Below are 288,358 nucleotides of genomic sequence, written 5' to 3' on the forward strand. Positions count from 1 at the left end.
AATGTTTCATCATTCTGTCTCCTCGTATTCCTACCCTGGAACAACCAAGCCTTCAGCCAAGTATCTGCTTGAGCATGGAGAAAGCAGTGAGGAATTACTTGAAGAAAATAAGACCATAAATGAACATCTCAAGTAGACTTTTCAGTTTTAGTCACAAGAGTCTACTTAGTGCATATTGAAGAAAGGTGTCCTGGTAGCGCTCAGCCACAATCTCTGGGGGAGGGGTCCTGTAAATCCGCACATATGGCTGTTCTTAAATGTTAGCCAGTCCACTGCTTCATGAAAGATACAATTCCAATTATTTTGGTAATTACCAAATCCTGAACATCCTCCCTGGTAGCTTTTGAGACAACTCTGTCATTTTGATTTCATATTTGATTCTTTGGAGCAGTGTGAGCAGAAAGTGAGGGGGCAACGTGTAGGAGAGGAAAGTCCAACTGAGCCAGGGTAGGGTAAGAAGGGGCCACTGCCTGGCTGAGCATAGCAGGGGTTGACAGAAAATAGAATGAGTAAGAGATACTGTTTTTTGTCCTTGTGCATGCTCTAATCCTTGTTTTTACAGCCTTTCCTAACACAGATATAAGAGTTGGTTACATTCAACTAATCAATTCAATGATGTAAAATGTACTTCTGTGCTCATGTAGACGTGGGCTGTCTTCATTCTGTTGTGCTTAGACCAGATGTCAAACATGTGCAGCTAATTTTCCAGGGATCCTGTTTCTAAATAGTTTTTATTTGAAAAATCTGTATTAATATAGATTCTGTCCACTTGAAAAGTAAATCTGGGCTTTTAGAAGAATGTTGTTTTTACAACCCATTGTTATATTAGAAAATCCAAGTATTTACTGATTTGATGGCCATACATTAAAACAAACTTTGAAATATTGAACTTTTAACTATAGTCCACATTATCCTTTCCTCATATGTGGTAAATCAACTTCAGTACTCATTTTATTTTTATTTTTATTTTTTTGTGGGACCCTCACTGGTGGCTGGGGATCGAATTGGTGTTGTAGAGGCTGCAGGCAGCCTCAAAACCCAGCGCTCAACCGCTGCGCCACCAGGGGAGGCCCTCATTTTTTTTTTTAAAGTTGATTTATAGTGGAGTCATTTGTATCGTCACATTTAACATCTAATTTTCTTGAGGATTATTCTGTTAGAGAGGCAATTGTTTCACTTCCTTACATCATCTGTAGCTCAATATAGCCAACAATTAGATATTGATAAAAGAAGACTAGGTAATCACATCAAAGTCAGCTAAAGTCAGTAGTACAGTTCTTAGCTCCAAACTGTTGTGAATTTAATCTCTTTATGTTGAAATAATACCTTCTTTAATGACGATACTGCTAGTAAACTCTCTGCTATTTAATTGTCATGTCTGTGTTTGGATGAGATCAACTAACTGGATAGTTTGTTTTTCTGACAATGAAAGATTTTGTGCAAACAAATTGTTAGCAGGGCAGACTCAGAACATCCACCGGCTTGATGTTGTAACTAGGAATCTATAAACAAAAACAAAGGAGATGAAAGGCATGCTTAGAGTGCCCTGGAAAGGCTTGAGACAACAGGAATGCCGGCCAGTATGTGAAAGCCACAGTATTGCATTAGGCCTCAATTTTATTTTCACTTGCTTATTGAATCTATCTATAAGCCAGATGGAAAAGTGAATTTTTCTAATGAGTGATATTAAATATTTATCAAAGATAAATTATAATTCAAGTTTTGATCGTAAGCTAAAAAGTTGAAGTATATCAAGTCTCTAAAGAAAAAAAATAGTTTTATGCACATATTATATTCATTGCTGGATTTCAATAACAGAAGAATTGGCTATTGGCTGAAAATTTATTTCTAAAGTGTTTTGATCAAAGAAATCGGGATCTGAACTGCTGAGTCCCTCATGACTGACTGGCACAAAATATAAGTTTTCTGTGTTGTGATATATTAGCAAGTATGTCATCTTGCAAAATAGTCGGGCTATTTATATTTGTGTTACCCTCTAAGACATAGAAGCATTTACTAGGTAGAAGCATTTTCAAAGCACTTCAACAACCCTTTGAGGCATTTTAGAGCAGGGACCTCAGGCTCTGCACGTGTGTTGTCTGATTTTCCTACTCCCAGGAAGGGGCAAAACTTCGGATGTGAACTCTGATTCCCTGGCAAAGGTCCAGGGTCTTCGCTTCTCTGTCACAGCTGTTTCCATCAATGAACTTGATTGGTTCCTTAGCTTTGTGATGTCTTTATACAGAGTGTTTAGGCCTTATGATGGGCATGATTGAGTGTTAGTGGTACAACTGGAGGTTACCAGAAGTTATGCTACAATGATGGAATCTGTATATATAGCCATAAATCATGTTTCTTTCTCTATGTCATTGTCTACATCTTTTACCTCTCCATTGGCCAAATAAGCTGTTTTTCACAATTTGGGCACAATGATTCTGAAGCTCATACATACCATTGATAGGCTTCTGGAATAGTCCATCTTAAAACTCCAAAACAGTAAGATCATGAACCTGTAAGCAGCTCTTTTTCAATATACCTATGAGTAAAAATATCCCTATCAATTGAGTCAATTATTTGTGTAACTTAGTGTCTGAATATCTAAAATTGATATTCATTCTTATGAAGAAAAAATATTGTAAAACAATCTCATTTTTAAAAGGAAATAGTGGTGTGTATTTTCTTGGCATGTACCAGATTGTCCATTGTGACTAGCTGTGTCAACAAATTCGAAGGGGCCTCCCTCTTCAACTGGAGTTATGAATTGCTTATTTCTTTTGGCAGAATTCTGTAAGCACAGAATATTCACATAAATTATTTTGATAGATTTATTCAGTAAACTATTAAACAAATTTCTTTAATGCATTTGAATCTTTATTCTACAACACAAGCAACATAAATACAGTATCTTTTAAAATATTTTCTCTTTAGAATTTTCATTTTCACCTCCAATAAAATATACACAAAATACAATTGCAAGCTTGCTTAGAGGGACCTGCCAACCAACAGATTATATCAAATCAAACAGTTATATCAACATATAAAGGAGGATAGTTTTCAGTTTTTAAAAAAATAAATATGACCAAACTGACTAAACATGAAGGCAAGACAAATATTGTACTTTCTCAACGAGTCCTTTGGAGTAAACGAAATGCTTCAAGGCTCCTGGTGAGTGGAGTGGCAAGGATGTGTTCTACATTCTATAGCTAAAATGGGGGTATGCTGACGCACATCATTATGGCTATACCAAGCTTCATTTATTTATAATTTTCAATTAAAACAAGTCAATTCTTTGGCATAATACGAGAATAAAGGACCCTTACCACTGGTTGGCTTTATTGAGAGTTGGAAGAGGGTAGAAGTGGAACTGTTTATAATGCAATTGTTTTGTTCTCTTGTAAAAGCAGGAAAATCATCTTAATCATGTCTTTGGGCATGATTAGGGCAGTAAACCTCTCATTCTCAGTCCCCCGCCCCCCACCAAAACCAAATCAAAATCAGTCTTTCCCTTGAGGCAACCCCCCCCGCCCCCCGCCCCATCACACCTTAGGAGAGCAGTCTACTGCACGGTGGCAGTGAAAATGGAACCAAAATATTGAAAGCATTAATTTTTATCTAGTTTTGCCTATTTCATGGGAAACCAGTTTTTATTACAGAGGATCACTTCCAACAAATGTCAGATGAAAGACTGCAGAGGGAAGACGCGAAGTGGCCGGCCCATAGTCACGAGCAGCTATTAATGGCCCCTGGAGAGTCAGCTCTGTTGGGCTTGGACTTCTCTCACTTTACAACATAATATTTTGCATGTTAGTTCTCAGGATTGGCTTCTGGATTCTCCCCACCCCTTTTTGGCACCAGTTAGTAAAGCAAATTAAAAATAAATTATTTCTAGACTGATTTTTTTTAAATTGAATTTTATAATCAATTAGAAAACTAAATGCACACATAATTTCCAAAAATAATTATGTAAACCAAAGTGAAAAAAAAAAACTATTTCCATCTGCAGAGGCAAGAACTTGATTCTTGATACCATTAATACTTGATCTACTTTCTGATCTCATTAATTCTAGTAAATGTAGTCATTGCTTTCTCTGCATACAATAGTCTCAAAAAATTTAAATCATGTCAGTAAATTTAAGAAGTCTTTAGAGAAACTATCAAACCAGTAAGAATTTTGCATAATTAATATAGTTTATAAATGTCACTTTAATTTTTTCTCTTGAATGATTCCCTTTGTGTGTTTTTTTTTTTTTTTGGTGGTTTGGTGGGACCCTCGCCACTGGCTGGGGTACAAACCTGCGCTGCAGAGGCTGGCAGGCAGCCTCGTAGCCCAGCGCTCAACCGCTGTGCCACCAGGGGAGGCCTGAATTATTCCCTTTGTTTTTTTAATGGGAAAAGAATTTCCAAAGTGAATTGAAAAAGATTTAAGGAATAAACTAAGGCTCTATTTATATGTGAGTTAGCATGATTTTACTGTATTCCCAAAGCATATTGATGTACTTTTAAATTTTCCCCATCATTTGGAAGATAAGATGAATATGTTCTCTGTTGTGCAGATATGTTCACAAATACATTTACTGAAAAGTTCTTAAAATAGGCACATTACTGCTCAAAAGGGAGTTGATTCAGTTTGCAAATTCCATGAAGCCATTTGGTAGACTCTTTACAGATATATAGGTAATTAAAATACTGACACCAGACAGTTAAAGATGAAGATACATCAAATAGTGTAATATTTTGATACACTGATAATTTGGTGACTAATGGGGGATATTAAACTACTGGCAAGCAACTATTCAAAAACTTCTGGAAGCCAGGAGCCAAGGCTGTAATGGATTCAACATGGAAACATCTCATTAAAACTGTAGGGACAGAGAAAACTCCAGCACTACATACTTAAATTTCAAATCACCTCAGTACAAGTCAAAGGGTCAACATGATACAAATGATCATCTGTAGAATCAAAGTTTCTAAATACAAAGACGAGAAGCATACACTGATTTCACTGTTCCATAGAACTTTTACATTCATTGTCTTCTAGCTTGTAAAAATCAGTTGTTGGTATGATAAACCTGGAAACTGGGAAGATCGAGCAGGAATGCTATAGAGAATCCAATCCCAAGGTGTCTGCCCAAGGTCAAGTTCCTTTTTTCCTCTAGTGCTTGATAAATCAGCTTGATCTTAAAGGGAGTGGTTGCAAAATTGTTTTCAGGGTGGTGGTTCTCAGTGTGGTCCCTACACCAGCAGCATTGACCTCACCTGGGAACTCGGTAGAAAGGCAAGTTCCCAGACCTACTGAATCAGACACTGGGCCTACGCCTAGCTAGCTGTGTTAACAGGCTCACCTGGTGATTCTGATGTGAGCTGAAGTTTGAGAACCACTTTCTAAAGTCCAAAGACACTAGGTAATGACTACTTAAGCCTTTGCGATAAGAAGCAACAGGATAAACAATTCTTGGTAGTACAAAGGCTGGAAAGACCATTGTTGGATGTGATTCACCAGCAGTTGACTGGCATTGTTACTAAGATGGTTAGTCTCTCCTCCCTGGAGCCCCCCCCTGCTTCACTACTCAAAGACAGTGGGGGCGGGGGGGAGGTTCTATATGGGACTGTATGTGGTCTGTATGTGGTGTGGTAGTGTGTTTTCTTCAATTAATTAGTGGTACCACTGTTTATAAGTAAACGGAGCATAGTTCTCAGCTGAGTTTCTCCTACACTATCCCAGAGGATGCTTACATATATTTTTTTGGTCTATCTTCCCTGAAGTAATAATTGTTTTGGAAATCTAAATGGTGTTCTAGTTCAAAACTTTAAGTTCTTTGTTATTTCCACATCAAATACAAACTTTACAATACAGACAGAGGAAGGGAATCTCACAAAAAGACAGTTTTCTAAATTGCTCCCCTAGTGAATAAGGAGAACTTCTTGATGAGGCATAATTCTGAGTTCTGTACCAATTTCATAAATCTTGCCCAACACGCAGCTCATATTTCCAATGAAAAGTGCTTAAAACAGTCTTGCTCTGTTAAGGCCACTCTAAATCTCACTAGGATTGTATAATGGTACCCAAGCATATGTGAGTTCTGTCATTAGGTTACTGCAATATGTTGAATGTTCTTTCTGCCTGTTCCCTTGTCTGCAAAGCAAGTAGAAATATTTAGGCGTTGTGGTACATGGTATGGTATTGACCTGATGCCCTCAGTACCTGGATCTTTAAATAATCTTGTTCTACCAGTGGTTTCCTCTTCAGAGAATGTACTCTTTGAAAAATGGTCATTTTGCATATTTCCAAACTTTGATAAGACCTATAATTTTAGTACTATATACTTGCCAGGAAGCAAGTAGAGAGGCACTGTTGGCTACAGGGCACTTTATTCTGAGTGATTAAGTGGTAATTGAAAAAAGGCGTACAAACTGTGCATGTTATTCCAGACACAGTGTCATGATTTTCTGCATAACAGCTGGCCATGAACAGTAATATCCCGTCATTTCCGCCTTATCTGAATTCTCTAAATTACCTCTGGAGGTTCACTTTAAGATGAAAATTTAGATGTTGCTTGCTTTATTTTCAAACATTCAAAAAAATTATACGTATAAAATTTCTATGTATAAACACTCACTTCCTTCTTAAAACCATATTTGGATCCTAGCCCCACTCCACGTTCTAGATCTGAGACCTCAATCAGTATTTTCAGCTCATTTTAACCATTTAATTCCTTGAAACACTAAAGCATTTACCCTGGGAGCTTAGACATGGTGTGGAGGAGAGAGCGTGGCCTCTGAATTCAGGACACCTCTCTTGCCACCAGCTTTGCCATTTGCTGGTCATCTTGGGCAAGTTAACTAATCTGGGTCTGTGTCTTCATCTGTAAAAATGAGGATTATTGTTTCACAAGGTAATTGTGAGAATTAAATATAACATAGGTAAAGGTTCACAGTCACTGGCACCTCCACAAATGTCACCTCCTTTCTGCTGTCTGTTATGAGCTACAAAGGCCTTCCTCCTTTAGTTTGATGGTACTGACACAAAAGTGCTCTTCCTTTGTGAGAAAGAGAACTTTTCCTGTATATTGTGGTGTATTTGGGGAAGTCAAGTCAATATATATCTATTATATAAGTGTATTACTTTCCTACAGTTAAGGCTATTTGACTTTTTTTTTTAACTGACTGTAGAAGTTTTCTTAAAACAAGAACAAAATATATAGTGATAGTGTGGCAGGAAGTTCCAATTTAGTGGTACTTTTGGAGTTACGGAATGATGGTGAGCTGTGACAAACATGCATGAAAGGGGCAGAGGTCTTTACCCACTGACAATTCAAACACTTCCTTACTTCTACCTTTTTATCTCCCTCTGGAAATGGAAAAACCGTCTTTGGAGACCAGATCAGACTAGTGAAGAACATTAAAAAAAAAATCTGAGCTACTGTGTATGTCATTATCTGTCTTTATCGTCATTTAGATAGTGTCAGAGTGGCCTAGCTTTGTGATTGTGGAGAAGGCTGGAAAAGTTACAGGGAGAGAAGACAAGATGGTAAAAAGGTAGCCACGCATATTTAAAAGCTGGTCAGGAGAAGCCAGAGCTAGGAGAGTGCCTGTGGGAATTCAAACAGCCTCCATCCAGCCTCTGCCCCCTAGTGGTGGGAGCAGTCTGATGTGTGTGTACTTGGCTGGGCCATTCAGTCAGCAATTCCTCTGAGTTGTCCAGGTGCTGCTTTCATGGTGCACACTTCACCAGAACAGGAGAAAGCAAATCTTTCAGCCTTAGTGTGTAGCATACACTTGGCAGTACAGGCAACTAAAAGCAATGTGCAATGTTGTGTTTATCTCACGTCTATAAATACATGGTAATAGCTGTTCCAAACTGCAAAGGTGGTCTCGACCTTGATCTGACTGTTGCCATATGAGTGTGGAGAGAAAAATACCTGCCACTGTTCAAGACAATGAAGGAAGTTGGGGGCGGGGGGGGGGAGAGAGGCAAAGCCAGGTACCAGGAAGAGTGAGGGACTGGCCACCAAGTGTTCCTAATAATCTCCCCCGCTCCTCCTGACCTGAGTCCTATTTGTTGAGATTATTTGCATCAAGGAAAGTCTGTTTTGACAAATGCATATACTTCTTAGAGGTATTACTGGGACTTAGCTTATTTTCTGGTTGAAATCTGGCACGGATGTGGATTAGAGTACGCTGTGAAGGGAGGTCCAATGTTGACCTCCAGTGGGTCATAGAAAAGAGAATGGTAAAGGACCCAGCCCTCTCACAAAAATTGCAAGTACAGAGCTATGTGCCTTCACTTGACATTTTGTTCTCTGGACCCTTGCTAGGGCAGTGTTTAGACAGCTAACTTCTGGACATGACCTTCATAAAAGGCTGATCTCCCTTGAATTTTTGTACTTTATAATAAGTGGCCACATGTAAACAGTGTGTAGTGACTCTAATTTGATACTTCCCTTCACTGAAGCTGTACTCATGGGCTCACTAAAGAGCCCTGAACCTCAGATAAGTTACAAAGTTTAAAATTTCAAAGGACGGAATGCAGCTCATTGTTATCCCCAAAACTCAAATAGTTGAGCTGTTTCTAAACTTGAATTATTATTTAATATTGTTTAATGAGCTAAAATGGAAGGCAAGGAGAATGTTTTGAGGAACTGAAAGAGTGTCTTCTGGAGCCTGTGGTGGTGATTTCTTGATGGCATAGTGAAGAAGGTTCTTGTTTTTAGATTGCCTAGATAAATCACAACTCTGCCTTCCATGACAGCTTAGGAACAATTTTCACTCACTCTTGTGGATACTTACATAATTCTCAAGACACTGTTTACAAATACCAGCACTGAATAAAGCTGTCAGCTGTAAGTCCTTAATTCAATATTGAAGAGTTGATGCTTTATTTTTAAAAATGACATTTTGTTATAAATGCATTTTAGGGGCTAGGAAAATTATAATATATATCATAGCAACTAACTACTCTCTAAAATGTATGTGTGTGGGCTGAAGACTTTCAGTCATCATAAATAATATATTCTAAACTGCTTTTCTAGTCATTTTTAGGGAAAAAAATCCACTTAAAATAATAGATCACAGGCGTAGGGTAAATTCACCTGCCAGTGAGGAGAAATATTTTAAACTGTTAAAAATTCATTTCCTATGTTTTATTTTGTGCCTCCTCCTCCTCCTTTAGTCTTATTTTTTTTCTGAGACTAGAGCTTATATAGCTGACACCATAATTTAATGATGTTATAAAATATTTTAAGACTAAAATTGATTACACTGTAATACCTTTCCCATCCCTTTCGGCTTTCTCCCTACCCCACATCTTCTGCCTCTTCCCTGAGAAGACCGCTCACTAAATGGAGATCTGAGTTCCTTTCCTCCAAGGGTGCTGATATAAAATGAGCTGCATTTTAATGTTTGTTTTTTAAAAAGCCAAATACTATAGATAACTGTGGACCATAGAAATGTCTGTGCAACAAGGGACTAAGGCACCATTTTTTCTTTCCTTTTTGGCCTTGGGAGCAAAAGCAGAGACTAGCAGGTCAGCCCGAGTGGCTGCTCACACCCCGTAGCAGTATCTGGAACATTTACTAGGTACAGTATATCAAAGTCTGTCATGCCGCAGACTCCAAACCATGACAGGAAAGAATTTTCTTCCTTCAGAAGTAGGGAAATAGAGGCATAACAGTACCTTACATGAAGTTGGTGAATACCAACCAAAAAACTCAACAATTTAGGAATAATTTTGAAATGTGAAATTTTAGAGTAAGTCCTACCTTTCTTGATTATAACACCTAAGACTATATTTCTCTAACTTTTCTTGCCCACCAAACCCATAATTAAAATTTAAAGCTGCCTCCAATGACTAATATCTGGTACTAGATACGTGCATGCTTATGTATCAGCTGCATTTAACAGTAGATCTTTCTTCAGTAATTGTGTTAAAAATGACCATCAATGTGTTTTCAAAGGCGTGGTTCTTGAAAGTGACCCTAACACTGCAGGTAAAAGCACTGGGAATTAAACTTCAAGATTTAGAAATGTGGCAAGGAATGTGGACTCTTCTGAAATAATGTGCAAAACCAAAGTACCGTCTGTGTTATGTAGAGATAGCCTGGGTATCCAGGTCGGCGCCAATGCTGATGCGTTTGGGAACAGCTGACTGTCTGAGAACAGGTTTCAGTGGTGGTGAGAACGCTATTCGATGGATCGCCAGGTGACCGCTTGCTCTCACTGCTGTTTCCTTGTACTGCATTTTATCCCTGTGGGCTTCTACAAAATGATGTCATAGACACGGCCCACTCTGCCCAGCCATTCTCTCACAGCCTGGCGAACTCTGATGTCAGTCACATGACAGGTCAGTTGGCTGATGCACGGGAACACTGCCGGCTGCAGGGCCATGAAGGTCTGGTCAGGGAGGATCTGAATCTGATTGAGAACTGTTAGCACCATGTTGGTCCATGCCTAGGACAAAGGATTTAAGAGAATTATCTGTTTTCTCTGAATTCTCAGGTGTGATTAAGCCATGGTTATAATAAATAAGGAATCAGACTCCTAACATTAGAAAAACCTTTCCAGCTTTTACAAATAACAAAAATCACATCTATTCCTTAGATTTATGAAAACTCATAACAAGATGACCATATGCCATCTGAAAGTTAAGTCCCTACAGTGCTCAGAAAATTTGGAAAATCTACCTTAATTTACAATGACTTGAAAGTCACTGTTGAACAATAACTATACAGCTCAGTTTGGATACTTTTGCAAATCTAGCCCAAGATAATTCTGGGGATTCACAGAATCCCAGGGCCTAAGATCATTCTGCCCATTGACAGGTGTCTATAACGTAAAAAAACTAGATTTAAATGTAGAAAGACTTTCAGATGATTTTTAAAGGTTTCTCCAGATTACCTTTTTGATGTACTATTGAATTAGAAATATGGTAAATAAACTGATAGCTATCTAAAATAGAAACTTTAGGAGGTCAGGATGGGTCAGAAAAACATGAGTTAAACAATTCATTGCTATAAACCTATAAAATGTACTTTGCCATTTTATATAATTCTTGATAACTCAGAATCTCTTCCGTGTTCTCAAATGATCAACTGCAGGTTCTTTTTTTTGGGGGTGAGACCCTCGGGAGGCAGTGGGCTTGGCCCTCGCCAGAGGCCGGGGATCGAACTGGTGCTGCAGAGACTGTGGGCAGCTTCGCAGCCCAGCGCTCAGCCACCAGGGGAGGCCCCTTACTCTGCAATCTTTAGCTTAGTCCTATTTATCCAGGAACACCTGATTCTCAGGAACATCTGATTAACACATGAATACTAATCCCTGAAAGGAACAGGAGGAAATTGCTGCGTCTCATGGATCACGGACAGAGCAGTCCTCCCTCTAGACTCAGGGGAGCAGCGGGCGTGGCTGGAAAGGTCTTAGACTCAGGGGAGCAGCGGGCGTGGCTGGAAAGGTCTGCGCACCATGTAGGACCCTTGCCAGTGGTGCGGCCGGGGGGCCCCCATGTGGGACCCTTGCCTGTGTGCAAGGCCCGGGCCCGAATGAACGGCCGGGGCCCGGGATCGAACCGGCGCTGCAGAGGCTGTGGGCAGCTTCGCAGCCCAGCGCGCAACCACTGCGCCATCAGGGGAGGCCCCTTACTCTACAAGCTTTAGCTTAGTCTTATTTATCCAGGGACACCTGATTCTCAGGGACATCTGATTAACTCATGAATACAATCCCTGAAAGGAACAGGAGGAAACTGCCGTGTCTCATGGATCATGGACAGAGCAATCCTCCCTCTAGACTCGGGCGGGCCTGCCTCGTGGGGTGACCTGGCAGCCTGGTCAGTCTGAGAGTGTGCCGGGGGGGGGGGGGTGTGTTCTCAGAGCCCAGCACCCACCTGGATCTGTGCTTCAGCATCTCTCACGGAGACGCTCAGGGAGCTCCCGGTGGAGCCCGAGCGAGGCCTCTTCTCCTGCCGCAGCAGCTCGGGGCCGGCGCTGAAGGAGTGCCGCATCTGCCCCTGGTCCATCAGGTGCTGGGGACGCTGCAGCAGTGGGGAGTCTTGGCCCCGGGGGCCCAGCGGCTCACCCTTCTTCTCCACTTTGACCTCTTTGGGGAACGCGGGCAGGTTGTGCTGCTGCTTCCTCTTCTTGTATTCCGTCATCAGCTTCGAAATGGTCTTGTCCGCTGCCATGGTGTAGATCTTGTTACCCGCGTTCTCCCACCACTCCTTCTTGCGGATGGGATCCTTCTTCTCCACCTTGGGGCTGGGGGGCAGCAGCAGCATTTCTCCGCCCCCCACCCTCAGGCTCAGAGACTCGCCCAGGTGGTCCCGTGCCTGGCTTCGGTCATCCTCAGAGGGGGTGTCTTTGCCCGAGAACCCGCCAGTGGACGGGGTGGATGACTCCGACTGGAAGGAGGGAAGGATGAAGAAGGGGTCGCTCTTGAAGATGGGCGCTTCCTCCATGCTGCTTTCCAAGTCCAGGTGCATCTGGATGTAGTTATTGCAGAGCTCCATGCATAGTTTGTGGAGCCTCTTGACCAGCCACACCCAGTCTGCATTGCTGATGGGCTGGACACTCAGAGAGGGCATGCGAGCCCTCCACTGCCTCTTCTCCTTGCCTCGAGGGGGACTCACCTGGGCAGTCTCCTCAAAAATGTCTTCGTCTTCTGACGAACACTGTTGCGACGAGTCTGTGCTTCTCTCATCATCTTCAAAGAGGACCTTCTTCACTTGCTCGGCAGTGATGGTTTCCTGATTGGTGAGGACAGCACAGACCAGAGCATGGAAATAAATGTTGAAACTCATGGCAGACTGGCGGTAGAGGTTGGCTGCACCCCCGATGCCAGATACTTTCTTCAGCAGGCACTTCAACCCGGGGCTGGTGTCAAACTCCCTGGCCGTCCTGTACGAGTCCAGCAGCAGGTCAAAGATGACCGCCAGGTTCTGCATGGAGATGTATCTGAGGAAGCCAGCCAGCTTTGTTTCTGGCACCTGGACGGTCTTCTCCTCTCCAGGAGAGGGGCCTTTGACAAATTCTTCTAACAAAATGTCATATAAGTTCTGGAGTAACACCTGATGAGATAGTAAGCTCACCACAATTTCTCTGAAAGAAACACTTGAGGTGAAAGCAAAGGGGTTGATTAGTAGCTTTCTGCCATCTATAAGTCAGGTGAGATTCAGACATTATACATTTCAGGATGATATATGCAAAATCACACACTAAGCTACTTGTAGGTTAATGTCTCCCTTAAAAGGAGGCAAACTTCTTGGGGGCATTATAGGGTAATAATTTTAATCATGATGAATGGAATTTCTGACACTTTTTAAATTCCAGGAGCTATTAAATTGGTAATAATTAACATGCTTTAGGAAATATATTTAACATGCTTTAGGAAATATATTAAGTTTTCTGAAACTGTTCTGACATTTTCTTTCAGAATTGAGTCATAATTCATATAACAATTTCTGCTGAATTCTAATCATTTTAGTTGACCCTTTTCTCTATCCCTTGGCCTGTTAAATAACCCAAAAATTTTAGCAATATTATTGAAGTAAAGTTTTCCAGGATTACATGTTAACGTGTTAGGGGTGTATATATATATATATATATATATATGAAGACTTCAGTGATTCCAACATGGGAGATAGAGCGGAGACAAATAGTGAACAATACTAATGCTCTTGGCATTACAAACTTACAGTCTGCACTGTTAATTTAACTCACAGCCTTTTAAAGCAAACCTAGGTAGTAGGCACAGCTTAGATAAGGCAGCCTGAGAAGTAAAAGCTCAAATATTTGGTGATTCAGGGCCTCTGATTTGGTTGGATTCTTGTACTAAGAAAACAACTTCAACTCAAGGTACTGCATTGACTGAGCATTTTAATTCACCACAGTGGTTTGGAGTTTATGGTTTCATGTGGTTTTCATTGCTCTTAGAATTTCACAAAAATAGCTTATGTGGCAAACTAATTCCCATTGCTAATGATTATAAAATTATGACCATGCTTACTAAATTGATTTCAGAGATGCAGCCATTGTTAATCTTGACAAAGGTTAAAAAGCAAAATATTAGCTATACCCTTAAAATATAACAGGAAAAATATTTTTTTTAATTTTAGCAGAAAAGAACAGAAGTCCTTGTCTACATTTAAATGCAGATCTTCTTTTGTGCAGTGTTGGAATGAGTAACAGAAGTTGTCAAATAGTAGCCTAACAAAGTGTGGAAGTATATATAACGAAGTTATTGTTTTAACCATTTTAAAAAGTACAATGGGAGGGCATAAAGTTGGGTAATTACTATTAATATATATTTCTAGACCATTTTCATCATTCCAATAGAAACAATTCAGTAATTCCCTATTCTCCCTACTCCTATTTAAGTAACTTCTGATAAATTACTTAAATATCAAGAAACCTCAATGTGCATTCTTCTGAAAAAGAGGGTTCTGAGAGCCACCAATGTGTTCTAGTGCTCCATGTCCACAACTACAGGGCATGAACTAGAGAAAGAAATCCTTTCACCATTTACTTAAATCTACTCTCTAGTCTCTCTCCCCCCTCGATCCCAAGTCCTCCAGGGCCTAGGAAAATATCTGGTAAAAGTGGCACTAAGTCTCCAGAGCAAACCGTAGAACACCAACAGAAGGGTTCTGAGTGCAGATGCCTGAGTAGATCACTGTCTGGAGGACAAGTTCTGCTCTAGAAGGGGCCCTGACCCTGTGTCCCACTGCCCCGGCCACCTGCATGAACAGGCACAACCCGAGGGTGTCTCATTGGCCTTCTAAAGGTAGCTTCTGTTACTTTTTCTGAGAAAGGAAAAGCCTTTTACTAGCAACCATTTAGAGAGAGGGCAGATCAAAGCAATATGTGAAGTATCTTAAGATATTCTGTTTGATGCTTTAAGATAGAAAACTGCTAACTGTGCATATAAAAAGGAACAGGGAATTCCCTTTAGGATCAAGCTAAAAATGATTCAGCGACTAGAGAAAAGAGGAGCAACATATACAGAAGGTATCAAAATTTCAGAAAAATACTAAACTGATAAAACTGCTTATAGATAAGCAACTTTTAAGAGTTGATGTGCAGAGAAGACCTGGAACAATTATTTTTGATTCATAATATCCAAGTGTTTCAAACTTTCTCTCAGCATACCCTTTAAGGAAGGGACTGTGAAGTGGTGAAACTAACTTCTTCCTTTCCTGCTTCTAAGGCAAAGGGAGTGCCAGCTTCCTCATTGGATAATAGAGAGTTAGCTGCATGTCAGCATCAGACAGATTTAACATTTAAAGCTCTGCTAAAGATTATGTGGATTGTGTAATGTCAATGCAATTTAAAAAAAAAGTCCAGATTTCTCGTCAATATTGCAATCTAGTTTTAACTTATATTTTTTTCCCACGGGTAATTTCAACATGGGGAGACCTATGAGAATCTACCTGACCTGTATATGAACAAACTTTACTCAGGTCGAACTCATTTTATATCAGATCCTATGCTGAATTAAGTGCCTGTAAGTCCAAGAATGCCAAATACACATTTGGCTGACAGCTCCTATTAAAGAATGTTGGTGAGTGTTTTTTGGCTCAGGAGTTTCTAATTGTTTATGAAATACATTTTAAGCCAATAATGTAGTAATATTTGATTTTCCTGTCAAAGGGAACTAGAAATATAAAGGAAAGTTTAATTGAAATTTTGAAATAGATCAATGCATTATCTTCAGTACATAAAAAATATGAAGATGACTAACACTTAAAAACCAGGCCTTGTGGTAGAGAGTAATGGGGAGGAATACTTGGGAGGCTGAGAAAGTTCTATATCTGACGTTGGGTTGGGAAGTTTTTTTTTTTTTTTTTTTTTAATAGAGGCATGTTTTTCTTTATTTGTTTGCTTGTTTGTTTTTGTTTTGTTTATACATGCACTGGGTACAGTCAGAGGCGCGGGAGGGTGAGAGAATTCACCAGAGCCAGAGCGGGGAGCAGAGCAGGCAGAAGGACCGAAGGACACTGCTGAGGGGAGCAGCGGGCGGCAGGAGAGGTCTGCGCGCCATGCGGGACCCTCCTCCGGTGGCCGGGGATCGAACCGGTGCCGCAGAGGCCGCGGGCAGCTTCGCAACCCAGCGCTCTACCGCTGCGCCACCGGGGAGGCCCGGGTTGGGAAGTTTTTTTACTTTATCATGCATCACAATTTTTGAACTCACATACTTAAGCAAAATTTTTAGGTACTTTTAAATCAAAGTGCTATATAAGCATTATTTCTAAATTCACATTATTTCTAAAAAGATTTTGATGCTCTATTTCAAATTTTCAATTAAATATTCCTTTATATTTCTAGTTCCCTTTGACAGGAAAATCAAATATTACTACAGTCTCTCTCAGTGGAGACAGCTAACCAATGCATCGCATATAGGACTCCAGTTCTCACTCCCATCAGTGTGCTAGAAGGTTCAAGATAGGAACTTTAGTCATTGCACCTCCAACTCGAGGGTAAGAGTATTCAGGATGGCTAATTGTATTTAAAAGGGGGCAAGTCTCTGGTGGGGCACAGCTCCTTCTGTCTCTTAATAGCTGTATTGCTCAGGAGAAGTTTGTTTCTCACATGGAAACAATGAATCATGCCTCAAATTATAGCTATTTTTTTAAAATTACATGTATGATGCTATAGATGGGGGAGTAGTGTCTACCCCTCCCAACGCCAAATTCGTATATTGAATCCTAACCTACATCACCTTGTAATTGACAACTTTTGGAGAAAAAGTCTTTAAAGAAATAATTAGGTGAAGTCATGAAGGTGGGTCTTACCCAGCGTAGCTGCTGTCCTTATAAGAACAGACAGGTGCAGGGGAAGGAACCAACTCTGCTGAGATCATGACCTCAGACTCTACTTTCAAGAATGGTGGGAAAGGATCTGTTGTCTACACCACTCAGTCTGTGGTACTTGGTTAGATGACAACTGTAGAAAACTCATACATGTGAAATGTGGGCAATCTGGCTAAGACACTAACAGTTCTTAATGAAAACCTTTGCTGAAAGACTCCACAAATGTTTTTAGTATTCTGGCCAAAGCTTGGAGGACAGTGAGCAGAACTGGGATTAAATACTTTCTATATTTAAGTTCCTTGCATGTTTGAATTTAGTGCTTACCTTTTCTTGGTGTGTCCGTTTGGCTTCTCATCAGGAGGAAGTTCGATAATGAGCTGACAGGACTGAGCGTGATCAAAATTGTTTGGAGTCTTTGGTGAACACTGGGTGTCCAACATAAACACCTGCACAGGTAAACAAAGGCACAGTTCAGACTTTTGCCCTCCTTGCCCAGACTCCACCAGGGATCAGCTAGAGGGCCCTTATGCTTTCCACTCAATTTCTTACCTGTAAAGCGATGCAGGTAGTGGTTTCTTACTTGGTATGTTTGTTGAGAGAATTAAGTGAATTAACATGTGCATTACACAGACAGGTCATTAGAATAAAAGAGTAAATAATAAATGTAAGCTGCTGAAACTAATACTAATAACACTACTACTTCTAACACATAATTCATTACTATTCAAATAGCAAGTACTGACATTTAATATTAATTAAGAGTAAATAAAGAAGGGCTATATTTGTAAAATGATCTGCTCTGATTCTGACATCTGTTTGGAATAGTATTCTATGCAACACAGCAATGAGAAATTGGGACTTTTCTTATCGTGATGACTGAGGTGGTCATGGGAGAAATGGCTAAGGAAACAGCAGCCACTTCCAGATCTCTGAACCAAATGCTTCCAAGTTCCCCTTCACCACTTCCCTTTGGAAGTAAAGTATTTTAAAGGAGTTCCTCCCCCCCAGATTGTGCAATAATCAGATTATTGAATAGTAGACTATTTTGAGTGAGTAAAGTTTTGAGAAATACTAAGTAGTAAAAGATCCATTAATGATCTTGGCTGTTCTTTTCCACCAATGAGGTACTTTAGGAGAGGATTCCACTGACATTCTCATACCCTTGCGATGAGGCAGGAAAGACCACTGCACGTGTCTGGAGAATCCTCATCAGCTAGGTAGAGACGAAGCTATCTTGGGAAGACCACCCTCCTGGCTTCTCTGTGAGGGTTCTTGGCTGGACTTGATGGCCACAGCCTCTGAGGACTTCAGGGAGACTGCACAGGGACGTCATTCTCTCCCTTCCTAACAGCAGAAGCACCATGTCCCAGGATGTCCTGACTGTGCTCGGCAGATATGAGAAGCTGAATGTGGAAGGTCTTTGCCCACTCTCTGCAGTGAGGAAACCTCCAAAAACCAACCTGGTCAGGAAATTTCTTGACTGACAATGTGCAGATGACTGCATTTACACTGACAGGACATCCTGGGTTACCAGTGTGCTGAGGGAACATTTTATTAAGCATGAAAGTATACCTTATGTTGAAGGGAAGCCTTTTGAATATAACCCCCAACTCACTATTTTTACAAGTGCAGCTCAAATAGCAAATATTTATTTTAAAAGTTGCATACTTTACACATGTGCAAATTATCTTCTGCATCTGTGTGTGCTGTTACTACATGATGGTGTTTAGCCAATGACTGTTGGAAATTTTTGTTTTTTTCTATGAACAGCATTGTTAGGAAGATATGTGAATTAGGGAACATTGCTTAAATGAACACCTGATAAAAGCACCCCCCACAGTAGGGTTTCTTGGGGGGTATAGCTGTAGCTTGTGCTAATGCCGTAAGGATATTTTACTGACACCAGCATTTAAAGCACCTGCTCTGTATGGAAGCATAAGGGAAAAATATCAGCTTTCTCACCTAATACAGGCACTTACAGACTGGCAGTAACAACAATTGAGCAAATATTTAGAATATAAGCAATCTGAGCAAGTCATGTTATGTATGTGGTGGAGAGAAGTATGACTGCTGATTGACGTAGGTTGAAGTCGTTCTGAGTAAAGATAGTAGCAGAAGCACTGCCAAGAGGTATGAGCCAGGAGGTGTAGGTCCCTTCCGCAAGGAATGAAACGGAGTGGGGTGAGACCTTCAGTAAGGACTCCTTGCAGTGTCTCAAGCTTTGAGAGCCCTGGCCTTACCTGCTGAGCCATGGCTCGGATGCGCCAGTATTCAGCCTCGGCACTCGGGGAAGAGGAAGGGGCTGCCACCCTCACCTGGCAGCCTTCCCCACTGAAGCTCTCAGTGCCACTGTGGAAGCAGCCCAGCAGATCCTAAGGGGAAACACAGCAGACCTTCAGTGGGTGCATCTGGGTTCATGGCTCCGGGACCTGCCTTGGATATGACCTGGTCACTGGTACCGAACCAGAAGCATCTTTCTCACCCAGGGCAAGATTTCAGGTAAGAGTGCCCGCGATGAGGAGGGCAGGATGCATGCCCCCAATTTGATGAAGCAGCAGGGTGCTGGGGAGGGGGGAGGTGGAACCTGCTCGAGTCCTCCCCTCCCAGTATTTACCTTCACTGGCTTAAGTGTGGCAGAGAAGGCATCCTGCAGTGCACAGCAGGCCAGCCTCCACATTTCTTCTGTGAACACGGGGCCTGCTGTCACCAGGACGTACCTGCCGAAAGAAACAAGGATGGAAGCATTAAAATAGGCCAATATTCACACATAGGCTTTCATGTCTACTACCCCTCTACAAATAAGACTACTTCTTGTCACTTACAATTCTTATCATCATGCATTTGTTCAATATGTTCTGTTTGCAAATTCCCCACCTATCCAAAGTTGACCTCCCCTGGGGGATCTAAGTGTCTCTACAGCAGCAATCCCTGCTCACCACCCTATGCCACGTCCTGTCCTTTCTGGACATTTATAGTTACTCCTTACTAGTATTTCCCTGGACTCTGTTATGGCCTTGAGAACAGAGACCTCGGTTTCTAGCATTCATGGCAGCAGACTACCTTGTATAATGCCTTACACAAGACACTGCTGACTGCAGACTGAAATGAACAGTTATCAAAAATGAAGTAGTCATTTTTACTTATAAAAGCATCTAAGAAGTAGGTTGCTACCACAAGTGGTTATTTAATTCCCTTGGATTTCATAACGGCATCTCTAGTTTTGAGGCGAGTCAGGCCCCATTTTCTCACCTAATACAGGAGCAGCCCACTCTGGAGATGGTTTCTGTGGGCTTGGCCACACAAGCCACCAGTAACTCGAAGAGGTCCTTCAGCATGGTGTTGATCATGCCTTCATACCTGATATCTACAGGAAGAAGTCAGATTTCACTTGACCTGATTATAAAGGAATGGGCTGAAGTGACATCTACTGTAAAAGCAAAACATTTGATGAAAAGATCTATACATGTCTGGGGAAAAGAAACTAAGGAAGGAGAAAAAGGCCATGACCAACACCCCTGCCTCATTAAAACATTTTTGAATTTTTACCTAATGTAAGTCTACCTGTTTCATCCATTTCTACATAGTTCATCTTGATATATAAGGATTACTTTTATGTTGATGGACAGTTTTCAAAATTTAAGTAGATACTTGTATCTACTTAAATAGAATAGAACATATATTCTAAAGCCTGAATATTAGCCCATAAAAATTTTAAATTCTTAGGGGTAGGGGTGGAATAAAACCTACTTTCCTTATTGCTGATAGCCAAACTGATAATTAAATGCTCTTGGAAAATCTTTCGAATCTTTTCAGTCTGGCTTCAGTCTATCCCTAAAGAGAAAAACTTCCAAAAATCACATTCTGTTTGTCCAATTCAAGGAAAATATCTATAAAACAATGACTGGATCTAGAATATCTATGTTAGGGTTACATTAATCACCAACCTGGGAAAGACCCTCTTCCTTCTTAATTACTGTTCACTTACCTTTGCTTTTTGGTTCTCCCTTGGAGTGAATGTTCTCATTAGTTTCTCCAATGAGGGAGCCCCTTCACCTCTTCCTTTATCCCTCCAGGGCTAGCAGCGATGTTCAGGTCTTCCCAGGGCAAAAATCATGAGCAAGATCTGTCGTTCCCATTGTTACTCCATTGGTATCACAGCTGACATACTGTCTACCAAACACTAACAAATCTTTCTAAAAGTGCCATAGACATTAGGTGCTTCTCTTCACTCCTAACTTAAGCACCTTCTTGCCCTTACCTCCTCTATGTAGCCAGTCCTGGTACGGCAGGACAATAAGCCTATGCCTCCTTCCTTCCCCAGACTATGGATATTCTCCTAAGTAGGTAACAGACATGTAAGGTATTGCTTCCCCACTCCTAATGCACAGACATCCTGTACCTTATTAGGTATTTTTAATTGCACTTCTATTGGGTACCAGTGATCTTTTTGACAATTTATTGTTAGAAGGTTGGTAGTGACCGTGTGATTGTAATAGTTCTCAGGACAAAAATTATGCACTGGTGTTCACATTAGGTATTTGCTAAGCCATTTTAGACATGCTGCCTATTAAGGAAATAAGAAAATACTCAGTCTGAGTTGCTCTGGCACGACAGATATACCTGAGTGGATAAAGCTTTGAATGTGCTCCACCACCAGCTCACAGGACAGGCCAATGGCATGCTTGAAGTTGGCAGAAGCCACATCCCAGTAAGAATGGTCTTTATGGCTACGACGGAGCCAAAGGGACATCACAGGAAGGAGAAGATGAACAACGGCATAGATGCCAAATCCTGGTCCTGAAAAACAAAGTCAGCATCATAAATGTGATGGCAGCATCTCCCCTCTGACAAAAGGGACACTCCATCTTGTTTGAAGGAGTCTCTATTCTCTCTCAAAGGTACAAGGACAAATATTCACTGCTGATTGGGGAACATCTGGTCTTCAGTGGCATTTTTCTTATTTCTGCATCTTAGTTATATAAGTAATACATAAATATATTTGTAAAAATTCAAATACTGATAAAGTATCACTTGGTCAACTCTTTAGTCTCCAGATGTAAAATTACAGATAGATATAGAAAACAGAAGTTTTTTATTGCTTTCATGTAAATCAGGTAATGTAATCTTTAGTCTGCCATAGTGATTTTTTTTGCCATTTAACAAAGTGTTAGAGACCATTCTGTGTCAGCAATTTAGACCCTCCGTTTATTGCTATGTATTATTATTCTACTGAATTTCTATGTAGCAGTTTACTTATCCATTCCTATACTGATGGATTTAAAAAACCCTGATCATTACAAAAAAGAGTGTCTTGTTTTTATAAACATAGAAAACACATGACAATAAAAAAAGGAAGAAAACTTACCCAGAAAGATAAACCTGTTTTTATGGATTTACTTCTAGTACTTCTTGAATGTATTCGTATTTATAAATGCATACAATTTCATAAAGTTAAGATTGTACTCTATAGGCTTTAACATAATACCTTGTAAACAATTATTCATGTTGTTAAATAGTATTCACAAATATTCATTTTAATTCCTGCAGAATATTTACATGTTTTTACCAGAATGTAATTAGCCCATTTAGATGTTCAAAATACTTTTGGTACATGTTTCTGCAAACATTATATAACTTGTCTTCATTAATATTAATTCTTTTGATGATAGATTTCTAGGAGAATATTAAGTTAAATGTTCTTCACATAGTAGTAATGTAAAAACAGAAAGTAGTACTGACCAATAAATAATGGCATATAGTTAATTCTAAAAATTAATTTTAGATGGAAGGCTTTCCACTCTGAATATGGGAGTACCTATGATTTTTTTTTTTAATTGCAATGGCTTTGAAAGCAGTATCGAGTCTTCATTGGTTTGTGTTGAATAAAAATCTCCTCTTGCTACATTTCATTTGTGGTTTTGATTCTGATTAATTCAGTTCCAAAGGACCATTCTTTTCCTGTACTATCAAAGTATTAGGTGATCACAAAATATCTTTTACAATCAAGATGTTGCTGTCTTTGTCAGTGGTAGATTCGTTGAGCCCTACTGTCTGCACTGGGGCCAAGAGTATGTGAAATCCAGTCAGAGAGGGAAGATGGAATCATGTAAATAACAAAACAAACTGGCTGATGGAGACCCTGAAGCCATAACCATGGTGAAGTTATTGTGAGGCTCCAACACACCCAACTAAGCATCCATTATGCATGAAGCTTTGTGCTAAGGTTAGGGTTACAGCAGTGAAACAGGTAGACACAGATATACTTTTCTGAAAACAGTTATAACAACTCCCTCAAAGATAGGCATAGAAATATTTACCTGGTGTTTTAGTTACATCTCTCAATAGCTCAAACAGTAAGTCCAAGGTCGGTGGTTGGTGCTGACGTGGACAGTTGGACACAGCAGCTGTCAGCTGTTCCAGCAGGATGATCCAGACTTCTATCAGACCTGGAAACCACACAGTCCTGCTAAACATCATACAGGCTTACTGCAAGAACTCAACATTGTGGGTAAAACAGTCCTATAAAGTGACTATATGAATGACTATAGACTATAAAGTGCTATATGAATGCGAACCAACACCCTGTAAAGTAGCCCTCTAAGAGCTTACAGACAGTCAGCTTATGATTTATATGTTCTGACAAAGTTAAAAGAGAAAAAATAATGCCCAAAGTTTTTCCTTATGCCTCTTTAAATACATATGTAAATTATATTATGTGAAATGACTGTCAGATTTCTTGGGAGTTGATAGTAAAATAGTATCCTTTTAGTTCCATGTCTTATTCTTTAACAAAATTGTTTATCTACATGCATAAAAACTGTCATTTTAAACAATTTTATGTCCAGAATTTAGTGGTATTAATTTCAGGCAGTGCTGTACAACCCTATGTATCTCTTTCCAAAACTTTCATCAGCTCAGAGAAACTATTAAGCAATAACAATATTCTCCTTTTAATCCAGCCCTGGGTATAAAAGTAGAAGCATAATTATGATGAAGTCCAAGTTATCTAATTTTTACTTTTGCTTCTAAGTTATAATCTATTTGCTTTTTACAATCTAAAAATTACTTTTCATTTTCATGTCCATGGTACAGTTTGCAATTCTGACACACTCTCAATTTGGTATATGTACAAATTGCTCATAGGTGGGAAAATATCACTCACAGCATTAACAGGCTTATTTGCCCTGAGCATTATATACATCTCTCTTCTTTCTTCTTTTCTGAGTTTAAGTTTCAAAAGAGGATAATAACTTCTAGTGCACATTAAGGGGAAAAAACACAAGATTCTTTTCACATGGTCCAAACAATTCTTGCTTTGTCATTTACATAAGCACTGTATGTGTCAACATACCTGCTTATCACTGTCCTCTGAAGTATGTGAAGTGAGAGGTAGAAAGAGAACTCAGTTTCTCTAACTCCATATACAAAAAGACTTAGAATGTGAAAAAAGCCCAGCCTACATTTGAATTTCAGGACTTCTAATATTTCTGCACAAGATAGATATCAGAAATTGGCAGTTAAATAGTTCTATAAAAAATGTTCTGTAGTTTTTAACAACCCCATAAATAGGAGACAAAATCATTAAGCTCATGGACAATAAATATCACAAAACCAGGCAACAAGAAATTCTTAAGACCCTCACAAAATCAGCGGGTATGACCAGCTAACTTATAGGAAATGCAGATGACAGAAAAACACATTCCACACCACTCAAGCCAGGGCAGTCAATCAAATCTAGATGGAAAACTTCACAGGACAAAGGACTTCAGTTTTTCAACAAATAAACTACAAGGCAGTTAAAGAGAGAGGAGAATCTGTATATTGAAAAGGAACTTATAAGACTTATCAGCCAAACACATAATGTGAGTATTATGTGAATCCTGAAGGAGTGGAAGAAAATTGGAAATTGTAACACTGACTGGGTATTTAGGTTACTAAGAAATTATTAATTTTTTTGGTGTGATAACATTATACTTATGTTTGTTATCTTCAGAGAACACAGTGAAACAAAGGAAACCTGCAATGTCTGGGATTTTCTTTAAAATAATATGAAATGGATGAAGTGGCTGGGGAGTGAGCCAATGTACTTGCATGTATATACAGCTGAGATGGGCTATAAGTCAGTAACAGTTGAAGCTGGGTGATGAGTAGAAGAAGGTCCACCATACCATTTGGTGTAGTTTGACGTGTGTTTGAAATGGGTTGGGGGGAGTAATTTTTGGCCTTTGGAAGCCGCAGGAATAATATCTAAGAATATATTAATGTGAATGCTAACTTACAGATTTTACTTTTATTCTTTCCTCTGATCTAGTTTTGCTTCATACATAATTATAACTTGAAAATCCGTAGTGAATTTATAATGTGGGAAATTTTAGGTAGGTGCTTGGCTGAACTTTTTTCATTAGAAGATGGGCTGCCTAGAAAAAAATGGGTTAATGATTTACACAGATGACAGGGGATGTTCACTGTAACACACACAACCTGTCTGCAATTGTTTTAAAGCCTGTATTATAGATAACAGCTTCTGGCTCAAAGGTTTAAGATGCTAAGTAAAAGTTATTCATACTGAAACATATAGCCAGTATATAATAGTTATAATGTTCTCCTCTACTTTAGATATTTTTTCCTAGAGTTATTGTTCTATATAGTTTCCTCAAAATTTGTCTGAACTAGTGAAATTTTACTATTTTTAATCCCTAAGGAAAACTATAAATCATCTAGCCCCCATGAATGAATCTGTAATGGAATAAAAGAAACAAAAAAAAATAAACAGCCAAGAGAACCAAAAAAGTCTTTTTTTGCACTGATTTGAAACCTATGTGCAGATATCAGAACTCTTTAAGAATATCATTGCCAATTCCAGATTTAGGAATAGCACAGGGTCATCTGAGACAGAAGACAACAGGCATGAGTACAAGATAACCCATCTAGAAATTATCCAAAGTTACTAGATTGAACTCCAATTCATAGGAAATTGCATGGAAACTAATTTGAAACACATTCTTTAAGATCATTCTTGTAATGAGTTTTCAGTTACACCAGTCACAAATAGAGCCTCTCTTCAGTAATGACTTAATTTCCCCAATCTCTAACCAAATAGTCCTGCAGGAAGTAATTACATGATTGTGTTTTCTAGAAGGCAATAAAGACAATTACCAGCCACCTTAAGTACCCGAGCACCAAGGCAACCACATTCCAATTTGCTAACTTCAGGAGAATTTAGTCAGAAACTCTACCTAGTGGGACATGCAGAGCAGCTCTGATTTTACAAGGAGTCATCAATCTACAAAGGATGGGCTTGGAGGTATCCTATGTAAAATGGTGTTTTTGGAGAGTCCATGGAAACTTTAAGTAGACTTGTTTTGTTAGAATTACAAACAATATCAACATAACTGGACAACCATTCTCAGGATCTATAACAAGCTGCTTAACTCATGCCTTAAACTTCATCGATATGAACACAATTAATGAACTTACCTGTGTCATCATCAAAGTCAGACAGAACTGACTCAATTCCATCTTCACTGCTGGCCGACTGCTCCTGAAGTCTTCGAGGCAAGCTAGCCAGTCTCCCACTAAGGAATATTGGCTTCAAGGGCATTTTGTAGATTTTAGCCAATAACTGGAAAAAAAAAAGTCAAATAGCAATTATAATTGGAAAAAGCTGCATTTTGGGGGTAAAAGAACAATAAAATTACACAGCAGTAGCAGGAGAATGAGAGAAAATCAGAGTAGTTCCCAGCATATGAAAAGTTAAAATTGAGTTGTGATTTGGATTCAAAAGGTTGCTCACAAGAGCATTTATCCCACAAAGCAGACAGAACAGTAGTCAATGGCAACAAAAAGGAAAATGACTGTAGATACTTTCCCAGCATCTCAATTACATAGGAGTTTTAGAGATTTTTATAAACCTACCAAGGAAACCACAAAACATGCCAAGAATTTCTGCCTATGGAAGAAAGCAGTCTATGGGGATCACTGAGAAGAAAGTCTATAGGTAAGTGGGAAACCAGACTGATTCCCTCTCCCTGACTCCACCCCAGGGACAGTGCCCCAGAGCAAGCAGAAGCAGAGGAATCTGGGAAGGTGGGAGAGAAAAGGCATGAGAGGTGGAGAGAAAAGGCTGCCCTGGGCCCTTTCCTCCTTTCTCAGTACTAGTACTTGGGACCCCGCAGACCCCTGGTACTGGGACAAACTCCCAAGGATCCTTATAGCTTCATGAATTGGAATTGTGCCTGCTGTGCCCACACTGTTCTAGAAACCAGGAACGCAGCTGTGAGACTGACAAAATTCCTATGAGCTTGACAGACAATAATTCTGTCACAGATAATACAGTTTCTCATATAAATGCTGTAGGAAGAATTAATGATACCACAGTGCTGAGGGGGTATGAGGGGAATGGTGGCAGAGAGTTGACATTCAGGCCCAGGTCTAAGGAGGTGATGTTTTAGATGAGAGCTGGAGGATAAGGAGTGTCAAACAGATCTGATCGGAGAAAATTCCAGGCAGAGGCCATGAGTGGTGATGTGTGGGGTATATGGAGGGCCCGAAAACCGGTGTGGTTGGGATACAGGGAGTGAAGGCAGGGTCTCAGGTGGAAACGGAGCCAGGGGTCACGACATGTAGAGTGTGTGAAGGCAGCTGGAAGAAGAGGTCAGGCTGTCCTGAAGAGGCCTGGGGACATAACTGGAGAGGGCAGGGAAAGTGCTGACACAGGGTATGGCTAAAGCCTAGAAGAGCAAGGGCTTTAGGAGGAAGTGCTGTCTGGCTCTGCTGGCATGTCACATAGATAAGGACAATTCTTGGATTTCGTACAACCAAGGTCACAGTTCACTTTGATAACATTGCTTTACTTTTCTACGTTTGTTCCCCTGCCTTGTACCTTTTGGTACCATCAGAGATTTCCTGTGACCTCAAAATCCCTTCTCCTACTTCCCAACACAAATAGAGATCACTGCAGTTCCTGCATCTTTGTATAGAGGAGATGTTTCAGAAGTGTCATGGTCCTATTGTGTGTTCTAGCACATTTTCATTACTTTTTCCTCTCCTTCATGGGAGGGGTAGGAACCAAAGTTTCTACTCTAAATCTAAACCCCAACCTCTTCAGGGACAGCAGAAGGAATTTCTCTTGGGCTTCATTTTTTTTTTTTTTAAAGATTTATTTATTTATTTATACAAGCACTGGGTACAGTCAGAAGCGCGGGAGGGTGAGAGAATTCACCAGAGCCAGAGCGGGGAGCAGAGCAGGCAGAAGGACCGAAGTACACTGCTGAGGGGAGCAGCGGGCGGCAGGAGAGGTCTGCGCGTCATGTGGGACCCTCACCCGGTGAGGGGATCGAACCGGCCCTGCGGAGGCTGCGAGCAGCTTCGCCACCCAGTGCTCAACCACTGCGCCACCGGGGAGGCCCACTTTGTAAGTATCTTCTGAGCCTAGTCTCAGAGCCCGGAGGTCACACAGTGAGCTTCCCGTACCTGAGAGCAGCGCCTGAGGTAATCCAGGGCGGGGAGGCAAAGGTCTGGGGATGTGGCTCCAGGTCCCTGGACACAGTCTCCAATCTCTTTACAGTCCACTTCCCCTAGAAGCAGCACAGGGAGACAGAGACAGACAAAATCACCCCAGTTTCCCACCTTACAACAGAGAGACCTATTTATTCACTCAGCATTAATTCACCAAATGTCTAGTAAAAAAGAGGAAATTTGTCCAGTTGCACAACCCTGAGGAAAATCCTTTTCATCATCATTTTCCTCCTCCTCTCCCACCCCACACCTGGATGAGTTAAGTACAGTGGGGACCACACTGTACATCCTGTTATGTTGGGATTGGTCTTTTTTGTAATTCCTCTTTCTCTAAGAAACAATGACCACTTTTTCCATATTCTACCACAATCCTTTTTGTGGTGGGATGCTGTTCCTTTGTACCTGGGCACACTGGTAGTCACCTGTCCTGGCCCCTGCTGTTGAGGTTGTGACCTTGGAAGCTTCGATGATCCAGGATGATCCCGAGACAAGGGTGCACTGGGCTGAAGCATAGGCCTCCCTCTATCTGGAAAAGGACCTCATCTGCAGCCAGTACTCAGCACTAAATGAAGACCCTGGGGAGACTCTATAAACAACTGAGGTTTGGGGATGGAGATCACTAAATTAAAATGATTTCTATCTTTTTGTCCTTACCTAGAGATGTAACAGAGATCATACTTCTCTAGAGACTTAACAGTAGAAGGTATCTATAGGTAAATATTAGTTGAGAATTATCATTTTTCTTCTCCATGTAATGAACCTATTTCTATACTTTTAATAATATCATTCCACAGTACTGTAGTTGTTTCTAGCTGTCTATAGTTGTAGCAACTAGTACCCTGGAGCTTGGAGAGAGTAGAAAGGGTGGAATATTAGTAGACAGGGTGAATGGTATGTGGGCATTAGGACTCCTAGGCTGTAAGGCCTTAGAGAGGAGGAGCCGAGCTGATGGTTCCCCAAGGACAGATGTTACCAGAAATTAGGATACACAGAAGGAGAGTAGGGTAGTGTGGGTAAAGAGATGTAATTACTAGCATTAGTTAAAATTTAGATGCAGAGAAGCATGCTCTCCTAAGAAAAAGACAAGAAACATTTCTTTAGTTTTAGGTCAGGGATAGGCAAATTTTGGGGGGTACAGGGTCAGACAGTAAATGATAGGCTTTGCAGGCCAAACTTCCTTTTTTGCAACTTTTCAACTCTGCCACTATGGCATGAACAAAGCCACAGATGCCCATGGCTGTGTTCTAATAAAACTTTATTTATAAAGCCTTTCAGTAGGTCAGATTTGACATGCAAGCCATAATTTACCACTCTCTTGTTTAGATGAATGTACCTAACAATATAAAAACACAGAAAAGGTCAAATTCATGTTGAAATAAACCAAGTTGGAATTAAAACTAAACGCAATTTTTTCAAGGAATTATTTATTTATACAAGAACTGGGGTACAGGCCAGAGGCGCAGGAGGGAGAGAGAATTCACCAGAGACAGAGTGGGGCGCAGAACAGGCAGACTGACTGAAACACAGTGCTGAGGGGAGCAGCAGGTAAGACAGGAGAGGGCTGTCATGCCACGTGGGTATCTCCCTGGCCAGCAAGGAATCGAACCGGTGCTGCAGAGGCTGCAGACAGCTTCACAGCACTGTGCTCAACTTGCTGTGCCACCAGGGAGGCCCTACATGCAATTTTTTTATCCTGTTGATTATAGTGAGTGTTCAAATTATTTGCTCCTGTTGTGGTGTTATACAGTAAAGTTTATGCAAATGGCGCCCCCTGGAGTCAGAGGTAGTGCGCAGCCACCAAGGCTACACTGCACACAAGCCACACACAAATAATCACGATTCACAGACAAAATAGAACCATTCTGTTTACACATCGCCATGTGCACACTGATGATTCTGCACCTTTTTTTCAGGGCCCAAATCCCTCCCTAAGATTAAAATCTCATGTTTCTTACATGCTGCTAGGTGTCTCTACCTGAGTACTCAAGGTGTCCAAATGCTTTGTCCTCTCTTCCACACTACCCTACTCTCCTTCTGTGTATCCTAATTTCTGGTAACATCTGTCCTTGGGGAACCATCAGCTCGGCTCCTCCTCTCTGAGGCCGTACAGCCTAGGAGTCCTAAGGCCCAGATACCATTTACCCTGTCTACTAATATTCACCCTGTCTACTAATATTCACCCTGTCTACTAATATTCCACCCTGTCTACTCTCTCCAAGCTCCAGCAGCACAGGTCTCTGCCTGCAGCCTTCTGGCTTACCTGGAGGGACATGTGCCTGCTGAGTCTGCTTTATAATAGGAGCTGTGATCGCACCACCTGCCCCACACATTCCACAGTCCCTGATATGGCATGAGAGGCCTTCACAGCTGGGCACCTCCTTTCTCTCCAGCCCATCACCCCCATCCCTTCTCTGTGGGTACTGCCAATGTGCTCTGTATTTTAGAAATATAAACCTCTATCTCACTCCACAAAGTCCAAACATTCCTTCCTTTTTGGGGCCTGCGTGACCCCCTAAACAAATACCCACTTCAGCTGCTTGTTCATGTTAACTTAAATGGCTTTTTTCCCTCTAGCCTGTATTAAAGTATTCATCTTACCGAGCTAATTACTGATTTATGTGTCTGGTTAGACAAGGCTGTGAGCCTCTCACAGAAGGAAGCATGTTTTATTTATCTCTGGAGCACCCCGCACACACAGGCCACCAGCCCACCGAACAGACATTCAAGAACCATTGAGCAAATAACACAATTCCAATAATAATGGTTTTTAAAAGAAATACAGGCATGTGAAATAATAAATAAAAATTATGTATTTATATAAATATGTCTATTCTCTGTCCTGGTTCCTGGCACAGTGCTCCTAAATTCCTTGCTATTTCCTCAGAGGTAAGAGCAGGCAGAGCATCTTTTGTCCTAAGATTTGGAGTCTGACCTCACTTCCTGATGCAGAGCTCTCTGACCCCTGGGAAGTCCCTGGGTGACAGGAATGCCTTTGTTTTAATAAGGTGGCTCTGGGGGGCTCCTGGGTGGGGGATGCTCACAGAAAGACCAATTAATCAGCCATTAGAGAATTGGAACTTTCAAGCCTGCATCCCAACCCCCATTCTCCCAGAAAGAGGCCAGAAACAGTCAATGAAAGTTCATGCCTATGTGACAAAGCTCCCATAAAAATCTCCAAAGTGCAGACCTCAGAGAGCTTCTAGGTCGGTGACCCCATCTACCTGCTGGGCAGGGGGCAATTTCCAACTCCATGGTGACAGAAGCACCTGTACTTGGGGCCCTCCCAGATCTCGCCCCGTGTTTCTGTTCATCTGTATCTTTTATCATACAGCAAATTAGAAACTCAAGTGTTTCCCTGAGTGCAAGGAGCTTTTCTAACAAATAATGGAATCCAAGGGGATTATGGGAACCTCTGCTTTCTATCCAAGGTGTGAAGAGGCTCTAGGTAACCTGGTGACATATTACACATGACTGGCCTCACAGGTGGGGGGCAGTCTGTGGAACTGAGTCTTTCACCTGGGGGGCTTGCACCAACTCAGTGTCAGAACCGAGTCAAATCAGACACCCAGCTGGTTTCAATGAGAATGAAAGTGTGGGAAACTCTCCCACATCTGGAGTCAGAAGTGGTGTGAGTGTGGCTGTGTGTGTGTGTGAGAGAGAGAGAGAGAGAGAGAGAAACACACATACACACACACACATGCACGCACACACACACACAAAGTTGAGAATCACACAGGACAGGGAGTTTTTCCTAACCAACGACTGAGTTTTCTACCATCAAATGCAAAGATTCCTACTTTCTGGTCTTCTTATGATTAAGATATTAAATTGTTTGACTTCTATTTAATGTACAGTTAAAACAGATTTCCTATTGTTCAAAGGAAATCTTCCTCTGCAGCCTGGTATGTAAAGTAAATAAATGAGGAGACTGCTGGCCTCGCCCAGCTCTGTCCTCTGCTTCTCGGGATAGATATAATCATCGAGCATAACCAGGGTGGCCTCTAGCCTCTATCCTGAAACTTGCACTTTGTTCCAGCTCCCAAGATAAGGGGCACAGGAGTGAAGCCACCTAACTTTGTTGTGTCCAGTTTTCTTTTGCAAAGGAGCCATCAGTGATTTAGCAAGAATAAAAATGAGTATTATGAACCTTCTAGTTGCCTTATTCAAAGGTTCCCAGCATCCAGGCTGAAGAGCACTCCATGGTGGGACCTCAAAGCTTTAAAATTCAAGTTCCTTTCCAACTTCTGGTTTAACTGCCCCTGCTTCCACTTCAGCCCAGATAAGCCAGTGCTATATAAAAACCTGCTCTAGCAGGCCATGTTGAATGACACAACCCCACCTTTTTAAAGTGTTCTTAAATTATGCATAAAATCAGCTTTCCAGTTGTTCCAAAAGTACATGAGGCCTCCAGGAAGGCCGACTTCTAAGTTTCCAAAATACATTTTATGGACAGTCAGGCCCTGGAAGAGGCATTCTGAATTTTTGTTCAGGAGCTGGCAACTCAGACACCATCTATTCATGACATGATGTTGAGGAGAACGGATTTTCTGCATAAGGGCATTTGTTGAATATAATACTGAATATTCTAGGATTCAAAAAGAAGTGGGATTAAAGTAACAGAGATTGAAAATGCTCTACATCATAAGATTATTCTGTGAAACAATGAAAAATAACAACCTTGCACACAGTCCAAGCTGCTTTTGCAATAACTTTTCTGCTTCTGAGCACAGGTTTCTATTCTGGTGTGTGCACCTGCCTGCCCTGGGGAGTCAGTGGCGCCATCTACAGGGAGCCACATTTCCACACAAAGTCACCCTGGAAAGGGTCCCTACTGATCTCAAGGTAGGAAAGGAGGGCCCCACTTACCTAGCCCTTTGACAAACTTCATAAGGCACATGATGTAACTAGTGGCCGCATTAGCAAACACCTGGATGTTGTCAGTATTGAGAAAAGCTTCGAATACATCAAATACTGGAGCTTGGCCTTTTCCTGAGGGAAAAAGGTGGTAGGATTTATGGAAGTTAAGTCTCTACATTTCAGCTTGCCCACACTCCCAGCACCTTCTAGACAGCCTAGGAAAGGAGCGACCAGAAAAGACCCTGGGCCTCTGGCTAGACAAATGGCTGGTCTCCTGTTCTGTGCTGTCTTCAGCTTTGTCCGCAGGGGAGCTGCGGGAAGACCGTGGAGAGTAAGCTCAGTACAGAGATGGCAACAAAGCCAGCTGAAGGCAGGACAGAGGCAATGTGGAGGCCTATGGGGCAATGAAACGTGGGCCTCTGGAACCCTCCTGAACACATAATTACAGGGAAGGAAAGACTTAGATAAACCTGTGGGGGGCTATACTAATTTATTTATACCTGTGCAGGAAAGAGTTAACACAAGGCCTGAGACAGCTCCCTGCAGAAGGGCTTGCTTGGCTGCTGACTGGGAACTTGGCTCTCAGAACATTCCCAGGCAACAGCCAACTGATAAGCGAGGTTCACTGTGCAGAGACTGTGCAAACAACATGGCTTATTCTGAACACCTGCTTTTCTTCTGGGAATTTTGGTTGGTGTTAGGCAAAGGGGACCCACATGAGCAGCTCTCTGCTGGGTCTCCAAGGTCAGAGACATAATGTATGTCTTGTCGCTTTTGCACTGCCCAGGGAAAAGTGTGGGACCCCTCATGGGAGGGTGAGCACAAGAGAGGTCTGTACAGGGACGCCCTCAGATTCCGTGTTTTCCCCTTATGATCAGGCTTGTCCTTACTCTGTTGCCATATTAAATCTTAGCTGTGAGTCATGTAATACATTGAAGTCATGTAGCATAACTACATGCTGCATCCCATGAGTCCTTCTGGAAGGTCTCTAATGTAGGGGTGGTATTGGGAACCCCTGACATGGCACCCCTGTTCACTGGGCATGCTTTATTTCCAGCAAGACCTGGTCTCCCTACTTTGGATTTCCTTATGTTATGATACTTTTCTGTCTCTTAGCAGCAAGCAGATAACATTTTTCTTTTTGGATTTTTGGATGAAGACAGGTATGTATAAGGGAAACAACAAAAGTCTCAATCTTTTGTACTATCTCTCAATAATAGCAGGCTTTGATAATGCTCAGAGTTCTCAGCCTGCTGGCAAAAGTTAGAACTTGTGTGCCTGCTACACCAGATTATTTCCTGCTGATAAAACATGGCCAAGTATCAGTCTTTTCTATATTTAGTTCCTTTTGATAGCATGATTTGATATAAAGAACTAATGTTTTACAGCAAGTGTCTTCCTTATGTTCTTCCCTTATCACCCCTTACCAAATCAAATTCTAGCTATAGCAATTAGGCAAGAAAAAAAAGTAAAAGATTTCCTGAAAGTGAAGATCATAACTTTTTATTGTAATACTTTTTTAAATGTTGAAAATGTGTGAATATCTAAATATCTCTTGAACTCATGCCTATTTCTCTATTACTAGTGCTAGATAATTTCTCATGATCATCCATCACTGTGATTAAAAAAAAAATTGAGCAGAAAAAAAAAAGTAAAAGCCATCCAAATAGGGCAGGGAAAAGTAAAATAGCTTGTCTGCAGATGACATTATCCTATATACACAAAATCTTAAAACACTTCACTAAATAACTGTTAGAATAATTCAACAAATTCAGTACAATTTCAGGATACAAAATCAATGCATGTTCTTACCCATGGAGTAATCACCAACCAGGTACTCCTTCACCTCAGACTTGTTCCCGCTGTGCACCGTTTCCAAGGCACTGAATAAGGGCCTCCATCCTGACTGGATTTGGGCAGAACATACTTCAACCAGCTCACCAATGGATGTGACCACCTGCCAGAGTCAAAGGAGGTGGTACTTAAAGCCCCTTCCTTTAAAGAAGCAGGAGAATTTCTGTGAAGGGTGGTTTACTTCTCTGCTCCCTATTTCTCCATTAATTTTAGTGAGAGAAAATCAGAACCCATATCCACTCAAAAATCTTCTAAATTAGCAGCCAGATTGCATTAATTTGCATTTTGTTGATCATAGTTTTGCTGAGCAACTTCTCACATGCTTATTAGTGATCTGTAAGTATTTTACTAATTTTTAAATGGGGCAGATTTGTTGTACTATCATCTTTTAATTATTGAGTTGATACTATTATTTTATTATTGCATTCTTTATTCTAGACTCAAGTCCTTCCTGAGAGATGATGTGGAATATTTCCCCACAGCTTTGGGCTTCTCTTTTATTTTTTTTTAATGGTATCTTTTGAAAAGCAAATGCTTTTCAAATTTTAAATTTTGATGAAGCCCAATTCATCAAGTTTTATTTTATGGATCACACTGGTATCGTTTTAAAGAAATCTTTGCCTAACCCTGAATTGCAAAGATTTTCTCTTACGTTTTCTTCTAGACATACCTAATAGTTTTATTTTTGTGTTTAAGCCTGTGATACATTTTGAGTTATAGTTTGTGTATGGTGAGAAGCAAATTCATTTTTATTACACACTCAAGCACCATTTACTAAAAATAAATATTGAATTGCAGTGGCATCTTTGTCAAAAATTAATTGTCCATAAATGTGTGGATTTATACTCTCTGTTTAGCTCAATATGTCAATCCTTACACTAAGACACACTGTGTTGGTTACAGAAGTTGGGAGTTATTTCTTTTTTTTTAAATTTTTAAATTTTTTTTATTTTTTTAAATAAAAAGCAGCAGTTTCCCAAATGCTGCTATTTTTTTTTTAATAGAGGCATGTTTTGTTTATTTATTTATTTATTTGTTTGTTTGTTTGTTTTGTTTATACTGGGTACAGTCAGAAGCGCGGGAGGGTGAGAGAATTCACCAGAGCCAGAGCGGGGAGCAGAGCAGGCAGAAGGACCGAAGTACACTGCTGAGGGGAGCAGCGGGTGGCAGGAGAGGTCTGCGCGCCATGTGGGACCCTCCTCCGGTGGCCGGGGAGCAGCTGGGGATCGAACTGGTGCCACAGAGGCTGCAGGCAACTTTGCAACCCAGCGCTCAACCACTGCGCCACAGGGGAGGCCCGTTGGGAGTTATTTCTGTTGTGACTGTTATATTTAAGTTTCATCTTTTCTCCACCAATGTCCCTTTTTCTTCATAGTTATAACCCACGATATCAGGAAGTTACCAGACTGGCAGACCTAAGACTCCAATTGTGCTAAAACTCTTAGTTTTCTGGCTTCATCTTCTGAAATTAGTAGATTCCTTTCACAAAAAGCAACCTCAGATACAAGGCAGAGCATCTTAGTCCTTCCCTGCTCCAATCTTGGCCTCATAGTTAATCACTTGCCTTGTTATAGTCTAAAGTCTTCAGTTATTAAAAAAAAATTTCCTACGGGGCCTTTTCTAGTTGTTCCTGTAGGAAGTTATCTAAATTACTTAGTTCACTACTAGTGGAATCCTCCAACCTAATCTTTAAGTACTAGCTCATATTTTCATTTCTTTCCATGTTTTGCTAAACCTTAGATATTATTATATTTTACATCAAAGATACTCTATTTCAATTCTTTCTAGTTCTCATTATATTATCTCGTTTCATCAGTTTACATGACTACTGCCTTGTTATATGGTGTGATATTTCCTAAATACTGAGAATTCACTTATCTTAGAACTTTTTTTGTGGGCTTCAGGGGACTCTTGTTATTTCTGTGTGGTTTAGTTTCTCAGACCATGAAAGGGCTAGCTTATAATTTCATTTGTTATAAATATAAGTCAATTTAAAATTTTTAATATACATCCGATTTATTTGTGACTGTATGATTTTATCCCCCGCCACTATTTTATCCCTCCCCCGCCACTATCTACTACACCCCAGCCTTTCTATTAACTGGAGAACCCTCACTTTCGTTACCAGTATCCACCAGAATATCATTATTTTGCTTTGTCAGGTCATGTGCTTTCGTATGTGAACTAGTCCAATATTTGTCTTTATCTTTCTGACTGACTTTGCTATATATCACTTCCTTGCACTCCTTCCATTTTGCTATAAATAGCTTATAATTTTAAATCCTGGAGAGTTTTTATTTTTATCTCCACTAAGAGTCAATATCAGAAACAGGCTAACAGTCTACCCAGGAAGGCAATTCATCTCTAACTAAACCTGGGTCTGGGTGAGCACCAGTTCTATAAAATGTGCACTGAGATCTGCCTTCTGTTCTGTGGGCTCAAAAATGTGATGAACAGAACTTAGTGCCACAGGATGACAAATTCTGTCATGACAAAGCCAGTCTTGGACCTCTGCTTCCTTCTCTGGGTTCTCCTTGTTACTAAGTTTGGGCATCTTAGTAGTCCACAGAGTGCCTCTGATTTAAGAGAGATTTCTTTAACATTTTTTTTTTTTTATAGAGGCATGCTTTATTTATTTGTTTGCTGGTTGGTTTGTTTGTTTATACATGCACTGGGTACAGTCAGAAGCGCGGGAGGGTGAGAGAATTCACCAGAGCCAGAGCGGGGAGCAGAGCAGGCAGAAGGACCGAAGTACACTGCTGAGGGGAGCAGCGGGCAGCAGGAGAGGTCTGCGCACCATGTGGGACCCACCTCCGGTGGCCGGGGAGCAGCCGGGAATCGAACCGGCGCCGCAGAGGCCGCATGCAGCTTCGCAACCCAGCGCTCAACCGCTGCGCCACCGGGGAGGCCCGATTTCTTTAACATTTTTATTGGATTTCAGAGAAAGGATCTGTCTGTATTCCTGACCACCATCATGCCGGCTAGATATGAAGCCCCAGCTGGTTTCTTAACCATTGGTCTCCCGGGTGGGGGTGTGATAGTAGTTGAGAGAAAGGGTTAGGTATCAGAGTATAGACCAGTATAGCTGGATTGCCTAGGTTCAAATCCCAGTTCCACCAACCACTAACGTGTATCCTTAACTAAACTGCTTAACCTTTGTCTAGATTCCACAGAGGATTATGGGAAAGATGAAATCAGCAAAACTCATGAAACAGTGCTGGCCGGCGCACTCTGAGGGAACTAGCTGTGCTGCTGTGCTGCCTGCACCACCCACTCACCTGGTCCTGGACATCCTCATCACACAACTCCAGCTGCATAATGCGCTCAAAAGGTCGGAAGAGTGCTTCATTAAAGTGAAAATGTGGTGGCTCATTCCAGTCGGTGAGAACCTCTGTCAGTATATCATGGATGAAAGAGACAGCCTTCTGAGACACATGTCTTTCCTTGTGGCAGGCAGCCTGCAAAATTCACGAGAGCACAACACGATCAGGACTTAAGGCAATACGACACTGGTTTCTGAAGTTTCCCTAACCCACCTCTTTGTGGGGAGGTGGAAGCAGCAATTCTGTTAAAGTAAATAATAAGTATAGGGATAAGGGTAAGCATAGATGAACAGCACACTCATTTGCATTTTTAGTAAGTTCACCACTTGATCAGACAAAACTTTAACTTCACATTAATGTCTCTGGAAAACTAAGAGTTTATTATTTTTTCATTCTGTACATGATAATTTTCTCAGATACTATAGAACATGCTGCCTCTAAAGATATCACAACTTTGTCTGGAAACTGCCCAGACTCATTCTTAGCCTTGTGCCAAATACATAAAGTCATCTGTCCCTCAACAAGCTGGGCTGACTGTACCTTACAGCTTGAATAGGGTCAGCATTCCTTGTGCCCATGCCTGTCAGGAGTCCTCTCCCTCAGTGAGCGGGGTTGGTGGGGGGTGTGACTGGCATTGGCCAGTGGAACACCAGCAAATATTTCATACGAGAATGAGAAGTAGTGGTGACTGGCCTTGCCTTCTTGCTTTCTTTTGCCGTCCTGGGCATGTCATGTGCGTGAACTGGTTCATTGGGGCTGGGAGATGAGATACCATGTAGAGAGGTCTATTTGAGTTCCAAAAAATTCTTTATTCCATGTCATAGCTCTACTAGATAAGCACTAAAGGGCTATCAAGAACAGTTATCACTGCCAAACAAGGTGACCATTTTCCCATCACCTTAGAAGCAGCCAGTCATCGAGCTCTGAAAGATGCTTAAATGGGGCGTTACCATATAACCACCACATGAACTGCTTCCTTTGGAGAGGGGAAGGGTTTCTAAGGTTAGTTTTGTTGGGAAAATTAGGACATATGGTTCCCCAACTTAGAGGGCATTGCCTTGAGTGTTTACCTATTAGGAAAGGGATGGGCAGGACAAAAGGCATTGCTATAATCATGGATAAAAAATAAAGCTCCAGACTCAGGTGGCAGAGAACAAGGAATGAAAAACGGGCTGTGTAAGGTATGTAGCAGAATCGTATAACTGTGAAGAGGCTGAGAGTGAGACCAAGGGTGAGTCCCCCTTTGGGCTGGTTCTTTAGATGGCAGGAAATGCATTCGGGGAACTATGATGTTTGCGAGTAGCAGATGGAGCCTTCTCCAGGCTGTGGGGTCACAGTGCTCTCTGCACGCATGGACCGGAAGCCCTGGCTGGCTCCGCTGTGGCTGCTGCCCACTTTGTGGCACTCACCTCCACCAGGTGTGGGGCCACCAGGCTCCAGCAGCGCAGCACATGGAGCAGGGGACGTGCTTTGCTCCGCACGATCCTCAGCATGGCGTCCCCCAGGCGGAACAGGTGGAGGGCACTTTTTCGGTCTTGGGTAGATTTAATTTCTCCTACAGGAAGACAAGACCGTGCAAGCATAAAGCACAAACTCAGAAATAGCTGGGCATATTCAAGAGCAGAGAGCAGATGAAAGTCAAAGAACTGTGCGCTTAGATCAGATTATTGGGCTCAGGCTAACTAAGAGAAGAACCCAGGGCTCGAGAACTGGGGGGTTCATTCAACAAGCCAAGCCCACCTCTCCTGTTAGCACTCCCTAACCCTAACCCTCGTTCCTCATGACAAATGTGAACAATGCTTATTGAGGAGGAGGAAGGATACAGTGGTTAATTCGGGGGCCGGGACGGCAGACTGCTTGGACTAAGTGCTGGCTCCCCCATTTAGTGTTTGGCTTACATTGAATCAGAGATTTGCTTCTCAAGTTCAACTTCTCATCACAAAAGTGGAAATAACAGTTCCCACTTTTCAAATTAACAGATTCGTAAGGACAGAAGGGACCTCAGAGGTGGTACCGTCCAGTCTGTCACCATCACAGTCTCTGTGCCTCTGTCTGAACTCACCAGGAAAAGGTACTCACTGTTTCAGCATAACCCAGCTGTTGATGGCCAACTGCACTCAAGAGCAACCTGCCACCCTGGGCAGTTCAGTATAAATCTGTTTCCTCTTCCACATGTTGGCCTTTGAGAAGCCCGTCATCTGGCTTCACTCGCGAAGCCAGGGATACTGACCCATCATTCATGGACATGCTCTGAGAGCAGCTGTCCTAAGAGCAGCATGAGGCTTCTGCTGATCCTTCTGCTTTTCTCCCCCACTAACCCTTATGGGATCAGCAGCTGGACTGAGGAGTGATGTGGAGAAGGGTTTCCACTCCCCTGAAGCCACCAGCACCCTAAATAGCTGCACATTTTCTATATCACAAGCACAAAACCTTAGCAGAACAATCTAGCACAGCTCCCACGCTAACACCTGTAGCAGTCAAATTTCAACTCACAAAGAATTTTTCCACCCCCTACACATCATGCCTCCAAACCTGATGACAAATCTGCACTTGAACTTAGCCAAGATGACCATGTACGAGGGGAAATGTGGGGTCAAGTCTTATGTGGGCTGTATCTGAGATCTGGATTTCTTCTTGCTAACCCCATGGCACAGTGTCTTCAGGGAAAGGTTTACCTGGCATTGCCAGAGAGTAATCAACTGTATCTGTAACAGAGTGGAACAGCTGGGACTGCGATGCTTTCTTTAGCTGGTAAAGAAAACCTCCCAAAGCCATTAGGTTTAACTTATCTGTAGCATCTTCAAAGAGCCTGGATAAAACAAAACAATTTGTTACTTGGAAACAATTCAGCAAAGTCTTTATGGCACAACGATTGTGGTAATTTTGTTAGATGTGATTAATGAATGTGCTGTGTAAACACTGTAAAGGAGTGTACGATATTATTATATTATTACTGAGTACAAGTCTGCTCTGACTTCAAGACTTCAATCTGACCATACCATATATAGATCTCATTGCCTCTCTCAGCCATGGTAGGTACTCAAAATGTTTGGCAAGAAATTGAAAGAAGGCTAAGCATCACTCCCACAAATGATCACTGGGAATGGAATCCTTAAAAGTAGCTTCCATTTCATGAACATGTATTAAGAAAAAGAATTCAGTAAGCTAATCCACACTTGTTGGGCTATAACTAATGAGTATTTTGCTGAGCTTGGCCTGGGGAGGATATAAAAACAGAGTAAACCCAATCCTTTAAGTCTCCCAGGGCAGGGAATGGCCTCATTATCCCTTCTGACTCAAACATCGGAGCCCTGGACTTCTGGTGGCGGGGGCTTGAGTAGCTACTTGCAAGGATGACTATTACTTAATATAATGGACCTTGCGGGTTCACTTTGTCTTCACTCCACTGGAAATAGATATTTTTAGAAGACGGAAATAGGAAGGAGAGGAGCACAGGTATCAGGGCTTACAGGTGGGTCAGGGTCGCTGGGATTTTACCTTTCAAGGCAGGCAGCTTGAACCTGCACAAAGGGCAGGTCGCTCAGTTCTTGGGGTGAAGGGGTGAGGAGAAGAGTGTCTCTAATAGAAATTGACTGACAAGACCCTTTTGAAGGGGTAATATGAGACTCACAAGTTTTAAGATGGGCATTGGTGGATGAAACATACACAAATTTTTGAAACAGATACATTTAAGGAAGAGTGGTGAGTATGAGCCCCACCTGACATCTCTTTAGTGCTTTTCAGATGCCAAAGCACTTTCCAGCCACCATGTTGGAAAAACAGGGACAAAGGGTTACTGCACCAAGACATCCATGCATGTATTCCATGGACATGAGTTAGTGGATGAAGAGCAAATCTCAGGGGACAATTTATGCAGATGGTTAGTGTCACCCAGAAGGAAGTCAGGGCCTCTGAGCCTCAGCGGGTGCTCTTGCTTTTCACTAGCCCCTTGTTGTACATCTCCTGCATAAACGTTATAGCACCCCGAGCTGGGGAGTCTGGGACATATCGACCAAGTGAGACTGCAGCAAAAGCAGTTCCCCTTCAAGAAGAGTCACCTAACAGCTGGGTAACTTTTGATTTCCCCTCTCAACCTTAAGTATTTATGGAGCCTCAATGAACAATGTACCACATGCCTGAGCATGGGATTTTTCATTAATATAAAAACAGTGGATTTTTACTATTTTCCTAGCTCTATCCTAAGTGCTTCAAATGTGCTAATTAATTTAACCTCACTACTGCCCTGTGAGAGCTGCTTTATTATCTACAAGTTTATGGTGAAGAAGTCATGGCCCTGGAGGTGGTGCCCGAGGTCATGGAGTCAGCACAGAGCGTTAGCTGGGGAGCCTGCCTCCAAGGCCCTGGCCTGGGTTGTCAGAAAGCAGTTCACTGTAGGTGTGGGGCAGGGTGGTGGAAGTTTGTTTGAGAAAAATCCAGGGGTTTAATGACTAACACATCAGGTTGTCCCAGGGATGATGTGGAGGTCTGAGGAGTGGGTGTGGGTGCTCTGTGGGGAGCAGCCCCGCTGGGTGGGGAAAGAAAGGGCACACCTGTCGGCTTGGGTGGACAGCGTGAGCACGGCCTTGGCAGCACTGCTCCCAGTCATGAGGCTGCCGCCCCGGAAGTCGGAGGCCCGGCCTCGGCTGCCTTCCCTGACGAGTTCTTGGAGGGAGAGGGGCTGGATGACCGGGGCTGTGCTCAGAGTGCTCTCCTGCTCCAGGTTCTGCTCCTGGGGTGAGCCCTCGCACTCCAGGTCCCCCAGGAGCCCGGAGCCTCCAGACGCCTTCTGGGGCCGGCTGATGGTCAGAGGGGGCTGAGCTGAGCCGTCGCTGAAGTGGGTGTGCTCCAGCGTGCCCACGTACTCACACACCCTAGAGAGAGTCAGACAAGCAGGCGTTAGGCCTCGCAGCTCAGCAGGGCCAAGTCCACAAAGCCTACAGCGAGATACAAAGAACTTTCAACAAGCTTTGCAGTCCCCCCACCGCCATTTTCTCCTCCTCGTCATAGTCATTTCTCTCTTTCTTCCTTCCCTTTCCCCCTGCCCGCTTACTGTACTATTATTGTTCTGAGTTGGATCAGCCAGCCTGGGTATGGGATAGGATTCCTCAGATTTTCTTTCCCAGTGTGGGCAGAAGGGAAGGGAACAAGGCCCTGTGCACCCAGTCCCACTCTGTCCAGTTTACTGGCTTCTCTGGACTTTGGAGTGTGAGTAACTTTTCCCAAGGGGCCCCCTTCCCTGCTGTCTAATGCTCTGATGAGGATGTGGGGAGCATTTCCTCACTTTGAGATCCCAGGATGAGTGTGCACAGGGCTACTGGGGCTCTGGCCATGGCAGGCCCCTCTCTCAGGGGTTCTGCTCAGCCATGTCTGCCTGGTTTCCATAGCACCATATAACTAATGTTGGGGTGGGGTGGGGGCAACCCCTAATCATGCCAGCATAGACAAGAGTCACAAGAGAGGGTACAATAGGGTACAACTGCCAACCTCTAAACTGTTCCCAATGGAGCCTGGAAGAAGATGGTTCCCAAGAAGCCCCTCATCTCAGCAACGTCCGTTACTGGTAAAAAACATCCTGAATTATTCAGTTGGGCAATGTTTCTGCTCCAGGTAAATTGCTCAGGCACGTTTTAATTCCTTTTCCTTTTTTCTAAAGAAAGTGATGAGCAGGTCACTAGTCTCCACATCCAAACCCACTTAGCTCCTTCACATGTTCCTCTCCAGGTGGCTTTTTCAGCCCTTGAATGATGACATGTCTTCCCCCTTGAAACCTGACCAGCTCTCACGGCTGCACTAACTTGAGGATGTCAAAACACATCTGGCTGGTGGCCTGGGCGAAACCAGTGCCTGGGTCCTGCTAGGGGCTGCCCTGCCTCCTGTCTGTCCTACCTGCCCTGCAGACGTGAGCTGGGAGCAAGGCACTGGGCTGGGGTGAGGAGAAGGATGAGGAACAGCCAGGCACCTGGCCGGGGCCCGTGCTCCTTCCCTTGTCCCATGGCCGCCTGCACACCAAAGCCTGGGAGACTTGCTTTTCCTCTGAGCTGCAGGAGGACTATGGACCGTGGCTTCACTTTATTTTATAGTTGCTGTAAATTATCTAACACACTGGCAAGGGGAAGGGGAGTTCTTTTCACTTTGATGAAAATCTTAGGGTCAAATTTTTGTGCTATCTTTGGCACAATATCCTATTCTGTATTCTATTTTTCCCTCTGTCAAGCTAAGTTAAAATAGGTGTCTCACGCTTTATGTGGCAGGCAATCTATTAAAGATCCTCTACATAAAGAGGGTGTCGTAAGCACACAGCCATGTTATATTGCTGGCCCATGACCACCATTCTGTTCTGCATACAATTCTATGGCCTTGTGCCATTACTATTTAAATACTCTGGTTTTCTCCTTTGGTATGACACCTCTGCCTCTTACAGTCAAAGTCAACAGATACTTCACAATTCCCTAAATCTGGTTCTGTCCCTCTGTTCTTCAAAATTACATTAAGTTGGGTCCTTACTCTCTCTTCTCTTTTCAATGTCTTACTTGGGGTTTTTCCAGATTCTGTGAATGTCATGATCTATTTATGTGCTGGCAGAATCTGAGGTCTACTCCTGCCTCCACCCCAGGTTCCCACAGCAGGGTGAGGGCCAGGCGGGGATGGGGATTTGGTCAGGCACCTGAACACATGCGGCCAGCAGTCGGGGTTGTGGCTCCCCATCTCCAAGCCCACGCTGAGGATGGCGTCCATGCACAAGACGTGGGCAGTGTGCAGCCACAACCCCTGCAGCTTCCCGATCTGCTCCAGTTTCTGCTCCACTTTTAGTTTCACTGGGCCAGAAAGACAGTTATTAGAATAACAGTCTAAGCGAGGGAGACAGAAAGGCAGAGGAAGAGGGTAAGAGGAAAGGCTGTGCTGTTGTGCCAGGACAAAAGGAAATGAGTTGATGCCACTGGCAGCAAATATCCCACAGTCCTTGTGGTTCATCACGCAAACCACCCAGTCCACAGACCCCACAGAAAGGGGGAGCCCCTGAAACTTCAGAAACTGGGTGGATCCTGAACTGTCAGTGCAGTTCTTCCAGGCATAGCCCTAGTTCTGGGCCAGGAAAAGCAGACAAATGGGCTTCATGTACTGAACCCAGCTAAAGCCATCTGTACCCAGACCATACCCCTGGGTCTGCGTACTCAAGCTGATAATAAAGAATTGCTGGTGCTTTTTGCAAGTCCTCTCTAAGCCTTCTTTAATGGTATGTGTTCATGTTGGTGATTATCTAAACCTACATGTTTTATAAGTGAAAATTACCTTATTGTTTTACTCGAGTTTACTTTTGCAACATGATCTTCAGATCATGTTACTGCAGATGACTAATGTGAAATGATGTAGAGGTGACTTAACATGTCAATTATACATAATACCAAGGCAAGGTCAAATGACAACATCCTCCAGGAATAAAGGTTTCAAGTCACTGGACGCCGAGTCCAGTAGGATAACTGAGTGATGGTCCAGAGGCCAGAAACAGTGTGCTCGCCCCAGAGCAGGTGGGACCACATCTCTGTGATAGGGACACACTGACCCTTAGCAAAGCATCCCTTGTCTCATGATGTGATAATTTTCATTTGTATATAATTTAAATATATAGTTTATGAAGAACTTAAAATGTAAGGATTTTTGTGTAGTTTATGGTTGCCCATATTAATTAAAACTAGGATACTCTTTTTTCAGTTAACTCTCGGGGCCTGGGAGAGCAACTTTGCTTTTTAATATTCTCTCTGTCACTACACTGACCTAATTTCTCTCAGCTAGAAATGTACCAACTACTTCTCTATTTTATGTAGCTCCTGCATATTATTAGAACAAGTTCTCATTTTTCCCTTCTGTTTGCTGCCTGCCATTTATCTTGCGCTGGTACTAGGAAGGTCATCCTCTTCGTATTTTCGGAAGTCATGCAGTTCACTGGCTAACTGATTTAACACGTTAAAAGTCACTTCTTTTTTTGAATTCACCAAGTTCAGATTTTTCTCAGACAAGACCAAAATCTTCCAGAGCCTCCTCTCATGGATTCCTCCCCGTTCCCTCCTCCTCTCAGAAAACTAGCTGTTCTCCCTTCTCCCCCATAACTCTAGGGGTGCTCCAGTGTATGCTCCAGGAGATGCCTCGGCCAGGGGCCAGATGACAGAGGTATGAGCAGCCCAGCCAGGGGGCATCGGTCAGCGACCACATGCATTTGCCAGGGGCCAGGAGGCCCTGCAGCTGTTACCTTGTGCTATGGCATCGCTGGGCTCTTGGGTATCCTTTTCCTCTTTCTCTTCCTGGACACAGGAGGCAGCTGCCATTTGGGCCAGGGCCGAGGCGCAGTTAGCAGCAACCCCTTGAAAGGAAACAAAGAATTACCCCTTCACGGAGCCTGTTCTCGAACCATTCACCCGTGAATCCCCCTTCTAAAACCCTTGTTTCCCAGTAGGGTGATTCCCAATGTGGTCTGCAGGGGCAGCCTGTGGTCTCAGGTCATGGGTCAGGCATACTACTCCCAAGGGTACCCAGAGCACAGCTCAGCCGGGCGGCCTTCCGCAGTCCATCGAGGCTCATGCAGATGGCGTCGCGCTCTTTTTGGTTCTGCTCTTTGATGCCTTCAGCTCCCAGAATGAATGCCAGCCCTTTGGAGCTTCCTGCCATTCGGCCCGTCAGGGGGGTTGACAAAGTATCGATCAAGTTCTTCCAGCAGCCAACTAGGATATAGCGAGCAAAAGCTACACCTGGAACACAAAGGGGCGGGTCACTTTCTGGAGACAAAAAAGCCTGGCAATGAATGGCAGGGGAGTGTTCGACCATCCAATTAGCAATGCTGTGTTGTGTGCGACTCTACTACAGGAAATGTAACTTAATGGATTCTATTGGATTGTGTTTCCCTTTAGGCTCATAAATAATGAATGTTGTATCATTAGCTGGATGTGAAGTAACTTCTATCAGATTTTTCTGCCAAGACAAAAAAATCTTCATTCATTTATGTCAGCACCCAAAGCTGTCCTATAATAATGAAATTGCTGGTAACACACACGATGTATGCATATTCATAAACTCAAGATCCAAGTCATTACCTGCCACTGTGGAGTCATCGATCCTCCTGCCCTGGGTGAAAGGAGACTCTGTAGAAGCCGAGGCCATTAGCTGGCCCCCAATGGCGCTGCTCTCCAGGCCGTCAATATCTGTCAAGGGAAAAGAGCAAGGTTTTCCTTTATCAGAACATGCCAGTTAAAAACAAACAAATGGCTTCTACAGTATTCATTTTTCCCCCAACAAATATCTATTGGATTTATTATGATCAAGTATAGCAATCTTTTGAAAGAATTTTTGAAATTCAGATAATTTTTTCACTAGTCCAGCTTTCTTTCATCCCTAGAACATTCTTGTTTTGGTGGGTTTCATTTTTTTAATAATTACTCCTTTATTGTAAGATTTTAAGTATATTTATTTTCGGGTAGAACTGGGGTGCAGGCCAGAGGTATAGGGGGCAAGAGGATACACCAGTGACAGAGTGGGGAGCAGAACAGGCAGATCCACTGAGATACACTGCTGAGGGCAGCATCAGGTGAGACAGGAGAGGTCTGCTGTGCCATGTAGGTGAGCTCCCTGGCCCACGATTGAGCTCAGGCCGCTTTGCTGTGGGAGGGCCATCATGATGGTGGCATTGAGACTTAACCTCCAGTCCATCAGGGAGGCCCTGTGATTTATTTTTTAACTGAAAAATATATGATGCTATCGCTGTTGTTAGAAAGCTATTGATCTGCAATATTTTGACCTTTGAATGCTCCTTTTATTGAAAACTCTGGCATTATTCCCAAACTGTACACATACAGGTTACCCCAAGACCTTATGAGCTTCCTCATAAGAACTGAGAATAAGCCTCTTTGGCCAGATAACTATATAATCTGACTCCAGATTCAATAGTAATATCTTGACAGTGATGCACTACAAATTTCAAAGTGTTTTCCCCTAACATTTTTTTTCCCATGTGATCTTCCCAACAACTAACTCCAAGTTTGTAGTCAGAGTAGGTACTATATTTCCTACTTCATAGAGGAGATATTCAAAGTTGGTAAATTGCCCAAGGTCATAGGGTTGGTAAAGGAAGCAAATAGATTAGTATTCATGTCTTCTGACTTCCCCAGGCTCATTCCACAGCACCATACTCCAGCTCAATATGGGATCCTACTTCACTTTGTTTATATTTTTGTTAAAAACAAACTCGCCTCTATGGAATTAGCTCAGTGAAATAGGCCTTAACAAGCTGGCAGCAAGACACCAGTCTGGGGTTAAGAAGAGGGGGCTTCAGCCTTGGCTTTAAATTAATGGCCAGGCAGGCCTGTGCCAGGCAGCCCATTGTCGGGGCCCACAATCCTCAGTATAAAGGAGTTCCCACTGGAGGAGAGACAGTGACTTGTAGCTTATGTACAATGCTGCTTGCACAGATGAACTCACTGCAAGGAGGAGATGGGAAAAGAGATGACCATGAATTTATTCCTTGACCTTAGAACTCTCCCCTAACCCCAAGTCTCAAGAAGCTTGAGACTTCTTGGCATGGTATTTGAAAATTATGTCACTAGATCTTTGATGCTTTAGGAAGTCTCCAACAAGAATCCAAGAGATTTTTGGCAAAACATCTCTTTGAAAGAGGCTAAGGGAGGGCCTTCCCTGGTGGCACAGCGGTTGAGCGCTGGGCCGCAAAGCTGCCCACAGCCTCTGCAGCGCCGGTTCGATCCCCAGCCGCCGGGTGAGGGTCCTACGTGGCCCCGGCCACCGGATGAGGGTCCCGCATGGCCCCTGGCCACCAGCGAGGGTCCCACATGGCCCTGGCCGCTAGCAAGGGTCCCATATGGAGTGCAGACCTCTCCTGCTGCCTGCTGTTCCTCTCAGCAGTGTGCTTTGTCAGTCTGCCTGTTCTGTTCCCTGCTCTGGTTCTGGTGAATTCTCTCATTCTCCCGCACTTCTGACTGTACCCAGTGCTTGTATAAATAAATAAATCTTTAAAAAAAAAAAAAGGATGCTAAGGGAGTAGATCTTCAAAGTTCTGATCGTAAGGAAAAAAATGGTAACTGTGAAGTGTCATGTCATAGATGCAAGTGAACTTATGTGGTCATCACTTTGCAATATATATACCAATATGCCTTGGATTAATAGTACAATGCTATATTCAAGTTTTGGTTTTTTTTTTTTTCTTAGTAATAACCTTTTTTTAATGATTTTTTTTTAAAGATTTATTTATACAAGAACTGCGATATAGTCAGAGGTGCAGGAGGGTGAGAGAATTCACCAGAGACAGAGTGGGGAGCAAAACAGGCAGATGGACCAAAGACACTGCTGAGGGGTGCAGCGGGCGAGCAGGAGAGATCTGCTGCACCATGTGGGAATCTCCCTGGCCGGCCAGGAATCGAACCTGCGCTGCAGAGGCTGTGGACAGCTTCACAGCGCTGCACTCAACCCACTGTGCCACCGGGGAGGCCCAATATTCCAGTTTTGTATGTCAACAAAACTAGAAAAATATAGGGAGAATTCTATATGGCTACTTAAGTGGGAACAGGTAGTTTTACTGAAATTAATTTGCATTATGGTCCAAATGTCCAATGACATGCAACACATGTTGTCGTTTATCAAAGTCATAATGTGTCCTATGAGCTAGGTAAAGCATTGATGAACTCAAGTAATGTAAAGTTTATCTAAAGGCTAAAACCCCCGGTTCTACAGTGCACTTGCACATGACTCCAGGAATGGCCACAGTCAGTACAGAGCTGATGATCATATGGACGTTCCTAAGCTCCAGGTTTCGTGCTCCTCAAAATCATGTCATTTCACACCCAGAATTTGCTCCAGAGAGTCACAGAACCTTATTTTGTTGAATTCTTATGAAAAGCCTATTTTTTTAAATTAATTTTTTAAATTTTTTACATCATTGTTCATTTTTAAACAATATTTGCTTCCCCCATCCCCTCAGGTGTAGTCCCTATAGTTTCCTTCCCCAATGCACCTGTGCACCATCATCTCAGTCCCCTGTGTGCCTCCCTCCCTCCCTCTGATCCCTCTCCCTCCTCCCCTGCAGGATGTCTCTGATTTATAATTGTCTGTTTTTGCTTTGTTGTTTTGTACTATTATTATTTTTTTTACACTAATGTCTTATTTGGTTCCCCTAAATTTTGTTATAAGTGAAACCATCTGATATTTTTCTTTTTCCTTCTGGGAAAAGCCTATGTTTTTTTTTTTCCTCATTAATCTGAAGTTGGATAACTTTCATGTGGACATGGCAAGTGAGCTTATTATTCCATTATATAAGACATGGTTAATTAGTAGTGATGACTGATGAATGTGGGTAGTGTGAGCAGGCTGCTATTTGTTCCTTTTTACATCCACTGAATGATTTCTTTTATTAAGGTTCAGGCAAGCAGTTCATAGAAATTAATTTTGACAAAAACTGGTATCTGAAAATGACAGCTGCCATGTTTAGGATCCTCACCTGAATTCCAAGGCACCTATAAGTTCTGGGCAGTCAGTACCTTCCATCACTAATGAAGGGAGTTTGTGAAGATATGGAAGCCAAGCATTGCTTATAGTAGGCAGAACAACTGCCTTACACACTTACGGCATCTTATTTTTCAAATAGATCAAAATGTTATCATGATTAATAAAATACAAATTAGTCACCTGTCACCTACAGTGATCCTGATCCCCAATCCAGCCCTTCTCTTCCCAATTCCACCAGAGTTCTGGAAGCAAAGCTCCAAATGCCTCATAATAACCAGGGCTCTGCTTGCTGTGGACAGACCTCATGGTAGGTCTTAATTCCTTGTCTGATTCCTAAAAGCATCTAACTCCAAATTCTTCACTGGAATTTGTAGGTGGTTGAGTTTCACTTACTAGGAGTCCACTCTGCCACCAGTCTCAGTAACATCACACGCCCTTTAGACAATAGATTCTGCCTCCTGACTGGGACATCTTGCCTTAGTCCAGCCCCATCCCTGCCATGTGCCCTGCTGGGTACAGAGCCATGTTGAACAGTGTGAGGACATGGGCACTAGAGTGGGTGAGAAAGGCACATGGACCAGGCCATGCTCTCTGTATCCTGTCAGCTGGAGCCATAAGAGGATAACTCAGATCAGACACCTGTCTGGGAATCTAGCTGAAATATAGGATGAGCCTGAGATATAATTTATTAAGGCTAATAACAACCACCCCAAACTCCTGAGTGCTGCCTGACTGTTACCTGGCATGATGGTTAAGCCATCACAAAAAGTTGTAGATTGTTGCTTTGCCAAAAATAGTGCTTCGCAACCATACCCCACATTGCATGTGAAATTTCTAATAGTTAAGCAGGATTTTTAAAACTCTGGACACTGAAGACAAAGTGGCTGGGCAACCATTTTGCATTATTTTTATCTCTGGTACAGCTGTGATGGGAAGGGAAGGGAGGAGGGTCTCCTGTACCAGCAGGAAACAGGAATGAAGCCAAGATTAAAATCGGTCATTTCACATTACTGGTAAGTTCCCAGGAGCACAGAATGATAGAGTGTGTCTATTAGCATGTGTGCATTTCCAGGAATAGTTATGGGCTTTGAGCCCAAGAAGTATCTTATATCCCCAGAAGAGGTCATCAGGCCTAACAGACACAGGTGCTAAACAGGCACAGTCTAATGGGCACAGAGAAACTACGAGTCCACCTGGAACAGGGATACAGCTCGTGTGAGCTGACACATGCAAGACGCTCCCCCAGAATGGTCACCGACTGCCAGGGAAGCTCTGTGGGTGTTGTTTCATGGTCTGCTGGAAAGAACACTTTTCTCTGAAAGGGATTTTGGAGGTGGGGCCTCGTATCACAGAGCTGGGGACCAAGCCACTGACCTGTCAGCATAGTGATGAGGGGAAGGCTGTTGTCCTCCGGGCTGCCCCAGTAGCCAGCTTCTCCAAGCATGTTCCTGTCTAGTACCTGATGGTAGAGCTCCTCAATCCAGGCCTGGGAGAAGACCATCAGCACGCCACTGGTCTGGATCTGCTTCATGAACTCTTTCTACAGAGACAGATCATGAGGGAAGAAGACCAGACATGACCTCCTGCACATGAACAGCCTCCTGTTCTCCTCCATGGCCTCTTCATGTCACAAACCCTAACTGATCAAGGCTTATGGGGAAAACAAAACCTTGGTGTCTGGGGGTAGAGGTGGAGAGGGACAGGAAATACCTTTCATTCATGGAATCTTAACTATCTTAGGATACCCTGCAGAAGGACTCGGGATGCTGCACTTGATATTTCTACTCTTTAATGTATAGGAGGCTTAGAAACTCCCCAAAATTCTTCTCACTGCCCCAACAAGAACAGAGGTGAATTTTGCTCTAAGAACATTTAAGAGATGCTTGACTTATACTCATGAAATCCCACCTACCCTTGAGAATTTATAATTTGTCATGCAAACAAATGGTTGCTGGTTCACTTTGTGAAGCCCCAGGCATTTGGCCTCCTGAGCTGATATTAGGGAGCACACTGTGGAGTAGCTGATGCTCAGGCAAAGGAGACAACCACAGAATAGGCACCTCAATCTCTGGCCACACCTTAGGGGATGTACCTAATTATTCATAATCAGTTAGCCTAGGGGCCCTGGGTCACCAGTAGGCCTGGGTCCATTTTAGAATACAATGAACAGTTTCGTAAGAGCACACTTCATAGGAAAGGGAACCATTTCCTGAACCTCTTCTGATGTTACTTAACATGCTGATCACATGTTTAAGAATGCCACTGAATGAAATTACAGGGTCAGTGGCAGGCAGCCAATTCCAGACACTTGGGGTCTTCGCTCTCTGCAGAAAGTGCATAGCTCAGCACCATGCCAAATGCACATGTGTTCCTTGGCATCACATCTCTTTCCACCCTCTGCAGCCCCCCAGGCATTGCCCATTCCAGAGCAGCACAGAACAGAACACCCTGTGCCATCCCCTTCAGGGCTCTGAGGCTCCGCGTGGGGATGGCACACTCACCATTGTGCCCGGTGCCAGGGTGGGCCGCTTCCTATAATAGTCACCATGAGAGAGCTTCAGGTTGAGGAGCAGGGCGCAGTGCGCTGCAGTGTACAGGCTGTCTGCGTTCATCAGCATCTGCAGGCTGAGGCTGCTATTGCCATCAAACCCGGGAGAGTGCATCATGCCTAAGGGAGGAGATCAAGAGATGTAGCAGAAACATGCACTTTGTAGGTGTTTCTTTAAATCAACAACTGCCTGCCACAAAAATCATTAGGGTCAGATACACACCAGAGCCTGGTGGGGAAGAGCGTGCACTCCAGTCTGGAGTGAATATACCTGGGCACACCTGTTAACTCACTAGCAACATTGGGAAAATTATTTTAATCTTTTAAGATGTAGCTGTTTAGCTAGAAAGAGACAGCATAACTGACAGCACCTAGCTCCTGCCCAAACTTTCCACAGGCTTCATATCACAATATAATAAAACTGCTTTACCGTCTCCTCTCATTCCCTGCAGCCATCCTGACAGGTCTGCTGCTCCTCAAACACACCAAGCCTGAACCTGCCTCAGGGCCTTTGCATTTGCTCCCAAGATCTCTGGGATGTGTTTTTGATACAGATCATTCTCATAGGGGTGAGGTGACATCTTATTGTGGTTTTGATTTGCACTTATCTCTTATAAATGATGCTGAATATTTTCTTCATGTGTCTCTGGGCCACTTGGATGTATTCTCTGAAGAACTGTATACTTAGATCTTTTGCCCACTTTGGATAAGGTTATTATTGTTGTTGAGTTATATGAGCTCTTTATAAATTTTGGAAATTGACCTCTTGCTGAATACATGAGGTGCAAATATCTTCTGCCAGATAGTAGGTTGCCTTTTTGAATTTTTTGGTGGTGTTCTTTTTTTGGTTTTTTTTTTTTTTGGTACAAAAGATATTTAGTGTGAAATAATCCCATTTGTTTATTTTTGCATTTATTTCCTTCCCAGTGGAATTCAGGTTTCATATCTACCTGAGATCAACGTCCATGAGTTTTTTCTTTTATGTATTTTACGGTTTCAGGTCTTATATGCAAGTCTTTAATACACTTCAAATTAATTTTTGGTATGGTGTTAAATAATGATCTAGTTTTAATATTTTGCATGTGGTGCAATGGGAAACCCCCTGTGCTGAAGAAGTTTTTCTTTCTCCATTGTATAATCTTGGATCTTTTGTCAGAGATCCACTGTCCTGGGGGTCTGCTTTTTTCCAATATCATACTACCTTGATTACTATCATTTTGTAGTATAATTTGAAGTCAGGGAGCTTGATACCTCTATTTTCTTCTTTTCTCCCAGTATTGCTTTGGCCTTTCGGGGTCTTTAGTGGTTCCATACAAATTTTAGAATTGTTTCCTTGAAAAATGCCATCTGGATTTGGATAGGTATTATACTGAATCTGTAAATTGCTTTAGACAATATGGCCATTTTAATAATGTTTAATCTTCCAATCCATGATTATGGGTTATCTTTCCATGTCTATGTATCTTCTTCTATTTCTTTGGACAACTATAGTTTTCAGTGTGTAGGTGTTTCACCTTATTTCCTCACAGGAATTTTATCTTTTTTTGGTGTGAATATAAGTGGAACTGTTATCTTAATTCTTTTCCCTCTATTTCCTGCTTCCATATGCAAATACTAAAGAAATCTGTTTATTGTTTTTGTAGCTTGCCATATTACTATACTCACTGTTTCGAATAGTCATCCAGTTTTTCTACATATATTATATCATCTGCAAATAACATTAGTTTTACTTCTTTTCCAATCTGTATTGTTTTTATTGCTTCTTCTTGTCTCATTGCTCTGGCTAAGAACACTAATAACAAATGAAATGGAAATGGTGACAGATGAGAACTTTATCTTGTTCCTGATCTTAAAGGAAAATCTTTCAGTTTTGCACTGATATTAGCTGTGGGTCTGTAGTAAACGGGCTTTATTATGTTGAGATATGTGCCTTGTGTATACATTTTAGTGAGTTTTTTTAGTCATAGAAAGAGGTTGAATTTTGTCAGATGCTTTCTCTGAATCTATTGGTATATTCATGTGATTTCTGTCTTGTTGCTATAGTGTATTACTTTCATTGGTTTGTATAAGCTGAACCACTCTTGAATCCCTGGAATGAAACCCATGAATTGGTTTAATAGTATTTTGTTGAAAAGTTTTGCATCTATGTTCATCAGACATATTGGTCTGTCATTTTCTCCTTGTGTGATGTCCTTGTCTGGTTTTGGTATCAGGATAATGATCTCATACAATGTGTCATCTTCAACTTTTTGAAAGAGTTTGAGAAGAACAGCATTAAGTTTTTCTTTGAAGGTTTAGTAGAATTCTTTAGTAAAGCCATCTGGTCTTGGAATTTTGTGATTTTTAAAAAAGATTTTTATTTATTTATGCATACAAGAACTGGGGTGTAGGCCACAGGTGCAGGGGGTGAGCATTCGCCAGGGACAGCGTGGGGAGCAGAACACGTTGATTGGCTGAAATACACTGCTGAGGGGAGCAGCAGGCGAGACAGGAGAGGTCTGCTGTACCATGTGGGTTAGCTCCCTGGCTGGGGATCGAACTTATGTTGCAGTGGCTGCTGATAGCTTGATAGTGCTGAGACTTTAACCCCTAAGCCACCAGGGAGGTCCCTTTTTTGTGACATTTTTTGGTTACTGTTTAAATTTCCATAACTGTAATCAGGGTGCTCACACTTTCCATTTATTTGTGGTTTAGTCTTGGTAGGCTCTATTGTTCTAAAAATTTATCCATTTCTTCAAGACTATCAAATTTATTGTCAGTTTAGTTATTAATATTATGTTCCCTGAATTCAGTGTATCTGATGGAAGTCTGTCTTTATCACTATAACAAGTCTTTGATCTCGAATTACTGGGGATGTTGTTTATAAACATGAAATTATCTGAATGCTAACTCTTACACTGCAATGCTGAAACTATTAAGGTGAGTTATTTTACAAGGATAATTATCATTATAAACTCATTGCTCACTTCGAAATGACAGTTCCCTGTATTTATCTCTTCCTTCCACCAAAATTCTAAATTATCATATTCTGCTTTTCATAAAAACTAGAGTTCAAAGAGTACTGTTCTATAATACTTAAACATCAAGGCATTGAAGCATATTAAGAATTCAGTGTTTTAAGAATCAGACTGCTGTTGTTTCACAAGCTTTCTAGAAAGCAGTTTTTTATTCTGCATCTATCAACCGCTATTATATTTCAGTCATCAACTTCTGTACTATTCAAACAACCAATAAGCCTCACATTCCTCTGCTCTCCTTAAGTAATAGACACCCAAAGATTTATTATGATGTTTTAGGCACTTCAAACCGCAATCTGGTAGAGGTTGCCTATTAGAGCCAAATGCTCTGGAAACACTGGTTGATTACATAGCAAAAAAATAATATATATATAAAATAATGTTTACAAACCTGAGCAGAAAGTAGAGGCAAAGTTCTGCAGGGCTGAGTCCACTTCTTGCACGCTGGGCAGGGCCAGGAGGCGAGGAAGGAGGCTTTCTAGGGACTGCACAAACAGCCGAGCGCTGTGCTGATCAGCTTCCTGGTTCTTCAACAGTTTCAGAGACAGAGCAGCTGTTCTTAGGGACCGGTGGCCCAGGCAATCCCGGGGGGTCTGCTCCTCATCAGCCAGCGAACAGTTGTCTGACCCGATGTCTGACACATCGGACCTGCCTGAGTCCTTCTCTGCAGCCATTGAGTACTGATCACAAGAATCAAATTCTGTCCTTGAGAGGTCTTGGTCATCTACACTGAAATTGCTTTCACTATATCTCGACCCATAGGACTTAATCCTGCAGTCCACGGACAGGAAGTTGGTTATGTCAGGGTAGGCAACCATGTGGCTCCTTTGGACGACATCTGGCTGGTCCACGGCTTCTGGTTCTGACACTTTGCTCAGAAGCTCCTTGCTCTCCTGAATGGCTGGCGACTTGAGGCCGTTCTTGTGGCTTTCGGCGTGGTCCTCAGGGGTTGTCTGACCCAATTCACCCTCCAAAGTTGTCTGGCCTGTGTCCGTGGTCACACTAATGCTGATGTCAGGGCTCCGCTCATTCCCCGCCTCCCACGGAGTGTGTTCCGAGGACAGGACTCGCCGCTGCCAGCGGAAGTCGGCCTCGTTGATCTCCATGGAGTCCCGGCTGGACTCTGCTCCATCCTTGAGCTCCTCAAGGCGCAACAGCAGCAGCTGGACCTGACCTTCACTCAAGCCCTTGCCCTGGCTGAGCTCGTCAAGGGCCCCGAGCAAGGTGCAGACGCAGGACACGGCGGCATAGCACGCTTCGATGCCGCCCTTGATGCATGCTTCTGTCATGCCATCCATGATGCTGCAGCGTTCAGAGGAGAAGGTGATAGCAACATGTGAAACACAGAAAAACACCCCCAAGTGAGTAACTGTTTGACTCAAAGTAGAGTGTGAGCTGAAAGGATATACTGAATAGTGTATAGTCTGTACAGTATTCAAAACACTCTAATTTACATGACATTAAATGGTCAGGGCAAAAATCAAATGAACAATGACTGGAACAAACATGCTCAGGCTGGCAGAGGAAGACCAGGGAAGAGGTCCACCTGGAGTCTCTCTCTTTACTTGGCTACAAACAAAAATCCTGGATGGGAATTTATGATCTTCACTAGGACAGGCACTGAATAATCTACTTTTGCAATCTGCTCATTTTTGAAACGGAATATGCTTAGAAGGTCTGTATGATAATGTAGACCTTCTGTGATAAAATAAATGTATTCCTGAACAGATGCATATGAACACATCTATTACAAACCAGATAATACACAGTTTTCCAGGGGGGCTAGAGATAAAGGAACCCTATAGCTATGGTATTGTGATTCAAAAAGCTTTTTCCTAAAATAACCTCAATGAATAATGTTTGCATATTTTGTACACTGGATTTTCTTTAAATAGATATGAAAATATGGAAATTTATAGGATTATAATAAATTGTGAAAAGACTTCTCATATCTCAACAGGCAACTATAAACCAGAGACATTCTGCTGGGGAGGCAGAAGGAAGAAGGATCAAAACAGGGGTGAGAAGAGCACAAGGGACTGTGGTGATGGTGCACGGGTGAACGGGTGGTGGGAATGTCATGGGGACTATAGCCGAGAAGAAAATGCATACATTGTACAAAAAAGAAAATGATGTAAAAAAAATACAAAAAAATAAAATAAAACACTTCTCATATGACTTGTCGGTACATTACTAAATAGTCACATTCCATATAACAGATTCATAGACATTTTGGGGGTCTGGAAACAATGTTAAGGGTATTCATAGAAGCAATCTTCACCAAGTAGTATAGAACATAAAGGGGACTGTGTCATACAGTTTGAGAAGATCCAGATGAGACTTTCTTTTTGAAATTGATCTTTTTCTGGATTCTGATTCGATGGAGCTAGGGCCCGCCAAATCACAGAGACGCTGTGGGCTCCCAAGTAGCTTTAAGAAAAAAATAGAACAGAAAAGTGAGTATCTGATTGAGTATTGATCTACAATATTGATCTACTAACATTTTAATAGGCTTTGTCTGTGGGGAGAAAAAAAGTATCACAGAAGAGAACAAGGGGTTAAAATTATGAGATCAAATAAACATGTACTTCCTCTACTGAGTGACACAATCTAAGGAGAAACACAGTTTGGAATTACAAATCTTAATTAAAATTAATCCTGGTGTTGTTTGTGACATAGCCTGTATACTGGATTCCTAGTTCTTTATTATAGGACTGGTTTAGACAATGAAAATGATTTGAGATTGTTTTAAAGTTATATAGCACAGAACTAGAAAGTACTTATCTCTATGGCCTAAAGTGAGACTGGCCAGTAATTAAACTTTCTTTTACTCTCTGTCTTATTTTGCTATTAAGTTGGCTAGCTTCAAAGTGGGGTTAAGCAGTATCTTCCTACCTATGCTCTGAAAAAGTTCATACATTATTACAATTATCCATCCCTTGAATACTGGTATAATCTGTTTTTATGCTGTATGGAATTAGTAAATTTTTTTTAATGGAAAGAGTTTAACTTTTGATTCAGTATTCTTAAAGATGACAGCACTATTTAGATTTTCAATTTTTTTCTTGAATCATCTTTTTAAAGGTGTTATTTCCTAGAAATGTATCTGTTCTGTATAAGTTTTCAAATTTACTGGCCTATAGTGCCTTAAAACTCTGTCTTTAAATGTCTTTAAATGAAATGCTGCTATTTGCAACAATGTGGATGGACCCAAAGGGTGTTATGCTCAGTAAAATAAGTCAGAGAAAGACAAACATGGTTTGCTTTCACTCATGCAGTAAAGAGAGAAAAAAAAAAACCAAATGGATAAACTAAATAAAGCAGAAATAAACTTTTGGAATATAAGACCAGTTAGTGATTATCAGAAGGGAAGGGGGAGGAGAGATGGGTAACAAAGGGGACAAGGCATAGTGAAAGATAGTTGTGAATTTAATATTGCATATACACCTGCTGATTTTTAATGATCTATAAGTAAAACTTACTATAATGCAGTGTTGCTTCAACTAAAAAAATGTGCCATCTATTGTCATAGCTTTTACATTCTTACTTTGGTTTGTGTAGACTGGGATTTTTTTGATTGCTTTTGCCAGGAGTTATTTCAATTTTCTGAGTCTTTTCACTTAATTGCTCTACTATATTGTATTTGCTTTTTATCACATTACTTTCTATTTTTATCCTTATTTGTCTTCCTTTTTACTTTCTACTTCCTTTCTAAATTCTTTGAATTTGCCATTTTTCCAACTACCTACATTCAAGAAATAGAGCACTAATCTTAGATTTTCTACTTTTTGAATATTGAAGCTATAAAGACCCTCTGCATATTTGGGTATTATCCCACATTTACATAATTTTTAAAACAATTCAACTCTAACTGATTTTTATTTCCATATGGTATAAGTCTTGACAGAAAATTTCAAGTTGAGACTACATTAACTCAACAAGAGACTAGTTAAGTGTAGTGGAGCAGATGTACGATGACCATGTCCACTGTCTTCAAAGTGATTTAGATTCAGGAAAAGATAGAGTGAAATCTTAAGATGCATTCTTCCTTCCTGTTTCTGTATTTCTTTCCTACCCTAAAAATTGGGAACTTCTATTCTCTGGGAGAACAGAAATAAATTTTCTACTTTTTCTCTCTACGTTTTATTTCTTTAAGATCTAAAAAGAAGTGATAGTACTGAAATCTGTCTCTCTCCCGGCCCTTCCCCACCACACCTGTATCCAAGTGAAGTAGGCCTCCAGCTGCCCCATCTTTTACCAGAAGTTACGGTAAGTGCTTTGCAGGGAGACAGGAGGGGGAAATCTCACTTTCCCTTGGGATCCCATTACATTCTCTAATCCAACCTTACCAGTAATAAATTAGATGATATATATTAATTCTACACTAATCTGTTTATTTGTCACTTCAGAATCTGGAGGGAAAAAGAACAGTGATAAGACTTGTGAAGAACTTTCAACAGATTCTTAAAAAAGGCAAGATGTGTTTACTTTCAGCTTCTTTAGGTGTGAATGAGGGCCATGGTACAGTGACTGGGGTGTCCTAGGTCTGACAAAGACCAGGGAACACCTTCCAATGCTAAACCATGAGCGAGCAGAAAAGGAAACAAGATGAATTTTTTTGTTCTCTCTTTCTGAGAAAGTGGAAACAGAAAAGAAAATGTACCTTGGAAAACAAAAGGTCCTGTTTGTCTTTGATTAATAGGTACATAGCCTATACAGCTGAGTGACAAATTAGAAAAAGAACAGGGAAATTTAACACACCAAGCCTTCAAACTCCAAAAGGCTAAATAAACATCCTGGGCACCTAATGGTTTTCTCTGTGCCTAACCCCTGTACATCTGGTTTCCAAGTTACCAATTTTCCCAAATTATTGGTGCTGTTATAGTAACCAGCAGCAGTGCTTGACAGAACCACCTGGCTCGTGCTGTCTGCTGTGTGCCACAGGGCGGTGTCGCTGGACATGCTACTCTGATGCTGTTGTCTAATTCCAGCCTTGCAAAGTCACTTTGGGAAGCCAGAAAATCTGCGCAAGAGGGGGAAACACAACACATTCCTTGCACTGCAGTAAAGAAGTCATTATTGACCATCATCTAGATAGCTATATACTCTCCAGGTGAAGATTTACTTAGCCTTTGGGTACCAAGTGGCTCTCCTGTGGGCAGTGCCAACTCCAGAGCCTGTCAACTTTGAGGGAATAGAAAGGTTGCTGCTGCTTACAAAATATTCTCTTCGCAAATATTCTGCCTTGAGGTTCATCTGTCAATCAGTCAACTGTTAGCAAACACTTATTCAGAGTCAAGCACTCTAGTGTTAGACACCAGGGGAAAACACACCAAAGGAATTGAGGATTCAAAAATATACTGGAGGAGAACAGCAGCTTGTCCCACATTTTATGGTGAAACAATCAGCACAAGGGACATAGAATCAATTGTTACACAGTGGGACAGGATTACAGAAGAGCACGTCAGTGGTCTGAGGAAGCAGAGCCACTCTGACAGCAAAGAGGCAGGTGTGCTTAGAGCATCTGGGTGGTGTTTTAGTCCTGCTACTCACAGGGATTTGGGGTAAGCAGCTTCTTGTCAAGGAGTGTCAGCTTCCCCATATAGAAAATGTGTATAATGTTATCTTCCTAAGGGAGTTTGTAAATAAGTTAATGCAAGGTGCCAGCAGTGTCTAATCTATTGTAACCAGCGAGTCGGCTCTGTTAAGTGGAAGTCAGCAGTGGGACAAGGGGAGAGGCACCTGAACAGAGGCAGGCAGGTGGGAACCAGGAAGAGCACGTCAGGCCAGTGGCTGAGACTGCATCCTGAGAAGTGTGGAAAGGAGAATGACCAGTGTTTGGAAGCTGGCAGAGTACTTCAGACTTGAGGGCAGAGGAAATAAAGAGGCACTAAGAGCGGACTGGTAACCGTGGTCTATGACCATATGCCAGGGAGATGAAAGGAACAGGAAACCAGGACACCAGCTACAGAGCTGGCACACCACTGCAGGAAGGAGGCAGCAACCACCTGCCACTTTTGGTCTCTGTTTTGTTTTCTCTTCCTGAGGGGGCAAGAAGTATTACTACATACTTTGCGCTTTATACTTACCACTCCATTTTGAACTGAACCTTAGCAAATTGTTATGATGTTCAGAAGAGAACATGATAGCTGGGTGAAATGATTTATCTACTGTAATCCAGCCGGTGAGCAGCAGAGACAAGATTTGCACCCTGACCCTTAAATTCAGGCTAATGACAGGTCAGCTGAACAAGGAAGAGGCTGCTGGACTCACTTGCATTGCAATAAGGAAGTCAAGTGCAGTAGTAAGTGCAGTAAAGGAAAAGACCACAGCTGAGAGCCAGAAAGATCAGCATTTGCAATCTTTGTTTTTGTGATCTTGGGCAGGTGATCTGACCCTTAAAGCCTTCATTTCTTCACAGGTGGGAACAATTCCTCCTTGGGGTCATGCTTCTTTAAAGAGGAACATCCAGCAGACCTCACCTCCCTTTCACTGACTTCTTAATTATGGTGCTGGGGGGTCTCTGATATGACTGGTGAATTCTGGAGAAGGAGCTTAGCCTGGACGGCAATCCCCTCCTCCCACTTCTTCCTGGAGATCAGCCTATTCAGAGAAACGCACTTCTGCTTCTGCCAACTAGGAGCTTAAGAGGGGTGGTGGGTATTGAGGAGAGGGTCACTCTGTGTGGTGGTGCTGATGTCAGCTAGTCTCACTCGCCTCCAAAGTTGTACTGTGTTCACTGGCCTGGAGTGCTAAGTTTTTAAAGCTGACTTTGATTTCTCTGCTTGAAGCTCTGATGGGGAAGAGCAGCAACATTCTTCATGGGTGAAAGTTGGTACACAACCCCACAAAGCTATTATGAATATTGAAGATAACATATGTAAAGTGCCTGGCATACAGTAGTCAAGAAAAAATGCAGCTAGTTCTGTGTGTTCATAGGTTGTTTTTTATTTATTTATTTATTTTTTTGGGTGGGACCCTCGCCGGCGGTTGGGGAACAAACCAGCGCTGCAGAGGCTGCGGGCAGCCTTGCAGCCCAGCGCTCAACCGCTGCACCACCAGGGGAGGCCCTATGTGTTCATAGGTTTTTAAGTCAGCACTTAAATCTGGACTGTTCTTTCTTTTCTAAGAATACTGGGTCAGACATTCCACTACTCATTACCATCAAATATCATTAAAACAATACCAAGATGCAATTTAAATTAAGGTTTTAAAAGAAACAGGTGAGTAGGAAATAATACTTAAAATCAATGGTCATCAAGGGAATTTTGATTCTCTGTCTCCTTTTTTTGTTAGGTAACAAAATCACATGCAACTTGACCTTCACAAATAAGTTCACAAATCAAAAAGGTTGGTGGCTTTTTGGTTCTTTGAGGGAAAACAGAGGAACCCTTGCTGGAAGGACCTTCAAAGTAACCCGAATTCCTCTTCAGAGCCATGCGGTAGTACACTGAGGTTGCTATCAAAAGCTGGGCAACCTGCTCATTGTCTCTGGGGTCATGGGGTTTGAGACAAGGAGGCACAAGAAGGAACACGGCAAAGGGATTCCTCTTTCGGTAATCCCTGATTCGTTATGCTTTTTGTTAGATGATGTACAAACTGAGTATAAAATCATTTTGAAACCCAATTTTGGGGACCATAAAGAAAAACTTTTATCTGTACCAACAGTACCTAAGGTGGCCTGGAACCCAGGAACAGGCAGCTTAAATAATCAAAAGGCTTTGTGTTAGTAAACACTTATCAACCCCCTTTCCTGGCTCCCACCACATGCACGCACCCCAAAGTTAATGATACTGCTAGTTACTGGATTCTGTGTTTGGTAGCAATTAAGTTCCAGCAAGTGACAGGAGCTATTTTCTGAGTCTGCCCACATGCAAGCACTGCTCAGACCCACTGGCACACCTAGTGGCATTCTTCAGTGACTCCCTACCTCCTTCATTATTTTGATGGCTTCCACCCGGTGCTGGGGTGGGGGATACAGCAGCACGCGGTGATAGAGGGACTGGAGCACAGGCTTCATGGAGTCCACTGAGCCCACCAGCCGCACCAGCTCAGCCGCGATGTAGTAGATGGTCCGAGCCACGGGCCCGCTCAAGGCTGGTGCAATGGAGGAGCAGCCTGACCCTCGGCCATGGTCAGACACCCCCGGAGAGGCAGAGTCTGACTCCATGCTGGTGCTTGCGCTGCTGCTGTGAGCAGAGGTGATGGTTTTGTCATGAATTGGATTGCCCAGGATCACGATGAGAGCAGGGCAAAGGTTTTTCCTGGGAGGAGACAGGAGGAAAAGTGTCACACAGGCCAAGTGATAGAATGTGAGAGCTATCCCAAGGGTGTGAGTACATTCCAGATGCCACAAAAATGACTGAGAGTTGGGGTGTTCACTGTGCCTCCTTTGACGCCATTCTATTCCCCACCCCCGTAACCCATGCCACCCCATCTCTTCTGGGTACACCAATAGAATGCTTTTCCTCTCTACTCAAGAGAGGCTTAACTAAAAAAAGATTGACAAGTATTAAGAAACCACCTTACATGAAAAAAATAGATTCATGAAGAAATAGACTCAAAATGCTAAATGGCTTAGGTCTTAAAGTTTATTCATTTTACTATAAATAACACAGCTTCTTATACTTCTTATTTTAAAAGTTAATTTAAAATTCTGTCATCTTGCATATTCCACATATCATTTCATTTATTCTGTCAATAAATGCAGGAAGTCAGAGCAACCAGTGACACCTTGTGTGACAGTTACTTGTGTGAGTGTCTGGCTAGGATTAAGTGATAAGTACTCAGGTCGAGATGAAGGAAATACCACGGTTGGGCTAAGAATAATATTCACGAGTTCTTGCCGCACTGGATAACTTTTTGGTGCCTTTATAGACTTAAATGTTTGTTGTTGTTGTTGAAGTACTATTGGTTTATGTCATTGTTAGTATTTTGGAAGTACAGGGTCTTCCCTGCAGTCACTGTAGTACACCCACAGTCCTCCCACTGAGCTCGCTCCCCACCCTCTTTTTGCTCCTCCCCCTGCCCTTCCTCTGTGGATGGCTCAGGTTTCATAGACTGGTTTAATAGTTTGTCTTTTTTTGACCTTTTGTTTGGTTTCTCTGTGTTCCATATATAAGTGAGATATCCAGTATTTATCTTTCTCCTTCTGGCTTATGCCTTTATATGCTTTTAAAACAAAACCAAGGGCCTCCCTGGTGGTCCAGGGGTAAAGTCTCACTGCTATCACTGCTACAGCCTGAGTTCGATCCCCAGAGGGAGCTGACTCACATATGGCGCAGCAGTCCTCTCCTGTCTTGCCCGGTGCTCCCCTTAGCAGTGTATTTCAGTAAATCCCACTCTGTCTCTGATGCATCCTCTTACCAAGCTCCCCCATATCTCTGGCCTACACCCCAGTTATTCTATGCAAAAATTAAAAAAAGGAAATTGAAAAAAACCAACAAAATCAAAACCTAGGAAATAAGATCCTTGTTTCTGAGTTTCATGACCCTATAATGTCAATAAAATGCAACTGGAACTTATCGCATGCTTTGAGATAGTAATCATCAGTCTATTTCGGTGTGGGGTATGTAAGCAGAGCAATTTGCCTACTTTTCCTCCAAAGCATTTCCACATAGGTGAAAGGCACGCTGTGAGAAGGGACCTGCAGATACAGCTGGAGGGAGTGAGCCCTTTGGGTGGGCGGGGAACACAGTAATGAGTGCTCACCAGATCTGGTCTGTGAAGCCTCTGTGCAGGTGCATGGTGCAGGAGCAGCTGCTGAGGATGGACAGGATGCACTCCAGGAACAGGAGCTGTAGCTGCTGATTGTCACTGCAGGAGGACATGCAGACACAGAGTAACAGCAGAGTTCAAGTAGTGACATGTGGAAAATACTTGGAAAAACGGCAGGGATTACAGAAGTGTTAATTTGAGGGGTAGTGTTTAGTGTTATGGGTTGAACTGTGTCCCATTTGCCCCTCCCCTCCATTCACATTCTGAAGGTCTATGCCAGCTAGCTGAGTATGTGAGCTTATTTGGAGAAAGGGTTAGTACACAGGTAATCAAGTTCAAATGAAGTCACTAGGGTAGGCCCTGATCCAATATAAATATTGGATTTCTCATCATTACAAGATGAGAAATTTGGACATGGAGCTAACTACAGAGGAAAGACAGTGTGAAGAGACATAGGGAGATGATGCCTGAGCTTGCTAAAAATCAAGAACAGAGGCTTGGAACAGATCCTTTCCTTCCAGCTCCAAACAGGAACTGACTGTTGACATCATGATCTTGGATTTCTGGCCAATAGATCTGTGAAACAATACATTTATGTTGTTTAGGCTATCCGGTTTGTGTACTGTGTTATTATGTCAGCCCTAGCAAACTACTATAGTTAGGATGACTGTATTAGTGAACTTTACAATGGTTGAAGGACAAAGGAAATCACCTTCTATCCCTGTTGGTACTTCCAGTCTGACAGTATCAAACAAGCATCCGAAAGATTGGTAAGAGAAAAAAGCCAAAAAGCAGATAAGATCATGTATACCTCCTCTATACAAGGGAGGCCCAGTAAAACTGGGGAGCCCATTACATGGCTTCAGAGCCTATCTCAAATGGTTTTGCTGAGTCGGGAGGTTGGGGGGAGGAAAGGGAAAAGACTACACAGGAAAAGAAGGTAGACAGATTGAAATTCTACCCTCTCCATTGAAAAGAAATAAAGAATCAGGTCTTCCTTATGGAGAGAATTTTACACATGAAAGTCTTTTTCAAAAGCAACCTCTTCCCAGGATTTAAAGCTTCTCCCATGAAATCAAAACCTTTTGCCAAAAAGACCTATTTTGGGGTGGCAGATTTTTGCTCTCTGACAGTTTTAAATTTATAGAAAAACTGAACATGGAATAGAGTTACCATATTTTACACCCCTGCACATGGTTTATTCTATTAATAACATCTATCATTGGCATGGTATATTTGCTACCATTAAAGAACAATTACTGATATACTATTAACTAAATTCCAATGTTTATCCCAGAAATATTAATTCTTAGCACGTTTAATTGCCTAAGCCTTTCAAGAAATCACTTATCACATTATCTTTACATTAGTCAACACTGTACTAACTTGCACTTGATTTTTCTTTATTGAAGGCAACATGATTTTTCAATAAATTCTTTTTTCTCAAAATTTTTACTATGGGGTTCTGCAACAGAAGCAGAAAACAATAGACAACTCGATGGGTTGCACTTTCTTTTAACCGGATTAAGTTTGCTGCCCAGACTAGTCATATCTAAATCCCAGGTGAATAGCAAGAATGACAGAAGGGAGAAAGAATTTAATATTCAAAGAGATATTGCTACAAATACATAATAAAAAATGTATAAGAGGGCCTCCCTGGTGGCTTAAGGGGTTAAGTTGCAGCACTATAGCACGAGTTACAGCACCGTAGCATGAATTCAATCTCTGGCTGGACAGGGAGCTGATCCACATTGCACAGCAGACCTCTCCTGACTTGCCTGCTGTTCCCCTCACCAGTGTATTTCAGTCAATCTGCCTGTTCTGCTCCCTACTCTGTCTCTGGTGAATCCTCTCACTCCCCATACCTCTGGCCTGTATCCCAGCTCTTGTATGCATAAATAGATAAATCTTTAAAAAATAAAAATTTATAAGAATTCATTCATTCATGAATCCTATGAGAAGACTTTAGAAGAGGAAGAAACTTGCTTTTAAAAATGACTTTTGGTTGTATCTCTTTTCTCTTAATTAAAAGTAAATACATGCCAAAAGGAAGGCTGAAGCCCTCAACAGTACAAATCACCCCCAGGAGAAAGGGGTAGAAGGGAAAAGCAGGCCAGGGACAGGCAGACTGGAAGATGAAGGCGACAGGAAGGAAGAAGAGTTAATGCCAGATCATCCCAAAGGCCAGGGCCCCAAAGGCCACACACTGTCAAGGTGAGGAAGGCTGTGAGCTACAGGCAGAGCAGAGGAAGCTGGGGCCTTAGCCCTCACTGAGTGCTCTGTGAAATGCCCTGTGATGTGTCTATAAAACTGACTTGTTCTAAAACTGGTTGCCAGGCCACAGACTAAGGGCAAAAATCCTGGCCTGTGAAATAAGAACAGCTTTTGTTTTCAAAGGTTTATAAATCTAAACAGAAACAAAAACAAAAAGGAAACAGAGACCCAACGTGGTCTTTTACAGAAAAATTTTGCTGACCCATAGTCTAAAACAATCTCCCTCGTCCAAAGAGAATGGTACAACTCACTGTACAGTGATTAACAGGGCAATGGTTAAGGTTAAAGTAATGTCATTATTTCACATAAGGCAATTCCGTTTCTACTTGGATGTACTCAACCACACCCTCTGCGGGTAGTAGAAGATGGATAGAGGATGAGTCTCTAAAAAATTACCATTTGCCAAGAGTAAGGTTGGATGGGGGATGAGTTAGAGAGGTGAGAACTCACTAGCCATTCTTAGGCCAGGTAAGGCCCTACACTACTATGCCCACAAGCTTCCCTACATTTTTGAATAGTTCCTGCCCCAAACAGTATTTTCTTCATAGAGAGACAAGTAAGCAAGCAGATCAAGCATGTGGAAGCAGTGTTACACACAAATACTTACACACCAGTTTTTATGAGAGCACAGAGAAGTAGAGGCCAGATATTCAAGTAGGAATCTGCCACACAGATTCCTTCAGGGGAGGGTTTGTGTGCGTATGTTTGGAGCAGAGTAGATGTCATCAGCAAGAGGTGGGCTGGGGAGGTGGCCAGGACCAGGTCAGGAATAGTGTTGTGTGCTGTGCTAGGATATCTGGACCTCATTCTGTGAGAAGAGTGACATGGCCCCCTTTCTGCTTTAGAATGATCATTCTAGATGTTGTAAAAATGAACAGATTGGAGAGAGTGAAATAGGAGGGCTACTCACTGGTAAGCCACATTTAAACAGATCAGTTCAGTAAGGACTGCCTTTGCCTTAGCATCTGGCTAATCTTTCTGATCAAATGCTTGACCCATTAAGAAAGTAATCATTAAATATCCCAGGTCAAACATGTCTCTCTCTCAAACTGTCCGTCTAGCATTACAAAACCAAAATTTTAACTATAGACACTGAATATTCTCAATTTCTGAAACCACTTAAAATCAACCCAGAAAAAAGCTAGTGAGCAGTCAAGGTGCCCGTCTATCTGCAAAGCGTGTCACGGCAACCCCAAGGCATCAGATGCAATGACAACGCAAGGCATTGCCACGGTAACTGGCCTGGCAGTCTCCTTGGAGACAGAACGTGGCAGCTTTTCTGTGGGCTGCAGCAGTCTAGAAATATGGGTGCTTGGGGCCTTGCATGAGTCATGTCATTTAAGGAGCTGCTGGAAATGTGGGTGCCTGCCACACATGGCCCTCACTAGGCGCACATATGCATAATGCACATGTGTGTGCATTTCCTGTCTGTCTGAATACAGACAGACAGATACGTAGAATGCACAGGGCATAAGGAGCCTAGAAACCAACCAATTCTTTCAAAACACACTAGGGCAAATCTGCTTACTTAGCAGAGGTATGAGTCACTTTGCTTAGTCTTCTGTGTAAGTAAGCATTTCATGGCTGGCAGGTTGAGTATCTGCTGATCTCTCTCTTTCCTCATGGTTCGTGGAGAAAAACTCGAGTGAGGGGACCTGTGGGCAATGAAAGCTTAGCAGCCATCTTCCTGGCACGGTCACTGTTAGAGCAATATGGCAGCATGTCCTGGATCCCTGGAGTTTTTAGATTTTTCTTTTCCTTTGAGCCATTTTCACTTTGCATCCCTTAGAAACTTAATGGAATTTGTTAAAAGGACAGAGGGTGTTAGTTGTATAAGGTGTGAAACAGAATCGGAACACACAGTATAAACCCTTAGCCTTGCCTCATTGATTCTAGACTGTTTTGGTAGAGACTGATCAGGGGTCCAGCCTTCAAGACTCTGGCCCTAGCACTGACCCAGGTGTGAGCCATGTTTGCCACCTCAGGGTGACAGGTCGCTGGAAGGAGAGAGAAGAGAGGGAGGAGGGTGGGAGACAAACAGGCAGAAAATGGATATTTTTCTAAGTCCAATTATCTTTCCAAAAATTTTGGATTTAAGCAGCATCATGTAACTCAGCTTGCCTAATATAGAGCTCTATTAACACTGCAGCTCCAAGGCATGTGAGTTACTGTGGGTTCTCGAGTCATTTTTCTGAAGCCTCCTGAAACTGAACATGTCCTGAATAGATACAGAGCTAGCGAGTATATACAGAGTCAATGCCCTAGGAGATAGCTGGGCAGATTTCGGACATGCTTGCTGAGGGACCATACAGACCTAAGTATGATTTCAGAGGGAGAAATAGAAATAAAAAGAGTTAAGGCAGTGAAATCAGAAGAAACTTAAAATAAACTTAACAGAGAATAAATGGATCCACAAAAGTGAGTCCAGCCAAGGTCATGGGACTATCTGACCAGTGGACTTCAAGGTCTCCTGTTATAAAGCGCATGCCCAGCTTATTTAGCAATAAAATCCCTACCTTAGGGTAATGGAGGGCAGATGGCTAAGACCATAACCAAACAAGTGAACAGTCTCTAGAGGCAGAATTATGACAGGGCAATCACATTGAAAAACTAAGCAAGACTATGAGAATCCTATAAAACCATTAAGCTCCATAATAAATGCCTAAAGCCACCTTTGATTCAATGTCCAGTGAGAAACCTTTGAAAAACATAACAGTGTCACATGAACTACTTTCCCATGGAAAGCCTAACCTCAAGCCACATGGTTCAGGAACACTTTCAATTTTTACAGTGACTGACAGTCTATGAACTTTACTTTCAGCAGATGTATGTGTGCATGTGAAATGTGTGCTTCTGCAGAGTATTTTCCTAGCACTCTACAGTCAAGTTTCTGATGTCAGAAGTTCAATGTTCACAACTACACCATAAACGAGAATTAGCACCAATAATTCTGAAAACAAACAAACCGCATCAAATATTTATTATGTGCTGAGCAGGAAAAAAAAATCCACATATAGTAGTACTTCCCAGAAGATATCAATACTGAATGTCCATAGTAATTGCACAATGAGCATATCATTGGACTATTTCAAGTAAACCAGTCCTATGGCCACCCGACAGATGGAGGGTCCCTGAAGTTGCTATTGGAGCCATCCAGGTTTAAAAAACCTAAGCCCCAGGTGCCACACCTGGACTAACTGAAGACTTTTTTCCCAACCAATGAACAATGGTATGTTTTAAAGCTTTCATTTATAAGCCTACAGACTCATTACAAATGTATCCTGAGGCCAGATTTTAATTATTAACAGCATAACTACCGTAAGATACACCTCTCCCTCTTTGGAGCATTTATAATTTTTACATTTTTCCTTTATCAAACTGCTCAGAAAGAAATGTTTAGGATTCTGTTCTCCCCTGTCTGCAAATGAACAATACAGCTTTAATGAACAATACAGCTTTAATATTTTTCAAAGCTTTTCTGGCCTTTATTTCCTGACAATGCAAGACCAACGAGGATAGAAGCAGAAAAGACACATCCTTGACAGCTGCATCTGCCTAAGTCACCACCAGCGTACGTTACCCAGTAAACAAAAGAAATTTCACAGTGTTAACATCAGATGAGGACTCTCCACCATGGTCATGGAACAAGAAGCAAGCCCATCGACAACACACCCAATAGATTAAACAATTCTCCTCTATAACCACAAAAATGATCAACTGTTCCCCTCCTCTAGGTGTGAACCTACTCCCAGGTAGTGAGTACTTGTTTTTTTTCCAATGACAGTTCTAGCTCCCATCTGTTCCTCCTACTGGTGAGATAAAAACTGAGATGTGCAGAGGCCAGAGTTGCTCCGAGTCCTAGACAGACCTCCAGCTCCTTTAACCCACCTGATAAGTCAGGATCAAATCCTCTAACAGTCTTACCAACACCCATTTGCAGTGTGCCCTGTGGCTCCCATAGTGTACCAGCTGCCTCACAACACACTCATCAACCTAATTCTGTTAACTCTTTGGCTGGTGATTGCTGGGCATCAGTCTTTTAAGTGAATGTCCTCATTTGATCCTTTCAAAACCCCTAATATCCTTTATATTGTTAATATTGTGTACCATAGAGTATTATAACTGTAATAGTAAATAATATATTAGTTATTTTATAGGAGACGTAAGCCTAGAGTGGTTCTGAGTTATGCCCAAAGTCAAGATCTAGTAAGAGGCAGAACAGGGGTCCCATCCAGGTAACCCGACAAAGTAATGCAGTTGAGCCAACAGTGATTAAACATCACATATGCCTGCATCTTAGGAAAACAAGTCAATGAGAAACATGTCCCGGTTCTAATGTAGCAGTGGCTCTGTGAGGATGAAGAGGAACTGGTCAGAGGTTACCAGGAACAGTTAACACTAGAAGAGCTCTACACCCTGGTCATGGATGTGTGGAGTGAGCACATACACTAAGCCAGCCAGGGCGCTGTTGAGAGTGAAGGAGGGCGACTATGATCATACACAACAGACATAATTTGGGATTGTGCCAAGAATATTAGTTTGCATGGGGACCCTAAGGACTGGTTGTAGAGCCCTCAGGTTCAGCTAATGATCTGAGCCCCAGTCCTACTGCTCCCATTCTTCATGGCGGGCAAAGGGTACAGGTGGAGTGGTTCACATCCCATCTGCTGTCAGACACATCCCTCCTATGAGAAAATAATGCCTAGACCTGCAGCCTGCCTGAGGCTCGGGGATGGGAGAAACTAGAGGATGTGGAGGAAGTGTTACTACTTTTTGACTTCATTCTATCTACCTACTAAATCTCTTCATTTTCCAAGTGCCTGACATAAGGAGAGCTTAATTTGATGAAATATGCAGGTGAACTAGAGAAAGAATGAATGGATAAATTGATGTAGAAACCATTTGGCAATGACTTTTAAGTTCAAGCTTAAATTAAAAACTGAAAAACAAAGCCCAAACAACAAACACAACTCTGCAATTTTTCCAACAAGGCAAGAACCCTTGTCCATGCCTATGACTGGACTACTTTCTCCCTGCTCATTAGTATACATAAATCTCTATAAGCAAGAGATTTTTAAGTTGCCATACATCCCTGTTTCTAGTAAATCGTTATTTGATGTGTCTTTTATAACTCAAAAGGACATCAGACTCAGACAGGGCTGTGGAATTTTGCATGTAACTAAACAGACAGCTGGTAGAGATTTTTCATCTCATCTCGGATAGCTTTTGGAGAGCAGGAACAGTGACATCACAGATATGAACAAAGTCACCGACTGAACTGGCATTAAAAAAAATAAAAAGCACGTAAAATTTAGAGTAACATTCTTTTTAAAGAGATGTGTGTGAGTTTCTGTCGTGCAATGGATAGCACTTTGGGCTTCCAAAGAGATGTGTATGAGCTCACAGACCCAAGGACTGTTAGGAGAAATAGAGAATAGAGAAAATAGGAGAAATAGAGAAAAACCTCACAGTTCAATGCTGTCACTTAACAGAAAGCACAACACAGTCTGATGAGAAGATTCATGTGTAGTTCCCCGGCTGGGCCTAGCCTGGCCTGGGTCGGGACCAGCCATCACACCATCTCAATCTAAGCCAACATTCTTTCCATGAAGTTCCACACTCAAGGGTTAACTTCTTTGCAAGGTATTGTTTTCCTATTTTCTCATTATAAAATTATATCCTTCAGCAAAAGTATTTGTTAATGTGGGCTGGCCAGAGGGCACGGACTATATTTCTCAGGCATGACAGGTGAATACCAACAGGGGGAACCATTGTCCCTATAAACTGCGACTTTAAGCAACGCTGTAGACAACCATCAGAAACAGATCATGGGAACTGATGGCACTTACCTGATGGAGGCTTGTAGCTTCTCACATAGAACAGAGAGCACAGACACAAGGTCATCACAGAGGGCCTCAACCGTCGACCCTTCAAACAGAGGAGGTTACAGGCATTAAATGTTGGCAGGGGGCACTAAAGCTATCCTGAGTGTCCCTCCAACCCATTCTCCACTCAGGATATTTTCCAGACCACAAAATAATTAGGTCATCAAACTAATCCCCAGAAAAAAATAACTCTTTTCTACAGTAAGACACTCACAAGAGAGTCCAGAAAGAAAATACTAGATTGTTCCTTATTATAAGTAAAATTCACTTAATGAAAAGAGATTTGGTTAATTTAAGAAATAACTGATGATTATTTTCCCAATATTCAGGCCATTAGACTATATATACATGTGTCCCTTCTTCTGACCTCTTGAATTTCTGGGTCAGCTGAGCAGATATGAGTTGTATTCCAGACAGAATATGGCAACAAGGGAGAAAAATGGGCTTTCTGAACTGGCGAACTAGAGAAAGGGGCAAAATAATTGAGTCACCATCTTCACCTACTTCATTTGTCCAGCATGCTCAAGGGCACACAGTTTTTGCTGCTAATGGAGCAATAACCAGAGTCAGAAAAAAAAATTCCCTCCAAACACACTCATGTCTAGAAACCAGCAATACAACTACACATAGAAGCTCTAGTATTAACTGGAAAAAGACTGAAATTTGGGATCTGTTGAAGTACAGGCCCACAACTTGCTGATTTTGTGAGCTGGATAAATTTCAGCTTATACTAGGTTAAAAGAAATTTGCCAAATTCCCTTTGGCAAAGTGGAATAAATAATGCCAGTTTCATCAAAATGTTAGATCAAGTGAAATAACAAGTGTTTTTTAATTATCAAAAAATAAGAAAAACCTATAAAGATCTATACAAAACTGGCTAGGTATTTTATAAATGTACAAATAAGTAATTAACATGAGGTCTAGAAAGATGGCAGAAAAATGGCAAAAGTGTAAGAAAGAAAATGAAAGAAAAGTTGGAGGAGAGGAAGAGAAATCCGTGGCTGATCCTCAGTATTTAAGATCTTAAATTCAGGGAAAAATACAGTAAAATGATAAAACAATTTAAATAAAAGTAAACCCCTAAATAGTCCTTAAACTTAACTTTTTAAACTTCAAATGAGTCCATTACCTTTTTACTAATACATATTTTAGAAATGTATCATTGACCAAGAGGACTCTGACTTCTCTTTTGGTTTATAAAATCATCAAAGTGAAGCATTTATGGGACTTGTAATGGACAGGAAGGGACCAAGCGTGAACCCCAGAGGTGAAGGGTGCTATAGCTCTCTGGCCCACAGCCCAAGAATGTAGCAAGATGGGACTAAAACAACAACATTCGGGCAAAACTTTGGAAAATGGTTCAAGCACTTCTCTTCCTTGTTTCTTTCATTTCTGCCTTTTGCCTGGTGATGGCCATTTCTTTGCTTCTCTCTCTCACTTTCATTCCCTCCCCTTTTAATCTCTCTCTTCCCCGACTGCCTTCTTTTCATTATTCACTGGCAAAAATCTCAAACAAAAGCAAAATTTCCCAATTTTTTAAAATTATTGACTAAAATCTGAAATAAGACATTTTAATTTTTTAAGCTAATGATTGCAATTATTATCTTTTCCAGAAAACAATATTATCAAACTTCAAAAAAAAATCAAACTAATTGTAAATTATAATGTGGACCTTTATTTTTCTTTTCCTGAGTCAGAATGAAAGTTTTTTTTTTTACCTTGATTTCATCTGCTACTTAAAATGGGTGTCTGTCCTTTTGCAAGATTCCCTGGAAGATGTCCCATTTTTCATATAAAAAAATGGCATTTTGCAAACATACTTGTCATGTAATAGCACTTTATAACAATCAGGCTTCGACAAACTTCTACCTAATTCTCATTTTAGCAATTAATAAAACTGACTTCAGGTAGAATGAAGTAACTTAAAAAAATGTCTGCAAACTGGAAGGTCTGTGAAGAGTTAACTTCCCGGGCAGAGTTGGAACAGGAATAGGTGTAGTTGGCATGGAGCACAGGAACAGAAGGAAGACAACAGCTGATTAAATACTATCACGTAAGGCAAACCTCCGAGGAGAATGGTAAACGAACCTGAGAACTCCTAATCATCTGTCACCCCCCGCACCAAGCACAGAGCATTCTCATGCCTGTCTTTTTAAACCAAACTAGTGAAAATCAAATCCAATACCTTGATTCCTGAATTCCTGTGGGACATCCGGGTTTTCAATTATCTAGCAAGGGAGACACACAGGACAATTAGAAGATTCAGGCAAGAAAAATCTTGAGTCTTAGGCAGTGAGAAATTCTAGGAAACGAAATGTCATTGTGAGTGTTCTGGCCTCAGCTGACTTACCTACATGCCCTCTCCAGTGCTTGGTATTTATGAAAAGACTCGGATGTCTGGAATTGAGCTTATAGGTTCCAAAAATAATTCATTCAAGAGTCCACAAACTTACCCCAAATTTAAGCCCATAGTGTGCTTTATCATTCCGAGGTGCTGTGCTATGACTTTGGGCAATATATGCCTAAATAGGTGAGTTACTGTTGCATAGGGAACAATTTATCCCAAGGTCACAGACTCTACTGGATTGACACAACAAATACAGACTCTTAGTCCTAAGATGATCAGGTTTCCAGGTTCCATATTAATTTCTTCCAACTGTCTGATGAGATCACCACTCTAGATCCAAAACTATCATGGCAGAGACAGATCTTGAGGGGGAGAGAGCACAGGAAGGGAAAGTTATTTACTAATAGTAAGGCTTACTTCCCACAGCAGGGGGAATTCAGTGACTACTGAGCAGGGTGGGAAGGAAGGTCTAGAGTCTCCCCACCTCTTTGTACAGGGAAATCATAAAAGGGCAATTTCATGATTCCCAGACCTGTAGAATCATCCCCTACACAGTTGTTTTATTTTCACTGAAATATAATTTTATAGGTGCATATTTCTTCTTCTGTTCATTAACTTGCAAGCTTAGGTGCTTCCACAACATTCTTTATGAAATGCTATGGCAATGTCTGTACTCAGTGCATGGCCAAGTTCAAATTTAGAATAAGTTTCTAGAGAGATATAGCTGAATCATTTTAAAGGGGAGAATTACTATCCCTCACCCCCAAGTATTTACAAGTAGCAATCTTGCTATTTGAAATTTACAATTAAACAGTGACTTTGGTCACTAAATAATTCAATAATAAAACTTGATGATAACTCAGAGTATCTGAGAACACAAAATCAAATTGTTTTAAGTGCCATGGGAGCATGGATGTGGTGGGGATAAACATTAGGTTGAAGCTTCATGCTAATGTCTCTGGCATTCTAGATTTATTTTCTTTCTACGCTATTTAAATCTCTAATTCAGAGATGGCTCTGATGTTTCTCCAGTGATGGGCTAGGCTATACAATCTCCCAATACATGGCCTCCTTAGAGTGAATCTCACCATTCCTGATGACACTCCCCATTAATGGCTTTTTAATAATAACCATTTGGTGGCAAAACTTATGTGTCCCTCACAGAGGCTTCAAACAACCTGAGAATTTTATTTCCCTGGGACATGAAAACATCTCCAGGGGCTCCATGAGGAACAGAAAGGAAATAAAAGGAAACACTAATTTTCCACCTAATTGAGGATCCTGTCTTGGGTTGGGGTGAGTCCAGATGGTCAGTGAAGAGCAGGACCAGAAGGCTAATTAGACACAAAATACAGGGGACAGAGCAGAAAACCCTTCAGCCTTATCAGACCTCTATAAACTATACTGATTACCCCTCAGAGAAGAGCAACATGAACTACAGGGTTGAGTCAGTTCACTTGAAATCTAATACTCTCCTACTTAAAATTTTTTTTATATGCAATTAAATGAACTAATGTTAAGTAACATCTCTTTGAAACTACGGTCTCACTTGTTTCATGGTAAACACCAAAATATTATTACTCTTACACTATTTAGCATGTTGCCATTTAGCAAAATGGACTGGGTATTAATATAAGGCATCTCAGTATCTTCAGCTGATTTCCATTAAAATTACTTTTTTCTTAATATTTTGTGTTTATATATTTGAATTTCCTTTAAACTAACGTTCCACATTACCGTATCCAAAGTCCTGTACAAATGAAGTAATTTCTAACAAAGGTAAGCTAAAGGAATAAAAATAGCTCAAGATAAAACAATGTTTGAATAGAAACTTAGGCTTTGTACATAACAAACTAAGACAAAAAAATATTTGTTTTTTTCAAATCAATGTTGTTTTTCTAACACTAGAAACCTGGGCACATCTGAATAACCTGGACTGGGAGTCAATTAGGAGACCAGGGGTTTAGTTCTGGCTCATTCACTGAGAATCTCATTTATTCTAGATTTCAATTTCATCTCTCTGTTGTAAAATGAGTTGTAAAATGAGGAATAAAAGAATTTGACTAATCACTAAGGTTCCACTCAATTCCATGGTATTCTAAAAACTGGAAAATAACTGAATGTGAAAATTAGAAACAAGTGAAATTAAATATGAAATCTTAATCTGAGATTAATCTCTAAATTTGAGATTTTTCAAACTGCCACTGAGATTTTCTATTCTAAAAAAACAATGGCATGTTCATTTCAGTGCATTTCCTGTAGATTTAAAAATAATTTTAACCTAAATTATAACAGAAGCAGATTTAAAAAAAAAACAGATCCACCAATTATGAAGAGGAATCATCTCATTAACATTCCCAGAATGTAATATATACAAGAAGCCAATTACATTTACATTTTTTTCCGGGAATGCTCCTTTTAGGCAATCTGCTCCAGTTGATAGCACAAAGCTGAGTGGGCTTGGATGACAGATAGAAGACAAGCTCAGCATTAGCCTGTGACATTTGTGGGTGGGGGAGACCTGCCATGATCTTTACTAAAGAGAAGTTAATAAAGAGAAACATATACAAAGCCTCCAAGTTTGTAATTAACCAACATTCATTTTTCTTATTTTTGAATTTGCTTCTGGCATTTGTTCATATATCACAATATTTTATGTAAAATTTTTCAGTCTGAAATGTTTTAAAAATTGATTAAAAAAAGAAGAGTGAATTTGAAGATAATGACTAAAAATGATAGAAACCATCGGGAAAAACAACTCAAAAATCTGGAGCGAAACAAGTAAAAATAAACTTAAAGGGCTTGCTCTATCTACCTGCTTACCTACCCACCCACCTACTTATCTACCTATGTTCTTTTAAACCGAGCAAGTACTTCCCACTGTTTGAGCAGGAAGCAGCCCTGGCAGGAGGGGCTGTGTAGGGACACGTGGCATGCAGTGACACATAGAGACACCAGCAAGACTGTGATGAACATGTGGAGACCGCAAGGCTCACCGTATTCTCCTGCCTTTGTCGTAACTGTAAGGTCAAGTCACTCAGCATTTGACTGAGAGTTGCCCGCACAGCAGTGTTTATACTGCGTTGGTGACAGCTACATATGTAAGTCTCAACGCATACCTGGTAAAGAAATAAGATAGCAACACACATGCTCTGTAGATATCAGTTCATTACCAACATGCTTTGGAATTAACCAGAGAAGATATTAAACTCCTCTTAAATAGAAAGTCAGCCTGATTTAGGACTCATCAACAAATCCTAAAAATACTTAAAAGCCCCAAGACCTTGTTTTTCAGCACTAAGGAAAAGCACTATTTCCCTATAGATGATCACTCTTAGAGGCTCAGTCTTCTGAGTATTATAGAATGCAAATTAGTGATTGTTAGATAGGCCAAATAATTCTATGGAGAACTCAGGTGGCTGGAAATGAATTAGAAAAGCTACCTCCACAGCAGAATAGGAACAGAATTTATTAACTCATTAGTTATGAAGTGTGGGTAAAGGGTCAGGAAAGCCCTTCCGCCTGCACCATAGACAAGCTGACCTTGCATGAACGCCCCCAATCATGTTCTGGAACCTTAAAAGGTGGACGTCAACTGTGTTACTAACCCCAAAGTAAAATGCTCTGATTTCTTAGCCGCACCTGAATTGGGCAAATGGTGAATAAAGTGGTAGACTTGTTCCAGAGTCTCCCTGGGTGCAGTGACTCTTGTCTTCTGAGGGAACTCTGCAACTCTGCTCATGGACTTGTTAATAAATATTGGCTCTTAAGAAGCTAAAACCTGGAACTGCTAAGCAACTGACCCTGACCCACTGAGGTGGCTCTCTTCCTCTTGCTCCTCAGCTGACATGTGAGAGCCACTGAGTCTTCTCCAGATGGTCTCAGCCTTGCTTCTGTTCCCAGCCCATATCCTGCTAAGTGAATAGAAAGGCAGCTGTGGCCTATTTGGGTCTTTCAAATCTGAATGACTAGTTGAACCTGGAAAGATTCCCTGGTGGCTGCAGCAGGGAGAAAATCCAATTTGGGAGGGCAGGGGAGAGGCTTCCTTCAGTAATAATGTTAAATATCTTAACTTTTCAGATTTTATTTTTGCTAATTCATCTGGGATCACTAAGGAAGGGCATGATGGTAAATACATGCTTTAGCTCTGTCTACGTTTAATCTCTCCATAAGATGTTTTATCCTTTTAATTTTACCGAGCATGTTTAAACCCACAAGAAAAAATAAATAAGAGATTTAATATAAATATACCTAAATTATACATCTAGGAATAGTTCCAAGATCAGTTCCAAGATTATTTGTAGGAAAATACAGGGTTGTCATCTACTAAGGCAAATTCAATTTGATGATTGATGACTGAGATGGGAAAGAGTAAATGGTAACCTTTGTTGCTGCTACTTAGCAACAGTTTTCTGCCAGTTCTCACTGTAAAACTCTTTTGGTAAAATTAACTAGGTAAAAGTAAATATTTTTAGATAGTTTAATTTCTCTCCTACTGAATGACTAATATTCTAAATGAGTATTTAAAGCTCAAAAGTGTAATTGGAAGCTGCTTTAGATTAATTTAAGTTAAAAAACAAGAGCAAATTACACAATATTTTTCAAGCTATCATTTAGGGCAAGTCAATTTTAGATTTGTTTTCTCAAATGATCATGGATTATAAGGCACCTGAACATACAGTTTATATAGAAAAAAGGTGCTTTAATCATAAAAGGCTCTTCCTTTTGCATGTGATGAAACGGTTTCAAAAACTTAAAAACACAACTAAATGAGTGTGGTATTTCATTCTCATGAATCAATCCCCCATAGTGCAATTAGGCACACTAGTGCTATTTGTCCCTCAGAATTTAAGTTTCTGCTAAATCTCCAAGAAATTTTTTAACTGTTGATGCTTAAGATCTCTATACTCTGACATTATAAATCAGAGAAGGGATATAGCCTTAGATGTATTAAAGATGAAAGAGCAGGTATTTTGGGAGCTTAACTACACACTGTACAATCTCCCTTAAAAACAAACCTGTTTCAGTCACTTTAGATCCCTGAACGCAATTACATATGAAGAATAGGAATTTATGTGACACAAAGTATTGTAAATAGACAAGAACTTCTCAAATACCAAATTTATTTCTTTGAGTTTTAATGGCCCCATCATTTTTTAGTGTTTAGTTCCTAGTATTACAAGAGACTTTTTTTTTTTTTTTAAGGAAAAGGGTAGGCATGTTTACTATGCAAAAACCAACCCCCCCCCCAAAAATGTATTAATCTAAGAAGCTCACTCACTCCTCTATTAAAGTTGGGAGTATTAATACTGAAATTGACTGTAGGTATCCTTTTAAACAGAAAAATCACCATGGACCTTATCATTATCAGGTGCTCAGACAGAAATTATCTGCTCTCCTGACATATTCTAAAGCAAAGTTTCTTAAATCTGCTATAATAATAATAAATTGGTAAACTGGAAAGGCTCATAGACCTAGGATTTTCATTACAAACCTGACTACTGTATCCAAGGCCTATAAATATCACTCTGTGATTATTTTCCTTTCTATATCTCAATGCAGTGCTAAAAAGAGCACACTGAATCAGAGAGGTTAAAAGAAAACCAAGTCCAAAGGCAGGCTGAGTTTCTCGAAAAAGACTCACCAATTTTTTTCTTTTAGTATTGCTAATAACAGTTCTACCTCCCATGCCCTTTGCTTTCATAGTGCAGAACTGACACTGAGAAGCCTCAGTGCTACAACTCTGCCAGAGGCTCAATCGGCCAAATCAAATACCTGGTGAAAAGCCACAGGCCCCTGACCGCCAGGGAACGCACGAAGACACAGGGCAGTGAGGAGCTGCGTAATGGACATTTTGATCATTTCATGCATTTGTGGACATCCAGCTTTATGGCATGCTAAACACAACTGAGAGCAAAAACAGAAATCGTTAATGAAGCAAAACAAACCCCAGAAGCAGAAGTATAAACAACAAGACACAGGTCTGCAAGCCACACATATGCAACAAAGGTTTTGCATCATTGAGTAAGTAAACTGATAAATAACAGTACTAAGTTAAGCCCAGGGTGAATCACTATTATTAACTATGAGGTACAATGGAATGTAGCAGATAGTCAATGTATATAGGCCAAAGTGTCAACAAATTTTAAAGAGGCTGCCACAGTAGATATTCACTTAGCTTTGCAAAATACTTACAACAACCTTCACTTTGTTGTACTGTGCATTTACCTTCTCTTTCCTATCTGAACCTAGTTAGTGGCACAGCTTTGCTAAAACATTGCAAGACACTGAGTGAAAAGTTTTACAGAAAAGAGCTAGTATGTTTCCAATTATAAAATTTTTATGGAGATGGGAAATAATTTATGATGATAAAAATAGAAATGAGCAGAGATTAAGATGTAAGAAAGAAGAAGAAATATCTTTGATAGAGGAAGACTATGAATGACTACGAATGCTTACTGATCCCATTAGAACTAAAAATACATTTGATTATTGCCCCAAGTGTAAATGCAAAGTTGAATCACAGTAACAACCTCAGGCTGTTTTCTATTGTCTCTGAAAAAGGTCTTATTTGTAAGACAGGTGAACAGCTGTAAGAGGTGTGTATGTGACAGGAGGGATTTCATCAAGTGGGTCCTGTGTGGGTGTGCGCACATGCATACACACACACAGACTGATCTGAAGGTTTTTTATTATTTCTAAGAAATATGTCTCTTAAGTCTGATCACAAGCTTGGGAAGAAGGAAATTTGTTTTACTTTTGGATCTCAACTGAAAGGGAAATTGTTTTAATAATGTTCAACATTATTAATTATCAAAACCACAAGGAGACATTCCCTCGTACCTGTTAGAATGGCTGTGATCAAAATGACAAGAAAGAGCAAGTGTTGGCAAGCGTATCAAAGGAACCCTGTATACTGGGGAGAATGTAGTTGGTACAGCCACTATGGAAATCATTATGGAGGTTCCTCAAATGATTAAATTAGAACTACCACATGACCTGACAGTTCCACTTATGGGTGTTTATTTGAAGAAAACAAAAACACTAACTCAAAAGGATATATGCACCCTCATGTTCACTGCAGCTTTATTTACAATAGCCAAGACACTTGGGAAACAACCCAAGTGTGTACCAATGTACAAATGGAGACAGGAGATAGAATATTATTTGGCTATAAAAATGTCATCTTGCCATTTGCAATAAGGATGGACTTCACAGGCATTATCCCAAGTGAGCTAAGTCAGACAGAAAAAGACAAATACCATATAATCTTCCTCATATAATGAACTGGAAAAAAAGGAGGAAAAGAAAAGCCAAACCAAGCTCACATAAACAGAGAACACATTAGTAGCTACCATGGGGAAGGGGGAGGTGGTGGGGGAAAGGATGGAGGTCAATAGGTAAAAAGAAAAGGAAAAAAGAGTTGTGTCTCAATAACTTCTTTGCAGCTTTCCCTGATGTATATGATCCCTCTAGAGTCAATTTTTTTTCTATCCAAGGGAAAAAAAGAAAACTAAGTTTCAAGGAAACACATGGAAAACTGTCACATCCTCCTTCTCCCATGTTCTTCTTGGCTTTTGCTGGTGCATTAAAATGGATCGACACCTCAAGCCATAAATTCCTATACCTTCCAAGAAAAGCCTCTGCTTGGTCTACAGAGGCTCTATTCAACTCTGTCCTATAAACCAGCCTTATAAGCCAGCCTAAGTTGAAGTAGAGGGTCCCGCATTGTTCTATGTATCTTCTAAGTCCACATGCATTCTTCAAGAGCCAAGCAAGTTAGAGGTTAAAGAGGGGTATAGAAATCTCTTTCAAAAGGACTAGTTTGCTCAAACTCCAACTGGCAGTAAGTAATCAAATAAAACACACACAAGAGGAGTCATACCAATTAGTCCAGAGACAGGTGCATAAGGAAAAAAAACAAAGAGTTTCTGGAAGGAAAAGATGAAAAGCTCATTAGATTCATCATTTCCTCCCTCTGGTGGCCTCCTCGTTTGAAGAAATGGTCCAGCTTCTTTGACCAGTCTTCTTGCCAGAAATGGAGCTACTTCCCCCAGTTTCACAGAGTATACAACAAAATACCTCTGAGATGAATGGATCTGGCCATCTGTATGTTTTCCTTTTAGACTTCATCTGGAATTATCTGCCCCTTAATTGTTAGACTATTTTATTTGATGCATGTCTCAGAAATGATGCTACCATACTAAAGTTAAGACAAAAGTATGACTCAATATCTCAAGGGTTTTAAGTCAGCCCAATAAAAAATACTTTAGTGACTACTAAGACCATTAAACCAGAATCTTTGGTGGCGGGTTTTGAGCTCAGTGTTTTTTAAGCTCCCCAGGGTAAATAGTTGAAATAAACCAAACTAAACTCCAGATTCTGTGATAGTCATATAAAACTCAAAAAAAGTATCAGTATGTAAAAATTATCAAGAAAGTGGAATTAGACGAATGGTTTTGAATCTATGGTTACAAAAAAGCAAAAATGCATCAATACTTCTGCTTCACATGTAAGAGCATCACACAGCTATCACTGAACTGCCTTCAAGTTCAGTGTGGAGAAGCTATGAAGTTCAGTCAGTTGCCAGTGTTATTATGGCAAGATTCTACTAACATTATCCAAGACTGAAGGTAGCCAGGAAGCAATACAGCATAATGGTCCACAGCACACATCTCAAATATTAAAAGACTGGATTTGAATATCTAGTTGTAGATCTTGGGGAAGCAAATTAACCTCATTTTCTTTGTGATTTTTTTATCAAGCGTGGTTGTGGAAAAGATTAAAAGAGAATGCACACAAAATGTTACTTATTGATATGCCATGGACAGTTAACGGCTGGTAGCTATTATTACTGACCTTGCTTGGACTGAGGGATAGATGGACAGAAGACGTGAGAGATGGAAATCCCTGAGAGTAAGAATCTTAAAGAAAAAAAAATGTCTTTGAGACAGACTTTTTTTATAGAAAAAAGTCTGACAGCATGCTATAGAAGCAAAAAACTAGAAGTTTCTCATGAGTCAACAGATCAAACCAGCAAACACATATTCACAAACTAGGCTTTCTCACTTTGATAAATCTCTCAGAGAAGCCTTCAGCAGGCATAAGAAAATGCCCCAAATCTTCCCAATGGAACTATCTTCAAATGAGCTTCATAGAGTTTCTGGCTATGGCTTTCCCCTCTTCAGTACCTCAAGAGCTTTGCAATTGTTATTCCCATAGCCTTTTTCTACCATTATATCAAAGTAACTATTGTTGGAAAACTCAACATAGATGCTAATTTGGGCATAATACTAAGAAACATCTTGGATCCAGCTTTCAACCTATGAAGAGAAGGATTATGTGTTCATATGGATTTTTGATGATAAATATTTATGTAATTGAACAGAAAATATGTCTAATATTTCATAAATGTCCATTTTAAACTGGTGATACTTCTTATTCTTTCTGCATCGTGAAAGACCCATGGAAAAACTATCCATGGCAAAGATCATTACTGCAGCTTAATGAAGTCAGAGACACAAAGGAAGTACATTTTGAGAGCTTAATGGTCCCCAGCCCTATGGGGAAATAGCCTCATTTTTCACACTTAAGCGCACATGCCACTTCCTGTTCAGGTTCCATGGCAGCATTAAGCAATACTCTTGATAACAGTCAATGCACACAGTGAGGAGGAGGAGAAAAGTGTGGATTCCTTCCCAACATTTCTACAGGGGTTTTAATGGTTTATTTTAGAGTATTTTTATAAGTTGTTTCTCCAACCTTTTCAAACATGATAATAAAGAACTTTTTTAAGTTAGACTTATTTTTATGAAAAGTTCAAAAGCAAGCTAGAAAGGTTCCAGGACCTAAGTGGTAGTTTTAGGCTGAAATATCCTGCTTTAAAAACAGAGATATAGGGCCTCCCCCGTGGCGCAGCAGTTGAGCGCTGGGCTGCGAAGCTGCCCACAGCCTCTGCAGTGCCAGTTCAATCCCCAGCTGCAGGCGAGGGTCCCACATGGCACACAGACCTCTCCTGCCACCCGCTGCTCCCCTCAGCAGTGTATTTCGTCAGTCTGCCTGTTCTGTTTCCCACTCTGGCTCTGGTGAATTCTCTCACGCTCCTGCTCTTCTGACTGTACCCAGTGCTTGTATAAATAAATAAATAAATCTTTAAAAAAAAAATAGAGATATAGATTTTCAAAGACTAAATTAGCAGGCTAAAAGTACTTGAGAACCTGCAAAATCAATGAGTATTAATGAATCTACAGAACATTTTTTTTGGTGGTAGTAAAACTCTTGTAGTTAATTCTTTTTGTTGACAGAAAAGCATTTCTTAAGCAATATTTATGATGTAAACAAAAAGGTCGGGGTTATTTTGCAAACTTGAGGAAATTGAAATGAAGGCCTGTAAGGAAAATGTTTATCCTATTCTGTATATCTGAAACAATGATTTCAGATGATTCTACTATTATCCTTTATAAAAATCTCTATAGATTATTCATATAGTAATTTAATATTTTAGCTACTGCTTTGTATGTCCATAATCTGTTGCTAGGCTTTTCATAGAAACAGATCTACTCCATGCTTGTCTTTTGTCATATTGGCCTGGGGTGGAGACATGTTCCCCCATTTTTAGTGGATGACAGTGGGCCTTTTCAGAAGGAGTAGTGAGGAAGTGTTGAAATTGATGTATACCAAGCACAGACAAATGGAAAGGTGAAAATATGGAGATGCTTTGATGGAAGTAAATGAAAGAGAAGATGGGTGGGGTTTAGGGAATCAAAAGTTTGCACACTGAGAGGATGCTTCTGTCATGTGGAACCCCATACTCAGGGGGTGGGGGCTTATATTAATCATGGCAGAGAATAAAAATAGCTCTCATCCAGGTTTTATGTTCATAAACAGTGCAGATCATCTTAAAATTATTATATAATATTTACTTGTGACACTAATTCTCCAGCTTTAACATGCATTCATATGCACCTGAGGATCTTATTACAAATGCAGATTCTTACTGGTAGGTCTGGGCTGGAGCCTGTGGTTCTTTCTAACAAGCTCCCAGGTGCTACCAAATGCATGTGATCAGTGACATCACTTAGAAGTTTAAGAACGTAATGCTTTAGCTCAATATGCTTTTAACAACCAAGTTTAGTGGGACAGAAGAACTGCCATCAGAGTAGTTATTCTTAACTTGACTTCTACAGTTGATTCTCTGCGGAGTGTTTACAAAATAAGTATGTCCAGATCCCTCCAAAACCAAATATTCAGAATTTCTGGAGCAATCCTAGGCATCATATTTTTACTAATACTTCCCAAATAGTTCTAAAGGTGCAGCCTTGGATGGGAACAACTAACTTAAAACTAAGGCCGCCTTTGCAACTACAACTATCCTATATGTGTTAGTTTCAGGATGGCAAAAAGGAAAAGTCAAAGTTTAATCAAGTAGCTTAAAATAAGTCAACCTAATATAGGAACCTATGAAACTTATTTTAAGCATGTGTCCTGATCCATAATCATCATTACCAGTGAAGAGATTCTCTAAATAGATTTATTTTAGAGAAAAGGAATAAAAGAATAGGTGAGCTTCAACACTATGTCTGCAGGGTATTATTCATACCAGAATATGGTTTCAGATGAGGGTGTACAGTCCCTTGGAGGCTCAGCGCCATTTACACACAGGTGAGCATGAGGATACCTGCAAGGTGGTCCTTCCCCAAGCAAGCTGATGACATCACATGTTACATGGTGCAAACACTGATGTTCAGTCACAATGACCAGTCTGGCATCCTGGTTCTTTGCATCATTTCCTAATGGTGTGACTTATGCAAAGTTAGTGACCTTCTCTCTATATCAGTTTCCTTACCTGTAAAATATGGATAACAATATTCCCTACTTCACAGTATCATTATGCAGGCTATATGATGTAATACAGCTCTTAGAGAAACGAAAATAAACAAATGAGACTACATCAAACAATAAAGCTTCTCTCAGCAATAATAGGCCAGTGATAGTTTGTGAACTACAATCACTGAAACAAAAAGACATGCTACTGGATGGGAGAAAATATTTGCACATCATACATCTGACAAGGGGCTGACAGATCTAAGATGTACAAAGAACTCACAGAATGCAACAAAAAGAAATAACCAAGTCAAAATGGGCAGAAAAGGACATACTGCTCCAAAGAAGACACACAGATGGCTAACAGACACATCACCATCAATGTTCTTACTCAGGAAATGCACAAAACCACAATGAGATTACCATCTCACCCCCATGAGAATGGTCCAGATCAAAACAACAGAAACAACAAGTGTTGGCGAGGATGTAGAGGCAAAGGAAATTGTTGGTGGGAATGTAGACTGGTCTAGCCTTTATGGTTTGATATACACTGTAAGTAGATGACCATGTATATGGATAAGCTCTTAGAATAGTGTCTGGCATAGAGTAAGTGCTAAATAACTATTAGGTACAGCTACAGAACAGTGTCTTTGAGTTTTTATATTTCTCTCTTATCACACCTGACACTGTGGTTTGGCTCCATTTGTTACCTTCACACTGACCTTCTACTAGGAGCTCTTTCCAGCCAGGGGAGCTCAGGGGGCTGCAAGTGGGACATGTAGAAGGAGCAAACTGGTTACTGTTCTCTCCGAGAGGTGGCCCAATTAATGACTCCTCCTTTCAAGGTCCCTGCCAGATGAACAGTCAGTGGAAATCTGTCCACCATCATCCAACCAAAGCTCCATAACAGCAGCCGCTAACAATGATTATGTGTTGCGTGGCTGGACCTGCACTAAAAGCCTTTTAAGCGGATTCTATTTTTCTTGGGTAATCAGTGCAAACTCACTGAGATAGGCACCATTAGCTCTGCTTTTACAGGGAACAAACATGAGGCCCAGCGAGGCATCCAAGGCCAACAGTGCTGGGGTGGTGGGGCTGGGACGCCCGCTCTCATTACCACTCAGATGGATTGTCATCATCTTTCCATCACTGATGAACTTATATTTTCTTCCAAAAAATTAAATTTTATTTTTCCTTATAGATTTTACTAGAGACCATTGGTTCTGAAGTTCTCCGTACCTGGACTGGCCTGTTGAGTCTTTACTCTGGCCTCCAGACACCCCCAGTGCACACCTTGATGTGGGTGGACCACAGCTGAGTGTGTCCATCACTGAGGAACTACATCTTGAGTCTTTCAGATTTTCATTCAAAACCTGACTCCTGTGAGGATGATAAAGGCAATCTATTCCTCCCCCCAGGGGGCAGCCTGGGAGTCCCTGGTAGCACTCCCACTTTGGACCCACCATCAACTTATGGTCCCCCGATCCCCAGCTTGGAAGCAGTGGGGACAGCTTGGCAGTGACATGCTATATTTCCCCTCTCATCCTTCACATGGCAAAGCCTGACAGGTTTCTTCTATGCCAATCCGGTGTCTGGTTATGAGAAACTATATATATCATTTTAAAAGCAAACCTGTATGAAGTACTCAAACTACTCAAATTCAGAGAAACAGAGCAGAATGGGGCCTGCCAGGGGCTTACTGGGGGACTGGAATGAAGAGTTACTATTCAACAGCTAGACAGCTTCAGGTCTGCAAGAGGCACAGGCTCTGCAAGGAGCTGTGCTATACCGAGCCTGTGGTCAACATTACCATGTTGTGTACTTTAAAATGTGATACAGGGTACAGCCCATGTTGTGTTCTCAGCACAAACAAACAACAACAACAACAACATAGGAAATCTACCTACAAATATAAGAGCACCCACAGGTATCTCATAAAACTCAATTTAAAAAATACTGCTAGCTACTCTATTTCTTTACTTATATCAAGTAAAATATGGAAAAGTGTTGGTTCTATCAACATAAACACTCACCAGAGAATTCATTTATATTATAGTGAGAAAGAGAAGTCAGCTAATTGCTTTTTCTTTTGATAGACACATAAAAATGTCCTATGTGCTCAAACATAATTTTTCCTCAATTTTCACTCTTTGATGCCACACAATACCTTGAAAAGCATCCGATTTCTAACTCAATAAAGATACAACCTATGATAATGTTAACTATTTGAAGTAATGGATGTGTTAATGAGCTGTGGTGATTGCTTCACGATGTGTATATGTAAATCAAAACAACAAGTTTTATGCTTAAATATATATTTCCCAGTCATTTACACCCAAAAATGATGAGAAAAAGAAACTGTACTCAAAGCGCTTACCATCCTACTTGGCACATTCAATAAACGGTAATTATTACTGTAAAGAAAACACACCAAAAACTATTCTAGAGCGCTGTAGTTATACTTTCTCTTTTCCTATGATGACAAAATTCAGAAAATCATTGCCTTTCTGAGGTCTGAAGGGATACCCTTGTCAAAATATGAATCCTGAAGATATTTTCAAGAATATGAAGGAAAATTATTCCAAGCATAATAAAGTAGTTTTGGAGAGATAATAGTTCCAAAGGCACAGGCCACACAAGCAGAAAGCCAAGTTTTCTGTGGACACGGTCTTGTGAGGGCTGGAAGGCACCTATCACTCTAGTCTGCAAATGCAGATGGAAAAGAGAAGCCTTTCTAGTGACAGTTACAAATGCATTCTTCAGGGTTAAGGAGATGGGGATGAAATTTAACCCAGACACATCTCTCTAAATCTTGTGCTTGGTTTCTCAAAAACCATTTTCTAACATCAACTGCTTTTCACTTAATCTTAGAATAAAAATATACCAAGAAAGCAACACACAGAGGATACCTAGGTACAGCGACACAGGGAGACCCAGTACTGTTATTCCCACGATTGAAGCCCCCAATTATGCAAACCAAAGCATGCAGAGCATTATGACTGAGAAACAAGGGCTCTAGACCCTGCTTCCACAGATCAATTCCTTCATGGAAATCCCCCACAGTAGCCATCAGAGAAGGACTCGCCCTAGTGCTGGGGCTCAGCTCCACCCCAAATTTATCCCAGAGGCGGGGTAAAGCAGCCATAGCAGACAGCACAGACACAAGCAGCACTGGGGGACAGGGAGCAAGGGTACTCACCTCTGCGATCTTCAGCACTGCGCTCCCATTCAGGTCAAAGGTCGGGGTGTAGGTGATGCAGAGTAAAACCTTTACAACCAGGAAGGAGGGGGAAGAGAAAGGGCTTTAAACATTTAGAAATTACTTTTCCACTTCACCTGCATTTGTGCAGTCCTGTTATGATTCCTTTGCTCTTTGCTTTTTCTGTTTCTTTCCATTTTACCCATTGCTCTCCACTGACCACACATCGCCCAAGGAAATACTTTAAAAAGTAAAGATGGTTAACTTCCCCCCAAGGGAAGGATTTGGTCCTTGAAAGACTGGTCTGAACAAAATTCCTCAAAGACTGCAGGGGGTCTGTTCAATAATAAAGGAAACCAACCAGCCAGGCTCAGTGCCAGACAATGAACATGAATTATCTAAATTGATATTTTTAATAAGTGAGATTATAACTGCACTCATCTTACTGAGAAGGAAAGCTTAAGTTCAGAACAATTAAATATGCTGCCCAAGGCCACAGAGGTAACAAACTGTGGAGCTGAGAACTGAATCCAAATAATTAGACTCCATGCCCTAAACCACCCGCAATAGTCTCTCCTCCTAGACGCATGTGTCACTGCTCTTTTCTATCCCTTCCCCTTCTCAAATCCCCATGAGACGAGAAATTCCCTTGTGGACTTAGACTTCTGAAGACAGCAGAATGTCTATCTTGAGGATGGGGTAGTGAGCACAAAAAAAAAAAAAAAAAAAAAAAAAAACAGACTTTCAGAAGACATTTTCTTCTCTAAATTTAAAATGTGGAAGCTGAAGATATGCAATTTTTTTTTTTCATTTCAATCAAAGTTTCTCAACCTCAGCATTTAGACATTTACTGACATTTTTGGCCAAATAATCTTTTGGAGGGTGTGGTAGGGTGGATTTATTTTCCTCTTCCTTCCTGGAATTTCCTTCAGAACATTGCCCAGGTTTAAATATTCATTAGTCTCAGATTCCCCTTATTCTTCAAGATATAGAGACAAAGAGTCAATGACATTTGCGAGACCTCTAAGGATCCTTAAAATTGCACTTCTACTTGTAAAGCTTATCAAAGCAAGCCCGTGGCATTTTAAGAATTGCTTCTAATTTTGGAGATGAGGCCAGAGACTCCCCTTTCCTGTGAGGCTGTGACTTCTCCTGCTGGATGTCCCAGACATAAAGCACCCATGTGGCTGTTATAGGGCAGGGAGAGGGGCACCCCAGACCCTGCAATCCTGCCTCCTCTAAATAGGTTCTGCCATCCACTGCATCAACACAAAACATATAAGACTTTAATGGGAAGGAACTTTAATACAATTAGGAAACAATACAGGAAAGGCAAAGAATACAGTTTCTAAATCAAGCACCCAAAGTTACCATCCCCTCGTGGGCAAAAGTCCACCCAAGCAGGATTGGCCCAGAACAAGGCCCCAAAGCCTGCCATAAGTCTAAAGCACCTTCCGATGGGGACCCAGACAGAAAAGGATCATAAACAACCAGACAAGTCTGGAAGGAAAAGAGCAAAATCAAAATCAAGACAAAAGCCGCCATTGTCACCTCCCCACGGGTCTCTCACCCACATCTGAGTTACCCAGTCCACAACCAAAAGGCAAGCGCAGTTTCTTTACATGTCTCTTGGCTCCATGCGCCTCCTCCAGGTCTCCTTCTGGCTCTGCATCCTGCTTCCTTCCTTCCTCAGTCTCCTCTGCAGCTTCTTCTCTCCCTGCTCAGCTCCCCCCTCCTCTGGGTGGGGCAGGAAACCTAGAACCTTCCCCTTTCCTGGGGACTACCCTGTTACAGCTCCACAATCCCAAACCCAACTGCCTGCAGCTAGGCAGCACTGGTAGCCTTCTGAGGACCGTCCCCACGTGATCCTGCTCAGTCCACGAAGAGAGCAGAGACCTCGCCATCATGCCCGATGCAGGAGGATGTACACCTAACCCCCACGCCCAAAGGAACAATGGTCACATGAGACAAGGAATCTCTCCCAGTCTTTCAGTCTGAGTTGTTAGCCAAGCCAGCCCTAACAATAACTACCTGCTCCTTGGAGAAAGCAAGCATTATGTATTTCAAAAAATAAAGGGATTAGTTGCCAATTTTATTTTATTTTAAGATTTATTTATTTATTTATACAAGCACTGGGTACAGTCAGAAGCGCGGGAGGGTGAGAGAATTCACCAGAGCCAGAGCAGGGAGCAGAACAGGCAGAAGGACCGAAGTACACTGCTGAGGGGAGCAGCGGGCGGCAGGAGAGGTCTGCGCGCCATGTGGGACCCTCCTCAGGTGGCCGGGGAGCAGCCGGGGATCGAACCAGCGCTGCAGAGGCTGCGGGCAGCTTCACAACCCAGCGCTCAACCGCTGCGCCACCAGGGAGGCCCCCTTAGTTGCCAATTTTAGCCAAAAGGTTAGATAAGTTAACTGTGAGTCTGCTCCTTGGTCTTCTGATCATGAAGGTGCCTGATATTCAAGAGCGGACTCCAGTTAACAATCACCTCGATGTCAGGCTGCCTGAAAATTTATGGGACACTGCCCTGTGGGCTAACAGGAAAAGGATATTTTGTTTTTCAGTCACTATCTGTGGAGGCCAGGGTCTGGTAAGTTTGGGGAAAGTCCACGTCTTCTAATGCCTGTGTATTTATGGGCACCTGTACCTGAAGCCCTCCTGTCCTTGGTTCCTCCCCTGCCTGCTACTCAGGTTGTTCATTTGGCGGGCTTCTTTCAGGCTTCAACTCAAATGTCACTCCCTCAGAGAGGCATGAGGCCTTCCCTGATCGCCCTTCCTATAAAATGTCTCACATCTCCTTGTTCAGACGAGTATTTACTCAGAGCATGCACCAGTCTCAAAACTACTGGCTTATTTACTGATTTATAATCTTCCCATTACACTATGGCATCTAATAAGCATCTAAAGGCCCCTGAGCTTTCTTTTATGATGCTTTCTTACTCGGACATTTTGCTTCCTCACACAGCTTCCCTGTCTTGAATTAAAAAAAAAAAAGATTTTTTTTTTTGTTCTGGATTTTCATGAGTTTTTTTTTAAGGATTTTATTTATACATACAAGAACTGGGGTACAGACCAGAGGTGTGCGGGGGGGTGAGAGGATTTGCCAGGGAGAATGTGTTATAGAGCAACCCCAATATTAAACGGGTTCCTGGCTGTGGGTCCTCACCTGAGCACTTTAAAGGGACTTATGAATACTCTACTACAGACACACGCAAAAGGGTTAATAAAAGGTTTATTTACAAGAGAAAAAGAAATAGGAAAATATACAACTCAGGGAGAAAATAGGGAAATAAAGTCTTTAATGCGTCCTACCCGATCCGACGACCTGGAAACCCAAAGTCACTCTCAGAGCTGGCCGGATGCTGTGAGCTGGTGGAGAGCCAAAAATGGAGAGGGCCCCCCAAAGCCCACGTGTCTGCCTTTTGTATCCACCTGGCTGCTTAACCCCACCCTCAGGTCCCAGCCACCTTCCCTTGGGTGGTGATGGGATTTGGAGTTCCCAGTGTCTTTGGCTTTGAGCTGGGGTGGGGGTGGAGTCCACAAAGCCTATGTGGAATTTGCTTTGGGACATCCTTTTCCCCCTAACAAATGGAGAGCAGAGCAGGCAGATCTACTGAAATACACTGCTGAGAGGAGCAGCAGGCGAGACAGGTGAGGTCTGCTGCATCACGTGCGTTGTTCCCTGGCAGGGGCTCGAACTCATGCTGCTGTGGCTGCCAAATAGCTTGATAGTGCTGTCTTTAACCCCTATGTCACCAGGGAGCAACCCCCCCTTTTTTAACATCGATATATCATGGCAGGTGGGTGAGAGGGTATCAGAGAGTGGCTGGAGGAGGCGGAGTTTTGCAGAGGTGGTTAATCAGATGGTCCATCTGGGTTCTTGGTCTTTTAAGGATTTACAGTAAAGACAAGAAGCTGACAGCTCACAATATGAATACAATGGTGGTAAATATTTGTATGAATTGGTTAATTATTGTTACTTAAAAGACTGACAATCAGGGCCTCCCCGGTGGCGCAGCGGTTGAGCACTGGGTTGTGAAGCTGCCCGCAGCCTCTGCAGCGCTGGTTCTATCCCCGGCTGCTCCCCAGCCACTGGAGGGGGGTCCCACATGGGCGCAGACCTCTCCTGCCACCCACTGCTCCCCTCAGCAGTGTATTTCGGTCCTTCTGCCTGCTCTGCTCCCCGGCTCTGGCTCTGGTGAATTCTCTTACCCTCCCGTGCTTCTGACTGTGCCCCAGTGCTTGTATAAATAAACAAACAAATAAATAAATAATTCATTTAAAAAAAAAAAAAAAGACTGACAATCAACTTCCTGTCTCCCATTGTTCCACACATTCATGCTAGGTATGCAAGAGTAAGTTTGGAAAGAGGTTTTCAAAAAACAAGCCAGTTTTCAGTAGGCTCTCAGAGCTGCTGTTGTGAGTAATGGCTGGTGGAGGTGGGAATGGTGCCTGCGGTGAAGTCTTGGTGAAGGGCACTAAGTAGGTGGTATTTGGTCATTGACGTTCCAGGTGAAGAGAGGGGACTCAACTCCCCCTACCACAGGAAAGCCCAGCAAATGTAGAGGGAGGCCTCTCAGCAAGAGCCTGAAGGAAGTGAAGGATCCCTGCACCTAGCTCAAGCTGATTCTGTTCAAAAGACCTTTGAAGAAAGGTTTGCCACTCCTAGTGTCTGGCTACCAATATCCCAAGACTCCCTGATCTCTATGCAAAACCCAAAACAATGAAAAACAATGAAAGGGAAGTGAAGCATTAACAAAGTTGGTTCCTTCAGCTCATAGTTGATTTGGAAGCACAGCAGATTTTAATTACAAAGCTGATGGTGCCCAAGGCCCCCTGTAACTCACATGATACATAAAAGGCACTGAGACTTGAGAGGATGATGCAGCAGACAGAAATGACTTACCAAAAATGATCAGTGAAGAAGCAGTTAATGTGTCCAGTGCCTCATAAGCATTAACTTGCTGTATAAAACACAAGACTGTTGTGGGAAACTTAGGATAACAGCAAATTAATTGAAAGTGTCAACTGCATAAGAGGTTAAAAAGTTTAGATTCACATTCTGAGCACGTTAGCCTCAAGGAAAACATGGAGGGCAACTGCATTAAAAATTCATCCCTAGCAGGGTCCTTAAAGCATATTGACTAAATTATCACCAAACAGCAGGAGGACAGGCAGCATCTCAAAATCTAGCTTGCTGGCACTGCCTCCATAAATGAGCTAAGAGGATAGAGAAAATATGCAGAAAGACTTCCATGAAAAGGAACAGCCATTAAAAAGGATAACAAAACTCTCAATCATTAAAAATCATTAGCTAAATAGTTACCACATACAAGAAGCAACCCTCCATTTAAAATGGAAATAGAAACCCTGATAAAAAATAAAGTTAGACTAGAAAGTGAAACTGACTTACGGCAAGAATTGGGCACATGTGATAGGAATCTGGAACAGAGGATAGGGGTGGCAAGATAAGTTCTAGATCACAGGTGTGTGCTTCTGTCCAAGAATGTCCTGGAATTCCAGGATTACTGGATTATAGTCAGTTGTGATGCATTTCATGGGGGAGTATATCAGGGTCTAACACATAGTTCACGAGCTGTATCCTTTTCCTGTATTCACAGCACTTGAAATTTAACAAGTTGCAACACACATAACTAATCAATTAAACTGAGGGAGGAAAACAAGGATCCCTTTGTTATAGGACAGGGAGAAGGGCAGCTCAAACCCCGCAAACCTGCCTATTCTAAATGGGTTCTGCCATCTGCCGCATCAACACAAAACATATGAGACTTTAATGGGAAGGAAGTTTAATAAAACCAGGAAACAATACAGGTAAGGCAAAGAGTCTAGTTTCTAAATGAAGCACCCAAAGTTACCCATCCCCTCGTGGGTAAAAGTCCATCCAAATGGGACTGGCACAGAGCAAGGCCCCAAAGCCTGCCACAAGTCTAAAGCATCTTCCAGTGGGGACCCACAGAAAAGGGTCAGAAACAACCAGACAAGCCCGGAAGGAAAAGAGCAAAATCAACATCAAGATAAAAGCTGCCATTGTCACCTCCCCACGGGTCTCACCCACATCTGTGTCATCCAGTCCACGACCACAAGACAAGCGCAGTTTCTTCACGTGTCTCCTGGCTCCATCCTGTTTCCTTCCTCAGTTTCTTCTGCAGCTTCTCCTCTTCCTGCTCAGCTCCACCCTCCCTTGGTTGGGGCAGGGAACCTCCCCCTTTCCTGGGGACCACCCTGTTACACCTTCAAGAAGCACAGTAATTTGGGGATGCCAGCCTACTCAAAGGGCACAGAGGACATAGAAACATACAGAATGAACAAGGAATACTTCTTTCACTTTCTGAAACTACCGAATTAATCTGAATTTACACATGAATGCTTCTTGCAGTGATTATACTTTTATTCCTCCAAGTGCCCAATGTTATTTATAAATTAAACCCAAAATGAAACAGCCTACTAAAACTCCAGATAGGAGCTGAAAGTTTGAGTGCAGCTCACAAAAGGCCTTGTCTTTTCCTGCTACATGGAGTGGAGCATTCTTGTGAAATCCTAAATTCAAGGCACATTCCAGAACTCCACACTTGTTCTGCTGAAAGTTTAGCTTTGTTACTTATTACACATTTCCTTCTGGCCTCTCATGTATATTGGCTTGGAACTCAAGCCAATTAAAAGTAATTCCATAATTCCATCGTTTTAGAAACTATTCAGGTCTATTTTTATTCTGTCAAGTCAGGCAAAAACATGGACAGAAGATGGAGTGACAAGCATGGGAATATTGAGACACCAATATCCAGCCCCTGCACATGCAGCCTCGCAGTGTGAAGTGTTGAAGGTGGGCCCTGGCTGTGAGAGAGAAACAGATTGTTCCCCAGGGTCCAGGTACTAACAACAGAGCAGGCTCAGACTCCTGAAGACAGCAGAAAGGCAGAATATCTACCTTGAGAATGGGGTAGGGGTGGAAAGCACAAAGAAATCAGACTTTCAGAGGACATTTTCTTATCTAAATTTAAAATATGGATGCTTAAGATACACAAGTTTTTTTCTCATTTCAATCAAAGTTTCTCAACTTCAGCACTATTGACACTTTTGGTCAAATAACCTCTTTTTCTGGGGAGGGGGATGGATTTTCCTGTGCATTGTAGCATGTTAGCAGCATCCCCAGCTTCTACCCACTAGATGTCAATGGTCCTCCCTCCCCAGTTATGACAAACACAAATGTTTCCGACATTGCCCAGTGTCCCCTGGGGGGACAGAACAGCTCCCAGGTCAGAACCAGTGTTTCTGATTATTTACACTTCACATGCCTTGAAAGAGCTGAGAATCTCTGCCTCCAACCCAGATATAGACTCCAGGACTTCCAGAGGGGATGTGGGTGAGCCACCTCTCCTTCACTGAGGTTCAGAGAACTCCCATTGCAGATAACAATCAATATAACCATTGAGCTACAACCTCAATGGTTATATTGATGTAAAAAAATGGATCAAATGATTTTAGTGCACGAAACTTCAACCCCTTATGACTTAAGTTGACTTACCTTAGACTATGGTGACAGAGAATTGCAGGAACCACTTTTTGGCTCAACTCATCCCAAATCTGGCAACTGGCTATTCTGAGAGATTATCTTAGTCAACAGAAGATTTTGCTAGCACTCCTGAGTATACAATTTGGAAACATTTCAAGTTGCTCAGTTGGTTTATGATCAGTCTCAGGTTCTTTTCTGGTCTTTATTTTTTGGCCACAGGAATAAGTCTGATATTCAATGACATTCACCAAATGTGCACGTGGCACCCAATTCTAGGAAAGGCTCTACCAGTGTTACCCACAGATAATATACTTATTAAATTATAATTCACTTGAGCAAAAAAACTACCTAATTTATTCTTAATTTTTTCTCCCTCTAAACTCTCATAACTCTTTCGACCAACTGGAGTTCTAATCTATTTCTAAAGCCAACATTTCTCTTAAGTTTCGGTCCTTAATTTCAGCTTCTACACATCACAAATGAATATATGCAATTCCATGAAACTCATATCAACCTCGTTAAGTCTCTAACATGGTAAACAACTAACACTTCTTGCTCAAAAATTCTTAATTATGCAGTCACTAAAATTATTCTTAGGCCTCCCCGGTGGCGCAGCGGTTGAGCGCTGGGTTGCGAAGCTGCCCACAGCCTCTGCGGCGCCGGTTCCATCCCTGGCTGCTCCCTGGCCACCAGAGGAGGGTCCCACATGGCGCGCAGACCTCTCCTGCCGCCCGCTGCTCCCCTCAGCAGTGTACTTCGGTCCTTCTGCCTGCTCTGCTCCCCGCTCTGGCTCTGGTGAATTCTCTCACCCTCCCGCGCTTCTGACTGTACCCAGTGCTTGTATAAATAAATAAATAAATAAATTTAAAAATAAATAAATAAATAAATAAATCTTAAAAAAAAAAAAGAAAAAATTCATTTAACAAATCAATATAAGTAACATCTAAGAGAAAACAAAAGTTAAATAGGTTCTCTTTTCTGGTTTAGTCTAAGAAAATTATTTTGACCTAATCTCATAGCTGGATTTTTAAAAGTAAATTTCACCATTACTTTTCAGATTGATACCCTTCCTTCTTCATTTCTTTTCCTCTCAAGCTTCCTCATAATGTGTACCTCATCCTAGACAGTCTCCTGTATACATGAGCTTTTTGATAATTTTATTGCTAATGGGTACACACATGGCAAACAAGCCCCACAAAACTGTTTTTCAAGGGCTAACACCAACCTAATTCTATGTTAAACAATTATAAAGTGGTTTCAAAATATCCAAATTACATGACCTCTTCCTAGTAGAATGGGACAGAAACTTCCTGGCATAAATAGTGGGGTATTTTCTGTAGAAAATGGCGAATGGTTAAGACTAGGTGAATAACTGATATTTAATAATTAACAAAATTCTTTTAAGGAGTGAACTAAAATTCAAAACTAGTGAATATAATGAGTTTTTTTAAAATCAAAAATATATCAGGAAACACTCTTTTTCCCATTACTGTAGAAGAAAATTGACCTAGTATAGGCTGTATAGAGAGGGGTTATAGAAAAGAGGTGAGAAGAAACTCCCAAAGGTATTTCTAATGTTCTGGTTCACAATTTCAGTGAGTTCACAGGCATCCGTGTATATGCTATAATATTCTTTTCAAATAACTGCAACAAAAATAATAGTTTATACTGATCCTATGGTACATTGTTCTAATCAGTTCAGTTACATGAACTCATTTAGTAAGACTCATTACAATCCTAGCAGGTATACATCATTAGTATTCACATTTTATAGATCAGGAAATTGAGCCACAGGTAAATTAAGTAACTCTCCCAAGGTCACCAGGCATTCTAACTCCAGAAATTGTGTTCCTATCACTCTGCTACCACTCATTTTGAAAAAAGTTTAAAGACAACAAAACCCAATTTCAATGTTTCTTACAACATGCCATTCTCCTCCTCCTGTAGATGCTCTTGGCCATGTAAAGGTTCTTCAGAAAATTCCTAGCTACTGCAAGAGAGTCCATTCCTTCATTATGTTTCAGTATTCTTCAGAAGCCATCTTACCCATTTGACCTCTCAGTTCACTCCAACACAAACCTGGAAAGTCTTCTCTACCTATCTAATACCACATATCTAAGCACCTCAGCGCCTGGCCTTGCTACAAAGCCTTTCCAGAATTTACAAATGGTTGACAAGAAATTACAAATGGTTGCCAGCAATACTGTGTGCTCAGCCAAGCAACTAAAACAGTCCAACTTTACCTATAAAAAGGGGTCTGATAAAAAGGGGTCTTTTGATCTATGAAGTTACATCAGTTCTGAAGTGCAAATCCCTACAGAGCTTTATCTTTAGGAGCTCACACAGATTATCATCTATAACTACAATTTTAACTTTTTTTGCACGTTGTTTATCCTAGCGGTGTGTCTCCTTCTCTCCAACAGCCAATAACTAACAAGCAGTCAGTAAGCCATGTGCCAGATGCTCTGCCACACACCAAAGGGATAAGAATACTAACAATATGCAATGTGTTCCTTGACTGACTATTGAACTTTTCCACATGCCTGAATCAGAAGTGTAGGACTGAGTAGTGGGAGAGACTACAATGTGCAGTTTACCCAAAGAGGCCACTGCAGGGAGCCCACTGGCTCCTGACCTCACAGGTCTCTGATGCATCACCACCCCTTCCCTCTGAGGAAAATGCTGTCTAAAAAGAGCGGGAGGTGGTGGAGGGGGTGATGTGATAACTGCCTCCAGCTGGGGAAAAATAAGGTCACATTTGATCCTCACATGGTAAGTGATGGTGGCTGACTGCTAGTGATCTCTGAACACCCCCGCCCTTTTCAAAGAACAGAACTCTGGGCATACAGCTGCCCAAAACAGAGTATAAATCCCAGCCTTCCTTACAACTGAGTGCTGCTGTATGGCTAAGGCACAGTCGGTGGGGTGCAAGTAGGTGTCTATTGAAACTTTCCTTCCTCCTGCTGGATGCCTGGAATGCAGACGTATTAGCTGGGGGTGTGGCATCGTGGTGAACCACGAAGTAGGGAAACAAAAGCCAAGAAACATGGCTCTCTGATATGTGGTTCAGTCAATACTGACCTAAGTTTATGTGAAAGAAAAATAAACTTCTGACTTGTTTTAGCTGAAACCAACACTAATTAATAGTTATCCTTTCTCTAATCCTACCCTCCTTTCCTAGCTGATGTTTTCTCATTTATTGGGGTAGGATTGGTTTACAACACTGTATAGGATTCAGAGGTAAAGGGTCAGACCTCTTCAGATGTATGTTACCCCCCACACCACACCCAGCACCAAGGTACCCATGGTCCTCCACCCTAGTCCACTGTGCCCCTGCATGCTTTGCTCTCCACCCTCCCCCTCTCTTGCGTCTCATTTAAATGTTATTCTTTAAGAACAGCCTCTTCTGGCTTCCTTTTCTTCTGGCCTCCATCATGCCCCATTAAAAATACTTTAAGCTGTCTAGATTTTTCTTTCATTGCATTTATCATAGTTAGTATGTATTTCTACAGCTTCCTAATTTTTGCCTCCATCACTAGCCTCCAAACCAATAAAAGTTCTGTTTTTGTTTAGTTTCAGATTTACTTCACCATGGGATCTTCTGAGCCTAGCAGAAGGCATGGAACACAGAAAGCAAATATTAGCTTTACAAATGATTGAAAGAATTGGAGAATCTTTACCACTTTTCTAAAACACCAGAACATCCACAGTAAACATAAGGATTTTAGCATTTATACTTGCTTAACAATAAGAATAAAGTTTTACAGCACCCAGTGGAGTAATTCTCAAATATATTCTAGTGGCAGGATGCTCAGTAATGGTGGTGCCTAAAAGAAACTGATCGATAGTCTGAAAATTTCTTATCACAAAAAACAATGCACAAGCTATTTAAAGGAAGATCACATTTCTAAATTTTCAATGTTTGCTCATACTTTTTCATATATTTTTATTGTCTATCTAATGTAGTCATACCAAAGGGTAGATAAACATGGGGGGGGATTCAGAATTTTCCCCAAGTGTGTACAAAGCAGAAAAAGACTATTATTTAATCTTAGCAGCAAAAAGAGGAAGGGTTTTTGAGGACCATTTAGTTAGCAGAACCACATATTTTAGATGCTCTCTGTATTAACCGCAGAAATAATAAACTTGTAAGTCAAATCAACCTCCAGCAATGGTAAGTTCAGATATTAAACATTTTTCATGAAGCACACTTTTCCTTAATGATCGAGGCTGCGGCACACCTTCTAGTGCCCCAGTAGCATTAGGCTAAGAAGGGATTTCTTCTTGTTATGTGCAGGCAAGACATTAGCCATTTCATCCTCATATTTCACTAATGACCATTCCCTCCATAAAACATGCCAGGAAGACTAAAAGCTCTGGGTTATGAATCTCAAAACTCTACTCTTTGGATAAATAGCTCAAATATAAGACCTACTCTTAAAATACTTTTGAGAAGGGATTGAAAAGGCAACCTTCCATGTCACCTGTTTCTTACTCTCAGACCAAGGCACTGACTACAGAGCTGATATATTATTCAAAAGCACCCTCCCTCCTTTCTATTGTCATACCAGAGTCCTGTGTGGACATCCTGGAGCTGAGCTGTCCCAGTCCTACACCTGAGTCCTTCACCTTTGTATTGTTGTAGATGTTTTGACTTTTGTTACAAAATATAAAAATAGCTCAATGGTAAATAACACTCTCTTTCCCTCCCCCCCCCCTTCACACACACACACACATACACACCACACACACGCACACACACACCCCACCCCCAGCCAGAGCCATTAGCTAATTTGGTGGGAAAGAGATTATGAGTCTTTATACTTGAGTCTGGCTCATGTACCTAGTGAGAGAATACACTGTCGCAGGAAGATACAGAAAACACGCAGGACTCTGAGCCACTCCTAGCTTTGCCCCTTAAAAAGGGGCTGTGACTTAATGTTTCCAATCAATTATTAATAAAATGGAAATAGGAGAGCCTACCACCTAGGTGTCTTCCAGGATAGACTTGGAAGGTAAGTATCCCACTGTTTAAGAGCACAGGTCTGGCTCCAGGCTGAATTACAATTCAAACACTGGCTCTGCCAATTATTAGCTGTGTGATCTTAGCACAAATGCACTTGCTAGAGTGTCTGATGCATGATATTCAGAAATTAGCCGCTGCCATCTCTCCTTTGAAAACCTAAAGTATTCCATCAATATTCATTTCTAGAATTCAGAGATGCACATAAAATAAGATGTCCAATATCAGAACACACATCAAATGCTTCCTCGGTATCCGGTTTCACATTCTTCCATATCAATAAAACCAGACTATCCTCCACAGATAGGATGCTCACATCTCTGACATGCTTCTTAGAGGCAGGAGGCCAGATGTAATTCCCATCAGTCGAAGACTCAGTCAATTCTTTCAACTAATAACCTTGCTAAAGGTCATCCATCAAAAGAAGGCGGGGAGACGGGGGAGAGAAAAGAGTCCTAATTGCTCTAGTCAAAGATGTCATTAGTTATGTACCTGGCTCCTATGAGGTCTGCATGGCATTTACAGAAATGGCACAGACCACAGGCAAATGCTGCCAAAGCAGACAACCATTCAATCTAAATATTATGTAGTGCCAACCATATAAATGTTCCATTTAAAAGGTAATCTATCTTTAGAAAAACATCCTTTCTGATTCTTTAAAGTTCTGAAATTTTATTTGCTCAAGCTACAAAATATTTATGTGGATTCCATGGCCATTTCAATAAATCAAAGCTGCCTTTTCTCCCCCTCCTGTTAGATAATAAAACCATGTAGTTCCTTAGTCCCTTGACTGAGTGATCTAATCTCATTCCTATAATTTGTCAGATGCGAGCATCATTTTTTTTAACCCTCCAATTGAACATCTAGTGTCTTCTTTCTAAATGAGAACACTACCATTAGAATCTTGGGTTTCATTATTAGCTGTCTCTAATCTCAGGAAAGTCCCTAAAAGAGGAAACCATATTATTTTCTCTACAGGAATTTAGTACAATTGCTACACACTCTTAAGAGTGTGACATGGTTCAATTGCTCATGTTTATAAACACTAGCAGATAGCAAAACGTGAGTAAAATGCATGATACAGCTTTTTCAAAATAGCACCTAGGATTTGCTATAAGAATGTGCTATGCTGTGATTGGACAGACATAAATAAAAACTGCACAGTGTGATTACCTCTCCTCAATAGTGCAGTCAGCCCAACATCTGCAAATGCCTACCATATCTCATTTTAAAGGATTTCCTGTACCTACAAAATATCCATATAAGATGACAGAAAGATTTTTATAGGAAATAGCTCTGATAATTTGTGATCAGAGTGAGTTATGTTGAAGCACCAGGAATAAAGTAATATACGCTTCATATATAACAAATCCTTCATTTGGAGGAATTCTAGCCTTTCCTCTGCAGACTCATCCAATTTTCTTTTGACTTAAATATGACTTTAAGGAGAATGAGCAGTTAAAGCACTAAGATGGTAATGATACTAGCAAGACAAACTTACTGGAAAGTTTTTACTTGGCTCATTACAACTATTCTCAGACAAAAGGGTGCACACATCTGAAGATGACTAAAATTGGTACAAAGATTCATCACGCAGAGAGAAAGGGTATAAAGTTTATTATTTCCAAGCCAGAAATGCCGTAATATGAATATATGTCCACACCCAAACATGTAATTTAAATTTCAGAAATAGAAAGTGGTCATGGTGCCCTCACATCTGGGCTAAGCCAGTCAGACCACTATCTCCAAAGCGTCCCTCGATGCCACCAGTCACATCCCTCTGAAATATAGTTATCTCAACTTTCTAGCTGCTTGACTGAAAATTTTTGCCTAAAATGAAAGTATACTACAAAAAAATTAGCCGAAGGCTAGTTTTACTATGAACTGACATGTTCTTCCCCAATGCTAATGTTCAAAAAGCTGACCATAATAGCATATAGCCAAGAACCTTAGCTTTTTAAACATTTTGGAATTCTAATTGTAAATAATGGCAGCCCAGATTACTGACTCTCTTTTTTCTGACAATTTCTGCTTTCTTCCCAGACATTAATTATAAATACCAATGTCTATTCTGGTACCATTAGAAAGTCCATTATGAAAAGATCTTGATGATTTCCAGTAGAGTTAACATGTGCCAACTCCTGTCCTCAGCAAGGCTAGCAGAAGGCACTGCTGGGCTGGGGTGAGAAGGCAAGTGTAAGTTTCCAAAACAGGTGTTACTGTTGACACAACCATCAAACATCCTGCCTCTCCACAGCTCTTAGAAAAACAGGTACTTTCTCATTTTACTTTTTAATACAAATTCCTGTATTCCACAAAAAGCTGTATTCCTGGAGACTAACAAAAGCCTATGGGGTACATTCTCTTCATAAGACACCAAAGCTCACCCTCCAACCTTCTACATCCAGTCTTTTCTGAAACAGAAACTGAAATGCAGAGTAGTGGATTTTCTACCCAAGACAAAAAACCTTCAGTGCAGTTCCAGGAAGAAATCAATCATTAAATGACACCAAACCTTCTCCAATATGCCCCACACACATTGCTCCAGGAAGGAAATGGACAGGTGACATTACACACACCAGCCTGCAGGTTCTGTCTGTGTGACTCTGAGCAAGCTCTTGCTCTGGGACACAGATTTCTATACTTTTCTGCACAACTCACTGTTCACACGCAGGATGTGCACACTCCAGTCAGCAGGAGGGGCTCCCAATCATGGCGATTGCCAAGGTGGGAGAGAAGGGAGGGATTGAAGCCATCCCTAAGAAGGGAGATGGTGACTACAATGTGGGAAAACATTTCGCATAATTAGAGGAAAAAAAGGAAAAAATGATGTGATTATGATATGGCTCCCAAGGATGGTTCCCTGCTCCTAAACTGATTATTTTAAAACCCAGTCTGTGTCACTAAGTCTTTGGTTTGTTTTAACATAAACAGGCAGGCAGAACACACCCAAACACACTGGAACAAGAGGCTCTATCTACCACAAGCTGAAACTACTGCTCACACACATCGTCTTAAAGGTGATAAATACATTTCCCAATCACATTTGATACGCAGGATCAGGCCAAAATCTTCCAGATTTACTGAAATTGTACCTTTTTACTTAGGTTGTCATTTCTGTTCAGCAACAAGGTAATTCCACAGAACCATATGCAAGGCTAATGACCAAGCACCAAATTCCATGTGCAGGGTGAGCAGGCAAGACCACTGCAGGAAGGCATTGTCATGATCACAGTGAGTGCTGGGCTGGGAGTTGGGGGGGGGGTGGGGGGGAATTGTCCCATTCTGTCCCCAGGCCAGTGACGCAAATGGTCTGGTCACTGTGCCCAACCCACCTTCATCACTTCCACCTGCAGGTCCTCGTTGAGGGAAGGAGTCACTTTCACAGCATTCAGTATCTGATTGAGCAGCTGCTTCTCATCAGAGTTCGTTTCCATGGATACGAACCTCTCTTCTGACAGCAGCTTCTGTAAAGAGGCACAGGCAGTGATCACAGATAAGCTTTCTCTGCTGCCTTGTTCTGCAGTATCTCAGTGTGTGCTGAGGAGACTTCCTTACTGGGGAAGCACAGAGGGAGAGGCTGTCAGGAAGAAACCCATGCCATGTGCCGTTAAGAAGAAAAACACATCAAATCTCTAGTAAATTGGTTTTGGCAAAGACTTTGTCCTACCGCTAGATAATTCATCCTACTTGTTACAACCGAATGTGTAACATGGCAGCCATACGGGCTGTTTGGCTGCTGGGGATAGAGGATGATGGTGCCGAGGGGAGGCTAGCCCCTCACCACAGTCACACTCACACACACCCCTTCTGAGGGCAGCTGTGTCACAGCAGAGATGGTCTTGTAGACAAGTTCACTTTGCAGATACTTGCCTTTTGTACTTCCTAATGTGAGTTACCACTTACCTGGGAATGACTCATGAATCTATGAACCGCAATGTATTTTCATCAGAAAATGAACACCCCAGAAACCTAAAATAAGATGCCATTCCTTGGCATGAGGTCCCCCAGGGTCACTACACCTCACAGGACATCTTGTTTCTATTCAGGACGATTTTTATTTCTCACAAAATGCTCCCTTAGATTGAACCCAAACCCATCTGACTCCGATGTCCACACCCTCTTCTTTCCCTTGAGCCACACAGGTGAAGCTTCTAAAATATGTGGCGTCAGCTCTGAAGTTCATCTAAGTCCTTCTTCTCCACACTAGAATGCCTTGGGCACCTTTAAATGTTCTCAGCATGATATAGTTTCAGATAGTCTCCTGTTTAACACATGGCTTCCAGAGGATGGAACACCTCAGGGGAGGTCTGATTTAAAGAGGAAGGCCACCCAGAGAACACCCTAAGGTAAACTAGACTGCAGGTGACTGTGATGTGTTGATGTAGGTTCTTCCTTGGTAGAAACAGGTACCATTCTGGTGAGTGATGTTGATAATGGGGAGGCAATACACGTGCCCGCAGGCTGGGAATATGTGAGAAATCTCTGTACCTTTCTCTCTGTTTTATTGTAAATCTAAAACAGCTCTAGAAAAGTTAGATCTTAAATTAAAAGATAGCAGAAGGGAAAGAGAGAAACCACAATGGGTTTTTGGTGGCACCAAATCTGGAACTGCCCATCTGCAAAATTGTAGTTATGTAAGCTTAATGTGTTTATGGCTTAAAAACAAACACCAAAAACCCATAATGCATGACTTTAATTGCATTCTCAGATCAAATTGGTTTAGTTGTCAGTCACAGCATATTCTATGCTGACTCACCCTGAAACCCCTAATTCTCATTCACAAGGGCTGCAATTAAACTGTTCTCCCCAGTCTGTCCTGGGGCAGTTGATTTTTGAGAATCTAGTTAAGACTTTATATTTATCCATGTTAAATTTGTCCTGACCAATTCCATGTAGATTGCAGTCTGTGAAAAACTTCTGGGATTCTGATTCATCTAGCATAATAACGTCCTCTCTTAGCTGATGCCACTGGAGACCCAGAAAACAAGTATTTCAAACCTTCTTCTTAGGGGTCCCTGATATTTTTGTCCATATTCCTTCCAGTAATTTTTCACTATCATGTAGTGCAAGCCAGGGCACCCCCAAGTTACAGTTTATATACCAATCTGTTTTAATTAAGCAGATCAAGACTCAGAGACCCTAAAAATTATCTGCATTTGACAGAAGGTAACAGCATAGTAAAAGGAAGGCACACAATCCACCAGGTCACTGCAGTTACCAGGCTTAGAAAACCTTCAAAAACAAAGTTCCAGAAGTCAGAATGAGTGTTTAAAAAAATTTTTAACTAAATGGGAAATCTATATATTATTAGAAAAAAAAAAGGAACACACATGGCCAGTCAGAACCAACTCCCATTCATTTTTATGGTTGGCCCAATAACCTTAGGGAAAAGCAAAGAGCCTTTAGTGACACTGATGTGTAGAATTTTCTAATGCTACTGCATATTAAAACCTAGATTATGTAATTCCAAGCCACTGGGGAAAGAATGAGTAGCAGTTTTCTCCTAAACAGTATTAGGAACCTCTCTGAACTTAAAGAGCTAATGATGAAATTGTACAAGCTGATGTGAAAAGCAACTGACAAATGCCACCAATCTATGGCCATGTGAATAAACCCCTGCAGGCCTGAGCTTACAGTGCTCGTTAGATAGAAACCAAAGCACTTAAGAAGTCAGTGTTTCTATAGCCATCACCTTTGCACTGTTGGAATTGGACCTATTACATTTGGTGTAAAATACAAATGAAATAATGCTGCTCAGAGAAAGAAATGTGTCCAAACATTCTGACTGTCCTTATTAACTCCAAATCTCCTTCTTCTTCCCAATCTTTCTTTGGGAACAAATCACATTAATCCATTTACCAACCTAACTGTAGAATAGAAAACAAAATAAGATCTTTCAGTTTACCCATCAAGTCTCATTAGACAGAAACACAGATATTGAATGTACAAAAGAGTTCAGTTGGCACAGAACTTGAGGTGTCTCTTTTAGAATCCCTTACTCTCTTAAAAGCTGGACATCAGAAGAACCATTTCATTTTGGGTGGGCTAGGTGGGCCCCCATGAATCCGTGTCAGCTGACAAAGTCCCAGTAAGATGTTGCTGTGCAAATGCCAGTAAATGTAAGAAAATCCTATTATCCTCTATCATTGTTACCTACTTCAGTTTCATTTCTGTCTGGGTCTTTAAAAAGCAAGCATGTAAAACATTAAGTATTTGCTCTTTCAATGCGAAAGTGGTCTGTCAATTTCCGCCGCCCCACCACACTCTGCAAGCCATACCTGTATCCCTGCCAAGGCGTGCTGGGCCAGCTTCACATTTTTGGACTCCAAAGCCAACTGGAGAGGCAGCAGGCATTTCTCCCTGGCAAAAACATAAATAAAGACAACATGTGAGCTCAGCAAAGCTGGCAGTCAAGAGATAAAAGCCTTATGTACAACTACCCCCAAATGCTGCTGCTCACATACACCGAACTATAACCAACAATGAAAATGTGTAGACTTAAAAACACACACACACACAGTTACAAAGCTGTGCAGAAATAATAGCATCCAGAAACTAGCAAGGCCATGAGACTCTCAAACACAAGGACTCTCAAACAACTGTTTTGGTGCATTGATTATGACATGGTAGGACATGGCCAGCTCATAACAAGCCTTGCTCTTTCCCAAATGAACATAATTGCTTGTACCCTGTACACCTGGGTGAATGCTGCTAGGAAGCATCATTCATGTAGGTTTTTGTGCCTGTTCACCTCTCTTCTTCACCTCAGAAATGACTGCATCACCATCACAACTCTGCCTCATCAATCAAGGCCAAAATTTGATACTCAAAGTGGTCAATAATTAGTTATAATTTTAAAATTTGCTCTCTAGTCTCCATCAGGTATCTGAATTTTGTGACTGCTTCTGAACAAACAGGTTTCTGAGACAAATACAAATGAACCTTCCCATTCAGCCTTTAATTGGCACTTACCCTAGTTTTATATTTACCAAAGAGAAGTAACCTGGAATCATGGGAGAACTAAACAAACAACAACAACAAAACATGGAGCACTACTTGGATATTTTAAATATTAAAAAACAGGGAACTGGGCATTAAAATATGTGATGAATAAATCAAAAGGGCCACACACACACACACACAAATCTTTCTGTTAGAAGCAGTTACTCTAAATAATTAAACAACAGACCAAGAATTTTAATCAACCCATTATTTCCCTATAGATTTACACTGGCACAAACAAATGAAATGTGACTTAATTTTACCAGGTTCCTCCACCCCAGTAGTCCCATTTTTATTTTATACTTTCAGCACATGCTAAAAGATTCATCGACTTCAGAGGGTGTGAAAGTCATAGAGTGAGGCTATAGGATTTCATCTTTGGAGAAATCAGGGTCACTGTTGCAGAATACAATGTGTAAAGGCAGGAAGACACAGTGCAGGTTTTCTGATCCAGCAGACCGGGTAAAGGAGGAGTCAGAGTCCTCAGTGGCTTTTTGCAGGATTTTATTGGGATTTAGCAGGTACATGGCAGCAGGAGTGCTGGGGGACCAGTACGCTGGCAGGCCTCCCAGCCCCCAGCAGGTCTTCACTCTGGGCTCTCCAGCCTTCTCTCAGCTTCTTCTTTTGGCTTCTCTTTTGGCTTCTGCTGCTTCTTTCTCAGGCTCTCTTTCGGCTTCTTCTGGCGTCCCCATGATGCCGCCCTTAAAAGCACAGTCTCAGCCCAGGTGAATCCCATCTACCTATGCCCACACCCTACTCCAGGTGCCCTCCATCAGGCATGCATTCAGGACTGCAAGGATCCATCATCTATCCTGATGGCCGGAGGGCAGAAAAGCCTGACATTTTTCCTTATCTTACAGTCCACCCCCTCAGGTTTTTCTGCCATAGCCTTCATATTACAATTTTCTTAGCAAACATAAACAATGCAGCCATGGCCCACAAAAGCAAATACATTACAATATAACAGCAAAATACAACAGAAAACAAATAAGTCCAGGCAGGGCACTAACCTAGTGGCAAAAGACAATTATTGGTACCAGTAGATGAGCCACCAAATCTGCTGCCGAAGGCACTGCTCACACAAAGGAGGGGAACCACTCACGGCATCTACTGTAACACATCAGTTGCTGTCAGGCTTCCTGGCCTTTTCTGGCTGTAGTCTCAGCTACAAGCCACACATACAGCATCCACTCCCAGGATGCACTCACTCTGGGATTGGCAATTTTATTCTGTTGGGGGTAATCGCCAGCCCTCAGGGTTTCTGTCTGCAGTCGCTCCAACATTCGACCTTCATAGCCACCAATGCGACACACAGACCCCTGCACTCAGGCCAACCCACTGCACAAGCACATGGGTCGGGGATCCAAACTCTACATTCAGCTTGGGCTCCACCCCAAGCCACGTTCCCCAACCATCCCCCAAGGACAGGTTCCTCAGCTCCTCACCCTCACACAAGAACCAGCAGGGCATCACCCATGGGTGATTTTACGAGACTCACTGGCCTTCCTCAGCTTACTTAGTGCTTAACAGCCACTCAGGGCTTCCCAAACTTAGCATTAGCACCAGCTTTTGCCTTCTCAGTTGGCTTTTTCCTCTGCCTCGCTGCTGGGCATAAACAGGCTGCTTTGGGCCACTGAGGCCCACCGGCCACCCCCAGATTCCCATCTCCTGGGGTGTACAAACAATAGCATCCTCCCCCAGGGTCCCAAAAACTTAACTTGCCAAAGTTCCTCTGCCTTCTGGCGGGATTGTCAGTCCAAGTTCATTAGTCCAAGTCTGTTAGCCTCTCCCTGCATCAGCACTGGTGAGCTCCGAATCATGGTCCTCTCTTCCGATGATTCTTGCTGCCTCAGGGGTCATTGGCTGGTCCTCTCGGGCGTCTCCTTCACGCAAGGTCTCGTCCTGTAGCTCCTGGACATTGTCCCTCTCCTGTACCACCATGACGCCTCCAGTGTCGTCACAGGCACACACAGTCTGTTACTCCTTAGTCCCTCCAGGTCTTCAGAGGTCTCCAATACCCATCTGCATGGATCATCTTGCCGACTTACGCCAATTGTAAGGGCAGGAAGACACAGTGCAGGTTTTCTGATCCAGCAGACCGGGTAAAGGAGAAGTCAGATTCCTCAGTCGCTTTTTGCAGGCTTTTATTGAGATTTAGCAGGTACATGGCAGCAGGAGTGCTGGGGGGCCAGTAGGCTGTCAGGCCTCCCAGCCCCCAGCAGGTCTTCACTCTGGGCTCTCCGGACTTCACTTGGCTTCTTCTTTCAGCTTCTCCTCGGCTTCTGCTGCTTCTTTCTCGGCTTCTTCTGGTGTCCCCGTGATGCCGCCCTTAAAAGCACAGTCTCAGCCCAGGTGAATCCCATCTACCTATGCCCACACCCTACTCCAGGTGCCCTCCATCAGGCATGCATTCAGGACTGCAAGGATCCATCATCTATCCTGATGGCCGGAGGGCAGAAAAGCCTGACATTTTTCCTTACCCTACACAATGAAACAGAAATTTAATTGTATCTGTGACTGCTTCCTGCAATTCTGCTGCTTTTCTGTGGACTCCTCCATCAGCAGCTCCAGGACAGAAGACATGACAGCCACAGACACTCCTGAGTGCCAACCACAAAGACAGAGCACAAGCAGATGGATAAATTCTCCCAACTGTATTACTTTCATTTGGGTGGCCATAATTTTGTCTGTGTACTGTTGTTAGCTTGTCAGAGTTACAAGGCAAACATGAACAGGCAGTAAAAGCAGGAATAACAGGCTTTTCCAATTTTGTTTCTTTTGTTTAATCCCATGTTTACAAGCTTGGAAAGTTAATAGGAAGGGTGAAAGTAGAGAGTGAAGTAGGAGTAATGGGCAGATGGAATATTAACAGAAAAGCCTTAGAATTTCAGAGGTAAACGCTTGAAACAATCAAATTTCCATCAGGATTAATTCATTGTGAAGCATCTTTCACCTTGAAATTGGAGTCAGTACCAATGAGCAGTGCTGAGGTCCAATACTGTTACTGTCTTAGAGCCTGGAGCAGGAAAAGTCTGGTAAGTGCCAGTGTGCTGAAAATGCACAAGCATCACACGACTCACCAAGAGCAACGAGCAAGGGTGGAGGCCACTTCAACAGCTAGGACCTTTTTGGAAATGCTGAGCCTGCTAAACCTTGGGGAGCAGCACACTTGCTGATCAACAACTGCATACCTGTTACTCTGCCATCCTCATTATCTGTCCCTGATGTCCTCTTCCCTCTCTCACCTACTTCTACATCCACACAATTCAGACTGCAGACCTGAGCCAGGGTGCATGCAGACAAATGCCAGGAGCTCCAGTTTGCCACACAATCCCAGGGACATCACTGGCCTTCTTTTCATGCTAGACATAGTCACCAGGCAGGACCGGAAGATGTAATAGGTTCAGGGAGGTTCTGGCTACGTTGAAAGCTATCAGTGTTTAATGGAAGAGCAAGAGCTGTGGTATCTCACAGACCTGGAGTCTCCCAACCATTTTAAAACCACAAGGAAGATATTTAACTGTTGGGTCTTAGTTCCACAGTACATTGGAGGGGCATCTTATGACCAATCCTGCAGGGCTAGTAGAAGCAGTGATAATATGTGTCAGGGAATGGAAATTTTTTTCCATAAAAAGTAGATAATACACATTTTAGGCCTTTGGTGTCTGTCCTAACTATTCAAATCTGCCACAGTACAAAAGCAGTCATGGACAATCCGTGAATCAATGAGCCAATAAAATTGTGTATTTACATAAACAAGCAATGGGTCAGATTTCACATACAGGCTATAGTTTGCTCAGCTCTGATATAGACAAATATAGACCTAGCAGAGATCACAATTTTTAGCACAAGATAAGCAGATATACCTATCACAATATCCACAAAGCCTGCTACCTAGGACATGGGGCTCTCTATTAGTGGAAGGTCTTAGCAAAACCAATGATAGCACTGAAATTCTTAGAAAGTGAATGCATTGAGGAGGGACTGCATTGAGAGACTTCATCTGAGCATTAAAAGAAAGTATTCCATCCATCCAATCATCTGCTCAAATAACATTTGAGTGCCTGCTATGTAAAGACAGCATGATGGGTGATTGAGACACTAGCAAGGACAAGACAGAACAAACACTTGCTTTCATTTTTACTTGTAGCATTAAAGAAAAATTAACATCTATAATATATATTATCTGTCAAATATTTATTATACCAGTTACTGCAGCCTTTAAATTAGGTACTCAGCCTAGTTTTACACCTAGAAAATGGGGGTTCAAAGAGGTCTTGTTGCCTGCCCAAGGCCACACAGCTAAAATCTGTTGGACACAATTCAAGCCCGAATCCATCTGATTCCTAAGACCAGGTCTCTAAGAAACAGATCTCTTTAACCTTTTTTGGATCATGAATCAAAAAATCTGGCTGAAGACCCTCTTCCTAGAGTACATAATCATTTCAAGGAATTCACTGCCCTTCCTCCCTCTAGTTCCAAATGTGTATGAATCCCAAGTGAAGAGCCCCTGCTCTGGGGGAAAGGATCCTTCCCAGCACAGCAGAAACCTCAGTGACTCAGAGAAGAGGTCCTGTACCCTGGATTTAGGGTTCCCTTAAGGTGGGCTTTAGTGAGCCCTGGAGTGGAGAGGTATCTTTGTGTGCATGTGTGTCTGTAGGAGGTAGGCTTACAGGCTGGCTAATTTTCAGACCCAAGGCCTTTCAACCCCTCAAACCTTATGATCCCCTAGATGGGCATTACAAGCCTCAGATCTCACTTCTGCAGGAAAAGAACACGTGCAGAAATGAAATGGAGGCACAGCTGATTTCATTGCTTGCTCTCTGATATCATAAAAATCATGCTGCCTTAGTTTTTTGAAAGTGATTTTAATAAAAGAGAATAAAAGGCCTGTTAATTGGAGCTCTGGATTAAATTTATAATGAAATGCAACATGACACACACTTAGTTCTCTTTGCATATACTGTATGAGAATAAATCATCTTTTGATCTTTCTAGAAGCTGCCTCATTGGGGAAAGGGCATACCAAAAACCAATACTCAATTGCATTAAGTGATTATTTTTTATGCACAGGCATGTGCAAATTCAGTCTCGCCTAATTAAATAAAGGCAGCAGCCCCAGGTTTCATGTCCTGACATGCCATTATTTCTAGAGACAAGTAATTATCAGTGCAGCATATGCATGAGGAAGACCTGGTCCCCTGACACTGTGTCTGGTGATGTCAAGGAGACTGAACCTATTTCCGTAATTGCACTGTCATGGTTCACAGACCAGCTTTATTGGGTTGGAAGACTACAATGGACGAAGGGAAATTAAAATAGATGAATCGGGGAAATGTTAGGATTCACTAAAATTTAACTTCCAATATGAGCACAAACGTAAGTGTCAATTAAAACCAAATATATTCCTGAATATTAGGCTGATTTCTCTTTGATGCCCCATGTGGGAGGAGGCACAAAGATATCTTTGATTTCTAGGGTCTGCTTACACTATCTGATTCTAGGGTTCTATGATCTGAGCCATATATCTAGCAGCTGTGTGGATTCCTTCACCTTCCCTAGCATGGTCTGGTTGGAAATCAGTGGCTTGTATGTGCAAAGTACCAATTCATAAAATCATATTTACGATTTTATTTAATTATAACTTTTGAAAGCAGAGATTTGTTATCAATATAACAGAGAGAGAAGAGATTACCTATCCAAGGTCACAGCTGTGACTTAACGTTGGACCACCTGTCTTCAAAACTCATGCTCTCAGGCCTCTATCACAATGTCTACACTAGCAGATAGATCCCATCAAATGTGGCATGACAGCCTGCTTTCAAAATAGCAACTCAAATGTATATCAGGTTAAAAGAGGGGGGTCATCATCAAACAAATGATACCAATAATCTCATGTTGAGGGGTCATTTATGAAGCAATGCATTATATTTGACAGCTGGTGTGGGGTTACACAGGAAAAAAAACTGGCTTTGGAATCAGTTGCTGGCTTCAATTACAACGAAACATCGTTTTTCTTAGTAGTGATGATCTTTCTTAATTTGAGTACAGTAGACTTGTGACACGAGGGATGGTATCATGCTCGTTTATGAACATTGATATTTTCAACATTTTGTATCAATATTGATGGGTCTTTTTTTTACTGAAGAGGCTTTTGCCAGAGCCAATTCCATTGAGCCAAATGGAAGTGAACTGATTCCTTAACTGATTTTCTCTGCAATGCAGATAAAATGTTTCTTTATTTCAATAAAATATCTTCTTCAGTATCACTCAGTCTCATTTATATTTCACAACAAAAATTAGATTCATCCTTCAGGAAGTATTTCAGGCCCTAGGGATATGGCTGTGAACAACCTAAAATCCCTTTTCTCTGGCAGGATTTCTTAGCAGGCCTATTGCAATTACTATGAAATTGCCATTTCTTTAGGTCAGGAAAGGTTGAATATCAGCAATTTTATACGATTCAATTTATTAAAATCCTAAACAATGTGGTTATATAGCTCATGTTTTCTCTGAAGATATAAACTTTTATTATCTATCATTTTATTGTAATACGCATATATGTACATAAAAAAATTCTGAATAGTACAAAGGAATATTCAGCAATGAAAATCAATTAGGGCACCAGCTAAGAGCGAGCTGACCTGAATGCTGACCATGACTATTTCCATATAGTGGCATTTTTTTTTAAACACTTTCTATTTATATCAACTTTTATTTTTTTTTTTTTTTTTTTTTTAATTTTGTAGAGGCATGTTTATTTATTTATTTGTTTGTTTGTTTGTTTTTTTTTTTTTGTTTATACAAGCACTGGGTACAGTCAGAAGCGCAGGAGGGTGAGAGAATTCACCAGAGCCAGAGCGGGGAGCAGAGCAGGCAGAAGGACCGAAGTACACTGCTGAGGGGAGCAGCGGGCGGCAGGAGAGGTCTGCGCGCCATGTGGGACCCTCCTTCTGTGGCTGGGGAGCAGCCGGGGATCGAACCGGCGCCGCAGAGGCTGCGGGCAGGTTCGCAACCCAGCGCTCAACCGCTGCGCCACCGGGGAGGCCCTTATATCAACTTTTAAATGGTAACTCCAGAATACCTGCCACCTGAACAAAGTATTTTTAAAGCAACTGGCTCCTCACCAAAACAACCATCATAGCATTTCCTTCTCCTATTCAGCTTAAAAAAGCGTGAATCAGATTATACACAAAATATTAAATATGGAACTTGTAGTGTCCCATTTTTTTCTGCTACTTACACAAACAGTGCAACTCTATGGTAAGCAGACCTGCTGCTCCAGTCCATAAAGAAAACTTCCATTTTTGTCCTTTGGGTAGATCCCTAGGAGTGGAATTGCTGGGTCCTCTGGTAGCTCCATTTTTAGTAGACTGAGGAACCTCCAGACAGCTCTCCATAGTGTACAGACCAGTTTGCACTCCCACCAGCAATGCAGGAGAGATCCTTTTTCACCACATCCTCATTGCTAGCTTTTTTTTTTTTTTTTAAAGATTTAGTTATTTATACAAGAGCTGGGGTACAGGCTGGAAGTGTTGGGGGGGGGTGGTGGTGAGAGAACTCACCAGAGAGAGCGGGGAGTAGAACAGGAAGACAGATGGAAGACACTGCTGAGGGGAGCAGCAGGCAAGGCAGGAGAGGTCTGCTGTGCCATGTGGGTATCTCCCTGGCCGGCCAGGAATCAAACCCACTCTGCAAAGATTGTGGACAGCTCCACGAGCTCAGAGCTCAACCTGCTGCGCCACCAGGGAGGCCCTCATTGCTACTTTTTTTTAATATATGCCATTCTTACTGGTGTAAGGTGGTATCTCAATGTGATATTTATTTGCATTTCCCTGATTATAAGGGATGTTGAACATTTTTCATATACCTGTTGGCCATTTGCATTTCCTCTTTGGAGAAATGTCTTTTAAGTTATTCTGCCCATTTCTTGACTGGATTGTTTACTTTGTTTTTGTTGAGTCATGTGAGTTCTTTGTATTATTTTTGTGATCAGGCCCTTATCAGTTGCATGGAGTGCAAAGATTTTTTCCCAGTCAGTGATGATGCACGGGTGAATTAGTGAAGGAAACTCTATGGGGACTACGCCTGAGGGGGTGGGGGGAATATTGTTTAAAAACAAACAATGATGTAAAAAATAAAAATAATGAATAATAAAAAAAGCACCTGATTATATAAATGGCCTAAATTAACTAAGAAAAAAAAAAAAGAAAACCTCCATTTAGGAGCCCCCCTGGTGGCACCAAGGGTTAAGTTGCAGCACTGTGAAGCCATTGGCAGCCACTGCAACACGAGTTTGATCCCCAGACCTCTCCAGTCTCGCCCACTGCTCCCCTCAGCAGTGTATTTCAATAAACCTGCCTGTTCTGCTCCCCACTCTGTCTATGGTGAATCCTCTCACCTCTATGCACCTTTGTCCTACACCCCAGCTCTTGTATGCATAAATAAGTCTTTAAAAGAAGAAAACCTCCATATGCATTATGGGCCTCACTATGCTCAATTTTTTTGTAGTGAAAGAACAACTGCAGGCAACTAAGTAGGTTTAATAATCATCCGAAAAAATTGAACTACTACCTGAGTTTCATCTTTGCTACTTGATATGTTCCATTTTAAAAATAGCTGCAAAAGAGCAGAAAGCAACATATATAACAAAACATTTTGCTGCATCATCATGATAGGATAATGGGTCTATCTTTTCATTTTAAGGTTTTCAAAAAATAGTGCAATATTTAAAAAATAAAAAGCACTGCAGTTCAAGAAGACAATTTATAAAAGAGTACATTTCTATGTACTTCAAAAAATTTTTCCAGTTTTATTGAGAGATAACTGACATATAACATTGCACAAATTCAAGGTATACAGTAAAATGATTCAATATATGTATATATTACTAAGTGCTCCCCACAGTAAGTTTAGTTAACATCCATCACTTCACACTGTTGTGATTTTTTTCCCATGATGAGAACTTTGAAGGTCTATTTTGCCAACTTTCAAATATACAATACAGTATTGTTAAATACAGTCACCATACTGTATGTTACACCCCCAAGACTTAATTTATCTTTGAAAAGATTAAAGACAGATTATGGCTTGGTATTTTCACCTGCAATCTAGGGATTATCAATATTAATACTTGTTCTATAAGATTTAAATTTATGTAATCAGGGGCATAAACACTAAAGGGTGTTTTTTTCTCCCCCCCCCCAGAAGGAAAAAAATGACATGAAGCCCATAGTAATCAAAAGGAGGTTGTTCTAAACTTTATTTTTCCTACAAGTACTGAGTATTTCTTAGACTCCATGGGAAGGCCTAGGAAGACAGCGCAGAGCTCCGTCCCCAGCACAGAGACCCACTGTGCCAGGCAAAGCTAACAACCACTCATCAAACACAAGCTCAGAGATTTCAAGTCTCACAGTCTCTATCCAAAGAGCCATCCATCTGCACAGATGCCACCCGCCTTCACCTTCGTGCTTCTGCTTGACCTGACTAGTCTTTCTGGAGCCCCCCCCCCTTGTTAGTGCTTTCCCACCCCCAACAGGATAGTGGCTGCTATAGTTACTTAATAACTGTGGGGGGGGGGGAGGGAGAGGAAGGAAGCTCACAATCAACTGGTAATGAAGTTCCAAAAATCTGCTACCTAGCAAGCTACTTTATTAGCATACAATGACCAAAAATAAATTAAACTTATACCTGAAAAATGAGAACTCCAGAAGTTCATGCTAATTTTTGACCAATTGTTAGACTCATAACTGTAATGAGGGAAATAGTAACACGACTTTTTGTAGCGCTTTTGCTAGAAAAGTACTTTATAGCACAATTTGATCGAGTTTGAATTGTCCTTAAAATTTTTTTAAAGAACTAAGATAAATGACTGATATAGATATATACATGATGGAATATTTTGTCATAAAAAGGGAAATCCTGTTATTTGTTACATCAGCGAATGCAGAGAACATTGTACTAACTAAAAGAAGCCACAGGCAAAATATACATACTATATGAAGTCACTTAAATGTGACACTAAAAAGTTCAAACTCAAAGAGAATAGAGAGTAGTTGTGTGTGGTGAAGGTGATCAGAGGTAGGTACAAGCTCCAGGTTCAGAATGAGGAAGTCCTGGGGTCTCATGCACAGCAGATCACTATATACTTGAAATCTGCTATGAGGGTAGATCTTACGTATTCTCACCACCTACACACAGTGTAACTATATGACGTAATGGATGTATAATTGACTTGATTATAGTAATTTTTTCCACAATGTATATATCAAATCATCAAACTGTACACCTCAAACATAGAAGATTTTATCTGTCAATTATAACACCTCAGTAAAGTTGGGAAAAGAAACTGACACCATTTTATATATTGAAGTTATAACCTTTGTCCCCTGTTACAAACTGCAGTTCTTTCTCCATGGGCATCAAAAATCAGTTTCAGCTGTCAATGTATAGAGATAATTCCCCTTAAGCAATTCATTTTGGCAGTAAGCATCAGACAGAGAACAATGATGTAAAATTTTATTTTCCCATAAACAGCAACTATTCCCAGCAGTAATACGTTTGTGGTGTTTCAACTACCGAATATCCCAAAAGATCCTGCACTGCAAGCACTTTTTAAAAATAGGCCTTGGGTGAAAGCCAAAAGGAGGCTGGTTTGGTTCCTTATTAGCTGTCTGCTTTAAATATAAAATCGACTCTACCCTCTGTCTCGCAGCCTGTAGAGTCAGCTGAGTAAGATCTACACGAATCTTCTACTCAGTACCCTTAAATGGGGCACCATCTGATGTGGAGACGAGACTGTTTCTCAAAATAAATTTCATTTTCAAGGTTGGCTTTGTGTCTAGGCCTAGGGTTACCTGTCAGCCTGGTACAAACTACGTTGCAACCCAGTCAAAGTGCAGGCAGTTGTACTAATATCTTAATGTCAGCAACAGGCTGCTGGATTTCTCTTGGGGCCATATCACATCTCTGATCCATCTGGATGACCTTCCCAGATGAAATATATACTGGAAGAAAAATATGCCCATTGTTGTTTTCACACACTGAGAAGAGAAAAACAACAGTGGCAGACTCTTAGTGAAATGATTAGACAAAGAGTCAGTGAAACTAAGACAGTGACAGCTGCCTGCCCACCACCTGAGAACCGGGCATGAAAATGGGCCCACAAAGGACCGAAAGCTCTGACTACACCAGGCGAGCAATTATGAGAGGACAGCAGTGACTTATAGCTGTGGAGACCACAGGAGCAAATGTAACACAGCCATTTCCGACAGGCTGGGCTATAAATGCCAAAGTACATCTACACATGCCTACAAAGTCAGTGAAAAGAAGTGAAGATCTTGATAAAGATGTCCACATGGAAGAAAGGGCAACCTGTCAACAAATTTATCGTGGAATTGAGATTTCTGAGTATGCTGTTATTCTGGCGTAATCATCATCTTTATTGGCAACATCCCATTCTTAAGAAACCTCCAGCAAGGAAAAGTGTTTCTCCTTTTACAAGGTAAAATAAGGACCTCTATTGATTTTCTATTGTATCAATGAAAGAGGTTCCTAAACTCCAAAAAACTGAGAATGAGTGATTGACTCCACCACTAAACACTCCCCGAATTGCGCAGATGCCTTTTAACTAGGGTGACTCACTATTCACGTCATGGTGATTGTCCCCATGTGTCAGAGGGCACCAAGGCACTGTCAGTTCCATCCTGGGAAGGTGGGCACATCCTGAGCAGGGTCAAAGTGACCAGAGCTTTGCTGCTGAGAGACAGAGTCAAATCCCCCTGGGACATCAATGTGCTCACTCAGGGTTATGGACACGGACCCTCAGCATTCTCCATGGCAGGTCTAGGTGATGTCCTCCCTCCCTGGGGCACCTCCCTGTGCAGACTCAGCTCTCCCTAGTCATAGCTGGAAGCCAGCGTTACCACTGCTGGGGTGCTAACATGGCCGGGTCTACTCCACTAAAGGCCCAGGGTGTCTGAGCTGCAGGTCCCCTGCTCTTACTTAAATGTGAAGATTACAGTACCTTGGAAGGCAATCGAGTCTGTTAAAAGAACCATGGCCCAGCTCAGAGATCTGTGGTTTAGCTCCAGTCAAAAACAGTGGGGTGTAACCATTGGGCATGTTACTTAAACTCTCTGGAACACAGTTTCTGTTCCATAAGACACTAGGAAGGTTCTGTCCCTCGAGGCCTCCTTCACAAGGATGGGAAAGATAAACTGAATGGAAGATAGAGTTTGAAAGCAAATGTCTCATTGAAATATCAGGGAGGTGAAGTGAGAAGAGCAGCACAGTCTAAGGAAACGAGTCCTCTCTGTGCTGGCGTGTGTTCCCTATAAGCCTCAGTTGTCCGGTCTGCGAGATGGGGATAGTGCAGTTACCTCCTCCAACTGGAGTAGCCTCACTTTATTCAAGCATGAGGGTAGTAGTGTCAGTCGCCTTTTTCTTAGTCACTCATTTCCATCTTTGTTTTGGCTTCTATGTTGTCAGCCCCTCGTAGTTCAAGGTTGGTCTAAGCCTTTCCTGACAATCCCTGTTTCCTACTTTTCTAGCTTCCCTATAGCTCTGGAAGAACTCTTTGCTTTCCTGATAAAGAGAACCACACATTTTATTGGCGCTGCCTTTCTGCCTTTGGTCTTTTTGCCTTCCGTCTTGAATGGGGATGTGATGACTGTACGAAAAAATGAGTATTGCAACCCCAAAGAGTCAAATATCATAGAAGACCAAGAGAATCCTAGAGATACGAGGGCTCAAAGCCGACTTTCAAACTGCTAATTAGAGGAGAGAAAGAAGCCCCAGCTCACTGAAACCACCATGAGTTAAGCTTTCCATTGCTTAGAACGTCCAGCATTCACAACTCACATACCCCATTAAAGTCACTTCTCAGAGAAGTGCCAATATTTAAGTAATTACATACATGCCTCCTGTCCCATCTATTTTCTAAGGTGAAAGGTGAAATAAAGGACTAGATAGGGACAACAACAATTCTTATCCTAACACATGTAAATGACAGGTAGCTGATAAATAGGTACAAAACACATAAAATATAGCAGAAAACAATAGAAAAAAATTTAAGTCAGAGCTATACTTGACCCTCTATCATAGTTTAGCTGCATGATGTAAACAACGGATTTTACCTCAGTCTCAGTTTTCTATCATTCAAATACGGATTATACTAGTACCTATTGCACTTATTGTGTAATTTAATAAGATAATGCATAAAGTCATTAGTACAATTCTAGGCACAATCAATGCTCCATAATTGATAGGCTTGGCTATTTAGGACAAGCACATTACACCGGGGGACTGGCTGAACGGATGGCACAGTGAGGAGTCTAGCTGATGCATGCTAGTCAATCATTTTTGGCAGCAGGGCAAAGCTATAATGGGCATCTATGTGTCCAGGGGGTGGGGGAGAATGCCAGGCCCCCACCTCAAGCCCCCACACCTTGTAAACACCACAAATGTCTCAGCTCACCTCTCTTACTGTTTTTCTGGAGTTACCACTTAAACCGTAGTGAGGCAACCACTTTGTTCCTTGGGCTCACTCTCTTGTCTGGTGGTCCCACCTCTCTGTAGTCACTCACCCTCGGTAAGGAAAAAATGTCAGGCTTTTCTGCCCTCCCGCCATCAGGATAGATGATGGATCCTTGCGGTCCTGAATGCATGCCTGATGGCGGGCACCAGGAGTAGGGTATGGGCATAGGTAGATGGGATTCACCTGGGCTGAGACTGGGCTTTTTAAGGGCGGCGTCACGGGGACGCCAGTAAAAGCCGAGAACGAGCAGAAGCTGAGAGAGAGGGAGAACGCTTGGGGAGCCCAGATAGAGTGAAGACCTCCCAGCACCCCTGCCTGCCATATACCTGATAATCCCACTAACAACCTGCAAAATCACTGAAGACTGACTCCTCCTTTACCCGGTCTGCTGGATTATAGAAAACCTGCACTGCGTCCATTCCTGCCCTAACACCCTCTCTTAGCCATTCTCCGCCATAGCCATTTCTGAGTAATGCCACCCTTATACCCTGGCCCTCCTAGAAACAGGTGTGCACACTCACGCATGCCCACACCATCCTGCACGTGTGCACCATCAGGCACGTGTGCCCCAAGCCCACGTACCCAAGCACTTCTGCATTTAAGGCTGCAGGTGAAAGTCACAGAGGCCAGCAGCATAAAAGCCTGACCATTTCACTTACCCTATGTAAACTCACCCTACAGAAGAAATAAAAAGGACAATAAAATGACTACAAGACAGCCAGACATGGGGAAAAGATCCTGCTGATCGATCTTCAGGTTCATTATGGCTGCCAGTCACCTGGGCACGCCTTCCTTGCCTGGCTCCCTGAGAGGCACAGGGGTTCCTCCAGGGTCAGTGTACTAGTGAGAGTGCCTTCGGCTGCAAGTGATGGGAAACCCAACTCCCTGAGCAGGCTGAGGAAGCAGGCATGTTGGGTTCAGGTGCTCCTGAGACAAAGCCAAGAGCTCAAGGTTTCTCCATTCTGCTGATCTGCCCTCCAAGTGTCATGTCTACCCTGGTGTAGGGTAAGGTAAAAAAAGTATCAGGCTTTTCTGCTCTCCCACCATCAGGACTGATGATGGATCCCTGAGATCCTGAATGCATGCCTGATGGTGGGCACCTGGAGTAGGGTGTGGGCATATGTAAGTGGGTACACCTGGGCGGCGTCACGGAGACACCTGATTTTATTAAACTGATTTGGGGAAGCCTCCCTGATGGCCTAGGGGTTAAGTCTCAGCACTATCACTGAGACAGCCTGAGTTCAATCCCTGGCCAGGGCACTAACCCACATGGCAGAGCAGACCCCTTCTATCTTGCCTGCTGCTCTCCTTAGCAGTGTATTTCAGTAGATCTGCCTGTTCTGCTGTCCACTCTGTCTCTGCTGAATCTCTCACCCCCCACACACACACCTCTGGCCTACACCCCAGCTGGTCTATAATAAATTTTGTTTAAATAAATAAAGCAATTTGCAAAAAATATAGAATTCTTTTGGATTTTTGTTTTGAAAATAGTTACTTTCATAGAAAATGTCATTTATATTAACATGTTGTATCTGTTATTTTAAATGAGTACTTTCAAAATTTCTATATAATTTCTAACATGGTAAAAGTAGATGGATATAATCTAAATTTTTTAAAGCTCCATGGGGTCCTCAATAATTTTCAGAAGTATAAAGGGCCTAAGCACTACTGCATGAATGTGATGGATGAAAGGATTAAAGAAAATATATATACACCATGCAATAGTTTGCTATAAAAAGGAAATCCTGCCCTTTGTGACAACATGGATGAGCCTTGAGGGAATTATGCTAAGTGATATAAGTCAAACAAAGACAAATACTATATAGACAAATACTATAAGTGAGATATAAAAAATCTGAACACAGAGAAACAGATTAGGTTGGTGGTTGCCACAGGCAGGGTGTGGGGTTTGGAGAAGTGAAGGTCAAAGGGTACAAACATTCAGTTATAAGATGAAGTCTTGGGGACATAATGTATAGCATGGTGACTCCAGTTAATTACACAGTATTGTACTGAAAGTTACTAAAAGAGTAGATTAAAAAATTTTGCTATAATTATTTTTAACTAAGGTAATATTGGGGTACCCCCATCATGTCTCACCACCATAGTGCACCCACCACCAACTCACCCATATTCCTTCCACCCCCACAAACCATTATGCTTCTCTCCCTCCATGTCCCTTCCCCTCCTATCATCCCCACCCGCTTGGTTCTGTAGTCAACTATCAAGGATTAGTTTTACAGCTTTAACTATTAACTTAGTTACTTTATATTCCATGTGTTAGTGACACCATTCAGTATCCTTTTCCTTATTTCATTTAGCATTATCCTTTCTACTCCTGGACATCTATCCCCAAAATTCAAAAACATTAATTTGAAAGGAAACTTGCACTCCCACGTTTACTGCAGCACTGCTTACTATAGCTAAACTATGGAAACAACCTAAGTGCCCCTGAACAGATGAAAGAGTAGATCTTAAAAGTTCTCCCCCACACACACAAAATGGTACCTATGTAGCTGGTGGACGTGCTAAACATCTTTTGAAATATGTTGCTTTACTGCAAGTGCTTTATCAAGCTTTGAAGAAATCTTTTTTTTTTTTTAAACTGAAGGTTTGTGGCAACCTTGCATGATCAAACTAGGCATGTGCTCACTGTGTATCACATTTTGGTAATTTTGATAGTATTTCAAACTTTTCACTGTAACTACTTCTGTTATGGTGATCTTTAACAGTGATCTTGTATACGTGTTAAAGGAGAGACAACAGGCTCCAAGTGGAGTCAATTATGCAGAGCTCATGTCACCATGTTAAGACTTACCACCCAATTTATAGGTGCTGAATCCTAAATAAGTCAATATATTAAGATTCCACTCCCAGAAGTGGAATAAATAAGTCAATCTCAAATTACCTAGTGACCACTAGGCCCTTGATATCCCCCAGAAGGTGACCTTGCCTAAAAACAATCCATTCTTTGCAGGTAAATTCCTTATCCCACCCACTTCTGCCAATAAAAGTCTTTATTCTGCATAGCTCTCCGGAGCTCCTTTCTATCTGCTAGATGGGATGCTGCCTGAGTCATGAATAGTTGAATTAGATCTTAAAATATACAGATAAATTCTTTAATAACATATAGCAAATTGTCATATTTCACAACTTAAACTTACATAACATTACATGCCAATTATATCTCAAAAAAGCTGGGGGGAAAATATACACATGTATATGCCAATAACAGGGAGGGACCTTAGACAAGCTTTATGGGCTAGAAGCTTCTCTTCAGGTCGGCTGCTAAGGAGATGTCATGGAAAGAGGGATAGGAGGCAGCAGGCAGTCATGCTGAGCCCATGTAGGGAAGATGAGTCCACCTCTGTGGCCTGAATGGGGTCTTTCTAGACCTGCCTCCTCTGCATCTACTAGTCAGTCAATGATCACAGCAGGGAAACAGATACCTCACAACCTTCCAGGTGTCCATTTCCATTTATAGAAGCTGACAGGCTCAGGGTTCAAGTGCTTATATGTTGGAGAACTAGGATTGGACACAGGACTTTATATATTACAATTACATTTCTACTTCCGTTTCAGCAAGTGGTAACTCTTGGAGAGGAGAGTTTGAGTCTTGTTCCCCACCATGCTCCCAGCACATGTGCTTAGCTTTGACTCCAAGCCCAGGTTACCCAACCCCACTAGCACTGCCTCTTCTGCCACATCATAGATCCCCCTCCTACTATCTTTCTACTACCCATAGAGAGGTTGGCATTCAAGAGTGAGCTGCAAGGCAATCATCCCAAACAAATATTTAATGAAGGCGTCCACTGTACTGGCTTCCTGGGCACACACACCTTAAACTAACAATTGTTTCATTTCTTAATCAAATATCCGATTGACGTGAAATTACATCTCTGTTTTTACTATCTCTGAAACACAAGTGTTTCCCTATGCCCATTTTCAGCACATGTCACATTACTAGCCCTATTTTCCTTATCCAGATGTTTTCCCCAGTTGAAGATAAAAATTGTTGGGTGGATACAGCATCCCCCTTCCAGCTCCATGCTAGTCAGCCTTTGGGCTCTACTCCCCTTCCCCCCACCCATGCAAAGCTCAACTGTTTCTCAGCTTATCCTCTACCAAAGCCTCTGAACTCAGCAAACAAAACCCCCTTTGTATTTGAAGGTTTTTTCCTCTCAGCTGATAAATATAGAAAAACAAAATGAGGGTCACAAAATTAAAACAGCAATGGGGAAGTTACATTGTCAAGGGGAAAAAAATCTTTGAAATATAACAAACAGTTCTCTCTGGATTTGATTAAATTAAAACTTAACCTAAATCTGCTCCCACTCAGAATGTGATCTAGTCTAGATTATTCCTTACTTCATGACTAAGAACAAGCCCTAAATCTTCTCTTGGTAACTCTGCAGTTAACTTATCTTCACCTTTCCTGAAAGTACCTTAGCTGTTCTTCAGACCCTGAATCAAGACAGCAGGATTTTGGAGAGGTAAGGGTTAGTTACTTCATTCCATAATTACTCAGGCTTCCCCAGAGGGTATTCACATCCATTCTGGACTAGAATCTTTTATCTTAGAGTCTCCTGCCTTCAGAGAGGAAAAGTCAATTTAGGTCATTTCCTGACTATGTCACGCATGCACATTAACTAAATCTCAACAGCTCTATAATTCATGGCTCTACTGGCAGTCTGAATATAGGCCACCCTCTCTTTTAAAAGCCCTGGACCCTTGGAAATTGCATTTTTCATAGTTTCAATACAAAGTGATCTTATCCTGATTCCCACTTTAGTAAGCTGTGGTGAGGACAGGGCAGTGTTTAAACAGTCCATTTCCCACCAGTTCATTTCCATAGCAATGCTTCATCAAATACTTTACCTCATGAGATTTTGTTTTTGGAATCTCAGCTTTTTACATAAATTACAAATAAGAAAAATAAGCTGTGTTAAATCAATAATGGGAGAGGTCATATTCCTCAGTGGGTTACAGCAATGCATAAACTGGGGGGTCTACCAGTCCTGGCTGTGCCTCAGTGCTCCTCCCCACCTCACAGATGAGCCATCAGGGTTGAGACCAGCATGGATGGCACCTAGCAGCATCCCTGGCATGTAGCAAAGGTTTAAAAAGTGCTAACCTGTAAACATGCATATCCCAATTTTAGTTGGGAAGATCTGAATCATCAGACTATTAAACACACTAAGATAGTCATACTGAGTACCAGACTACGCAACAGGTAAGGGAGAACAGTGTCAAGCTCATTGGACTTAACTTGAAAAAGAAACATCAGAATATTATATAATCACACAATCCTACTGACTTATGCACAGTGTGACTATACAGAATACGTAGTAAGACAAAAAAAAATACAAGAAATATGAAATATTTAATAAACAAAAGTATCCAAAGAAACTACATGTGATTCTAGTCTTGTACCAAGTCTTCCCCAATAGAATAACCCAGAGAGTGAAAAAGACACCTCATCAAGTCATTCCCATGGCTGAGTTAATGAGCTCAGTCCCTACCCATCTCTTGGAATCCACTTTTTTTTAACAATTTATTTATGCATACAAGAACTGGGGTACAGGCCGGAGATGCGGGCAGGGGAGGTGAAAGGATTTGCCAGAGACAGAGTGGGGGAACAGAACAGGCAGACTGACTGAAATACATTGCTGAGGGGAGCAGTGGGCGAGTCAGGAGAGGTCTGCTTCGCCATGTGGGTTGCTCCCTGGCCAGCCGGGGATAGAACTCATGTTGCAGAGGCTGCAGATTGCTTCATAGTGCGGTGTTTAACCCTTTGTGGCACCAGAGAGGCCCTGGAATCCACTTTTATAACCCATCAATATTAACAATTTCTCAGAGGCATACTTTAAAATTAAAGCAGGAAATCTGGACCTTAGCTGCTTACAAGGCACAGCTTAATTATGAAAACCAAGCACAGAAGAACCCACATAGCAAATACTCTATCTTCCTTTCTTGCCAAAAGGAATAAAGAGGCCAAAGAAAGAAAATTCATGATGGGGTGTTTAAATTTTTGTCAAAATAGAGTTTTAACACTTCCCTTTAAAGCGAAGTGCTATAAAATAAAGAGGTCAAGTACTGTCATAAAGGAATGATGAGTAGCCATGCTTGTTGTTTGTACAATGGTATCTTGCTCACATCCCAAAATGCCCAATGCCCCCCATTATCAATTGTAACTTTTGTGGCTATTCTTTAATTGACTGTATCATTTTAAAGTGCTTTTAGGTCCTGGGCTATTAACAAGGAGAAGCTTTATAATTGAGAGTTAATTATAGGTCTTCCTTATCAAAGGAGCTAAAACATAAAAACCACTGGATTGGCTTACAGGCTGGCAGATAACATGCAGAAGAAACTCGTTGTAAGTCAGGACATAACACTGTCACTTATACTATGTTAAAAGGTGACAGGAATATTCTTTATCTTCCATAGCAGAGAAAAGAAAAAGGGAAACTAGATCTTCATGGCCCATTGATTCTAACACCAATTGCAGCATCCTCACCAATTAAGGCTACTCCACGTGCCACTTTCTTGCTGCAGATGCATGGGTGTTTGTGGCCAACATGAAAAGATCATTCTGCCTATCTGTTTAGGGCAACTCAGATCTCAGAAAACTAGAATAGTCCAGACTATGCTAGGGTAAGGCCTTCTTCACCTAAATGGTTCCCACCGACCCCAAGTATGCCTGGCAATGTCTCCTGTATTTCCTTTCATTGTGCACTGAGATAAAGAATTCTCTACAACTGAAAATGAGCCAGATTTACACATACCAACATGCCTTAAATCGCCTACTATTCCTTTTTTAATCTTAAGCAGAGCTAGCAAAAGACCAAAGCCAAAACTCAAATTTGCACGCCTCTGCAAAGAGCATCCAGCTATAGTACGGAGGAAAGGCAGAAACCAGTGAGAGGAGTTTAAATTTAAATTTAGGGGAGGACACAGATGTTTGCAATCCTCATGGAATAACAGGGAAACCTCATTAGAAGCACCTGTCCTGCACTTAAGCTAGTATTTTCCATTCAGTTAGCACAAGTTGATGGCCTGGAATTCTACACCAGCACCCTCTGCTTCTGGGGAGGGCAACACATCTCCATGACTTGATAAAGGCAGAAAAAATCATGAGCTGTAAACTGCCTGTCAAAATGGCTATTGAGATAGCTGCTGTGCTCATTCACTTTAAATCACACTCTGTCCTTCTCAGTTGATGTGTAAATATTTGACTCTTCAATTAAAAAACAAATAAAAAATTCACACATCCTGTAGAAGTTGCTGCAGGGTTCAAAGCACAGAACAAAAGCACTAAAATAGATGAGCAACAAAAAAGCAATTAAAATAAAACCATGCAAAGAACTGGAAACCTCTAAGGATGGTTCTTTACAAAGTGCTGATGAATGAGCTCCTACTCTGCAGGAAAGACTAGTGAGTCCCCAAACTGAGACAAGGTTGAACATGTCAGTATTTGAGCTGAAAAAAATATGTGAGCCAGGCAAGCAAAATGAAGGAGAGGACTGGGTAGAGGCTCAGCTAGCCTGAGGGTGGGGCTGGGGTGAGGAAATACAGAAGGGTAAATGGGAAGAAGAGTTGGTCAAGTCTTTCTGGGAACTACAACTGGCAGGAGAAAATTAGGCTGAGGTTGGCTCTGAAGAATCCCAAAGATAAGCAAAATGGCAGCTGGGTCATGGCCGGCAGCATCATGGCTGGGACTGTTCCCAGAGGGGCACTGAGGAATGCAAATGAGAGTTTTTGCTGCCAATGGCTGCCTTTAAACAAGATAGCTTGTGTATTCCCTTCACAGCCTATGTCATATGTCTCTGGACCAGTCCCCTTGTAAGTAACCTGGTCTGAGAAGGGAAAAGCCTGGATGAGAGCAGAGTAGGGGTGGAAGTTTTTTATTCTTTAAAACAGAAATATTCCAAGTCAAATCCAAGTTGGGGGAGAGGGTGTGGTAGGCATCATGCCTCCTCCTGGTGGGCAAAGGACTCTTCATGGGAACCTATTGAGAGTGGAAACCCTTGTACATTTGATGTCTCTTGGCATGAAACATTAATTAGGGTCCCAATAACTAGCATCACCCCCCCCCTTCCTGATCAAATGCAGGAATTGCACATTAGACTACTCAAGGTTTGGTTGAGTGTAGGGGTTTAAGGCTAAGCTAGCTTAGTTAATGGACTGGGTGATGTGTTTCTGGGTCTGCTCTTTAATAGTTAATGAGGTTAATGGACTGGGTGATGTGTTTCTGGGCCTATTCTTTGGGACCTATCCTTTCAGTCTATGAGCTATAACAAGGTCGACTGCCAATGTTGAGTTTCCATTCTGGCAAGGATTCTTCTAAATACTGTTTTCTAAGAATCTAGTTGATGAGGACATAGGCTCCTGGGACGTATGATGCAAAGTTTGGAGATGTTTCAGTCTACAAAGGTTTACAGGCCAGTGAACTAGGCAGTGCAAGGATGAGTAATTTATATATATGAACTCCTTGAGGATAGGGTCTAAGAACCAAACTCCTAAACAACTGTCAACCTGATTGATAAACAAAACAGAATTATGTAAAACGTATGGTGAGAGCATGAAGGAGAGAGGAATGACCTCTACCAACCTCAGCTCAGTCCTCAGGGGTGAGGAAGTAGGAGAGGTTTCATGTTCTGAGACACACACCAGCCAATCTCAATGAAGTAAGCTGTTCAGAAAATGCCCCTTGGTATTAAAGTGCCCCATATGAAGGGATTGCTAACCACCTACGGCCAGTATTTTGTTTTGGTCTAAGCTTTGGCTGCCAAACAAAGAGGACTCGCAAACGAGTATGCTCTATTTCAACTTGTGGGAGGGCCCAGAGGGAGAGAGTCCCAGTAGGGACTGGAAAGCACCTTCAGTAAAAACACAGCCCATGTGGGAGGGTTACCTGGATTGGGGACTTGCGGAAGTGGCCTTAGTGTAGGAAACAGCATGTTTCCCTGGTGGCGTATGCCACTTCAGTTCTTCTCACGACAAGACAAAAATCAAAGTCCTTAGTGAAAAACACTCTGGGTTCTGGAGGAGGCAGAACAGAGCTGGCCTTGAGTGTGGACAGCCCAGCAGCTGTGGGAATCTTTAACAGGAAGGGGCCTGCAGGGCTAGGAGAGTAAGCTGCTGGCTTTGGACACAAAATTTAATGGCACACTAAAAACCTCAGTCATTAAGATAAATATGTTAATGTCACATTTTAAAAATACCTCAAGATTAATGCAAAAAAAAAAATCCAAGATGAACACAATACCAAAATTGTAATGAGGGCAAACCCAGCCTCACACTGGCTTGACTTGGCTCCACCTGCTTCACCCTGGTTCTGGCCCTGAAAACCTGATTGGGAAGTTAGAAAACAGGCATCTCAGCCATGACATCCACAGTAGTGGGGACCTCGGAATGGGGTGAAAGCATCCTCTTCACAGCTTTATATAGAAGGATGTAAGGGCAGACAGATGCACAGCCACCAGAATTTGGAGTTTGAATTCACTGGAAAGAACAGCAGACATGGCTTTCTGGCCTAGATGCCAGCAGGGGAATTGAGTGTTCCCAAGGGAGGCTCCGAAGCCGAACACTGAAGGAGCCCATTAGACGGGCAGAGCATCCCAAAAGTGATCTGGAAAAGGCAATGACTGCTAACAAAATGGGTCTCAGAGGTCCAAAAGAGACAGAGTCCTTTTCTACTCAATAAATGTAAGTTCTTCAACATTTAAGAAAGAAAATGATCAGACAAATCAAGGAATCATCACAACCAAGCCACACAAGGACAGCAGGACATGGGTGATGAATCAACAGGCAGTAATTTAAACATCACAGAGATCAAGGTGTTAGGGGGAAAAGGATGTCCCAAAGCAAATTCCATACAGGCTTTGTGGACTCCACCCCCACCCCAGGTCAAAACCAAAGACACTGGGAACTCCAAATCCCATCACCACCAAAGGGAAGGTGGCTGGGACCTGAGGGTGGGGTTAAGCAGCCAGGTGGATACAAAAGGCAGACACATGGGCTTTGGGGGGCTCTCTCCATTTTGGGCTCTCGGCCAGCTTGCAGCGTCCGGTCAGCTCTGAGAGTGACTTTGGGTTTCCAGGTCGTCGGATCGGGTAGGACGCATTAAAGACTTTATTTCCCTATTTTCTCCCTGAGTTGTACCTTTTCCTTATTTTCTTTTTCTCTTGTAAATAAACCTTTTATTAACCCTTTTGTAATAGAGAGTAGTAGAGTATTCATAAGTCTCTTTAAAGCGCGCGGGTGAGGACCCACAGCCAGGAACCCGTTTAATATCGGGGTTGCTCTATAACAAAGGTACTTCTGGGTGGGCCTATGGCAGGTGCTCGCTGACAAATAAGGCTGGTGATAGCCTCAAAACACACACATGGTTCAGCCCCCAAACATTGTAACAAAATGCACAGCAACCCTGAAAACAGACTAAATGACCATATTATTTTGATTCTATCACTTGATTCCCCAAAACACTGAGAAAAATTAGAGAAATGTGGGGGGGGGTGAGAGTAAAAGAATCTCACAGAATAGGAAAACATTTCATGTTGTTAGCTACTAATAGTTCTTTTTTTTATTTTATACATTTTTTACATCATTTTTCATTTTTGCACAATGTATGCATTTTCATCTTAGCTATAGTCCCCATAAAATTCCCACCCCCCCTTGTTTTGATCTTCCTCCCTCCTCCCACCCTGTAGTATGTCTCTGATTTATAGTTGCTTGTTGATTTTGATTTTTACTTTATTCTAATAGTTCTTGATCACCGCCTTCCCAGCCTTACCATTTGATCGAGACACCAACGGCAAACAACATTGTCACCATCCGTAAGTGGCAACCTGGTTTGGTTGGAGATATTTCACCAAGTCACCACTACACCAAGTACACCATTTCACCAAGTCACCACCAAGTCAATTGCCTTTGGCTTGTATGACAAAGAGGACATGGAAAGGGTACCCCAATCTAACCCTGAGGTATCTATGGCTATGAAAACTCTTTAACAGTAAAAACTGCTGCACTATTCTTTTCCCCTTGAACTTATACTTCCATTCAATAATATGCTTTAATGCTTGAGAGGTCTTTATTAATCTATCATATTTCTCTCTAACAAAAGCGTGCACAGAAATTTCCTGTGACACTAAGACTTCAAAGTGTTCAATTTCCTTTTAGGATGTAGCTATTGTTACTAATGTACACATGTGACCAGCCATTAATATTATTTATAAGAATGTTAATGTAGTTAACTTGGATAGGACAATTTTATTGCAAGTGGCATTCTAAAAAATGGATAGCACTTATTTTTCTCAACTATTTCGTATCTTTCCTCCTATTATAATAAGATAGGATTTAGCATCAATTCCATACTTTTCCTCACTTTTATAGATTTAATCTGTAAGAAAACCTGTTTACATAAGTGAAAGAAGGAAACTTAGCAAAAAAAAATCTTTTTGTCCATTGTTTTATAATTAGATTAGGTCCTAAGTCAATTTTGCTGCAAGCCAAGAAATAAAAATTAACCTGTAAAAAGATGCATATCTTGATCATTATCATCACTCCCTTTACCAACCAAGGTCATGCTATTTCACAGTCCACTGTTTTGGGGGAGAGATTTCTGTACCCCAGGCTAGCATGCCACAGCAAGATTCAGGATGGCATGGTTAACACAATGCTTTCTCTTTGTCAATGGGAAAAAGGTGACTATAAAAAGTGAAATGAAAAGTCAATTGTAAGAAAGGGTAGCTGCAGAGATTGGGGACCATCCGTGCTTTTGTACCCCCTGGACAGTCTTCATATCCTCCATGTGCTCTGATACCCCAGTGGGAATAGCCCACCTGTAGGCAAGAAAGCTGCTGCCAGTCATTCGGTTCATTTAGGTTTACAGACACAAAAGTACACTTGGTTTGATTAACGCATGAATTCTCTTACAATGCATAGCCTGGAGCAGGTACTGCATGAGATGTAATGAATTTTTAAAAAAAGAAACATAATTCTTGTTCAATCTACTTGAAAGGAAAGAAAATACCTCATAAATCATAGTGGCCTGACAACACAAGAACTATATTCAACAAAGGAATATATGTTTAGAATTTTTAATAATCTTGAAGATAAATCTGGAAATAATCCAAATATCTAATGATTTGAAAACTAAATAAGTTCTGTGACAGCAGCCATATAATGGAAGAATATACAAGACATTAGAAAATGTTCTTCACAGGTGACGAAAAAAACAACCAAGAAACAATCTTATAAAGTTCACATTAATTTGTAAAAATTATGTATGTGTTGAAAAAGTCTCTTAAGAAAATCTATTCAGGGCCTCCCCGGTGGCTCAGTGGTTGAGCGCTAGGTTGCGAAGCTGCCCGCAGCCTCTGCAGCGCCGGTTCCATCCCTGGCCACCGGGCGAGGGTCCCACATGGCATGCAGACCTCTCCTGCCGTGCCCGCTGCTCCCCTCAGCAGTGTACTTTGTCAGTCTGCCTGCTCTGCTCTCCCCTCTGGCTCTGGTGAATTCTCTCACCCTCCCATGCTTCTGACTGTACCCAGTGCTTGTACAAATAAATAAATAAATCTTTAAAAAAAAAAAAAAAAAGAAAATCTATTCAGCTCTTTTCAGTGACTATCCTTATGTGGTATTATTTTTTTTTATGTATTTATTTTTTATAGAGGCATGCTTTATTTATTTGTTTGTTTATTTTGTTTGTTTATACATGCACTGGGTATAGTCAGAAGCACGGGAGGGTGAGAGAATTCACCAGAGCCAAAGCGGGGAGCAGAGCAGGCAGAAGGACCAAAGTACACTGCTGAGGGGAGCAGCGGGCGCCAGGAGAAGTCTGCGCGCCATGTGGGACCCTCCTCTGGTGGCCGGGGAGCAGCCGGGGATCGAACCGGCGCTGCAGAGGTTCGGGCAGCTTCACAACCCAGCGCTCAACCGCTGCGCCACCGGGGAGGCCCCTTATGTGGTATTATTATGGACAACTTTCCTATTTGTTCTTCCTAATTTTCCACAGAGGATATGTATTTTCTCTCATGATGTGGGGGGGGGGGAGAGTTGTTAGAGGTGAGGAAGGAGGTGAAACAGGTTCACTGTCTCAGGACGGCTACATGTGACCACAGTTTGTGAGATGGTGCCTAGCCAAAGGTCAGTGAGAGCTTAAGTCCACCCCACATGGTATAAGTCCGAATTCCCCCTGGCGGGGGAGGTGCCACTTTCTAATCTGCAGCTGAAGACAGTGCCCTCTGTTTGCTTCTTCCCTTAGCTTTTGGTCATTTCACTCTTTGAGCAACTTATCTGTTCATCCCTGATTGGCACAGCTGACCCCTTCAGATCACTGCCAAAAAAGCCACTGGTCAGCAAGCAAAATGCTCTAAACCAATGAGGTTCTTTGGCCTGTCAGGAAAAAGTGGTGGGCAATTTTAATTTCCAACTGTATTATATAACTGCAGCCTCCTTACCTCAGCAAGTGTGGAGGGATCTTGACAATGGTATCCACACCACCCAGGGTTTCTGCAAAAAGAAAATCACCAAGTTAAAAATAAGTATGTAAGAGTGAGACTCAGCATTGCACACAAATGTCATTGTTAGGTTTTCTTTTTCTCCTGGAAATTCCTATAGTTAAACATTAGTTGCTCCGCAGTTCTCTGCATGCAAGTCATCCATATTTAAAAATCCTTCTCCCTTCACAGCCTCAGAGACTTCCTTGGGGAAGGATAAAAATCAGGATGCATTTCTCTATAGAGACATGGAACCAATAAATTCCTAACCCAAACCAGAATGTCAATTTAATCTAGTTAAAACTGACTAAAATGCTATATACTTGCAATAAAAATAGAGAGGAATGCTATTTCCTTGAAAAGGCTGTTTCAATAACCTTAAATAATAATTTACTCTTTCAAGTTTACAACCATTTAGTCTCACACAGTTATGACTTGATAGATTAAACTTTTCTTAATCACACTACAGTTAGGAACATTGATTGGGAGACTCACACCCAAATCTCCTCAATTCACCCTGGACATTCAGTACTAAACTTAATGTTGTTATGGACTAGCCATACTGTTGTTGCCTCCAATTGTGAAAGATATGAAAAGCTCACTATTGCCTCAAACACCCTGTTCTATTTCAAGAGTTCTATGGATACTGTACCCAATTCCAGTCTGCGTCCATGTGGGGGGGGGGAGTGAACCCCCCCCCCACCAGCAAGCAATTCTCTGACATCAGAGTAGTTTCCTCTAATTTAACTCCACCAGTATTACAATTCCCCTGTCTAAGGGCTCAGTCCTACAACACCAGTCCCCCCAGGCCCTCACCAGTAGATACCAACCTCAAGTCCAGGTTGTCATGTGGACTTCTGATCTATGTGCGATATGACCTATAGTTAGGCAGTGCCCATGGGCCCCCGAACTGGGTTCAATTAATTCACTAGACTTGCTCCAAGAACTCAGATAAATGTTTTACTTACTAGATTCCCAATCTACTATAGAAGAAGATAACTCTGGAATAGCCAATGGAAGAGATGCATGAGGAGGCAGAGTACGGGGACAGGGTGAAGCAGTTCCAAGCCCTTTATGAAAGCACAGCACTCTCCCTAACTCTCCACATGCTCACCAAACCAGAAGCTCCCCAGCCCCCTTCTTTTGGATTTTTTATGGAGGCTTCATTGCATAGACATGGCTGATGAAATCACTGGCCACTGGCAGTTGAGTCAACTTCTAGTTGCTTTCTCCCCATCCCCCTCCCCAGAGGTCGGAGGGACAAGATGGGAAATTGCTACCTCCAAATCACTTGGTGGTTCTCCCAGCAACCAGTGCCAACCCACAGTGGCAGCACAAGTCACTCAGCAACATGGCAAAAGACGCTCCCTCCATGTAATCTCAAGGATTTTAGGAAACAGAAACAGTGACAAAGATCACTTACGTATTTCTTACCATAACTCACACAGCTCAGATTGCCTAGACACATTTCTGAAGTGCATAGACTCAATAAGCCCTGTCAATATGAACTATTTTCATGGGGAAGAAGAAACCTTTCTCCCCATTCTGCTAAGACATGAGAAGGAACAACTGAGACAACAAATGCATCTGAGATTGAGGAGTGAGGAAAGGTCAAAATGTGATAACAGAATCTGGGCCACTCTGGGGCAAAATAGTCGGTGTATATAAGGCAATCCACAAAGAGAAAGATGGGATCAGCAGGCCCAGTGATGTATGGCCATGGGGCCATGGGGCCAAGGGACGAAGTGGAGAGACTGAGGTCAGCACTTAAGATGAGACAAGACAAAAAGAAAATGAAATCCTGAGATAGAGGTGCCAGGAGCAGCTGGGCACAGTCCAGCAGTGAGCATGGCAGGGGGCTGGTGCCTAGGGCAACTTGATGTTGCTCCCCCAAGAAAGGCTCTGACACCGAACTACCTAATTATCAGGGTTTTCCCCATTGGGCAAAGGGGTGTCCAACAGCGCTGAGCTCTACAAATTCTATAAAAAGTTAGAAGGGAAAAAGGAAAAGGAAGTCACTAAGCAGCCTCACTGGAAGCCCAGAAGATTCGAGGGGAGGTACTGAGCAGGTAGCAGTGCTGATGGGGACAGGGGGAGGGTGCTGGCTATCAGAGCACAGGTATGGACTAGTGAAGCGCAGCTGTGGGTGTGGATATTTTTGTGTTTGACACAGGGCTGGGAGCAAGAGAAGAGGATAACACTGGTGAAGCTCAAACTTTTAGACTGGGCAGAGGAGCTGAAGTTGGCAAAGGAGACAGTAATTCAAGAGGTGGTCCCTTCAGGACAGGGGAGGACTAAATAAAAGCTTGAAAAATAAGGAAAAGAAGGAACCCAAGTCAAATCTACTTCAAAGGTCCCACCAGTCCAGACCAACAGACCCCTCCACTTCCCATTCCTTGACCCCACCTTTCCAACCTAGTGACTGCCCTCTGCTGTTAACTATTTCAGAGACTTACCTCTCCTCTTGCTAACTAGAGAATGGTCACTGGGAAACAAATCACATCTTACAATCAGACTGGACTCCAGACTCAACTCACCTGCCTCAGCGCTGGGCTTTGGGGTAGCTTTAAGGACTTACGTTTAGAGGCACCGCATTTTAACTGAACAAGACATTGAGTATCAAAACCCAAATATTAAAAACATGAGATTATTCTTCTCCCTGTTATCTCAATCTGCTAGGTTTACAGCAAAATAATAACTAAGACAAGGAATGGCATGTTTAGAGAGCCGTCAGGCCCTGCTTTATTATGTTATCTGGCCATCTGTGACCCTTCCTTAGAGGCATTTGGGAAGCAAGCTGGAAACCACTCCGGGAATAACAATGGCAAGGCAAAAACAGCACTGTGGCTTTAAGAGTCTGCTCATTATTTATCTGGCCCATTTTTCTTAACAGTAAATTAAAATGATCAAGTTCTGGTTTTGCCTACAAGATAAACTTCCTAGATGATATTCCAGACAATTGTGTGATGCTTAGGTTTCCAAAAAAAAAAAAAAAAAAAGATTGTGCTATGACTGGACTTTCACCCAAACCTCTGAATTCAGACCTTCTCAATATTATCAGAACCACTAAACACTGTCAGAATTCGACGTTTCTTGGACAGCCAGACAACAGCACCCGTCACCTGGCTCCACAGCACAGAGCTATGGCAAACGCTGTAGTTGAGGGAGAAAGAATTCATTTTATTGTTTTGATTGAGTGGAAACTAAGGAATTGCATGCAGGCTTGGGCAAGGCCAGGGGCCCTCACAGCTGTCCTGTTTCCTCCTGGGCCCCGTCCTCTTTAGAAAAAAATCCCCATCACCCAAAAGTCAAATCTGCATTCCCATGCAGACAATTCTGATTACCCATATTCTTGCCTAATTGGAATGTGTTTCTGTTTTCTCTGAGGTTGAGTTCTGCAACCTGAGTCTAAGGGGAAACACAAATTTGCCCCCTGGAACTTATTGCAAAGCTGGCACAGCTCACACATCCAAAATCCCAACTCTCTGAGGGCAGACCACACCACACGTGTGAGACAACCTAACCCCTCCCCCATATGCTATTTTTCATCTATAATTACCATGTAAGCTAACACTTAACAGACTGGCCTCTAGCAGGAAAAAATCAAATAAATCATTGCTTCCCGGTTACACTCGCCAACGTTTGAGATCGGGTTTGCAGGCTCAACTTCCTTTTACCCCAAATGCGTTTAGGAATCAGGCCCTGGCTGCGCACGGGGTTGCGCTCCCAACTCGGAGATGGGTCACCGAGGGCCACGGTGCTGCTGGGGGCCTGGAAACCCGGGCGCTCAGAGGGGATGGCAGCCGAACCCAGCTAAGGCTGGGGGGAGATAAGGCCACCGGAGGAAAGGCGGACTGAACGTGAACGCCCGAAGCAAGATTCTCCCACCGCACATCAATTCCCAGAGGCAACTCCTGCAACTGCGCGAAATGTATCCATCACCGACGCCCGGTGAAATCCCCCATGCCCAGCGGCGGCTGCCACCCGCAGCGCGGCCTCCCCGGGGGCGAGCTGGGGGCGAGCTCCCGACCTGCCGGCAGGTGCCCGGCGCCCCCCTGGGCGCGCTTACCCAGGGCCCAGGTGCAGCTCTCCTTGATGGCTTTGTACTTGCTCCCGGACGCCTCCTTCTGCAGCTTCCTCAGGATCTCTTCCATCTTGACCTTCGCCGCGGCCGGGCCGCCGACGCGAGAGCGGCGGGTACGAGGCTCCGCCGGGAGCGCGGACGCCCGGTCGCCGCTGCCTGGCCCTGGGCGCCTAGGCGGCCGCTGCGCGCGCCCCCATCCCGCCGGCGCGGCGGCGGATGGATCAGCCGGCCCGATCCCCGGCCACGTCAGCCCCGCGCCCCGCCCCGCCCCGCCCGCCCGCCAGCCCGAGTCAGGTGCGCTCCGCGCGGGGTGGCGGGGGGCACCGGGCCGCTGCCTTTACGCGGAGCCCCCCGGGCACGTCGGCTCCGCGGAAAGGTGGAGGCGGATGTCCTGAGCCGGCTCGGCGGCCGGCGGGGCCTGCCTGGACCCGGGGGAGCGTCTGGTCGGTGGCGGGCGGCCGGCGGGAGGGGCCTCGCCTCCCTGCTCCAACCCCCTGCGCCCAGGCCGGCGGAGTGGGGTCCACCCCGCGCGCCCTCCGAGCCCCCCGTGTCGGTGTGTGAGCTCTAGGGGGACCCGCGCCTGCACGGGTACCCGTGCCAGGCTCAGTGCTAGGCTGGGGCACAACCTGTGGAGATCATCCGTGTGTGTGTGTATGTGTGTGTGTGTGCTGGGGCACAACCTGTGGAGATCATGCGTGTGTGTGTGTATGTGTGTGTGTGTGCTGGGGCACAACCTGTGGAGATCATCCCTGTGTGTGTATGTGTGCGCTGGGGCACAACCTGTGGAGATCATCCGTGTGTGTGTGTGTGTGATCATCACACACCAGAGGAAGCCACGCTCAGATAGCCTAAGCTCCTGCTCAAAGCAGAGTTGCAATCAACACACATTCTTGAACCCAAAATCTTTTTTGAAAACATCGTTTCCTCCCCTTCCTCTTCCTCTCTTGCAATGAATTGATTTCCTCTGGGGCAGGGGTTGGGGGTGGGGGGGAGGTAGGGGGAGGTGGCACAAGGGCCAGACCGGCAGAGGGTTGGGTGGGCTGGCAAAGGGTGGAACTGGTGGGCGGATGTGCCCTGCCGGTCGGGAGGCAGCAGGAGCCAAGGCCACACCCTAGATGCCATCACTTCTGGTCATTCGCTGATGGAGGGCTTGGGATGGTTGTTGGAGGAAAGAGAAGAAAGGAGCAGGCTTGTGTGAAAGCTTGGGAGCCAAGAAGGAACTTCAAGCATGTTTGTTTTTCTTTTGAAATTCAACTAGTGGTGGGTTCTCCCTGGGGTGCTGCTGGTTGAGCGCAGCGCAGCGCGGTGAAGCTCTCCACACCCTCTGCTGCGCCAGGTCTGTCCCCGGCTGGCCAGGGAGATACCCACATGGCGCGGTAGACCTCTCCTGTCTTGCCCGCTGTTCCCCTCAGCAGTGTTTTAGGTCTGTCTGCCTGTTCTGCTCCCTGCTCTGTCTCTGGTGAATCCTCTCACCCTCCCATGCCTCTGGCCTGTACCCCAGTTCTTGTATAAATAAATAAATCTTACACACACAAAAGAAATTCAGGTAGTGGTAATGAAGAAGAGAGATAGCAAAGGGGTAGATGGCAGCTGGGAGAATATTAAGATTCTGCCATAATCTAGAAATATATTAGGCCAATAGTAGATGGAAAGAAATGGAGAAAAACATAGCAAGAGATATTTGGGGAGTTGAAGCAAGAGGATTTAATGGGGGAGGGGTGGGTAGCCTAGGGAATGACTTAGAGGTTTCTTGTTTGGGAATATTGGTGTATGGTGGTCAGGTTCTGAGTTAAAGTAAAGAGGGAAATAAAAAAAGGGTTTGGAATGGAGGAAATTTATTAGTTCAGTTTTGAATAGATTTAGGTGGAAATGATAAGGGGACACTAGCCGGTGTTCTGCTTGTGGGCAGGAACTCAGGACAGGCCTCTATGGCAGAAATGAAAATTTGACCACCATCAAGTATGGAGGGTTGTTGATGCCTAGGGTTTGGACAAAGTTTGCCAAGAAGTAGTAGACAGAATGGAAAGAGCCAGATGCCAAGGAGGAAGGGGTGTGTGTGTGCTGGAAAGGGTGTTACCCTCAAATGAATGGCAGGAACAAGTTTCCACAGGGAGGCTGAGAAGGAGCAATCAGAAACCTGAGTTGTGGGCACGCTGCTAGGACAGTGTCCAACACCTGTGGGGTGGAAGTAAGCCCTCTTGATACTGCGGAGGCAATACTTGCCAAGCCCCATCCTCAAGGACACATTACCATATACACTGTATAAAGCCATCATTTGAAGAAAATAAAAAGTTCTCAAGTGCTAAAAAAAAAAAAGTTCAGAAACTTCAGTCGATAATATGTTACACAACATTGTAAACTACCTAGAAAAATATAACAACTTTATACTATATTGAAAATACAAAGGTGTTAAAGGGTTAAACTTAATAATTGAACCATGGTAGGGTAAGTAAAAAGGTATCAGGCTTTTCTGCCCTCCCACCATTAGTTTTGATGATGGATCCCTATAGTCCTGAATGCATGCCTGATGGCAGGCACCTGGAGTAGGGCGTGGGCATACGTAGGTGGGTACACCTGGGCTGAGACTGGGCTTATAGGGGTGGTGTCACAGGGATGCCAGCAGAGGGGGATAAGCGAGAACAGAACCAGCAGAGAAGCAGAGGCCACAAGAGAAGGCCAGAGAGCCCGGAAACAGTGAAGATTGGCCAGGGGCCCGGGAGGCCTGCCAGCCTCCCGGCCCCCTGGCACCCCTGCCTGCTGTGTACCTGGTAAAATCCCAATAAAAGCCTGAAAAGGCCACCGAGGGCTCCAGGACTCCTTCACCCATCTGCTCGGGTCATAGAGATCCTGCTCTGTGCCCTCCTGCCACTACAACCATGAAAGATTTAAAATAAAATGTGAATATACTTCTGATAATGCATAAAGATTATTTCTAATAAACCAGCTAAAGCAGAAACTACCAAAAAAGGAAAGGAAAATAGATTTGACTACTTGAATATGTAAAACTTTTATGTCAAAAGTTTTATACAAAATTTAAAAGCATTTGGCATTCTGAGGGGTGAGCTGGGGGAAAGAGAGTAATTCAGCTGTATTTGTGTATGTAGATGTACAAATACATATACAGCTATATTTTTAAATGTCTACATATAAATGGAAAATAAACAAAATATTAACAGTGATTATCTTTGGTGGTGTTATATGTGAGTTTGTATTTCCTTAAACCTTTTAAGTTTTATAATCAGAGAAGATATAATTTTTTTTTAAGAGAGTAGAAAAATAAGAGTAGAATCTGTACAATGGCCACAGGAGGACAGAGAAAAACACAGAAAAGAATTTAGTTAGCTAGGCGCCAACCCCAGGAAAGTAATGAGGACAGAGCCTGGTTGCAATAGATCAAGAACACACAGAAACACATGTATAAACAACCTCCACTCCAGATATTGACTGTAAGGGAGAGGGAGAGCAGCACAGTTAAACACCTTTTAAAAACACCCAACAAATTACAGTAGAAAATGCCCTTTGCATTGCCACCCAATAAACCCATAGATACATGTTTAAGTATAGATGGATTTAAAACAAACAAAAATTGTATTTATAAAACAATACTTCCCATTAAATATAATGGAGTTCCTGTTAAATATAAATTTATTCATAGTGGCCGGCACATTCTTATCTGTTCTTAAATTTATTCTAGGGATGAGAATCAGGCTGATGATCCGTGTGTAACTTAGGTGCTTCCTGACTTGATGTCAATCTTCCACCGGTTTTAATTATATTGGTTAAAATTTCTGGTTCAGGGGCCTGGCCCCGCTGGCACAGCAGGTTGAGCGCAGTGCTGTGAAGCTGTCCGCAGCCTCTGCAGTGCCGGTTCAATTCCTGGCAGGCCAGGGAGCAACCCACATGGTGCGGCAGACCTCTGCTGTCTCACCCTCAGCAGTGCTTTCGGTCGTCTGCCTGTTCTGTTCTCCACTCTGTCTCTGGTGAATTCTTTCACCCTCCTGCATCTCTGGCCTGTACCCCAGTGCTTGTATAAACAACTAAACCTTTAAAAAAAAATTCTGGTTCATACAAATAAGTTGCTGTGGATGTGATTAATGCAATATACTCAGCAATTGAAATTCTTAGTCTAAAATGGTGATAAACTTATAATCATTCCTCATTATTAAATAGCTTTCATTTTGGGGCATCAACCATACTCAAATAGAAATTCAAGGTTTTGACAAACAAATGAATCTTTTATCCAAATGATTTTCTTTAATATTTCAAATTTCTCTTTTGAAAATGATTGAAGTTTGAAATAAAGGCATACAATATAAGTAATATCTTTAGTTTTCTTCTATTCAGAGTATCTTGATTAATAATACTGTGTTGCAAAATGTTGAGGATAGATAGTAACCATGGTGATTATTAAAATGTCTTTTGTAACTTGAATATATTCAACATGTTGACATATATTATTTCTACCTCCCCCCAGATCCAAATTAAAAAATGTCAAAAAATGTGTTACATATGATAATATTGTTGCTGAAATGTCATCGTCAGAAGCACTAGTCAATGAGATTGCTTTTAAACAGGAAAATGTGAATCCTATTTTGAGTTCACATACTAGACATTTCCTCATAACAATAGCCTTTGTATGATATAACATACATATATGGGGTTACCGCCTGATAAACCCAAAAATAATAATACAGTAAGTAGAACATATATTTACATACGGAACAATGTAGCTTAACCTCATCTACCTCAAATGTGCACAGAACACTCACATTAGTCCACAGTTTAGCAAAATTCTCTAACTCAAAGCCTATTTTATAATAAAATGTTGACTATCTCAGACACAGATGGGCATTTTGTAAACCTGATGGGATGTGACAATACAAAGCACAATGTCCAAAAACTGCTGGCAACACAGCACACTGTGGAGTATTTGTTCTGTACCCTCGTGACCACGTGGCGGACTGCGGGCTGCAGTTCCCTGCACCTACCCCGCAGCACCAGAATGTCATTAGCCCAGGAAAAGAGCGATATTCAAAATTCAAAGTGCGGCTTCAACTGAATGTGTATGCTCACGCACCATCGTAAAGTCAAAATATGGTAAGGCAAACCATCTTAAGCCAGGGACGCTCTGAAATAAATGAAAAGGCTAAGCTGTTTTAACCCAGTAATATGTGTTTTTTCAGAACACAGACTTTTATTTCTCACTTAAATGAAGTCCTAAAGCAGTGGTCCAAGTTGGCACATGAGGTCATTCAAGGGTCACTTGTCTCACAGCTCGCTGATCCATGGTCCCAGAAGGATTCTCATTTCTGTGACCAAAGACAGGTCCTAGGCAGGTTATGTTCACAGAACAGGAATAGAGGAGATGAGCCCAACTTCAGATGTAGAAGTCACACAACCCCATCTCCTGAACTGTGTTGCTGAAGACAGTTGCAGAGACATACCTGTGTGCAATGTGGTCAATCTGGTCCCTGGAGGTCTTGCCATAGCTCCATTCCTCTGGTGTAAGGGGGTGATCCCCAATCTCAGCCATCGCACTAATTTCTGAATAAGGCATATAAAAAAGTAAAGGTTCTTTTAATGAAACTAAACTATCACTACTTTTGCTTTCAAGAAATTCACTAGAGATTCAGTAGAATTCTTCGGATGTCACATCTATAATGAATGAAAGAGTGACTCCAAATAGTAATTGTAGGTGGTAGTTCCTAATATGTTAAATGCCTCTGTGTTTCTTGGTCATATTTACTTCTGAATCACTCACAACTCCATTATAATTTATCATTTTAACTTTTTTGAATAATGTATTTTTCTAATTCTACCAATTTGCTTAAACCAGTTTGATGTTAAGTTACATTTAGACAACATAATATACCCTTTATAAATTGCCTTATCACAATATATTTAGTATAAATTGAAAATGTTAATAATTTGAATTAATGCTGGTACTAACTGGAATGACGTAACATGTTGTCTGCTCAATCTCCTATAAGTATTATTCTATTCTTGCATGTCTAATGGAACTACAAATTGTTAAGAGACTGTGTTATCATTTTGAAGTACAGTTTTAAATATCTCAGCTGATTTATCAAGAATCTTCATCATATTCACATATGTTGAGGATAATTATTTTCAGCAACTAAGTGGGGGATTTTCTCTCTTGTCACACACATGGAACTAAATATCATAGTAACACATTCTCATTGGTCTACATGACAAATTTATGTCTTTTTTCTGTGAAAATATTTGAGGGGAATTATCAAAAATCTAACTTGCTGTTTTTCCAAGTATTTTTTAAAAAACTTTCTTTTGCAAGAATATCATTGCAAATAATATATTTTCAGTAACATTTGACAAGCTACACTTACTCTTTATTAAAAAGTTTGCATTTATTATTTTTGGATGATAGCTCAAATTGGAAAATTCATTAATGAGAAGAAACTTTGCAAATGTTGTCACTATTCACAGGGACAGATATGACAGTTCAACCAGAACATGCTTCTGTGTTTTTCACACCACCAGTAAAATAAACTATTTTAAGGATAATTTTGCAAGTTTTATTAAAAGGTACAATTATTACAAAGTTGAAAAATGCCTAACAATTATGGCTAAGCCAAAAAAACACATTAAAAATTACTAATACATAACCAAAACTTGATAGGAAATCTTGCTGCTTTGGCCAATGGGATAAAATTTGTCTAAACTTTACTTCATAATTAACTGTAAATTACATTGGTATAAATTAAACTGCAAGGGCTTCCCGGTGGCACAAGGGGTTAAGACGCAACCTATGAAGCTAACCGTGGACTCTGTAGCACAAGTTCGATCCCCGGCCAGGGAACAACCCACATGGCACAGCAGACCTCTCCAGACTCGCCCCCTGCTCCCCTCAGCAGTGTACTTCTGCCAATATGCCTGCTCTGTCCCCTGCTCTGTCTCTGGTGAATCCTCTCATCCCCCACACCTCTGGCCTGTGCCCCCATTCTTGTATGCATAAATAAATAAATCTTAAAAAAATAAATTAAAATGCAAAACATTAATTCTCCCGATACAATTATGATCAAATCCAGAAAATCAAATGAGACACCAATAGACTGAAGAGTGAATGGCTGCAGGCTCCCAGCCAAAGTCCTCACATCCCCTCCACCAGCTGTCACTCTGCTCAGTGGCCCCTGTATTTCCTGCAATGTGGGCAGCTATGAATGACGATACATGGTTTGCATTCTGATATCTTAAAAAGAACATATTCCAGTGTAACAGACTCATTTATTTCACAACTCATAAATGGGGAGATGCCCCAAATTTGTAAAACACCAGACCAGCAGGAGATTTAAGATGAGAAAGTCTGTTTGTGGAAAGTATTTTTATACAGTGAAAGAAAAGAGACATAAAGGCATAAGCTGAAGAGGTAGGAAGAAGCCAACTGAATGAGTGAAACAAGTGTCCTGAGGAGGTGAGAAAGATGGAATTTAGGGTATAGGTAGAGTCACCCAGTTAGGGGACAAATGTCAATCTACAGACAAATAAGAAGAGAAAAGGCTGGGTTTTGATAGCATTTCGTTTGTTGATATGGGGACAAGAATTTTGGAGGTCACATCTGATGGTTTCTGTTTCCCTTACAAAACAGGAAGACTTTGTTGAGTGTAGGAGGAGAAGTGAATAGATCAAGGACCAAAGTGGAAATGAGAGAAGTGATGGAGGGTCCTTTTGAAGGCCCCTGAAGTATGGAGCTCCCAAGCAGTTCCATATTTATGAACAATGAAGATGTCCCAATTTAGAAAATTTCCAATATCATGTAATACCTAATAAAATTGCTATTGCTTCAAATCCTGCCCAATGAAGGTGATGATGCTAAGTCCAAATCTCCCTCTAAAGAGGATTTTACCTGACATTTAAATCATTGATCCTTTTATCTACTCTGTTATTTAATTCACAGTTATACTAAAGTGACTTGTTTGCAATATTAAATTTTATATGAATCTGTATACCTGAAGGTAAAAATAAGCATATATATATATATTAAAGATTTATTTATTTATGCATACAAGAGCTGGGGTACTGGCCAGAAGTGTGTGGGGGGGGTGGGTGAGAGGATTCACCAGAGACAGAGTGGGGAACAGATCAGGCAAACTGACTGAAATACACTGCTGAGGGGAGCAGTGGGCAAGTCCAGAGAGGTCTGCTGTGCCATGTGGGAATCTCCCCGGCTGGCCAAGTATTGAACTGGTGCTGCAGAGGCTGCAGACAGCTTCACAGCACAGTGCTCAACCCACTGTGCCACCAGGGAGGCCCGTTCAGTTAAAATTATGTATGAATGATGGAGTGAACAACTGTAGCAACATTACTAGCCTAAGCATCTGCAAACATCTACCTTTATGTTTCTATTAGATGCTCTGGCTTATATTTAAACCTTAACTATTCATTTGCTATGGAAACAAACCATTTTAAGCCTTTCTGGAGGTAGGTATGCTGACAAATAATTGCATTTTGTTGGCAAACTCTAAGAGACTCAGAATCAATAATTTCATGGTTGGAAGAAAAGCAATTTTCTCCTGAGACTTAGGAGTGCATTCAAGAACAAAACAAATGGACTTGACCTCTCTAATCTCAAATGGTCTGACCTGGTTCTGGGTTCAGAAGTCAAAAGTTGCTAGGAATGAGAACCAGACATACCTGACCTGTAGGAACTTGGGTCAGATGAAATGACGCACTTGCTACTACTTGACTGCAACTATGGTTCCAACTCAAAGAGTGCTAACATATGATAAAATGCTGTGTTCACTCTCAATGGCTGATTGAGCTGTCTGTCTGGAGGGCTGAGACAGCCACTGAAAGAGAACAATGTAATCCTGAGTCTGCATTTTGGAGGAGAAACTTTTGGTCCCATGAGCAGAAGGAAATTATAATTGCCTGTTGGACAGCTAAACCAGAAGGATCTTCTCCAGAACACTGCTCTAATCTGCTTTGTCACACTTGGGAATTCATACTGCAAAACCATTCTGACAATCCCTGAGGAGAGTTCTGAAGACACACAGATACGAGGAGGGCTGCATATTTTCCTTTGTGACTCAGTTATCTTTGTTGATTTAGGGGGAACAATATGTATATTGTTTTGTAAGCACAGGTAATGCCCCTTAGTAGCTTATGGTTTTAATACACACCAAAAAAAAAAAAAAAAAAAGGTAGAAAAGAATCAACAAGCAATGGGTATGAAAAAAAAGAAATTCTGCTTGCCTTTATGATTGGGAGATCCCTTCAGTTAGCTGCAGGCATGCCCAGAAAGGAACACTTTCCTTTTTAATCCTTACCTTTGAACTGGGCTTTAATATTAAAGACAAAATGTGCATTTGATCTACTGTTTTATCAAATGAAAAAAATCAAATTATTGTAATTATTAATGTTCAGTCTATAGGTAACCCCAATTTACAAATAGTTTATAATTCAAAAAGTTTTTTAAGTCTGTGCCTAGGAAATATTATAAATGGTGGTTACATTCTCAAATTCATTCTTAGCAGTCTCTGAGAGGCTGACCATCACCCCATACTCCGAAAGTCTTGAGTCCTGAGACTTCTGGATTCCTGATGATTGTGGCCTTAGGGAAGACTGAGGAGAGGTTCTATCATTGTCTAGAGAGTTCCCAAACCATGGCAGGGGAAGGAGGTGGAGAGGATACAGACAGGGGTTCCTGTGCCCTGCAGCAAAGGCAGGCAATAGATCCATGGATGAGGGTGTCAATGACAGGGGAAGTTTCTGAGAAGAGGACATCTGTGATAGGAGAGGACCTGGGGGCAAGTGGTAATGGTCATTTATTTTCAAGCATTATTGAATTAAGCATTTATAAGTCAGAGGAGATTCATACATACAAGAGTTTCTAAGTATTTTATTCTAATTATTAACATTTGTTAATTCATTCAAAAAGTATCAAGTTAAGTTTTAGAGATGCAAAGATGAAAAGACCCGGACAATCTTCAGAATTACTTGTGGAATGTATACTACTTCTCTCAAATACCTGCCCTTGACAGGGGATGTACAGCAGATATTTTGACTATTGGGACTTTGGTAAATATCTGACTTAGAAGAATGGTATAGTCCCAAATTGTGTATTGGAAAGCGATATGCATATTACATGAAAAAAATGATAAAGTTGACATTTGTCATGAAAATTTAAGATTCTGGCCCACTTTTTACAAGATTATCCATATTTCCATTGAGGTAATCTTTTTTCCCCTCATCTATAAAGAAAAGATGTTAAAAATGTGGATTTTTGGAATAAAAATTGTAGGGTAAATGAAAAAGTATCAGCCTTTTCTGCCCTCCTGCCATTAGGATTGATGATGGATCCTTGCGGTCCTGAATGCATGCCTGATGGCGGGCACCTGGAGTGGGGTGTGGGCATGTGTAAGTGGGTACACCTGGGCTGAGAGACTGGCTTATAAGGGTGGCGTCACAGAGATGCAGAGCAGCGGAGAACAAGGCCACCAGAGAGCACCAGAGAGCCCAGAAAGAGTGAAGCCTTGCTGGGAACTGGGAGGCCTGCCAGCTTCCTGGCCCCCAGCACCGGCACCCCTGCCTGCCTTGTACCTAGTAAATCCCAATAATACCCTGAAAAGCCACCGAGGGCTCCAGGACTTCTTTACCCCATCTCTTTGGGTCATAGAGAACCTGCCTTTACAAAAATTCTGATTAGTAACTGCAATTAAATCTTCTGTGTCTATCATTTAGCTGTGACCCTCCTTAGCCCTTATATCTTCCTTGCACCCCTCTGGTCATAAGCTCGGTGCCTCAGACTCCCAGGTACGCCCTTGGTGCCCTTGGTCATAAGCACGGTGCCCTTGACTTCTGGATCCATCCTTGGAGCCTCAGCCTGCACAGGTCCCTATAAAAGAGGCTATTTGTACTTGCTTTCACAAATATGAATTCCCACAGGGAGCCCCAAAGTCAGGCCCCCTTGCTGCTCTGTGTTAGGTAGTGAGGGTTTTGGAGTCAAATTGTGTGGGAGAGGTCTAAAAGCACAATTTATGCTCAACCCTTGTGGAAGCTGAGGAAAGGAGAGTGGATGTCAGCTGGAAGTGGGGGGAATCAGGGCGTGGGGGGTATGTTCACAGAGTTGTGATGACCCAATGTCAGAGAAGAATTTCCTTTGGTTTGCACTAAGAACACATCATTTTGAATAATCCTTGGAAAATAGCTGTGTCACTACTCAGCGAAACAAGTCCATCAGATAACCTTAATTCCAGCAAGATGGTGGCAGAGTGAAGGTTCTGGGTTCATCTCCTCCAAATACAATGAAATTGCTATAAATCAAAGCCAACTCTCCCTGCGTATCCTGCCCCCCAACCCCCCAGGGCCCTGAGGGACAAACAGACAACCACAGCACATACTAGGAGCATCAGTCTGGTGAAAAGAAGTAGGAAAAACTTAAAGTGAGCTTTGTTTAGAGTGATAGCAGTACTTGTGTTAGAACCCACAAGTGGGAGAAGCAGCTGCAGCTCAGCGCCCCCTACAGTTATTGACTTGGCAATACTGGCTCCTGAGACCCAGAACTGGGGGGGATCAGAGGATGCACAACCTTGCCTCCAGGCCAGAAGGTGCACCATTTTGCTGCAGGGCACTGAGATGATACTGGCTTGAGCAGGAGGCTCTGAGTATAGAACAGAGCACCTGGACGCCCAGGCTGAGAATGCAAAACCCCAGCCACCCCCCACCCCAGGGCTAAAATCTTGAACAAACTAGAGCTCCAGCACTTGCCAATAACAGGAACAAACACCCCAAAATGAGTGTGCTGGAATAGAAAAGACAACAACTCCCAGCTGCGACCAGCATTGTTATCTAGTGCTTAAAATTAGCCTAGAGTGGAAGTGCAAACAAGAGTATAAAAGACACTAAGACCAAGTTGCTGGGGATCCACAGTAACCCCACAGCATGACTCAGGCACCCACAGCACAGTAGGAAGCTCAAATTCACAAGTCTGTTGGAGGTGATCCTTTGTGCCCACCGCCCCAGTCCTCTTATTCCTACATGCCCTTACCACTACTAGTTCTCAGATTACTTCAACAGGTACAAAGACAACAGTTTGAAAATCTATCCCTGTTAAAACCCACAGTGTTCAAAATGAGACAGACTAACACACCACAAATCCCAGAGCAAAAAAAAAAAATCCTGAGTAGAGTCCTGACACAGAATGTGACAAGGAGGGAGCACAGGGAACAGTGCTGATAACGCTTCTGGAACTCAAAAAACATTGGAGAATATGAAACAATAACAGATAAAGATAAATATGAGGCTACTACAATCAGCAATAACAGCTAAGAAACACTACAGCTGATTTCAGAAAATACAATTGAAGGGCTCAAAAGCAGACAAACAGAAGCAATGAGGCGAATCAACGAGAATCAACAACACTATGATGGAGAACACACAAGTAGAACTGTGTAGAGACGAAAAAATGAAAAAGTGAGATAATGTAAGAGCTCTCTGGCATAACTTAAAGTGAAATAACATCCTTACCATGGTGGCCCCAGAAGGGGAAGAGAAAGGAAAAGGTATAGAACATTTATTTAAAGAAATTATCACTGAAAACTGTCTCAACCTGTGAAACAAACTAGACATGATGCAAGAGGCCCAAAGAGTGGCAAACAAAATAATACCACACACACACAGACACAGACACACCCAAGACACATTATAATAAAGCTGCTGAAAACCAACACTAAAGATAGAAAAACATCAAGAGGGAAAAAAAAGGTAATCTACAAGGGAACACCAATCAGAGTGTCAGCTGAATTTTTTAATAGAAACAGTATAAGCACAAAGGGAATGGAAGGAGATATTTAAAGTACTTAAAGAAAAAGTCTTCAAACCCAGAATCCTTTATCTACCAAGATTAACATTCAAGACAGAAAATTATGAGGACCTTTACTAAAAAGTGAAAGATGAAAACAATTTACCAACACCAAGCTCACATGAAGGAAATTCTAAAAGGATTATTATAAAGCAACAGAACAGTAACTATCAAGGCAATGACACCTAAATCACTTAATGTGGAGGATAAACAGGAGGAAAAAAGTAACAATGTGGACCAGTAAGAACCAGTCAGAGACCAGACTGTCCATGCGGTCACTCAAATAACCAGTCCATCATACACTAACCTCAGTAAAAAAAAATCCCACAAACAAAACATAATAGAAGTAACACATAACACAGTGGAAAAGGAACTAAAACATAAGAGGAAACCCTCAAAAAAGTAAAAAAGACAAGACAAACAAAAAAAATTAGCAAAATGGCAGATAGCACTTATGTCTCAATAATCACCTTATTGAACTCACTACACAGAGGGCTGAGTGGATTTCAAAATAAAGTCCAAACTTCTGTTGTCCACAGAACAACTCACCTTAGGTAAGAAACTCACCTTACCAACCAAGACAAACATAGACTTAAAGTATGGAAAGCAATTATATAAGCAAATGACAACCCAAAAAAAATCAGAAACATTTGTATTTATATCTTATATAATAAGCTCCCAATTAAGAAAAGTAATAAAGATATAGAGAAGTATACTGTACTATTATATGCTTTTAGTACAACAAGCAGAGATAATTCTTAGAAAGGTAATTGATTTAAATGATGGAGTGCTCAGATATGTAAGACAATTAATAACCAAACCTAAGAGAGATATTGATAACAGCACAACAATACTACTAGTATCCCACTTATAGTAATGGACAGATCATCAAGACAAAGCATAAATAAATAAGGAAACAATAGATGTAATGAGGAACTAGATCAAATAGCTCTAACGGACATCAACAGAACATACCATGAAAAAAACAATGCTACATACTTTTATCAAGTGCACAAGGAACATTTTAAACAGTAGACCATATCTTGTGGCACAGGTCAATTGTCAATAAAACTACAAAGATTGAAATTACGCCTACTACCTTCTCTCACCATAATGCCATAGTATTAGAAATCAACTTTAAGAAAAAATGAGGAAAAACTATGAAAACATGGAGATGAAACAACGTGCTGCTTAATAGCAATTGGATGAAAAAGGAAATCAAAGCAGAAAATTAAAAAACTTCGATATGAACAAAAAGAATGATACAAGCTACCAGAATCTGTGGGACCTAGCAAAAGTGGACTTAAACAGGGGAAGATAATTTCAGTACAGGCCCAAACTAAGAAGCTAGAAAAATCCCAAATAAACAATCCAATATCACACCTAAAGGAACTTGAAAAATAGGAACAAATAAACCCAAAGTTAGTGGAAGAAAGAACATAATTAAGATCGGAAAAAAATGAAAGAGTGATCAAAAAGACTATACTAAAAAATCAACAAAATTAAGAAGATAAACAAAAGAGACACACCTCTAGGGCCTCCCTGGTGGCGCAGCGGTTGAGCGCTGGGTTGCGAAGCTGCCCGCTGCGTCTGCGGTGCCGGTTCGATCCCCGGCTGCTCCCCGGCCACGGGAGGAGGGTCCCACATGGCACGCAGACCCCTCCTGCCGCCCGCTGCTCCCCTCAGCAGTGTACTTCGGTCCTTCTGCCTGCTCTGCTCCCCTCTCTGGCTCTGGTGAATTCTCTCACCCTCCCGCGCTTCTGACTGTACCCAGTGCTTGTATAAATAAAATAAATAATAAATAAATGAATAAATCTTTGAAAAAAAAAAAAAGAGACACACCTCTAGCTAGGCTGACAAAAAAGAAGAGAGAAAGCATTAATACACAGAATTAAAATGAAAGAGAGAAATCACTACAGATGGCAGAAAAATACAGAAGATCATAAGCGATTACTACTAACTGCATGGCAATAAATTCAGTAACTGAGGAAATGTGCCTGTTGATGGAAATAATATCCCACTCTTGGAGAGTTCTAAGTTCTCTTTCTGACTTTTCTTCTTGTTGACATTCCTAGGTCTCTGGAAAAGCTACTATCCTGCTCCCCTGTTTTCCCAGGATGTTCTTGTTACCAGCACTGAAAACCCAATGTCCTGGGCATCCTTTCAATCCCAGGGAAGCTAGGATTGTTGGTCACTGTATCTGAAAGGCCCTTCCTTTGACAGATTGTTCTCTTTAGGCAGAAACTCTTTCTAGAAGTGCTGTAGTTCCTGAGAAAGAGAAAGAAATTAATTCCTTCAGGAGGATTCCCGTCCACTCATCACAAGAATCACATGGAATTCTTGGTAAATATCTACCCAAACCTTCTGACAATGACTATGTGGTCTAGTTGCCCCAGGATAGTGCCTGTTGGCCCAGCGTATCATTGGGAAGATAAAAATTATGCCCCCAACCCTAACTAAGGAGAACATTCTACAGGCTTGGATCCTAGAAAGTTGTGATTTTAATAAACAATTAGGTGCTTCTCATTATTATCAAATACAGAGTTAGCATAGACTCTACTATCTATATGTCAGTATTTGACTTTCTGGGGCAGAACAGTGACTTATCCCAAAGCAGGGGCCATGCACTTGCCAAAGCAGGAACAGTGTGAATAGCTTGAGATTATGGCTTTTTTCCCACTGTCTATATAGTAGGCTTTATTCTATGAAGCAGGATTTACTATTATTCCGATTATGCAAACTTGCAGGGCTTATATACATCCTCCCATTTCTTTCTCTTTTTTCTTACAATCTCTTTCATCTTAAAACAAAGATTCCCACAAAACGAAAGCAGTTGAAACTGTTTATCTCTGTGTCATTGACCCCGGCACAATCATCAGCCTTTAAATAATTCACTTTCTGTTGAATCTTAATGCTGACAATGCTCTGAGTCTTTTCACTGTAGTCATACTGCCCCATCATATTAGCTTTGGAAAGCTCTAGTCCAGGGAACAAATTGTTTTGTCATTTATGGCCAGTTTGCTTTGTAATTTGTACCTGAATCATGTCTTCTTAGCGGCGTTTTTTAATGCAAGAAACATTTAGGGATTTTTAAATCATTTTTATCTGTCGTGTGTCTGTGAGTTGTTCTCCCATCATTTATAATTAGTGGGCAGAGCAGATGGCAAAAGGTAAGCATCAGGTAATGTCATCATAAAACACTTTCCACGCCAAAAAAGCAGAAATGTTATTAATTAGAAACTTCTTATATATAATGAAGGATTTTTTATTCCACTGGAATACATTGTAAAAATTATGGCATTAGATAAAAAGATATTTTCACATCAGGAAGTACAAAAGATTAAGATGCCACAGAAATGTAAGTTAAAGGAATTCATAAATGTTTCAGAAAACATTATAGTAGAATTATTACTGTAATTTGAGAAAGGCAGGCTCTGTAATAAAGTGAGATTCATTATAAAGCCAAACTTATTTTTCAAATCTCTGACATATTTAGATAGAATTTTCATGCCAAGTCGAATAATTATGAAATTAAAAATTGCTGGAAGGACAGTTTGAAATTTTATGCTAAAAAGGACTTCACTTTAGAGGATTGTTTTTCTCTGTGAAAAGGATAAGCTTTATACCTTTCTTCCAAGCTCTCAAGGTATACAAGCGTGACAAAATCCCTACAAGAAGCTAAGGTAGGGCCTCCCCAGTGGCGCAGCAGTTGAGCGCTGGGTTGCGAAGCTGCCCGCGGCCTCTGCGGCGCCGGTTTGATCCCTGGCTGCTCCCCGGCCACCGGAGGAGGGTCCCACATATTGCGCAGACCTCTCCTGCCGCCCGCTGCTCCCCTCAGCAGTGTACTTCGGTCCTTCTGCCTGCTCTGCTCCCCACTCTGGCTCTGGTGAATTCTGTCACCCTCCCGCGCTTCTGGCTGTACCCAGTGCATGTATAAATAAAACAAACAAACAAATAAATAAATAAAAATAATAAAACACGCCTCTATTTAAAAAAAAAAAAGAAGCTAAGGTAAAAAAGAGAAACTTGTGAATTATCATTCAATTGTTCCATTTGCTTATTCATTTATTCCTTCAGCAATCTCTATTGAGTGTCAGGGCTATGTTCTAGATTGCAGCCCTAGAAAACAGAGACCAATGCTTTCATGGAACCACCTTTTTTAGGGGGGGATTTTCAACCCACCATGAAGAAATAAACAAGAATATTTAGACAGTGTGGTAAAGAGTTAGCACTGCAGGCCCAGGTTATTCAAACCCTTCACATCTCAAAGAAAGGCTGTCCTCAGGGGGGCTGACCCTTGACCCACTCCTGGGAGATATTCTTTAAGCCTTGGACTTTGCTACCTAAGGGAGGGGTTGCTACCTGAGGCCTTGGGCTGAGATGTGTCAGTTTGACTGGGGGAGAAAAAAACTGGGTGGTGAGGTGAGTCTCATGGGCACTGCAGACCTGTGCAACCAACCCGCACTAAAATCCCTGGACAGTGAGGCTCCATGTGCCTCCCTGGTTGGCAACACCTCCCGTGTGTTGTCACCCATGGTTGCTGGGAGAACTAAGTCGTCTCCAGGTGACTCGACTGGGTGTCTGGAAACATGGGCCTGGTTGCTCATGGAGCTCGCCCATGCACTGTTTCCCTTCGCTGATTTTACCTATGCACTTTACTTTAAATTTCTACAGTCAGGCACTGCAAAGCAACCTTTCATTTAGCAGTGTACTGCCTCCACGATGGTGGGTCCCCAAGTTCCTATTACCTAGTGACATCATAGCTGTCACAACATTCTGGAGTTTTACTGCCCCAACAGCCTCACGTAGCTCTATGATGTTTGCATAGCACAGCCACCTAAGGCCATGTCTCAGAACTTTATATTCCTGATCCTTAGGCCATGCATGACTATACTAGAGCCCGGTGATGCCTTCTAAAGAATCATTGAGTCTGAATGTGGTCTTGGGGATCCTCAGCACATCAACCATATTAGATGAAATAAACAGGGTGAGGTATTAGAGAAACTGAGTATGTGCGTGTTGTGGGGAGTTCACATTAAGGTGGGGATCTGAAGTGAAGACTGAGGGCTCAGAGTAGGCTGAGCCCCTGAAGGGCTGCAGAAATGGTTTTCCAGGCACAGGCTTCAGGACACTGTTAAAAGGACAAGAAGCAGGCCTCCCTGGTAGCGCAAGGGGTTAAGCACAGCACTGTGAAGCTATCTACAGCCTCTGCAGCCCAAGTTCGATCCCCCAGCTAGCCAGGGAGCTGCCCACATCCAGATGGTGCAGCATACCTCCCCTGTCTTGCCTACTGCTCTCCTCAGCAGTATATTTCAGTCAGTTTGCCTGTTCGGCTCCCCACTCTGTCTCTGGTGAATCCTTTCACCAACCCCCATACCTCTGGCCTGTACCCAACTTCTTGTATGCATAAATAAATAAATCATTAAAAAAAAAAAGGACAAGGAGCAAGCTTGGGGGCATCCTGTTAAGGGAGAGACAATTGGGCACCAGATGGAAGAGGTAGGGAGATTAATAGGGGTCAGAAAGGAGTTGGGATTTTTTTTTTTATAAGCAAATGGTCCAAGTGAGATTATACCCAATTATGTTTCTGTTCCTTATTCCCCTACATGCATAAGCTTAAGGCACATGAAGTCTCTCTTATGAAGGGGCTCAGTCAGGTTATGAAGGCTTGTAAACCCTGTAAGAAACATCCAGCATATAACCCTGGGAGGGCAGAGGGCCCTCGGGCACCACAGGGGAATTCAGAGGAAGGAGAGGTTAGTCCTCCATATTTTCTGTTCTGAGTAGCAGTCGCCTAAGTTCACTGTAAGTAGCAGCGCTGTGCAGGTTCTTAATTTTAAATTACTAAGAAATGCAAATGCCCAGTACACTCATGTTCCACCTCAAAATAGCTGACCATCAAATCCAGGAGATACCATATTTTTTCACCTATCAGATTGGCAAAATGACATGTCTGAAAACACAATGTTGGCAGAGTTTTGTTAGAAGTAGCACACACACTTCTAGTGGAAATGAAAACAGGTACCACCTCTTTTCTATTTCTTTTTTTTCTTTTTACATTTTAAAAGGACAGGCTTAAGGAGAAAGAAGAAAAGTAAAAGGCACCTGCATAGACATAGGCTGGCAGTCTTGGGATCAGAGCTGCCACTACCTTGTTGAGAGGGTAGTATGTTCATATCGACTAGTTTGCATTGGTCTTGGACCCATTATTTTCACTACTAGAAATATATCTGGGGAAATATTTAGAGAATTATATAAGGGGAAGTTTGTTGTGGTATTGCCTTTAAGAACAAAAAAGATGCTAAAGAACCATTGTAGAAGAACAGTTGACATGATTGTGTTTACTTTCTATCATGGAAATCAGATGCATAATGAAAAGACAATAAGCCATCACCATGTCTGGGTAACCTATCCCCTGCCAAAATAATTAAGTCCACAAAAGCAGAGCTTCCTGCACCATATCAGATCATTTGTGTCTTGTGTACTTGTATGTGCCTAAATAATCTCCAAAAGGAATCATGAAATTTGTGTTTTATTCTCGTACTAAAGTTAATATAGTCATCGTAGAAAGAGTAAATAAAAAGTGAAAATAATAAAAGAAATAGAAGAAGACACAAAGAAATGGAAAGACATCCCCTGCTCATGGATTGGAAGAATAAACATTATTAAAATGGCCATCCTACCAAAAGCAATATACAGATTCAATGCTATTCCAATTAAAATTTCAATGTCATTCTTCAAAGAAATAGAATAATTATTGATGAAATTCATATGGAATCACCAAAAACCCCAAATAGCCAAAGCTCTCCTGAAAAAAAAAGAAGGGAATGGAGGCATCACACTCCCAAACTTCAAACTATACTACAAAGCCATAATCATCAAAACTGCATGGTATTGGAACAAGAACAGACACACAGACCAATGGAATTAAATAGAAAATCCAGAAATAAACCCACAGATTTATGGTCAACTAATCTTTGACAAAGGAGCAAAGAATATTCATTGGAGCAAAGAAAGTTTGTTCAATAAATGGTGCTGGGAAATCTGGATAGCTACATGCAAAAGAATGAAGCTTGACTACTACCTAACACCATGCACAAAAACCAACTCAAAATGGGTTAAAGAACTAGACATAAGACCTGAAACCATAAAATAGATAGAAGGAAATATAGGCGAAACACTACATGATATGCACAGCAAAGACATCTTTACAGACACATCACTCAAAGCAGTGATAGTGAAGGCAAAGATAAACATCTGGGACTCCATCATATTAAAGAGCTTCTGCACAGCAAAAGAGACAATAACCAAAACAAAGAGAAACCCCACCGACTGGGAGAACATTTTTGCACACAACACCAATGATAAAGGACTGATCACAAAAATCTACAAAGAGCTGATGAGACTCAACAAAAACAAAGAAAATAATCCAGTCAAAAAATGGGCAAAAGAGCTAAAAAGAAACATCTCTGAAGAAGAAATGCAAATGGCCAACAGGCATATGAAAAAATGTTCAACATCACTTGTAATCAGGGAAATGCAAATCAAAACTACCATGAGATACCATCTTATACCAGTGAGAATGGCACATATTAAACAATCTAGCAACAACAAATGTTGGTGAGGTTGTGGAGAAAAAGGAACTCTCCTGCACTGTTGGTGGGAGTGCAAACTGGTCCAACCACTATGGAGAGCTGTGTGGAGATTTCTGGGCCTACTAAACATAGAGCTTCCATATGATCCAGCAATTCCACTCCTAGGTATTTACTCAAAGGACACAGAAACATCAATTCCAAAGAACACCTGCACCCCTATGTTTATAGCAGCACTGTTTACAATAGCTAAGCTTTGGAAACAACCCAAATGCCCAAAAATAGATGACTGGATCAAGAAGATGTGGTACATATACACCATGGAATATTACTCATCATTCAAAAAAGATAAACACATGCAATTTGCAGCAACATGAATGGAGCAGGAAGGGATCATGCTCAGCGAAATAAGCCAGAAAGAAAAAGAAAAATACCGGATGGTCTCACTCATAGCAGGAATCTAGAAAACTTAAATAAGGGACCAGGAAAAAGAATAACTATAAGAAAGAAAATATCAAAATCAACAAACAACTATGAACCAGAGATACTCTATGGGGGAGGGGGGAAAGGAGGGCTTGGGGTCAAAATAAGGGGGTTGTAATTGTAAGGGGAATATAAAAATAAATTTAAATAATAAAAAATAAAATAAAAATGAACAATGATGTAAAAATATATGAAATAAATACATAAATAAATAAATTTTTAAAAAGAAAAAAATAAATAAAAAGTGAAAACAAATATCACTATCATCTATAAATAACCATGGTTAATAAAGATTCTATATTCTTCCCATTCCTTCCCAGACATGTAAAGATATACTTGCAATTTTTATCAAAATTCAGAAAACTTTCCCAGACCCAACTGAAAAATACAATTAAGTAATGGTGTCAGAACAGACTTCTAGAAACCGGGGAATGGCAGGTTGGTAGCAATGGCCCTCATGAGCTTGAGAGGAGAGGAAGATGTAGGGTGCAAGTAGACATTGGGGATAACCAGCCTCTCAGTGGACATTTCTCTTGAGCACAGTGGGGCTCCACAGGGTGTGACCAAAGGTTCCCACTGTTTCCATAGTAGGTATAGGTGTCAGTCCTTTGGGACAAATCTGTCTGGTCTGTTGCAAAGCTTTAAGACCAGGACATTCAAGGTCCTAACCCTTTCCTGGCCTTTGAGGACACTGCACTGGCCACCCCATGTGCCCTTCCCATGGGACAAGGAATCCACAAGGTCCAGCAGACATGACCACCCAGAGCACTTATCAGTCCTTTCTGACCACGTTCTGGGTCCCCCCGTCCCATAAATTCCCTGTCTGTTCAGCCCCAGCCTGGGAGTGTCCTCCCAAAGTCCAAATGCATGGCTGTGGGTGGGTTCCCACCCCTTATCTCCACCCCCCAGTCCACATGTAACCAAGAACAGCTGTTTGCAAGGAATTTAGCCAGAGCTTGGCATGCAAGGTGGAGGGGGTACATCTGGGGAGAGGGAGAAGGTGGGGTCCTAACAGTACAGGAAAGAGCCAAAAATGGGAAAAGACAAGGACGTGTTGGGAGTCAACTTTCCATGATTTCTAAATATAAACTTGACCTTCCGGATTGTTAGATAAGTATATTTATCAAGACAGAGTTTGTTGCTTTGCTTTATGACTCAGATATTTAGACATATAGCTCAAATATTTGCCTTCCATCCCTAGTCTCACTCTCAACTTTCAGGGATAGGTGCATTGGGGTGTCATATTTACTTTTGCCATCAACAATTTTTACTATATTTTGATTGTCTATAAACTTGTAAGGCAAAGAGGGGAATGTTTGCAATTATGTAGAAAGTCCTCAAAAATCATCTCCAACATGCTTGTCCTGATTTTCTTGATCTCTCAGGGGCAAGTGTTTCAGCTTAAGATTATTTGGATAAGTAATTTCACTTTATATTCCTTTTTTATATTTTGGGGTTAGCTTGTTCAACTCCTTTGTTTTTACTGATTTGGTAAATTAATTCCAAGGAGACTTGGTGTCTTTTCCAAAATCTTAGAATTAGTTGCAAAATCAAGATGGAAACTCTAGCTACTCCCTAGTCAGATTCTCTTTCCAATATTGGCTCAGAGATAAATTGAGAAGGATGAAATCTAAGCTACTGCTTGGAAACTCTGGGGCAGAACTAAATATGGTACGTAATCCCATTTAAGGGGAATAGTGCCACCTAGATCCTTAGAGGGGAATTTTAAATGCTCCCTATTAATAAACACCAATAAAATAACCCCCTCAATAACCATAATTAATTTGTGCTTTACCATTTGAGATTTCAATGATTTCTCTTTCTCTTAAGCTCCCTAGTATTCTGTAAGTACTTGCCAGCTCGTAGAAGTGAATTTTTCTATAAATTTAATGAATGATGTATTTATAATTTTATTAAATTTCTCAAACCAGAAATTTATCACTTACTAAAGCAAAGCATTTGTATTCCACATATTGCATGTGTATGCATAAGTGCTTCTGTGTGTGTACAGAACACTAAGGTGAGAATACTTAGAGTTGTTGTTTCACTTATATAAAAGAAATCTTCATTTGAGTTTAATTGATGCAAAAAGTGACAGCAACACAATAAGGGACAAGACAGATCACATTCTGGTAAGTTTATCTTCAGAAAAATGAAACTGAAAATTTGCCAGAAGAATTTGAAGGTATATTTGTATTATTTTAAATATTCCATGTAAATTCTAAGAGTCAACACAGTTCTTCCAACACTTTCTAATCAAACATGAATTGCTTGATCACCCCCTGGACAGCAACACTCAGTCTCTCTCTGCATGACAGGCAGTGATTCAAGTGCAGATTTCCTAAGTTTTGGAAGACCTCTGCTTTTTTCCTCAGTAGGTGTTGCAAATTATACAACATTTATATATTTAGATTTATTTTTTTCTTTGTCACATGGTATTCCAGTCTAGGATCTGGCAGTTACATTTACTGGGGTCAAGAGCTGGTAAGCATGGTAGATTAAGTGGTTGTAGACTATATTGATATTTATCTTACATAAATACAGAAATAATGAAGGAATACAGAGAAATGTAAGCTTTTGCCTTGAGGTAATTAAGGTCTGTTTGGAGGGCAGGAGACAAGAACAGTGGCTGAGAGGTCTTTATAAGATGAGTGCAGGCCTCACATAGGTCACAGATCAGCAGGAAGGAGTCCAGAAAACTCCAAATAAAACAGAATGTCCATATCAGAAACAGGCTGAAATATGTAGATTTTAAATATAAAAAGTTTCCCAAACATTGATGGTTCCTTCAATTTATTAAAAAGCAAGCCTGGGCTTTTAAATAAAAGTCTGCTCAACCTGGGCCTAAGCTTTCTCATCTCCTTCCTCATCTATTTTTTTTTTAAATATATATTAAGGGCATGTATTATGCATTTAGGACATAGTGGAATAGATTTTGAGAACTCTCCAGACTGAAAAAATCCTAGAATATACAACCTAAATTTCAGTGATAGTTTCAGAGGCATAATAATCATCTTTTTGAGGGAAAGAGAGAGAGAGAGATCACTCTGGAAGTGGTTTGAAGAGATGAACAGAATCTTAAAAAGTGTATATAGACAATTGGATATGCTCTACAAATTTTTTTTTAAAGATTTATTTATTCATTTATACAAGCACTGGGTACAGTCAGAAGCGCGGGAGGGCGAGAGAATTCACCAGAGCCAGAGCGGGGAGCAGAGCAGGCAGAAGGACCTAAGTACACTGCTGAGGGGAGCAGCGGGCGGCAGGAGAGGTCTATGCACCATGTGAGACCCTCCTCCGGTGCCCAGGGAGCATCTGGGGATCAAACCGGGGATCAAATCGGTGCTGCAGAGGCTGTGGGCAGCTTCGCAACCCAGCGCTCAACCGCTGCGCCACCGGGGAGGCCCCTGCTCTACAAATTTTAAATGTGCTCCAATGTACATATTCAGGCAACATGGTGGGAATTAATTGTATAGACTCTATAGCAAAAATGTCTGGGTTGGAGGTCAAGCTTTGCCTCTTAATAGCTGTGTTATCAAGGAAAAGTCACTTCGCTTCTTTAAGTTTTTGTGCCTTAGTTTCCTCATCTGAAATAAAGAAATAATAATTGTGCATGCCCCACAGAAAAGTTGTAAGAAGACAAATTACTATGTGCTTAAAGCATGGACTGGCACATAGTAAGTGCTATATGAGGGTGAGTTGCTATTATTTTTATTACTACTATTATTATTATTTGCACAGTAGTCAGGTGCTGAGGCCTTAAGCCAGAAGTTTAGTCCCATCTCTAATGCTGACCTACTGAATGACCTTAAACACACATTTAACTGTGATTCAGTATCCCCATCTGCAAAGTAGATAGAATTATTGTGCCAACTTTAAGGGGTTAGTCTGAGAATGAAGAATTTAATACATATCATGTGCCTAGAATAACATCATATACCTTGAAGCATTCAATACATGTTAGTATTTACTATTCCTAATTAAACTTTGAGATTCCAGATTCCATTTTGGAGCTTAGTATTTCACTTTCTACTTAGGTAGTGGTTTTCAAAGCTTGGAACGAATGTTGAAATTTAACCATTATCTCTAAAGAGTATATGTCTATACTAACCCTTCATGAACTGCTTACTTGTTTGTTCCAAAAGCTATACTCACCTAAGAAACAACCTTTAGCTCAACTCAGAGCTTATATCAGTGGGATGGACATTGCACAAGGAGATGAATCCCTTTATTTACTAAGATGATTTACTCAATTGCCCAGTTTCAGCTTTTCCATAACTCTTATTTGGTGTGAGACTGTAATATAGCTGAGGGGCGCCCTTGGAACTTAAGAAGTAAACTGTCATCCATGCCCCTCATGGAGTTGCTTTTGGAATGTTGCCACACCTGTCCCATGGAGGGGCTGAGAATGGGATTTACTTAGAAGCAGGTCACAGAGAACAAATGGGCCTGTTTTTTGTAATTGTGCCAGTTTTTCCAGGAGGAAGTGATGGCCTCGCTCGCTGCTTCCAGAGCCCCAGGCACACTCCCCCTCCCTGCCAGCAGGTGGCAGTATCTTCTCAACGCTCCTGTGAGCAGAGCAGGTGGCTGTGGGACTTATGCTCTCTGTGAATATTCCCTGGCACAGAGCTTGTGTGAGAGAGGACCTCAGTAAACGTTTCCTGGAGAAATGAATGTGATAGGCAGACACATAGATCCAAACAAGGAAAACTGTCAGCGGTAGCAAAGGGAGGACAAGTGAGCTATTCCACACCCTTGTTGGTAAACGTAAATGGAAAAGTTACTGCACAGTGTGCATCAAATATTAATATTTTACCTATGAGCAAAAAAGGATACAAAGCTATATTTAGAGCTTAATCTTAATACTGTAAAAACAAAGTATATAATACATATACATGCATGTAGATGGGTGTATTTTCCTATAGATAAAAAGAATAGAATGAAATTGATAAAATATTAATTGTGCTTGTCTTGGAGTAGGTGATGGGATTATGAGGACTTTTAAATTTCCTTCTTATTTTTTTCAATAATGAAAAATCAGTCAGAGTTCGTCAGGAGACAAAGTTACATCAAGCTCTTTTAACAGGTGAGCTGGGGGTCACCACAAGCAGTGTTTCAATCTAGATGCTACGGGCCATGTGGTTTGTTAAAACCTCAAATAGGGAAATAATCTGTATCTCTAAACTCTTTTGCTGCTCTAGCAGGGTAAGAGTGTAAGTTAGAAAACCAAGTGGAAAGCCATTACTGTTTAATAGGAACCTCCAGATGAACAAGGATGTGGTTTGGAGTAGGTGATGACAATGAGCTTGGGAAAGCTACATGATTTGAGACACAATTTTGCAGGTAGCAGCTAAAATGTTCTGATAGTTTGGATGTGCGTGAATGAGTTCAGGGTGGATTCAAAGAAACTCGTAGAGGTTGGGTACCATTTATTAATATGGAAAGACAAAGAGGAGGGAAGAAGAATACTTTGGAGGCTGAAAGATCTCAGCTTGGGAAAGTTTGAGATCCTTGTTTTGGAATGCCTTGGTGATGCTTAGAAGAGAAGTCTGGACCAGAAATAAACTTGAAAGCTCCCAGCTCAATATCTAAGGTCTAGGGAATGGCTGAGGTCATTTAAATGGAGAACATGGAGGGAAGAGGGGCCTTGATGAATGCAAAGCTGTGCCTTGATGAATGCAAGCCATAGGTCAGCATTCAGATGCAAGGGAAGAAACCTGCAAAGGCCTAGGAAGAAAACAGAAGGATATATTCCTAGAAGCTGAGAGAGGATCTCAACTGTAAGAGCACACAGAGAAAAATGTCTAAAAAACCAGTCAAATAAAATATAAAAAAGCAATTGTCTTTGGATGAAAAAAAAGTGATTATCTGTGGCTATCTTTTATTATGTCTTCATTATACTTTCTGTCTTCAGGTTTTCTAAATAAGTATGCAATAAATACATTTATAATCACAACAGAACAAGGAAATAATTAAATGGCACTTATTTATATTCTGTATTTATATAAACAAACCCTTTATTTCTATATATCTAAAAACTTTTAAAACTCAATTAACTCTTGGTATTTTGGAATTTTATATTTCATTTTCTATGAAAAAACGAGTTACATTGGGGTTTTCATATTTATCTTTTTTGCATGAAGAAAACTATATACCAAGCAATATAGAGGTATCTAAAAAATTAATGCTTCCTTAGAATATTTTCATATATACAGAAAATTGAGGAGAGTACGTAATTCCCACAAACCCCTGCACCCAGTTTACCCTATTATCAACATCAGAGATAGCATGGTACATTTACTATGATTAATGAATGAATGGAAACGTTGTTATTGATAAAAGTACAGAGGCATTTAAAAAATCTCTATATTGGGGCCTCCCTGGTGGCGCAAGGGGTTAAGCACTGCACTATGAAGCAAATCCGCAGCCTTTGCAGCACGAGTTCAATCCCCGGCTGGCCAGGGAGCAACCCACATGGTGAAGCAGACCTCTCCTGACTCGCCCGCTGCTCCCCTTAGTAGTGTATTTCAGTCTGCCTGTTCTGTTCCCCACTCTGTCTCTGGTGTCCTCTTACCCCCCGCCCCCGCATCTCTGGCCTGTACCCTAGCTCTTGTATGCATAAATAAATAACTCAATAAAAAATAAAAAATAAAAAATCTCTATGTGACTAACATTAGTTTTAAAATGGAGATTTGGCTAATTTTAAGTCTTAGAAATGCTATGCTGAAAATCAATATTCTACTGCCACCTACTGTTCTGAATAAATACATAATTTCAATTTTAATTCTCAGAATTTTTTAATTTATCTATACTTTCATAACATTTTAGAGCTATATGTTTTCATACAGATCACTTTTTAATCACTTTACTACATAGATGAATACACTGATGCTCAGGGAATCCAAGTCCTACAGGTTGCTATTGATGTAAACTTTCATTTATTCATTCATTCACCCATATATCATCAAACAATCCCTTAACACCTGCATTAGAAAAGGGGCCTCCCTGGTGGCGAAAGGGGTTAAGACGCAACTTATGATGCTATCCGCAGCCACTGCAGCACGAGTTCGATCCCCGGCCAGGGAGATACCCACGTAGTGCAGCAGATCTCTCCTGACTCGCCCACTGCTCCCCTCAGCATTGTACTTCAGTCAATTTGCCTGTTCTGTTCCCCACTCTGTCTCTGGTGAATCCTCTCACTCCCCATAACTCTGGCCTGTACCCCAGTTCTTGTATGCATAAATAATAAATACATCTTTAAAAAACAAAAAAAGAAAAAGAAAAGGTGCTGGGGATACAAAGATGAGTGAGACCTTTTACTGTCGGTAAGGATCAGCCTCACTGTCTATAAGAATCTCATAGTCTAATGGAGACGTTGAAAATTATTATAAAGCAATATGGTGAGTAAAAATGCTCAGTATTCTGGGAACACAGGGAAAGAGCCTTGGGTTGGGGTGGGAATATAGGGAAATTGCCTAGGAGTTTTCCTAAAGGGGCATGTGGACTGAAGCAGACATTAAAAGATCTTTAGGAAGTAACTAGGTGAATAGGGAGGGGACAAGGAATTAAGGTATTCCAGAAATAACATCAGGGATAAAGACAAAACTAGTATTGTGAACTTGGGGCGGGGAAAACTAACTTAAATTTCTTTTTAAAGATTTATTTATTTATTTATTTATTTATTTATTTATTTATTTATTTATTTATTTATTTATACAAGAACCGGGGTACAGGCCAGATGCGCGGGAGGGTGAGAGGACCCACCAGAGACAGAGCGGGGGACAGAACAGGCAGACTGATGAAATACACTGCTGAGGGGAGCAGTGGGTGCAGCAGGTGAGGTCTGCGCGCCGTGTGGGACCCTCGCCAGCCAGCCAGATCCAACCAGCACTGCAGAGGCTGCAGACAGCTTCACAGCCCAGCACTCAATTGCCTGCACCACCAGGGGAGGCCCTAACTTTTAAATTTTAATGGCTGAAATCACCTAGGGAGAATGTGAACAGTGAAAGAGAATGAGAAGGGAAGTCAGATGGTTTCGTAGTGAGAACGATGTGGCAGAGAAGTCATCCACCAGGCTGAATACCACACAGGGTTTGCATAAGCTTTAAATAGATCCACCTGATGTATCAGCTGAGAAGTCACTGATATTAAGTACTGTTTTAATGCAGGGGTATGAGCAGAATCAGACTGTGATAGTTGACTGTGAACTTGAAAGAAGGAAAAGTAGAAGCGACTGAAGGGCCTGGAAAGGCTAACAGCTTCCAGGCCAGGGGAGAGTTTGCTTGTCACTTTTAGGAATTTCATTCTTGATCATGAGGTGATGAAGAGGGAGAGTGTCAGGGTCAGATTCACATTTAGCTGGACCATTGTCATAGTCCTGCGGAAGCCCTGTGGGTTTGGGAGAGAGGGAACATTGGGGGCTGGGGACAGCAGTCAGAGGAACTGTCCAGAAAAGGGAACTAAATGACCCTGGGTAGGAGGAGAAGAGGTGGAGCAGGGAGCCTCCCTTGGAGAGACAGCTGGAGGTAAATCAGGTGGGAAGACTTTCAACTACTGGATTTAAACTGAATATAAAAGGAAACGTCAAGGATGATCTTGGTGTTTTAATTTTAGGAACTGAGGCGATGGAGGTGCTATTGAGACAACTTAAAGAAGACAAGGTTTTGAGAAGACAAGGCAATTTGAACTCTGCACTGGATGCGGTTACACTGTTTGAGGGAGAATCCAGATGAATAGTTGGATATAAAATTTTGAAGCATAGAGGAAGTGTGGGCTAAAGATATCTATTTGCTAGTTGTGAGTGCATAGGAAGGAGTTAAAATCAAGAAAATGGATGATGTACCATAAAGGAAATGTATAAAAAGAATGGAGGGGTGGTACAAGGAAAGAATCCTGGAGAATACAACACTGAGGGTGGTGAGCAGAGGAAGACCAGCAATTTAAATAGAAAAGGGATAAATGGAGAGTTGAATGGAGCATTAGTGAGAAAGAAAAAACAATCTCTTGCACTTGAAGTATAAAGTTGAGGTTTCTAAGAGCCAATTCGTGAGGATTTAGTGTACTGTTTTGTTTTTTTTAATAACTTCAACTCTGCCCCTCGATTTCTAATAATAAAATCTGAGGTAGCCTTTTTATTGTCAAGCGCTCTGCAATCCCTATGTTCTCCAGCAGGGGGAACTAGCCAACTGTCTACCACCCCTTGTAATCTGTCATTTTACTAAGGTGGCTGAAGTGAATGATCACATTTCCTAGGACAATTTAGTGATGTACAGTTAGTAGTCATATATATAATTTTCTCCTTATAACCATAAAAGGTCTCTTTCCAATTTTATTAACGTGAAAACCGTCACCAACACCATCATCATCCATCACAACCATTAATCATTACACTTATAGGCCCTTTGCCTCGAATCTACTGGAATAAGAAAAAATTACACCTCATCCAAAATTATTCAGAGCTATTAAGACAGCAACAAAACTCTTATTTTGTCTGAAACCACTTAACTCATGTGAGTACTCTATCTGGTCTATAGATAAGAGGCTTTTACCCTCAAACACATTATTCATAGCTAATTAAGCAAATATTATCACTGCTTTTGAAAACCCTCAAAGTCATTTCCTTCATATGATCCACGCTGTCTGCAGTTAATGCACCATCCTAGTTGCTGTTCTTTGAAAGTAAAAATATTTGCTTCAAATTTTGAACTTGATTGATGTAAAATGAAGGTTGGGGAAATTTTTTCATGTGGTTTCAGGAGCTTTCTCAGTACTTTCATGCATCCTTAGAAACTGCCAGTGAACTGCATGAAACAAAGTAGTATTGTTTCTCTGGAGAGTACCAAACTGAATTACAGAGACCTAAATTTTAAAGCTTGCTAAGTAGCTCCACTCCTTTTATATAAAGTTAATGGGAAAAGTAAGGGGCTCAGAAGAAATCTTTGGAGACACAAGGTAATATATGACTTACTGGACGTTTTTCATGGTTGGCAGGAGGCCTTGGAGGGGTGGGGCACTGGGAACCAGTTTCTCCTCAGGGCCCCAGCAGCTGCCACCACCCTCCTGCCACACCTCAGGAGACTGGTGGTGACAAAGCAGGGCAAAGACACTGGAGGAGGGATTCGAGGAGCTGGTTGCATGTAGATACGTGGTTTTTATTTGGAGATACCCCAGATAGTAACCCAGAGTGTGAAGTGTGCACTGCAGCAGACAGGATGTGACATTACCAGAGGAAGCCAGGTATTGGCTTCTGAGTCAGAACTGCGCCTTCCTCTAATTCCATGCGTCAATCCATAAAATGTCTATGAGCTCGGCCACATGCTAGGTAACGGGGAGACAAAGATAAAACCCGGCCTCTGCTGTCAATTCGCGGGCCTGAGAGAATGACAGGCATGCAAATAAATAAGCGAACGAGCCTAGTCCAAAGTCCAAGGGCGGCATCTCAGAGGAAGTGCCCGCCCTTGTCTGGGAGGGTCAGGAACACGCTTCTGGGCTCGGTCCACGCGTGGATCGCACTGCAAGCTGCGCACAGCGGAGGACCCGAACCCCTGCCTCAAAGTGCTGGACCCTGAAATATGCTATGGTTGCCAGTCAGACCCTCTCAGTCGCCGAGGGCTGCGTGTCTCCTTGGTGTTGCGCACATTAAACGTGCATATGTCTAATCACTGAGAAGAAAAACGTTTGGGGTGAGAGGATCCAGAGGCGGGGGGATGCGGCTGCCCCCTGGAGAAGCGCAGGGGGACGCAAGGCAGGTCTGACACCCCTCGCCCCCGCCCCGAGGGGCAGGCCCTGACACCCCTCCAGGCCCCAGGGCGGCGGTGCGCCCCGCTCCGGCCCGGGTTACAGCGGCCCCGCCCCGTGCAACCCGAGCCTCTCCCCGCCCTCCCGGAGCGCGCCCCAGCCCGGCGGGGCAGGTCGGGGCGGCGCGCGGTGAGTCACCGGAATCCAGGTGGGGCCCTGGCGCCGCGCCCCCGCGCCCGGCCCGGCCCGGCCCGCGTCCCTTGGGAGCCGCCTCCCGCAGCCGCTTCCCTTTTGTGGCGCGGCCCGCGCTCGCCCGCCACTCTCCGCCGCCGCCCGCCCGCCCGCGCGCTCCTCTCTCCGCGCCCGCCCGTCGACATGCTGCGCTGCGGCCTGGCCTGCGAGCGCTGCAGGTGGATCCTGCCCCTGCTCCTGCTCTGCGCCATCGCCTTCGACATCATCGCCCTGGCGGGCCGCGGCTGGCTGCAGTCGAGCGACCACATCCAGACGTCCTCACTCTGGTGGCGATGCTTTCATGAGGGCGGCGGCAGCGGGTCGCGAGAAGATGGCTGCGAGAGTCTCATGGAATACGGTGAGTGCCGCCGCCTCCGGGAAGCCCTCCGGGTGCCGCCCGGCTGGTGCCTGCGCCCTAGGAACGCCCTAGGAACGCCGGGTCCTCTGCAGCCACTGGGTGTCCAAGGGTCTGACTATGGTCAGGGGGACCTGGGTTTATTCAGGATCCTCACCCAAGTATCTATGTGATTTTAGTCAAATGATGTTATGTCTCTGACTGGCTTCTTTACAGGTAAAATGGAATGTTTTTGATTACATTTTGCCACTATTGTACTGCAATTTCTGGTCTGTTTCCCCTAATTTGAGGGCAGTCTGAAGGAAGAATTTCAATTCTAAATACGCAGAGTTTGACAATTACAAAAAAAACCCAAAAAAACAAAAAACATGTTTCACACCTGAAGCTTTAAGTGGCCCAAACCAGGCTCAACACTGCAGAAACAGGGCCCTACTTCTAGCTGTGTTTTTGTAGGGTCTTTTTGTTACCTTCAGAAGGTCATTTCAGCCGTTGAAAAAGGTTTAGTGAAGAAGGTATATTTTCTTGGGGACCTACTAATAGTCTTCCCACACCTCTGCTCTGGTTCTTAGGATTGAAATGTAAAGATTAAACGACCTTCCTTCCCTGACTTCGTTGAGTCCATTTAACTTGGACTTAATGAAAGAAACTTTCTCCACCAAAAAGCGCTCTGTCATTCACAGCTCCAGCAGTTATGACTGAGACACTGCAGTATTTTAGGCATCGGGTTAGCTCTTGTTCTCTTTTATTTGTGCCTGAAGCTCAGCATTGCTGTTTAGAGTGCTTATTTATTGTAATCTGACCTGAAATCCCCAAATCAAACACATCTACACCAGTGAAAGGCAGCTGAATTGACAAATGTAATATATTGCTGAGGAGTATTTATTTTTCCAGCATGGAGGAAGCCTTGGTGCTTCGCTTGCTGGGGACGTGACTCCAGGAGCAAATTCTTGTCTGATCTACTCCCCCACCCCCATCTCCTAACTCCCACCCCCAACAACAGTCACCCCATTCCACCCACCCCCATCCCTTATGGGTAGATGTGAAGAACTGGGGAAAAGGGTCTATTGTGATTATTGAAGTGTTGGGGGATGGGACAGTGGCGGGTTTAAGTATAAGGAAAATCTGAAGTTAAAATCCAAATTCCCCACAGAATGGGGTCTAACCAACTGAGTTCAGTAGTTTTAAATTGAGAAAAAGGCCACTCTGACTTTTGTCATTCCCTGCTGTCTCTGAATGTGTACCTTGCTGTCTCTGAATGTGCCAGGGCTTACCCCTGCTGCTTTGTGGTTCTGCAGCCCTGCCTCAGGGGCTTAGTGTTCTGTCCTATCAACTCAAAGGGTTTGGAGGTTCCCACCAAGAAATACCTCCTCCCCAAAGGAGGCATGGTCCTCCTTATCTGGTAATAAAATGTAAAGACTGTGTGAAATTCCTCTGCTTTCCTTAAAAGTCTGTGTTTAAGATACAAACACTATGTCCAGAGTGGTTTGAATTTTAGTTTTTTAAAGGGAATTGATCTCTTTGAAATAATGTAACTCAACTAGAACTTAACAGATCTGCTTAATCGTGTATGTTTTAAAACAGACTTTGACAATCATGCCTCAGTCCAAAGGCTTAATGCAGACTAAAGGAGTACTCAGAAATCCAAGGGAGAACGTTAGGCTGCCAGTGGGAGAGTGTGCCCTTGGCAGAATGTGCTGGCAGAAACGGGATCAACGCTAGACATGACCTGACCTGCCAGGCTTGCCGTCACCTAGCCCTGAAACAGGACAATGCAGTTTTTATTTCTCTTGATTTTAGGATGAACTCACCTTCTTGGGTGTGGCTTTTCCAACCTCAGACTGATACACAGTGCTTTGTATGTGGAAAAAGTAGGCATGTTTTGTTTCGCCGTGTGCTTAATTTTTTAATGAGATAGAAGTGTAAAGAAAAAGACTGATTCGTGTATCATTTAGGTTTCAATTTGATAGAAAAATTGGTTTTGGTAAGGTTCGGTTTTCCAAGTGAGTCTTCGAAAATCTATGACTACCTTCATTGTGATTTTCATGAATGGGTGGTGGCCTTAACATCCCATTTTAATTATTCCTCTGATCTTTGCAAAAATAATTAAATGCCCATAATATGTTAGACGCGGCTTTGGTTGAGACCTAGCCTAGAATCACATCCTGAATCCAGGATCCACAGTCATGAGGTGACGGTGGGAAGACGATTATGGATAGAGGCCTTCCCTGGCCATTACAGTCAAGGTGAGCTGACGTATTTATTTCACTTCCACCCCATCTGCTGGCCATGAGTCTTGGCTGGTTTTCCTCCCAGGTGTAGATCTACTCCTACATTGTAGGGAGATTGTATAGGCATCTCCAGATTGGAGATTTTTAGATAAACTCAAGAAAGTCTTGCTGAAAACATGGACAAGAGGTGGTCTTTTACCTAGAATGCAGCAAGCAGTTTACCATGCTCCCACTTATGTACAAATAATATCTTGGGTAACCAGCAGTAAGGATGGCTCTCATTAAGTAATGTCTCCATGTAGAGAATTCAGTGTGTACTTGTACAAAAAACTTCTTGATAAGTACTAGGAAGTGGAGACTATGATTTATATGTGTAACTCTTAAGAAAGTAGACTTTTTAATCAGAAAATGCTTGACCATCTGTTATCAGTTGATATTCTGAACATTAGTCTGCTCATTTTGGTATTAAAGCTTGGCTATTCCTGGCAATAATACAAAGTAATGCAGATGTTTTGATAAAGCGAAATAGCTCCTTCAAATTATGTAAAACAATATTCTTCACTGTTATTGATAGTTTTAAAAAATAATTGTGGATTACTATAGTGTCTCATTTTTCCTCATAAATGAATCCAATTATACACTGAATATTTTCTTTTACATGATCTTCACTGTCAAAACATGAAAAGAATATCTAGACATAAACATATGAAATGATCATTCAAATTTCAAATGTAAATAAAATGCAAAATTAAATTTGAATGCAGGATTTTGCATGCTATTTTTTAACTGCTGGCACCCTCTGTTTCAGTTTGAAGAATGAATAAATACATTAGGAGGCTCTTTTAAACATCACCCATCTAATCCCAAGCAAGCTCCAACTTGCCTGGGTGGAGAATAATGGAGATGAATTTATGCACTGAGAACAAATATGGGGCATCAGTATGGCTGAGTGGGGGAGCACTTGCCTTGGATCAATCTCAGAAGTGTGGAGCCCCAGTTTTACCCAAGACACACTTTAATTTTTCATGTTAAAAAATATATTTTTCAACATGAAATCAGCCTTGTATAAGTCAAAGAATCAGAATATATGAGACATTTGTTATTTGTAGTTATTTGTAGTTCTTAGGTTATTTGTTATTTGTAGTTCTTAAGTATATAAGAATTAAGAAAAATATGAAATTATTAGGTGGTCATTAGGTTAAATTCAACTTAAAGGACTTCATTTCGGATTGTGAGTTCTCTCTGTGGTCACATGTTCACGTCCCTATGTAACAAAATTAAAAGTTACTTTCAGTTGACTTTTATAATTATTATATATTTATAAATAAATTATATAAATTATTATATAAATATAAATTATATATAATATATAAAAGTGTATATATTCACATAAAATATTGAACTCTAAAAACCAGTGATCTAGCCCAATAGACTCCACATTTGTTGCATTTAGCAGTCATCACCCAAGAGCCTCCATCCCTTTTTTGAGACCTGATTTATTTCTGCACAATAAATGGGCACAAACTTCTAGATTATTAGATTAGGAAGGAATAAGAAGACACAACATTGCAAAATAATGTTACTGCAATTAAAAACAAAGAACACACCTGATCCTACTTTCTCCACCCTCATCAAGACACCCATGACCAATAGATCCAACCTGCTTTCCTTTACCCAACTTAATTCAGGGCCTGAACAAAGCTATTTGTTTAACGGTACTTCTCTTTTACCAGTGGGACTGCCATGAGCGTCCCTGTAAATTCTACTTTCCATCTTCCTTCCATCTGTCCAGCTTTCAAAGACTTGAGAGCAGATTCTAGTTATCTAGTCTGATTTCAAGGAATAGTATTGTTTTCCCACCTACCTATGTCCGCTGGCTTCCCCACTCCTACACTACAAGACCATAAGGGGTAAAGCATCACAGCCTTGTGGAAGCACATTGGTCAGTGGTTATCATCTGGCTCAGTTTCAGGAGCAAATGGAGTGCGGGTAAGGAATCTCACACCCGCGGTGGAATGCTCTTCCTGGGACTCTGCCATTGCTCCCTTATGCCTCTCTTTTACTGCCTTCAAAAATTTCTGCAAAATCACTTCTTTCTATATAGATTTTTGGGGAGGCTGTTAGAAGTTGTGCTCAAAGTAGCAGAGACCACCAGCATCAGCATTATCTGAGAGGTTGCTGGGCATTCCATGTCTCAGATCCCTCTTCCTCAGAGTCCCAAGCACCATTGCGGCTCAGAGCCCTGGCCCACAGTACTGCACACTGCCTCCTGATTGACTGCAGCCGTCTGTTTGAATATACCATCACACCCACCCCACCCCTTATATTTATTTGTACGGGGGATCTTGGTTATTTCTTAACTCTAACTTTATCCAGTGTTCAGTTCTGCCTGTGCATGATGTAGAGAACCTTATAGAAACAATATGAAGAAATCTAATGGTTAGATTCACTAGATGGGGGCTTCTGTATTGTTAATAGAGGAATCTTTGTCATGGAATGGGAGCCTGCTCTAACTGGGTGACAAATTGATAACTGCAGCACACTGAGTGATGGACTAGGCCACAGATTGTGTCCATCTGTGAAGTTAAGGATTCATGGAGCAAATGCATTAAAAGATACTAACTTTGGGGTAGGGGTATTAGTGACAGTCCTAAAGTGTTACCAAGTGTTAAAAATATTAACAATGTTCTCCTTGTCTTAACATTTTTTTTTCTCTTTACAAGCTTCAGTTTGATTTATGATTTCTAGCTTGACATTCAAGGTATTTTTTTTGGCTCCTTTCTTTATCTGTTGACCTCACTGGTCTTTTCCCAGCGGCATTTGCCTTGTGATATTCTATTTTCATATGTCACCACTGCAAAAAAAAAAATCGTATTCTTCCTCATACAGAAAGCTTTAAAATATTTCAGCATTTTATTAGTGACATTTGAATGGTTTTCATGCTGTTGACTTAATGTTGAATCCTTGCTACCAAAAGCACAATTGGATAAGCTGTTCTTCATCTAAAAAGATCTTTAAAGACTGTCACTTAAAGTGTATTTACAATGCTGTTGGTTTCTTTGATAACATGCCTTCTCCAGTGCACTTAGAAAGTAAACTGAGGACATGATAGATTATGTATATAAAACACCAATTTGATTCTCCCGTAAGGACACAAAACAAACACCCAAAAAATTCCTACAGAGGAGCACAGCATCTCTTTACCTGAAGTACTATTTGCTTTTGTGACATCAATTCAGAGAATGATAATTGACTATGAGAATCCTCCCTGATCTTCCTACACACACACACACACACACACACACAGCCATGGTTAGAATAAACTTCAATCTATAAAATAATAATGGACAGACTTGTCTTCAAAATAAAAATAGATATTCTGCCTTTAAGAATTAAGGACCAGGGGCCTCCCTGGTGGTGCAAGGAATTAAGACACAGCCTATGAAGCTATCCGCAGCCACTGCAGCACGAGTTCGATCCCCGGCCAGGGAGCTACCCACATGGTGCAGCAGACCTCTCCTGACTCACTCGCTGCTCCCCTCAGCAGTCTATTTTGGTCATTCTGCCTGTTCTGTTCCCCACTCTGTCTCTGGTGAGTCCTCTCACACCCCACACCTCTGGACTGTACCCCAGTTCTTGTATGCATAAATAATCTTAAAAAAAAGAATTAAGGACCATCTGTTGAATCATACATAAGTAGCATAAGGGCATGTTTTAAAAACGGATATTTTCCACAACAAAAATAACTTTAGACTCAGAGAAATATGGTGGGAAGGAAGTAGAAAGTGGGTAGAGGGGTAATGGTGAACAGTACTGGAGCTACGGTGGTGGGCACAGTGTGTTAGTTAAATCAAATTGGGAAGATCTAGTCCCTAAACATATAGTATTATAAGCCAATGGTAAATCAATAAACATGTTACCAAAAAAACTGATGTTTTCCATTGGTGTTGATAATATGATCTCATTTAGACTATGGTACTACATAAAAATATAAATAGCTCCTGAAAGGGTTGGGCAGATTTGTGGATCTTATACTCATAGAGTAGTTGAGACCAAAGTTACTTAGGTACAGACTCATTTTAACTTTTTAAAGTGTATGTCATGGAGACCAGTCCGGTGGAAAGTCCACATAATCTTTCCCCTTCTTGGGCAGACTATCAGGCTGGGAGGAACCTGCTCAGCTCTGGTAGGGTCCAGCTCATCATTTTTAAAACAAAATTGTCATTGATGTGAGAAGTCACCTTACTTGTTATTCATCAGCCAGGATCTTCAAAAGGATGCCAAGATTTCTGTCTGAAATGATAGTGAAGTGATTCATAGTGGGTGTTTCCAAGCTGCTGGAGCAGGTTGTACAGGTTCTACTTCCAACACTGCCTTTCTCAAGATAAAGTGTTGCTTAATTCTATTTTGATTTTCTTTAGGCTCAGCATTTTAAATAAGGAAGACATGAAGTGGGTTGATTTAACAAAGCCTAGGAAAAGTTCTAAAATGCTCTGTCGATGTTTACTACTTGGCTTTCCGTTAGGTGAATTGGTGTATTTTTTTTTAATTCCTTTCAAGTTCTTAGAACTAAGAAATTTCACTAATGTGAAATTACACATTAGCTATAATGTGGAGGGAGCAGTAATAGCAATGATCTGTTTCTATTACTCTTCCTCCACTGAACAGGCAAAAATATCACTATTACCCTTTATAGCACCATCATCCATGATTTATTTAGCTATACTTTAAAAATCTTCATCTGAGATTGTCAAAGTTTGGCTATTGAAATATGTTCCTGGTTAGGATGTTTTATTGAAAACTCACGTTCTGCTGTGCAATTGATCTTCATTATGTTTACATCCCTCTGCACGCATCTATCAATTGCCTTTCATGGCATAGTTTCAGCCTGCGAACTCAGCTTAAGAGGAAAAATCAGTTTCTGTTTGTTTGAATTTAATAATTAGATTTGATTAAACAATGGCAATGGCCATACAAAATGGTAGAAAATGAAACTATACTCCATGGTGGTGGGTCATCACTGAAAGTTACATGATCCTTTCTGGTAGTGTAGATTAATTAACAATTTTAGTTTTTCGCAAACTTTAGTTTGGATGTAAGAAATACTGGAAAATGCAGATTCCTGCCACTAATTCTAGAGCCCTGGTTTAGCAGGTCTGGAGGGAGGTACAAGAATCTGTATTTTTAATAAGCACCTCTGGTGATTTTGAGTGTGGACTCTAAGCAACATTTTGAGCTGGTCAGATTAAAGTTTTTTCCAAAGCGCAGTCCCTTCTCTTGTGAAAGTTTCCTCACTTGAAGGACAAGGCAAGAGGGAGAAAGAAGATTGACTAAATATCCCATTTTTGGCTTTATTTCTATTTCTAAAATAAAACTTCACTATTTTCCCTTGTCCCTAAAATCTCTCATTGATCTGACAAGAAGAGCCAGAGAGTTTGGAGGAAGGCAATAGAAGCTGTGATACAAAATTTGGTCGACTCACATACTGGCTCAGCCCCATCCTGACCAAGGCCACTCAGGGGTAATTTGTGGGAAAACCTAGAGTTTCTGAGACCTATAAAAATGTGTCTTCTCCTTAATAACTTATATGCCCTAGTCATTCAGGAATCTGGAGAAAGATTTGGAGAGAGCATGGAAACTGGAAAAGGGCACTAGGGGTCATAGCTTGGGTTTGTCTATGGCAGGTTATAGGTGAAGCTATGCCCACAGAGGGTCACTTAGGAACAATCTTTCGTGATGGTGCCGAACCTTGTGATTAGAATCAATGATAACTTGAGGTATTGGAGAAAAGCTAGGCAAACACGAAGAACTTTCTGTACCGGGAGGGTGGGAGAATTGCGAGCTCCATGACTTCTCACACAAGAATTCTCGTGCTCACAATAACCTTGAAATAAGGCATGTTCAACCCTGGTTATATGTTCACACCAACAGTGGCTCGTAGGTGGCAGAGGCAGCCAGACAAGGTCCAGCTGGCTTCACAGCCCTTGCTCTTTCACTTCTGTCATGTCTTTGTTTGACTTCGAGCAGTCAAATGACCTAGAATTCATTGAGGGTAATTTGTCACAGTACATGTGAAAGCAGGGCAGATGTCACATGTCTCTCCTTTTAAAATGCAAAAAAGAGTAATAAATCAAGAGTGTGTGCTCGGCCGTTATGAATGAATGGAGGGATAAATGAAATATGGAATGCCACACAATAGAATATTTTTTGGCTATAAAAAGGACCTATGTACTGATCATGCTGCAACATGGGTGAACCTTGGAAACATATGAAGTGAAAGAAGACAGTCATGAAATGCCCTATAGAGTATGATTCCTTTCAAGTGAAATGTCCAGAATAGGCAAATGTGTAAAGACAGAAAGTAGGTAAATTGTTGCCAGAAGCTAAAGAAAGGGGAATGGGGAGTGACTGGTTATAGGTGTGGGGTTTCTGTTTGGGACATAAAAAATTTTGAATGGTAAGTGGTGATGAGCTCACATTTGGGGACCACAGTAGAAACCACCAAAGTGTACACTCAGAATGCATATTTTGGTATGTAAATGATATCTCAAACAGTCTTACTCTGGATTCAGTCAGGCTAGAAATCAAAGTCTGCTTAAACTCCTACAGCTGTGTGATGATGGGCAGACTGTTTGAATTCTCAAAACCATACTATATGATAACATCTTCCCTGAAGAAACGATAATATTAAAAAGCCATTGTGAGGGGTCAGTGAGCTAAGGCACATCGTGTTGTTAGCCTCATGCCTGGCCTGCAGCAGTTCCTAAAGATCAGTTATAACCTCCAGAGAGAGGTGGTGCAATTGTATGGGAAATATTAAAATAAAAAAAATTTAAAATAAATAAATAAATAAAAAGCTAGCGTGGGGTGAGCAGTGGGGGTTTTGGACAGGAATCATTAACCTGTGTCTCATAGCTCCCCCGTTTTCTCCAAGTCTGGAGTCAAATGTCATAGGGCTTATGTAGCTATTTTATAATTAATTTTCTTACATCATTGTTAATTTTTCATGTAGATCTTCAAACCTAGAACTTAATTTCCACCTCACCCTGATTGCTTCAGGGCCAATATCAATAATAAAGTGCTGTGGTACAATAAGTTCTGAATCCTTCAGAAGTTAAAATCTAGGCAAAAATTTAAAAGGTTGTTTGTACCTAACTTGTTATAAAAAAAAGTCGTATCTGCTTTACAATTAAATTGTTTTATTTTAGACCTCTGCATAGTCCTATGTTTTCAATGATTAGTTTTGCATAGAACCAAACATTAATACAGAATAAAGATCCTCTAAAGGTATTTGAAACATTTCCTAAGGAGATTATAATTTGGATTGCTTAATAGCAAATGTATTTGTTATGGTGGTGGTGTGTTAGAGCTCGAGTGAACCCTCTAAATGTACCTGCTCATATAGCCCATTTATTAAATGAGAAGTAATTCCATGAAGTTTAGCTTTCACTTCAGAGAGGTGAACATTTGCCTAGGAATGGAGAGAGCATTACAACATGGCAGCCTATTGGTCTCCTACCCTTGAAATATGGAGCTACTTAAGTGTTGTTGAAAACTGTCCTTCCATCCAAATATAATTTGAAAGAGGGAGAAAGAAAACTGTTGATACTTTGAGAGTGATTTTTCAGTTTGGCACATCTGTCTCATTAATCGCTGTTCTTTTGCCTGCAGCGTGGGGAAGGGCGGCCGCCGCCATGCTCTTCTGCGGCTTCATCATCCTGGTCATCTGTTTCATCCTCTCCTTCTTTGCTCTCTGCGGACCCCAGATGCTGGTCTTCCTGAGAGTGATTGGTGGTCTCCTGGCCCTGGCTGGTAAGGCTGTGTCAGCGATTCCTCATCCACACATACAGTGCACATCAATGTCACAATGTCCACAAGGAAGGTCCATGACAGTAACACCTCCTGGCCTGTTCTGAGAAGATGCATCACCATGGGCAGAAGTAGCAGAGAGATGAGTTTTAAGACATCTCAGATAGTATTCTTTGCTCCCCTTCCCAGTGAGCTTCCCCCCTTCCATGCTGGGTGGGGTCTTAGGTGACCCCATGTTTAGTCACCTGACACTGATAATGTTCAGTGACACCTCTACCCTGAGGGCCTAGGGCTGTGTCAGTCTTGATGGGGCAGTGTCCCCATCAAAGTAGTCCCAGGGCAGGCCCCATGCTAAGAGGATTAGAAAATCCCTGAACCATTTCACTTGTTGAAGAAGGTTTGAGATCTTAAGCTGGGGTGGGTCCTGGAAGGGTTTTCTGTAGTCAATGTTGGACCCTCGGGAGGGGTCAGGTCTGGAATTGGCTCAGGGCAGCAGAGAGTCAATGCCAGGGGCACAGGAAACATAGTCATGCTCAGAGCTGGGACTCAGAGTAAATATGTGCGAACAAGAAAGCATTTTGCTAAGACAAGCAAGCTTGACATACAAGGACAGATATTTGGGCCTCCCTGGTGGCTCAGGGGTTATAGTCTGAGTACTACCAAGCTATCACCTAGCAGCACAAGTTCACTCCCTGGCCAGGGAGCTAACCCACATGGCACAGCAGACCTCTCCTGTCTTGCCCATTGCTCCCCTCAGCAGTGTATTTCGGTAGATCTGCCTGTTCTGCTCCCCACTCTGTCTCTGGTGAATCCTCTCACTCCCCTCATCTCTCCCCTACACCTCAGTTCTTATATGCATAAATAAAAATAAATCTTTTTTTTTTAAAAAAAAAGGACAGATATTTTATGATTCCATTTATATGTGTTACCAGGAGTAGGCAAATTCTTAGAGAAAGAAAGCAGAGTAGAGTTGGAAGGCTGATCTGTTTATCAGGGAGGGGATAATAGATAGCTATGGTTTATGTGGGAGATGTTGAAAAAATTTTAACTATAAGATAGTGGTGATGGTTGCACAATATCACGAATGTATTTAATGCCACTGAATCATACACTTGAGAAATGATTGAACTGATAAGTATATTGTATGTAATTTACAACTTAAAAAAATTTCTAGTTAAACTCTTATCATCTCAATGTTAAAACATTAAGATCTAGTAATGGCCATCTCAAGTTGACAGGGTGCAAGAGTTATTGTACAGAAAACTGGTTCCAGTAAGCTTGAACATATCAGCAGTTTAATGGTCCTGCTTAATCCTCTGTTCTCATTTCACAACTTCATAGTCATCTCCTTTAGACACGTAGAATGGGAACCTTTTATAGAAGAATAAAAGGTCTAAAAATCTTAATGCATTTTTAGTGGTGATCATGTTTAATAAGATCTACCTTGATTCTTAAAATATATTTCACAGGAACAGTGATTTTTAATTATAAATGCAAATGTTGTTGGGTTAAAATAGAAAAATTAAATATTGATACAATTTAGATTTTGCAGAATTTGATCTAAGTCATAAGAATTTCATGTATGATGAAACAAAACACACACTATTTGACATTTATTCCTGGGCAAATTAGAGAACAACATAGAGAAGGACTATTTGTGTGTCTTACATAGGATTTTGCAGTAAATGACAAGCTTAACTAGTAACAGTTTGCCATTCAAAGTATGTAAGCAAAGTATATAAGTAGCAGAGAAATATTTAAGATCTCAACAAGATCCCCCTTCATAAATCATCAGAGAAGAGGATCATTGTGGTTGGATTCAGAAATAAAAGCAACAAATCAAGACGTGGAAATATCTACAATTTTTCTAGCAATTGAAAAAAGAAAAAGAAAAAAAACTACTTTTGGGTACATCTGTGAAGCTAGTAAAAAAAATTAAGATGAAAGAAAAAAATGGTAGTGTACTACATTCCTGGGGGCATAACCAGCTGGTTTCTCTTTGCAGAAAGTCATGCTTTAATGTGAAAAGAACTAAAATCTGTTCATACCCTTTGACGTGGCAATGTACATATGAAATATTAAATTTTAGAAAATGCAGAACATAGGATAGCATGTATACACTCACTATAGCTTTATAGAATTAGGCATCATCATTGAAAAAGCATAGAAGAACAAAGTTCTGTTTTCAAAGTTGCCTAAAATGTTGAACCAATGATTGGTAATAATTGTAATAATAGGTTTCATACTAAAGAGTAGAAAAATCTGCTTGACCTGTGTTTTCCCTCTTACACTTCCCGGAAGCACTGTGATAGTCTTCCTTTTATTTCCTCCCCCCAGGCTGGAATGTTCTTCTCCATACCCTCCACCTCTCCATTTCTATTTAGCCTTCAGATTCTTCTGTAGACTTTTCTAGTGATTCTTCACATGAACCATTCATAACACTAGTTTGTTGTTCACTTAGTCATTTATTGAATGGATATTCCAAATATGTACTATTGACTATCACCTCTGAGTCATATGTGTGTATCTGCATGTTTATATGCAGATATCTATATTATATCTGCTAACACTAAAATATTGCCTATATATTTGGCATAGGAAATACAAAGGTTAAAAGTCAAACTCTGCTGTCCTTTCTATTGTATACAGTTTCTCACTTTTTACTTTAGTATATGTAATGCTTACACATGTGATTCTCTAGTTGTTTTCTGTCTGTCTGTCTGTCCTATATTTAGTATTCCACTCAGTAGAACTATCTTTTTACCCACAACAGGCAATAACCTTTGTTGGGTCATGATTAACTGGATTCCCCCAATCCCTTTCACTGGTGTTGGTCAGTTGGATTTAAGACTTAATTTAAAGCAAAAACTTTGTGGAAGAGGGAGTTAATCTGCTGCTACCATGTATTCATACACTGGGATTTTTTTCTTCCCTTTAGCTGTGTTCCAGATCATCTCGCTGGTAATTTACCCAGTGAAGTACACACAGACCTTCAACCTTCATGCCAATGCTCTTGTCACCTACATCTATAACTGGGCCTATGGCTTTGGGTGGGCAGCCACAATTATCCTGATTGGCTGTGCCTTCTTCTTCTGTTGCCTCCCGAACTACGAAGATGACCTCCTGGGCAATGCCAAGCCCAGGTACTTCTATACGTCCGCCTAAGTTCAGGAGTGAGTGGAAGACATCTCTGCTGCCACAATGGATTCCAGAGGAAGAAACTGTTTTCCTATAACATTGAATCTAATTGGGGACCAGTGTTCCTTTAAATAAACTAGTCAGAATGCTAAAATAATTTTGGAAAAAAATATTTCTTAAATGGCATAATAGTTTCATATTCATCTTTTATATGTTTTGTAGAATTGACTTCTTTTAACTAGTTACCTATGACATACAGTATTGCCTTATATGTATCATACCATTTATACTGCATTTATAAAAGAACAGTGATAGGAAATTTGCCACTTTATAAGGTAAAAATGAGAAAATTTCAAAGATTGAAGTAATCCGATCACATTTGTATCTTTCCCAGGTGGTATGAGCTGGGTCTAATTAGGGTTAAAGAAAAGGAGATACTGATAAAAATAGACAGTGACCAAATATTGTAAGAGAAATACAAAAAATAATTTTTTTTCCAAGCCTTAAGCTGTTTAAGAAAAGTAAAACAGTCTCCTAAGTGTATATCATTTATGAGAACTTCCAATTAATATCTTGACTTTTTGTTAGCCTCACATGAACTTGATAAGTCATCTGGGAAAGTACTCTTTCATGGCCAAAGTCTATGGCAGTAGTAAGGACTCCTTTTGTAGTGAAATGTTAAGATGGAATTTTCTCTTTTAAGTGGTTTATAGGACTGGGTGTGGGAAAATGCTATAATAATAAATATGTACTGTTTTGTGTCCATGTGATCAGGGCCAGTGTAGACTGGATTAAAATGTGTACCAGTTGTAATTTAGCATGGCTCGACAGATATGCTTATATTGTGCAGTAAAGGTAAACAGATTTAACAGAAAAGTGGCTTGAATTGCCAATGCAGGTTTAACTGGGCTCTGATCATAGAGACACTTCCAATACAGCTTCCAATAGATTGCAACTGTAAGCAAAAGCATAGTGTTAAAAACCTGGTCTTCCTTGGTCAACAGATTTAAAATATCTGATGTAAAACATGCAATAGGAGAATTCAGGGATGTGAATTTCTCTAAATAGCAAATATATATCACATGAATTATTATTTTTGTACCATTTGTACTTTCATAATGAAAACCAATTCATTTTATATCACAAATTATTATTTTGTTAGTTGAAGGATAAGCAACTGTTTTCATTATGGAATTTTCCCAATAAACCAGGTATTCTAATCTTGTTTCTAGTTTGTAGTTTTTTGGTTTGGCTTTGGTTTTTCAAGTCTGGGGAAGGGAATTTTTTTTTTTAAGTGTTTTGAGTGTGGGAGTAAAAGCTTTGGATAAAATGAAAAGTTGTCTTTTCTTCCATTGTAAAGGTCTTGCTCATTTTACATGTCCAGTAACTTTAAAATGAAATTTAATGGATGATATAGTGGCGTACTCCCTGAACTTCTTTCTCAATGAACAATACCCCCTACACAACCATCCATCCAGTGCTGCCACCAGAGTAAAATGGACTAAGACTTTTGATGGGTCCAGATGCCAGGGACTGTTTGTGTGGTTTATTAGCTGGAGGTTCAATCTACTCTCATCTTTGGTGTGCAGCTTCCTCCTAGTGAAAGGATCTTTTTCATTCAGGAAGTGGGGCAAAAAACAGTCTCCCCCACTCCTTTCCTCCATTTGGTAGTTTGTTTCCACTCTTGGTCATGGGTCAATTTTCTACTGTACGTGTTAAGTGTGAAGGACAGTAGAGTGGCATGGTTGGAGAACAGAGACATGTCTTGGTGTTTCTTTTGGTCATTTGGTTCTTAGTGGGAATTTTTCTTCCACGCTTCCCAAAATATGAGGTCAACAGTTCTCACCATTAATTCAGTCTGGGTGATTATTTATACCCAAATTAAAAAAAAAAAATCTATGACAGGTGGAGGATTTCAAGTGGTATTTAGTAATGTTCAAAAATCATCATCTAAAATAAAAACACAAGTAATTCCACAAGATAATAGATTTCTAGAGATTAAGAAACTAGATCTAAAATATCTAGAGATTCTCTCCTTATACGTGAAAATAATTCTCAGATGCAAGTTTCTCTAAAGCATCTATGCTTTGACTTTGGATTCTATCAACTTTTATCAACTTCTTCCCCTCCTTGATAAGTAACACGAGATAGATTAATGATGCACATTTAGGAAAAATACTATATCCAAGGATCGATGAACTGATAGAACAGAGGCATTTCAACCCGAGGCTTTTGTGTTAAAGACACACGAAGCATCATCACTTTGGTCAAGATGTTTCACTTCTTCCAGTGTAGAGATTCCACTTGTGGACTCACATTCACCAGACACCTTTATGTCATTAACAGGGCAGGAGATTCCAAGAACTCTATAGAGCAAAGAAAAATTTGGCTGATCAACTGTCTGAAGACTAACAACACATTGCATGAGCTTTCCCACAGTAAAGCTGAGGTGGTTTTTGGCTCTGTAATTATCTTGAGTCCCCACCCTTTAAATAAGCAGTTGTAGGTTCCCAAACAATTATCTCATGCTCAGACTCTAAGTAGTCAGATATGCTAAGTGCCATGTACTGTTGAATGTAACAAAGAAGTAATATGTTGAGCTCTTTGGGTTGTCACACAAGTTAACTATGGAGTGTAATTACTTCTAGCTTCAAAAACCCTATACTGCAGGGTGACAATAAAATCCCATAGGCTTTCCTTTTTTAAGGAAATGAAAACAATGGAAAAATAGAGTCATCATAACTTAATTAGGTTGATTGTTGCTGTGAACGCCCACTAACAGGCAGCCCTATTAATTAATACAATAAACAGGAATGCTGAATTGACTTGTTTTGCTTTTCTAGCATACCTAAAAAAGCATATTTAAGACTCATCCCAAGGTTGGATCCTGCTGATGTGCAGGCTTGCGCAATTCATTGTTCTATTGGTCTCATAGCCTCACCTGTTAATTGATTGCAAATGATCCCTTTTCCTTCAAAATTCTCTGATCCAGTGCATTTGTATGTGTATCCGTGCATCTGTTCATTTACTCTAATATTCTTGGGAAAGGTAAAGATGGTCAAGTGGTGCTATTTTTTGTTTCTTTATTAAATTGATTTCCATAACTAGAGACAATGATTAAAATCTTAATTTTGTGATGGAATTTTTTTCTTTCATTGAAAACAGAAAAATATTCCTTTAGTTGGAAGCACCACTAAAGGGGTGCATATAAACTCCATTGTAAGCACAAGTATCCCTAAATCTTAAAAGAAAAAACTTTTTGTATTTTGGGTTCTGATTCAAGATGGTGAAAAGGATTCTACTCAATAATCACTTCTGGCCAATATAGAAAAAACTGCAGAATAGCAAACAAGTACCAGAGGGAATACAGTCGTAATGCAAGAATGATCTACTACAGAGATTTTGTCAAACTTCTGGAAGATGAAAAATGAGTGACATTGTCAAGAGTGCCACCCAAAATAAACTCAAGTTGGCTGTCAGGGAAATAACAGCTGTGCTGCTTGACAAGTGCCAAAGAGATGCCAAATGTAAAGTTGGCAGGAAACAGAGTAGGTATGGAGAAGGAGGAGGGTGTCAATCAGGGGGATTACTCAGACGTCTGCACCATCAGGAGGTTGCCAGTTGGCCAAATCTCCCCTTCTTCCACCTGCAACTTACAGAGTGGAACAACCACCTAAAGTATTTACCTATAGACAAAACCCAAAGCTGATGATCATACTAAATAGCATGCTTTTCTAAGTGCTTCCCAAGTATTAACCCACATAAACCTCACCTAGATCCTCCAGTGCAGATTTAATTATTCTTAATAATTCAGTGAAGAAATGGAAACATAGGAATGTGAAGTAACTTTCTCTGGGATCAGACAGGTAGTAGATAATGACAGTAATAATAGAAACAAGACTCAGGGTGTGCTATTGTTTGGTGCAGCAGCAGAGGAGAGTAGGGGTTAGTCCCATGTGATGATCCTAGGCTGTCCTTTCCTCCCAGTATGCTGGTGTGGATCCCTCAACCCCTTCATGTCTGACTCTCCAGGAGAATTCTCACTTGCTAGTATGTTTGGGGGCTAACGTATAATGGAGTGAAAAACAGAAAAGGAGCAATCAGATGTGTACAGAGTTAAGGCTAGTTGGGTGTGTTTCTTTGAGGAGAGTTGTCGAGAGAGGAGGTAATTAAAGGAAATGAATTGCAAAGAGTAAAAAGGACTAAGAAAATCTACTTTTAGGATGTAACCACTTTCACTGTGTGGGTTCTGAAATGAGTTTTATGTGGGGCCACCTTCTTTTGGAACTCTACTCTGTGCCAGGGCCCTGTGAGTCATTACTTCATAACATCCCAGGTATAGGGGCCTCCCTGGTGCCAGATGGGGTTAAAAGCAGCACTGTGAAGCTATGCACAGCCATTGCCACACGAGTTCGATCCCTGGCCATGGAGGTGACCCATATGGTGCAGCAGACCTCTCCTGTCTCACCTGCTGCTCCCCTCAGCAGTGTATTTCAGTGGATCTTCCTGTTCTGTTCCACACAAGTTAATTATTTAGCCCTCCAACTCCACCCCACAAATCTTCAAATAAAATAGAGCAGATAGGAGTGAAGTTGATTACATCCGGGGAAGACCTTGTGACCTTGTTTCCTGAGAAGCAATTGTCTGAATTTCTTCCAATACCTTGAGTGTAGGTAGAAGAGACAAGTAAACATTTTTGATGTCTTCTAATACTTAATTCCCTCCTGAAGCAAGAAAAAAATTAAACGAATACTAACTAAATCTTAACAGGAATTCAAACATTTTTGAAATCTAAATTGCTATGAAGCCGAGAGGATGGAACAAGTACATTTCCTACAATGTTCAGTAAGGCCATGGGCACCACCACAGAGGCTGCTGTCCGTGCTTTGGTAGGTAGGGACGAAGAATTTCATTTCCAGCTCTCACTTTGGAGCTCCCTCTTCTACTCCTCGCTCCTGCAAGCACTACTTTTTTTATTTTTTTAAAGATTTATTTATTGATGCATACCAGAGCTGGGGTACAGGCCAGAGGTGCAAGAGGTGTGGGGGGTGAGAGGACTCATCAATGACAGAGTGGGAAACAGAACAGGCAGACTTACTGAAATACACTGCTGAGGGGAGCAGCAGCGATACAGAAGAGGTCTGTTGTGTTTCTCCCTGGCCTGCTGGGGATGGAACTCGTGCTGCAGAGGCTGTGGATTGCTTCATAGCGAGGTGCTTAACCCCTGGCACCACCAGGGAGGCCCGCAAGCACTACTTTTGCAGTGGAGTTTTAAAAACAGATCTATTGGGGTCAAAAGATGGCTTTATGTTATCTCTGTAGTTTCAGGTTTTAAAATTCCCAAACACAGGTTTGGGACCCACATCACTCAATAATCAGGTCGCTTGCTCTTCTGGAGAATTCTGCAGTCAGCTTGGCTTGCCTTGTCACAGCTACAGGACATTGTTCCTGGATTTCAAAATTCTGGTAACTATCTGGGCGTATTTTCTGGGTGAGGCAGAGGTGAGTCTAACACACCGAGCGTGGGAAAAGACAGTTAAACGGGGAATTTAAGAGATTCAGATCCTGTCAAGTTCATGATGTACCATTCTGTGTTTCATTGTTTAAGAATTTACTTTCTTTGCACCATTCTGTGCTTCATTGTAAATTTTAAGAATTTACTTTTTTTCAATCCAGAAATAAAGAAAACCCAGAGAAGTGTGAGTGTTTAAGATCGTTCTCTGGTGAAGACATTCAATTCTGTTGATTAAATAGCATAAGGTTGTCTTAGTGAAAATGAGTCATCAAATAGTCATAATAGGTGGTTGTATAATGGCTGCCCCACCAGTTTTTCCAGTACAAAGACTCCAGGTAATTAACCTGCTATTCTCAACTGTTTTTGAGTAATTTACTTTAAGAGGGAACACTTAAATTTTGAAATGGAAACTCTGAACTTAATCACTAAAAGTAAATTGCGGAGTGAGATTTTGAAAGCAAGTTCCATACCCAAATCCCCTGTTTTTCCCTCGTTAGTGTGCTTTCATTCTGGTTACTCAGTGGCTATTCATCAGTTGAAATGCTTCAGTGAAAATTCATATTTCCAAATACTACTCCACCCATTTTCTAGTCAAGTAATGCTTTGAAACCTAATCCTTTCTTCAAGCAACAACAAAAAAAAATTGTAAAGAAAAATTGATTTCAGTGTAGATATAGAAGATGGATGAAGAGAAGTGCCATTTGCCATGAAATTTACCACTGGAATAATATTCTTCATGGAAGATCTCTAGGAGGTTAAATGTTGGATACAACAAGGTATGAATTCCTGGCAGGTTCCAAACAAACACAAATGCTTTAGTCTCTGAACAGCATATCAACCACACAAAACACCCTCACTCTGGGGGGATCTTCCCAGGAGGGCTGTAACAATTCAGGGTAAGAACAGAAGCAGCTTGAACCAGGTGCCTTTGTCCCAAGTAGTAAGTTTCTTTCTTTTTTTTTTTTTTAAATAGAGGCATGTTTTTATTTATTTATTTATTATGTTTGTTTGTTTGTTTTGTTTATACATGCACTGGGTACAGTCAGAAGCGCGGGAGGGTGAGAGAATTCACCAGAGCCAGAGTGGGGAGCAGAGCAGGCAGAAGGACTGAAGTACACTGCTGAGGGGAGCAGCGGGCAGCAGGAGAGGTCTGCGCACCATGTGGGACCCTCCTCTGGTGGCCGGGGAGCAGCCGGGGATCGAACCGGCGCCGCAGAGGCCGCGGGCAGCTTCGCAACCCAGCGCTCAACTGCTGCGCCACCGGGGAGGCCCCCAAGTAGTAAGTTTCTAATATATAAAACATGTGTATTTGCTCATGTCTAACTGTACTTCTTTTTACACAATTTTTTGTTCTGCAAAGAGATTAGAAAAGTTTTTAGGATCGCTACCTCCTGTGGAATTCTAGAGCTGTTTTTGGAAATAAACCAGGGCGGGAAGGATTTTGCACAAGCAGTTCACAGGCAGCTGTTTCTGGAGTCTTGCTCTTCTCAGGTTGTCTGTCTGGGGCTCCATGTTTATTTTGGGAACCAAGCAGTCCAATCTTTCCCTTCAACCTGGGGGTGAATGAGTCGTCGCTGCACAGGTCAGGACTGGCAGGCGCACAGGTGCAGGACATCTAAGCTCTACCACAAATGTCTCCTGAAACACCTTTTTCATGGAACAAAGAAGTTTAGAAAAAAGGGCAAAATAGTGCTGCTATAAATATAGGGGTGCAGGTGCCCTTTTGAATTAATGTTTCTGTGTCCTTTGGGTAAATACCTAGGAGTGGAATTGCTGGATCATATGGAAGCTCCATCTTTAGCAGATTGAGGAAAATCCACACAGCTTTCCACAGTGGTTGGACCAGTTTAAGATGTGGTACATATTCACAATGGAATATTACTCAGCAATCAAAAAAGATAAACTCATGCAATTTGCAGCAACATGGATGGAGCTGGAAGGGATCTTGCTCAGCAAAATAAGCCAGAAAGAAAAAGAAAAATACTGGATGGTCTCACTCATAGCAGGAACTTAGAAAACCTAAATAAGAGACCAGAAAAAAGCCTAATTATAATAAAGTAAAAAGCAAAATCAACAAGCAACTATAAACCAGAGACACACTACGGGGGGAGGGGGAGGAGGGAGTAGGATCAAAACAAGGAGGGTTGGGAATTGTATGGGGACTATAACCAAGATGAAAATGCATACATTGTGCAAAAATGAAAAATGATGTAAAAATGTATAAAATTTAAAAAAATTAAAAAAGGGCAAAATAAAAATTCTCAAGGAAGCTTCATAAGGCTTATATTCCATGCCAAGGTGACACATTAAACATAGGTTTCTCACTTATGGAAATTAACTAATAGGGATACTTTTTTTTTTTTGAATTCTACAAACGCCTTTAAGACTTTTGTAAAAGAAAATCATCATCTAGAATTACAATCTAATCATCTCAGCACAGCGGAGCTATCAGATTTCCCTTACAGAAATGCATAGGAAAAGTTCTAAAAAATATTAAGTCACTGCAATAATATCTACTGTTTATTAACCCTGTGCTATGCACCAGATCTTTACAACAATCCCACTGGGGAGATCCATTCTCACCTGCACTGTGGAGGTGCTAGGGCTTGGGGAGGTTATAGCTGCCAAAGCAAATAAAAGTAGTTAAATCAGGTCAGTTTGATTCCAAAGTCTATTCTCTTAAACATGTACAGATATATTTGAGAAATACAAAGGTAAGTAAGGTTTAAAGGATTTTCTTTGGTTTTATGTTTGTTGTTTGTTGCCATACACACTTCAGAACTATTGATGTGCTCAAATGAAGTATACACCATCAAGAAGAGGTTTTGACATCAGATACTTCTTTTTCTCATAACACAACCTTCATTTGGATTCCTGAGACCAGGACTTGGAGATAGATAGTTTATTTGGGAGGTGATCTCAGGAAGCACAAGTGAAGGAATGAGAAGAGTAGAGCAGCTTAGGAAATAAAGACAAGTGTGTGTGTATACTCAAATTACTGCAACTGGGGCACAGCATTGCTGGGGCCCTCTGTTGAGCTGTGCACAGTGCACCTCAAGGTAGTTCTACTGAAGTGCAGGGAGGCTGAGTTATTTATCCAAGGACTGCTATCCTTTGTTGTTAAGATTTGCTCCTATAGTTTAAATACCTGCATTCTGGACTGCTGGGTGTGCAGCCTGAGCAAGCTGTCCTGGAGCCATGTAAAGCTCTCAGACCAAAAGGCAGAAACACAGATGTTCAGGGTGAGAAGCTGCCAGTGAACAAGGTAACTGTCTCCTATGATTGCAAGGAAGTCAGAGGTGGGACTTCAACATTGTCTGTTACCATGCCCCACTCCTGACTTTGCATAGATCAATGCTCCCCCCTGCCAACTAGGCTCTGATCTTGATGCTTTAGGTAAGTTATGAGCCACAGTCTCCAAGCAGAATTAAAAAATGGGAAGATTAGTTAAACAAATTACAGTCCCCAGAGCTGCCACTATTGCTGGGACTTTAATTGATAATTTTTAACAGCAACTATATTCCATTGTGATGATCAAGGTCAATTAACACTTGTATATTAACTCTGATTATTAGCCTGCTATTGGTCTTTCTGATTGAGAAACCCCAATTGACCAGTGGCAGTAACTTATTGTTATGTCCCTGGCCTGAAACTTTGAAGATCTAGATCCTCTAATTCTGCAGAGCCTGAATCTTCTTTTATAGGAAACAAAATGCCTCAAATAAGACACTGGGAGCGATAGTACAAAGGGCTGGTGTTAGCCCTGAAAAATCTGTAAGCAGGGACTTTAGCAGAGCCTATAAAAAGCTATTTTAATATCTTCTCAGTGTAGTAGCTTCTGGGAGAGGCAATATATGGAAAGACAGTGAATCTCATGGTTATATTCCCATTGTCACACCTTGGCCCCCTTAGTTTAAGGAATAGTCTACACAGGATCTCTTATCAGTAAACAGACTGTTAAATGAATCCTTGAGTAAGGTGGACTACAGAGGCACTGCAAGCTTGGAAGGGAAACAAATAAACACCAACCCTGACAGAATGAATTGTTGCCCCCTCAGGAGAGAAGGGACTATAATTAATTTGTTTCCAAGTGGTTTTTTTTTTTTTTTGAGAGGTGGATTATTCCATCAATCCTCTCTCAATCCCACATCCTCAAAATCCACTCCCACATATGTTCCCTCTGTGGAAGGGAACTACTGGGCATATTAGGCAGGTCCTGCAGCTCTTTTGGTGGATAAGCCCTTTATTCCCTTGGCAGGAACATTACTTTTCCATCCAGGATAGTCCAAGACGTCACACCATTTATTGGTGTAGCAGCAATGATTGGGGGAACAATGAGGAGACATGTACCATCTTGTGAGGCCTTAGTATGTTTCCAGGTAATGGGAGGGTGTTTCCTCTGCTAGGAGAGAGGGGTTCAGGGTGCCAGCCTGGAACTTTCCACTCAAACATTTCCACCCAGGCCATAGAGTTTGATGCTTTCCCTATCTGGACTGATTTTTACCATGGGAGGCCTCTTAGGACTTTGGTTCCCTTGGTAGGACTCTTATCCTTATGTAAATCCTAGATCTGGTTTCCTGCACAGTTTGCCCTTCAGGTGTAGGAGACAAGAAGCTCTTTACTTGCCTCCATGCTCCTCTGGCTTTCATGATGTGCCACAGTGATAGTTGCTTGACCTGAGTCTGTTTCATTTCCTCTAGTTCACGACTCCTTATCACTACCATTGGCCCCATATTTTTCAAGAGGTCATATAAGCCAGATCTTCCTCTTCCATCCCATCCCATCACAGAGGAAGCATTTTAGTAACTGCGATGTTCCTGGTGTGAGGAGTTTGCATGCCCACATTGACCACTGACAATGCAGCTCTGGTGGCCATCTGACCGAGTTAGCCATTTGCAGTCATCCATCCTGAGATGACTTCCAGAATCACTTGACTTAGTTTGGTTTTCCCCAAAAGTAGAACCTGAGAAAAGGATTTTGGTCTAGGTAGTATTTGGGTGGTCATCCAGGAATCCCAAGTGAGGCAGTGAGGAAAGTGATACAGAGAACAGAGAAAACTCCATAAAGTAAATGTTAGTGTCTAGTTACTAGAGAAAACTCAATAAAGTGTACGTTAGTGTCACTAGGAATTACTATTGTAGGCAACTGAGATCCATCCTACTCTGGGGCTTCTGAGTGGCCATGCAGAACTGTCCCATGGGAGATGCAGAAGCTGGGGTATCTATTAATGTCCTGAGGCCCTTAATGGTTTCTCTTGGGGCATTAAGTCCTTGGCACTTCAGAGGGGTCCTGCACATGGACCAAGCAAGCTGACCAAACTCCTTAGTCAAAGAGGTGGAGACACAGCTTGGGATGTGCATGGAAACTGTCCAGCACAGCTATTGGGGTATGGTACTCAGAGTAGAATTTTGAGGTGGGCGTCAGTAGCATTTGCTACACAGATTTATCATCATTTAACAGAGGTCTGGCAAAGAATCATTTCTCTGCATTATCCACTTATTCACATCCATTGCTTCTCATAGCCTGTAGGATTAAAGGGCAACCCAATAGCATGACTCAAAAAACCTTCTGTGATTTGGTTCTGTCTGCTTCTCTAGACTCATCCATTGAAACACTGCCTTACCCACCCCCTCCCACACTCCCTTTGGCCACCCTCACTGAATTCTGCACTTGTCAACTTCTGGTAGTTCATTGTTATTTCATCTCTCTTTGCCAAATTACTCTTTTCCTCTATGAAGAATGACCTTTCATGCACCGTATCTGTTTATCAGAGACATTTCAGGATAGTGATGGTTGTGTAAAACTGTGTATGGATGTAATGCCACTTGATTATACACTTAAAATGGTTAGAATGGCAAACTTTACGTTACATATAATGTAACCACGATAAAATATATTTAAAAAAGGAAAAACCAATGTGCTGGGCCCTTAACCTCCCCCGCCCCCACCCGCCCGCCAAATTCCCATCTACCATTATTTAGATAAAGCAGCATATTTCCCAGAAAACCACCTCCCGCATCTGAATGGGTCCCTCTTCTTTCTGCATTTCATACTTGAGCCAGATACCCTTTGGGGTTTCCCCTTTCTTCACGGTTAATCTTATGTGTCAACTTGACTGGAAACTGGTACCCAGATATTTTGTTAAACATTATTCTGGGTGTGTCTGGGGGTATTTCCAGATGAGATTAACATTTGCATCTAAACTGAGTAAAGGAGATTGTACTCCCAAAGTGAGTGGGCTTTGTCCAATGTGTTGAAAGTCTCAACAGAAGAAAAAGTTTGCTTAAGAGGAGATTTACCACCTCTACCTGACTCTTAATTGGGAATATTAGTCTTCCCCTGCCTTTGGACTTGGACTCATACCTGAACTCACACCATCTGCTCTCCTGATTCTCAGCCTTCAGATTCAGACTGGAACTAGACCATCGGCTCTCCTGGGCCTTCAGTTTGCCAACTGCAGATCCTAGGACTTCTCAGCCTCCATAACTGTGAGCCAATTCCTTATTTTATGTGTGCATATACATTCATCCTATTAGTCCTGTTCCTCTTTGGAGAACCCAAACAAAAACACCATCCCTTGTATTCTAGGCAGAATTTTCTTGAAGAAGACAAATTCAAAGGGTGGATAAATCTCAAAGTAATATTCCCCAAATTTCATCAAATTCCCTTGGATTATAGTTTCCATAGGCTCTCAGCCTCACAGCAACCTCAGTCCTGTTTTGTTCCCACCTGCACCTGGGTGCAGAAATAATCAGCTTTTAACCTTTCTACAAGTTCTCAAAGAGTCCCATATATTTAATGCCTGTGACTTTGGCTCCTGATTGGGGAAGAGCTGGGGAACTGGTCAGCGTGAGTAGAATTCAGTCTTCTCTATTGGACCTCCCTTCTCCTCTCCCTTTTGAATGCTTCCAAAAGATGTGAATTCTTTAATGCTATCCAGAATTGTTCCCCCATGTCCCTGAAGCCCTGGCACTGGCTGGCAGCGAAGTCTAGTCCTATCTGGGCTCACCAAATCTTCCTTACATTATGTGACTGCATCACTGGGAAGCAAAAGAGCACAGAGGTTGTGAGTAGACAATGGCATCCTACATCTTTGCTCATGACTAGCTGTGTGACATTCAGCAGGTATTTACTATTCTTAAGACGCTGTTTATTTGCAAAAATGGGGAAGATGATAGCTCTTGGAGAACTGATTGAAAGAATATATAGAGCTCAGCACAACGCCTGCCACAGACCAACTGTTCAAGAGAGTGCAGCTGCTGCTGTTTGTCTGTAATGGGGACAGTTTCTTAAAACATTTTCTAGCATCATTTCCCCCATCAACCTTGTTGGGTTGGGACTCTTTCTGGGTTGAAAACAGGAATCAGGGAGAGGTAGACACGTGGAGAAACTGAGAGGGAAGCTGAACTTGCAGGTGCGGGGAGGTGTGTGGTCTTCACCCCCTTGGGGAGCAGAACATAAAACACCAAATAAATTGTTAATTGGAGCTTTGACTCGCAAAGCTGACTTTCTTGATTCTTCTGAGCTGTGAATTCAGCCTAACTGAGAAAGCAAAGGAATTTCTATATCTTAAAAGTTCCCCTCACATATCAAGAAAGAAGTAGAGGTCTGATTACAAAAGAAAAAGGAAATAACCCAAGAGAAAAACAGGGAGAGAATATGAACAAGTGACTCAGGAATCAAGAACTTGGGGAGCCACATAACGTAAGGAAGGTTAACCTCACTATTCTTCAGAAACATTAATTTTCAGATAATTAAAACAATGTTATGCTATTTTATACTCACTAGCCTGAAAAGTCAGAAACCCTGAAAATAAGCCAAGTCCATGCTCTGAAAATGCCAGCGAGAGAGTAAATGACCACAACAATTTGGAAGAACAGTTTTGTAACATTGACAAGGTTGAAGATGTGCATATCACATGTTTAGAGAATATCATTATCAGAAACTCTCATATGTGCATATTAGGAGACAGATACATAAATTTTGTAATAGTAAAAATTGGAAACAAATGTCCATCAATAGGAGGCCACATTTTAGATCAATAAATTGAAGCAATCCTTTGCTTGTAACTATTTTTTTTCATTTTTATAGTATTTTCTTTTTAGTCTTGTCTTCAGAAATTCTACTAATTTCTGTTCTTTTTATTTTTATCTCTTTATTTTGCTTCATCTTTCATTTTCCATCTCTATCTTTTTGCGTTTTTTAAAGGAATTTCTCCATATTTAATTATTTTGTTGAATGTAAAACTTTCTTCCCTTTTCATATATTTAACTTCTAAGACCTTTTTTTTATACTCTAATTTCCCATAAGATAGCAATTATTATTTTCACCTGGTTTTGAAGTTTATGCTGGTCCCATCAAATCTCTTTTTCCTTTAAGCTCAGTTTTTGCTTATTTGCATACTTTTGTCTCTGGTTTTCAGTTTGGAGCTTTTTCTTGAAGGTTTTATGATCCTTGGTTTATCATTTACATTTCAGAAAGAGACACAGACAATTCTAGTATGGAAGCGCCATCTATATTGTTTGGGCTCAACCAGCAGTTATGGAAGAGTACAATTTGCCAACCAACTTTAAATCTTTTTTTCTTGGGCTGAGCAGCTTTCCTAAAGTAGAATTTTCTCATCACTGACCTAGAAGGCTAGTTGCTGTTACTCCAGGAGCCGGTGGGAGAATGTGCCGGGACTTGTACCATTGACTATGTGGACTGTTTTCTGCATATGCATTATTCTGCATTTAACCATGATTATTTGCCTTCAACCTAGTACTTTCTAGGTATGTTTATATTTTTTGACTAGTGGACTCTGAGGAAAACTAGTCACTTAACAGCATAGTAGAGAAGGGGAGCTGGGCTTCTACATGCTGAAGACTTTGGATCCACTGTCCTTAACCCCACCCTGAATCTTTGTCTTCAGAGATAGTTTGTCTTTAATTTCTGAACCTCTCTAAAACAGGAATCAGCTTGCTTCTTGTTGGCTTACCTCTCTCCCACCCTGCAGCCATTTGAAAGATTAAAAGGTCTCAAAAACTTTAACGTGTCCTGACATGGGAAGATCGCAATATATTCTGAAGTTAAAAAGGCAAATTTTATTTCTGGGATCTTATTTTCCCTAAGTGTACATATATAGTTACACATGCATATATACATATATGATATGTTATATAATGTCATATATGCGTGTGATATGGTGTGTGTTTACATAGTTAAGGGCAGAATGGTGGAATAATTCATTTCAATCTTATTAGTACTTACTTCTCGGAAGTGGTAAACAAAATAGGTTACCCTCTGGGCCTCCCTGGTGGCGCAAGGGGTTAAGCACCACATTATGAAGCAATCCGCAGCCTCTGCAGCACAAGTTTGATTTCCAGCCAGCCAGGAAGCAACCCAAATGGTGCAGCAGACCTCTCCTGTCTCACCCTCTGCTCCCCTCAGCAGTGTATTTCAGTCAATCTGCCTGTTCTGTTCCCCACTCTGTCTCTGGTGAATATCTCACCCCCTGTATCTCTGGCCTGTACCCCAGCTCTTGTATACACAAATAAATCTTAAAAAAAAATAGGTAACCTTCATGAAACTGATGTAGTGCTGGATGGAGACAGTCAGGCAAACAGAATAAATAAAATTATTGAGAAAGAAAAAAAAATATTGAGACGAGCCAAGAGGAAGTTTTAGGAGAACAGTGTTCCTGGCACAGGGAACTGCAAGGTGGGAATGAACTAATGAACTTGGCATATTTAAGGACAAAAAGAATGCCAGTGTAGTGTGATACAATAAATAAGGAGAAAAAGATATGAGTTCATCAAGTTAGCCAAACCAGATTATACGGATTTTAGAATTTATTCTGCTTGTTATTTGAAGCATTGAAGGATACTTGGGAATGATATTATCTAGTTTGTACTTTTAGAATATTATTCTGTCTGCTGAAAGGAGAATGACCTGGGACCTGATAGGTGTATATAAGATAAAATGGATGCGGAGGGACTAGTTAAGACACTGCTCTTTCTTCCAGGACAGAGAAGATGGAAGTATGGCTGAGGGTTCAGATAAATCTATTAAAATACTCTGAGCAACATACTTCCTACTTATTCATGAGTCAAATGGCAGTCATTGTTTGATCCTATTTATGTATTTTGCTTTTAAAATGGTAATCTCTCCACAGAAGACAGTAAATTTAATGTTTTTGATTAGGTTCATATAATTATTCAGCTTAATAAGAACAGGCAAAGTATTCTTAAGATTCAAAGAAATACTTTCCATGCAAAATACACTATAGCACTGTGCTCAGATAACCTGTTTTATAAAATAAGCCTAGCGCTGGTATGAAAACAAGCCCTTTCTTGTGGAAAAGGAGCTGAGACAGAGCCTGGTTTGCATCTTTCCTCTTCCTACTCCCAGTCTGAATGCATATGGCAGATACCATCTTATCAATCTGTTAGGAATGAGAGATTAAATATTTAAAGCCAACTAAGAGATGTTCACAACAAGGTTAGCTTTATGATGGCTGTTGGAGAGATGCAGCAGAACCATTGTTCTACAAACCTTTTTTTCAGATTTCCCTAACCAGAAGCAATTTTCTTAACAGATCTCAAGAACTGGATTATGAAACACACACTATTACTAAAATTTAATAATCAACTTATGAAATACATTATTTTTTAAATTATCTCCCCAGAGAAAGGAAATCACACTTTGGTCAAATGTGATCTGGAAGACACTGGCCAGTGTCCATGTCTTCTGTGCCTGCTGTGGGACCAGAATATCCACAGTCACCACCACTAAGGAAACAGTAGGAGAAAGGAGAAGTTTACCTTCTGCACGTGGCATTTGCTTGTTTGTAATCTGTTCTACTTTGCTGTTGCCTGCATTACTTCCCTGCTTCTGGAGAAAGACAGTGAATTGGGAGGGGTGGGGGTGGGCAGGACAGTTTATTATTACACCCCTGAGAACACTTAAGGTGTTTTCACTTTCCTTTCTTATGGTACACTTCAAACTTATTAGCCCCCTTCTTGTTAGGTTGAATCAGGAAGGGGATTGATTCTATAAGGGGATGGTCAATGTGAGGAATTTCTCCTAAGTGATACACTTCTGTTTGATTTTGAGGGAAAATACAGATATTGTGTCAAAAAGTTAATTTGTTATCTTAAACTCTCAGTAATAGATGCTAAATAATAGTTGTTGATCTTATATGAACATTAAACCTGGAAATTTAAAATTTGATAATAGATCTACAATTAGTAGAAAGCAACTACAATATAGAATATCTTCTGGAACCTATTATATTTTCGCAGTGGAGTTCTAGTCTACGTGGATCATCAGAATTCCTTAGTAAAACTTTTTAATAGTTCCTAGATACCACTTCCCTGAACTAGAGAATCAAGACTCTGAGGGTGGAGCTCAGGAATTATTATCATCATTTTCTTAGCTCCTTGGGTGATTCTGAAGTACGGTGATGAACTAGTGCTTCAAACCAAAGGGCAGAGCAGTTCTTCTTCCTCTGTTTCTGAACACATTGTTCTAAATTAGAAGACCAATATCAAATGAACTTCTTTAAAGCAAACATTTGTTTGAGCTACAATATTTAGGAGAAGCTTTTAAAACCAACTGCAAAGATGATGATTAACATCATGTTCAGAAAGAGGGCCCAACTTGCTTTAGGCAAAATGCCTTCAAATGACACCCGCACAATGACATTGCACAATGCAAATTACCTTCCATGTGGAAGAAGAACAATTGGTCCTGGGTGTTTGTGGGCAGATGCTTTACTACAATGTTCAGCAAAAATATTGACAGGCTCTGTGAAGCAGCTCCTATGAATGTGTGATTTATGTACGATGGAAAAATGCTTAATGGAGTTTTGGTCAATGTATGACTGGACATGTGTGTTGTTTTTTATTTAGTTGCTATTATTTTGTGAGCACTATATGAGTGTTTCCTGAGCCCAGTGACTTGGGCAGCAGGAGAGTCCTTGCAGCAGCAAATGAAAGAAGGCGCAGGTGACTGCCGGCCCTGAGCACAGTCAGTGCTTCTGATGTTGCCTCATGACCATGATTCAGCGATGCGAGAAATGTTACAAGATTTGCCTCAAAAACCACTGGATAATCAATTTACCCTTGAAAATTCTGTATGTTATCCTAACACTGAAACCCCAAGACAACCCTTTTTTGGTTTCCCCTTGTATTTTAACTATGGCTACCATTTCCCTATGATAGTGCAGGCCAAGGTCAGATTTAAATGGAGAGAACTACATATTGATGAAAAGAAGAGCTTTTCCTTTCTAATCCCCTCTCCCCAATTCAGATGGTTTAATTCATATTGGATATATACTCCATTTACATCATTGTGCCTGTTTTATTCTTCTTGTGTCTGTTTTATTCTTCTCTGATTGTAGAGTAGCATATGGTTTAAGTATACAGGCCTTGGACTCAGGCTTTTAAAGTTCAAATTCCAAATTTACTAACTATACCCTTGGGCAAATTATACAGATGGTTCATGCCTCAGTTTCTTCATTTGCCAAAAGGGAGTAGTAACTGTACATACATCATATGGTTGTAAGGATTAAGAAGAATCATAGGTGGGAGCTCTAAAAGCACTGCCTGCTAAGAGTGTTGCTCTCAGGTCTAAGTTGTTAATCTATGGTGGGGACTGGTGAGTTGGTGGCAAGGCTGTGTTTGATCTGGAAAGACCCACAGTAGAAATGTGCTTAATTAAGATAGGCATTTTCTTTAGGCTATTCCATGCAAATGTTCTTATATGACTCCACTTATTAATACTTGAATACTACCCCCACTGCCTTCTAAACAGCTTTAACATCAGCCTCTGGCTAAAGGAAAAACCAAAGTGAGTGATGTTTATTCTTTCTTTGAACTCAGTTGATGGTGAAGAGACAGTGGGGCCAGAATCATAGAGCCTCCTTCAGGGCATTTTAAGATCTCCTAATCATAGTTCCTCCTAGATGATATATAGGCTGGTTTTTTTTTTTTTTTTCATTAGAGGGAGTAAGTAGCATTTATTATAATTGTTTCCAGGAAAATAATGTGCCTTAGTATATGACATGTATAAGTATTGCTTAAGCTCCTTATGTGATGGTGATATGGTTAAGAAAGTACATAAATACTCATTTGTGTGAACTGTACTCAAAAATCAGTTGTTGAGAAATCAGATGAAATGGATCTTTAAATAGAGGCTAGTTGTTTGTTTAGAACATAGAGTATGTGACTAACAACATCAGCAATAAATGTGTGGCTCATTCAATTACAAGAACAAGGTTTTATCTGTCAGAGTCCCTGCTCTTAAGATTTCTATAGAAATTTTATTACTTGGGACGAACCTAAGGTAGCCTTCAAATTAGCAAATGAGGTCAACTTCTGAAGGCTTCTTTGACGTTGGGAAATCAGCTCACAAGGTGAATTGGGTCAGACTGAGGAGGGCTTCCGATGCCAGATAAAGGGATGGGATGCATCAAAACAAGTGTAAATTTTTATGTTGGGTTGGTAATCTTGAAGCTCTTGCAGTTCATGTCTCATCTGGAATCCTCTCTATTTCTAGTAGAGTGACTGACTCTCATACCCAGCCTCTCGTCAAGGAGAATAATTGTGAGAACTAAATAAACCTGCACAAGACTCTCCACCCTACCTCGCCCTGCCCTTCCCCTCTCAGGTTTTGAGACATTCCCAGCCTCCACCTGGGGTCATCCATGGCGCCACACCCTTGATCTAACAAAGAAGGTTCATCTCAGCACTTTCTGGAGGCCTTGGCAGTATGGCAGACCCTCTGCCCAGGGCTCTGTGCCCTCTGCCCAAATAAGTAAGGCAACAAAACATAATTCAATGGCTTGGTAACTCATTGAGGATGAGGTATGAGGTATGAGGATGATTATTCAGATGATAATTTCAGGTCTCTCAGAGGTAGAAGATACAAGAACATCTTGTATAAGCCTAGTGAGGTAGAGTTGCTCTCAGAACAGCTGCAGTAATTGATCAATTCACCACATGTTTGCTGAGCACCTTTTATGGGCCAGGCAGGCACTGTGTTAAATAAAGGCTGAACAGGGATGAGTAACATGTGGTCTTTGCTGTCAAGGAGTTCTATGCTTTTATAGGAGCCACATGTTACTCAGATGTCAGTTGCCTCTCCCTCCCCCGACTCTACGCATCTCTCACCTCTAGATAGAAGTGCTTTGACCTCCACTTTATAGCTGGGAAGTTCTAAGTCTCCCCAAGTATCAATCTATCTAGCAGACAATCAACAGGTACAAAAATATATTTATATGCATAACTAATTCCAAAGGGCTGGCAAGCTCATGGCTGCTGTCTCTGGATCCATGTCTACACATTTCTGATTTCTTTCAAATAAACCTGGATGCCAAACCTAAAGTCATTGCTGATTTCTACCAAGAATCTACATATGGTAAGCTTGGTTGGCTTCCCCCAGGATTAGGGCCTCTCACCAGGGTGTGTGACATTTTGTAGCTTGAGGACTCCACTCTTTCTCTCCTCACCCCATATGTTTCTATTCACTTGCTCTGAGGATCAAACAAACAAATCCCTCTCCAAGTCTAATGGGGTCTTGACCTTTCCTCTGAGGCCTTAGAACCAGATGATATTTCATTGAACCCAAATGATCTTAAGAAAAATTTTCCTATCAAAAATAGTTCTTGCCCTGAGAGAAATCTCATGTCTTCTGAGGAAGAAAATATTTTCTATCCTATTTTTAAAAATGTCATTATAACAGGTGTTTTTGTTGAGGTACACCCAGGGTACTCTGGTTCAGTAACTAGAGTGGTCAATTTGTCTTGGGGAATTCAGGAGAGCCTTCACAGAGGTGGTGCTCTAGCTTTGTGTGGATGAAGGATAAATGCAGTTTTGCTGACCTCAACGTGGGTCTAGTTTTCATTTTAATTAGCATCATAACTGACATGTCAGTCTCAAGAGGTGGTTGTCCCGGACAGACCAGAAGACAGAATCTGGAGATGGGGGCACACCCACACCAGAGGGGCTGGGCAGATGCCTCAGGCAAACACAGCTGCAAGCAGTGGGAAGTCAAGTCAGGTGGTATGTGAAAAGGAACTCAGGCCACGTGGCTGTCCAGGGTGGTGATGGCATCAGGGAGGCTCTGCCTGGCAGGTTGTGGTGCTACTAGGTGAGCTGTGAGTGGAGACATGACAGCTGAGCGGAGACAATCTGTGCAGATGTGACAGAAGCTAACAGGATATAACTGAAAAAGGGATTTTAATGGTAAACTCTTTACCTGATTGGCAGAAGACAGGATGGTTGTTAGCTTACAGGAACTGGGTGCAGCTGGGGCCCATTTGAAGCATAGAGTCGGGAGAAACCTGGCATTAAGTGAACATCTAAGACAAGTGAGATGCTTGAAGCAGGGCCTCTCCAGTTGTCTCTGCTGAAGTTCAAAGGCACAGCTGAGGGTGAGGTGGATGCTGACTAGGAGGACACGCTGGCTGATGCTAAGGCATGAAGGAGCAGGAAACTGAGTGGAGAACAAGGCAAACCTGGTTCTCCTAACCCACCTATCCATCACCTCTCAGCCTTGAGACCATTCACTCTATCAGAACTTGGTGTTGTCTTGATTCTTCTCTTTTCTCGACTTGCATCTTTATCATAATTTCAGGGCTTGTTGCTAGTCCAAGATGTACCCCTTTCCTTCGCTGCCTGTTGGGATGTTTCTGGTGTCGAGTGAGACATGGCAGCATTTGACCCAGGCACGGGGACTTCCCTAGCAAAATGGTGCTGCTGCTGATTAGCCCTGGCCTCTGGGGCCAGATTTGATTCTGGTTCCTTGGCTTGGCTTTGAATCCTGGCTCTACTGCTCACTAGCTGTGTAGCCTTGGAAAAGTTACTTTTCTTTGTCTCATTGTCCTTATCTGTGAAATGGGGAACAAGATAGCACCCATGTGAAGTGGTTGTGAGGATTAATTCAATTAATCTAGACATTAAAAGCATTTAGAACAGTCATTGGAACTCAATAAAGAAGTGTCAGCTGTTAGCTCTTATTTCACCAATAAGGAAACTGCCAGAGGAAGTTTCTGGATGAATCTGAGACTATCATTCACTCAATAACTATATTTTAGATGCCTACCATGTGCCAGGTATTGTTCTAGAAACTTGGAATGCATCAATTGCCAAAACAGACAAAACCCACTGCCCTTTAGTGTCACCTTTTCCTATTGATTCTGAAGAAGAATGGAATTTCCAGAACTGTTCTCTGAGGGATCTCCTTGTCATATTTTCCCCTTGTTTACAAGGATAATTGTTTACAAGGATTGAAAAAGCAAATAACAACTGCAACCCAAAGACCTCAAGCAGGACAGACCTGATTACACTATTTCCTTTCTTGTGGGAAGTGCAGATCCCCCGGCAAGCCTCCACAGAGCCACTGCAAACCCAAGATAATGCTCTGCTTTACGTTGTGAATCTTCGCTCCTCACTTCTTAGTCAGTGTAGGGTTGGGGACACATTCCAGAGTAGCGCTTCTTGCCCTGGGCATTATTGACATTTTGAGCCAGATAATTCTTTGTGGAGGGGGCTGTCCTATGTGCTATAGGATGCTTAACGGCATCCCTGGCCTCCAGTCACTTGATGCCATGAGCATCCTCCCAGTGGGGAGGGCTAAAATGTCCAGGCATTCATTGCCCAAAGCCTCACAGGGGTAAAGCCGTCCCTGCTTGAGATTCACTAACAGTCCCTCAGTAAACATGGCTGCTGAACAAGTCTCAGTGACCACCCTGTTGTAGAGGCACATCTAGTCTCTGTTGTCAGCTTCTCAGGCACTCCAAATCTGGATGCCTCTCAGGGGCCCAGGACAGTCTGTGCTGTCTGCTCACTCAAACAGGCAACCCCAGGGGGTCTGACTGCAGTTCCCTTCTGACATGAGGGCAGGTTTGTGGAATGAGGGAAAGGCAGCCTTCATCCCTTTGGATTTTTATAGGCTCAGTGCATATTTGCAAAGGGAAGCCTCATCAAGAGTAGTATATGGCTTTTTTCCCAGATGGATACTGAGCTCATTGTGCCCAGGCAGAAAGAGAGGGATGGTTGCAGGGCCATTGTCTCCCCCTTTATATTGTTTCTCCTTCATGTTACAACATTGCCTTGGCTGGATTTGATTCCCCTTGTTGTGTTCTGATGTGTGATCTAGCGCAGGGAACTTAGTTGCCAGTTGTGAAGTTCCAAAAGCCAATTATAGGGGCCTTCCTGGTGGCACAAGGAGTTAAGCACAGCACTATGAAGCAATCCGCAGCCTCTGCAGCATGAGTTCGATCCCCGGGCAGGGAAGGGAACCACATGGTGTGCAGCAGACCTCTCCTATCTCGCCCACTGCTCCCCTCAGCAGTGTATTTCAGTGGCTCTGCCTGTTCTGTTCCCCACTCTGTCTCTGGTGAATCCTCTCACCCCCCCCACACCTCTGGCCTGTACCCCAGTTCTTGTATGCATATATAAATATTTAAAAAAAGCCAATTACAGAGAGGGGTCATCTCTGAGAGTGTTCAGCAGGGCCTGCTTCTGGTTATGGGATAAATTAGAGGACTCAGGGTACCCTAAATTCACCAGCTTAGCTCCAAGACTGGTCATTGGTCCTTGTCTCTAAGTGCCGAGTTCAGTATACATTTCAGCAGTGGTGTTCACGCTTCCAGGAAGACTGCCATATGACTGAATAGTTTTAGTGTTTGAACTGAATCTGCATGTCAGGATATTGATTTAGAGGACACAACTGTATTTTTTGTTATTATAAATCTTGTCCCTTTGTAAATTTCCCCTTGAAAGTTGTGGGAATATGAAGCTTGAAGGAACTCACTTCTTGCAAATTAATAAAGTGATTTTCCATCTCAGCTGTACCTTGCTCCAGCATGGTCCTTGAAACCACAATTATTGACCCTGAACCCAATGCTGCTGGTTCTTTTTTTTTTTTAAGATTTATTTATTTATACAAGAACTGGGGTACAGTCAGAGGCGCGGGAGGGTGAGAGAATTCACCAGAGACACAGCGGGTTGCAGAACAGGCAGACAGACCAAAGACACTGCTGGGGGGAGCAGCAGGCAAGGCAGGAGAGGTCTGCCACACCATGTGGGATTCTCCCTGGCCGGCTGGGAATCGAACCAGCGCTGCAAAGGCTGCGGACAGCCTCACAGCGCAGTTCTCAACCCGCTGCACCACCAGGGAGGCCCTGGTTCTATTTTTTAAAACTAAATTTATGGAAGTAATAAACATTATATAAGTTTCAACTATGCAGCATTATAATTCAATATCTGAATATACGACATCAAGTTCATCACTTAAAGTCCAAATTCTATCTACCCTATACGACCCTGTTGGCCTGTTTTACCCAAACCCGAGTTTCTGGTTCTTTAGTGACTTCAGGTTCTTTGAAGGGACCCATCACAAACCATTGTCATAGGGTTTTTTTTTGTTTTTTGTTTTTAATGGCTGAGACATGGGAAAGGAAAGGACACGCGTGAAACAAAGCAGTTGCTACACTGAAAAGCTACAGTGAAGAAGAGAGACACTGGAAAGCTTTGAGGTGACACGCGTCTGAAAGGAGGGCCTGCTAGGAAGCCAGGATGTGGCTGGGTGCGTGGTAGCAACATCCTCCCCTGACTTGGTCGTAGCTGTAGATGCCTCAGAGGAACAACTTCATACTGAAACTTGTTTCTTCTTGGAAAAACCTATTGATTTATCTCTTGTGATTTTAATTCACTCTGAATTGTACAGCTCAGACAGTGGACATGAGGAGAAACCCTGAGGACACGGTTTGCCCAGTTATTAAAGTCAGTGTCTCAAAATAAAGGAGAAGATTATATCCTGAAAATAGTCCTTCAAGTCACTTAAATGTGAGCTCAAATCCTGTCACGCTTTGCAAAGGCTTTTCTCCAGCCCTTGGTAAACTTAGAAGAAAATTGGGGAGATTTTTCCCCATTTCTCACAGAATGTGCTGGTTTGGCTGTGTGTTCTCTGGTGTTGGCAGAACTCAAAGTCCAGAAAACTCAGGGAATGGGTCATTTTAGAAAGATGTTCAGGGACTCTTTCTCCTTCCTTTCTCTAAGTACAGCACTGCTCTTAGCTATGCTTTCTTCATAATGTCTTCCTTCTCCTGGAACTTTCTGTTCCCATTGGTAAATGGTGTGTGTGAACCTGCCCAATCTTGCTTCACAGTATCTGTCTACATCACTCAGGAATCCTGAAGTAGTGCACCATAGCAAGACTTGCAACTTAATTGCTTCACAAATATCAGACAGAGCTGGGTTCTACTTCCAGTTCAATTCTACATGAAATTCACATTTAAAAATCCAGATTTTCAGTCTTCTGAGTTGTGTATTGGTGAGTGAATGTATTGCAGAACAACCATGTATGAAAAGGAGCCTATAAATTCAGAAGCAAACAGACAGTTCAGCTAAGGAAATTATGATATGATATTAGGGAAAGAATAATGATATTATGGAAATAAAAAATTGTCTCAGATCTTTCCTTTCAAACCTCCCCCCAATTCACCCAGTTGGATAAATTGGCAGACGGATTGAATGCAAGCAAGGCTATGCCATATATCGGATTCATGTACGCGGTGGTGGCTGCAAATGTCCAGTTCCTAAGGGTAAAGCCTCTGGCAAGCCCATTCACCATTACCATGGTGTTAACTAGCTGAAGTTTGCTAGAAACCTCGGGTCTGATGCTAAGGAGTGAGCTGGAGCCAACATGAGGCTCTGAGAGTGCTGAGTTCTTATCACACTGGTGAAGATTCCTGTGTACACATTCCTCCAGGTTATCCTCATCAAACCATTCCACAAAGCTATCTGAAGAAATTCTGATGCCCAGTGTATTGCTAAGCCTGCTCACAAGCACAGGGAGGGTGGGTGGGTGGGTGGGGGTTTAGTGCAGTGACCCTAGAAAGGACCAAGGGCCCCCTGCACTGTGAGTGGTTCTCTCATGCATCTTCGAGAAGGAACAAGGCTCTCCAGCTACAGTTGGCCCTAGTAATGTTTGTAAATTCTTACCTAGTAAACAACTTAGGACAGTCATGTGTGTTTAATTAAACTAATCGATCAGTTTAGTAAAGTGGCAGGATACAAAATCAACATGCAGAAGTCAGTAGCCTACCTATATACAAACAATAAATCTGAAGAATAAAAAAAAATCCCTTTTATTATTGAAACAAAAAAATCAAATACTTGGCAATAACCCTAACAAAAGAGTAAAGGATCTATACAAAGAAAACTATAAAACACTGTTAAAAGAAATAGAAGAAGACACAAAGAAACGAAAAGACATCCCCTGCTCATGGATTGGAAGAATTAACATAATCAAAATGGCCATCCTACCAAAAGCAATTTACAGATTCAATGCTATTCCAATAAAAGTTTCAATGACATTCTTCAAAGAAATAGAACAATTATTGATGAAATTCATATGGAATCACCAAAAACCCCAAATGGCCAAAGCTCTCCTGGAAAAAAAAGAAGGGAATGGAGGCATCACACTCCCAGACTTCAAACTATACTACAAAGCCATAATCATAAAAACTGCATGGTATTGGAACAAGAACAGATACACCGACCAATGAAACTGAATAGAAAATCCAGAAATAAACCCACAGATTTATGGTCAACTAATCTTTGATGAAGGAGCAAAGACTGTGCATTGGAGCAAAGAAAGTTTGTTCAATAAATGGTGCTGGGAAAACTGGATAGCTACATGCAAAAGAATGAAGCTCGGGGCCTTCCCGGTGGCGCAGCGGTTGAGCGCTGGGTTGCGAAGCTGCCCGCGGCCTCTGCAGCGCCGGTTCGATCCCCAGCTGCTCCCCGGCCACCGGGGGAGGATCCCACATGGTGCGCAGACCTCTCCTGCCACCCGCTGCTCCCCTCAGCAGTGTACTTCAGTCCTTCTGCCTGCTCTGCTCCCCACTCTGGCTCTGGTGAATTCTCTCACCCTCCCGCGCTTCTGACTATACAGTGCATGTATAAACAAAACAAACAAACAAATATAATAAATAAATAAATAAATAAATAAAAACATGCCTCTATTAAAAAAAAAAAAAAGAAGAATGAAGCTCGACTACTAACTCACACAATGCACAAAAACCAACTCAAAATGGATTAAAGAACTAGACATAAGACCTGAAACCATAAAATAGATAGAAGGAAATATAGGAGAAACACTACAGGACATATACCTCAAAGACATCTTTATAGACACATCACCCAAAGCAGTGATAGTGAAGGCAAAGATAAGCAGCAGGGATTACATCAAATTAAAGAGCTTCTGCACAGCAAAAGAGACAATAACAAAAACAAAGAGAAACCCCACCGACTGGGAGAACATTTTTGCACACACACTAACGATAAAGGACTGATCACAAAAATCTACAAAGAGCTGATGAGACTCAACAAAAACAAAGAAAATAATCCAGTCAAAAAATGGGCAGAAGAGCTAAAAAGAAACTTCTCTGAAGAGGAAATGCAAATGGCCAACAAGCATATGAAAAAATGTTCAACATCACTTGTAATCAGGGAAATGCAAATCAAAACTACCATGAGATACCATCTTACAACAGTGAGAATGGCACATATTAAACAATCTAGCAACAACAAATGTTGGTGAGGTTGTGGAGAAAAAGGAACTCTCCTGCACTGCTGGTGGGAGTCCAAACTGGTCCAACCACTATGGAGAGCTGTCTGGAGATTCCTCAACCTGCTGAAGATGGAGCTTCCATATGATCCAGCAATTCCACTCCAAGGTATTTAACCAAAGGACACAGAAATATTAATTCCAAAGGGCACCTGCACCCCTATGTTTATAGCAGCACTATTTACAATAGCCAAGCTTTGGAAACAACCCAAATGCCCAAAAATAGATGACTGGATCAAGAAGATGTGGTACATATACACCATGGAATATTACTCAGCAATCAAAAAAGATAAACACATGCAGTTTGCAGCAACATGGATGGAGCTAGAAGGGATCATGCTCAGTGAAATAAGTCAGAAAGAAAAAGAAAAATACCAGATGGTCTCACTCATAGCAGGAATTTAGAAAACCTAAATAAGGGACCAGGAAAAAGACTAATTAATACAAAGTAAAAATTAACAAGCAACTATGGGCCAGAGACACACTGTGGTGGGGGGGGGGGCGGAGGCGGAGGGGGGCGGGGAGAGGAAGGATTAGGGTCAAAATAGGGGGGTGCAATTGTATGGGGAATATAACCAAAATGAAAATGCATACATTGTGCAATAATGAAAAATGATGTAAGAATTATATAAAATATTAAAAAAATAATAAAATAAAAATGCTCTTTAATTTGTTTAAAATAGTGTCTACAGGGGCCTCACCTGGTGGCACAGAGGTTGAGCACTGGGCTGCGAAGCTGCCCCCAGCCTCTGCGGCACCGGTTCCATCCCCAGCCGCCGGGCAAGGGTCCCACATGGCACCCAGTCCTCTCCTGCCATCCACTGCTCCCCTCAGCAGTGTACTTCGGTCCTTCTGCCTATTCTGCTCCCTGCTCTGGCTCTGGTGAATTCTCTCACCCTCCCGCGCTTCTGACTATACCCAGTGCTTGTATAAATAAATAAATAAATCTTTAAAAAAAAAATAGTGTCTACAGTTTTCTCCATGAATGCGTTGTCAAGATATGAAAGTTAAAGTGTAATGTTTGAAGAAAGTAGATGTAGCTGTCCCTACCTGTCCCGAGTAATGCCCAGGGCAGCTCGGTGCAGGCACTCTGCTGAATTCTGGGTAGTTCCTGAGGCCTGACTGTGGGCTTCTGCAGATCTGGTCTAATCACTTGACATTTATCTGGAGTAAAATGAAGGAAATGATAATGTAGTGATTTCCCTCCCCTTCCTTTGGGTTAATTTGCTAATTTAAAGGTTCTCTCCTTTAATCCAATTGTGTTCTCATCTGTAGATTTTAAAATGTCCTTTCACTTAAGAAACAACAGGGACAGTAAATGTCAGGGATGTTTAATAGTCTATAATGGCAAACCTTGATTGGCATTCCCTAAAGTTTTGCTTTGTCTTGTTTTTGTAATTTCACTAGCTGGAGACTCACTGTTACAGAGCCAATTGCCAAACAGAGTTTTTGTAAACATTCTGAAATTCACCATCCTGTTTGACCCTGGACACAGATGGTCACTGGCAACCTTTGCAAGTCCTTCTGATGCCTCTGTGCTTTGTTAACACGCTAATAATAAAGTGATGGTCACATCTCTTCCACCTCCCATGCATTATTTGCTCTTACCCATATTTTTCAGTGTTTTCATTCTGGGAAACAAAGAGACAGTGGGATAGGTGGGGTGAAGCTGGGGGATTCCTCTAGGATTTAGGTGGGGAGTGAAGCTGATGACCAAAGCTGGGCTCCCATGGCTCGTGTGAAATAAATCCCGAGGAGCAGAAGTGTTGGCACACATTGCAGATGGGGCAAGGAGGAGCCCTGGGAGTGGGACCTGAAGTGTCATTTGATGGGCGGGGCCTGCTGGCTGGGAATGGGTCACTCTCCCCAGCTGGAAAGTACCTTTAGTTGTACTACAGGCTTTACCTGTCTGATGGCTCCAGCAGCCTGGGGCGCTCACTGAGGATCTGTGCCAACCCTACCCTGAGAAAACCTAAAATAAGATCAGGGAGAGCCAGCGCAAGAAGAATCAGACTACTGGTTTGCTACCCCTAGTGTAGAAAGCTGAGTGGACACTTAGACAGTCATTTGGTGGGAGAGGGTCTGTTGGATACTCTGTGTCAGGAAAGGACTTGAACACTAGGTCCTTCTGCTTGATCCTGCATTGCCTAAGGGGCTTTGGTGTGTTTGTTTTTTTTTTGGGGGGGCAGGACAGGGTGGGGATATCAGTGACTGTTCAGTACCTTTGAGTTCTGATATAATTACCATAATTATTTGGGGTTCAAAGACAGAGACAAAGCACTGAGGCTGGGTAGGGTGGTGATAGAGGTGGTGAGGAGGTGATCTAAGATTTCCCCTCGAATGACAATTGTCAGTTTCAATTGTTGGGGTGGGGGTGATGGGATGTCTGTCTGTATTCACTGGTTACACATTAGTCCCCTGGGACAGTCATTTTCCAAAAATTTCTTTCTGGGTTGTTCTTGCATGAGCTTTTCGGATGTTCTCTTCTGCTTGATCCCTCAGGAAATGCCCTGGAAAGCCAGTCAGGAGGCAAAAAGTGACACTAGTACAAGATGAGCGCTATGTAGTGGTTGCTTGAGGTTGCTCAGTGCACATGTAGAGATGTGGAAAATGTGGCCAAAGACCTCTGAGATCTAGGTAAGGACAAAGAGATTTGATGTAGCACCTAAGAAGTGTTTGACAGAGTCCATGCCTTGCACTACTCAGATTCACTTGTAAACAAGGTTTCCTCACTTATTTTTCAAGAGAAGAGGTATAATTTCAATTAACCATATAGTCATTTCAAAGTGGTAGCTATATCTCTGACAGGACAGAAATTAAGAGGATTATTGAAACAAATTATAGTTCCTAAAGCTGTAGCTGCTTCTATAGACATAATTGATTTTCATCATCTTGCTTCACTATCCATTCTACAATTCCCTTTTACCCAACCATTACTGAACTGGATAATTTGCCTAATGGTTGACCTAGAACATTTTCCTGAAGGGATGCAAGCCCTTATGTTGCCTTGCTTTTATTTCAGTTATGGTAGCAGCAATGACCGATTTATCATTCTCACTAGGCCTGGAATCACCAATAATTGCCCTGGATCTCCTGAATTCTAAATGTACTTTTCACCACCCATTGTGTACAAGAAACTCTGGAACTGCTTATTAATCATGGTTAATTATTTCCATGGCAGTATAACTCCTTTATATCACTCTTGGTCCACTATTAAATGAGACTATGGGGGTTACAACTCCAAGTTCAATGGAACCTTTATTGTGTCTTCTGCCTGATAGTTTTCCCCAAAGTAGTAAGACTTCTAACAGAGTCAGAGGATACAGGAATGGGAACATATACCCTACAAGTGGGATATTAAGAGAGGTAGTGAGAAAGCCCAATTCTACTTGTACTGCTGAATTTCAGAACCCATGTGGCTGTTGGGAATGTAGCAGTCTATATCAATATTTGGTTGAGTGTGTTTACCACATTCTAGAGGCAAGTATCCCATAATCATGGGGTCTTGATCCTGACTGAGCTGACTTCTTACATGAATCTTCAACAGATTACTATCTGTTAAGCCAAAAGCCTCTGAATGATAGGACACATGATGAAAACAGGTACTGTATTCTTGCGCCTGTGTTTTTGTGCCGCCCTTGGTGCTAAAAAATGTTCCTTATTTAAGCAATGTTGCACCAGAAACAAGTCAATCATTCAGGTATTCTCTAAGCTATTGGTCCATGATATTGAAGGAAGTACTGAAAGCAGAGAAGGCAAAATGCTTATCTGGAATTAGTATCAATCCTAGTAAGAACTATCAGGCATAGATTTTGACTTCACTATCTTATGGATGCTGGCAGAAGATATGACTCCTAAGTCAGAAACAAAGATGCCTTACTCTAAGCACAGCAAGCAGAATGATGTATGTTAGTTCACCTTGCCTCCAAGTCTCAAGGAGGTATGATAGGAGGTCTAGATAGATGACAGTATTCCTCAATTATGATGCATCGCAATTGTTTTATAGCAAGCAATAAATAAGTCTTCTCTGTGTCCTGGGGAGCATGGAAGGAGACATTACTTTATCCCTCAAGGTTGACGACTATAAATACAACCCTAAGAAATGACCTGGGTAAGAATTAGGAGGGTCTGGCATTCTTAGCATTCCCAGAAAGAATGGGCAGGAAAGCTCAGGGTCTATGGCAAATTGTCTCTCCTAACAAGGACAAACCCTTTTTTCCTCTAAGGTAGAAGGGGCTGATGTTACCACCATCTTGCTACCAGGCAGCTTTATGACTTTCTTGAGGAATGATTCCATGTTGAGAATTCAGAATCAGTTTCAGCTGCCAGAGGTTAGTATTTACATGGAGTATTGCTCAGTCAAGCTCTGTGAGGGAGCATACATGTTGGGCCAATGCAGCATTTCCATTCATGGGTCCACTCCACAGCCGCAATGTCGGCCAAGGAGAGAGATTGGTTGGCATCCAAGAAAATGCCATCTTGTCCTTGTGGTGGCTACCCGCTGCTCTGTAGTGGCTGCTCTCTGTTGGGCATTTACTGGGGGTGCATGCTTCCTGTGCTGTGTGCCCACTCACAGCAGTCCATCTGTGTACCTTTTTGCTAAACTTCCGATCTTCTCTCTCTGAGTCCCTTCTGAAGAGTCCTGATTGAAAACATGTCTGTGATTTTTCAGGCCCCACCACAGGCATTTACAAAGGCTTTACCCAGCAGTTAGGAAAGGCTGCTCTCCCACACCTGGCCTGGGGTAAAGTCCATGCAGCACAGTTTCTGAAAGGAGGTTCAGTCAAGAACTTGGGCCATGACCAACTTGTGTTGGTCATGCTGTTCATATAGTCCATTCCTGGTTCCGGTACCTTCAATCTTTACTTTCTGCTCCTGTATACTTTTTCCTTTCTCTCATATCAGTCCTGAGAAGACAATGTTGATTTTCCCCATTTTATTGACAAAGCATGTTTTAAAATGTTGAGATAACTCTCCCTCCTAACTCAACATACTTATTACTGTCTTTAAACATTACAAGATGCTTCTGTTTTACATTAGCAGGTGTTGAAATACTAGGCAAAAGAAATAGAAACAAACCCAGCAGTGATATAGTGCTGTTAGTCATATAATAAAGAATATTAAACAGATAGGAAATGTGAAATGTTTGAAAGCATGTGCGAAAAAGACTTTATCTACTGTGAGTGCAATACAACCAAAACGGGATTTGGAGTAGCCAATTTGTCATTATTCATTCGAATTAAAGTACCCTTTTCTCCAACATGTTCTTTTTTCCGAATTTATCATGAAGAAAAAAACAATTGTCAGAATAAGACAAAGAAAAGAAAAGCATACAGCAGTCCTTTCAGAATCAGAGAACTGGGAACTGTCTATATGGTAAGCATTAGAAAAGTGATTAAATACTATATTATCATCCTACATAGTACTGAAGAAAGAGATAAATCTACAAATTAATACAGCAAATCTCTAAGACAAAATGCTCAATAAAAAATAAGCAAGCCGATGAGCAATATCTAAAATATTTGAGATACAAATTTATATATAGTTTTAACATACACTTTATGTTTTATATGTATTTATAATGTCATATTATATAAATTTGATCCCCAAACCCATGTATATCTCTTTATGTACATAGACTGGCTGTTTCAATATATAGAAATATAGATTTGGAACTATATTCACACCACTGAAAATAATGGTTAAATTTATGACCGAAAGTAGGATTATAAGTTCAGCAAAAACACATTTTATATTTTTACAATTTGTGTATTGATATTTTTTAATGCTTCATATTCATATTTTTATAATGATTCACATTCATATATTCTATTTGTGAACTTAAAACTATAAAGAGAATTACCAGGTGATTTCTCCCCAGTTGTTCAAGAACAAGGAGGAGTGATTGCATTGCTGTTTCTTGGTAACTCTAGCAAGTCTCAATTCTACCCGAGAGGAAGGCTTTGATGTAGGCAGAGCTGGCAATGTCACACAACCCTCCCCTGCTTCAGCCTCACATGCCACTGTCCCCATGACTCCAAGCAGGGAGGCAGGAAGCCAGTTGATTCCACTCCATAGGAAGTATGAGAATAACTTTTGTGGTAAAATGCAACAAGGCATAGAGCACAGCAAGCACACATTCTACTTCATCTTGTAAGATTTTTGGGGGTCTGTTAGGCAAGTTTTGAAACATCAGTAACCCTAATAGGATTACTCCAGTTGTTGAATAATGCCAAATCTCAGGCATTCTCTTGCAGTCAAGTGTTTTGGACTGGCGTTACCTATCTGCAGCACATTTTCTGCCTGCCTGGTTGCATAAGAATAGAGATGTATATCTGGGGTAATCAGGATAAGGTTCTAGTACAATTTTTTTAAAATTCCAAGCAGATTCTTTCTCCAAAATGATGGTACTAGGCCATTACATGGCTGGTTCAAAACTGTGGTTTTAAAGGCAACGTTCTAATAATAAAAAAGCTTATTAAACCATTCTAGAGACTATAACCCAATTATGATTTGCCCAAAGTTAGATGTATAAAAACCACATTAATCCTTGAATAATGATACTGCTTGTCTCTTTTAACCAAAACAACATCAGGTTCCTAATGTTTCCTAAACAATTATTTTGTTGAGGATAGTGTCTAAAGGTATTGTTATTGCTCGATGGATCTGTGCTATATACAGTAGAATCCAAATAATGTCATGACTACCCGCTCTAATGATTCATTTTTTTCTATGAAAAGCAGTTTTATGAATGGGTAATTCATATTAGTGGTTTGCCAATGACTTGGCTCCTCATGTGATTTCTCTAATTACCATGTAAACACTTAGACACTGGTCAGTCTGGGACCATATAGTATAAATAATGATATTCAAAACTTCTAGAGGAGGTGGGACAATAAATTCTAGGTTATACTGTAACTTGTGCCTCAGTACATCAGCTTCTGATATTATTATTCCTGCATGGTAGTCTACTGTGCACTTAGTGAAAGAAACTCTCATTCCAGGCTTTCCTGGTGGCCTAGATGTTCAGTCTCAGCGCTATCACTGCTACAGCTTGAGTTCAATCCCTGGCCAAGGATCTAATCCACAGAGAGCACAGGAGACCTCTCCTGTCTTGCCCGCTGCTCCCCCTCAGCAGTCTATTTCAGTAGATCTGCCTGTTCTGCTCCCCAATTTGTCACCTGTGAATCCTCTTACCCCCTGAACCTCTGGCCAACACCCCAGTTCTTCAATGCAAAAATAAAATGAAAATGAAAAATTTAAAAAAATGAATCTCTCATTCCTATGTGGTAACTGAGTCAACAAAAGTGGGCAAATCGTGACCTGCTCCTTGCCTCTCCAACAGCTGATGCTTAGTGCTTTCTATCCCAAACTGGGTGGGTGCTCAGAATCTCTCCAAAAAGCAATCCTGAGGCATCCATAGACCATCAGAGATGGCACATAAGATTCAGTCTTTACAGGTTTGTCCTATCATGGGCTAACATAATTGTCCTATTGTGTTATGGGCTGAATTAGTTTCCCTCAGAAAATCCATATGTCTAAGTTCTAACCCTTCCAGTCACTCAAAATGTAACTAGATTTGGAGACAAGGTCTTCAAAGAGGCAATTATGTTAGAATGAGGTCACTGGGTTAGGCCTAATCCAACGTGACTAGTGTCCTGATAAGAGAAAATTCCAACACATATAGGGAGAAGAGATATGAAGACTCAGAGATGACAGACGTCACTAGCCAAGGAGAGAGGCCTGGAACAGAAACCAACCCTGTTGACATCTTAATCTCTTAAGCTGCCAGCCTCCAGAACTGTGAGAAAATAAATTTGTTTTTTCAATCTCCCTGTCTGTGGCAGCCCTGAATACTGCTTACTGAATACAAATCTCAGACTGGACAAAAGGAAAAATAAAATGGTGGAAATGATTAAGAAACTGACAGACACCTGTGATAATAGGAAGGAGCCCTTGCTTATGCCCACACACTTAAGTTATTGATCCCCCCACTGTGCTAGTTCCCATACCGTAGAGAAAGGCCTCTGTAAAAAGGAACAATGCCTTATGCACATTATAAAGTGCTAGAACAGACTTGAAAATTATAAATTGAACTTGTATCAAGATGAGACTAAAAATGTATGACTCTGTGGTAAACGGAATAATGAACGCTGAAGATGCCCACGTGCTTCTTTGAGAACCTGTGGGCATTTTATACCTCACAGCGGACAAGAATGGAGGCTGTGTTGGAATTCAGGCTGCTAACTGACCAGCCATAACATAGGGGGGTGATCCTGGATTATCTGGTTGGGTCGAATGTAACCATAGGGGTCCTTAAAGTGGAAGAGGGGGCAGAAAGGGCAGTCAGAGTGCTGTGATACGAAAAGCTCAACTCGGCGTTGCTGGCTTTGAAAACAGAAAGGCCAGTGAGGAAGGTGGCAGTGTAGAGGGTCTTGAGGAACTGGGAAAGGCAGGGGACTGGATTCTCTCCTAGACTCTCTGGAAAGGAATACAGCCCTGCCAACACCTGAACTTTATTGCCCAGTGGCCCCATATCAGACCTCAGACCCACAGAACTGTGAAATGGAACAGTTGCCCTGTTTTTAAGCCACCGTTTGAGATGGCAGCAATGGGAAACTGATAAAAGCTCCTCAAATTGATTAAATATCTTTGCAATGCTCATTTTGGAAAACTGTGACTGACAGGGATTAACTCCTGGGATAGACACAGCTCTTGTTTTTGAGACAGGTACATCAAGATTATTTTGCTCCATATCTTCATCTTCACCTTTGCTCTCTGACCTTTTCCCCTTTTCATTCCTTCACACGCAAACACAAGCACACATGGGGGATTTCCTTATCTGTTTAAATGTATTACCTTCTGGGCCTCCCTGATGGCACAAGGGGTTAAGCACAGCACTGTGGAGCTATCCGCAGCCACTGCAGCATGAGTTTGATCCCTGGCTGGCCAGAGAGTCACCCACACGGCACAGCAGACCTCTCCTGTCTGGACCACTGTTCCCCTCAGCAGTGTATTTCAGTGGCTCCACCTGTTCTGTTCCCCACTCTGTCTCTGGTGAATCCTCTCACCCCCCACACCTCTAGCCTGTACCCCAGTTCTTGTATGCACAAATAAATCTTTAAAAAAATAAATGCATTACCTTCATCCAGTCATCCTCACTTAAATCTGAAGACAACTTCAACTACTCTCTCCTTCCCACCCTCCACCCCATTCATGCCTCTCCAGCCTGCATCCCTATCTCCACTGCTTCTCTCCCACCTTGACATTCCTACCATCGCTATGCTGCTTTCCGCCTTTCAGTCCTCTTACTCATTCAGATTTCTTCATTGATCTTATTGCCTTCATGCCTACACATGCCAATTCTTCCTCCCCTGTTTTTCCAGATTAATCTTTCTGTACAGATAGAATCCCCTTCCTTCAAAGTAGGAAGAGATGGGGATGCCCCCATCTCTCACCCTAGGATCACCTCCACGTTGCCTAGGTGCCAGGCCAGTGGTTTTCAGTAGTGATGCACAGGACAGTCACAGGAATAGCTTACCAAAAAATACTGACACCCTTGCCCAAACGAGTCTGAATCTTTTGGCATGGTGCCCAGAAAACGAATCCTTTTATAAATTCCCCCACGTGATAGTAATATCCAGCCAGGGCTGAGATCCACTGCTCTAGCCAGGTGGTACTTAGATGAGTGTCTATCAGAGCCACCTGGAGGGTGGTTAGGCTGCAGGCTGCTGGATCCCACTGCTAGGGGTTCTGCTCCAGTAGGTACACACGTCCCCGTAGTCAGGTGTAGGATAGCTGGGAACACAGGGCCTAGTGGCAGAGTAGCTGGTTCTCTCCTAGTCTTGTGGGAAGAGAAAAGCCTGTCCAGGTGCTCGTGCAGGGGCTCAGCACAGACTTGGGAGAGAAGGGGAGGAGCCCAGGACACTGAGGAGCCGGTCTGCGTGGACACACAGACCGAATCTGAGATAAACTTTTCCACCGGATGCTAAAAAAGGTGGAGACCAGCAGATGGGCTCTGCAAGTGGACTCATTCATTCCTGACTCGACCTCCCCCACACATCCCCTGCAGGGTGATCCTGTCTCTGTCCTCCCCACTATCGTGTGGCTTATGGAATGAATAATTCTCATTTACTGTTTGTTCCTCAGTTCACGCCATCTTAGTGACTCTCTCAAGAAACCCTCCCGTCCAGGTCACCAGTAACCTCTGTATCACAAATATAATGGGCACCTTCCAGTCCTCATCTTTCTTGCCATTTGCTCTATTGATCATGCCTCCGTGTTTGAAATGATGTGCTCTTTAGCATCCATATTAATCTGCATTTTCTACTAATAGATCACTCTTATTTGGTCCCCTTCCTGGAAATTTCATTCCAGTCTATTCTTAAATGTCAGTGCTGCCCAGAATTCTGTTCTCAGTCTTCTCATTGTAAAAGTCAAAGATACAAATATTCATTGTTCCTAAATGTTTGCTTAGGTGATGATCTCTTTCCACAGCTGCCTTTTGGACACCCCAGCCTGAATAACCTTAAACTCAACATTTCTTATTCCAAAATTCCTTATTTTGAAGAACAGCACATCATTCTCTCCAGGATCCAGGCAGAAGCATGAAACATAGCTTTAAATTTCTATGCCTGTCCTATCTCATTTATGCCTCATATTCAATCATACCCGCCCTTTACCCCTAAACACCTCTCCTATTTATCTTCTTTTTGTCACTACCATGAGGGTTAATACCAAATACTATTTCAGGTAGCAGTTGTATTATATATCTTGTCCCCAGTGCATAGAATACTGGTGCAATTTCAATGCTATGTAAAATAGATGAAAGAAAGTGAATAAACAGTCAATCGACAAATACATGAATCCATCACAATTCAAGATCAGCCCCTTTGATTTCAAGGAACTTCATAACATATGTCAAATAAGGTACAAAGGAAGGTGGGGCAGAAGGGCTGATTATCATAAGGAAACACATGGAACATAGGGAGAAACACTAAAGTAAAAATGAGGAGTTGAACAGCCTGCGTCTGTTAAGTCAGCAATGTCTAAGATCCTCAACAGCTTCCCTCTGACTCTCCTTCCAGTCTGCTGTTTTGTGGGGGCTTGCTCTTTCCCCCTCTACTCTGCATACCTTTTCCCTGCATCATCTAATCTGCCTATTCATAGTTTCTGCTTTCTCATGACTGCTCGGCCGTGACTTACCATGACCACAGCCTTACCTCCTGGCTTCCTCTAAGCATCCCTTCAATGTTAGCTTCTGCTCTAGTCACCTGGTTCTCTCTGTACTTCCCAATTCGAGAACCTGATGGGCCTGGCTCAATTTTAAAATGCCAGCCCATTCATGAACTGCCATGAGGAGGAGCCCAGCCTAGTCCACCAGAGTTCAGTTGTTCCCACAAGCCGTGACCATGTAGGGCTGCATTTGGCAGGAGCAGTGGCCAGCAGAAACTGTGACTAACATGGAATGCAGACATGTGGTCACATTGTTCCTGGGGATATAAAACACACAAGAATTCTCAGCCCCAGGGAGAGTGGGATGGAGCTCACCCAGTGAAGTGGGAGGAGCTGCCGGTGAAGATGTCAGCAAAGCCCAGGTTCACTTACTGTTGAGAGGTCCAGGATAGGACGGGACTGCAGACGAATAAGAAAACTTGGGAGACCACACCTAGCCTATTGAGGGAGGAGAGGGAAGTCCAGGGAATTTCCTAGACTACTGTTTTCCAACTCTGGGTTGCCCAGCATCAAGACTCAGACAACCCCTGAGATCACTGAGTTCTCTGCTTTTACTCTGGCCCCCTCCAGCTGTCATTCCTATATTTTAAGTAACATCTCCTCCCCCATTCTACAATTGTTTACTAGAACATTTGAAAAATAAAAATTATAAAAGAAAACAAAAATCAGCGGTATTTCTACTACCTAGTAAGAAGCTACAGTTACTATTTCATAATTTCTTTTTCTAGTTGTTTTCCCACTTTTTCAAACATTGAGATAGTGTGGGACAGAGTTTTATTTTGCCTTTTTCTTTAGTTACTGTGTCATGAATTTAACAATTTAACAACACTTCCTGAAATTGTGATTGCAAAAATATTCCATCATAGAGGAACTGGAGGGAATTTATACTAAGTCAGAAGGACAAAGCAAATACTGAATTATTTCACTTATACCTGGACTATAAAGGAACAAAACAAAGGAACAGACAAGACTAAACCAAAGAAAACATTTGAAATCTGACTCCAAAGCGGGCAGGATGGGGATGAGGGTCACAGGAGGAGGGGTCCCAATGTACTGTGGTGGAAGATTCTGGATGCATTCATGGTGGGCGTGGTGCGTTGACATACATCTGAAGGGCTGTGACCCTAATCCCTAAATCATATATAGTGTAGTAAACTAGCATTAGGACAGTAAAAAAGTAATATAATAAAAAATATTTCATTAGAGGGCAATGCTATAATTTAGTTTACCATGTTATATTGGTGACATTCAGATTGTTTCTGATTTTCTCTATTATAAATTAAGGAGCTGAATAAAAAATTCCTAGAAACACTATCCTGCATTAAAGAACAAAATTATCTTTTGAAAACACGAAGTGGATCATGTACCTACTCTGCCTAGAATTCTTCAAAATTTAACCTTTGTCTTTAGAATAAACTTCTGATTCCTTTAGTTACCACAAAGGATGCTTCATGATCTGAAGCTGCTTCTCCAGCATCATGTCCTCCAAGCCCTCAGGACTGCTTGGATTCTCCCATCAACCTCTACTACTAGTCGTTTGCCAAAATGAATGCTTTGTGCCTGTAGGCATCAACTCATACTGCTTGGAACTTCCTTCTGCCCACTCCCCTCCTGTTACTCATTTGTCTCACCCTCAAAAATCTAGCTCAATTGTTATTTATTCTAGGAAGCATCCTATCCCTTTCTTCTAGCTTGGGTGTATGTGTCTATACCAGTTGATCAGTTTGGACTGCATTCTGCAGCTGGTCAGAGAAAACCTGACCTAGAAGACTGAATATAATTAAAGGAAGCCTCTGGTACAGGTTTAATGACGAGGAGATGCTAGAGCGAATGTTTCTGTGATTCTCCTGACTTTTACCTCATACTTACAGCTCCAGGCAGCTGCCTTGGGCTCCAAAGAAAAATAAAACTGGTGGAAGGCAAAGAGATTGTTCAGTCTTGGATAGTTTTTTTTTTTTTTTAAACAGAAATAAACAAAACCCTTTTTGAAGCTTTCAGTTGCTTTTGACTTAGATTTCCCATAACGGGTGGACGGGGAAGAGACCATTTGGTTGTCCAGTCACTATGTAGGACACAGTGCGGGTAGGGCAACCTCACCGGGTTAGCAGATAAATTGTCTACACTGGTGCCCATACTGTGTGTTCCCCCCACCCCACACACACACTCCCCTGACACTGCTGACTCTTCCCAGCAAGCCTCTTGCAGTCAGGCTGTGTTTTCCAACCCACATCCGGAGCGCCCAGCATATGCCTTAAGCACATTGTTTAATACACATTTTTTAACAGACCACAAGCGGCCACCTCACCCTCAAAGGGCAACTCAGCGCGGGTGAGCCGAAGATGCTCCCCTTAAGCACATTACCCGAAAATTGCAGCAATGTTAAAGGTCTGTACCGACCTGTGTTTGTGAAGCGGCTGGACAGAAAGCAGGCCGGCCCACGTCTTGGTTTGCAAACATGGCTGCTGTTCCAACCACCTGGGCTTGGTTTTCAGCATCCACGTGCTCCAGCCTCACGGTTTCAAACAGCTGTGGCTCATCCCAGTCCCTCATGTGTGATGTCATGTTGTAGGCTCAAAATCAGCCACAGAGCGAGGAGGATTTCTACCATAGCAATGGGCAAATGGCACACATTACAAATCAGCCCTCCGCACCCTCCCCTGAAAGCCAGAGGACCAGCACCCACTGTGGAGACTTTTCAAAACTCTGTAGGTGCTTCTAAGGGGCAGTCAAGCTAAAGCACCATCGGTCAAGCCTAAGCTTCCCTTTGGACCTGCGTTTCTTGGACCTGCGTTTCCTTACTATATAGTGTCCTGGGTTCCTGTTTGTAGGGAGGCGGCCCTTCCTGGGATAACCTGGCTTGCCTCCTTGGAACCCGAGGTGACATGACCAAGAGAGTCCTGGTGTCACACGTGTTGTTATTGAATTTCTTTGCACAGGGCTTGATTGACGTCTAAAATGAAGTTTCTTTACTTTTCTTTCAGTATACCTTTAGGTTGATCTACAGACACATGCTAATTTAGTGAAGGAGGTAGGGAACCTCTGAATAATGTTGGGCAATTAGGAACCTTAATTCCCCCCTCCTGCGATGATAATTCCTAATTTGGAGGCATGGTTGTCTGCAATGTAACTTGCTGTGTCCTGACTCCCTTGGCTGGGTCTGATTTGAATAAAAGGGCCCCACCCCATCCTATGGTAATGTCACCATAGCACCACACACGTCACTAACTTGCTTTTATGTCCTTATGATATGCAGGACATATCTATCTTCCCAACTTATAGACGGGCCACTAGACAGCTGTTTTGTAGCTTTTCTGTGGTGACACAGTAAGTAAATGCATTCAAGCCCAGGTGGTTCATTTCTGAAGCCCGTGTTTTCTAAACACACCCCTACTCTATTGCAGAAGTACAATGTAGACTGCTTCAAAATGCCCAATTTGTTCCTCGCTCAGGCCACCTTGGTCATTTTCTGTGTGGTGGAGTAGCGAGCAGAGTCAATGCCAGCTTGGGATGCCCAGGACTGGCTGGAGAAACTGGGCAAGCTTGCAATGCCCTGCGGGAACCTGCAAAATCCCAGGGAGAGAGAGGCCCTTTAAAGATCCAGGAAGTGCTCTCTTTAAACATTGGTGCAGGGGCCTTAGGGCTAAAAACTGAAACAATCAAAGCTAGCAGCAGCTTCATCTCTGCCTGGGAGGCAGGAGGAAGGGCTGTTCTCAGCCCCATTGGCGATGGAAGTCCCATCTGGATCTATTCCTGGGAGAGGCAGGGGTGGTGGAAATTCACAGTTAGATGTACAGGCCTCGAGACAGTGGGGAGATAATCTCCCAGGGAGGCTCTCAAAAGCTCTATGCTGATTTTTGTCCAAGCTGAAACACCACCCAGAATAATTTAACAGGAAATTCTTCTTAAAATGTTTTTCTTATTTGAACACTTTATGGTGATTAGGGGGAATGGAAACTTACAAACTTAATGAAAATAAACTGTGAGGAAAAAAATTGAAGTAGAAATTTCTGAAAAATGTTTTCAAGACAGTAAATGGTCTAGGGCTAGACACTGACTAACTCAGAAGTGAGGGAAGTTTATACTCTGAGGTCCTTCCACTTTAATAACTTCCTAGAGCCTTATAGAAGTGATGACATCCCTGCCCATCAGCTCCCCTACAGAGGGCCAAGGACAAACCCAACAACTCAGGCCTCTGCAGGATGGCCTCAGAGAAAACTGTCGTTTCTGTTCTGTCCACTTGCCATCAAAAGATCATTGATTTATGGTTGTATTTCTTTATTGTTTCTGGGCTCTTTTTCCTATTCCCTTTCCCCCAGATTTTCTGTTCTCCATCGCAGCATGAAAACACCATTTGAACGATTAGCTCTTATTCTATTTTAGTTACCATTTTATAATTTACAGTCTCCACTGAGTTTCTCTACGAGGAGTTCTTAAATTGGTTAAATTTCACGAGTTAAATTCTCTGTAGGCAGCTGTTAGGGGAGAAAAAATTTTTCCTTTACCCTTACTAGGGTTTACAGTTGTGGCCTTATAAATCAGACTAACAAAAGACAGATCAGCAAGAGAAAAACACAAGTGTGTTAAGATGGTCAGTGAGGATATCTATGGGACTATTCAGGTGAGTAACTTGAAGCGCTGGTTAGAACCTGGGCTTTTATAGCATCTTAACAAAAGAAGGGTACATTTGTAGAGACGTTTACCAGACAAAGGAAAATGAACTTTTGAATTTCTTAGGGCAACAAATTGTGGGAAGGTAAAGTATATGGGAGAACTAAAGGAAGACAAGGACTAGGTACTACAGTTTGTTGTATAGGTTCCTCTGAGGGTATCTTTGGGCTGATAAGAGTCTAGAGTTCTCTCCAGTGAAAAACTTCTGTCTTTCCTAGTAGAGTAGAGAGGCTTATTTACAAGTTTATACCTGACGTTTAGGCAAATGGAGGCAGGCAGAGAACATCTCTTTTATCTGCTTCTTCTCAATTGCCTTCAACTCAAAATAATCAATATGCCTAAGTGACATCTTTGGGATGGCGTGGTTTGCTACCCTGTAGCTGAATAAACTCTTCATTTCTTCTTATTTTAATGTGCTGGTTATGGTAGGTGACTGAAACAGAACCTTCGAGAAATAAATGTTACAAAATGAATATTACTGTTTTCTAGTTTTTCTGGGCCTTACTTGCCCTTCTCCTTCCTTGACAGTGTGTGCCTGAGACCCACTATGAATCTAGGAAGAACCTGGAGATTTGCTCCTCAGGCCCCTTCACTCCTTCCTTCCTTTCCAGGCTCAAACACTGTGTAAGATATAAAGTGTGTTTGTGCAAAATTTCTTCTTGTCTAGGTGTTTTGCTATCAATCTCCATTTTATCAACCCCTGCCCCTCTCATACTCACAGTGACTAAAATATGTTTACTCCCTATCTTTCTGAAATAGAATGAGTTAGCCATTTATCACAGATATCATTTAAGGGCACTCTGAGGAAAGAAAGTCAGGCTACACAAAATTGTGAATCTGGGAAATTTTGAGTTTAATGTTCTCTAACTATTTCCTTCTCTTTAATGACTTATCTTTCAAACAACTTTCTGGTTTTCTAAATCATTCTTCATGTCAAAACCCAAATAACCTTACAAAAATCACATATGGACTGATTTAAACTTATTTATATCATTGAGTAAGGGTAAACATGGTTCTGTATTGAGAGGAACATGAACAAATGAGAAAAGAAACTCTAAAGATGTGATTTGTGTAAAAGCGATACTAATAATGGCAATTATGTGGCCTGCTTAGCAGTTATGCTTAATTACTGTGCAGCTCTTAACTGATGATACATTGTGAAATGACAGCTAATTTTGCTGTGGGTTTTATTTGATTAGAATAGTGTCCTGTAAATGCAGGTTCAGCCTTCACAGTTTATTGCTCACCAAGCAAACCCATAATCTAAAAAGGCCTAAGCAGGAACATTTTATAGCTTTTTATCAGGTAGGAGGATGAGGTTTTTCCCAGTGGGAATGACTGGAGGTTTTCTATAAAAGGTCACAGATTTTCTGTTCTCAATACTTGCTACTCAAATGTGGTCTCCAGACCAGCAGCTTCAGTTTCAATGGGGAGCTTGTTAGAAATATCAGAAGCTCAGCTCCCACCCCAAAACCTGGATTTTAATAGGATTCCTAGGTGATTCAATTCACAACAAAATCTGAGAAGCACCCCTGTAAAACACTTCTTCCTTTGTCAGGGGAAGTGGAATAGGAGGAAAATGGCCACTGTTAGCCAGTGCTACAAGCCCAGGAAGCCAGTGTTTGTGGGGAAATGAAGACGCCTGTCCCACCCCACTGCCTCGTCAAGTACCTCACAGGGTCCCAGGATACGTCAAGTTTGAGATCCCTTGTCTGAGCCCACTGAGAAAAGGGAAAAGTTGGGAAAGGTTGCAGCTGGAGAACAAGAGGCCACTGAAGGAAGAAATTCCGTGGTTTCTCATGTTCTCTGGAAATTTCTGTCGTATGTTTGAATTCTAAAAGTCAGTGAAAAAATATCTCAGGTCAAAATGTACATTTTCTCTCCCTTACTATGCGGGCGGTCAGTGTCCCCAGGCTTAAATGAAAACCACAGATTGTAGAAGAAATACCCACCATATGAGTGAAACCTCACGGTCCCTCCTGTTTCGTAAGCTGTGCTCTCACTGACTAATTACATCCTCACACCTACGGGTGTCGACCTTCCCCAGCTTGTCAAGACTATTTTTATGTTTGTAATGTCTTTGCTTGGGGAGGAGCAAGATGATTTGCTGGAGGTATGCCTTCCGAAAAATCTGGCAAAGCTATCTCAGGCAGGAATTAGTAACTCGCTGTCTGTCTCTCAACAATAAAAGGCTGTGTAGTTAACATAAAAGCATCAAACAAGGAAAGTTGGGTAGAGAAAATATTCTATAAATTCTTTCAAATGACTGATTTTGACTCCGTCATTCAATCATCTGCTGAATTGACAAAATAAGCATGCTGCTGTTTTATTTAAAGCAAATGGCTAAACATCCTCTTTGTTTCTGATGCATTTCCCTCCAGGAGGAATCAGTGCCCTCCCAAAGTCCTCACACCACGGAGTTTCAGGCATAAAGGATCCCATCATGGCTTCCCCACCCCACCCCTCATCTCACGCCTAGTTTATTCATTCATTTTCCAACCTGTGTGACCATGAGGCGCAGTTGGTTGCCTATGCTCCAAAAGGTTCCGCCCCAGAGGATAACTAACACTTGGTGGCGGCAGGATCCATATTTGCTGAAATCAGCATCAATCTGAAGTTGCTATAGAAAGCAAAGCTCAGCTAATGGGAGCCCGGTGTCTGATTCATAGTTTTTTAAATGATTAATCCCACACCCTTCCCCGCCCCTAGCTGTTCAGTGGCAAATCATCCTTCAGTGATTTAATGAGTTAAGAGTTAAGAACATGTTCAACATAAAGATAGGTTATAGATTCTTCTTTCATATACATTGTAATTTATGTCATATAAGGCACTCTATTACATAGGAAAAAATATTCCTTAAAAAAGTGTTGAATTCTTCCAAAATCTCATGAATTCTATGTATGATCCTTTGAGAAGATATGAACCAGCTGAGCTTTGCAGCAACTTCTTGATGCATCATATAAAAGAACCAAGGATTTCTCAGGAAATTACCCTATTGAGCTAGAAGCTTGGGAAATACACAAAAGGAATGAAAGCTTACCTGAAAAAGCTTGTATTTTAACTTGGACTATAAAGCATATACATGTGAATAGCTGATACGCAAGGGAAGAATTATTGTCAGAAAAACATCACCACTTATGCAGCTTTAAAGATAAAGAAAATAATGCAGAGATGAACAAACCACATTATTTATCTCTGGTGGGGTAACTACTGGATCCACAGCCTGTTCACATCAGGAAAACCTTGTTAATTCAACTTGCCTGGCAGAGGAGACATCTGCTGTACTCTGGCGCCATCTGGAGGCAGACTGGCGCGGGTCAAGCGAGGAAGATGAAGTCTTTCTATTGACTATTCGTCTTGCTGTACTTTTGTTTGTTCCTCAAACCACGTCCCCCACCCAATGCCCCCAACGGGGAATTGTGATCTGGAACGAGAATTTTAGGATGCTAGGATTGAGTAGAAAAGAACATGCTCAACTTTAATGTGTAATATCATGGATTCTTCTAAATGCACTTGAGCAGTTATGTTTTACAATAGCCTCATATACAATATAATTTATATATATGCATAATGAGAAATTCTGAAATTTTATGATACAGCATAAAATACAGCAAAGATTATTTGTTAAATAAATGGATGGAGAAATGAATTTCCATGCTCTGTTGTTCCATGAAATAATCATATCTCATTAAATACATTTTTTTGTTTTACTTCCTTCTTGGGAACACTTCCATTCATAGGATCTTGGCAACCTTTTCTTTGAGCTTATTGGGCTTGGTTGAGTTATTGGACTTGGTAAATGTACACAGATGGCGAGAGAGGAAGCGTAATTGTGGTTTTTTTTTTTTGTTTTGTTTTTTTAAGAAAATGTGAAACTGATTACGAACCTTTCTATCTGATTGAAAACTCTTGTCTTCAAAGGACACGTCCTCTAATGACATGATTTATAATGCTAACACTAGTTTTCAACAAAATGATTTTATATTCTGGAATAATTGCTGGCCTCGGACCTCCCCTGGTGGCGCAGAAGTTGAGCACTGGGCTGCGAAGCTGCCCACAGTCTCTGCAGCGCTGGTTCGATCCCTGGCCGCCAGGCGAGGGTCCCACATGGCGCGCAGACCTCTCCTGCCGCCCGCTGCTCCCCTCAGCAGTGTACCTTGGTCCTTCTGCCTGTTCTGTTCCCTGCTCTGGCTCTGGTGAATTCTCTCACCCTCCCGCGCTTCTGACTGTACCCAGTGCTTGTATAAATAAATAAACAGATCTTTAAAAAAAAAAAACAAATTGCTGGCCTCAAATTCATCAGTTGATTTGAAGTGTCTGCATCCCAGACCATGTCGATGTATTCAGCTTTCAATAAAGTTCCTGTGGGCCTCACTCCCTCCCTCATCTCCTCCCTTCTTTCCTTTATTTTTTTCCCCAATGTATATTTTATTGATATAAAGCCAAAATAAGGTGATGGAGTTATCTGGCTTGCCAGTGCACTCGTTATATAGAACTAGGTGGAAAAAACTTTTATGATTTCTTTACTGGAAAAAGGAAACTTTACTTTTTCTTATAAAGTAATAAATACTGATTGGTCTTGGCAATTTATTTGACTAAGCAACTTTAGGGTACTTTAATTTTTATCAAATAAATAGAAAGTAATAATTTTGTTGCATCTTTTGAAAAAATGGGCAAATTTTAAAGTAGAGAAAGATTTGTTTTCCTTTATAAAGGGAGAAGAAATATCCATGCGATTCTGCTAAAGATCATCTAACAATGCAGAGGCGGTCGTGGGAGGCCTTCAGTCTCCTTCCTACAGATGAGTCCTTTGAGCCTCCTTTCTATGGAGAAAGTGGAACTCACCAATACCTGTGACACAGTAATGACATCAGCTTCAACTATGCATGGTAGGCATTCAGCTTGGTTTTCTGATATGATGGGGATCTCAGTATCAGTTTCATTAAATGTTCTGGTTAATAGAAATGTATCACATCAAACATAAACCGTAAGCCAATGTTTAAAGAATCAGGACACAGCAAATATAATTGGTAATATATTAAGTGTAATGGAATCTGTTCTTGATAATTAAAGTCACTAGAATCTTCTAGTGCATTGGTAATCACTCTGAACATTAAAATATAAGTCTAGGGCCTCCCTAGTGGCACAAGGGGTTAAGATGCAACCTATGAAGCTGTTCACAGCCACTGCAGCACGAGTTTGATCCCCAGCCAGGGAGCTACCCACATGGCGCAGCAGACCTCTCCTGACTCGCCCACTGCTCCCCTCAGCAGTGTATTTCAGCCAATCTACCTGTTCTGTTCCCCACTCTGTCTCTGGTGAATCCTCTCACCCCCCACACCTCTGGCTTGTACCCCAGTTCTTGTATGCATAAATAAATAAATCTTTAAAAAAATAAAATGTAAGTCTAAAAGATGTGCTGAAGTATGGTATGAGATTTAGCAAATGAGATCAGCTATTGTAGAAAAGGAAGAACATAAATAAAAGAGATGTTATTATTATTGACTATAATCACTGTCAGGTAGCTAAAATGAAAAATATTTAAAATAAATTTCAAATATTAATCATTTAATATTAACACTCCTCTCTACTGTAACTATGTATATTCTAGTTTGAAGATTTATCCAAATTTGATGATAGTGTGTAGCCCTGGGAAGAGGGAGGCCAACATTTGTTTTCTTTCAAGTGAGAGACATACCATACATTTCAGCAGCTGTACTCTTTGGTATTTACCCAAGCAAGTTGTAAATTTATGTCCACACAAAAATCTTTATGTGTGTGTTTATAGGAGCTTAATTCATAATTGTCCAAACTTGGAAGCAACCAAGATTTCCTTCAGTAGACAAATTAGAAAAATAAACTGAGGCTGGGCCTTCCTGGTGGCACATGGGGTTAAGCATCAGCACTATGAAGAAATTTGCAGCTACTGCAGCACAAGTTCGATCCCCAGCCAGGGAGCTGACCCACATGGCACCGCAGACCTCTCCTATCTCACCCACTGCTCCCCTCAGCAGTGTACTTTGGTGAATCTGCCTGTTCTGCTCCCCACTCTGTCTCTGGTGAATCCTCTCAACCCCCACACATTTGTCCTGTACCCTAGTTCTTGTATGCATAAATAAATAAAGCTTTTAAAAAAATAAACATACAGGAAATGGAATATGTCTCTGCATTAAAAATAAGTCAGCTATAGGGCCTCCCCTGGTGGCGCAGTGGTTGAGCGCTGGGCTGCAAGGCTGCCCGCAGCCTCTGCAGAGCCGGTTCATTCCCTGGCCGCCGGTGAGTGTCCCACAAAAATAAGTAAGTAAATAAGTAAATAGATAAATAAATAAATAAATAAATAAATCAGCTATCAAACCATGAAAAGACAACAAGAAAACTCAAATGCATATTACTAAGTGAAAGAAACTACCCACTGTATGATTCCAATTATATGACATTCTGGAAAAGGTAAAACTGTGGAGATAGTGAAAAGTCAATGGTTGCCAGGGGCTGGGGAAGGGAGGGAGGAATCGGCAGAGCATGGAGGATATTTAGGGCAGTAAAAATACTCTGTATGTCACCGTAGTGATATATGTAAAAGTGAACGGTAATATAAACTATGGACTTTGGGGAACTATGATGTGTTGATGTAGGATAATCGATTGTAAAACAAGTACCACTGTGGTGGTAGTGGGGGAGACTGTGTATGGGTGGGGATAAGGGGGTGCATGGAAACTCTCTATACTTTCCGTTCAGTTTTCCTGTTTCAAAAACAAAGACTTAATAAAAATATAACACTAATTTAATTAAAAAACACCATGAGGCAGATACTATAGCTATCCTTGTTTTATAGCTGCATAAACTAAGTTTAGCTATATATTAATATTAACTATATTATTAAATAGACATTAACTATAATATTAAATATACTAATGCCTTAGGGCAGGTGCATAACTAGTAGGTCACAGAACTGGGGTTTAAACGGATATACAACTCCAGAGTCTTAACTCTTATGCTGAATTCTTCTCTACTAGTAAGACTGAGTGTCTGTTATTCCTATTTTAAAGGTGAGGAACTTGTACCCAGGTTATTGCACCAATAACCTGCCTAAGATTGTCCAGCTGGTGGATAGATGAAACCTACATACAAGATGCAAGCCAATTTCATCTAAAGCCTGTCTCATAGCAAAAGATTTGGCCAATCAAATACTAAGGCTTTCAGTCCAGAGCACCAGCAACTGCTTGGGGTAAATGCCCACCCTCTCAGTCAGTAGAATGCTTGCACATCACCCACCGATCACATTAACAGGATCTGTGTCTATTCTAACAGCACATTTCCAATTCTTTTCCTCATCTCTCAGCGCCCCCTCCTGAGCATAAGCAGGATTAAAGGGCTCCTGCACAGACTGGTATCGCAGACTGGGTGCCCAGCCCCGCCAGATAGGAGCAGAGAAAGAAAGAAGGTGGAATGAAGGGAACCTGCTAAGCTAGAATCCTTGTTTGAGAGGCAGGAGCAAATAGCCATATTCGCGGGGTTTTTCTGGAGAATAAATTCTTGAATCTGGTTGGCCTGTACTAGCCAGATCACTTATTACAGAAGGGAGTCAAGGAGAATGGAGTCACAGCGTAACACTCCAGATGTGTTTCAAAGAAGTGAGAAGATGGGCTGGATAGACTGTGAATTGCCTGGTTGTGGCCATGAAGGCAGGAGGGCCCTGGAGAAAGACCTGAGAGGTAATGTGGGGTACACTAGTGCAAGCTTAAGGATTAACGAACCTCACTCCCCTGCTCTGTGTGTCTGCGTGCATGCGTGCATGTGTGTGAGAAGTGAGTTAAAAGTCCTGTCTGGAATTTCCTGAACTCCACAGGAAGCTGTGTGTGTCTGTAGGTGGTGTCTGAGCAGTCACTCCTAGGGCTAAGTGCCAAGGCCAGTGAGGATCACTGTCAGAAATACCAAATGAGTTCTCTCAGTACCATCGTGTTTCTGCAGAGCGTGGCACAGAGTAGCCTTCACAAATGCTTAATGAGCCAACTTGAAGACTCTTATAAACGTGTGCCATTCTAAACAAGCATCTCTGTGCTTCATCAATAGTACAAGTTCCTACAGAGAAAAATGTTCCATAGATCATAGTCAATTGAATATCTAATAGTGCTATTTGAATGAATTGAACTTGTCATATATTTATATAACCATTAGGGAAAACCAACCTACTAATTACTATTTCCTTTAGGTAAACCAAAACATGACTTATAGAATTGAATTATTCCAGGTAGGTTCATGTATGCATGTCTGTCTGTTGGTCTGTCTGTCTGTATGTATTATGCAGGGCCACAGCTCACTTGATGTAGCTTGCTGCTAAAGAATCAGTGCCCAGGGGTTTTAGTGGAGGCTGGGCATGTGGGTCACAGATCAAATATGTATTGGCAAAAGTCATGTTTGGCTGGGTTAAGCACAGTGTGCCACACTTACCAGTTTGGGACGTGGAGGAAGTTCTCTTGAAATTCAAGTTCTCAGACACCTACCTTAAAAGGAAGCCTTTCTAAGAATAGAAGTCAGACTTGATATGTCAACACTTTTCTGCACACATGTCTGCTAAGGGGAAGAGCTGGGCTTTCCCCACAGATTCTGGCAACCAAATACACAACTGCTGTGAGCTGTGGACTGCTGGAGACATCCAGGAGACAGGTGTAAGAGCCTGGGACTCAGGGGGGAGGTCTTGTGGGACTTGCTGCGCTATAATGACATTGAAAGCCAAGGCCACATAGAAATTGAATGTAAGCCGGGGATAAAAGAAGCCAGGGGTACTCCAGCATCAAAAAGTTGAGTATACGAGGATGAAGTTCAGTGGAACTGAGAAAGAGAAAAGTGAGTTCAGAGGATAATGAAGAGGAAGTCACACCCTACAAGACAAGTGAAAGGTTTCAAGAAGGTAGAAATGATCAACAGATGGTGCTGGTAGGTCAGACAAGAAGTCTGTGAGCTGACCATAGGGATTAACCCCATGCAGAAGTTGCTGTCCTTGACAAGAACTGTTTCCGTGGAACAGTCAGGCGAAAGCGTGATTGGAGAGGAGGAAGTGGAGATTTCAAACTTAAGAACTTTGTTAAGGCGTTTTGCTACAAAAGGAAGAAAAGAAATAAACAGCTAGAGGAGAAAGTCTATTTCACAAGAGGGGTGTGTGTGTGTCCCCGAAATATACATGTTTGCGTGCAGGTAGGACTGATGCAGTGGAGAAAGGAAGTTAACAGTGCGTGAGCTAGAAGAGATGATGGTATCCTGTAGGTAGAGGATGGGACATGGTGTACAAGTTGATTAGACCATGGACTGTTTGCCCACAGTTAGAGAAGGGAAAGTAAATTATTTGGGCACAGATGCAGGAAGGTGGGTGGATGCAGAGGTGGTACTTTGTGGAATTTGCTCTTCTGGTTGCTTCAACTTCCATTGTGCAATGAGCATAGAGTTCAGCTGAGGGTAAGGAAGAGGGAGAATGTGATAGAAGATTGAAGAGAGAGGGGAGGTGTATGACAGCACTGAAAAGGGTAGCAGAGTGAGCTACCTGGGAATAGGGTGGGAACTGCTTGGGCTACTACGGACCTACTCAAACCTTCAATATTTGCTGCCATGAATTTCCAATGAGACCAGTTGCCATCGTTGGTGGTTTTTCCAACTGGTGTAGCTTGCTGTAGGGTTGCAGGCACAGAACGAAGAGGGTTGGATTTAATGAGGACTGAATTTTTCCAGGGAAGAGAAGGGAAGAGATAGTGTGGGCACAAAAGGTAGATGCAAAGGAGTTAATCTAAGGAGAGGAGGCAGAGTGTTGTGGGACAAAGTTCTAGTCCTTCCTGGAGGTTGGTGTTGCTGAAATGTTGGGACTGGAGTCCTCAAATGTAATTTCCCCTAAATGGAGGGTGTGTTGTGCAATATACAGAAGGTGTGAGATTGACCCAAAATGCAGTCGGTGGCTTTTGTTGACGATGACTCACCTTGATAAGAGCTGCCTAGTCCTGTGGCCACCCCTCTCAGTTTTGGTGATAAAGAACTAGGAACTGGTTGCTGCAATTGTATCAGATGCTATTGTTCATGTGGTCTGGAATCAGATCATGTTTTCAAATAACCCTGACCCTTCACAAGCGCTCCTCCATTCATACAGCAGACCAGGCACCTGCCTGCTCTTCCTTTGTGGGAAATCAGTTCTGAGAAGTATATTCATTGCTCCCACCCAGGTGTGAACTCCAGTTCCCCCCTCTCCAGCCCTGCACCTGTCAGGGAACTTCACACAGTTTTTCTGATTCTTACTCAGCCCTCAGTCTGTTATCAAGCGCATACCTCTGGTTCTTTGCGCTTCCTTTACTGTGGGCCCCAGTGACTCAGCACGGCTTCCCGACCCTCCAGGTCCCCCGAGGCCAGGCTCCCTGTCCCTCCTCCAGTGCTAGTCATCTCTGAAGAATTAAAAATTTTGATTTCAAAAGAGATACTCTATATCACAATTATATCGAACAAATTACAAATACATCACAGATATAGTATACTGAAATTGGTATAATACAGATACTAGAACTTCAGGGAGTTTATGTAACTATTCTGATGTCCGGTTTGGGCTTCTGTCTGTGATGGTGCACTAGAAACTGCCCCAGCTTCCCTCCTGTTTTCTCTCCTTTTCTCTCGCCCTGTGGCCATACCTACAACAGTTCTGACACTTCTGGTCACCAAATGAGTGAGTGTTTGCCACACCTAGCAATTCTCTGTGACTCCACTAGGGTGTCTAGCAATTTAACTTGTTTCTCACACTATCTACCTGACGTGAGACTCCACAGGTATGGGGCTCGGTGTCTTCCCCACTTAAGATGCCACCTGAGGATGTAACCTGCTGATCCTCAAGTTACCCACCACTTTTGTCCAACGCTGGGTACACACAAAGGTTCCCATGACCTCCTCTCCCTTGGAATCATTATTTGCTAGAACCAACTCACAGAATTCAAGGACATACTTGCTTACATTTACCATTTTGTTAAAGGATAGGACAAAGGTAATACAGATGAGCAGCCTGATGAAGAGACACACAGGATGGAGTCTGAGGGGGGGTCCCAAATGCAGCAGTTTCTGTCCCTGTGGAGTTGGGGTGCACCATCACCCACCCAGAGCCCTCAGACTCCACACTTGTGGGATTTTAACGGAGTCTTCACCATGTAGACACAATAGATCATTCCATTTCCAGTGCCTCTCCCCATGGAGGACACGGTCGAAAATTCCAAGCCTTTAATCATGGCCCTAGAGACCATTCACCATTCAGCAGCCCACTCTGAGTTGCCTCGATAGAACAAAAGATATTCTTACTACTTTTGTCACTTAGGAATTTATAGGGATTTTAGTAGCCCTCTGTCAGAAGCCTGGATGAAGGTCAAATACATATTTTTTATTAAATTTCATAAAATCATGGATGGGGAATGGAAGCTCCTGCCTCCAGCTTATTCCAAGACTGGTTTCTCCTCCACTGCAGGATGGTGCCTCTGGAGAGCTTCTTGTTCCAGCTCTGAGGGCTAATGGACCCTCCCCCTCTTCAGATGGGCCACTATGAGGACCTCATCATCATACCTCCCTCCCCCACAGGGTTCCTGAGCAAGTCACCTAACTTCCTTGGACCCAAATTTCCTCATCTTTGAATTAGGGGAGAGTAACAGATATTTTATAGGGGGCTGTAAATGCCAGAAACAAACCTTAGTTTTCCCCCACTTTTATCCACAGCACGTCAAAATCACTCTGGAGTGCCTGCCACAAAGTCCTATTATTGAACAACTCCAAGCTTCCAAACAAAGAGAACCACAGGATGCAGGGTAACCTCCCAAAACAAAAGAAGGAAGTAGATGCTTTATGCTCACGGAAGCTTCACGGACCAGACTTGCACTCATTGCCCCCACCCCCCACCCATCAGATACAATATTTATTCTAAAGGAAGATGCACTGTGTCTCTCCACGCTGCTCCCAGAGAGGACCAGCAGGTTGTCTGGATGACTGGATTCTAATTCCAGGGCTGCCATTAGACATTGGGCACATAGCCCAGCCTCCAGAACCTATTTCTTATCCAAAAACTGTTAGAGACAATAATCTTCCTCAATCTAAAATTCTATCTTAATCCACTGTTGCTCAAAACCACGTCCAGAGGGAGGTTAAATAAACAATCTGAGCTTCCAATATGCAAAATGTCTAGTGCCTTCACCCTCTTGTAACTGGAAAAACAGAAACAAAAATACAAATCATTGGGCTTTAACTTCTCTGGCTGCATGAATCTCTATCTCCATCATAAACAACACAGTAGCTGTCTGGACCAGAAAGTTCATGACCCTCTTCAGTGGAAACAAATGGTCATCGATGTCCCTCACCCTGGGAAGGCAACATTACCTAAGACAGAAATTAGGGAAAAGTTAGCTCTAACGTACACCACCACCCCAGGTGTCATCTTTGTATTTGGGTTCAGAACCCATTGTGGAGGTGGCGAGACAACTGACTTTGGCATGATTTACAATTCCTTGGATGATGCAAAGGAAATGAACCCAAACATAGACTTGCAGGACATGGCCTGTAAGAGAAGAAAAAGACCTAAATAAAACAATGAAAGGAACACAAGAGCAGAATGAAGACAGTTGGGACACTGAAGGCTGTGTCAGTGCTGCAAAAAAAGAGGAAGATTCTGCCATGACATTATCTGTGGTGATTGTGCAGATTTTTCACAAGAGGATTAAAAAATTAAAACATTGAAAAAAAAGTTAGCAGCATGAGGAGTGTTACTAAAGGAGCATGTGGCAAGGGGAATGAGTGAAGACGCAGCCTTTTAAAGATCCCAGAGGCAAAAAAATAAATAAATAAATACAGGTGGGGCACAAAGGGTTTGAGAAGTCGACAGTGAATCAGACCCAGGTTAGGGGTATCAGACTTTAATCCCCAGGACATGTGAAGTCAGTTAAGGACTTTAAGGATAGTGATATGATCATATTTCTCTGTATTTTATTTATTTTTATTTTTTTTTTAAACAGAACATTTGTTTATAACACCATATATAGTCTAGGGGCATAGGTTTCCACATCCTCGGATATATGTCACCACAGCACAGCCACCTCCAAAGCACCCTTACCCCTTCACCAGAGACCCAAGGACCCCCTCCCACTTTTGTTCTACCTTCACCATTCCTCTCCTGTAACCTCAATTCTGCGGCCATATTTCCAGGGTTTGTTTTGGTTCAGTTTTGCCAGTTCCTTTATTTTGTTTCTCTGTATCGTGCATGAGTAAAATCATCTGGTATTTATCTTTGTCCTTCTGACTTATTTCTCTTAGCATAACCCTTACCAGTTCTGTCCATGTTGTGAATGGCAAGAGTTCACTATATTATATAGCTGAGTAATATTCTTCATGTACATATACCACATCTTCTTAATCCGATGCTCTGTTGATGGGCACTTAGGTTGTTCCCATAACTTGGTTACTGAATAGCGCAGCAATAGACCTAGGAGTGAGAAGTATCTATTTAAGTCTTCTCCCCACTTTATGATTGGGTTCTTTGCTTTCTTCTTATTGAGTTGTATGAGGTTTTTGTAGATATTGGATATTAGCCCTGGTCAGATATATGATGTGCAAACATTTTCTCCCATTCAGTTGGATGTCTTGTCATTTTTATGATAGTTTCTTTCACTGAGCAGAAGCTTTTTAGTTTGTTGTAGTCTCATTTGCCTATTTTTGCTTTTATTTTCCTTGCTATTTGAGTCTCCAAAAATATCACTGCAATCAATGTTATGGAGAGCTTTGCCTGTTTTGTCTATGTATTTTATGGTTTCCAGTCTTATAGCCAGCTTTTAAATCCATTTGGAGTTAATTTTTGTGTATGTGTGAGAGAGTGGTTTGGTTTAATTTCTTTCCTTTTTTTTTTTTTTTTTTTTGGCATGTGTCAGTCCAGTTTTCCTATCACCATTTACTGAGGAGATTTTCCTTTTCCCATTGTATACTCTCAGCTCTTTTGCCAAAGATTAACTCTCCATATAAATGTAGACATATTTCTGGGCTCTCTGTTCTATTCCACTGGTCTGTGTGACTCTTTTTACACCAACACCATACTGTTTTGATTACCATAGTCTTATAGTATAATTTGAAATCTGGAAGTGTGATATCTCCATCCTTCTTTTTTGTTGAGATTGCTTTGGCTATTCAGGTTCTTTTAAGCTCCAGTAATTTTTTTGCTCTATTTCTTTGAAGATTTCCATTGCAGATCTGCATTTTAAAGAGATATCCTGGCTACAGTGTGGAGACCATAGTGTATGTGTGTGTGTGGGGGTGGGAGGGTGTCTGAGATAAACTCAAAGAAACTTGGAGATGGATTGTGGGATGAGAGGTGGGGATACTTCAAGGTTTCCTAAAGTTTTTCTTGAAGATCTGGGTAGTAGCAGTGATATTTCTGATATGGGGTGTGTGTGTGTGTGTGTGTGTGTGTGTGTTGGGGGAGGTATGTGTTGATGAATATGGGAGAACAGGGGGTGGGTAAAGAGATGAATGACTTTCATTTTGGATCTGTTGATTTTGATGTTCTTGCATCAACTGAGGGGACAGAACTATTTAGAGCTTTCATTAAATATTAGATTTGTAATTTGTGTAAATTTGTGTAATCCTGCTACAATAAGGAAATAGATATTGTATTGTTTCATTGAACAAATATTCCTTTGACCTTTAACTATATCACTTTAACTTTTTTGTGTTGTTTTGTTGTTTTCTGTTTTTCCCAAAGTATTTGACCCTTAGTTACTCATTTAGGTAAACATCAACATCATGATTTCATGGAGCAGTTCCCAATACAGCAGGTTTTGAATATAGAGGGATGATCTCAGAGAGAAGAATTCTGAATACTCAAAACCTGAGAAGTTCCTCCTGAAAACCTAAAACATACCATGGCCCTATGTAAAAGACTTCCCATACTTAAATTATTTTTAACTCAATTTGGGAACATAAATATGCCTACATCCTGAGAGAAGTCATAGGCTTTGGGAGGGAAGAGGAATGTTTGGACTCCAGTTCTGAAAGTATAAAATTAAATAACGTGGAGACTTAACTAGGCCCCCGGAAGCAGGGTTGTACTTTTCCAGTTATTTCAAGAATTCTGACCTCTGTATTTATTTGACTAGTTTAATATCTACACTAACCACAAGATGGCAGCATGATGTTATTTTTAAAAGATAGCTGACAAACTTCTTTTTCTAGAGCTGATTGAAACAAAGGGCTAGAAAGGCTTGGTAACTCAGGATTTTTCTTCTTGTTTGTAGAATTAGAAAGAATAGAAGGAATTAATTATGGCAGAAGTAATAAAGGAAGGAAGGAAAGAAACAGTAAGGAGAGGAAGGAAGGTGGAGGAGAAGCAACGAAAAAAGAAAGTAAAAGAACAAAGAAAATGATTTCGCAAACATTCAGCAAGATTATATTTCACTAAAGAAAAGAAAATAACCAAGCTACCGATGTAAAAATTTCCGATAGAGGAAACCAGTATTATAACCACAAGAATTCACAGCCTCAGTGTGTGAGTATAAGACATTTGACCTTCTTATAAAAGTAGTTGTCTCTTTGGGAAACTATGACAATGAATTTACGCTTAGAGTGTTGGAGTCCTTTTAAGTCAGTCTTCATTAGCATAATTATCAGTTTGCATTCATGACTTACCTTATTTAGCATCCTTCAAAGAGGTCCTCACATTGACTTCCACATTTAATTGTGTGGGGAAATGAGATTATTCAAGAAGAGAATAAAATACACTTAGACACACTTTGGTGGCAATACCTTGATGTGATTGACATGAAAATGTCGTACCAGTTCTATGCTCCTAGAAGTGCTTGACCTGAGAATAATTATTCCAGACTTTTATTTTCACCAACTACCCACAACTGACTTGGATTACTGTTGCTCCCTTGGAGTTACTTGCTCTCCCCCCTATTAAATGAATTTGGCATGACACAGAGTTCTGGAAAGAGAGCCAGCTTAAGAAGAGTAATTGCCTTAGGCATTGAGAGTCTTTGGATGGAAGCTTTTTAACCTTGGCACTAATGACAATTTGGATGAGATAATTCTTTTTTGGATGAAGATTGTCCTTTCCTTTGCATTGTAGAATATTTAGCAGTGTCCCTGGAATGTTCCAAACAGATGCCAGTAACATACCCCAGTTGCGACATCCAAAACTGTCTCTAGACATTGCCATCTTTTGCCAAGGAACTCCCCATTTGAGAACCAGTGGGGTTCTCAATGGGTTGCATCCCATGAGCTTTAATAACAGAGTGAAGGAAATGCTCAAAATTTTATCTATCATACTATCCTGTTCATGACCAAAATTCATATTGAATCATTTAGATGTGCATTCTTCAAATTTCTGTTAGAGGTTACCAAGTACTGAATCCAGGTATAAAATGAGATTATTAGAGCTAGGAAAATATTACCTACATGAAACAAATCAGCAAACAGTTATTGTATAGAAATGATCTTGAACAGAAACCTATCCTAGGTGCTAGTGGGCATACAAAACAGTAGAAGAGATTTTTCTAGAAATAAAAATGATTAATGTTGGTTGAATCCATATTATGTACCAATTTTTCTGTCCACTGAAAACATCCTTTTCTACTCATCTTATTTATGAATTGCAACATCTTTATGATGAAATATTTGTATTAATAGATAAAGAAACTGAGGTTGAAGGAAGCTCAGTCTAGCTCACTGTCACATTAATAGTAGGTGGGAAAGGCCAGATTAAAACCCAATCTTTCCAACACCAAAAATTACATATACTCTAGTACCTGGCACTCACTCTTGAGAATCTTACAATCTAGTCAGGGGAATTTCTAATGTCATAGGAAGTAGGTGGTCTATTCTAAAGCCACACACAAAAAAATTTACAAGCCACATTGCTAGACTAATCTGAGAAATTGTTAAGATGTCATGGGTCTTGACCTGTACGTCTGTAAATAATAAAAGGTTAGAGAGATGGGAAGGGAGAGGTCTCTCTTGTAAAGGGGTGATCTTTTGAGAATCAAGGGTGTTGAGAGAATCTGATAGAGGTGACCAAAAGGATTGGAAGATTCATGCTGAGAAAAAGAGGTAATATAGGTTGGAAAAGGAGGCTAGCAACAGGTGACAGAGGGCTTTGAATAGCATCCACTTGTAATAAGCCAGTAGGTGAAAATGATGAATTTTGTCCAGTTGAATTTTAAAAGATTGAGAGATTTGAAAAAAAGAGAGATTTTTGGGTTTTTGAACTGTCTTGATGGTAGCAACATTGGGCTAATATTCCTGTATTTCAACTCTTGGCAGAAATCAAGGAGGGGTTGTTGTCTTTAATGGGTATAGGGTCTCCAGTTCACCAAAATCCACTTCACGTCCCGTTCTTTAATGTCCCTCTTGCTTTACTTAATTATCAGCCTAACTTCTACAAGCAGTGAATTTGCACCTAAATTTAGAAAGGTTTATTTCCTCCCAAATTAATCTGATATTACCAATCAAAAAACCTATCATTCCTTCTAACAATTCACTGGGAATGGGAGAAAAGAGTTAAAGCTCCTTTTGATATTTCTCATATGTAAAGATGGGTATTAGAACATGCTTTCATTCCTGACTTCTCTACCTAAATTACCTCTGGTTGGTTAACCATTTCCAGGTGCGGTGCATTATCAGTTTTGATCATTGTTGTTCTTCAGACCTGGAGATGTTATTTTCTTGTGTTTGTACATAGGACACCACTCTGTACACTCAGCACATAAGTCATTTCCTGTGCCCGTGCCTGGCTTGTGACAACTCAGCACCACAGCAAATATTTTTGAGCGCACTCTGTGTTCTAGTAACCATGTAGGAATGTGGGCACTCATTAAAAAACAGCAAAAAGCAAGCAGATTTATATTCCAGTGGAAGAGATGGACAATAAATAATAAATGTAATAAATAAGTAAATTATACATGTTGGAAAATGATATCTGCTAAGGAAAAATAAAAAATGGAGTAGAGTAAGGGAGCTGACTCTGGAGGACTGCAATTTTAAATAGAGCGGTTAGGGTAGTTGAGAAGGTAACGTTTAAACAAACACTTGAGAGAAGTTGTTGTGGCAGATTTCCTTGATGTAATGGGAACTTCTAGCTACCGGGCAAGCTGCTCTGTGATGAACAGAAATGTTCACAGACCAAATTGAATGTTCAAATCATATAGATCATTGAATCAAGCTAAAATACATGGTAAGGAGCAAGAGGAAAGAAGAGATAAAAGTTAACATACTTAAGATAATACTGTACTACTTGAATTCTGGGTATCTCTCTCTCTCTCTCTCTCTCTCTCTCTTACACACACACACACACACACACACACACACACTCACATCAGTCTTCTCATTGATGGTGTGGTTATAAGGATCAGACTTGAACTTCATGTAGGGACTCAGCAGACAGAAGGTAGCTGGAGCCCACATGTTCTTGCTCTATCAGAGATTCAGGGCCAGGTGCTCTTAGCCAAGAGCTATAACTCACATGTTAGCCCGCAGGCAGCAGTGTGCTCTTTCATTTCTCTTGGGCAGAACACATGTGGTGCTAGCATGAGGACTATACGACATATCACCAAGGAGGTAGTTAATTTGGCACAACATTGTCATGAAACTCAAGGTGAGATGGTTGGTACTAACTACTGGTCTTTTCATCATCGCTCTTAATAGAGATAATACTCTCTATTATGCCATTCTTTCAAAATCATCTATCTCGGGGACTCCTCTGGTGGCACAGCGGTTGAGTACTGGGCTGTGAAGCTACCCGCAGCCTCTGCAGCACCAGTTTGATTCCCGGCCACCAGCGAGGGTCCCACATGGCGCGCAGACCTCTCCTGTAGCGCCACTGCTCCCCTCAGCGGTGTGCTTCGTCAGTCTGCCTGCTCTGCTCCCCGCTCTGGCTCTGGTGAATTCTCTCACCCTCCTGTGCTTCTGACTGTACCCAGTGCTTGTATAAATAAATAAATCTTTAAAAAAAAAACAAAAAAAATCATATATCTCATTTATTACGTCCATCTTTAGTGTGTCTCATTGGATACTTAACTATATTTAACATTTTAGGAGCAATCCGTCTCATTCTTCCCCACTTGCAGAGCAGAATGGAATATTCTCAAATAATGCAGTAAACACACACTACAGAGGCTAAGGAGTGAGCCATGAGGATAGAAGAGAGAAGAACACACCAGGTAGAGTCCATGACGAAGGCAAAGTGTGTTTTGTGTGTTTCCAGACAGAAGAACAGTGTGTCTGGGGTAGGGTGAGTGGTGGTTAGCTAGAAGAGGCTAGATTTCACCAGGTCTATGGCCAGCTTAGGGACTTTGTAATATGAACACAAACCCATCCTTCTCTGAGTTATGCTGTCGACTTTATTTTTCCATGCTCTAGGAATTACCCTTTACTCACAAGTAGGAGGAAATCACAGTAGTGCAGTATCATGGAAGCCAGAGAGTTTCAAAAACAGGTCATCAGTGTCACTTGTCACTCAGATGACTTTAATAAACAATAGACTATGAGAGGTGATTAGAATGAGTGGAAGAAAAAGGCCATTTGAACTAGCAGAACTATGTCATAGGTGACCTTCAAGGGATAAATTTTGATGAAGCAGTTGGGCCAAAGGCTGAGTGTTCGTGATACAGAGGAAACATGTGGGGAGGAAATGGATGCATTGCTTCCTCAGGCCCAGTGACCTTTGTACCTCGTGTTTGCTGAGATGAGCCCTCCTCCTCTGGAGGACTGGGGATCAGAAAATAAAGCACTTCCCAGCAGAACCCCACAAACCCGGTTCCCATGTATCAGCCTGCTGACAAAACTCTTTCCAACCAAGTTTACCAGATTCTTTGAAAGGTCTTTGGGGTTACTCATTCAAGTGAATTCTTTTACTCACTATTATTTTATGAGGTGAGGGAAAGATGAGATTAATAATTTTATCTTGATAATTGATCATTTCTAGTCTTTAAAAAATCTATCATTTTGATTCCAAAGTTTTCTGCATTTTGATCATTCTACCTTCCATTCATCCATCTATCCATCTGTTAGGGGGAAATGATGTCCTGAGATAATCCCATACAGGCTTTGTGGACCCCACCCCCACTCCAGACTAAAGCCATCAAGACATTGGGAAAGACAAATCCCATCACCACCAAAGGGAGGGTGGCTGGGACCTGAGGGTGGAGTTGGGTAGCCAGGTTGGATATAAAAACCAAACATGTGGGCCTTGGGCTCTCTCCAGCCCGCGATCGCTCGCCTCCTGGCTTCACGGCTCCTGGCTGGCGGCCAACTCTGTGAGCGCCATTTTGGGATTCCTGATCGGCGGATTGGGTAGGACGCATTTAAAACTTTGTCTCCCACTTTTCTCCTAGAGCTGTACATTTCCTCATTTCCCCTTCCCTTGTAAATAAACCTTTTACTAACCTTTCGCGTGTGCCTGCAGTAGAGCATTGATAAGTCCTTTTAAGCGCGCAGGTGAGCACCCACAGTCAGGCACCCCGTTTTGTATCGGGGTTGCTCTACAACACTTTTACCCACGAGGGGATGGGTAACTTTGGGTGCTTCATTTAGAAACTAGACTCTTTGCCTTACCTTTATTATTTCCTAGTTTTATTAAAGTTCCTTCCCATTAAAGTCTCATATGTTTTGTGTTGATGCGGCGGATGGCAGAACCCATTTAAAATAGGCAGGTTTGCGGGGTTTGGGCTGCCCCACTCCCTGTCCTATAACACATCCATCCACCCATCCACTCACAAACCCTCCCTATTCTTGATAGCTATCTCCATGTATGACAGACTTTTCCTTCTCTGTAAGACGTGTTTGTTCACCTCTACTCTGAATTCCAGTGCCTCCAACCCACTGACCCAGGGAACTTGAAGATCATCAAATCCTTTTTATTTCTGACCCTCAATCTCTCTCTACTGAGAATAAACCCAAATTGTACTGTTTTCCAAAATAACAACTCTCTCTATCCTATGTCAATTTGTAGTTTTCATCCAGTTCGCTTACTTACTGAAACAAGTTCCTTGAATGCAGCATCCACAAAGGCCTGTACTGTCTGAAAGTGCTGTCCCCAGTACAGGCATATATGTCATCTCCTAACATTCTCATTGATTCATTATACTGTACAATTGTTTATTTTCTTTTTTGTCTTACTCAAAAAACCAAGTTTCCTGAGAGCAAGCTGCTTATATATTTACCTCTGTCCCAAGTATCTAGAATGATCTCTGGCATATATTTGACTTTCAATGTTTGTTGAATGAGTGAATCAGTGGGTGAATGAAAAGGTCCTATTCAGAGACATTTTTTACGTTTGACTCAGTTAACCATGTCCTCCTTTTAAAAACCATTCTTCCATTAGTTACTCAGATAATATTCTTTCTGGTTTTCATCTAGCCCTCAGTCAATTCTTTTGTGGTTTTCTTTATCATTAAATGATGCGATTTCCTAGAGGTTTGTCTTTGTTCTTCTTTTCTAAACATTGTGTACTCTATTTGGGAAAGCTCACCAACAAACAGTGGCTATTTCAATTTTATCTAAAACTCCAATGTGACCTCATTCCTGTTTTTCATCCCAAGTGTCTTTAAGGACCAACTGATTATCTTCATGAACTACCTCATGGTGACCTCAGATACAAAAGTTAAAGAATTGATCTTATAATTCCTGTCTCAGTGAAAGGCATGGCTGTTTTCCTTCCCAAAACTAGATATGGGAGTTCTCCTAGATTTCTCATTTCTTAGGACTTCTTTAGACTAGAGTCCTAAGATATATTTAAAATGTGTCATTTATTCCCAGTTTTTGTTGTTAAGAGTTTGGTGGTCATGGGTGAGATGTGAAATTTGTTGGTACAGGGATAGTGAGTTCTCCCATCTTCTCTTGTGATCCCTCCCTACGCAACTCACATCCACCCACATCCATGCAAGCATTGCATGCACACGCACCTGCCTGAACATACACAGAACCACAGCTCCCAGGTTTTTAGACCTTCCAGCCAGTGGTGAGATGAAGCAATTAGTCTCCACCTACCAACAGGGAGAAGACCCATGATAGTAGCTGTTCCTCCCAATCCTCATTTCTGCCCCCAAACTGCTCCCTCACACGGTATAAAATAAAATAGAACAAAAAGCAGTAAAAAGGAACTAAAAATACTTTAATGATGGCAATTCCAACCACATATTTCAAAATCACTTGTTCACTTCCTTCTCTCTATCTCACGGTACTGAGTCTCCCTAAATACAGGCGTGTCATTTCAGAATTGGAGTAATTGCTTCTTTCCTGAATCATTTTAGAGTGAGATCATAAAAATATTTTGACATCCTCAGCCACTAACTGCACTGTTGGGGCATCAGACTGGGGATAGTACTGGGGGGTGGAGGACAGAGCTGGAGCAGGGCAGCAGGAATGAGGGGACAGCGTTGGGGGCAGGGATAGATTTCCTGATTTCTCTGGACATAGAGGAGGTCGCAGGTCTTTTAAATTGCTCCTAGTGATGTTATTTTATTATTTATCTCATTTTGTTAGTGGCAGATTGAGTAGCATCTCGAGAACCCCCAAACCTGCATGCTTTAAATGGGGTCTCCTATCTGCCACTTAAAAACAAAGCAAACTCTTAGTGTGAAAGAACTTCAATAGAAAGGAACTTTAATAGTACAGTGTGTATAGAGAAAGAGGAGAAGAAAGGATAATAGTTTCCCAGTGAAACACGCAAAGTTACCCATTCCCTGTGGGTAAATGCCCAGACAAACAGGGTGGCCCAAGATGGGGCTACTGAGCCCTAAAAGCTTGCCACAATCTAAGGTACGTTCTGGTGGAGACTCACAGGAAAGGAACAAAAAGGTCCAGGAAATCTGGGGTGAATGAGCAAAATCAAAGCACACATCAACTTAAAAGCTACCATTGTCAGCCTCCACAGGAGTCTCTCACCATGTCTCTTTCAAGTGTCTCTACATGTCTCAACTTCATGTGTCTCCCTCCATTCCCCCTAAGTCACTGGTGCAAGTCCAAAGCCAAGAAGGAAGCAGGCCCTTTATATGTCTCTCTGTTCCACGTATCTCCTCCAAGTCTACTCCTGCTTTTCTTCCCAGTTCAGTTCCATCCCTTTCCAGGTGGGGCAGAAACATGGAAACTCCCCTTTTTTATGGAGACCACACTGTTACAATTTCAATTCTTACAGTGGAATGGGTGCATGATTCCACTAAAACATGAAGAGGGGGGATCTCCAGATAATATCAGAGTTTGGGTTATTATACTTAAGATAAAAAGAAATGATTGAGGGATTTTAAAAAAGAGTGTCATAGGATCAGATTTCAAGTATTAGAAGTAACAATAAAAATAACCAGATGTACATATTAGGCACCGTACCATATGCTTACCTGGGTTACCGTATTTTTAGAACAGTTCCATTATGTAAGGACTCTTAATTTTCTTCTTTTTAAAGATATTAAAGATAAGACCTAGAAAGAGAATGTGTCCAACTTCTCACAAAAAGCAGTGGAGCTGGGATCAATATCAGGTTCTCGGGACTTGGACTTGAGTCCATTCCAGCCATCACCCTGAGTTCAGAATCAAAATGGAAGAAATGGACCAGACATTATGGTCAGGGTAGGCTGTTGTGTTCTTGTGACTCTCTACATACTTCTTGGTCTTCTTTTTCACCGTCTGTCTGTGTTTAAAACACCTGGCAGTCATAGGCAAGTACTTCAGGTCCCTTCCTTATGAGACTCGCTACATGCTGTTCTGCTTCTGCAAGGCTCTTCTCTCTCCATCATGGCAGCCATGCCAGCCTGTGAAGAAAGCCTCCCTTCTCTTCCAGCCTGTCTTCTGCTCACGTCTTCCCACTCCCTGGCCCAACCCTGCTTTTCTTCCCAGTTAAATGTCATGTCCATCCTCCTTCAGCATCTACTTTCAAACATCTTCACTTGATTCCTAAAGTCATTTTAAAAACTATGTCTACCTTGTGTATTTTCTTCCCGATACTCTGAAAAATTTCATCATAAGCTTAAACAGTGGCAAAGAATGTAATTTCTTATGCATTGTGAACGATAGCCTCAAATAGAGCATCACATCATTTCCTCAAATATATCCAGTGGAAAACAGGGATGGTACCCCCTTCTTTCATCTCAGCCTCTCCTATACAGCCTTGAAACCAAGTCAAGAGAAGCTCTGTGAAAGAAAAGCTCAGCCAGGAGAAAGTCCCTGAGGTAGTAAGAAGTCCTATCTCTTTCTGGTTTTCCTTACTCCCCTTCCATCTTCCTTTCTATTACAGTATCTCCTTGGTATTTATTATGTAGTAGATATTGTGGTGCTACTAAGATGCACATGACAGCTCATTAATTGCCCAGCACAAGTAAACAGGTATGGAAAAAGAATTTCTTAAAAAGTTGTGAAGCAAAAATGACAGGATAGAGTGACCATGTGAAGGGGCAGAAAGGGATAGGATGCCGGGAAGAAATGCATGAGGGAACGATGAAGCCAGTGATTCAACTCAGGAAGACTGGGCCACACATCACAGCATCCACAGGGGATGGATACTTGTCTCAGGTTTCTTCCTTAGCTGCCCCAACCAGAACAAATGCTCAAGTATTCCTTTGGCATTTATCCTAGGCTAGTCTTATTTATAGACAGATGTGTACTGTGAATTAAAAGAGTCAAATGGGGGCCTCCCTGGTGGCACAAGGTGTTAAGACACAGCACTATGAAGCTATCTACAGTGACTACAGCACAAGTTCGATTCCCCAGCTGGCCAGGGAGGTGACCCCACATGGCGAGGCAGACCTCTCCTGACTTGCCCGCTGCTCCCCTAAGCAGTGTATTTTAGTCAGTCTGCCTGTTCTGTTCCCCACCCTATCTGGTGAATCCTCTCACCTCCCCCCGCACCTCTGGCCTGTACCCCAGCTCTTGTATGCATAAATAAATAAATCTTGAAAAAAACTAAATAAAAGAGTCAAATGACCTCTTGCCCTAAAACCTCTCTTAGGTGACTGCTTCACTGAGCGAATTTCCCAGATTGATTAAAACAACTGCTGTGGGTAAATCATCAAGTGTCCAGGAGCACCATTAGAAAGCAAACTGATAAACTCCTCAGACACTAAAATGCTAGCAGAGACTAGCTCAACTACCTCCTGGGCTTGCTGGGCAGCACTACTGGGGCGGCTGAGCTTTGCACCTCCTCCCACCCTTCATAAAGGCTAAGAAGAGCGGAACTTTGGCCCTGGGCACCGCCCAAGCTGGAGAGGACTGCTCCGGTGCAGCACCATAATCTGAGCTCTGCCCCTATGTCCAGAGCAGGGGGACACTGGGAAGGCAGTGGACCTGAGCGGCCATTTTGGGGGGGGACCTTTAAAACGGAGTGAGGCATGTGGGCTCTGTTTTTCATCGCAGCTGCTGCAGAAGGAAGCATTCCTTTTGGAAGGACTTGCTTCTTTTCAAGTACTGTAGTTTGTGCTCTACATGTGGTAGTTCACAGAATCTTTCCTATCCTGAGATACTGTTTTAGAGCTTAAAAAGTAAGTCAGTGTTTAGAAGAGGTTAAGAAACTTGGCTAAGGGCACAGCCACCTAGTCTGTGGCACTGGATTCCAACTGGAATTCTTGCTTCCAAGCCAGCATAAAAGCTTTCCATTATAATGGAATCATGTCCTGAGGAGGGTGAAGTTGGAAAGTAGTCTTGGCTAACTTTTTTTGGTAAGAGGCCAGATAGTAAATATTTTTGGCTTTGTGGGCCATATGGTTACATAGTTCATTGTTGTAGCGTGACAGCAACCATCAGGATATAGAAACAAGTGGGTGTGGTTGTCGATAAAACTGTATTTGCAGAAAGAAGAGAAAGACCTGTTTTAAAGAAACTCAAAACACAGCGCATAGACGGACCCTTCACATAGTAGTTGTTGCTTGCTAGAAAAGGAATTATCTTTCATTTAGAAGCTGGAGTCACAAAGGCAAGAACGCACGGTTTTATATCTGCTTGCATTTCAGTGGTTACCTCTGGGGTTCCTCTGGTGTTGGAGAGCAGACCAACATCTGTTAGAAATGGAAGAGGAGAAATTGAATACATAATGCTTCCCCCACTAACTCCTCCTTTTGTGGGGCGGGGAGGGAGCAAGCATAGCTTAATTCTAGTAAGATAAAATGCTTGTGTTGCCCACCCACTGAGCTGTTCCCCACGGTGTTAACTAGTATTCTGGGAGAGAGCAAAACATAAGAAATGCTTGCCTTGTGTTATTTCTATATCGACCCTCTCTGACCAATAAGGAAAACCACACTTAGAAAGTTAGAGCTGGAAGAAATGGTTTGGGGCTGGAAGCTGCGCCCTGACCAAATCCTGTGGAGATGGCACTTGTGGATGTGGAACTGATTTCTCTAGCGGTGTATAGCATGAATTCCTTGAGGCCTAAAAGAGAAGGAAGGACTTATTTTGATTCACTATAAAAACTTGACTTAGATCTGATTTCTGTTTATATGCATCTTTGGAAAACTGGAAAAATACTAAGAAGGCTACTTCGTGCTTCAAAATAGCTCCCTGCTGAAGATTGGAAGGTCATTGATAGAGATTTATTTCTTGTGATTAAAGCTGTGCTTTCTAAGTTTCTTTCCTCAGTTACCAGTGTTTTTGGAGTTAAGAGTGAGCGATGCAAGGTGTGTGATAGCTGAGGACCCAGGTTCAAAATTCACTGCCAGGCTCTGCCAGGGGCCTCTGAGCCTGAAGGTTAAAATATCACACAGAAAAGCATTTTGTTTAGTGTCTAGCACCTAGTGAGTGCTCAGTAAATCATTGCTGCTGGATAGGCTATCATAAGCATTTATTAACCATTATCACTATAGTACATTTAGCTTATCAAGGTTGATTTCCACAACATAGCTCCCTAAGAATATGGGACAGGTACGGGAGAGAAAATTTCCTTGCTCCATGAGGAGGAAGTGGGGATAGTTTGTACTTGGGTTAGGCAAGACTACTGGGTTTAGATGTGAGGCAGACCCGGATTCTAATCCTGTCTTGCTACTTACAGTACTTGGATATTGACTTGGCAATTTAATTAATTCCATGGGCTTCATGTTCTGTTTCCATAAAGTGGATATAATACTTGAATAAGGCAAGGAGAGAATGAGTCATTATAAATAACTGCTCCCACATGGTGTTCTAAATGAAGGATTAGATAGAGGAAGGTGTTGGGTACCAGGTAGGAGCTGAGTACCCTACCACAACGTGGTGGGTGGTCCCTGGAGGAGGAGTTAGAAGAGAGTCAGTGATAACCCTCACTTCATAATTTTAGTCAAAGTGTTTTGGTTATACCAAACCTTACTTAATTTCTCTTTTTGTTATATCTTGGACCTGTATGAGAGTAATGGCATTTAACACTTCGGGTTTAGCCTGATACAGAGTGTAACATAAATCTCATGAAGCAATGAATATAGCTGGGGTCAGTGCTTGGGAGACTAGCAGGTGAAGACTCTTTTCTACTCAGTGGGAACTTGGTAGGGAGGGGGCAGGGCCAGGTGGGGCTATAGTGTGGGTGAGTGAGTGAGGCTACTTTGAAATTAAATGTAAATATCCACCATAACTCATGCACAAAGAAAAAATATAGTTGAAAAAGTTATATTGTAAAGCACGGAAACTAAAGAACTGCCTTGCTTCGGTTCAAGGTTCTGTTGTTTATCTCCTTTGTGATGGAAGACAATCTCTTGTTTCAAAGTATTTTATTTCCAATTAGAGAACACATTTGCACAGTTCAGAAATAAAGTGATGGGAATATTTGTGCGCTATTGGTGGAAAGGTAAATTGGTCCAACCCCTGTGGAAAACAGATTCCTCAAAAAATTAAAAATAAAACTACTAAATAATAGTATTTATCCAAAGGAAACAAAAACACTAACTTGAAAAGCTATATTTACTCTCATCATCATAGCTGCAGATTTACAATAGTCAAGATGTAGAAAATACTTAAGTGTCCACTCATGGATGATGGATAAAGAAACTGTGGCACGTGTACACACACACACACACACACACACACACACATACACAATAGGATATTATATAGCTATATATATAAAAAAAGAATAAAATGGACTTGTGACAACGTGATGGATCATGAGGGCTTTATGCCAAATGAAATAATCAGACAGACCAAACTAAACCAAAATGGAGGCTAGAAATATGACTCAGAAATGAGGCCAGTAGAGGGGTGAGGGGGGTGAGCACAAAGTGGGGATGGAGCTCAAATTTATATGAAAAAGGGATATGGGTGCTGTGGGGTGGGTGGGGTGTGGTGATGCACACATCTGAGCTGGTGTGAAGACAACACCCTGAATCACAAACATTACTGTAAACAAACGTTACCTCAATAATAAGAAAAAAAAAACCAAGTCAAAGAAAAGCGAGACAGACCTCACATATATGTGGAATCTAATAATAATAATAATAATAAAATAATAAATTGAGCTCATAGACACGGAATGGATTGGTGATTGCAGGAGGAAGGGGCTGCAGGGTGGGTAAAATGGTTAAAAGGGGTGAAAAGGTCTGAATTTCACTTATAAGGGCTGGAGATGGTAATTAGGTAATTAGGACACAATAATATTGTATCCCAATTTGAAAATTGCTAACATGGTTGGGCCTGAACTGGGACTATGACCCCTGCCTTAGAAGCCACTGATGTTTAATGAGATATTTCCATTCCTTCTAAGATGCTGATAACATCAATGCTGACTGATGACCAATGGTCATTTTATTTTATCAATAGTCTTGTGACCAACTACCCCTAGGCTGCCTGGTGCCTTCCCTCCTCCCATCCAAAGAAAATCTCCAGTCCGCTGGAACCTGGGGAGAGTCCTTTCACCAGTCCTAGCAGCTGTCTGAGCTCCTTCCTCACAGACTGGGCTCTCTAGCCTCTCTTCTCCCAGGTGCCCACCCCAGCTGCCATCACATCACTACTTTCCACGAAGTCACCAAAAACTTCCAGCTGGAGACTGCTTATTAAAAAACAATTCCGGATGGGTTAGTAACTGGCAGGTACCTACAGCTGAGAGCACTGTTTTTTGTGGGGTGGTGGGTAGGGCCTTCCAGTGATTCTGGCTATGTAGCTGTCCCCCCAAATTGAACTGTGAGAAAAGAGACATTTGGAGATCCTCTTTTCACTGACCCTCAGCTCATCCAGAGTGGTGTACTCTGTTGCAGGCTGTAGAAGTGTAAAAAGAATGGGAATTACAAAATCAATACCGATCAAGGCTCTTTGGGGTATAGTTTGAATAATTGAAATAACTATAACTACAGGCCAATAAAAAAGGGGGAAAAATCATAGGATTGATGAGTTTTTCTGTCTTTCTGAAAAATGAATTTGATTGAATTGTCACCAACCCTTAGGGGGATCACTCAAGCCTTTTCTTGGGATCTTATACTGGCAGGAAGGCAAAGAACAGGTTCTCTATGGATCTAGGCAGAGGGGTAAAGGAGAGTCCTAGAGCCCTCAGTGGCTTTTTCAGGCTTTTAATGATCTTTCTACACCAATTTTAGTGAGGCAACCAAGTGCAGGGCTGGCAGCAGGGGTCAGGGGGCTAGGAGGATGGCAGGCCTCCCAGTCCCCTGCAATCTGTACTCTCTTTTCTCTTTTAGTTTTCCTAGCTATTTAAATTAGTTGATTTTTTTTCCACCTGAATTTTGTGGTGTTATTTTTACCATGAAGCTATATTTAGAAGCCAGTTTAGGGAGACCTGACACCTTTTTGTTGAATCTTCCTATCATGATGCACAAGACATATCTTTATATTCACTGAAGTTGTAGCTGGGACCCTGACAAAATCAAACTGACAAAAAGCAGATTTATAAGGAAAAAACTGTTTATTAATAGAGGCTGGGGATATCCTCAGTGTGAGTAAGTCAAAGGGGCTGCTAGAAAGCGGGACTTATGTAGTATCCTTACAAAAGAACAATAAATTTGTTAAGTGACAAGACAAAAGCAAGAGGGTTCAGGCTCTTAGGGATGACCAATAGCAGGAAGGTAAATCTACAGAAGGGAAAACTAAGGAAGGTAAGGACTAGTGGTAAGGTTTGCTATGTAGATATTTGGGCTGATAAAAGTCTAGAATTATCTTCACTGATTAAGAGTCAGCCTGTCCTTCCTGGTAGAGGGGTAAGAGTCAGAGGTATCTGTGTGAGTTTTCCTCTTTTCAACAGTGGTTAGCCTCAAATCATCCTTAAATCACAAGCATATTTTGGAGTAACATAATCCTCAACCTCTCCAAAATCTATTGTTAGGTTCATCAGGACAACTTAAAACATTTCCTCATGTAAGTTGTATAATTTAAAATTTTTTTCTGGACAGCTTTATCTTTTGAGATATTACTGTAATATGGTCTTTATTCCATGTTACCTTTGTATCAGTTTTCATTTAAAAATAAAACATTAAGAAGCACCACAAGCCAAACTACATGTTGCAAGTAATTAATAAAGTCAATCAAAGGCAAAATGAATAAGCTTCAGAACCAATTAAATCAACAAAATTTATACAGACTCTTGTCATTACCGTGAAGTTACTATATATAACACCTGCTAGTTGTGTAGCTTCTAAAATCTTAGCACAAAGAAACCATTGCTATCACAAGTGGTAAAATGCTGTGGAAACTACTAAGAGACATCTTGCCTTTAATTGTCAAGTGGAGTCTTCTGGGTGAGTTGCTGAGGAAACCTGACTCAGCATTTTTTTCCTTGTCAGCAGCAAGGAAAGAAACAGGGGACTATCTAGAGAGTGTTACAAAGGACCCCACATCGCAGCCTTCTCTATGAAGACTCCTGTCAGCCAATGCTAAAAATACAACGGACTTAAGAAACAATCCAAAAGTTGGAGCTGGAAGGGATCATGCTCAGCGAAATAAGCCAGAAAGAAAAAGAAAAATACCGGATGGTCTCACTCATAGCAGGAATTTAGAAAACCTAAATAAAGGACCAGGAAAAACCTAATTATAATAAAGTAAAAAGCAAAATCAACAAGCAACTATAAACCAGAGACACGGGGTGGGGGTGGGGGGAGTAGGATCAAAACAAGGATGATGGGAATCGCATGGGGACTATAACCAAGATGAAAATGCATACATTGTGCAAAAATGAAAAATGATGTAAAAAATGTATAAAATAAAAAAATAAAAATGAAAAAAGATTTTGGAAGATAAAAAAAAACAATCAATCCAAAAGTTTCAAAACAAGTGACCTAAGCTCAGATCACTTCCCTGCTTGACCCTTTAAAATTTCCCTATTTATAATAGCCAAGTTATGGAAACAACCTAAGTGCCCAAGGACAAATGAGCAGACTAGGAAGGTGTGGTGTATATACACAATGGAATACTACTCAGCTACATATACATAAAAAAAAAAAAAAAAGATGAACTCTTGTCATTGTGACAACAGGGATGGATTTGGAGGGGATTATGCTCAGTGAAGTAAGTCAGAAGCAGAAAGACAAATACTGGATGTTTCACTTATGTGTGGAATATGGAGAAGAGAAAACAAAGGGTGAGACAGAAACAATCCAGTAGAAACCTTAGAAATCTGACTATAGAATTGAAGCTGCCAAGTCAGCAGGGAGGAAAAAAAACAAAGTGAAACATAGGTTGAAAAATAGTAAAGGGTGATGAGGGGAATAGAACATGAATGATCTCTGTTTCAGAAAAAAAAAAATGTCCATATTCACAGCTAACAGTGATCCAGTCAAAGCCACCATCGTCTCTATGAGCTGTCTACCTGCCTCTCTAGTCTATTCTCCATACAGCAGCCAGAAAGTGTAGTGGGGAAGAACTGGGGTATAGGCCAGAGGTGCAGGGGAGGGAGGTGGTAGTGAAAGAATTCACCAGAGACAAAGTGGAGAACGGAAAAGATGGATTTATTTTAGAACACAGCGGAGGGTGAGACTGGAGAGCTCGTCTGCCCTGGGAGAGGGCCCAAGGCTCTTTTTATACTCCACGGATCAGTGGTTGGCTGGGGTAGGTGGCCGTGGGTGTGTCTTGATTCATGATGCGGATTAAGGGCTTAATGGCCTGGTTCCCATGGCAACCCCATCTATTCCTCTTATCCATTCATGTCTCCCAAACTTGCCTGCTGGGCAAGGAGTAGGGGCTTAGCTTTTAATCTTATTAAATGGTACCCTGAGAGAAAGACCGTTTGCAAACATACATAATTATGACCATATCTTTTCCATGCTTAAATATATTCCAGGATTTCTAATTACATTGGAATGAGATTTAACCTATTTATCATGACCTGCCAGACTGGAAAGTAGAATTTGATGGTCATCATAATGTTTTATATATATATATATATATATATATATATATATATATCCCAGTCTATTTATTTATATGCAGATGTAGAATTGTAATGGTGTACATGTGAAATTTATATGCTATAAACCATTATGTTAATAAAAAAATGTTAAAAAGACTCTATAAAAATAAGTACAATTTCCCTATCCCTGGCCTTGGTGGAACAAACTTTGGGACTATCCCTTGGTTGTGGGCCTGGAACATGATCCTTATTCTGGAATAAATGCACTCTCGATGATTTCTCAGATGACAATGCCAAAGCACTATTAAAAATGTAATCGTGAGGGCCTCCCCGGTGGCGCAGCAGTTGAGCGCTGGGTTGCGAAGCTGCCCGCGGCCTCTGCGGCACCGGTTTGATTCCCGGCTGCTCCCCGGCCACCGGAGGAGGGTCCCACATGGCGCGCAGACCTCTCCTGCCGCCCGCTGCTCCCCTCAGCAGTGTACCTGGGTCTTTCTGCCTGCTCTGCTCCCTGCTCTGGTGAATTCTCTCACCCTCCCGCGCTTCTGACTGTACCCAGTGCATGTATAAACAAACAAATAAATAAATAAATAAACATGCCTCTATAAAAAATAAAATGTAATCGTGGGGGGTTTTACTCTCATTTTTATTTCCTCACTATCTTGTAGTGGGAGGCCTTAGTACCTGAAGAGCTCTCTGTTTTTCTGAGGGTCTACATGTGAGTTAAGAGGATATTGAATTGGAGGGAAATAAATTGTAAGAAAAAGAAGAACAATTTAGATGTCTGAGGAAAAATCCTGGAATGTCAAAGCTTAGAGCCAGATGGGCTGGAAATTGAAGGGGAAGGGCTGAGAAGGAAACCCCCTAGTCAAATAAAAAGTTTTGGGATGGAATAAACATGTTGCATTGGATTTTTGAATTTATGTGTTGAGAGCTAGGCCATTTAACCTCTAACTCCCCTGTGAAATTGTTAGTGGGCAGGCTGAGGACCCTGGAACCCCTAAACTTGTACACTCTAAAGGGATTCTGCCATCCACCGCATAAAGACAAAGCATACTTTTAGCATGAAAGATCTTTAGCAGAATGATTGTGCATAGAGAGGGAAGAAGAGAGAGGATACAGTTTCCGAATAAAACACCTGAAGTTACCATCCCCTCGTGGGTAAATGCCCAGCCAAACAGGGTTGGCCTAAGCAGGGCCACAGAGGCCCAAACACTTGCCACAAGACTAAGGCACCTTCTGGCAGGGACCCATAAGAACCAAAATGAAAATGCATACATTGTGCAAAAATGAAAAATGATGTAAGAATTATATAAAATAAAATATATAAGTGTCAAAACCTTTATTGAGATTTTCTCATTCAACAGCTTCAGCTAAGTGTGCATATTTTCTACTTTGTTAGCTGCTATACTCTTGGTGTTCAGAAGTGACACATGGTAGGTCCTTAATACATTTTTGTTGAATGAACTAATAAACAAAATATACCTCCACATATAAGTTTCTTTTGCTCTCAAGTTGAAACTTGTATCTGCTAAAATATAGGTTCTATGCAAGTGGGTTTCCTGTTAAAAAGAAAAAGACAGGCCTAAAATGGGGTATTTGTGCAGACTTAATACCTAACCTAACTGTGTTTTTTTTTAATATTTTATTTATTTATTAGATTTATTTATTTGTACAAGCACTGGGGCACAGGCCAGAGGTGCAGGAGGGTGAGAGGATTCACCAAGACAGAGCAGGGAGCAGAACAAGAAGAAGGACCGAAGTACACTGCTGAGGGGAGCAGCAGGCGAGACAGGAGAGGTCTGCCTCTCCATGTGGGAATCTCCCTGGATGTCCAGGAATTGAACCGGCTCTGCAGAGGCTGCAGACAGCTTCATAGCACTGAGCTCAACCCGCTGCGCCACCGGGGAGGCCCCTAACTGGTTTCAACCCTCACCCTCTCCACCACCAGTTTTCAAATTTCCCCAGGAAAGTAGTCCTAACTGGCCAGTATGGAATTTTCCAGTCAGCACTAATGAGATCAACTTTTTTCATTCCCCAAAAGAAGATGAAATAGTTTGTCATAAAACTTTTATCAATTCTCAATAAGTAGGTTACCTAAACCTGAAATAATTCCCTCTTCTCTTTATCTTGTCCTTTTTTTGCCTATAAAAATCTTACATTTTGAATAACTTTTCAAAATACCTTTTTTGCTGGGTGGGATGCTGCCTAATTCATGAAATTTTTCTAATTCTATCCTTAAAATTAACTGGGTGTTTTTTTGTTATTTAATAATTCTCATGGCAATTTTTTTTAAGATTTTTATTTATTGATTGATTGATTGATTTATACATACATACATACAAGCACTGGGTACAGTCAGAAGCACGGGAGGATGAGAGAATTCACCAGAGCGGGGAGCAGAGCAGGCAGAAGGACCGAAGTACACTGCTGAGGGGAGCAGCGGGCGGCAGGAGAGGTCTGAGCGCCATGTGGGACCCTCACTAGGGGCAGGGGATCGAACCGGCGCTGCAGAGGGCTGCAGAGGCTGCGGGCAGCTTCGCAACCCAGCGCTCAACCGCTGCACCACCGGGGAGGCCCTCTCATGGCAATTATTAAAAAATGTATAAAAATAAATGAGGAAATTATTTTCCATTCTCTTACTTTTTCTATATCAAATGATTTCCAGCAACCCACAAAATCATTATAATTATCAAAAATAATAAATATAAGAAAAAGTAAAACTGATACATATACAGACATACACATATATATGCATATATATATATATACACACAAAAAAAACTCTTTTGTAGATGCATCTGACATCTGCAAAGTAGAAAAACCTGTGTAAATACCTGGAAATACTTTATTTAGATAAAGATTTGAAGTAAAATACAGGAAATTTTATAACAAATTTTTACTAAGCTCAGAAATAAAGCATTAATATCAATTTAAGTCACATTACTGAGTAAATAAAAAAAAACTGAAAGATGAAAATAAATAGGCAGTCAACTCAAGATTACAGAGGAAAAAGGTGACAGAGTAAGCAAAAAAAGGAAAGAATACATAAAAATAAATTTAGAAATTACACAATATCTAAGGTAAAAAAATTGTTTTATATGTCAAAATCAAATATTTCTGTTAAATAAAAGATACCATAGGTAACAAGAAACATACTAAAGTATGGTTTTTGTGATATTTATAGCTGACAAGTAATAAAACTACTTGATGTAGTTCTCACTTCTGCTCAGTGGGCAGGTGGCCTCTTCATGTGGGGCTCCTGCTTGCTCTCCAATCTCTGCTGGGAGGACAGGACACTCTCTCTGATGTAGGACAGATATCACCTGGTCATGTGCTGGCCATTAAGCTTCCCTCACCCATTTCTCTCTCTCCATCCTCACTCCCTAAGTAAATAAAACCCTTTTTGTTTCTCTCTGTGTGTCTGCTTTCAGGTCTTGTCCTGTATTCTGAAGCATGCAGGTGAGAACGCCCAACCAGGTCATCCCCCAGTCTCCCAGATTTGTCCTGTAACAACGGATGTCTATTCAGGAAAAGGGAACTGGAGTGAGGAATATGAAGGGAAAAAAGAAGGTGGGCGTTGTACAGACAAATGTAATTGTGGGTGACAAAAAGAAAGAACATGATGGCCTCACATTCTGCACCCAAGACTCCTTGTGAACTCTTATCAAAAAAAAAAAAAAAAAAGGAAAAGACAAAAGGAATGGAATAAGAATTGGCATGGAAAATACAGAGCTGGTTCTATGAAAAGGTTACTTTTCCTGGCGTCTGTGACCAAGAAGGAAAGACAAACTACAACGACCTCACTGTGTGAGAAATTAGTTTTGACCACAGATATGGAGGATACTTGGAAATTAAATGCTATTTCTAACATTAAGCACATGAATTAAAAGTTCAGATGAAATCAGTGTCTTTTGTGGAAACTGTAAATTATAAAAGTTGACTCAAGGAAAGTTTAAAAAAAATAATTCAGTAGAAAAACAAAGACGAATTTAAAAACGTTCTCTAAAATCTTATCCCCTAGATCATGCTCAGCGAAATAAGCCAGAAAGAAAAAGAAAAAAACCGGATGGATTCACTCAGCAGGAATCTAGAAAACTTAAATAAGGGATCAGGAAAAAGAATAACTATAAGAAAGAAAATATCAAAATCAACAAACAACTATGAACCAGAGACACTCTATGGGGGGTGGGGGGTGTGAGGGGAGGGATTGGGGTCAAAATAAGGGGATTGCAATTGTATGGGGAATATAAAAATAAAATTTATTTAAAAAAATAATAAGTAAATAAAATTCAGGATGAACAATTAAAAAAAAAATCTTATCCCCTAAATCCAGATCCAGATAGTTTTTCTTTATATATATATATATAAAGAAAATATATATATATATATATTTAAAGATTTATTTATTTATGCATACAAGAGCTGGGGCACAGGGCAGAGATGCAGGGGTTGGGGGTGAGAGGATTCACCAGAGACAGAGTGGGGAGCAGAACAGGCAGACGGAGGAAATACACTGCTGAGGGGAGCAGCAGGCGAGACAGGAGAGGTCTGCTTTGCCATGTGGGTTGCTCCCTGGACGGCCTAGGATGGAACTCATGCTGCAGAGGCTGCGGACTGCTTCATAGTGCAGTGCTTCACCCCTTGCGCTACCAGGGAGGCCCATTTTTTTTATATTGACTTATAATTGACAGGCATTATTTTGGTTTCAGGCGTATAACATAATTATTTGACATTTATATACATTGTGAAATGATTATCACAGTAAGTTCATTTATCATCGTTCTCAACAACTTTTAAATTTACAATACCATGTCCCTGATTACAGCCCCACAGTCTACATTACATCTTTTTTTTTTTTTTAAAGATTATTTATGCAAGAACCGGAGTACAGGCCGGATGCGTGGGAGGGTGAAAGGATTCACCAGAGACAGAGCGGGGAACAGAACAAGCAGACTGACGAAATACACTGCTGAGGGGAGCAGTGAGCCAGACAGCAGAGGCCTGCAGAGCCACGTGGGACCCTCACGGGCTGGCCGGGATCGAACTGGCGCTGCAGAGGCTACGGATAGCTTCACAGCACGGCGTTCAACCACCTGCACCACCAGGGAAGGCCCTACATTACATCTTGACTTGATTTGTAACTAGAAGTTTGTACTTCTTGATTTTCTTTACCCATTTCACTTACCTCCCAACTGTTCCCTCTGGTCAGATCCAGATTTTTTTTTTTTTTTTTTTTTTAGATCCAGATATTTTGAAAGACTAATTTCATCAAACGCTTCCAAAGCTATATGATTTCTTTGCTCTTTAATCTATTCCAGCATAGGAAATGATGGAAAGCTCTGTCATACCTCTGCCTATAAGTCTCGATAAGATCGGCAAAGCAATAAAGAGGAAGAATCAACATTTAGGCATCAGGTCACCTGATTTCCAATCATGCTTGTTCCGCATGGAAACGGGATGCACTTGAGAAATTCACCCAATATCCACCTGCTTTGTACCCTTATTCACCAGGGAGCTTAGTAAATGTTGGTGTCTGCTTTGTCCTGCATTTCCCAGTCTTTTTCAGATCCTCACTAATGAGTCTACTGTTGTTTCTCCTCCCCAGCTGTAGGTTTCATCCACTCTAGCTTCTGAACCAAACATGACTAAGAATAGACCCTTCTCACCACTCCTCAATCCAAGACAGACTTAATCTTTGTGGCATTCATAGACTCTTGATCAAGATTAGAAGGCAGGACTGACCACAAAATGCAAACTCTGTTCCATGATATGCAAAGCTCTCCCACCTCAGACTCCACACCATTTGTTTTAGTTCCAGAATAGTTCCATTTCCATGTCAGTGATCCTGTCAACCTGTCCAGTTCTAGCTCAAGGTTTTCTAACTTGGTGACTGTAGACACCTGGAAGGTTGCAGGTAGTCGTTGCAAGTGATTTGAGTATCTTTGTCTTCCAAATATTGCTTGTGGTTGAATTTCTCATATCCATATATGTTGCTACTTTTCCAAATGAATTTGTATCAATCTCTGCTCAATGAAGTTTAATACAAAGAATCACTGAACTATGATAAAAGTGTAGCTATAAAGATGTAAAGAGAATTTTAAAGGGTAGCCCATGGTTGAGGGAGAGTAATCAAGGAAGGACAACATGGGACGTGGGGTTCCCTCCTTCAGGCTGGCATTCAGACCTTGCTGGACCTTGCTGCCCCCTGGATGTCAGAGAAGATGACTGTTTGGTAGGACCAGAAAGGTCCACAGTTACTGGGCAGGCAGGGCGCAATCTCCTTCCCAGGCAGGGCAAGCAAGCTGCTGTGTGTCTATGCAAGGGAGTTGCAGAAGCTGTGTGCTATTGCGCGAATTTTTATGCCCCCTAAATTCACATATTAAGGTTCTAATGTGAAGGCATTTGGATGTGAGGCCTATAGAAGGCCATTAGGTTATAAGGGTAGAGCAACTATGACGGGATTAGTGTCTTCATAAGAAGAGGAAGAAAGCAAGTCCTCTCATTCTCTCTCTGCTGTGTGAGGATTCAATGAGAAGACTGATGATCTGCTAGCTAGTGACTTGGACAAGAACCTGATACTCTGATCTCAGACTTTCAGCCTCCAAAGTTGGGGGTTATTAATGTTTGTTGTTTAAGCCATGCAGTCTGTGGTATTCTATAATTGCTATACCAATTGAAGATAGCACAAGACCTGCAGTATTAAGTATGTCCTGGGAGGGCCATGGAGAACAATCCTTTTGAACACATCCTCACCAGTTAAGGCTGGTGAGTGGGTGCTTGGAGGATGTACACAGAAGAATTGGTGCTGCTTTGGACATGAGGCCTGGAGCACCCAGCACCCATATTCGAGGTAGCAGGAAGGTGGTCACAGGCCCAAGCTGGGACTGAATAGTGGCTGGGGGATGGTGGCATGTGGCAGGGGATGGGCACCACTGGGTGGCCCCACTGACTAATCATGCAGCACAGCAGGAATAAGAAAAAGCAAAATGAGGGCCTCCCTGGTGGTGCAAGGGGTTAAATCTCAGCACTGTGAAGCTATCCACAGCCACTCCAGCACAAGTTTGATCCCTGTCCAGGGAGCTAACCCACATGGTGCAGCAGACCTCTCCTGTCTTGGACGCTGGTCCTCTCAGCAGTGTATTTCAGTAGCGCTGCCTATTCTGCTCCCCACTCTGTCTCTGGTGAATCCTCTCACCCCCTGAACCTCTGGTCTGTACCCCAGCTCTTGTATGCATAAATAAAAAAAATCTTTTAAAAAAAAAAAAAGCAAAATGACATGCCAGAACCGGAAAGCAAAACTCCCCTCCTCCTGCAATGTGGGCCAGCACCCACTCTCACTAACAAAGCTTAACATTGTGCTTGCTACACAGAAGGATGCTTCAAGGGTCCCATCCGAATATGCAGAATGATGTACTGAAAACTGGCAGAGCACTGCAGGAAGTAGGAAAGCATAAATTCATTTCAAAGCTTTCCTGGTTCCTAGTTGATTTTATCAGTGTGTATCTCTCAACCAACAGATATGAAGAGGACAACAAATAACATGGAAGGGGGGGGTCCATAAATAGTTCTCTATTAAACATGGGTCCTTCTCCCATGGCTGCGATAGTCAGCTGCCAATCGTAACTCCCAGGTGATACCCATCTGGGGCCTTGGCACTAAAATAGCATGCTCCTGTTCAGCTGCCAGACTTCTGGCTCTCCTGTGCTGTTTACTCTGGTGTGAGTCATTGCATAAATTATGATGGAGACTCCTGAGTCCCCTGTGCATCACTTCCAGAACTTCTCAGTCCAGGGATGTAATCAGCTTCTGGCCCTTTCTCAAACTGCCTGTTCATTTGGCTCAAAAGGCAGTTTGGGGCCTCCCCGGTGGCGCAGCGGTTGAGCGCTGGGTTGCGAAGCTGCCCGCCATCTCTGTGACGCCGGTTCAATCCCCGGCTGCTCCCCTGCCACCGGAGGAGGGTCCCACATGGCGCGCAGACCTCTCCTGCCGCCCGCTGCTTCCCTCAGCAGTGTACTTCGGTCCTTCTGCCTGCTCTGCTCCCCGCTCTGGCTCTGGTGAATTCTCTCACCCTCCCGCGCTTCTGACTGTACCCAGTGCATGTATAAACAAACAAACAAACAGATAAATAAATAAATAAATTAAAAAACATGCCTCTATTTAAAAAAAAAAAAGAATAACTAAAAGTCAGTTTGATCTTTCACCCCTCTCACCAGAGAGGACCTTCGTGTGAATGAATGAATGTCTAACGACCTCCTACGTATGAAAAATATACTAAGCATATGTGGAAGTTTATTGAATAGCATGAATCTTGCTAATAACATCACCTTTAAATATAAGGTTTCCTTTGCATTTCAGTAGATTTCATTAGCAAATTGATGGACTATGTTTACATATATACAAACTACATGTAGTTCTCTCTCCTCTCTTCTCTTTCTCTTTATACACACACACACACACACTGTGTGTATAGTTGCTGCTTTTGGTCAAGGTCACTGGTAACCAAACAATTCAGAATTTCCAGAGTCTGTGTTGTCTAGCAGGTTATGTCATTAGATTCCACTCACCCTTAAATCTTTGTCTGAATGTTACAGCCACAATACTACGCAGTTCTGACTGTTGCAGCACCTGGTTTGGAAGATGAAAACCATCTCACCAGGCAGTTAAGAACTCTGATTTGAATGACACTTTCCAGGAAGTAGGTGAGAAGAGAGGGTAGAGGAGAGCAGGAGGGAGAATTAAGAGAAAAGTTAGTTTCATTTCTGATGGAACCAGCAGTTCAGCTGACTGGGCTGGATGAGTCTGGTCACTTGCCAGGTTCAAGTTTTACGTTAAACTCTAGTGCTTGGTAAGAAAAAAAGAAGAAGAAAACTTTAGGGTACAAATTGTGAAACTTCTCATGATGATGTGATGCATTAATTTGTGTCAAATGCCTGACAATGTAAGTCAGCTCAAGTTCTGGCTGACACAAAGAAGGAGTTACGCTTAAGTGCACAGCAGCTTTCCCATGAGCTGCCTGTTTTTGGTTTTAATAAGGCTCATCTCTGCAAGTGGATTACCAGTAAATTCTTTGGTAGCTTAATGCTAGCAAACAAACGGGAACCTTGAGGTTTTTCCCCTGAAGATGCCTATTTCTAATATCAAGATTGCTACAGCCGTTGGGGGGATGGAGGCGCAGAGGTGAGACAAGACCGCTAACCTACCGAGCTGATGGAGTCATCAGCTGAGTCCACCAGCCCCAAGCGTTCCTCTAGGCAGACCCCTTCCTAGAAGAAGTGAGGAAACTGAGCTCTAGGGACCTACAGAGTCACCTGCCTAAAATCTCCTAACTGTTAGCAGAGCTATGTCTACTGATGAATTTAATAATAAGTGTCTTTTGTTCATTTCAAGCTTCATTTTGTGGGAACATGACACTGTGTTTTAATATGTTTATGCTCCCGAAGAGTTAGAAATCCTAAGGCGTCATTTCCCATTGGGATCTTAGTGTGAATCTTAGTTATGTTCCTTTCTCTAACCTCAACGGCCTCACTAGTTGTCTCTCCTCCAGATCTACTTGCCTTACCAGCCATAGTGCCACACTGGATTCCCTGGTCCACTGGCTTCTTTCTTGAATCTTTCTGAGCTCAACAAACCATGCACCACCCTCATGGGCTTTCTTTACCTCTCCCACAGGCAAGCACAGCTCTGAGCATCAACCAGGGGGAAGCCCTGGGTCAGTGGAGACTCAGGATGACAAGGTCATGACTCTTCCACCCAGCTGGTCAGCTCTCTGCCCAGGAAGTTTCTTCAGGGTTCTCACAGAGTTATGTGAGACCTCTGCCTTTAAACTCTCTTCTCGGGCCTCCCCGGTGGCGCAGCGGTTGAGCGCTGGGTTGTGAAGCTGCCCGCAGCCTCTGCAGCGCCGGTTCGATCCCCGGCTGCTCCCCGGCCACCGGAGGAGGGTCCCATATGGTGCACAGACCCCTCTGGCCACCCGCTGCTCCCCTCAGCAGTGTACTTCGGTCCTTCTGCCTGCTCTGCTCCCCGCTCTGGCTCTGGTGAATTCTCTCGCCCTCCCGTGCTTCTGACTGTACCCAGTGCTTGTATTAATTAATTAATTAATTAAAAATAAACTCTCTTCTCTCTCCACAGATAATACAGCTGCCTATTATTTTAGCTAAGATGATACAAACCAACACACATGAACTTTGTCAGCAAAATTTGTCTTCAACTCAGAGGATCTACCTTTTTATCCTTTTCTTTATTCTCATTTTCTCATTCAAAGAACAATAGACACTGTGTGTACTAAGTCAGACTGGGCATCATATTAGAATCTACTGGGGAGTCTTACAGATTTTGATGTCCAGGCTTTCTCAGGCTAACGAAAGCAACTCTAGAGGTGGAATCCAGGCATGGATTGTTCTTAAAGCTCCTAGGTGATTCCATTCGGCATCCAAATTTAAAACCACCTGTCTAGGTCCCTTCTCTCTCAGCTCAAACTGGAAGGATGGTTTACCTGTGTTATTCTCTCTCTCTGGGGCCTCCCCGGTGGCGCAGCGGTTGAGCGCTGGGTTGCGAGGCTGCCCGTGGCCTCTGCTGCGCCGGTTCGATCCCCGGCTGCTCCCCGGCCACTGGAGGAGGGTCCTGTATGGCGCGCAGACCTCTCCTGCCGCCCGCTGCTCCCCTCAGCAGTGTACTTCGGTCCTGCTGCCTGCTCTGCTCCCCGCTCTGGCTCTGATGAATTCTCTCACCCTCCCGCAATTCTGACTGTACCCAGTGCATGTATAAACAAAACAAAACAAATAAATAAATAAAACATGCCTCTATTAAAAAAAAATTAAAAAAAAAACAACAGGGTGGTATTCTCTCTGTCTCACACCTTCACTTGTCACTGCTTTGCTTCATACATTAGTCCTTTCTTTCAGTATGTATAAGTCTCTTGCACTGAGAAAATACTTCCTTTACCTTGATGTCTTCTCTAGTAACCAGACTACTTGTCGACTGCTGTCTGCTATGGACTCTTAGAAGACACTGTATCTTCAGTTTACATTGGATGACTCACTCTGCTAGTAATCTGGCCTCTAAACTCTCTACTAATACACTGCTCTGAAATTATATGTGAACCTAATTTTCTTCCCGAAATTTAAGAGGCTTTTGATACTGATGACTACCTCCTCCTTCCCGAAGTGCTTCACTTCTAGGACCCTGTATTACTCATGCCCTTCACCCACTGAACTGCTTTCCCTTATGCCTTAGTGGGTGCCTTTCAGGACCTTTCCTCAAATACTTGGTTTTCTCTTTTCATAAATACATTTTTATGGCATAATTGTTTTCTTTGCAATTCTTTTCTTTCTCCTTCTCACCTGTGATGAAAAATGCATCACTGGAAAGATGAGAAGAGCCCTGTCTACAAGACTGTGTGGCCTGTGGGCTGTGACAGCAGGGCAGACCCCTAGCTCTCCTGAGCCACTTTGTGACTTTAGACAAGTGAGTCATTCTATCTCAATTTCTCCTGTCATATATAGAAAATAATAACAATTACCTCACAGAGTTTTTATAAGCTATAAATTAGCTATCATATGTGTAAAGTGCTTAGGGTAATGCCTAGCATATGATAAGTACGATAAAAATTTTAGCTATTTTTTAAAGACATGGATAAAGAACAAAGTTTCATTATAGTAGTTTGTTTTGTTGTCCCTTTCTGAAAAATTCACGACACCCAGGCCTGTTTCTGTAGTAGACAGTGAAGACTTACTTTAGCGTCCTGATGTTAAGCACATTCTTAGGAACTTCATAACCTGCAAAGTGGACACTGGATGCTGCAAGGAACTATCTAGAGATAGAAAATGCTGAAGAGAATTACAGTAGGGGTTGGGATAGATCAGAAGGTGGGTATATTAGAGAGCGGAGAAGCACATTGGAGGAGCAAGTAGCATCTTTGGGGGGTGGTGGTGTGTGTGCATGTGTGTGTGTGTTTCTGCTGATACACTATCTCCAGTGTTTTGCAACCATCCCAGGCCAGGCAGGTTCATTGTCAGTTCTCACAGATGAGAATTTAGAGCCTTTGGTAGATTTCTACAGGCCTTTAATGGTGAATCAGGAGATAGACCAGCTTTCTCTCTCAGTATTTCTCTGGCTGTCTCCTCTGTCTGTCTTGCCACCACAGAATGGTGCTGCCCTTATAGCCCCTCAGCACAGGCACAGGTGTCCCTATTTACATATGTGCATGCCCTGTGCTCTCTGGGCCCAGGTTCCATAATTACAGGTGCACGTGCAAGACTGCAGGTGCTGGTCAGAGATGCTAGTGGTGGGTGGGAGTACAAAGCCTGATAACTTCACTTACCCTATATCCAGATTCCAGCTAAAGTGTTGTGATCACAATGAAGAGGTTTTAATGTTCAAATCTCAAGTTCCTGGTCTCTCACCTAAGTAAAAGCTCTGTCTCTCCAGTCATTTATTAGCATTTCACCTCAAATGTCCAGCTATCTGCTCAGCATCACATGTCTTCCCTTTCTTTAGGCCACTTCTGTCTAAAATTTATTTATGCCCTTGAGAATACCTTTCCTCCTGTCACTTAGGTTTGAGATATGTGGTTATTTGTAATGCTTCACTCTTAAAATTCAAGCTCTAATGTATACTACTAAGTGATCTTCAGTAGATTACTATATTTTTGATCTTTTCTTTCTTATCTATAAATTACTGGTAATGACTGTCATTAAAAGTTGTTGAAAAACATAATAACATAGAAGTTGTTGAAAAAAAATGAATGTCGCTGTGACTGTGACTAGTAGTAGTTGTAACATGGAAAGATAGCATTAGTAATAATAATAATGGCCAACATTGATAACACTTAGTATTTTCTCATTTAATCATAACAACTCTATGAGGTGAGCTGTATTTTTTATCTTTAGGTCACAGAATAAGAACAAACCTACAGAAGCCTGTCCATTCTCTGAGCAAATGCTGACATCATGCCTTGCCTGGTCTGGGTGCTTTTATAGAAGTCTGAGATTTACTAGTACATAAAACAGGGTCCTTGCTCTTGTGGAAATTACATCCTATTGAGTATAACCAAATTGACATATGAAATAATTACAGGCTGAAGAGTTATGTGAAGTAAAGCACTAGAACCTTGGGAGAGAGAGAGAGAGTAATAAGTGGCTTGGACTTCTATGCATAGAATAATTAAAGAAGGCATCTCTAATTAGGTGACCTTTAACCTGAGATGTAAGGGATGAGAAGGGATTTGACCATGAAGGGAATGAGGAGAGAAAGCAAAGACCTCAGAACAAGTTGGCACATTTAAGAGACAGACATGCAGGGGCTGGGGAAGTTGGGGAAAGGCGGTGGGAGGGGCCAGAGGCTGGAGACCCTCCTGCATGCTGGGAGTGTGGAGTTTATTCTAACTCAGTGGGGAGGATGGTTAGATTAAGGCAGCACAGTAAAAAAGACTGATCTCATTCAAAGTTTAAAAATCACTCTGGTTTCTTGTGGTGAAAGGTTGTAAAGGTACAACCTGGGGGGCCAGATGGGCAGTTCCTGAGATAGTCAAGGCAGAAGTTGAGGGGTCCTGGGCCTCAGGAGTGAGCGGAGATGAATACAGTGAGCAGATGAGGAGTCTATTTTTGAGGTAGTCTTTGGGCCTTGCTGGTGGTGTGGAGGAATATGAGGGAAAAGGAGGATTTAAAAAGATCCTGGGCCTCCCTGGTGGCACAGGTGGTTGAGTGCCACAAGGTGAAGCTGTCCGCAGCCTCTGCAGGGTGGGTTCTATCCCGGCCGGCCTGTGAGAATCCCACATGGCGCAGCAGACCTCTCCTGTCTCACTTGCTGCTCCCCTCAGCAGTGTATTTCGTCAGTCTGCCTGTTCTGCTCCCCACTCTGTCTCTGGTGAATCCTCCCACCCTCCGGTGCCTCTGGCCTATACCCTGCTTCTTGTATAAATACATACATCTTTAAAAATACATACATACATACATAAATAAATAAATAAATAAATAAATAAATAAATAAATAAAAAGATCCTAAACATAAGCAGCCAGGAGAATGGCAGTGTTAGTAACTGGTTGGGAGGACTAGAGTGAAGCAAGATTTGAGAATGAGAAATGGGACATGAAATCAAGAATTACATTTGGGGCATTTAAGTGAAAAATAAAGTGAATAGACATCCAAAAGGAGAGGTCAGTTAGTTGGATACATGAATTTGGATGAGAAGAATGGTTAGAGATGAAAATACGAGGTTATCTGCAGGATGTTTTGAGTCACTGATCTGGAAAATACTCAAAAAAAAAGAGAAGGCACTTCAGGTCTGAACACTGAGAAATCCTAATACTTGTAACTTATTGGTCAGGCGGAGAAAAATCTAGAGATGAAAGAAGAGAAACTTGCCCCAAGTCACCCACTTCGTAGGAAGCGGAGCTGTGATTACTAATGCACATTTGGGAAGGGCTGCACAGAGACTGGCGCGTGGAAAGCCCCCTCTCCACAGCCTGAATTACTCTTCTTGCACTTCAAACTTCCTCATGTGGTATTCAAGGCTAACTTTAACTCATCACTACTTCTCCCACCTTTTTTTGGCACCACAGATGTTCCTAAATATTTGTTGACTAAGTGTTGTAGAGCAACCCCGATACAAAACGGGGTGCCTGACTGTGGGTCCTCACCCGCGTGCTTAAAAGGACTTATCAATGCTCTACTGCAGGCACACGCGAAAGGTTAATAAAAGGTTTATTTACAAGGGAAGGGGAAATGAGGAAATGTACAGCTCAGGGAGAAAAGTGGGAGACAAAGTTTTAAATGCGTCCTACCGGATCCGCTGATCAGGAATCCCAAAATGGCGCTCTCAGAGTTGGCCGCCAGCCAGGAGCCGTGAAGCCAGGAGCCGTGAAGCCAGGAGGCGAGCGATCGGGAGAGACCCCAAGGCCCACGTGTTTGGTTTTTATATCCAACCTGCTGCCCAACTCCACCCTCAGGTCCCAGCCACCCTCCCTTTGGTGGTGATGGGATTTGTCTTTCCCAATGTCTTGATGGCTTTAGTCTGGAGTGGGGGTGGGGTCCACAAAGCCTGTATGGGATTATTTCAGGACATCCTTTCCCCCTAACATAAGAAACACTCTACAACTAGCAAAATTATAGATGCTTCTAGGGTAATTTTTAGGTAACAGTCTTTACAACAACAGCATTTATGCACTCATTCAGCAAACAATGGTGCTTGCTTTGTGTCAAATCCCCCGTAAGCCCCTGAGGGTACTCTAGAGAACAAAACAGATGAAGCTCCTGCTCTTGTGGAACGGACACTAGGGAGAGGGCTCGCCTATCCAGCTTTCTCAAGGACCATTCCATGGCTCATATCTGCTCCCTTCTCTGTGGATGTTCATTCTTTCTTCTTATCCTCTTTCCTCCCTCCACTTATTCAAAGCTTCTTTTTCCATGGAAGTCAGCAGGCTAAAAATAGCATCTGTCATGTTCCACATGTGAGCTCATATCTCTAAACAATCTTCTCACCTCGCCTCCACCCACAGTTATGCATCTTCCTACAGAGATAGGTGCTCCAAAGAGGGACATCAACATAGAAACCTCTGCAGAGATAATCAGATTTCCATGTAACAACTTATTAAAACAGATAAACCAGGAAAAACAGACCCTCAGAAGACAGGGGTGAGAATTTGAGATTTAGTACGTAAAACAAAAAAAGGGAATTGACAGAGAAAATGGGTGTTTGTTTTGCAACCATCCCAGGCTGGGTAGGTTCATCTTCAGTTCTTGCAGACAAAAAGATCATTTTGGAATCATTGGTAGATTTCTACAGGCCTTTAGTGCTCAATCTGGAAACAGACTAGCTTTCTTTCTCAGTATTTCTCTGGCTGTCTCCTCCCTCTGTCCTGCCACCTCAGATTGCCCTTATAGCTCTGTAAATAGGCACAGGTGTCCCCATTTACATATGCACATGCCTTGTGGTCTCTGGGCCCAGGTGTCCATAATTACAGGTGCACGTGCAAGACCACAGGTGCTGGTCATAGATGCTAATGGCAGGTGGGTGTAAAAAGCCTGATAACCTCATTTACCCTACAGTTTTGTAGAGGAATGAATGGTGAGAGAGGAGACAGATGAGAGAGTAAATGAGTGGTCAGCAAAACAATGACAGGCTACCTAGATGGAATGCTAACTCCAGAAACCATACTGTAGGGTAAGGAAAAATGTCAGACTTTTCTGCTATCCCGCCATCAGGATAGATGATGGATCCTTGGGGTCCTGAATGCATGCCTGATGGCGGGCACATGGAGTAGGGTGTGGGCATAGGTAGATGGGATTCACCTGGGCTAAGACTGTGCTTTTTTTAAGGGGACGCCAGTAGAAGCCGAGAGAGAATTAGAGAAAGAAGCTGAAAGAGAAGCCAAGACGAAAAGAAGCCGAAAGAGAAGCCGAGAAAGAAGCAGAGAAGGCCGGAGAGCCCAGATAAAGTGAAGACTTGCCAGGGGTTAGGAGGACTGCCAGCCTCCTGGCCCCCCAGCACCCTTGCCTGTGTACCAGGTAAATCCCAATAAAAACCTGCAAAACCACTGAGAACCCTGACTCCGGCTTGCTGGGTCCTAGAAAACCTGCACTGTGTCATTCCTGTCCCTACACCTACCCAGAGTGCTTTTGGTGTACTTTGGGCTCCCATGCCTCACTTATAGCCCATTGACTACACCAAGACCTACTGATAGCCACATTCTAGGCTTTCTTTGGGAGTCCAGGCTTGGAGGAATAATCTCATAAAGAAGGTGAATTTTTCATCAATAGCAAGTGCAGCTATATAGGGGAAGTTTCCCTGGGTATTATTAACCTATTTAATGCTAAAGCCTTCTCAATACTGTGGATTAGTCTAATTAACACTCTCAGATGGATCTCCATAGATAGTTCCCTCATATGCTTACCCAGAGCTAACAATTTCCAGTAGCACAACTGCATGGTCAAATGGTGAATTATGATTTTTTAATACATGCAAACAATGGGCTGTTTTAGAAAACAGTGGGACACAGGTTACTTTTCCTTATATTTCAGTAAATAGAGACACAGCCTGTAGCGGCTGGTTATGCCAGCAAGTCACAGAGCAGATTCTCTATTGATTCAGGTAGATGGGTGTAGGGTAAAGAAAATGTCAGGCTTTTCTGCCCTTCCGCCATCAGGATAGATGATGGATCCTTGTCCTGAATGCATGCCTGATGGCGGGCACCTGGAATAGGGTGTGGGCATAGGTAGATGGGATTCAGCTGAGTTAAGACTGCTTTTAAGGGCGGCGTCACGGGGGGACGCCAGCAGCCCCAGCCAGCAGCAGCAGTAGCAGCCGTAGAAGCCGAAGCGGAAGCGGAGAAGCAGCAGAAAGAACGCCAGAGAGCCCAGATAGAGTGAAGACTTGCTGGGGGCTGGGAGGTCTGCCAGCCTCCCAGTCCCCCAGCCAGCACCCCTGCCTGCCATATGCCTGGTGAACCCCAAATAAAAAACCTGCAAAACTACTGAGGACTCTGACTCCTCCTTTACCCGCTCTGCATGGGATCAGAAAACCTGCACTGTGCCCAGTCCTGACCTTACAATGGGTTAAGGAGTCCTGGAGCCCTCAGTGGCTTTTTCAGGCTCTTAACGAACTTTCTACACCACTTGTAGTGAGGCAACCAGGTGGAGGGCAGGCAGGGGGACAGGGGCGCCAGGAGGCTGGCAGGCCTCCCAGACCCTGGGGAATCTTCACTCATTCTGGGCTTTCTACCTTGTCTCGAGATCTCTCCGCTGGTCTCTACCGCACTCCGCCGCATGATCCTCTGCCTCTTTGTCCTCCGCTCCTGCCCTTATATGCTCAGTCTCTGGCTCAGGTAGACCCACTGATGCACACCCACACCATACCCCAGGTGCCTGCCATCAGTCACACGTGTAAGACCACAGGTGTGGATCACTGATGCTAATGGCAGGAGGGCAGAAAAACCTGATAACTTCCACTTACCCTTCAGGGCTCAATATACCTCAATCACTTATGGCCACCCCTCAAAAAAACAAAAAAAAAAAAACCAACTCCCCAAAACAAAAGCCAACAATAACGAAACAATAATAGGAAGAAATGTGGAGAAAGAGAATGCCCAAAAAATAAAACGTTACTCTGTGTAGAACTACTCTGTGGTTATACAATTGCCTGTAGCAGTGTGGTCCACAATAAGCTCTCAACAATGAAAGAAAGCTGGTGACATCATCTGGCAACCTGATTGTAGCTGGAGTGTTCTTAGAATAGCAGTTTTCTCTTGCTCATTCAGCTTTGTTTTCCGCTCCTGGCCCTTTATTTTCATATGCACTCTTTGGACACCAATATTCCTTCAAAAATGCCATGGAAAAAATTCTGTGAAACTTGACTGCTAGGTCAAACTAATGTCAGAGGGAGGTGTCAGAGAAGCATGTGAATAAAATAGCCGGGCTGAGGTTCCCACCCGTTTCCCAGGCTCGAGACTGCTCAAGGCTATGTTTCTTGAAGTGTGTTTCCCCAGTCATCTGAATCAGTATCATCTGGGTTGTTTGTCAAAAATTCCAATTCCCGGGGCCACACCCCAGAGTATCTCATTCAGTGCCTCAGGGCTGGGGCACCTCCGCCGATGTCTGTTCAAAACCAAACTTGAGAATCTGCCTTGTAGAGGAAAGAACATCCACAGTCCTTGTCCCCTTCATTTTACTTGGCTTCAGTTTTCACACCTGAAAATGAAGAAGATGACATTTAAGATCTAGGCTCTAAATTTTTTATGTTCACATCTTCTTGTTCTCTTAGGAAATGTTGAGCATTGCTGCCATGATTTTATTGTGATGTCTTCTTATTTTTATCAAGAAAATGTGAAAATCTTTCTCTGTGTTGTCAGTTTCCAGATAAGTCATTGACTGACATTTTTCTTGATGGTGTGTAAGGGCATTGATATTTAGATAATTCATCGTACTCAGCACAACTACTAGGAAACTGCTAGAATACAAAAATAGCCACAAAGGCCAGAGAGTGCTATCAAATATTGTAGAAGTTTGATTTATGGTAAATCATAACGAGTAAAGCGGTATAGAATCAGAGATCTGTTTGAGCTTCATTTGCCCAAGTCAGTGACCCCTAAATCCATTCAACTGGGGTCTTTCTAGCCCTAGACACAGTAAGCAATGTAGAATGATTATCCCAAAACAAGATTCTGAAAACAAAACTTAAAAATCACCAAACAAAACAAAACAGCAAGCACCAAGTTTGTTCTCTCAGAAGCAATGTGTTATGGCTGAACTATGTCCCCCTAAAGCACGTAGGTTGAAGCCCTAACTTCAGCATGTAACCTTATTTGGAAATAAGGTCTTTATAGAAGCAATTACATTAAAGTGAGGTCATTGGTGGGCCCTAATCCAATGTGACAGGTGTCCTTAAAAGGGCATGTGTAGACACGCACATGTGGAAAACACCAGCTGAAAGTGAAGACGCAGTCCATCAGCCCAGGAGAGCGATCTGGAATCGATTCTCTCTCACAACTCAGAAGGAACCAACCTTGCCAACACCTTGATCTCACACTTCCATCTCCAGTCTGTGAGGTGACAAATTTCTGTTTTGTAAGCCAGATAATTTGTAGTATAACAGGTCCTCCAATAGGGCCTCCCTAGTGGCACAAGTGGTTAGGCACAGCACTGTGAAGCTATCCACAGCTTCTGCATCATGAGTTCAATTCCCAGCCAGCCAGGGAGCTACCCACACGGCTCAGCAGACCTCTCCTGTCTTGCCTGCTGCTCTCCTTAGCAGTGTATTTCAATAGATCTGCTTGTTCTGCTCCCTACTCTTCTCTGGTGAATCCTCTGACCTCCTGCACCTCTGGCCTGTACCCCAGTTCTTGTATGCATAAATAAATAAATCTTTAAAAAACAAAATATAAAAAACCAGGTCCTCCAATAATATCGCTTCTTTGAAACTGTAAATAAAAGAAAAATACGTCTGACCTGGGTCACTGTGTGGATTTTCCCTTTGTACTCCATTTTCAACATCCTGGTGATATGCAAGCTACATGCATTGGGGTGTCTCTGTTGTTTCAGTCCAAATGAGTATGTGTTTGTGTGGGCTCAGCCTATGATGGAATGACTTGTGATACAGGACTGGGTCCTGCCTTGCTACTTCAGATGCCTAGACATGCTCTGACCCCAATGGCCTCTGAACTGGAATAAGTGAGTTGGAGAAATGAACGAATGAATGAATGAATACAAATTACTATTGAACATTAGGATTGTTTTGGATCTTTATTTAGAAATTTAGTGGTATTTTTGTGCTGCTTTTTAAAATTATGTTAACTCTTGTTTAATTCAATTAGCCAGCAGTAAATTGGTTTTATTATACATTATTTTGCTTAAAGTAGCATTTCCCAAGAACCAAGCCATGAGGTTAAATGAGGACTTACTATATTTTCTAAGGGCAGCCCTAGCTAAGTCCTGTATGGAGGTTAGTCCAAAGGGAGAGGGTGGGGCCTATAAGCTCTGGGAGTTAATTGAAGCTTTCATTTCCCTCCTGGCTTCTTTTATACTCCCTTCTTCACTTTCCATTTGCTTCTATCATACTGTACTTGTCATATCTTTATAAGCTGCCAAAATTCTTTGGGGATTTAGAAATTATATAAATTGGGAAGTAAATATGATCTTGCCTGAACACATTTAGCTCATACACAGTTGGCATAGAGTGATTTAATGGCAAAATGCAGCTCTCCTGTAGCCATTGGGGAAGGAATGGTTGGTAAGGTTGAATTTCATAGATCTAATGGTTTCTGCACTGTGGGAAAGAATTCTTCAGGGAATAAACTACTTCGGTGCCCGAGTCACTGAAAATCAGGAATATCTTCAAGCCTTTTATGATACAGAGCAGAGAGAGTGGGAGCTCATTTCTAGATGAAGGGTTATGGCAGAAATTTTATGAAGTATGTAAAAAAGCAGAAAGAATGACTATTTGTGGAACACCTGCTATGCAGAGCACTGTATCAGATACTTGTTATGCAATGAGTATGCCTTTAACCCTTACAATAACTTTGCAAAGAGATATACCAGGTCCCCACTGGAAATTGAAAATAGGTAGCTCAGAGGGCCCTTCCTAGTGGCCTAGGGGTTAAGTCTCAGCGCTGTTACTGCTATGGCCTGAGTATGATCTCTGATCTCCGGCAGGGAGCTGACCCACATGGCGCAGCAGACCTCTCCTTGTCTTGTCCGCTGCTCCCCTCAGCAGTGTATTTCAATAAAATCTATCTGCTCTGCTTCCCACTCTGTCTTTGGTAAATCCTCTCACCCCCTACCTCTGGCCTACACCCCAGTTTTTCTATGCAATAAGGAAGGAAGGAAGGAAGAAAGGAAGGAAGGAAGCTCAGAAAGATAGTTTGTCTAAGAGAAAGCAATTCATGCTTTGAGATAGAGATAGAGAGACCTGATTCTTAAATTTTCAACATTTCCAACCCTTCAAATTGCCTTCTAAGAGTTGACATATTGACTACAAAAATTAAGATCATTAATACCTGTGGTAATGCAGTTGATGAAGAATCTTACCTTACATTGAGCAACTGGAAATTTCAGAATGAGAAACTAAAAACTATCTGTTTCATGCAAAAGTATATATAAAGAATATGTAAAGGAATGACTACACCTTTTAAGACCAATATGACTTGGAAAATATGTAAGCCACAGGACAGGATTAGGAAATTATTTGGAATCCTAACAGTGAAAAACTCTAGACTACAGTTTTCACTCCAACTCCTTTCTGAGAAACAATGGGAAATTAATGTCAGATCCACTCTCTTTGGTGCTATAAATGTCAGATTCTGCTTTTTGGAGGGGAGCCTATGGCAACAATGAATAATTGTCCTCCAGTATCCATCCTCTCCTTTTTAAAAGGATAATGTTTTCTTAGCTAAAGTTTTTATTTTGCAGCCCAATATGACCATGAACTCTGGCCAGTGGACTATGAATAGGGTGCTGTGTGCCGCTGCTGGCAATGCCTTTGTGGGTTGCTAGCCTTGCTTGCCAATCTGAAATTTTCATATTGGAAAGAAAACTCCTCTATGCTATCTGTAGACACAACATAATTAGTTACACAGTAGTCAGTGACCATTCGGTAACAGTCACTGTTATTTTGAGTCTCATGGTTATTGAAGCCAAACTGATATCCTTAACTAATAAGCTCTACTCTAATGATTAAACAGAACACTTCATTCCCCAAGCATTCAGAATATGAATGTATGTGAAACTTCTCTCCCTTATTATTTCAATGTATGTTTTGTGACCCAATTGCTACCAACAGTGAGAGATCTTTAGAGATCACATGTTACTTCATTTTCTTGGTTCTATACTCTGCTCAGGAAAAGTCTACCAAGGACATCCTGACTTCTCATGGTCTCTTAGAAGCTGCGTCTGGAAACCCCAATTCATTTCTTTTCAGTGAAGGACAGGAGTAACTATGAAAATGAAAGCACCATGAAAATAATCTTATCTTTATTTTTGAATTGTTTTAAGCCTGAAGAGTCCAAAAAATGACTGGAAATTCTACCATGATCTGACCTGGAGAGCCCTTTGAAATGTGGGCAGGGTGTTGGATCAGGGGTTTCCCAGACTTGTGTGAGGTTTCTAGAGGAGGTACTTTGGTAGCTTCTGAAAGAAAGGGGGGAGAAAGGTGTGAAAGAAGAATTCCCCTGGAGCCCCCTTTTCTAAAACAGGGTTTAGAGACCACGTAGGAGGAGTCCCCCTAAACCACAAAGAAGTCTCAGTTATAAGTCTTAGTTGAGCCCATGAGGTCAAAAAGTTCAAATTCTAGATATATTTCAGAAAAGAGGAAAAGTAAAAGGGCGTTTACCCTACATCTGTAGATATTCTATCACGCTAATACACTCAGCAAAATTACTAGGACAATTATTACAAAGATTAAAGCAGAGTTAGTTTCAGGTAGGCTCAGGAATTGCACATGAGCCTCTTGAATTCTTTGTCTCCACTTCTTATTTGCCTTAGCAGAATTCAAGGGGCCAGTATACCCTAACAGATGCTAGAGTTAGCGAGCTGGGGTAGGGGAAGTGTGGAGACCACCTAGGTCCATTAGCTCAGCCAAAAAGATGGGACTGGTTTTGTTAAAAAACAACAATAGCAACAACAACAACAACAAAAAAAAAAAAGTCCAGAAATGGAAATGTTAGAATTCTTGTTTTTTCTTTATTTTAGATATGAAAAGAAAGAAAAGTGAAAAGTTGGGGGAAATAATTAGAATTCAATAAAGAAAAAAGAGCAATAAGAATATTGGGAGGGAATCATAGTATAAGGGGAGATACAGTGTAAATCTCATTGTTCCTTTTGCCTAAAGAAATCTATGCAATAAATTGATAAAGCTCAAGGTCTTATGATTGAATAGTCAAATAATAGCAACACATAGCATCTCCAAGTTCTGGGCATATCTTTGGTGAAAAAAAATTGAACAGACTTCATACCCTGCCTTCAATAATTAAATCTTAGACAAGTAGCAGTGACCTAGATTAGGAAAACTATAACATTATAAGCTATTAAAGTCAGAGTGTAGATTGCAATATTATTTTCAACATTCTTGTCAAGCCATACCCCAAAGAAATTTGTAGTGTCTTGGATTTGATTTGATTAAATTATCATTCAAAAATATGTGGCTAACAAATATTCTCTAGTAGAAAAGCAAGTTATGCAAGAAGTCTATTTTAATACAAAGCTTCCATGGACATCCAAAGAAAACCTCTATATATTTTTATTTTTATTTTGTTGACAGGGTGTTACCAACAGAAAAATGGATATTCTGAAACAAATCCATATGAGTAAGCCCAACATGTGGTTTTTAGCTAAAAGTCTCACCTTACTTTTGACACAAGAAAAACACAGGGTTCTCTGAACTTTTCCCTATGACAACTTATAACCTTATATTTATTGGCACCAGGCAATACTGATAGGAGGGGGTCTCCAGACCCAGGCTGTCACCCAGTGCAGTGGCCAGGTCTCTCATTTGGACATCAAGATCTTCTCATGTTTCAGGCTGAGTGCTGCATAAGAGCTCATGGCCAGAACCATTTGAAATAAGGGGAAAGTGTCTGCTGAGTTCAAGGCGCGAGGTCATGAAACCAAACCCTGAAACAGAGCAATCAAAAGTTGAAAAGCAGGGCCTCCCTGGTGGTGCAAGGGGTTAAGACTCAACCTATGAAGCTATCCACAGTCATTGCAGCAAGAGTTCAATCCCCGGCCAGGGAGATAACCACATGGCACAGCAGACCTCTCCCGACTTCCCCCTGCTCCCCTCAGCAGTGTATTTTAGTCAATCTGCCTGTTCTGCTCCCCACTCTGTCTCTGGTGGGTCCTCTCACCCCCCACACCTCTGGCCTGTAACCCGGCTCTTATATGTATAAATAAATAAATCTTAAAAAAAAAAAAAAAAAGGTGAAATGTAGTGGTAACCCAGCCAGGCTTTGACGAAAACAGTATTTGGAAACAGAATTGGAAACAGATGGCATAAAAGATTAAAAATATCTGGCACAAATGGGATTAATTAAGAAAGGCAGGGGCCAGCTGAGTGAGGAACATGTGGGTGGATGTGGATTTAAGCTTTGTTTATAAAACTAAGGGGAGCCCAAATATTCAGAATATAGAAATAAACCCTTCCTTAGAAATATGTACTGTAGCTTACATGCAAATCTCAGTAGGTATTGCCACTCTGTAGGGAATGTTTTAAAGGAAAAATTAAATGGGGCCTCCCCTGGTGGCACAGCGGTTGAGCTCTGGGCTGCGAGGCTGCCCGCAGCCTCTGCAGCGCCGGTTCGTTCCCTGGCCACCGGCGAGGGTCCCACACACACACAAAAAAGAAACTAGGAAAAGTTAAATGGTGTATCCCTTATATTTTGCCTATTTATAGTCTTTACTGTGACTTCCCTAAGAAGAAACAAGTATAGAAAATATCATATATAATATAGTTGAATATAATTCAAGAGCTTTCAAATACATTTTTAGGCTTCACTTTGTAATTTCATATATCTTTAAAATAAAAATGCTTTGATCACTTTCTAAAAGGTTGTCACTTTTCATTGGCATCTTAATAAAATGTCTTCAAACAAAATACCCAGGAATATATTATACAGAAAGCAGATCCTCAAAATTGAAGAGGTTATAAAGGGATAAAGTAATATTTGTCAGAGATTTTTTTTCTCTTGATGCTTGAGGATTTGAATCCCATGAACTGAAAATACTGACCCAAGGAAAGACTAACACCAGGTAGATGTCAGCGTTCTCATGTAAAACAGAAAAGGATGCACAAGAAGTTGAAGATTTCATTGATTAGAACAAAAATGAAAATCT

At 41.7% G+C, this 288,358-nt stretch overlaps 2 protein-coding genes and 1 pseudogene across 3 annotated transcripts; 2 read left to right on the forward strand and 1 right to left on the reverse strand.

Moving 5' to 3' along the window:
• Positions 1 to 10,095: 10,095 nt before the first annotated feature.
• On the reverse strand, positions 10,096 to 142,401 carry ARFGEF3 (ARFGEF family member 3; the record flags this gene model as incomplete). Its single annotated transcript, XM_084227681.1, has 34 exons — positions 10,096 to 10,446; positions 11,873 to 13,094; positions 17,117 to 17,238; positions 19,033 to 19,164; positions 19,407 to 19,509; positions 20,042 to 20,156; positions 21,413 to 21,589; positions 23,110 to 23,238; positions 26,270 to 26,414; positions 28,265 to 28,368; positions 33,176 to 33,298; positions 34,979 to 35,123; positions 38,299 to 38,478; positions 39,753 to 39,898; positions 41,019 to 41,152; positions 42,894 to 43,214; positions 45,008 to 45,158; positions 46,589 to 46,699; positions 46,869 to 47,084; positions 47,427 to 47,534; positions 52,216 to 52,381; positions 53,343 to 53,509; positions 56,798 to 57,708; positions 58,724 to 58,836; positions 64,337 to 64,670; positions 66,118 to 66,222; positions 74,247 to 74,325; positions 76,468 to 76,510; positions 79,626 to 79,748; positions 91,652 to 91,720; positions 107,539 to 107,670; positions 110,485 to 110,566; positions 138,209 to 138,260; positions 142,317 to 142,401. The coding sequence occupies 34 exons, from the start codon at positions 142,399 to 142,401 to the stop codon at positions 10,255 to 10,257; spliced, it is 6,537 nt and encodes a 2,178-aa protein (XP_084083807.1). The 3' UTR covers positions 10,096 to 10,254.
• A 31,955-nt stretch (positions 142,402 to 174,356) lies between these two features.
• Positions 174,357 to 187,769, forward strand: PERP (p53 apoptosis effector related to PMP22; the record flags this gene model as incomplete). The annotated part of the gene is made up of 3 exons (XM_084228101.1): positions 174,357 to 174,570; positions 184,467 to 184,607; positions 187,543 to 187,769. The coding sequence occupies 3 exons, from the start codon at positions 174,357 to 174,359 to the stop codon at positions 187,767 to 187,769; spliced, it is 582 nt and encodes a 193-aa protein (XP_084084227.1).
• Positions 187,770 to 243,087: 55,318 nt separating this feature from the next.
• LOC311186776 (small ribosomal subunit protein eS24-like) lies at positions 243,088 to 243,513 on the forward strand (annotated as a pseudogene). The gene has a single exon. The product of its transcript is annotated as a small ribosomal subunit protein eS24-like (transcript).
• Positions 243,514 to 288,358: the final 44,845 nt, after the last annotated feature.

This window comes from Talpa europaea (assembly GCF_964194135.1).
Source record: "Talpa europaea genome assembly, chromosome: 2".
In the NCBI taxonomy this organism is placed as follows: domain Eukaryota; kingdom Metazoa; phylum Chordata; class Mammalia; order Eulipotyphla; family Talpidae; genus Talpa; species Talpa europaea.